This window comes from Barbus barbus (genome assembly GCF_936440315.1).
Source record: "Barbus barbus genome assembly, chromosome: 19".
Classification (NCBI taxonomy): domain Eukaryota; kingdom Metazoa; phylum Chordata; class Actinopteri; order Cypriniformes; family Cyprinidae; genus Barbus; species Barbus barbus.
The window spans coordinates 24,489,654-24,778,011 of NC_136747.1; the positions used below are offsets into that span (position 1 = coordinate 24,489,654).

The window sequence follows — 288,358 nt, forward strand, 5'->3', positions numbered from 1 at the left end:
GCACCTCTGATGTCTGGTCATACTATATAAATACAGAGTTTTGTACATATTTTGTCAGGATCCTACCCTGACAGTCTTGTCTGTCTTGTCCCTGTTCAATGTTTCTTTGTTTGTTTTGTGTCTGAGCACATGGCTCTGTCTCTGTTTGTGTTTGCCACATGCTCCTCTTGTCCAACCTCCCTGTTTCCCATGGTCACGCCCCCTTGTTTAGTCATTGTCTAGTCCTCGTTTGCTTGATTGTGTTCACCTGATCCTCGTGTGCTCTGCTGCTTTATATTGGGTTCCTTTCCCTTGTGTCCTTGCTGGTTCGTTTTGGTGTCTACCAGTTTCTTGGTCCTAAAGATATCCTTTGATCTAGCTCAAGTGATTTTTGATCTCTTGTCTTATTTTATATCCTCGGTTCCTTTTTTGTTTTCTCTAGTTCTGTCTAGTTCTTGTTTTTTGATTGTGTATTCTTATCTAGTGTTTTCTCTTGATTAGATTTTCTTTTGTCTGTCTTGTGTCGTTGTGTTGTCTTGAGTCTTGTCTTGTGTGTTATTGTGTTTTGCCCTGTCCTGTCCTTACCCAGATTCCCTGGCCTCTGACCCCTACCACCTGGAAGCAGCTCTCCACTCTCACGAGTCAGGTCTCTGGTTCTGTGAGTCGCTACCCGGCGGCTAGACTGGTGCGACTTCTGAGATTCACTTCAAGCTACGGGGTCCCTGTCTTCCTGCCTTCCTCTGGAGCTGCTGCCTCTGTGCTTGAGTCCGCTGCCTCCTTGGACTGGCTCAGTGGTCATCCCTCCTGCCTGTATTGTTGTCTGCCCTGCCCCTCTGTTTGGACTGATTCACTTCTCACTCCCCCTGCTGTTTCTAGTCAACGTCTTGTCAATAAATTACCATTGTCTGCTCATTTGCATCTGGGTCCCATTTCTTGCAGATCCCTGACAGAACGAACCAGCCAGTTCAGGACCCAGCAATGAGCATCCGTATTGTTCCTCCCAGTACTGCCAAGGGAAGACTGGAACTCCAACGGGCAGTGGCATCGCTCCGCCAGCAGGGCCGGGAGGTGGGTTCATTTGCCCAATTCTTCTGGACCATGGCAAGGGGCTTGGAGTACCCGGACTCAACTCTTAAGGAGGCTTTTAATCTCTGCTTGGATGACCCCCTACCACAATGGGAGATGGAGCAACTAAGAGGCCTAGATTATTGGACCTTTTTAAAGTATTTGCACCATCGCAAGGATTGGCAGATCCTTACACCACCAGAGTCAGCCTGCAGAGACCATGCCACCCTCCCTCTCATTTCAAGTCAAGTTCAAGACCCTCTTCAGTCTCCTACGTTAAAACGTAGACTGAGGAGGAAGAGAGCAGCTAAGACTGCTGTATCGGTTTCCGAGTCCACGGAGTTAACTGCAGTCAGTGTAGAAGCGATCACGGCAAAGGATCCTAGGTCTGTTCCAGTTATCCCTGGGCCTGTCCAGTCTTCTCCACTCATCCCAGGTCCAGACTGCAGCGACCAACCTGTTCTCTTACCCTTGCTGAGTCAAGTCCCAGATCATCTTCTGACTCCAATAAAGCGTAGGTCAAGACGAAGGAAAGCAACCCAGAACACTGCATCGGTCTCTGAGCCAGTTGAGTCCGTTCCTGCCAGTCCTGGGCTAGTTGAGTCCACTCCAGTCAGTCCAGAGCCTGTCAAGCCTGCTCCAGTCAGTCCAGAGCCTGTCAAGCCTGCTCCAGTCAGTCCAGAGCCTGTCAAGCCTGCTCCAGTCAGTCCAGAACCAGTCAAGTCAGATTCTTTCATCCCAGAGATGGCCAAATTAGCAGCAATAACTTCAAATGTGGTTAAGTTCAATATAGTCAACTCAGAAGCAGCCACGGCTGCTGCCGCCTCCCCAGTAGCAGTTGATCACACACTGCTGTGCCCCCAGAAGCCAAAGCGAAGGAGGGCCCGGGTGGTGCAGTTTGACATTGCCTCTCAAGGCGTCCCAAGTCCTCTGGTCCAAGAGGGCCTAAGCCACGAGATCCCAGGCACATTGGTCCAGGTGGGCCTGAGTCAAGAGGCCCCAAGTCCAGTGGTCCAGGATGACTCGAGTCAGGATGCCTTGCCTCCAGAGGTCTTGGAGGACCAGACTGAGAAGGTTCCTAGTCCAGTCGTCCAGGTGGACCCAAGTCTGGAGGCCCAAGGTCCAATGGTCCTGAAGAAACCAACTCTGATGGTCCAATATCCAGTGGTCCCAGAAGTATGTAACCCGGTTGAACCACACCCTTGGCTGCCCACTTCACCTGTTGTCTCTGCCCTAGTGAAGGAATCTGTGACTGTTCGTGTAACTTTACCTGAACCACCTGTTAATCCTGTCACGCCCAAGAACGGCAGTCATGTCAGTCGTGCCATGTCCTCGGAGCCTGTCCTGGTTCCAAACTTGAAGGCCTGTCCTGAGCATTCTAATCTGCCTGCTACAGCCAAGAAGGCCATATCTGTACTGCCAACCAGTCATGTCATGACTGAAGGGGATGCTGTCTGTCAAGTTCTGTTCTCTGAGACTGTTCCTGCCTCAGTCACAGATGCCTGCCCAGAGCGGTCAAATCCCCCAGCTATGGCCATGCAGGCCGACTCTGAGCAGTCCGCTCACCTTGTTGCGACCATTGAAGCTGTTAAGCAGCCCGCTCCCACCGTCCCGGCCACAAAGGTCCATGTCAAGCAGCCCGATCTTCCTGCAATGGCCATGGAGGCCATTCCTGGGCAGCCAGTTCGCTCAGCCACAGCTCTGGTCCAGAAGCCTCCAGTGTCTGCTCCAGCTCCAGTGCCCGCTCCTCCAGAGCGCCCTCCAGTGGCCACTCCCCAGTCAGTCCCAGAGTCTGTCCTTGCGGTCCCACAGGGCCCGTCAGAGTCAAGCCCAGTGTCTGTCCCTGAAGCCCTGGAGTGTGCTTCCAAGCCTGTACCTGAGCCTGTTCTTGCATCTCCTGACCCTGTTTTCCAAGAATGCACCCTCCCTGCCAGTGCAGTCATGGCCCCCGAGTTTGTCCCAAGGTCCGTCACCAGTCAGGAGTTGGCTCCAGAGACCACTAAGGCCATTTTGACGACTCCACCACTGAAACAGGCCTCCAATTTCTCCAGAAGGACCACCAACAAGGTCCCCATCCCGCCCTCCCTGTTACCAAGGCCTTATGAGTTCGCTAAGCCGACACCTCCCTGGTCGGCCACAAGCTATTTCCCTGGAGTATTTTCCTCCCCAGTCCCACCCCCTATGTTTAAGGGCCCCCCTGGAACTCAAAGTTTTCTTCCCAGCCCGCCCTCCCAGTTGGTACCCCCCTTTGACTCCTTTGCCCAGTGTGGACGCCTGGAGGCGTCCGTTGGGGGGAGGGTACTGTCAGGATCCTACCCTGACAGTCTTGTCTGTCTTGTCCCTGTTCAATGTTTCTTTGTTTGTTTTGTGTCTGAGCACATGGCTCTGTCTCTGTTTGTGTTTGCCACATGCTCCTCTTGTCCAACCTCCCTGTTTCCCATGGTCACGCCCCCTTGTTTAGTCATTGTCTAGTCCTCGTTTGCTTGATTGTGTTCACCTGATCCTCGTGTGCTCTGCTGCTTTATATTGGGTTCCTTTCCCTTGTGTCCTTGCTGGTTCGTTTTGGTGTCTACCAGTTTCTTGGTCCTAAAGATATCCTTTGATCTAGCTCAAGTGACTTTTGATCTCTTGTCTTATTTTATATCCTCGGTTCCTTTTTTGTTTTCTCTAGTTCTGTCTAGTTCTTGTTTTTTGATTTGTGTATTCTTATCTAGTGTTTTCTCTTGATTAGATTTTCTTTTGTCTGTCTTGTGTCGTTGTGTTCTGAGATTCACTTCAAGCTACGGGGTCCCTGTCTTCCTGCCTTCCTCTGGAGCTGCTGCCTCTGTGCTTGAGTCCGCTGCCTCCTTGGACTGGCTCAGTGGTCATCCCTCCTGCCTGTATTGTTGTCTGCCCTGCCCCTCTGTTTGGACTGATTCACTTCTCACTCCCCCTGCTGTTTCTAGTCAACGTCTTGTCAATAAATTACCATTGTCTGCTCATTTGCATCTGGGTCCCATTTCTTGCAGATCCCTGACATATTTGTGTAGATACTAAAATGCAATGTGAAAATATAAATGAACAAAGGTTTAATATAAATACACAGTACTAACAGTATCTAAATTTACATCCATTTAAAACATTTAACAACATTTACATAATAAAGCATTTATATAACATTTAATATTTTAAAATGTAAGCTAGTATTCATTTAAAATGAAAAATACTTTAATATTAATTAATAATGACTGAATATTTTTTTATTTTATATTAATATTTTAAAATATTATTTTAAACAATATATTTAAAACAATAAAATAAACCTATGAATTATGTGATTTTAATGTTCTTTGAACATTTGATTTGTAAAGATCTCTAAAGCTGAAGTTCGTATGTTCATGCATGTGTAAAACTTCTCGCTTTTTTATTTTTAGTTTTATTGCTATCAAATAGTGCAAATGAGCATGTACTAGAAGTAAACTACATAGTTATGAATAATAATAATAATAATAATAATAATGAGATCACATTGTATGACATCCAGAAACAAATAAATAAACAAATTCCACACTGTGTGACTGATCATAAAAATATATAATGAAAGAAATCTATAAAAGACATGACAGTAAATTCATCTGCGATGTTTCTGTTAAAGATGATCGCGTTCAGAAAACTCTGCTGAAAAAATAAAGTGAATATTTCATATCTACATCCGCAACACAATGCAGGCCAGTATCCATATCTTGCTTTAGTACTGATTGTGCTGTGCTATTATATATCCTGATCATGCAAGACGATGTTAAAGGTTTATGTTCCTTTTAGAGAGCACTTCCCCAAAAGCAAACCGAGTGCTGTCGATTGCCGGTATTTAAGAGATCAGATATTTGTAGAAACATTTTATTTATGAGATATGGGATATGCCATTATTAATTCATTCACTTGTCCAGCTGCTCTGCGCTGGAGTCTCAGTTGTCATTAAAGAGAGACAGGGAGGCAAAGACTCATGCTTTATATAATGCCACGGTTTTATTTGCAGATGTGCGCAATATATTCTATAGCATTATAGAGCTAATGCTATCAAACAGATGAGAAAGCACACATCATTTGTTTTAGAGCGACTGTTCAATTGTGTTAGGCTGGTGATGTCATAATGGAACTGAATCATAATGAATCATCTGTCTATGATGTCATAATTCAGCTGATCTGTAATGAGAGCCTTGTCTGTGTGCATGGGGAAAATAGGCTTTTAAAGTCTTCCTTCTGGCCTCCAAGGAAAATTGCGGTCAGTTAGAGGGGAAGTTGTTGGTAATAATCGCTTAGACTCTGAGGGAAAGTGATGTTAAAAAAAAATCCACTGTCTGTCCCACAGCATGTAAAATAACACGCTCACATTTCAGACAACAATTCACGGGATAACAACGAAGACGCTAAACCGTTCCTCTATTCAAAAGGAAAACAATCCAATGCACAATATGTCCAGACAATTTATATCCTGGGGGAGTTTAAATGTATATTCAAAACACAAAAGAACGCATTTTTAAATATCACCCCATATAGGGTCTAAAAAAGAGTTTCAAATAGGAATCAAAATGATATTTTTTACTGAATGACACATTAACGATAAAAAAACAAACTTATACTCTAAATATGCAGTGTGTAAATCTGTTTCATCTTAAGAGCTGAGCGTAGTTTTAATGGAATAGTTCACCCAAAAATGAGGTTACATTTTATTTTGATAGTCCACTTTAGACATTATACTAACTATAAGTAACTTTGTAACTACATGTAAACTAATTCTCATTAAGTTGCAACTACATGTCTACTAACTCTCAGAGTAGACTGTTAGGGAAGGTTTAGGGTTAGTAGAATAAGTTGACATATACTTGCAAAGTTTCTCATAGTCAGTATGTTGTATGTTGTGGACCCATCAAAATAAAGTGTTAGAAGAGATTAAGCAGACAGTCTATACTCTGATGACTGCTAGTTGACATGTAGTTGTAAAGTTACTTACTGTTAGTAGAATGTCTAAAGTGGACTATCGAATTAAAGTGTTACCAAAAATGAAAATGTGTTAAAAATGTACTCACCCTCAGGCCATACAAGATGTAGATGAGTTTGTTCAGAACAGATTTGGAGAAATGTAGCATTACATCACTTGCTCACCAATAGATCATTTGCAGTGAATGGGTGCCGTCAGAATGAGAGTCCAAACAGCTGATAAAAACATCACAAGTCCATAATCCATAATAACGCTTTCTACAGTGAAAAAGTCCATCTTCTGTTGTCCTCTCACATCGAAATCCACAGGTTTTAGAACATGTTTTGGGCTGTTTTTGCTTGATCTGTGCATATTTCTCTCCTAACGTTTTCACCTGAGAAATAATTTTTATGGAGGGAAGACTCTTGATGGATTTGTTTATTATTAACACACAGCTTTTCACATCACTGGAGTGGTGTGGATTACTTGTGGATTATTGTGAATGTAATGTTTGTATCAGATGTTTGGGCTCTCATTCTGACGGCACCCATTCACTGCAGAGGATCCACTGCTGAGCGAGTGTTCCAATGAAGAATAAAACTCATCTACATCTTGAATGGTCTAAAGGGTGATTAAACTCATGGATAAACTCCATGAGTTTTCCAGAATGTTAATGTGTAAATCAATGTTATTATTAATTTATTTATTTCAAATACTGCGTATATTTCAAGCATCACTGTGTACAAATAGTAGCCTCTTATGACAGAATGCTTGCGTTGTCTTGCTTTGGATAAAAGCATGAACTAAATGAATAAATGTAAGTTAATGAATGTAAACATTGATCAAACCAACCTGATCAGTCAGACTGTATTATTATCTTTACCACCAACGTTATTCATTGCTTTAGGTATGTTATAAATACATTTATGAGGAGGCCGAGCATCATTCGCCTCTGACAGGTTGTTACCTTTGTAAAAGCTGGTCTGTTCTCTCAGCATTCATCTGTGTGTATTTGGTGGAAAACAGTGGCTGAAAGCAGAAAAAAGAGTGCTGTCAGCAGTCAGGGTCAAAGACAATCATACACACAAACACAGAAACACTAGGGGTCTGTGCTCAATTGAAGAGTGGACAGATGCATTCGATGGAAAGTAAATATTCGGCACAGTTTGTGTCCTGATATTGAAGCTAAAATGCACATTTCAGACTTTTAAAAATAACACTTTTTGTTTTTTTGTTGAGAGTTGACAGATGGTGTGTGTGTGTGTGTGTGTGGTTTAGCTAGCAGAGGAAGAGTATTTCTTTAATAGGTTAATCTAAGTAATGCAAGAGTTAGAGTTCAAGTGTCAGTATGAATCATTCTTGAGACTAGTGCTCTTTAACTTTTCTACAAACCTTCAAACAATGAACAACTGTTTTAGAAATTATGGGAAGGTTCTGGATTCAATACAGGTTAAGCTCTGTTAACAGCTCCGTGGCATTTGTGTCAGTTACTACAGAATACACTTTCTCTACAATATTAGATTGTTTGTACAAAGAAGAAAAAGTTGTTTACAGTAGCACAGTGGAAGTTTATGAGACAAGACATTCATACACCACTGTTGAAATATTTAAAATACTTCTTTCTGCAAGAACATACTAAATTGACAGTAAAGACACTTATAATGTTCCAAAAGATATTTCAAAAAAATCCATCACAGTTTCCACTTAAATATTAAGCAGCACAAACTGTTTTCAGCACTGACATTTATAAGAAATGTTTCTTGAGCAAATCAGAATATTAGAAAGATTTCTGAAGGATCATTTTTACTGATGACTGGGGAAATGATGCTGAAAAGTCATATTTATTTATACTTAAAATCAGGTTTTATATTGTACAATTTGTATTTATTTATACATGTATGTAGGTCTGTTATTTGCCATGTCTGACATTGGCTGGCTGGGTTCATGACTTGGAATGCATAATCAAGGAAATTAATGAAGAAAATTTGTTCCAGAAAAAAGTGAGCAAAAGTCAGTGAACAACAGTTTATCTGTCTATAAAAGTAGGCCTGCTACAAGTATCATTTCTTTATAGCTCAAATACCAATTTTCTGTTCTTAAGAATCCATATTAGCTCCAAAATATAAACTGTACATGTCTGCTTTTAAACCGTCTGGAATTTCTTTTCTCATAGACTTCAATTGTGACTTCAAAATGCATTACTGGAAACATGATTATCTACAAACTGAGGGAAAAGTTGAAATTATTTTCTGTGGTGATCAACAACTTGTTTTCAATAGAGCAGATAAGCGATAAGTTGTTTTGAACCTAAACATTTCGTTGAAACATCGATTTCCTATTCAGACCCCCCCCCCCCCCCATCTCCCATAGCCATCATGTATAATTTTGCTGCAAATATGATTTTAACCATTTCCCCCTTTTGTGATCATGAAATTATATCTGTAATGTATTTACAGGAGGATAATGTAAAGAATTATTCAGCGCAGGGGGTTGAATAACAACCAGCATCCCATTATGAAACACTTCTGTCGATGAAGCATGTACTACAGGGCTTTGAGAAGTCATGAATTACATTCAATGCTCTTTTACTGTGGATATATGGTAATCTATGCATACACATATACAGTGACTTTGTGTCATTGTGAGGTCGCATGTCTGGAACGAGCATCCAGGGAAACCCTTTTTTGCAAGCTTTTAGGAACCATGATCCATCTATATAATCTCATTAGTATTCATATATATTTTTTACATAAAATACATTTAAAATGTTAAGTGCATTACATGAAATCACCAAACAGTAGAGCATGGCACTAATAACATCAAGGTCATGGGTTGGATTCCCAGGGAAAGCATAAAACTGATAAAATGCATCCTCTGAATGCACTGGAGGTCGCGTCGAATAAAAGCCAAATGCATGTGCATTTTTGTCTTGTTTTCCAGTGCAAATGTCTACAGATTCTTAAATCAAGGTACACTGAGAAAGTTTGTTTTGTGTGATAATGATCAAAATGAAGCAAATTTTAAATTAAAATGAAAACAAATGAACCAACAGGGTCAAAAATATCTTTCTTCAAAGAAAAAAAGCTTTTAAACCCCATTGACAGATATGGTTCTTGTTTCTTGTATCTTCATTTTCAAGGATGTTTTAATATTTAAACTGGAAAAAAGGAGAAAAATACTGAAGATATTAATTCTTTGTCAACAGTCAATGTCATGAATATATGAATGTAAGACTTTCTGCTTCAGTTTAAGACCTTTTTAGGCCTTAATTTGTACAACCCCGGTTGCAGAGAAATTGGGACATTTTGTAAAAATGCAATAAAATCAAGACTTTAACTTTTATTTAATTGACTAAAGCCGGGCTCACACTGTGCAATTTTTAATAGTCTTTTGCGATTGCTGCTTGTCACACTGTACCAACATGATCCCCTTGTCAGACTGTAGGATCTCCGTTGTCTTAATGTCAGACTGTACGACAGTCAAGACGCGATAAAAACGGACGTACGCAAGAAGACTTGTCCGGAGTTTTACGTCATCAATACGTGACCCACGTTCTCTCGCTATAGTGGTAGCTAGCAAACAACAGCAACGTTTAGTAGCGTTAGTTTTATTAATTACATGCCTTGATGTAAAAAAAAAAACGAAAAAGACAACGTGTGTGGAGCAAGTCATAGCTGGTCAAAAGAGGACTTTATGGACTTCCAGTTCTACAGAGCGAACTTGAGGTAATTTTGTTATTCGAGTAAATAATAAATAAATGCCCCTTAATAAATAAACTTTAAGTAAACTTTACTTTATACATATATTGTTTTTACAAATAACGAAGTTGAAGTTTGAAGTTGTCGCGCTAATTGCGTCATCAAGTTCAGTACTCCTATTGGTTCTTGGTTTGACGGTCGTCGTAGGAGATGTCACACTGCAGGAAAGTGTCTGAAATCTTCTGACACTGCCAGAATTTAATCGGAGGAAAAAAATTATCGCAACGGCCATTAACCGGCTGTCGGTGAAACCAGCGATCTAGACAACCGATTTTAGCCTAGGATTATAGGAATTTTTTAGGATTTTCAAAATTTGTCTCAGACGACCAAATCGTGGCCAAAATCGCACAGTGTGAGCCGGGCTTAAAGTACAAAGAAAAGATTTACAAAGTTTTCACTGACCAACGTAAATGTATTTTGTAAATATGAACAAATTTTGATTTTGATGGCTGCAACACATTCCAAAAAAGTTGGGACAGTGGCAAAATAAAAGTGAAAAGGTTATGCAATATCCACTTTAAACTGTTTTGAAACAGTTCACAGTAAGCAGGTGAATTGGTAATAGGTCAAGGTATCATGTTTGTGTACAAAAGGAGAATATCGGTCTTTGCAAGCAAAGCTGGAACATGGCTCATTACTTTGTGCCAAATTTCATGAGAGAAGTGTCAAACAAATCAAAAATCATATTTCGCGATGCAAAATCGCAAAGAATTTAGGTCTTTCACCAACTACCACACGTAATATTGTGAAACGAGTCAGGGAGTCCAGAGAAATCACAGTACAGGCAAAGCAGGAAACCTCAGTTGAATGTGCTTGACCTTTGAGCCCTCAGATAGCATTGCATAAGAAACCGTCATGCTGCGGTGTTGAATATAGCCACATGGGCTCAGGAGTACTTCAGAAAACTGCTGTCATTTACCACAGTCTGCTGCTGAATCAAGAAATGGAACTTGAATATCTGTTACTCTAGGAGAAAGCTATACATCAGTCCTATGCAGTGATGCCGCCGGATTCTCTGGGCCAGAGCTCATCTCAGATAATCAAGAAGATAATGGAAAGGTGTGCTGTACTCAGATGAGTCCACATTTCAACTGGGAAAAATAGATTTCGAGATTTCAGTCCCCAAGACCAAAGGGACCTTCCAGACTTTCATCAGTGACAGATGCAAAAGCAAATGTCTGTCATGGTATATTTATGAGTGCATCAGTGCAAACGGCATGGATGACTTGCATATATGTGAAGGTACCACTGACATGGAGCATATATTGGAGTTGTAAAGAGAAAAATACTGCCGTCAAGATGATGTCTTTCATGGGAAGTCCATGGTTATTAGATCAAGACAATGCCAGGTCTCGTTCCACATGTGCAACAACAACGTGGTTTCGTAGACAAAGTGAATATGCTAGACTGGCCTGCCTACAGTCCAGATCTATCTCCTATTGAAAATGTATGACCAGTCATGAAAAGGAGAATCAGACAACGACGATCACAGACTGTTGAGCATCTGAAGTCTTGTTTCAAGAGAGACTGGACAAAAATTTTGCTTGCAAAACTTTTACAATTAGTATCCTTAATTCCCAAACAATGAAACATTGTAATTAAAAGGAAAGTTGATGTGACACAGTGTTGAAAATGCCTCTGACTCAACTTTTTGAGTGTGTTGCAGCCATCAAAATCAACATTTGTTCATATATGCAAAATACATTTAGGTTGGTCAGTGAAAACTTTGGAAATGTTTTCTTTGTACTTTTGTCAATTGAATAAAAGTTAAAGAGAATGAACAAATCACAGATTCTTGATTTCACTGCATTTTACAAAACGTCCCATTTCTCTGGAATTGGGGTTGTAGGGCAAATTAAGAATTTCTAAGCCTAGCAAAAACCCTGTATGTAACATCAGATAAAAATGTTCCTTCAACGTATTGGTCTTATTTAGAATAAATTGATATCATACAATACATTTGACATCTTATTTAGTTGATATTGTACATATCAGTGTCTATGTCTAAATGTAAATAAAAATAAATAAATAAAAGGTGCTACAATCACACCTCCCAGGTGATTAACAGCAAATTCTAATGAGATCACACTGGGTACACAACCATTATGCCACCTGAACAGCACATAGAAGCTTAAATGCGTCTCTCAAAGACATTTATAGCGCAAACACATTTGCACGTGATATATTTCAGTTCAAATTCCTGCTAATTCACCAACCAATCGCAATCCAATATAACCAGGCCCTAAATGCAGTATAATTACAGTCTGGTATAACCAGGCCCTAAATAGCCAAGCAATATCAGAAACTGCGCTGTGCAAATGGCTTCTAACACAGGGCACTTTTGAGCCATTACCTAATTTGCATAAAACTCTCATAAACACATACAAAAATGCATCAGGTGCAATTCATTCTTTGCGAATTTCCACCTATGAGAGAGCACAATATGTGGGCCAAACAAATCTGGTATTGAACCTGCGACCAATGAATAGCACACCCTCCATTACACAACATCTCTAACCCTTACTGTCACGACAAGGACTGGGCCTTGGAACAACTAGTGGTTAAAAGATTTTTCAGACATCTTTGAAATGAGCGTTGAAGTAACAGATTCTGTCATTTTGTGAAACTCAATCTGCGTAGATAATATTATAGATCACTGTCAGCAAAAACAAAGCCTCCAAAAACAGCTTGTTTTGATGAACTGCTGTTCTTGCTGTCTCGTCGCCAGAGAGCGGTTTGTGACGCTAAATAAAACCTCTCTCATGCGCACACACTTTCTTACGCCTGCATTTCCTGACTGTCGCACAGTAACACAGATGGATAATATGAATTTCTCTCCAAATGCCCCTCACTATGCAGCAAAAACACATATCGGTTTTATTTATGGGAGTAATAACTGAACACAATGTTTGGAGCATTTGTTTCAGGACTTCACTCAGCATGGATGAATTACAGAGGTAATATAAGCACAAAAGATGTAAAAAGGCACAAACAATGAAACAATCCTTAAATCTTAATCCTTAAAGAAAGATAAATGACTTGTTTTTTTTTTTTTAGTTTTCTTTACCACAAAATGGCTTGACAAGAGCAGTGTTTCGGTGTTAATGTATTTCCAATTAAAATATGAAGATCCTACAGTATTTCCTTTTAAAATTAGTGAAAAGAAATGCCTTGTTTTTTTTTTGTTTTTTGGAATACCCATAAGTAGTATTTCGTTTAAAAGGCTTCTTCTTATTGTTATTCATATGCAGCAAATGGTTTGGCTGGTAAGAATAAAAAATAACAACCAGGATTAGCAATTTACTCTGCAAGCATCCTATTTATAATAATAATTCTCAATATTATTTCTGATTTATTTATTTTCGAATTATACAATTATTTTTAAAATAAGCATTAAACAATAATTATTCTTACAAAATTATTTAGAATTATTTAATAATTATGTATAATTATTTTATAATCATTTAATACATTATTTGTTTCAATTAAATACATTTGTTATTCAAGTTCATTACCCTAACTAAAGGGCATTTGGCAACAAGGGCAATTTATTAATTCATTAATTTATTATTTTTTGATGTTTTGCCTTTTTTTTTAGGATAAGACAGTATTTTAGACAGGAAGTGAAGTGGAAGAGAGAGGATGGATGGTATCGGGAAAGGTCCGTAAGCCGGGACTCGACCTTTGGATGCCCAAAGCACAACAACGCTATAATTTTATTAATATAGAACTAATATAGAATAAAGAGCCATAATACATAATGTCATAATACAGAATTCTAAACTTAAGAATCAGAGCCAGTACATTCATTCATTCATTCCTAAATAAATAAACTCATGTCATCTTTAAATTGATAAGAATAACAGGATCTGAGAGGAAAATCTGTTGAATCCCTGCCAGCGGAGGGTCAAAGGTTATGCTCTAGAAGGTCAGCGAGATCCTACGAATCGTCCTCGATTCTGGCTCTGACGGATGCCTCTGGGCCTATGGTTGGAAAGACAGATTCCCCTGCAAGTCAGTTATCGCTTTATCTCTCGACATGGTGGATCTGTCTGATACAGCCGTTCTCGTTCATCAGTATGTGTCTGTCAGCGAGAGAAACAACTTCTGGGACAGAGGCCCATCGCCCCGTAACAGAAGCAGAGCGCTCGCGAGAGTCCAATCAAATCAATGTCACCTTGGATGATCACTGGATATGATCTGCCTGGATCGGGCTTCAGGGGAAACAAAAGAAGAGGGAATAAATAAGACGAAGGAAGTTCGAGAGCGACAGAGAGATCAGGTTTCAAAGAACGCAGGGAATCATGCTGGATTGGATTGAGCGAGCTGGAGACGAGCGTCGTTATCGTATCTCTCCTTTGATAGGATGTCACCCCTGTTTTTCTTTCCTGCATGTCAGGATATTGATCACCCTGCGTCGGAGACGTAGACAAAATACTCTTTATCCGCTAAGAAAACCGCTCAAGGTGACCGAGAAACAGAGGACGTTCTCCTCTAAGAAAATCCATCACCATCTCTTTTCCACATTCCTAATTTACCACGCAGACGTATTTTAATTTCATTCAGGCATTAAGAAAATGACTCTGGGAGCTGGTTTGATTCCTGAAGGGTCTCTAATGACATGATAGCATCTGTCAGAGTTGAGAGAGAGAGCCCCAGCATATAGGAAAGCCCTGGTAGATGCGGCTAATGAAATCTCTGTGTGATTAGCTCTGTTCAGCGTAATACCCCTAATGGGTAATTATGTGCAACAGATGTGTAGGTCCCTGCTTTGTTTACTTAAGAAGCCTGTCGGAAAAAGTCTATTATTGCATTTGAGGTCACTGGAAAGTGATCCGTCATTGTGAATTAAGCATAATCAGAGTAATGCGAACATAAGAGGGAAGTTGGAACAAGTGCGCTGGAAGGTCTGAGCCAAAACGGTGGGTTCATTTCCTCACTATTAGGCCCTAACGGCGCACTTGATGCAGATTTGTGTATGCGTATTGAGTCTACAAGACTCCCTTTAGTCGTTTAGATTCAGAATGGTACTCAATGTTCCCTTTTTTTCTGAGCCCACACTGCTAGAGGCTTTAAAGTGGACTACAATACAACAGTAAGGTGAAAACATAGCAGAAAAGACAGCCGCTAACAACCTAATATTTTTCATTAAAACATTCTGAAGGAGAGGAGCACCTGAGGTTACGGGCAAAAGGATTGTCGCTCTGAAAAGCATAATGAAAGTTATATGAACATGAGAATGATGCTCAAACATTTCCTTACTACTTGGTCTAACACCTCTTTTTAGTGAATCAAAAACAGCGCAACTGGAATAATCTGATTCCCGAACAAATGTCTCTATTAGCGAGTTCAGTTTAGTGAATCAAAAATATAGCACTACCTGTGAAGTCAGATTGCGGAAAGAATCAGTTATTTTTAGTGAATCAGAATATAGTCTAATCCAAATGAATTACTCTAATGAATCATTTCTTTTTAGTGAATCAGATACATACAACTCAATTAGTAGGATTCCAGAATGAATGTCTCTGAGTCAATTCTGCATAGTGAATCAAAAACATACAGAACAATTTGTATTGTCTGATTCTGGAGTTAATGATTTTAATGAATCAGTCCTTTTTAATGAATGCAGTGCTACCCATAAAGTCTGAATCCCAAATGAACTATTTTAATGAGTTTTTACCAAATCCAAAATGTACTGCAAAACCAGGGAAGTCCAAATTCTAGAAAGAATGATTCTAATGAGTCAGTCCTTTTTAGTGAATCAAAAACATACAGCACAGCTGGTGTAGTCTGATTCCAGAATGAATGATTCTAACAAGCCAGGTATTTTTAGCAAATTAATGACATACAGTGCAAACGGGTCCCAGAGTGGATAAATCTGAAAACGACACCCTTGCATTTTCGTGTGTACAGCCAATCCGTATATTTTGCGAAACGATGATGTCATCACCCCATGTCTCGCCCCTAGTCAGTACTGTATACTTTAGCCAGGAAACTGGCTAAATAGCACGTTATTAGAAAAGGCGATTTGCAAAGATTCATAAAAAACACTTATACTCAATTCTTCTGTAGATAAAGTTGGATGACGAATGATTTGCACGAACATAGACGCATTTATGTAGATAGGGATCAGCGCAATTGCTTCAAAAGGAAAGTAACATTAATCCTCTGCATCTTCAGTGGCTCAGATGTCAGGAGTAAATGAGTACTGCTATGTTCATTATTACATCCAACAACAACACACCTCAATCGCTTAATCGGAGACATTATTTTCTTCCCCTGCACCGGAGTCGACACAATGGCGGATGGATGACAGCTCAGGTCGGGTCTAAGGTAAGACGGCCTTGTCAATCAACTACCGTGGGAGGGGCCTGTGCAGAAATATGTCATTCTGACATGAATCTCAAAACAGCAAAACCGGATTTTAAAATAGGGATTTAAAAAAAAAAAAAAACACAATGGATTTTTATCATTATAGGATGGATATATATACACACACTTCCAACACACATTTATGTTCAAACAACTTGGCAAGTGAATTTAGCATCCGATGACCCCTTTAAAGAAACCTATTATGGATTTTGTACGCGTTTAAAAAATTATTATTATTATTATTTTAATAATATTATTTAAATACAAACATATAAAAGTCTATGTGGCATTACATCACCATAGTGTGGAGTCGGAAGAGGACATCAAGGACTGAATGTGGAATTTGGGACTATCTCTCTCTCCTTATCTTCCCATTCGTCGTCACCTCCTCCTTCTCTAGGTAGGCCTATATTTCACTGTGTACTTATCTGGGATGACTGATGCCTGCTGAAATGAAAAACCTATGATTATAAAGACTTAGATTGATTTAATTAGATACTTGTTCGATCTAACCGGTGAACAGATGCGGCACGGCAGGCTGACAACTCTACGAACATGTCCATATTCCCCCGACACCTGTCAGCATGCTTAAAGAAATAATCCATCTCTCACTCTTTTCTAAAAATACCTCCGGGAGGAAAATGTGTGAGGCTGAGAAATCTATAATTAATGTGGTCATATTTAGCAGCCGTTGGAAATATGATGTGCTCTCCGCTCATGTTCTCTCTCGCTCGTCTTCCCCCTTGTTTTATTTCTCGCTTTCTCGACTTCTCTTTCAAGCGGGTTTATGGTGAGGAACCTGATAATCCCAGCGTGAATGAGGCTAGGCGTGAACATAATCAAAGCATTTGAGATTTGTCTGCAATTCCATCATATGTTTGACAGCTGACTGGAGTAATTAGCAGCCGAAGGGTTTTCCATCCTTGTGGGGAACCACATGGACTGAAGGGAAGAGAAAGAGAAAGAGAGAGACAGTGAGACAACCACAAGTATAGAGGACTACTGCTAACAAACACAACTTTACACACTAGTCTCTTTATAGACTATACCATCATCAATATCTCGCTGATTAGTCTGCAGCTTATTCTGGCCAAGAATCGCCCACTCAGACAGAAAGAAGCCACCTGACCTACATGAAAACTGATCAACCACAGTTTGCTTTTATTCTTAGCACGCAACAAAGTGAAAGCTCTCTCAAATTAATTGTGCAGGTGCTTCTGTGAACATTTTTGAAGTTGGAGAAAATGAACAACTTAAAGTCATGATGAAAGGTTACTCTGAACGCTTACCAGAAGTTGCTATGCAGTTACTAAGGTGTTCTGCATGGTTGTTAACACCTTGCTATATGGTTTATAGGAGGTTTTAATAGTTTTTTTATGATATCCTTTTCATCAGTCCGGTGAAATGCTAACCGATAACATTCTCATTAATTTTCCAGCACAATCTTCTTGTCTGTTCATTTCCCAAAATAACTTTTTTTCCTTTTCTTTGTCTAGTAAAAATATATTTTTACTGTATAAACGACTCTGTAATGTACTTTTTAGAGAATCAAAAACATCCAGTGCAACTAGTAAAGTTTGATTGCCAAAAACAATTGATTTCAATGAGTTGGCTGTTTGTAGTGAATAATAACAAAAATCCAGCTAGTTTTTTCTGAATCAAACATACACCACAACTAGTACAGTCTGATCCCTAAACAAAAGTTGATTATGTTTAGTGAATTAAAAAAAAAAATACTGCCCAGTTAGCACTTGAATTACTTGACTGAGCCGTGTCTTTTAAGCGATTTAAAAAATACCAGCACAGCTGGTATAATATGATTCCTGAATGAATGATTTTAAAAGATTTGCCTCTTTTTAGTTAATCAAAAGCATCCAGCTCAACTACTATAGTATGATTTCAGAGCAAAATATTTTTAAAAGTTGGTTATTTACAGTGAATCCAAAAACATACACCGCAACTTTAGTACAGTCAGATTCCTGAAGCAATGTCTCTATCACAATCCTGTTTAGTAAATCAAAACATACAGCAAAATATATTTTTAGATTTGAAAACAAACTATATCATATACTTGAGGAGAAAAATTACATAAAACAATCTTGTATTTAAAGAAATGTAATGAGTTTTACTGAGGCAAACAATTTTTTATTAAGGTAAGAAAAGCAAACTTAATTCAAAGTGAAACAAGTTCACTTTTCTGACCTACAAGCAAATAGTTTCTTGTTTCAAGCTTAAACTAATAAGTCAAAACATGCTGTTAATAATTATATTCCCGAGTAAAAACCTGTGCACAATGACTTCAGGAATGTGCATAAAAAAGCCAATCAGATTAAAGCTTTCAATTTTGAGAAAGTGCCTCAGTTACTGTTTGCAGGCAGTCTGTCAATGTGTCATCTGAGGCTGACACTAGTTAAAGATGTTATCACATCCAAAACATTTACAATTTACTGAGCGATAAACAAACTCAGTAATCGTGAAGTTTGCTGTTCTCAGATGCAGGCAGTGCTGAAGCTACTGGTGATTTTCTCTTAGGTTATGATGGAGAGCGATTATAGCTGTAGCCTCATTAATGCAGTTCACACAGATTCTGCGGCAAATTTACCATGTGTGGTCATTAAAATTCACTTGACCTTACACCGACACGCTCTCCTCTGATTTTCTCTCGCTATCTTAAACTGCAACCTTTTCACCTGTACATATATATATATATATGCTGTAAATAATGAAGCAAACATTGAATTCCTCTCCTTCTATAAGGTTTAATCATCTAATAGGCTGTTATAAACGAGGGCTCAGAGGGCAAACGCATGCATTCACACATCCTGAGGGTATATTTCCATGCATTTGTGTCTAATGTGCACGTCTGGTGTTGAATTCAGATGCTATTACATGCACGGGTCGACAAAAACACACACGCATACATTTAAACGACTACTCCTCGGGCTGTGTCTATTTATTCCAGGCCTGTATAGACTGGTTGACATGCCATCTTATGGGCAGTAATGAGTGTAAATGGTGTGTATTCTGATTGACTCTGGCAGGGAGGTGGATATTCCTGGAGAAGTTTAACAGACACGGGCTGATGTGACCTGGCAGTGGAAAGCATTACTACTGGAGGTGAAATCTCTGTTTGGCAGATCCCTCCTGCGGCACATGGCAATTAATAACTGACCTTTAATGTTTCAGCATGCCTCAGCTGTTTGTCTCAAGACGGACGCAAGTTAACGAATGGAAAATCAACAATATGTCAGAGTTGCATGTAACATCCCTTGTGAGGAGAGAGGTGTAGATGTGATCGCAACATGTCGTGACAAAGAAGCAAACTTTTTGATCAAATAAATGTATCCCTGGAGAGCATATGAGACATCTTTAATAAAAACATTAAATAATCCTACTGGCCGCAAATTATTGAACCATTAAACTATACAATACATAGAAACATGAAATCATAGGACATCAGGTGACCGCTGTAAGCAAACCCTCATGGCCTTAAAAGTTCCTTCTGTGATCTTTCATGCTGATATTTTGAGCAGCTGTACCTTGAGCCGTGTGGGGTTTCCCGCAGATGTATTAAGAAAAGAAATGCTCTTCTATAATGCATTGAGAGTATTGACTTCTCCTTGGTGCGCTATTTCCTTTTCCTGACAGGTAAGAGAGATCCACCCCCCTCCGGTCTCTAATGCACCTGTCAATCAGAGAAAAAATTCAATTTAGTCTTGTTTGTGTGGACATAAAGAGGGCATAGTCATGTCAAAAAAGAAGGCATTAACTGCTATCACTTGGATAATAATGCATTTTAAAAACCTTATTGTCAGTAAGAGGTTAGACTGATCAGTCAGAGAGATTAGATGCTTTATACAGCACACGTCGCCCAAGGCTATTCACGCTCTTACAGTTTTATGAAATAAAGTCATATTGTGTATTACGGGATGGAATGATGGAACAGGAATTACTTAAACAACTCGTTTCTGTGTTTGGCCTACAAACATGTGTCCATGCAGCAGTTTATAAACAAATAAATTAATATGTTTCATTAATTACTTCCCTATATATGTTCAAATCTTGCCTGGGGTAATCCATGAACCTTGACGCCCTTAGGTAAAACTAAACTGCAGGTTACTACATGTAATAAGGTCCCACTGAGAAACCAGAGCCAATAACACACATTTACTGTAGATGCATTAAACAAAGACTACCATCAGCATTTCAAGTTCAGCTCAGATGGGTTTGAGTTTAAAAATCGCCTTTAATTAAGATCATGGCAAAACAGCATCTTCACGCTAGACACATTCCCTTTAGAAACTGTCGGTTTTCCACAGCATGTGACAGGAAAGGAGGAAGGACACAAGAAAGCTTTCAGGGACCCAGAGACCCTGACAACAGAGGACAACCGCTATCCAAATGCAGAGAGACAAGTGCAAAAATCCCATTCAGACTCATTAGGCTGTGACATGTCATGGAGCTAAGACTGTTAACGTTACTCGCCTGGCATATGAATTTTTCAGCTTGTGGCTGTTTTATTCATGGCGACTCGTGGCAGAGACATGTTCCTCTCAGACACCTGTGATTGAGGTAAGCCAGGGGTCATCACCCAGAAAACACCGTTCTGCATTCTGCACCTGCATGATGTGTTTCGCTTTTCAATAAACAGATATCAATCTTTCATTAAATAAAAAGGGGCGATGATGGATTCCCTTTGTCTGTTCCTGTCAATGGGAATTCCTCTGGATGTGCTGACTGTAGATTTGCTGTTTTGAAAGGCATTTGGTTATTGCTTTGATTTTAGCTAAAGGGTTTTCATCTTGAGTGTCTCAAGCTATTACTTTTCCAAGTCTTAAGATGCACTGTTTTTTTATTTGGTGGATGATAAAATAAAAATACACTTACACTGAAGGACTGAAGTCATATTTAGAGAGAAGAATATCAAAGGCCACATACACACATAAGTTCACATTTTAGTGCTTAAAGTAATTTACAGGAGTGACAACCCCATTCTACAACTGAATTGACTAGCAAAAAAAATGCAGGCGACATTAACTGCATTTGCAGAAATTCAATGCAGTGCATACAAAACCAAACTGAACAACTGGTAAATGACATATTCTGAGATGACATCAAAGGAAATGAGGTATGTCCTGTAATAAACTACAGTAAACTTGGCAAAATATATTGTCTTGGAAATACCATACCAAAATATTGCAACCTAAACCTTTATTACTTTACTTTATTTCCTCCATCAACTGAGTTTTATAAGCCAAGCCCAAAGAAGTGTTGCTTATACTAAGTGGACATGGCAACCCTGAAGAGAGCACACTGCAAAAAACCTTCTAAAAATATAAATCATAGAACAGTCTTCAGTCACTGTAATATTACTTAAAAACAGTAGATACCAAACGCAGTAGATACAGTAGATACCAAAAGAAGATTACAGTTTTGTCAGTTACCACAATTTTTCCACAGTTCTGTTCCATACAAAATAAATTAAATAAAAAAAAAATACAACTTAGAGGGGATTCACTTCCTATTTTAATTCAGTTGTCACTCCTGAAACTATACAGTGTATAAGTGGCCATTTTTGGGCTATTGTGACCTGAACCAGTGAGCAATCATTTATAACACTCCTAAAAACCCTGCTGGAAAAACACCTTAAACCAGTCTTAGGCTGGTCTTCCGGCCTTAAAAGTTCCCAAAACCCCTCTAGTACCAGCCAAAAGTCCAGCAAACCACCATAGGCTGGTTCATTCAGCAGGAAACACATAGAAACATCATAAGAAAACAAGATGCGTTTTCATTAGCCTTCAAATGCGCAAATTGAAATTGCGAATTGAAAAAATATGGCCAATGGAAACATGTAAATTTCGCAAAAACTCCCATATATCGTTTTTACGCTGACATGAGGTGGTTTTTCAAGCAATTAAAAAAAGAAATTTAGCAAAAATGCAATGGAAATATTCATGGGTACATTTACGGGTCACCTGGCATACGTAAAAGTCACACAATTTCAATGTATTATAACCTCCAAGAAAAACTTCATACTTGGCCGCTCTCAAGTATAAGGGGCTTTCCTTGCCATTAATGCTTGAATAACACCTTATTTACAGTGCACACGTTTGTGGCATGTTATATGGTTCTGACACGGTCACTGGAGTTGTTCGCGATGCTTGTGTTGCTTGTGCTAGTGGTTAATCGTGCTGCTTCGCTAAAGATACATGCCTACATCTCCTTCGATTAAAAATAATGGCTGGTGCGGTGGCTGCGATATATGTAAATGTACCAAGATCTGTCACCATGACTAATCGCGAGAAGAAATTTTTTTCTAACGCATAACATTGGTTAATGGAAATGGCGTAATTTCACAATAGATTTTTATTGACATTTATAAAATATCCCAAAAGTTATCCCCCACAGCTAATCATAACTCCCTATCAACCCTAAAGCAACTATCCAAAAAACTTCAACATCATGGTGAAAATTCAGAAACAAATAACCAGAGAAAATAATGCAATTTTCATAAACAAATTAATAAACTGCAGCAACACTTTAAACTTAGCTAGACATTCCAAATATTTCCCCATGGGAATATAATACAATGCGCCCCACATTTTGAACCCAGACTCCTTCTCCAAGACCTCGTTTACATGACCTTTTTGTGTGTTTTGAAGACCACTAGGAGACCAGGACGTAAAGGAGAATGAAACACAGCTCTAAATGAAACCTGGTTTTCTGCCGTCAAAGGCGGTAGACAGATTTAGCTCTCAGTACTAATATAAAAGGACCCGCTACGCAGAAATGATAGAGAGGAATGGTAATATAGCCTTTATGATTAGATAGGATCCAGAGGGAGGAGACCAACAGTAGACGGACGAGAGATGTGCATTTACCTTGAACTGAAACACATTATTATGGATGAAATGACACTCCCCAGCAGTCTTCTCTCCCACACACATACAGTACACACTATTTATTGCTCTAAATTTAGCTATTTTAAATGGAACTATGAATCTCAACCTATATTTATTAAATGATCAGGCAATTTTACCTATAAACTCACAAATAAAGAAAAACAAACAATTTATCATAAAAGAACAAACCATGTTGTACTATATAATTTCAATATATAACATTTTATAATATTTCACAATCAGCAATGTCAAGTCAATTTATGTTACCTACTGTTTTTTGACAATTACAGCTTGTTGCTAAACAAGATACTATAACTTATCAAACCACAGATTTTTTATTTTATTGCATTTTACCAAACATCCTAACTTTTTTGGGAACTGGGGTTGTATATGATGTGACAATTCTGATATGTATATGTAACCCTCTTCATCGGTGTGCTCCCCCAAATGTCTCTGCGTTGTGTTGAGGTGAGGAGTAAATGAGGAAGACACCAAAATCGTTGAGTCAAACAGAGCAGCTTCCTTTTATTAGGCTCCTTTCTCCACACAGTCCCTCTCACAGCAGAACAGAATGGCGATAGCCTTTCACAATGAAAATAGAACTGTGTTCATTTCAAATAAGCTCAAAATTACAATACATAATGAATTATAATAGGAAATAATGAAGTTGAGACTGCAACTAACTTAATAGTAAGCGCATCGTTCACAAGCTCACTAAAACACAGGAAAGATAGACTACAGCATATGACAGACAAAGATAAATGCTGGATGTACTCAAAATAGGGAGAATTAGACCATAAAAAACACAAATAGGCCTTAAACATAATATAATACACTTGAAAATATGCTCAGCCACATGGAACATAGGAAATGTGCAATAATATCAGAAATACACAACAACCTATCAAAATAATGCCTGATACGCATAAACCAACCTCTCATCAACAATATATTTCTTCTGATAACATGGATGGCTACTATAATTAGATACATTGTAATGGATATAGTGGAGCAACATGATAACCCTCCTTACCTTTCACAATGAAAATAGAACTGTGGGTGAAAAGAAGGGCTCACTCCCCTAATAAGAAACAACACACAGCTCCCCCCAAAGGATGGGAGAACCAATTACATCTTCCCTACATCCACCCCCTCTTTAAATTATGTCGTCCCAGTCATCACTTAATTTAGGATAAACCCCAAAATAATTGAACAATTTAAAATTTTATGATTATCTTTTAAGTATGTGTGGGGAGTGTGCATGGCTCGGCGTGTTGCTAAGGCAGTTCTTCTTTGCTTTAGCCTTTTCCCACACTTTCTTTGCTCTCTCTACTTTCTCCTTGTCACTTTCAATTTGGAGGGCATGAATCTCCAATGAGAGTCTATTTGGTGGGCGCCTTGTCCGCTCAGGATACCTTCTCTTTGGAGGGTCAGGATTTGGAGACTTCCAAAGGTGTTTGTTCCTTATACTCTTCCTTTTCCTTCACAGTCTCTTTCAACTGATGCTCATCCTGTTCACACTCTTCGCTCGCTACATCTGGCAATTCTACACTTGGACACTGTGTAATCATGCCACTGTCTCCAATCTCAATTGCCTGCATTACTTCTCTTCTCCCTCTGAAACACTTGAGTCCATTCCAGACACTTCCTCCATGTCAGACTCTTCTCCAGCTAGGTGCTTGGAACCCACCGGGAAAAACATACACTGGGCCAGAAGATTGCGGTGGATGACTCTTTCCCTGTCTCCATCTTCTGAACGAACCACATACAATCCCTGGCTGTTTCTTCACCACAATATATGGACGTGGTTCCCACCTGTCAGCCAGCTTGTGTTTCCCTTCAACATAACACAGTTTCACCATCACTCTATCACCAGGCTCTAACACACTACTCTTGACTTTCTTATCATAGTGCTTCTTCTGAAGGTCCTTAGCACTTTTGCTCTTTTGCAGATGACAAACCAAAAAGGAGATCAACAGGCAGTCATGGATGTCTGCCATACATTAAGAAGTACGGGGAGAAACTATTCGAATCATGTTGAGTGCAGTTGTACGCATGTGTTAGTGCGTCAACGTATTCATGCCACTTGGGTTTTTGATCAGGATCAAGAGTGCCCAACATATTCATCAGAGTTCTGTTAAATCTCTCTGTGATCCCATTGCCCTGTGGGTGGTAGGGGCTGGTATGAGTCCTTGTGATTCCAGTCAACTTGCACAGCTCCTTGACCACTGTACTCTCAAAATTTCTGCCCTGATCTGCGTGGAGTCTTGCTGGGAACCCAAATCGACAGAAGAAATTCTTCCACAGCACTTTGCCACAGTGACAGCCTTTTGGTCTTTTGTGGGGTAAGCCTGGGCGAATCTCGAGAAATGATTGGTTACCACCAGGACATTCTCTATTCCTCCCTTAGACTTTTCCAGGACAAGAAAATACATGCAGGTTAGTTCCATAGGGGCATTAGTGTGAATGCTGACCAGTGGAGCAATATTTCCAGCTGTGGGAGTCTTCCTCAGACAACATCTTTCGCACTGCTCACACCACGATTTTATTTCATTATGCATTCTTGGCCAAAAGAATCGTTCCCAGAACAGATTTAAGGTACGATTAAATCCTAAATGTTTTAACCAGAAGCCTCATTTTCCCTGGTAGGACCAGCTGAGCAACAAACTGTCTCTTAACATCTTTAAACTGCCTATAGAGAATCCCATCTTTGACCACCAGCCTCCTCCATTCTTTTAATAGAAGCAGCACATCTTTCCCTTTCTCCAATCTTTCTCCACGTCTTGGCTTTCTGTTAAGTGTTTTATAGTGCAAGACAGGCCCAATGACAGGGTCCTCTTTTTGACATCCTCTGATCTCTAATTTTGTCATTACAGGCAGTGCATCAGTTCCCGCTCCATCAAATGGGTCAGCTGGCACACTGTCCAGAAACTCTCCCTCTTTGCATACAACAGTTCTCTCCGCTTGCTCACTAACATCTGCTTCATTTCCCCCTGTATCATCTCCGCAGGACTGGACTTGCTGAGTGGAGGGAATCCACTGTGGGCATGACTGAAGGGTTTCTGTAACTTCTTGCCTTGACATCCTCGAGAGTGCATCAGCATTAGCATTAGACTTCCCTCGCCTGTACTCAATGTCAAAGTCAAACATAGCAAGTTGTGATACCCAGCGTTGACCTGTGGCATCCAACTTTGCGGTGCTCATCAGATATTTAAGAGGATTGTTATCAGTCAGCACAGAAAATTTATGGCCATAGAGGTAGTCATAGAACTTTTCTGTAACCGCCCACTTTAGAGCTAAAAACTCTAACTTGTGTGCGGGATAGCGGGTTTTAGGAGGTCTCAAACCTCTGCTTGCGTAAGCAATCGCCTTTTCCACGTCATCTTGGACTTGCGCAAGGACCGCCCCAAGACCCTCACCTGAAGCATCCGTTTGCAGTACAAACGGTAAACTGTAGTTGGGGTAGCCCAGAACTGGTGCCATAATTAATCTCTCTTTCAATGCTTCAAATGCTTTCTCGCATTCCTCTGACCACTCGAACAGCTTTGCAGGTCCAGAAGTTCCTCTCACTCCTCTTTTCTTTTTCTTTGGGTCACCAGAGGTAAGTCTATACAGTGGTTCAACTAGTGTTGCGCATCCGTTGATAAACCGCCTGTAGTACCCTGCAAAACCAACAAACCCCAGCACTTCCTTCACATTCGACAGCCGCTTCCAGTCCCTGACTCTACTTATCTTCTCAGGATCCATATGAATACCCTTTGCAGACACAACGTGTCCCAGATACTGAACTTCTTTCCTCAGCAGACTGCACTTTGGAGGCTTCAGCTTCAAACCATGTTTAGGGAGCCGGGTGAACACTACTTCCAACCACTCAAGGTGTTCTTCGAAGGTCCTAGAGAAGATAATTATATCATCGAGGTAGATCAGGAGGCTCTCAAAATTCAGATCACCAAAACAGCAGGTCATCAATCTTTGGAAGGTTGATGGGGCATTCTGCAAGCCAAACGGCATCCTGTTGGCCTCATATAACCCCATCGGTGTGCTGAACGCAGTTTTGTGCTTGTCATGTTCAGCCACTTCAACCTGCCAATAGCCAGATGTAAGATCTAGAGTAGAGAAGAACCTTGCCTGTCCCAATGCCTCCAATGCTTCCTCTATTCTTGGTAGAGGAAAAGCATCTCTGGTACTGCAGGAATTCAGTTTCCTGTAGTCCACGCAGATCCTCAAGTAGCCATCTTTTTTTGAGACAACAACAATCGGAGATGCATATGGGCTTTTGCTTGGACGAATGACTCCAGCATCTTCCATCTGTGATATGGCCTTCCGTACCTCCTGGTACTGAGATGGGGGTATTTTCCGATAAGGGAGGTGAAAAGGTTTTGGGTCTATGAGGGGTATCTCATGTTGCACAGTGGTGGTATGTCCATAGTCCATAGAGTGTTTGGAGAAGACATCCGCATTTCTCCTCAACAAATCCTGGAGCAATGTCAACTGCTCCTCACCTTCCACTGCTGCATCACCAAGATCAACTCCACATATCATACCATCATTAGACTCAACACTAGTAGTCTGCTGATGACTTTGAAAAGACACCGTCACTGAACTCCCACACTGATTTTGGCACATGAACTGTTTCTGACAGGGCATTTGGCACTTTTCTCCTTCCTCAACAACATTCTTGACGAGGAAAGCATCTGCAAGTAGTGTCTTTGGATTGACGACTACATCCTTTTCAGACAGATTCAAGAGGCGGACTGGCACACAACCTTCCTTCACATTAGCAAGCAGCCTGGCAACTATAAGGCCTTCTGGTAGCCGTTTGGAAGAATCACTTTCCACCAGAACTGTGTACTGTGCTTTCTTTGGTCCACTCATAACTCTGCCGACAACATCCTGCTCCTTACCAGCAGGTATTCTTATTCTGTGGCCAGCATACTGTACTTGACCCTCAGCTCCACCAGGTTCACTTTTACTAACAGCCAAGAATGAGGAGTGCCACTCAGGATTAGTCATCTTTACTGTGGCCAGATACTTTCTGCCAAATGATGCTTGGAGGTCATTTCTGGAAACCCTTATTACATTAGTCCCAATAAGCAATGGAACACTGGACTGGTACTCTGTCACCGGGACAACGAAAGCAGAAACATTAAAGTAGACCCTTCCCAAAAACTTTAGGTTGATACAAAGCACACCTACATAAGATACAGGTTGGCCAGCGGCACCTTCAATGGGGACGTCTGATGGCTGCAATTCCTGAGTACAAAGGACAGGATGTCGTCGCCAAAACTCATCAGTAATTGTGGTTACTTGAGAGCCAGAGTCAATGAGAGACTTACAAATCTCTCCATTCACTTCAACCATCCTTTCATTACACAGACCTACCAGCGGTGTGTCAGCTGGTTTAGACGTGGCCATCTCATGTTGCTGGGGACTCTGTTGCATGCCTGTGGTTGCCCCGGTAAACTTAAAAAGTTTAAGACACCTAGCTTCAGTAGATTCAAATTGTTGTTTTAAGTTAATACAACAAAAAGTTGAGAAAATGCAAAAATCTGCTGAAGCCGGTTGCCTTAAACATTTAAGTTTGCTCATTTGTTTTTTTTTACAGTGCATACAGTTTTATTTCAGTTTTAGTTTTAGTCATTTTAGTACATCAAGTTAAACGTAATAAAAATAATAGAAATATTGCTTTGTCAGCTAGCTGAAATATTTGTTTTGTTTAAATTTTATATTTTAGTTAACATTTATTTAGTTTCATGCAACGTTTTTTTGGTTTTAGATTTAGTTTACTATCATAACCCTGGATGTAACAAAATTTAATCCAGTGGGATTTGAACAGATGGAAACATTATTAGCCAATAATGTAGAGCATGAAGAAGTTAATTTTAAATAGATGTTTAAGAATCATCAGTACAAACGAAAATCATGGACATTGTTTTGTTTTTGGTTCTGATGTTAAAAAAAAAAAAATGCAATGATATCCATCTCTAATTTCATTGAAAAATATATACAGTCAGACCAAAAATTATTCAGACATCATTCAAACTGTGACATATTATTATATCCAAAAATTCTTTATACAGTGGACTGCCAGTAAAATTGATTTAAAAAACAATAGGACCAAAAATTATGACACTTTGACCTGACCATGTTTTTTGCAATTAAAGTGTTTTTGCTTTAATTGCTAATGTGACCTTTTTACACCACAGACTGAACAAAATTAAGCATTGTTTGGTGATTGGTTGACCTAAATTGTTATTCTCTAATTGTGTAATTAAATTTAACAGCTGACAGCTATTCAACCTAATTCATTACATACCCTTCTATCAAAGTTATCTGACATTATCAAAATTAATTTTTTTCTGACACTGAGTTTTTTGTCATATTTTATTACCATTTTCTAAACTATAGTGAATGAACTGTGATAATGTGAGAAATGTTGAAGGTGTCTGAATAAATTTTGGTTTGACTGTATATAAATAAGAACAACATGATGAATCATGCAAAACAACAAAACACAGCCTTTTACATTTATTAAATAATAAATTGAGTCAATTATGATTTTATATTGTCTTTAACAGCCTGACTCTCCATATATAAGCAGTTGTGAGTGGACCCAATATTTCTCTCAGCATGTCTGTCCCTGCAGAGGTGAAAACTACATTGAGGAGAGAAATTCGTGTTGGCAAGGTCTCTGTGCACACACTGGTCAGCCGAAGAGAGTGCTCACGACCACAGACAGCGACCGACAAAACAAATCAACAGCTCACGTAGTGTAGCTACAGAACAGAAAGGCAGTACAGCCGGCGGGTTATGAGAGACAGCTGCAGTCCTTCCAGCGTTGAACGCGTTAGAGCTAAAAAAATAAAAAAAAAAAATAAATGAAATGAAAAGAGTACAAAGTTGAGTCAGATCACCAGCTGCCTTTCATTCTTTTTGTGCACTTACAGAGATTTAGCCTTTAGCCTGATAAACAATATCAAACATTACAATTAGACACTAATGATACGCTATATGATCTGACTACACGTTGAACATGTACATGTTACACCTGAATGAATTTTTGCATTAAAAGAGACATGCGATGCAGGCAGTGGAATGGAGAAAAATAAACTAAAAATTAATTTAAGAAAAGTTTAAGAATTTAAGAAAATTTGATTAAATTAAATTAAAGTTGAACTTCCTTTAACTTGAGCATCATGTTTTTAAAATGTTATTTTGTGCATGAGTGTAAGTCAAACATGTCCACCAAGTGTGTTTACAGGCTGAAAGTTGCTGTTATTTTCTTGGTTTTTATAATGCATTTACTCTTATTAACCTATTAGATGTGTAATACTTTTGAATTGGTCAAATGTTCTGATAAAAAAAGGGAAACAAAAGATTTTTGCCATATTGCTCAGCCCTAAAATAATGTTATCTCCAATCATTCAGTTTGTCAGGTGCATTGTGACTTCAGTCAATTGTTTCTAGGGTGTTGCTCATCCAAAGCAACTGCTTAACAACACTCTCAAACTTAGGCCTGGGCAATAAAATGCAGGCACGTGATCGGCTAGAGACGAAAAACAAGGAAAATCTGACCACGCCCCCAAGCCACACCCTGTATAAAAAACAGCAATATTGTAAAATATTATTACAATTTTAATATATTATAAAAAGTAATGTTATTCCTGTGATGCAAAGCCGAATTTTCTTCATCATTACTCCAGTTTTCAGTGTCATTTGTCACTTTCAGAAATCATTACAATTTATTTGACTCTCAAGAAACATTTCTGATTATTATCAATGTTGAAAACAATGTTGCTGCTTCATATTTTATGTGGAAATGGTGATAAACTATTTTTCAGAATTTTTTGATAAATATAAAGTTTAATGAACAGCATTTATTTGCATTTATCAAATATATTAATTAAATTTGTTAACACATTTATTAAATATAAATCATTGTCTTCACTCACTTTTTATCGCTTTCATGCATGATGAATACAATTATTAATGTCTCCCTCTTTTTTAAATCTTATATAAATGTTTGAGTGGTATCGTTGTTTGCACAAAAATATTAAGCAGCAAAACGTTTTCCAACATTGATAATAATCAGAAATGTTTCTTGAGCAGCAAATAATTATTTCTGAATTATTATGTGACACTGAAACTAAACGTTTCTAATGATGAATGTTGTGTTCCCAAATACAAATTAAAAGAGTTCAAGCAGGGCAGCGCAGCAGTAACAGTGAATTGAAACTAAAAACAGGACTATAACTGAAGACTATAACCGTCAGACAACAGCACAGCCTTTTATATAATTACATCACAACCGTTGCAAATTTTATGACAGCGCAATCTTAAATTCTCACCGCCATTCATGAAAAGTCACCGGGTCGAGTAACACGTTTCAGCACTGAATCTACTCGCGTTTGGCGCTTTGATTCATTTGAACGCTTTTAACTGTTTTGCAGATGGCGCCGCGAGCTCGTGCAGCGCTCTCAGGACCATTCCGTTTATGATGTTTTATTTGCGTGATTTCAATCATCATGCAGTAATGATTGAAAATGTAATGGCTCATAATGAATGTAATGAGTAATGGCTCATTTTCCAACTCCCCAAGAGTTAAACAGTTAAGTTTTACCGTTTTCGGGTTTTCGAATCCATTCAGCCGATCTCCAGGTCGGGCAGTAGCACTTTTAGCGTAGCTTAGCATAGATCAGTGGTTCTCAAACTTTTTACACCAAGTAACACCTCACAAAATATTTGGCTTTCCAAGTACCAGGGACGGAATATGACGCAGAGGTGCCTTGGGCACGGACTGATTATAGGACTACCTCTGAAATTGCGGTCATTTGTCTTAAGTTCAAATAGCAATGGATTCTATCGATACTAAGTGAAAATAGCAGTATTTTTAGCGATATGTTATTTACACAGTGCAAATAGCTATAGAATATATTTACAGTATGTTAAAATAGCAGGATTTTCTGCTATTTATACTACTTGTTGCAAAATAGTGGCAATTATCTGCACCTCAGTATTGTAGTACATTATAAAACAGTACGCAATAATAAGGTATTGAGTGTAAATTATAATTTTTATCCAGATTATTAAATGGATGCCACCTTATTGGGACAATAAAGCCCTCCCTACACCTACCCTAACCCTACCCGATACTTTATTTTCAACTTTTTGGTTATTTCTTTAATTTTTATTAAAAATAAATGCCTTTACGATGTGATATGAGATTTGAAAAGGGAGAAAAAAAGTTCGGCAAAAGGCGGGTTTGAACCCTAGTCGATCGTGTCAAAAATACCACAGTACGCACTTTAGCACTTAACCACTAGAGATGTTGTATCATAGCCGGTTTTTATAATCTTGACAGTCCCTTTCACACGTTGGTGGGCGGAATTAGTACTAAATAGTGTAAATAGACACGCAGTTTACATTATCAAAGAACATTATCACTGACTTAGCCAGAATTAAAGCACTCTCAAAAACTCCCATTAATCACTGAAGTTGCTTACATTGTGAAATTAATATCTTGCTTATATTGTACGCACTTCTGCACTTTGTTGTTTCTGATGAGAGAAATCGGCAGAGAGCAGAATTCATTCAGGAGCGCGCGCACTGAACAAAACAGCTGTTTCAGGGATGACTCATCTGAACGCCTCTTATTGGCCATTGTACTCATAAACTTAACAGAATCATGTGTGATTGGTTAAAATGCGCAGTGCTGTAGAAAATCTCCATGCTAGCTAGCGAAGTTGAGCGAATGCAGAATTTAATTTAGCAGTTGATGATGTGCCGATCTAATCACACCGGTGTGATCGTTTATTAAATATAAAAAATATTATTCGGCTATTTTTTTTTTCTTCTTTTGGAAGCTGCATTCAAAATCCACTTGCCTCAAAAATCTGAGGGGGAACGGTTGAAATCGCGTTCTGGGAGTAGAGGTATTTCGGCTGGGCCCCCCTCTGGTCCAGTGCCCTGAGCACTATTAAAGATTAAATGAAAATGTATTGTACTTAACATTTAAGTACAGTAACTTACAGTTTTTATTTCACTTTTAAGTAGCTACAATACATTTTCATTTAATCTTTAAGTACAGTACAGTTTTTATTTCACTTTTAAATAAAAAAACGTAAAAAAAAAAAATAATAATAACACAGGCTATTGTAGACACTTTCTCAGTACTTTGATTTAGATTTATTGATGCTACATCATGCAGAAAGTTCATCAGTGGTGTCTAGCATAGTTCTAAAAAAATAAAAAATAAAATAAAAAAAGATCAGGCAAACTGCATCTGTGATTTGGCATGTTAATAACATACTGATTCAGTACTGAGTCAATAATCCTGATGAAGACAAGCATATTTTAATTTGTACAGATATAACTCACTTAAATTAAGAAATCGTACAGCATATTCTCAGATAAACCTGATACCTGATATCTTCTCATCATTTTAGGTTTATCTAACTGCTCAAAGAATGGCAGATAATTCCAAGTACATTTGAAAAAAACAAAAAAAAAAAAAACACACAAAAAAAAAACAAAGTATCAATATGGGGTAAAGGTACACCTTAATTAAAATGTGATTTTCACTGATCCCACATAGCCTAGTGACTGCAGGGAAATTAAAGTTAACCTTGCATTCATGAATTTGCAATAGGCAAGTATATTATTTTTTAATGAAAGGTAAACAAAAAATAATACACTGTACAGGTTTCTGAATTTTTAAATGTCAGGTTTGGATAAAATATAGAAATATAGATAAATAGTCGTTTGGATAAAATATAGAAATCACTTTAATTCTAATATTCGGTCCCTGTACATGAAGAGAGAGGAGAGCGAGTCGCCAGCTGAGGAGAGTCAGTGGTCCGCTGCGTGAGGAGAGCGAGTCGCCAGCTGAGGAGAGTCGGTGGTCCGCTACGTGAGGAGAGCGAGTCGCCAGCCGAGGAGAGTCTGTGGTCCGCTGCGTGAGGAGAGCGAGTCGCCAGCTGAGGAGAATAAGTGGTCCGCTGCGTGAGGAGAGCGAGTCGCCAGCTGAGGAGAGTCGGTGGTCCGCTACGTGAGGAGAGCGAGTCGCCAGCTGAGGAGAGTCTGTGGTCCGCTGCGTGAGGAGAGCGAGTCGCCAGCTGAGGAGAATAAGTGGTCCGCTGCGTGAGGAGAGCGAGTCGCCAGCTGAGGAGAGTCGGTGGTCCGCTACGTGAGGAGAGCGAGTCGCCAGCTGAGGAGAGTCGGTGGTCCGCTGCGTGAGGAGAGGGAGTCGCCAGCTGAGGAGAGTCTGTGGTCCGCTGCGTGAGGAGAGCGAGTCGCCAGCTGAGGAGAATAAGTGGTCCGCTGCGTGAGGAGAGTGAGTCGCCAGCTGAGGAGAATCGGTGGTCTCCTGCGTGAGGAGAGCGAGTCGCCAGCTGAGGAGAGTCGGTGGTCCGCTATGTGAGGAGAGTCAGTCGCCAGCTGAGGAGAGTCTGTGGTCTGCTGCGTGAGGAGAGTCAGTCGCCAGCTGAGGAGAGTCTGTGGTCTGCTGCGTGAGGAGAGCGAGTCGTCAGCTGAGGAGAGTCGGTGGTCCACTACGTGAGGAGAGTCAGTCGCCAGCTGAGGAGAGTCTGTGGTCCGCCACGTGAGGAGAGTCAGTCGCCAGCTGAGGAGAGTCTGTGGTCCGCTGCGTGAGGAGAGCGAGTCGTCAGCTGAGGAGAGTCGGTGGTCCACTACGTGAGGAGAGTCAGTCGCCAGCTGAGGAGAGTCTGTGGTCCGCCACGTGAGGAGAGTCAGTCGCCAGCTGAGGAGAGTCGGTGGTCTCCTGCGTGAGGAGAGCGAGTCGCCAGCTGAGGAGAGTCGGTGGTCCGCTATGTGAGGAGAGTCAGTCGCCAGCTGAGGAGAGTCTGTGGTCCGCTACGTGAGGAGAGTCAGTCACCAGCTGAGGAGAGTCTGTGGTCCGCTACGTGAGGAGAGTCAGTCGCCAGCTGAGGAGAGTCTGTGGTCCGCTGCGTGAGGAGAGCGAGTCGTCAGCTGAGGAGAGTCGGTGGTCCACTACGTGAGGAGAGTCAGTCGCCAGCTGAGGAGAGTCTGTGGTCCGCTGCGTGAGGAGAGTCAGTCGCCAGCTGAGGAGAGTCGGTGGTCCGCTGCGTGAGGAGAGTCGGTGGTCCGCTGCGTGAGGAGAGTGTGCCTACAGATGCACCGCCGGCCTATCAGTGGGAAACCCAGTCAGTTACCACGACAAGTCATTAGCCCTATTTTTGGACCTTCCGGCCCGCCATACTTTGGTGGACACGCATCTTACCACACTTTGAGAACCACTGGCTTAGATAATTGAATCTGATTAGACCGTTAGCATCTTGCTCAAAAATTACCAAAATTGGTTCGATATTTTTCCTATTTAAAACTTAACTCTTCTGTAGTTACATTGTGTACTAAAACTGACGGAAAAGGAAAAGTTGCGATTTTCTAGGCCGATATTGCTAGGAACTATAATCTCATTCCGGTGTAATAATCAAGGAACTTTGCTGCCGTACCATGGGTTCAGCAGGCGCAATGATATGACGCAGTGCCTGAAAGTAGTCCCCAGCTAGGTTACTAGTTATGATATAGCTTGGGACTACTTTCAGGCGCTGCGTCATATCATTGCGCCTGCTGCAGAAAATCGCACCCTTTCATTTCGAAAACGGTAAAACTCAACTGTTTAACTCTTGGGGAGTTGGGAAATGAGCCTATTTTCAAAAAACGTGGAGTGTTCCTTTTAAACTATGCATAAATACATGATGCTGTATATTTGCAGTTGTTAATAATTTTAGTTCAAATTAAAAACTAAAATAATTAGTTGTTTGCCTTAAACTGGGTAAATTAAAAGCACAGTGGTTAAATTTAAACCTTATTTTCTTCTGCTTTTTGTTTAAAAACTCAATAATGACAGCAGCTGATATGAAACATTATATTGTGATAATTGTTTAGCTATATCGCCAAGCCATACTCAAATTATTTAGAACATACTAAAAAACCATAACAATCGCTTTGAACAACTTAGCAACCACCTAACAACATCACTGCAACAACTCAAACATCTTCGCAAATACCGAGTAAGCAGTTTCTTCCAAAAAAGTAACAATCTTTCAAAACAATGTTAATTAGTTAGCCAGTGAATTGAGAAAATCAACAAAGCCAAACATGTCCTGAATCTGCTGTATAAGATTGCTAAAACAGCTATTTTATGCACTTATGGTGCTGTACACAAACAGCATTTCTGTAACTTCTCTCAATGCATTTCTCTCTCTTTTATCCCTCATACAACAGTTGTTCAGTACTGACAATAAATAAATCATAATCTTTTTAAAATCTTGCTTGTTTCGGCCTGATAGTATTGAAAATGAAAAATGTTTTGGTGAAAACACATTACTAGTATAATAGTCGATTTTCTATTAAATCATTTATAGAGATGAGAATTTAAGAAATTCAATGATTCTTTAACAGTTTTAACTGATTTTCATTCCTCACTGAATCCTTTAGTACTTTTGAAAGAAGAAATACTTTGAAAAAAGAATAAAACATCTTATTTCCTTTACAACAGTCTGATAACAAAATGTGAAGAGATCATTTTACATTTCAACTGATTTAGCAAAATCAAAAATACATTTTATTTAAAAAAAAAAAAAAAATAAAAGGCAGCTAACGGTGTTCTGAACTAACAAACAGTACTTGTACAACATTTATTTAGGTTAATTATACAAACCAATACATTTTTAGCATTAATATTAACATTAATATTTTATGTATGAACATGAATAGCATTAACAATATTTTTAATTTATCATTAAAATGAGTAAATCATGTTTAAAAAATACAATTTATAAGCATAAAACCAAAGCATGAACTAATACGCACAAATTAAACTATTGTAAAAATTGTTTTCATATTTAATACAATTCTTGCAAAAAAATGTGTTTGCTGCACAGAGAAGGCATAAATGCAATGCAATATAATAAACTATACATAAAAAAATGCATTCTTGTTCATTCTTTTTTAAAATACTATTCATGACAAAACTACATTTATGTAACAGGGTGAACGAGACGTGAGCCGTGCGGATCCATTTGCAAGGCTTTTATTCAGAGATGTGGTCATAAACACAAGCAGGGTCGAACAACAGCAGACAAGTATGACATGGGCAAAACACAGAATAATCCTAGAGCAAGCATGGGTCTTTGATCGTCAAACGATATCCAGAGGGTTTGAGAAGAGAGGTAGTCCTATAACCTGAGCAATAATCCAAACGAGGTATAAACAGAGTCCGAACGGCGAGACAAGGTTTAATCCAAGACGCACGGGCAGGAATAAGGAAACGAGGCTATAAACAAAATAAACTAAACTTAGAAAACACGGAAGGGCTCCGTAACGTAGCTATCACAAGGAGAGCAATAAACGCTAGACAATACTGGAACTCAACAAACACAGAATGGCTCGGTAAAACAGCTATCACTAGGAGAGTGATAAATGCAGAATAATACTCGGAGCTAAACATAAACACAGAATGGCTCGGTAAGGCAGCTAACACTTGGAGAGTGCTAAACGCAGAACAATACTCGGCGATCTGTGAAAGGAAGTCCATGGTTTATGTAGGGTGTGTGATTGTGTTATAGTTCTCAGGTGTGAGCGTGTGATTGAGACAGCTGTGAGCTGTGTGTACTTAGTGCAATGAATGATGGGAAATGCAGTCCAGGGTAATATGTAACAGACTGTGTGGTGTGAGAGTTAATATGTTGGAAGAGCGACCTCTGATGGTGAGTGGACGGAAGATCACGAACCGGATTCGTGACAATTTAAGTATCTTGAAAATCATTCTGTGTCTATACAGCGTTTTTTGTAGTTTCTTAATGGAATCAGTTCTGAATAAGAAGAGCTTCATAATTTGACTAAACTTCCCTTTTCTGACAGATTCCTGAAGAACCGTGAAAGTCACCTCAGATTTGTCTCGTCTGTGTTATTTTACTGATTTGACTTCGACAGCTGCTGTGATTAGTTCATCCATCAGGTTGCCATGCATGAATCAATAAGCTCAATGCAGACCATTTATGTTCTTGTCTAGTGACCTGAGAGAAAGTTATGATCCCTTTTCATCTGTAGCTTTCGCTGAGGAAGAAGTCTAGACTGGTCTCTCTCATAAGAATGACAAGGAATGGAGGGGGAAAAAAAGCAAGTGTGTAATTAGCCTGTCAGTGTTATCAATCACAGTGCTGCGACAGGCTCATTTTTTATCATCAATTACCTTGAAAGCGTTTGGACAATGATCAGACCCTGGCCGTCTTTCTCTAGCTGAGGCTGTCAACGGTGTTAATGGAATTTTAAATCTCCTCTGCGGGGATCCACTTAAAGTGCAAGTCCCAATTAGTGAGAGGGTAATACGGCTAATCTCACAGGACACCGTGATTAATAACCCAGCCAAAATATGGGCCCTGCCACGGTGGATAGCCATTTGCTCAATGGATGGCTACCACCCTCAAATTCAACAGGTTTAGTTAGGTTTCCTGAAGACAAGGAAGGACTGAGATAAAAAAAAAAAAAAAAAAAAACGCCACAGGACTCATTAGGACCACAACAACAGTCTATCATATATATATGATATCACATAAACTGCACAAGACTCATTATATATATATATATATATATATATATATATATATATAAAATGAGTCTAGTGCAGTTTATGTGATAGGAGATAGGATTGAAGATGGTTGTTCTGCTTAATATTTTGAGGAAAATGTGTTTTTTTTTACTGAGCTTAGTACAATTCTGGGAGTGTCTGCAAATAATACAAACAATGCAGCCTTAAAAATAAGGTAAAACAAGGAATTAAGTTAAGTTAAAATTTTTCAATGGTAGTGTAACCCCTTTTACCTTGTCAAAAACAGCTCTGTTTCGGTGCATGTCCCTTTAAATGCTAATGAGCTCTGCTGACCCCACCCCTCTTCCTCCGTGGGGTGGCGAGCCGTTCTCTGAGAGACTGTAAACTTTAGCCGCATTTAGCCACGGAACATGCTAACTAGCTCATTATTAGGAAGGGTGATTTTCAAAGATTCAGAAAAAAAATTTATATTCACTTTTTCTGTATGGATCATGAGTGATTTGTGCGAACATCGACGCATTTAGGTAGATCGGGGGTGCATTCACTTCACCAACAAAAGTAAGCCACTGCATCTTCAGCGGATCAGATGTTGGGAGTAAATGAGGACTGCTATGTTCATTATTACTTCTGACAACAACATTATTACTTCCAACAAACGCCTCAATCGCTTAGGAAACATTCTTGTCTACACCTGCTCCAGAGTATAAACAATGGCGGACTAACAACAGCTCACTCAGGGTGGGTCTGTGATAAAACGCCAGTGTCAATCAACAATCGTGGGAGCGGCCTGGGTCTGTGTGACGTCACTCTGCCAAGAATCTGAGAATGGCTTGATCTGAGAAAGGGCTTATGATTTGTGGGGATTTAAACAAGAAACGCACTGGATGGATTTTTAGGTGGTTGTGTACACACACTGCCAACACACATTTAAGTTCAAACAACATGTAAAAGTGAATTTTGCATCCAATGACCCATTAATCAAATCCTTTCAATTACATTTACAAAAAGGCCAACATTAATAAATAGCAATGCTGAGTCAAGCATTACATTAAGAATTAAGGTTAAATCACATATCAAAAAAAGTTTTGAGTTTCAGAATGGTCAGAGAAGAAGGTCATGGGTTCGATATAGTTCAATTACGGTGAATGCAACATGACACTGTTAAATATACAAGCGAATACAAATTATCAATACATCACAAGCAAGCAGTTATGAATCGTTTATGGGCAAAGTACAAGCAATCATTTCAAACCAACTCATAAGTGTGTTTACGCTAAACTGAAGACTTCATAACGGTTTCAAAATGCACCATGCAACTTTTAGTATTGATGAGAGCGTCATAAATATTCTATGAGTTAAAAGAAACCCTAACACTCTTGGCTTAAGGATTGCTTTTTCGATTAACTTATTCTTTTCGGAACACAATATCATATGCTTTGTCTAAGTCCATAAAGGCTTCAGTTTAGGACAATCGAGGGACTCATGAGGGAGTTTGTTCTGTCAAGAAATATAGGAACAGCCCAAAATTAGCTCGCCTCAGACATGAAAAAGCCAAAGATAGAATTATAATTCATTTCTCCACTGACTCTCCTCTTCAATTTTAAATGAAACTTCGTTGACTTTCATGTTTGAGGAATCTTCTCTCCACAGAGTGCAATCAATACTACCAGACAACAACATGAATTATTGATATGCATATCCATATTTCCTCTGTCTGCGCTGCCGCTGAGAGCAACGGCCTCATTATGAGGAGACTAGCGTCTTTGCTATGAATGGTTCTGCGCTTGCAGGCTAAACGCAGCATCTTTCGATAGATTAGGCGCCATTAAAACTACTTCAGCGTGACATGCTCTTCAAGGTGCCATCGGGCTGTCAAGGACACGGGCATAATGAGCCCAGACTTTATTTTCCCATTTAAAGATTCCTGTAGACAGATGAAAGGTGAGGGCCCTCAGCCAGCCGTGTGGCAAAGTGCAGTTTAGCAGCACAACGAGGCCAGTCTGTCAGTCATACGTTATTCCCGACAAGATCGTTGTGTGTATTAAGAGAACTTACTGTCACCTGAACATGTCTGGTTGAGATATATGACAACATTTTGTCCTCAATAGCACTTTGCAGCCGAAAAAAATGCATACAGAGTCACATACTTCAGTTCAAATCCTACCAAAGGAAGTCAAAACATACAGTTGGAGGTTTTAAATGTGTATATTATATAAGTAGCATTTCAGCTGTGTTTTCAAACAGTATTCCAATAAACACAAAAGTTAGCTTACTTGTGCTGCACTGAAAATCCAGAACAAAAATGACTGGCCTTTTAAAAATTGCTTGTAAATTATATGTGCCTTGTTATAAACAAAGCTTGATTTCAATATTTTTGTCAACTTGTTTTCTTTCAGTTAGCACAGGTTTTTGTTTTTGGACCTGATTGGTCATAGGCCTCATCGATCTAAGTTTATGCACCTCATGCATTTTCCACAAATGCTTTTTTTCACTGAAAAACGTTTCACAATTTTTCAGCACTGGATTTTCATTAGAATCGTTACAAACCAGAAAGCTGGTTTCTGCACATTTCAGAATTGAATAATTGACTCCCTCTAAATTTATGAGTGTGAATTTAAATTAGATTTGTCCACATCCCAAGGAAGTTGGATTTGAAGCGGAGTGATAAAACATTTGCATAAACATAGATTCAAAGAAATTCAACACGGTGATGCATTCTGGCAAATGTGCTCTAATCTGGTCCACAAAATATGGATGCCATCTGTCTATCTACAGTTTTATTTTTTCCAAAACTTTCAAACAAGGCTTTGTCAAGCCAACATTCATAGTTTGTATTCACAAACTTCTAGTTAAATTACAATCAGACATGAATCTTATTGACCTTCAATTAACTTTAAATCTACTACCTTACTGTACATTTAAATTTAAATTGCAATTCTGCATCATGTTTGGTACCACAAGCTGAAATCAGATTCCTGAATTTAATTGGAATTTAAAATATATTCTCAATTTAATTCTGTATGATACACACCCCTGCCAAAGAACAATGCATGCAAACACGGATGTGAATAATGGACTGAATCTGATGAAAATGAACTGTTGCTTCGCCACAACAGTAGCTGACCTGAAACTGATTGCTGAGAAAACAAACTGCATGAATTGTGCGCTGACATTTCACCCGTAAGTTCTGCCATTTTTTGAATCACCACATGAAATAATGTCAAAAGTTGTCATGTCCTGCGGTGTGATATGCTATACTCCATTTAATGTGATTTTAAACAGCTTTTTGCTAATTATTTTATAATTATTATGCATGCAGCTTTTATAAGCTCATATTAATTGGAATCTACATGGAATGTTTGTACTTTTAAAAATTCATGTCTCACTGCAGGACAAATGAACTAGTGAATGTAAAAAGACAATTAATGCACACTTGAAAATGCACTTTTTTAAAGAAATATTTGGATAAAGTTGAACCTAATATCTTGATGTTGATTTAAAATTAAGAAGTGTCAACTACACCATTACATATCAAAAATGCATTTTTGTGCATATATATATATATATATATACCTGTATATATAAACAGTATTAATGGCAGGGTTCCCACTCTTTCATGAACACCAGATTCAAGGACTTTCAAGGACTTTTTAAGCACCGTTTATTTTATATCAAGCACCTATCAAATTCACACGCCAGCGAATGTAGTGTCATGAAAGACCTTACAGTACTAAACATTTTACTTACACTTAACATTTACATTAAAAATTTCAGAGTAATAATGTTTTGAATGTGTAGGTTTCATAAATTTAGACCGTTTTGAGTAGTCGTGTTCGAAGAATTTAATGAAATCCATTTAAGTTAATACTGGTAATATTCAAATACAATTTCTAAAATATTTTTAGAAAAACAGCAAACTACAAAAAACAAAACAGTTTTTTGCTGTAGTTCTTGTACACGATTTAAATTTGAAAGAATTTCACAATTTTTAAATTAATAAAAAGTGGTTAAATGTTGTAATAACACTGTAAACCTGTTAACATTAAAAATTAGCATGTTCTCTCAATAGAGACGTTACTCATTAATAAACAACTCAAGTCAAAATTATTTTGTAAATCCCATTTTTTTCATCTTTGACCTAGAGAATGCAGCTGCTCAAACATGCAGCTGCTCAAAATTTCAATATTTGTTTTTTTAATATGTCATGAACATTTTAAACATTGTACATGTGCAAATCTGCAAATAAATATAAAGAATAAATAAGATAAATAATAAATAAAAAAATAGGACTTTCTATTTGCTTTTAAACTGTAAACGCGTTCCACTAAGCAGTTTTTCTTATTTTTCAAGTTCTACATTTTCTCCTTAGCTCCATGTAAGTTTTTGGAGTTCATTTTTAGTCTCGCAGAGATTGACTAAAAATGAGCTCCTAAAACTTACTGCTATTCTGGAAGATCAATTCTTCAAACAGTGGTACAAGAGGATGTGGTGCTGGTCCATCAAGAGTCACTCTCAACCGGTGTTAATTTCGTTGACGAATACTTTATCATAATTTATCAACAACAACATTTTTTTCACTGACGACAACGAGACGATAATGAACGAAAACTCTTTTTGAATGACAAAAATTATGACAAATCTATATATCTATCTAATCTAAAATGTTAGGGAGGGACAATTTGGGAAGAGATTCATTCAGAACGAATCTGCTGCATAGAAGGTTAGATGCAAACATATGAACCAGCGGGACATAAACTAAAATACACTTGCTGCACGGCGCATAAAACATTAAAAAATGTCAATATGTGGGAGTAAGAGGAGAGCAGACATATGCATAAATCTGACGACACAAGAGAGAACTCAATTCGGTCCTGTTTTCTGAGTGCAGACACTGAAGCATACACACACAGAAAGCGCGTCTCACAGCACGTGAGTACTCTTTCACGTCGCATGAACGGAGAAATACACACAAAATGATGTCGAAATGTCCGTTTTGACGAGTATTCACGTAAACACAGCTGTGAACGTAAACAGTAGGGAGAACGTGTATCAGTAGGCCTACGTTGCATCCATCACCGTGCATTTGGTTTTAAAGGGATAGCAGCCTAATTTAGTTGCTATTGTCCTAGTCATTGATGTTAATCAAGCAACAAAAGAAAGACATACAATCACTCACTGCTCTTGACTGAAAAACTTTAGTAACACCCTAAAGATTAATCTAAATTTATTTATAGAAATAAATATGTCTGCTTGAAAGAATGATAAACAAGTTGTTATAAAGAATGCATAATTAGCCTATATAACCATTGGTATTTCATTAAAAAGAAGACCATATTCTTGTTCTTTATGAGAAGTGGTTTTATTGAATTTTATCAAAGGCATGTTGTGTGCAATTTAACCGCAGTTAAATTGCAGTCTATCATGATAAAAAAAAACGATATCAAACCTATATAATGAGTTTGGAAATTTTAGAGAAATGCTTAATAAATGCACTGTAACTAAACCCATTAGATTTTATTCGACTAAATTCACTGTAGATTTAGTCGACTAAAAATCTTATGATATTTAGTGAACTAAAACGAGACTAAAACTAAAAACAACTCCGATGACTAAAATATGACTAAAACTATACGGCATTTTAGTCAAAAGACTATGACTAAAACTAAATCAAAATTTGTTGTCAAAATTAACACTGCTCTCAACTTATCCGTCTATAAAGCCTATACAAATTTGTCTTCATGTATTTAACAACACTTCAGCATGTTATTCTCATTAAGAGAATAATTCTCATTTTTTAGGATTTTTTACGCAAGCAAAGTCTCTGAGAACCTGACATCTTATAATTCTGGAGACTCCAGGAAGGTTGCCGTTCTGGAAAATGGTGGCGCTGGAGACTAAATGTTTGATGTTTTACACCTAATTCTTCACATTAATTCTTAATTATTTTGCAGTTACCGTGTGTCTGATCTTCTCCACCTGTTTTTGTCTAACCCCGCTGTAACCAATGAGCATTTCGCTGACCAATGGCAGGGGTAGACAATAAGGGAAATTTGCGAATTGAAATTCGCTCATTCAAATGTGATTTCACTTATTAATAGCGCAAAAATGATATACAATATTAGAATGTTTGCGGGAGCGGGACACACACGTTGCGGGAGCGGGCGGTAATGGTCAGACACTCAGCGGGAGCGGCTCAAGAAAACTCTAGGCTGCACATCAACACACGCCAAGTTTTTTTTTTTTTCGCACTACCCCATCTCCACCCCAATTATTTGTGCCGTTTCGTTCTGTGACAGCACATATAGGACAATTTTGAAATAGCGCCATAAACTAAATTTATTTTAAATTTAATTCAAGCACTTTCAAGGACCTATGTTTGTTTTCAAGTACTTTCCAGGCCTTGAATCCATATGTCTGAAATTCAAGTACTTTCAAGAAGCGTGGGAACCCGTAATATTAGTGTAGTATTAAAGTCTTAAAGTAAGTTAGCCGATTGTGTCAAAAAAACAAAAAAAACAAAATACTACAAAAATCACTGTATAATACGCACACTTTATATACACACACACACACACACAAATGTACACAGTCTAGCATCAGTATTTATTCCCACACTGTATTGTATCTGAAGCACTCCATACACTGCTGGTCATTAGTAATTGTATTAATCAACACAATGTAATCAACTTTTTACTAATGATCGTTCCGTCTAGTTAAGAGCCTTCCTCATGTTTTATTGAACACCCAATTAGACGGAGCATTCAGTGGTTAATTAGCATGCCAGGGCTCATGTTGTTATTGTGGGCTCCCACTTTGTGTCAAACAGAGATGTGAGAGGATTTGCCAGGGGACGTTTCTAACCATGATACTGTATGTGGATCAGCTTCTGTTCTTCATAAAGCTTATTGTGAGGCTCAACACGGCCTTTACAATAATTCTACCGCTACATCTTCTCTATCCCAATTCCCTAATTACTTTCCATAGTCCATAGAATATTGAGCGTATCTATTATGGACTTTTATATCTGCCACAACTTATTTCCACATCATTTACATGTACTACACGTAACATGTACTACAGGTATTCAAAAAAATCGTAGTTATTATAACATTTTATTTAGTTTATATTTTTAAGCTAAAATTACAAGAAATGAGATAAGATAGAAGTAAAAAGGTTTTAAAAACTATGGCACTGCTAATTATGTTAGTACCCTTCTCACAATTTTTTTTTTTTCCCCATTATTTTTGTATAAAAGCACCTGCTAAAAAATATAATCTGTAGAAAGTGAAAGCTGTCATGCAAAACATGGCTCTGTGGTGTTTCTTACTGACTGTAAAGAGTGTTATAGATTGGATTTTTTATGGTAAACATCAAAAATGACTCCAGATGTCAATTGATGGTCATCTCACAGATGACCTGATGTCTGGCCAGCGACTGAGAATTAGAAGCATAATATGATCATAGAATAATCTGTCTGTTTTCATCTCCGTCCAAACATGACTTATTATTTTAAGCTCGTATTATGGGTGGAAAAAGGTCACAGTTTGTCCCACAAGATAAAACACAAGATGATGAAATTTTCCTTCAGTTCCTATTTGCATTGTTGTTTTTCAAAGAAAAAAAAAGAAAGAAAAAAGGAGAGGCATCAGTAAGGAAAGGAGCAAAAAGCAAAATTGTGAAAGAACAAAATGAATGAATCAATCATGGATGAGTGAAAGAACAAGGAAAGACCGAATGAAGAAAGAACAAAAGAATGCGGGAAAGAATCAACAGAGTGTGTAAAGGATGGAGGGTGAAAAAATGAAAAAAGAATGAAGAAAGAGTGAAAGAATGAAGGAAAGAATCAAGAGCACAAAAATTAATCACCAAAGAAAGAATGAGGAAAGAAGGAAAAGGATGATCAAGAAAAAGAAACAATCAAGAGCAAGCAAAAGAATGAGAAAAGAGAATCAAGAAAGAGCAAAGAACTCAAGTCTCTGTCAGATTCAATACAGTCACAGATTTTGACTTTTGTTGAATTTATTCACTCATTCACAGAGTAATTCCCAGATGAACAAGTGCGGTCACACATACGCTCAGAATACTGAGATTTCTCAGTCCCCAGACTCCGGTCTCCCTCAGAACCGTCCCTTCAAAACACAGCAGCAGCCATTAGTTTCACTCGCTTCACACCTGACTGGCATGAGAAAAAACACGCTTTCTATTTCATGTTGGACTTGAGCTTGAAATAAGGCCAATGTTGAGGGGACAACAATTTCTCAGAGCGGAATATCGCCGGTCTGCGTCTATGGAGAAAGCGGCCGCTACCTGCGCGGCTCATGATAAATGAGAGCAGTCCAGAGAAAACGGGAAATAAATGCTTCAGAAAATATTGCTTTACAGAGCTCAATGGGCTGACTTCTGAAATGATCGTTATTTATGAGCAGAGGGCCGGCCAGATGACACAGCGAATTATTTTTAGTATATTTCATGCAACGGGATAGCAGTCGAAACCAGACGGGTACGGTCAGATGAGAGAGGGCTGCGTTGAAGGGGAGGGGTGAACAAAATTGGTCAGTGAGCAGTACAGGCTGAAAAAAATAGAAATCAATAACCAATCTACGAGAGAAAAAAAGCAGCCCTCTGTGTATCGTACGGAGAGGTTATCATAGCAGCTCCTGTAAATGAAGAGTCCTTCAGAGCGAACGGCCACTCCAAGATCGGTTTCACGGGGTCAGTGGGGTTGTGAAATGCCGTCACTATCTTTACGCTGCATGGGATACATTAATGTCTTTCCAGCTGCTGTATGCTAGACGCAACAGAAACCTAACAGCAAAAATACATGTTAATGTGGCGACTGACAGCAAGTGTTTCCACCTCAATGCAGATATTGAACACTTGGGAGTTGCGCTAGATTAAACTAAACTCTGAAACTCTGTGGCTATCAATGTTTTTCAGTATCGAACTGAATTCACCCGGAGCTATTATTTTAACATGTCTTCAAAATGTATTTTCAGAAACAGATTCACTATTCCAATCAATGAAACTTAAGAGCTCAAATGACTACTGCTTACAAAAAAAAAATTATTCAAATTAAATAAAAAATGCAGTTACAAACTAAAAGTACTGGAAGTTCTTTCATTTATAAAATGCAGAATACGTTATCCAAATCATTGTTTGAACCTGATAAATGTCATTATCCATATAAACTGTAGAAATTGAGTTTCTAATAAAATAGTCTCTCCAATGTTATACAAATGCCAACACGTTATTAGACAATAGACAAATACACACACACACACACACACATTATGCAAACCATTCATACACAAACATATTACAGCCTACATACACTCATGTACACAAATCCATTAACCATATGCCATAACACACACACTCATTTTATTGAGAGTTGACAGTTGAAGTCATGTTAATGAGTTTCACTCTGTTTAATCTAAATTAATATCAGTAACAAACTAGATTGAGAGTCTGCACGGATTACAAATGAAGAGTAGGGGATGAGAATCTATCAATCCTCCAAGAGTCACAGAACATCTACTGTAGAACTAATCCTTCAAAATAAGTCAACAAATCTGTTTACCTGATATCTGTGTGTTGTTTGCAAGAGTGAACTTTTTTGAGATCTGAGCTGTTTAAGTCACAGTGTCATAAAGTCAACATAAAATGACATTTTGCTAATGGATTTTCAGTGAGAAAGGACTTGATTTGAAGTGTCAAAAAACAAGATCTCTTAGTAACGTCATCTTTACAAAAAAAGGCAGAGCAAGTTATTACATTTTAATACAAAAATGCAAAGACTTTTTTTTTTTTTGAATAGCATGGACTGATAAATCATTCACAATAAGACCAGGAATGTTACAAATTAAATAGGGTCAGTTTTGACTTTATATTGACTTTAAAGCTCTTCCTGTTTGCTAGAAAATCTCAAATAAAAATTTCAAGAACTAGTGAAGTGAAGTGACATTCAGCCAAGTATGGTGACCCATACTCGGAATTCGTGCTCTGCATGTAACCCATCCAACGTACACACACACAGCAGTGAACACACACACACCGTGAGTGCCTTGCTCAAGGGCACCTCAGTCGTGATATTGAGGGTGGAGAGAGCGCTGTACATTCACTCCCCCCACCTACAATCCCTGCCGGCCGGAGACTCGAACCCGCACCCTTTGGATTACAAGGCCGACTCTCTAACCATTAGGCCACGACTTCCCCTACTAGGCTATTTACCCATATAATTTACAAATACACAAAATGACCTACCTCTGATAGTCAAACCAAACCTTTCTTCATTACTCCATTAAAAAAAGAGAAAAAAAACTAAACAAAACAAAAACAAGATAAATGTTGTTGATAGTTTCTGATTCTGATTGGACGTTTAAAGTCGTTGCAAAATAGCCAATAACCATTTTTGGTTCCCCAAAGTCTTTCAGTGAACAGTTCTTTAAAAAAAAAACACACACATTTTCTGATGAACATTAACAATCTATAAATAAAGAACCTTTTGTGTAATGGAAAGATTCTATGGTTGTTAAAAGTTCTTCATAGAACCACAGATGCCAATAAAGAACCTCTATTCTTAAGAGTGCAGTGACGTTCCTGTTATTTTATAGAAGCAATAAGCCTTACAACAGTCCGTAAAATCATGGTTACAAAGCCTCACATGGCTTAGAGCTTGTATTTAGACACATAAAGAATAACATTAATATGGCTCTAATAATCCCTTGAACTGTTTTACCCCCCAGCACAGTAGAGTCCCGTCGGATGTGACCCCAACTGCCTCCTTAAAGCTGGTTTGGATTCAATCCAGCCTTTCTTAGAACCTTTCAACATTTCTTTTCATGCCATCCACTGGGTTTTGCGATGAAAACCTCACCACCTCATGTGATCAAGAGCAGAGACAGAAGAAACGACAGCTGTAAACCCCCAGAGGAGACAGGGAGGCGAGAGGAGGTGTGAACATCTCTGATGTGAGGAGCCACACGTGGAAACCTCAAAAAGTCAAATTTGGCACAAGACCTTCTAAAGGGAATGTGCCAAAGCTTGTGGGAGAGATGCTTTAGAAATTAAGATGTGAGTTATAGGAGGAAACAAGAGGGTGAAAAAAAACATAAAACATAAAAACGGTTGACCCCTGGTGAGAGGGGTCAATTTCTTGACCCCTGGTGAGATATGGCTTTAATTATAGGAAGCTATTGTTGAAGTACTTCATTAATATAAAAATACATTTCAAACCAAACACAGAGAAATGGCAAAAAAGGGAAATACATTTTATATTATGGTTGTTCTGAGAATTAGAAACCATTACAAGCACTTACAAACATTTAAGGGAAAGGAAAGGAAAGGACGTGACATGTGGCCAAGTATGATGACCCATGCTCGGAATTTGTGCTCTGCATTTAACCCATCCAAGTGCACACACACAGCAGTGAGTAGTGAACAAACACACACACACACAATGTGAACACACACCAGGATGTGAACAATGTGAACACACACCATTTATGCCACGGTGCCCAGGGAGCAGTTGGGGGTTCGGTGGGGTCTTACCTCAGTCGTGGGACTGAGGGTGGAGAGAGCGCTGGACATTTACTCCCTGCACCAACAATCCCTGCCCGACCTGAGACTCGGACCCGCGACCTTTGGGTTACAAGTCCGACTCTCTATCCATTAGGCCACGACTGCCCCAATTACCATAGAAAGTATAGTTTGCACAAAGTACTATAGATACTACAGTAGTTGCTAATGGGTAAAATAATAATGTATTGCTCTAATATACACTACTAATCAAAAGTTTGGGGACAGTAAGTTTTTTGGGGGGTTTTGGACAGTAAAGAATTTTACATTGTTACAAAAAATGTTTCAAAATCACTGTTTCTGTAAAAATTCCAACAATTTTTTTTTTATTTTTACAAATATTTAGTAATAGAAAACATGTTAAATTGTAATAATTTTCATTGCAGTTTATTTTACCTTTTTAAAATTCTGATAATAGTTAAAGGCTTAGAAACAATATTTACCATGGTAAAGTTTCCTGAAATCAGTCTTCTAAATACAATTATATTACCATCACAGTTCTGAAAGAATAAACAATCCAAAAACAAACCCCCCAAAAAGCACCAAAAATGTATGTCTTCCATTGCAGCTTTCAAACTACATTCATGTTTGCACATTTTTAAATGTCATGACGTGTCACGTAAGGTTTGAAGTCACTTACGTTCAGTTGAGATGCGAGAACTGATGACTTTTGATGTCACTGATGTCAAATACGACCATTCATATTTATATGAACATGCACAAAAAAGATCTGAGTGCTCCGGCAGAGCAGGAAAGAAGTGAAGACAATTTTTGCAGCTCAACTGCAACTGACAGATTTTTCCCTTTTAGGTGAACTATTCTTTAATACTTTTTTTTTACTTTTAATACTTCTCACTGGGTCATGGACTGATGGCAATGGTGCTGCTATTATCTCTTATGTGCCATTAACTCTGTGACTAAGCCACACAGCGGTTTGGGAGTAAATGAACATCAGGAAGAACACTGCTGCCCTGCTAAATACACACAAGTACACATTACCTAAAATTCTTCTGTAAATATCTATGAAGTACAATTCTAATATGGTAGATAACACTTTAAATACCCACAAGGCTGTGTGCTCAGCCCGCTGCTCTTCACGCTGCTGACCCACGAATGCACTGCCAAGTTCAGCTCCAACCACATCATCAAGTTTGCTGATGACACAACAGTGGTAGGTCTCATCAGTAACAACTATGAAACGCTCTACAGAGAGGAAGTGGCACAGCTACAGTAGATTAGTTGTGTATAGGTTTATAGTGTTTTTTACTTCATTGTCGTATGTCTGTATTTATGTAGCACCGTGGTCCTGCAAGGCACGACATTTCGTTCCACTGTATGTCCCCACATGTTGCGGAATGACAGTACAGCTCAACTTGACTTGACTTTACTTAAAGGCAAGGCCGGACTTACCATTGGGCTTGAGTGGGCTCGAGCCCATGGGCCCCGCCCAATAGGGGGCCCCGCCCGCTTCCGTTAATTTGATTTGTTTATTTTTCAATTAAGGTTCGTTTATTGGTCTGGCATTGGTGATAACGATGCGTTGGCTTTACGCTGATTGGTTATTGGTGATAACGAAGCGTTGGCTTTACACTGTTGTACCTATAGCGGCCGGCCGCATTAATCAGTATAATGGTGGACAAGCGGTATCGGAGCAGCGCGCTTAAAAGAAAACTAAAAAATTAAAGACAGCGACGTGAAAAGGAACCACTCAGTAAACTGAAAACGATTACTGGATTTTTCACACCTGTGACACCACAGCCTGATGTACCTGTGGTAGTTGAGAGATGTGGGTGAGTCTGCAACACCTGAGGTTCACTTGTCAGGACGAGAAAAATTCTCATCTGGTGTGTTTTTATGGAGCGATTTTTGTGCCAATATTCATCAAACAAATCCAGTGTTTTGCAAATAAACAATCTGCTTTGCAAAGAAAAACTCGACTTTCAAACAAACGCAAAGTGATTTTCAAATACAAAACTCTTTGAGAGAAAATGCAGAGGTATGGACAAATATATGTATTGTGTGTTACAACTGTGAGACTCATTTGCCTTTTTATGAGGAAACTTGGCTTGATTTTCTCACAAATGCATGCAGGCTGATTTTCTCACATGTGCAATTGAGCAACTTTCTTTTTCTTTTCTTTTCCAGCAGATGGCGCTGTTGGTCAAGTTACGCTAGTCTCCCAAGACCTGAAACACCTCTTTACCTTTTCAGACCAATATGAGTGGGAACAGGTGAGTTTCTGTCTTACTAGATCTATAATTAACCATTTAGATGTTTTCACAAAGCGACCCTACTACAGTGTCAGTGAAATTCACAACAAGTCTGTAAAGTTGTTAACATGATTGATTAGTTCAAAAATCAGAGGTGACCTGGATAAACATTTAACTAGGCTGTCTTTCCCTATAAAAACTGATCCATTCTCCATACCTCTTATCCTCTGTTGGATCGCGGGATATAGAATATACAGATATATTGATACAATTGTTCAACATTTAAAACAATGCAGGGGTATAACAATATATCGTGTCACAATATATTGTAATACTAAAATGCAAATGTATAGTGGATAGCGACAATATTGTGTACCAAAAATGAAAGCATTTTGAATGTTATTTTTACGTTAGATCAAGTAAGATTTATTGTCTTTCTGCTATATATGTTGAAACACAGCCTACAGTGGAGAAAAATGTTGTAGGCTACCTCTGCAGTAAAAGTTTAAACCAGTATAAAACTACACATAGACAACCTATTGAAAGGAGTAGGCTAATCTAATTATACAAATAGGCTACTATAATCAAACTAGTTTAAGTTCAGGTGAGCTTTATTGTGCTTCAGCTATGTAAATGTACCAAAATATAATCTAAACATTAATATCCCTTATGAAAATTAGCCATGGTTTTACTAAATAAATACCATGGTATTTGTAGTTAAGCTGCCTATATTGAAATGGTAACCTGCAAAAAAAACATGGTTACCACACTTTTACAATAGTAAAAACAACTTTAATTTTCATAAGGGATATCATAGTATATCATATTTATGTTTATATATAGTATAGTAATATACATGCCTTGTACAACATTTAAAACTAAAAGCGGCCTGTAAGGAGATATTTCGTATTTCAACCAATATACCAGCAGATTTTAGTCTGACAATAGCCTGTTTGGAAAAATGGCCGAGCAACATTTTAACTCATGAATTTAAGAATAAAAGGCTACCGTCAGGAATTATATAAGTGGCTCTTTAAAATGCAAACGTTGGTCATCTGAGTCACTCCTAGAAGAGTCCTCGCTGTCCAGAGTGTGTCTTCACCCGTGTAGCACGCCGTTTATTAAACCACTGTTTATTAAAACGATGAATTTAGTATTATATCAGCGTGATCCTATCACTTGATCCTTCTCCCCAATTGTCAGGACAAGAGTGACACCAGAAGATAAATATTTATAATTTTGCTAAGCTAAAAAATACGTAATTATTTTAGACAAATGAGTTGCATCATTTAAAAAAAAACTGTTTTAGATATTGCACTAAATGTGATTTTGTTTTCATTTTTTTATTAATAATTAATGACCTCTTGGGTGATATTACTATATCTGATACTAAATTAAATTGTCTAAGCTTTCATTTTTGGTACACCATATTGTTGCTATCTATTATACATTTGCATCGTTTTGAATGTTGTACAATTGTATCAATATATATATCAATATATATGTGTATATTCTATATCCCGCGATCCAACAGAGGATAAGAGGTACGGAGAATGGATCAGTTTTTATAAATGTTTATCCAGGTCACCTCTGATTTTTGAACTAAACAATCATGTTAACAACTTTACAGACTTGTTGTGAATTTCACTGACACTGTAGTAGGGTCGCTTTGTGAAAACATCTAAATGGTTAATTATAGATCTAGTAAGACAGAAACTCACCTGTTCCCACTCATATTGGTCTGAAAAGGTAAAGAGGTGTTTCAGGTCTTGGGAGACTAGCGTAACTTGACCAACAGAGTCATCTGCTGTTTTTGGAAAAGAAAGTTGCTCAATTGCACATGTGAGAAAATCAGCCTGCATGCATTTGTGAGAAAATCAAGCCAAGTTTCCTCATAAAAAGGCAAATGAGTCTCACAGTTGTAACACACAATACATATATTTGTCCATACCTCTGCATTTTCTCTCAAATACTTTTGCATTTGAAAATCACTTTGCGTTTGTTTGAAAGTCGAGTTTTTCTTTGCAAAGCAGATTGTTTATTTGCAAAACACTGGATTTGTTTGAATATTGGCACAAAAATCGCTCCATAAGTAGGGGCCCGAAAATGACTCAAGCCCAGGGGCCCCCACGATGCTAAGTCCTGCCCTGCTTAAAGGACATAAAAAAATAATAATAATAAAATTCCAAGAATGTACTTACCCTCAGACCATCTAATATTGCAGATGAGTTTATTTTATCAGAGCAGATTTGGAGAAATGGATCCTCTGCAGTGAATGGGTGCCGTCAGAATGAGAGTCCAAACAGATGATAAAAACATAACAATAATACACAAGTAATCCACACCACTTCAGTCCACGCAGCTTTTTACAAGACGTTAATTGATGGACATCCAAATTCATCTACATTTTGGAAGGTCTGAGTGAATTTTTTTCTTTTCTTTTTTTTTCATTTTTGGGTGAACTATTCCTTTAATCAAAAGCAACAGTAAGTACAGTTCAGACCCCTGCAGTAATCTGAGGTTAAACGTCTTTCTCAAGGATCAAACATCTAGGTTCAAGTCTGCAATCGTTAACCACCCGACTACAAAGAGGTCAGTGTTTTATTAAGGGATACCAGGAGTAGAGTTCAGAAAGAGCAATGAAAATGACTCCTGGTGATCTGCTCGCTAAGGATTATGGGAATGCAGACACTAGCTTTTCAGTACAACCTTGACCAGGGTGAGCTATAGAGGAGTGCTGCAGACCACACTACACCCCTGGGCTGAACTCAATGCACAGCTCTCAGCAGAGGGGAAATAGACAGAATAAGAGAAAGAGAGAAGGGAAATGAGACACATGAGGGGAAAATTAAGGAACAAAAAAGCCTAAAAGGTCATTCAGGAAAATCGTGTTATTCATGGTTAGGCAAAACATGCCTGAATAGCCCGTCTCATGTTATTTAAACATTTTCATGAAGGAAAAAAATGCCCAGGCTATCTCAGGAGGCAAAAATGAAGACAGAATTTATGTCCAATTAGTAAATCTGTCTTAATACCATATCATCTGCTGTCATTTTGTACCAAAATAATACATGACAGGTTATGTCATTTCCTTTTCTTGACCAGCTCACAGTGATCTCATTAGTTCAATTTACAATGGAGGAGTCACAATATCACCATTTATCTCTCTGATTCCAGATCAGTTTAGGCTGACGATGTGAAGGTCTTTCCCTCAGAAGGATGAATGACTGCAGCATGAAGAACAGAATTTCCAGCCCATTTCCTCCCTTAGATTGTGCCGTTATGTTCAGCTCCATAATAGATTGTTGTGTATCATAAATCTCTTATTTTCCTCCCCATCTGAGATCCATTGCACAGTATAGCTTATATATTGTACGGTAGCTCAAATTTGCCCCAATATATATAGCATAGGTATACATTATCTCTGCATTACACAGGTAGAATATGCATTGGTGGCTTTGAAACAGTTGTGGGGGGGGGGGCACGTTACCATATATAATAAATAACATTCTTATTTGTTATATTAATTAGATTTATATTAATGTATTCATATTAATTAAATAGTACTTAAATATAATACAATTCTGACAATAAATAATATTGTCAGATTATGGTTAAATATTAGAAAATTCTTGTGGCCCAATCAATGAATAATGAAACAAAAATATGCACATTTAATATATTTACAAATAGGCATTATATAATACATTTAATGTATAGGAGTTTTAACAATGAAACTGAAACAAATATATTTAATATTTAATGACATTATTCAAATAAAAACTATAATATCATTAAAAATAAATTATGTAAAAGTTGTATTAAAAATAACAAATAAATACTATTATTAGTACTATTACTAATGCTTAATTTTAGGGACAACTTGAGTCATAAGTTTAAAAAAGGACATTTAAAATAATCAAGGCTCTCCAGAATGTGCTGATATGAAGTCCAAAGATAACCATGCAATCCTCCAAAACAAGGTCCGGAGATAGCCAAGGCTTTATGAAATGCTCTGAAACGATGTCCAAAGATAACCAAGGCTAAACAGAATGCTAGAAAATGATGTCCGAAGATAACCACGGCTTTACAGAAAGCTACAAAATAAAGTCCAAAGATAAGAGAGGCTTAAAGGGGGTTACAATAGCCACAGAGAAATATTTTGTTGTGACAGTATATAGTCTCACATACTGCTCACATAACTTAATAAATGTTTTTGTTATGCTTAGATGTCAAATTCTTTTGCTACTTTCTACATTGCCTCTAGAATTCATGTAACTGTCAAGTTGAAAAGGCTCATTTGAGGCATTACTCAGATCTATACATCTGTAAGCGTTCATACCGCACAAGTTTGTTTGACAGGACACATATCAAACCGTAAAAGACGTCAGATCATGTGAAGACATTACAAAAAGCCTTGGGCTGAGTCTGACACCGGCCTCTGACCTCTTTAAAGGGAATCTGAGGGTTGGCTTGCAGACAGATTGGCCCTGGAGGGAAGGGAGTCGCTTTTATGCTCTGCTGGAAGGCATCTCTCTCGCTCTCCATCTCATGCTCGCCTTCGGGCAAGAAACACAACAAGACTGATGGTATAGACGAGACCGGGGAGTATTTTGTTTCAGTGTCTGTAACTCTGTGAGGTTTTTTGTGACTCAAACTTTGAAATAATATTCCCATATTTGAAAGGATCTCATAAAGAGGAGTCCAGGGCACACTTTACCCTAAAAATTAAAAGAAGGAAAAAGCAATGGGGGGAACTGAGGTAAATTGGGACATGTTTTAGCTGACTGGGGGGAAAAAATATCCCAATTAACCTGAATTCACTATATTTTGCAAAAGAAAGACTCATAAGATTTTGCATTGCGAACTCATTTTATGCCACTATTCCCTATAATGCACTTTTACTGTAAAGCACAATACAGTAACAATAAACAAAACAGTAATAAATTACAATTTAAGCATACAAAATTGTAGCATTTGTTGTACTGACTTTAATTTAAAATACATTTATTTCAATTTAAAAAAAGTAATTGTCTTGAAAATAATGTCGCAATGGGGAAAAAAGTCTAGTATATTACAATTATGATTACTTTTTTTGTTTTTTTGCTTTCAGAATTTATAGTTAATAAATCTACAACTTACCATGAAATTGATTTTATTTTATTTTATGCCAAATTTGTTCAATGCTTTAAAAGGCTGAAATCGAAAGTTAGGAGTTAGGAATTTGTTACGACACCAGTTTCCTCAATTTCAGGAAGAGTCAAGAAGGAAACAGTAAAAGACACAAAGAAAACACCATCATGCACTGATAATTGCACATCCTAAAAGTCTAAATTTACAAAACAGCTTTATGCTCATGGAGTGAATCCATTTAAGGCCACAGAGACAGGCCATCATGCTGGGAGAAAATAGACCAACTCCATTTGCTTACATTCAGTCTTATAATAAATCAAATTCACAAACACCCCACAGTTGTTTTCCCCATCATGACGACAATAACAGTACAACATGCTGGACTGATAATGTGCCAAACAGGATAGCTCATGTTAAATAAATCCAAGCTATTTTAAAGTTGGTGAAATTAGCATTTTTGTCTATTTAGAGCCATCTGCAGTAGTTTGCATATGAACATTAGCAATAACATCCCTGTAAAACTCCCACATTCTGGCCACAGCGACAAGACACAACACGACAATATTTAAAATTGAGCAGCGTATCGCAGCGCTTCTCATGAGGAATTGAATAGCAGGTATGAAATTGAGGGTGTGAACTCATTTTGAGATGCCGTAGTCGCCGTTTGTCTCTGCGTGCAGCACACGCTGTGTTTGCTTGGAGCCAGTCTTGGTGTACACCATTATCCCGGACACCCTTCAGCGCTAAAGAGAGACTCTCAAAAGAGCAGGGAGTGCTGACAGCAAGACTTTTTACATGCTAGTGCAATTTCTCCACCACATGAACACCAAAGGTGATGAAATGAGAGTCAGTCAAACGTAATGATGGAGATGTCAGATGTGGCGGTTCATCGCTTTGCAAGACACTGCATGCGGGGAACAATAATGAGGCTTTGTTGTTGTTGGTAATTAGCGTGATATGGCTATCTCTCATTCAGAGGTGATAAAATCAGGCTACATTTTACTTAGTCTCCAGTTGTCAGTTCTCTGTTGTGTGTGTCTTGTGTCTTCCTGTCCTAGTTATATGTGATTATTAGTTAATTCTTGTCCAGCCGTGTTTGTCTGATTATTAGGGCTGGGTATCGAGTTCGATACTTTTTAGGCACCGACCGAATTGCCTCGATACCACCGAGTATCGAAAAACGTCTTGTTGTTCGGTAAAAATTTCGATACCTAAGGGGTTAATCTCATCCCCGTCAGTGAGCCAATAATCCTGCAGCACTAGGTGTGTTTGACTAGAAGCGGCGCTGCGCTGATTGATCAGTGTTTGACCTCCGCGAGAGCAAAAGCGTACGGAGCAGTCCGCTCTCTATATCGCGCGGTTTGTTTATTATACACAGACTGAAGCTCGCGTGACGCTCGCGGTCATTTCAGCATCTGCCGCCTCACTACATGAGGACATAAACACATGAACAACATCTCCAGACCTGCTCTGAAAGTCACTTCATGAGCATTTTACCGTTTGATTTGAGTAAAACTAGTGTCATATCATATACACACAGAACTGTAAAGGTATTCCAGGCAACCCGTCAAAATAAAAGTTTGGTTTAACTTGGAAGACTGCGGCATAAATATATTAATATGGTTCAGCAGACAGTACATACTGCTACTACTAGGCTACTATTAAAATTAAAACTTTTTTTTTTTTTTTGTAATGATCATACAACAGTTATTCCATGTTTTAATTTTAATAGTAACCCCCCTTTGTTTGCCAAAATAAATCAACTTTGATTTTCAATAATTTAAAGATAAATTAAATGAATGTACACAGAATTTCTGAGGAAAAATAAAACATTTCATTAGGCTATTTTAAGAATAAATTTAAATAAACTAAGTTGTTTTTATGCATTCAAATAATTAGACATACTACACCAGAATTTAATAACAATAAAACATATGGTGAAAGAAAATAAAACACCCACTTATGAAAGTGGATGAAGATTTAAAATTTCTTGAAGTCTTTAACAACCTAGAAATGATGATTCTGTCTGAGCTATGTGTTTTAAAATGAACACGCACTAATGTAAACGTAGATTAACAGATGTGTAAACTGAAAACTATTTGAACTTTATTAAAATAATTTATTTATTTATTGTGTTGGATATATTTTGTTCCTTTGTGCATTGGCTCAGGAGATGAGGCTTTGACTCTGTATAAATATCAACAAGCTAAAAAAATTGTTTTTTGAGATAATGTAATCTTATTAAAACTGATTTCATAAAACTGGTATCGAAAAAGTATCGTTCAGGAACCGGTATCGAACTCAAGGTATCGGTATCGGTATCGAAAATCTTTGAACGATACCCAGCCCTACTGATTATCTTTGATTATCCTGTGTATTTATAGTCCTGTCTGTTCAGTTTGATTTCATCTGGTCTACTCGTTACTCCCCGGTGTTCCTGCCCTGCTCTGATGTCTTCAGTAAAGACTGTTATTTTGAGTTACATCCTCGTCTGCGTGTTCCTCGTTCCTCCCTGCTGTGTGCACCGTGACACCAGTATTAATGGACATTTCCTCTGCTTCATATTACAGTGCCCAAGTTACATGTAGCAAATGTAATTATTTACAAGCTATTCCATCACATAAATAAAACTATACACAGAGTTACAGCTCTAAAAACCAATAGCCAATAAACACACACCAGTAAAAAAAAAGTTGATTTAATTTTATACTGATGTACCATCTTTATAAACGCCATTAAACAGTGTAATGAAGTATTGTCAAATTCTAGACATGCAAAAATGTACAAATTGGTCAGTGCATATGTCAATGAACCAGATTACATTTCCAAACCACATGGTTCCAAAATCATAAGGTATGTTTGACTTGAAGATGCACTGTGCAGACCGATCGTTGCATCAATGTAGCGCAAGAGCTCTCGCAGTACTTTGAGGTCATGCATTGGTCTGTGCAGCACCACTTCAAGCCCAGCACACCTAGAAGCAGAACTATAATTAAAGGGGTCATGAACTAAGAAATCAAATATCCCTTGATCTTTTGACAAATAAGAAGTTAATGTACTATATAAAAAAAACATTCTGTAAGTTTCAGAACTCAAAACTTTCTTGTTAAAGGATTAGTTCACTTCCAAAATAAACATTTCCTGATAATTTACTCACCCCCCATGTCATCCAAGATGTTAATGACTGTCTTTTAGTCGAAGAGAAATTACGTCTTTTAGTTTTTTGAGGAAATATATAGAGGACTTCAACAGGGACCAATGGGTTGAAGGTACAAATTGCATTTCAATTCAGCTTCAAAGGGCTCTACACAATCCCATCTGAGGAATAAGGGGCTCATAGCAAAACGATCGCCATTTTCAAAAAAAAATTATATACTTTCAATTTTCAATTTTATTTAATTTCTGTATTTTCTTAAATGGGTGTGTATAGAGTATTTACAGTGTGTTAACTTTTAGTTTTAATTACTTTTTCTTATTTGTAAGTCGCTTTGGATAAAAGCGTCTGCTAAATGACTAAAAGTAAAATAAGTAAAAAGTAAAGTACTTTAACCACAAATACTCATCTTGCACAGCTTCCTCGGCTGGGATCATGTAAAGACCCTTGAAGCTGCACTGAAACTGTAATTTGGACCTTCTACCCATTGGTCTAGGACAGAGGTTCCCAAACATGTTCCTGGAGCCTCCCCAACACTGCACATTTTGCATGTCTCCTTTATCAATCACACCTGATTCAACTCGTCAGCTCATTAGAAGCAACTCCAAGACCTGAAATGGGTGTGTCAGACAAAGGAGACATGCAAAATATGCAGTGCTGGGGAGGCTCCAGGAACTTGTTTTGGAACCCCTGGTCTAGGTCGACTATACGGGCCAATTTTACGGGACGCGTCTTTGCCAGGATTTCTGTATTGCCTGAAATATCCAGGTTTTGGCTGTTTGCACTGTTCAAGTAGATCATTGTGTGACATTCTTGAGAGCTATAGAAAGCAGAGCAGACAGCTCCTTATGCTTTCGAATCACTCTCACGCCTACCTTGTTGTCTTTTTTGATCGGTGCGCATGTGTGTGATGTGTGCATATTTACATCGCTTTGATTGTTCTCTGTAGATCTCACCTTCTCACGTGCAGCGCCACGATTGGTCGATTATGTACAATACTTGAATGTTATTGGTCAAACTATTTTGGATGATTTAGGCAATATTAAAATCCTGGCCAGGACGTGTCCCGTATGAACGGCACAATGGCCACCCTACGTTGGTCCCTGTTGAAGTCCACTATATGGAGAAAAATTGTGGCATGTTTTCCTCAAAACTTTAAAAACGTAAGATTCGCACAGGAAAAATAGGCCAAAGTGCTCACATAAAATGTATTATCTAGAGGTCACAAATAAAGTGTAAAAGTGCAAAGATGCTAAATGTTTTCAGGCTAAACCCTTCATCAGTGCCATTAAGCCCAAACATTTTTTGCAAATTTTACACCTTTGCACTTTATTTGGGGTGAGTAAATTATCAGGATTTTTATTATTATTATTATTATTGTGGAAGTGACCTAATCCTCCAATTCAAAAACAGCTTTTACTGAAACCAAGTAGCCAAAACGACTTGTTTTGGAAATCGTACATTATGATGTCAGAGTGCGATTATTTCTTTCTTAACACCATTCCAGCATCCTAGGCAATATTCATGGCGAGAACCAGTTAATCCATACACAAGTCTGGGGGGGGACAATTTAGAATATTCAATTCACCTTAACCTGCATGTCTTTGGGCTGTGGGAGGATACCATAGTACCCAGTGTAAACCCACACTGACACAGTGAGAACAAGCACACTCCACACAGAAAGGCCTCCTGTCCCTGCTGGGGATCGAACTGGGGGCCTTCTTGCTGTGAGACAACAGTGCTACCACCGAGCCCCAGAATACAATGAAAGACCACCTCTGCCGATAATCAACGACTACTTCTACATTATTGCCTCTTTAGGTCCACCCACTGATTTACAAATGTTATAGGAGGAGAGGAAATACTAGAGAGATGCCAACAGAGCATTACTCCATCAACAAAACCATAGAGATGCCTCCAACTGTTACAAGATGTTGTGTAGTGTAAACTGAGAAAATACACAATCGTTGAACTGCCTTCCTTGTGATCTTAACACCATATCTACATCGGACGCAAGCGTTGTTGCATCACCTTGCAAATCCATTTCTCTTTCATTTCAGAAGAAATGCGAGCGCATGGAGTACATAAGAAATAGAATGAGACATCAGTTTACTGTCTGGAATTTGTCATTTCAATCCGTGCCACATCCAGTGTAGACAGAATCACTGATTGTAATAGATTCTGTAGTTTTTAGTTGCATCAAGCCACTTGTGTCACTCAAATTTATGTGTAGACACTGCAGGGTAACATTTGGAAAGAGTTCCAGATCGCGTCAGTGAAACCCTGTTTAATTGCTTTACTTTACTGCAGATTTGCTTTTAAACAAGACAGTTTGATGCAAGCTTTCAGAGAGTAAAAATGACGCAGAGTCTATGGGCATTGGGCCCTATTTTAACTATCTAAGCGCAGGTCTAAAGTGCAAGGTGCAAGTGCACTTAGGGCATGTCCGAAATTCCGAATCCACTTTTGCTGGGAAAAACAGTTGGCGCACCCAGCTAATGGTCTAAAAGGGTTGTCCCTATTCTCTTAATGTGTAATGTATGTGTTTTTTGAACATAACCTGCAATTAGCCAATCAGAGTCTCATCTCCCATTCCCTATAAAAGCCAGTTGTGTTTGTGCCATGGCAAATTCGCTATCTACACGGTGGAATTTGCAAGAGCAAAGACTTCCAGAGAGGTAATGGAGCTGCTTGTGTGCGAGCAAATAGCTAGCCAAATTCTGATACTTGCAATGAATATGCATTATGACATGTAGGCATTTTTATATTTATGTAGCCTACACAATAATAATCTTTTACATTGTAATCCTTTCATTTTTAATATTTGGCATGTTTGTGCGCTGTTGCGCGTCCCTGAGAGTGTAATAAGCAGAGTGTACGTGCGTTGTGGACCTGCCTATAGGAGTATTTTACTAACGTGCTCTTTAAATAACAAAAAATTACTGCGCCATTGACTTCAGACCAGGTTTTAGTTGGTCAATGGGACATTCTATTTCAGTTGCCTCAAAATAGCAACGCGACAACAATGCACCTGAACACACCTCGTTTTCAGACCAGCGTGCCCATGAGCGCACAAATGAGCGCAAATGCATTTGCTATTTAAACAACGTGGAGCAGGACGTGAAAATGATAACTGCATCGGGCTGAAACTAGCAAAAAACACTTGCGTCGCGCCTGGCATATGATAGGGCCCTATATTGTGTACTGCAAGCACACTTTCATCTGCGTCTACTTTGGAGTACAACGCTAACATCCAATCAACAACCAAAGCACATGATTGAGTCTCCACCCTACATTTTTTCTTTTTCTCGATAATCTGTTACACTCCAATGTATTTCACAATAATAAAAGGAAATATCTGTTGGTACAAACCCTTTACACTTTGAAACAATGCAACTTTAATTTTGCAGTCTAACAAGGTTGTCACCCTTCTTCCTGTCTTCGTAAATGTTGGTCAGTGATATTCAAAACCAGAAATAGGAGAGAGAAGACAGGAAATGAGAGCAGAGGGAAATCAGCACATTGCGCAGGTTTCAGGGAGCACTTTGGTGTTTGTGTGCGTGTATGTTTTCCTGGGGTTTTCAAGTCCTTGGTCAAGGGTAATGTCAAACGTTCCTGTTTGTCACTGTTGACTCCCTATCATGGACAGCAAAGGCCGTGTAAGCAGCGGTTTCAACATCCTGAAATGCTGAGGCAGGATTGATACGGCGCCAAAACCCACAGAGTGGAAAAAACTCACTGTTCCTCACAGATCTAAGAGCCAGAAAGGACAAAACAAATGCAGTACAAACTTGCAGCAAAAATAAACTCAGACAAACCTCACAATTACCTTAATGCATGACCAAATGGACCACACGACAGACAAGAAACACCACGGCGCAAATATGAAAATCAAAGCAGCTTTATAATTTGATTTCTGTGCACGGCACAAAATTGCTGTATTTGAAAATCAGCCTTGTGTTCTCAAGTTCTGCAAATCCCATCTTGTTTTTCTAATTCAGCAGCCGAACGCTGCCTCCACATTTCTTCATTAACTCGGGTTCCTTCATTTAAAAATCGCTCCCTCTTGCTTTTGAATTGAAATGACTTCCATTTGAAGGAGCCGTTTTCATTATATCTACTGACTGTCTCAATTGAGTATGCTTTTTGATAGCCGTAATCCTTTTAAAAAAGTATAATGATCATATATGAGGGAAAAGTCTCAAAGGAACACAAATAAACCCGGAATACAAATCAAGTCTTTCAATTTACATATTTCTAATTTATAAACCTTCCCGTTTGACTGGCTATTTTGTGACCTAAGGGGACAGAGATAAGAAAATGGCAGATTTTTTTTTTCTTCTGTTATCTTTTCATTGTTTTTTTGCTTTCTGTCAGTCTCTCAGAATTGAAACCGCTTATGCTTCATTTTCAAAGATGAAAGTTTGTTATGAAATTAAAAAAACACGTTTAGCCTTTAGATGTCTGTAGCCTCTTCACCTCATCTACTCACTTCCAGCCATGTTGTCTCTCTGTGGTTTTTCTCTTCTCCATCACTGGCCTGTATCTGCGTGTGGTGGCCGTAGCCGGTCCCTAGTTCCTCTGACAGGGCAGCTGCAGCGGGCCCCTCATCCTCGGGCCCCAATTAGGCCGTGCCATCCAGGCAGGTCTCCCCAGAGACGCCGTCTCCCCCTCAGGATTGAAGCAGAGCTGGCAGTCTCTGATGCTGATGAGGGGGAACAGTAGCTGAAGGGGAGGGCAGTTAGAGCTGAGCCTCTGAGGCCTTGCCAGTAATTTTTTTTTTTTTTTTTGGAGAATAAATGCCACTCTTGTTTTGTTTTTCACAAGCCAGTGCCATAACAGCTCACAGCTTCTGGCAAAGTGAACTGGTCATATCAAACTGCGGGTTTAATAAGTAATTTTTCTATCATTTTTTTCTCCTTTCCCTGCCCCCTTCTGTTCACTTTCTACCTAGTTTTGATAGACAATGAAAACAGGCGAAAGGTTACTCAAATCTAGGCAAATCTAGACATGTGGCCAGAATGTAATAACCTATCAAATGACTCAGAAAACCAAAAAATCTAATTGATTAGTTTTATTTATATTAATATTAAAAACTGAATTGCCTTTTATTAAAGCAACCCACCACTTGAAGCCATGCATTACAGCAATTTGTCTAAAATTCTTGATTCAGTACATAAACAGTTAATTTTTAACAATTCATTGCATCAGGAACATTTGACCATAATTATTTAAAGGGGTCATATGATGCAATTTCAAGTTTTCTTTTCTCTTTGGAGTGTTACAAGCTGTTTGTGCATAGATAAGTTCCCTGAAGTTGTAAAGACTAAAGTCTCAAAACCAAAGAGATATACTTAAAACGGCTCGTTCAAACACGCCCCCACATCTTGATGTCAAGATGTGGAAATATTTGCATAATGCAGCCAAAATGTTCACGCAAAGAAGGCGTGGTTTCAGTAACCGTAGTAGTGTTGAAGCAGCCAGCCATGACAGGGATACGCTGTGTGTTTCTAGCTGAACGCAAAAGCACTTTATTTGGCCTTTAGATTACTTACAACAGAACAGCAACCGTTTCGTGAACCTAGGAGAGGAGGTGATTCTGACTTTGCTATGACAATCTGGTCCCATATGGAAATGCAATATATGACATATATGTCCCTATATCAGTAGTGATGTTGTCATATGTTACATATAAGGCAATATATTATTATCACATATACCTATATTCTGGATATATGTATGTGTATGTTTATAACATATATGGAATTCCCATAGTAAAATTTGTATATAAACATATATTTAAAGTATGGATATGGTTAATGTTTATATGGCATTACATGTTATGACCATATATGTTAACAATATATATTAAAATGGTATATTGTATTATATGATATGACCATATATGTTAACAATATATATAAAAATGTTATATTGTACTATATGTTTTGATCATTTGTTAACTATATATTGAATTTATATATGCAAGCTTATTAGTCATATATGCCTAAAATATACAGCTCATTAAAAAGTAATTTTGTTATGTGATTTACACTTAACTTTATTCATTGTTTCAATACAGTTCTCTGGGGAAAAAGTAGAGATGCAAAAAAAATGCCAATATGCCTAAATGTCAATGATTGGATAAGTTCTTGTTATAGAAAAAGGACTGTGTTATAGAGCTATGGGGGGGGGGGGGGGGGGGCACGAAGACAAACTAACAACATCACTGAGTGGAGCACTGGATGAAACGCTCTTGAATGAGCTACAGCGGTGCAGGTAATTTACACTAATTTACTCAACGCTTTATTAAAATTCATATGCTAATATTACATAGGAACTAAGTGTTTTATGATTGTTTTGGACTGCAAGAGCCTCTATCCCTATACAGATCAGTTTCAAATATTCCCTGTCAATGTTTTAAATATGATGTTATGATTAACGTTACAGCTGCATTAATGTGTTTTGCAATTTGCTTGCGTTATAGTTAATTTGAACTATATACTATTGGATAGAGATACTGTAAGCTCATCGTTTTCACTGGATAAGCGTTTGAAAATTAATTTAAGCTCTCTGACAAAAGTAATGGAGCAAAATGACGTTATAATGTTTATCTCTGAGATGTAGTCTAGTCTAGACTATAACTATAAAGCTGCACAAAATGGAATTACTCAAATACAAGCACCTTGAATTCATACAGTACTGTACTTGGTTATATTGCACCAAGTACATTGACATGTCAGTGACATGTCTATGGTGGGTGCATAAGCATATACATGTGCATATTACATAAAGGTACAGTACTCTAAAAGATGTGACATTGGGGTTTTGAAAATATGGTTAACCTATGGTAGTCAATTTTGTTCATATCTTTGCTGATAATTGTGCTTTTCCTTTTTGTGTCCCTTGAAAAGGTAATGAGTCCAGAAATGGATGGCAGTGATGTGAATGATGGATCATCTACCCAGAAAAGGTTACATATTTTGTTGAAACCAAAACTAACATCTGCAATATACATGTAAACAAATCAACTAACCCTTTTTAATTTATTTTCTCCAGGCCAAAACGATGCCTTCATTGGTTATTATGAATGTCTACTATATATTTAATTGATGCTACATAGCAAATGAAATTGTTATGAACTCTGTCATTGAACACTTGGATTACTGTAGTATAATTCTTCATGTATGTAGAGGCATTTTATTTGCATGGGCATGTAGGCTGTGCTTTGTTGTTGTTCTGCCTTGTCCTTAAGAAGGTGGAGCTCAGATCAAGTGGTATCTGGGAATATTTTACAACTACAACTTATAATTATTTAGCAGTGCTAGGTAAATAAACACCAATTCGTCACTTTTTCAAAACTCATGGAACAAAAGGAAACACATATTTAAGTTATTTTATAACTTATTTTGGATGCTATTAATCAGACCTAATGCTGCACAGTACAGTAATCAGTTTACGGATAAGGACCAAAAAATTTCATTACTAATTTAAAACTATCATCAAGTGCTTTCACAGATGAAAGAGATAAAACATGTCATCATTTACTCACATCATTCCAATACTTTCCTCAGTGGAACAAAAAAGGAGACATTATTCAGAATGTTAGCCACAGTCACCATTCACTTTCATTGCATATTTCACTGCATATTTTGTCCATGAAATTAATTAAAAACACGAAATCGCTGTCTATTTCATGTACCAGCACTCGACCGACTTTTCCGCTGTGCAGGTACTGATATGCCTCAGTGCTTTTATAATTCCGCATCGAAGACCCGTCTACTCCGAGCGACAACACAAAATAATTGAAAATGTCCTTATAAGTTTATGGCAGGCCACTTTTTCATTTCATCCTCCCACTGTAAATATTTACCATCACGGCGTTTAACAGTGTTCTCTGTGTGTTCTCCCCACATCGCTCCTTACTACAAGGTAGCGAAAAGGAAGTCTAACACATTATAAAGAAGTACGTCATCGTATTTACTTCCGTGTTGCAAAATAAGGTGAATACCACAACAAACATGTCAATGTCTCAATAACTTGTCATGTGTCCTTGAGCATCAATTACAGCTTGACAACGACATCTCATGCTGTTCACTCACAAGTCGACTTATTGTCTGCTGAGGCATGGCATCCCACTCTTCTTGAAGGGCTGCCCTCAGGTCACTGAGGTTCTGGGGTGCAGGGTTTCGACCCTCTACAATGACTCAGCTGATCCTATAGGTTTTTTATGGGATTCAGGTCTGGAGAAAGAGCAGTCCACAACATTTGAGGTACCCCAGCCTCCAGCAGCCGTTCCCTGATGATGCGACCTCAATGAGCTGGGGCATTGTTGTCCATGAAGATGAAATCAGGCCTGTGTTGCTCATGCAGAGGCACAATGACTGGATTAATGATGTTAACGTTTGCCAGAGCGACGGCGCACTGAAGCGTTTTTTTCCCCACTAGTTTAATGTTTATGAATGAATTTAACGTGAAAGAATATCATTAATCTTGACAAACTATATATCATTCTGAAGGTCTAAGCCTCAAGCAACGACGACAGATCGCCGTTTTCCGATGGAAAGCTTATAAGGAATGTATTTGCTACATTTGTGTAAGCAGTACACATCAAAACAGGCAGAATAAAAAAGCCGTACGTACCTTTATCATTGTAATAACGAGCCACAAACGCGTCCACTGCTGAAATCCCAGTTTAGTTAGAGAGGTAAGGGTCCACAGAACAACATCCCAGCGAGCACTTTTAGTCCAGCGAAACAATAACGTTGTAATAAGGATGAATATTCCTTTGTTTACATTTCATTTCTTCGGGAGAGTTATTGTTCGCGTCCGTTATGGAATAAATTATGCTCAAAAACTGCGTCTTGGTGGTAAAAAAAAAACAATCCGGTGTTGTAGCATACAGTTTTACAAACGGAATGAGACGTCCACGAAAAAAAAGTCTCAGAAAAGCGGAATATGGTTTATTTGAATTTGGCGCTCTCTCCTGAGTGATGCACGCTGTGACGCAGCTGTCATCTGAGGGGGGCGTAACTTAGCGATCTGCTTTCCATAAAAAACTGTTTTTTTTTTTCTACATTTTTTATAGACGGTTTCAACGGCAACAACATAAACAAACGTTACTGCGCATGCGCGCTTTTGTGGCCCAAACTTAACTTCCGGTAAACTTCTGGAAATGTAATGACTATTTTAGTCATTATAATAAATCTGTCTATTATTTTATAATTGAAAAACTATGCATGAATATGTATAATGACTAAAATAGTTTGTATAATTCTGCAATACATTTGGTGGTTATTTTTCCTCAAACGGAATGGGGGGGGGACTTTTTTCCGTGGAGCAGATGTTTACAGTTGCTTTTTTCCACACAATGAAGGTGGACGCAGACAGCTGATGACAAGCTCCAAAAGGACCAAAAGTACCATAAAACCATTATAAATGTAATATATGTGACTCCGTGCGCTACAATCCAAGTCATATGGTAACACTATGTAAGGAAACAATGAAATTTAACTAGCAATTCAGCGAAAACCTTGAAGGCCTCATTTAAATCTGGCGCGTTGGCAACACCAAACCTCGTTTGCTGCAAGCGGAAGTGTTGCTGCCTGCATTCCATAAGGACAAAAAGGAAGAGACGCAAAGGTAATGGGATACAATAAAAAATATAATATAAATAATAAAAGCTGTGTGTGTATATATGGCTATATATAATGTTGGATTCGCAATTTCTTTTTTATATTCTTATATTTTCATTTTTACTTTCTGTGTAAAATTTGTCACTTCAGTTAAAGGGGTCATATGATGCGATGATGCAGGTTTTCCTTTCTCTTTGGAGTGTTACAAGCTGTTCGTGCATAGATAAGATCCCTAAAGTTGCAAAGGCTAAAGTCTCAAACCCAAAGAGATATTCTTTATAAAAGTGAAGACTTGTCCACGCCCTCCTAAAAGGGCTCATTTAAACACGCCCCCACATGTCTACATCACTGTGTGGGAAGATTTGCAAAACACCGCCCAAATGTGTACACAAAGAAAGAGGGCGTGATTTTTATTCTCGCTGTAGTATTGTTGCTGCCGCCATGTCCTGAAGACGCTGTGTTTTGTTGTGAAAGCGAAAGTACTTTGTTTGGGCTTCCAAAAGAGGACACAACTACAAATCAGTGGTTAAGTTGTGTTTACAACACTGTTCCAGAACAGTTCAACCTAGCCATACATTTCAATTTTGTCTTTCTCACTACAATAAATTATGTTCGCTATGTCTTTGAGACTAAGCCGGTTCACGTGATCCCAAAATCTGTGTATGTGTTTTACTCTCTTCTCTGACTCCCCGGCTTATTAGTTTCTTTGAGGTCTATTTAAATCATGCAGCATGGCTTAACATGAGACCATTAATCTCCTTTTAAATTGAACCTCTTTCCAAATGACCTGGGTCATCGCCAAGAGCTTTAGATGAAAAGATTGGAACTTGTCAATACTCGAGGCAGAAAGTTCATGTCATTTCCTGATAAGTTCACAGTGAGGATGTTGTAAATCCCAGCAAACAGTGAAACAAACTTTGACCTCCCTTCTTGAGCATGAGGAAGACGAACACAGAATGGAGTAGTAGTGGGAGAAATGAAATGTCAGTATGCCCATGTCTCTAAATCTGCTGAGCCAAATGTCAAAGAATATGTGAGGAAGACTGACAGATTATCTAGCTCTCGCTCACAGCAGTTTAATGTGCTTTACCTTAAACTGTGTTTTGCGACATAGACCTACATTTATTGAACGGCAAAACTGAGTTAAATAACATAACTCTCAAATGTACTGAGTTTAGTGAGCAGGTACGAAATTCCACGAAAAGGGCAGATGCTTTACAGCAACAACAAATGGAAGTGTACAGCTATCCACTTACGAAAGTGATATATTTACGACAGCGAATTGCATGTTCCTGAATTGCAATTCCTGTAGGGGGCTCAAAGTAGCAAAAATCCACAAATCTACATGCATTTGCGTTAAGGATTTTTTGTTTTTGTTTTTAATTACAAGGCAGTGCAAAATATTTAATTTCAAAAATATTAAATATTTTTCATGATGGTATCATAAATTTCTCATAAAGTGTTAAACACCAAAATGTTTATCATTCATTATTTTTATAGCATATTTATGGCAGATCAGGGGACACAAATGATCAAAGCAAGAACGTTTTGAAGGCATTTTTTATTTAATTGCATATACCCAAAAAAATAACACACATTCCGACTGATATTTCAAACACTTTCTTCAGTTCTTCTGATGAGCGAATGAGGAAAAGTAAATCTTGAGGGACTGTCAGCCCATATGCTTCAAAACTATAAACACTCTGAAGTTACACTTCCAGCTTGCTTCACTGTGATGAAGTTGAACAAAGAGAGACGAAGAGAGACAGAAGAAGACCAACAGATGGACTTTTTTCAATCTAAGAACTGCAACTGAGACACTTGAGAAATTTTGTAAATAAACATTAAAATGTCAAGAACAAATATAAATAGCCGAGACAGAATCAGCAGGGAAACAAACAATATTATACATGACCTCCCCAAGATTGATTGAAAAATCTAAATTTGCTAACAGACATGCACGTTTGATATTAATGGCTGTTTAAAAGCAAGTTAATCAATCGTCTGAGCGTTAGAATGAGATGCATTCAGACTACCTTATCAACCCCACTGTTGATCTGTGGAGAGATGGTCGCTGTCCGAGGTGCTGAAAGAGTTTAAATACAGAAATACAGCAAAAACAGTAATATTGTGAAGCTCTATTGCAATTTTATTTATTCATTTTTTGTAGTAATTTTCAGCTGTCATCTCTCCAGTCTACAATGTCACACAATCCTAAATCATTCTAATATGCTGAATTTTAATTATTCAAATTTGTTTCGATTTGTGTGTGTTTGTACCAAGTTATGATGACAACCCCTTAACAGTAAAATAAATAAATGAAAAAGAATATCTAGGGGGGAAATGTCTCTAACATGATTTAACTGAATTATGCAAATGATCATAATTATTCCTATGAAACTGGTCCGATCTCCATAATTGTTGCAGGCCTCGTGACACCTTATAAACGCTGTGTGTTTAGGCCTTACCAAATGCAAGGCTAATTATGCAGTGACTAAAACCAGTGCTATTACAGACATGAGGCCATGACTCAGCCCTGATCCTGACCTCTGACTGAAACAGAGGACGGCCCGCTGGCTAAATGTGCATATGCACCGCTGCGCTGTGAAAAACAGCCTCTCTGCCAGAAAACTAACTTCAAACACTCCACTAAAGGTTTATTGATCTTTGCGGATTGCAGCCTCTTAGGAACACAAAGGAACCTTTAAAGTTAATCACAGAGGTTTAATAAAGAAGAAAAGCAAGAGACACTTTGAGTTAATTACCAAATAAAAGTCAAGTGTGAAATGCATAATTGCAAGGAAAAAAAGCTGCTTAGGTAATTTAAAAAGCTGTGCATACTATTGCATAGCAGAGAAAATTAATTTTCACCCACCATGAAAAGATGCATTAATTTAACTTTAAATAAGTAAGATCCACAGGTAAATTTGTGTCAAATATCAGTCTTTTATATTTGACAAAGCATAAACACAGACCAGCATTGCCTGGAAGTTCAAGAACAAGATTGTAACAAAGAATAGAATAGAATAGAATAGAATAGAATAGAATAGAATAGAATAGAATAGAATAGAATAGAATAGAATCTTCACCGAGAGTTTGATTTATAGGCGATCTAACCAATCATGAAGCAGAATCTACCATTTCGTCTGACAAACAAACCAGACAGGAGAGTAGATTAAAGTTGGTGGACTTGAACTTAAAAAATGGTGTGGGCTGACATCATTCTGTGGTTGAAACAAGATACCTTCTGATGTTCATTCATGTTTATTTCATGCTATAACTAGTAAATAGGAAGAGATGAACGGTACGCTGAACTGAAGCATAACAGCAATCTGTCACAACACATTAAAGAGCCACAAACTGTATTTATTATTTAAACTAAAAAACAGCTTTGTTTCATACCATAAGTAACCTGCTTTGTCTTGTCTGTCGGCATATTGTCAGTGTCCTCTTTGCTCTGTGATGTATTTTTTACTGCGTGAGAGTGCCATGGCTTGCTGGACATAGCAACAGTAACTAAGGAGGGTGGGTCTTTGCAAAGGGTCAATTGTTTCCTGATAACTGATTTTAAAAGTAATCAGGAAAGAACCCAGATCACTCATTTCACATAAAATCGCATTTACAACAACAAAACATAGAACATAGAAATATAGAACATGGAAATAAGGGTTACATTTTATTTTGATAGTCCACTTTAAAACATTCTACTAACTATAAGTAACTTTGTAACTACATGTCAACTAATTCTCATTCATTTGCAACTACATGTCTACTAACTCTCAGAGTAGACTGTTAGGGAAGGTTTAGGGTTAGTAGAATAAGTTGACATATACTTTCTCATAGTCAGTATATTCTATGTTGCAGACCCATCAAAATAAAGTGTTAGAAGATATTAAGCAGACAGTCTACTAATACTCTAATGACTGCTAGTCGACATGTAGTTGCAAAGTTACTTACTGTTAGTAGAATGTCTAAAGTGGACTATCGAATTAAAGTGTTAACAAAATAAATTTGGTAGGACTTGATTGGATGCATGTAAATGGAGTGGATTATGATTTCATGTGGACTTGAACTGCGGGATGTTATAGATATGTTTGCTGTTGGCATGTGGATGTGTACTCTGTGCACCCAATGATTCTCAAATTCACTTTTCAATGTTTCATGAGACCACATAAAACCATTAACAGGTTGAGAGGTGTACACATCCACTGTATCTGTTTCAGAAGAAGTGAAGAACATCCACACTGATCAATGGAAACCAGAGGACGAGTAAAACGAGCCTGTGTTTATGGTGATACGTGAACATGCAGTAAAACATACTATAGATTCCCCATGTGATCATCACCAACAACACTTAAGTGAACCTGATCAATATGATCTTCATAGAGTGTGCAGTATATGTTTCAAATGTGTGTTCAGCTCAAAACTAAAGAAAGAACACATTTCGGAATGATTCAATGGATGAAGATTTCTTAGGATGCAGATACCATCACAACAAGGACTGTACTATTAATACAATTATTTAGAATACATAATGTGTATAAAATCATGATATTATGATGACTCTATGAATATGTCCTTCAACACATGGTCTGAAAAAAAATGGTTTGGTCTTGGTCACTTAGTTTCTTATACTTAAGTACAACTCCATTTACCATTTAAGTACCATTTCATGTATATACTGTATAATAATAACAATAATAATAATAATAATATCTACATTAAAAAATCTCACTCTCTAGTAAACAAATAACAATACAAATTAATTATAAAAATAAAAGAATGGTTTTATTACACTTTTATACAATTAAAATTATGTAAAATTACATAAAATTAAAAATAATAAATTTTAAATAAAATGCAGCTAAACAGACAACGTATAAATCGATCACTTAATTTCTTATATTAAAGTACCACTCAATTTACCATTTAAGTTACATGTATATAATAATAATAATAATAAATATCTACAGTAAAACCTCTCTCCCTAGTTATAAATAATACAAATAACAATAAAAAATAAATTATTCAAATAAAAGAATGCCTTTATTACAGTTTTATACATATAAAAACAATAACATTATATTAAAATTAACTGAATAATTAAAATAAAAGAAAGATTATTATTAAAAATGTATTAAAATGAATTTTAAAATGTAGCTAAACAGCCAACATATTATATTATATTAAACTAATAACTAATAAATTAAATCAATACATAATGTATAAATTGTTACAAATCTTGACACCTGGCCTTACTGGACCAGCAGAAAAAAAAGTCTTAGTGTTGAACCATGTTAAATTAGACACAATGAGCTGATGGGAAACCAGATGCTGAGATTAAAGTTCCTTTATTACGATGAACTCATTCAAAATCCTCATAATGAACTTATCACAAGTGCATTTGATCTATTTCATGTTCATTTTTGTGTGGTAGATGTAGTATTCATATTTGTGGTCTTTCCCACTCACATATCACCGACTGTCTTTCTCTCTCCGGCTCCTGTGAAGAGTAAAGCCCCGTCTTAATGTGTTAGCACATGACACATGCCCCCCCATTACCCATAAGTCTGTGAGCAGACAGAAGTGGGTTCACCCTCAGTGCAGCCTGCTGCAAAATGCATGTAGGAGCATATATAGTGCATCTGAGGCAGCTGTGAGAGCAGCATTTCCCCAGTACGTCTCCCCTGAGGACTGCAGAGAGAAGGGTGGACCTCTCATCTATCCGTTATTGGCACATTAACGCTCTTAGTGTGGCGCTTTGTGACCTCGCAGAGGTTCAGAAGCCTTTTCCAGAAAGTTCCAGTAGAAACTGAGTCTTCCCTGTGGAGCGGTGTGCTCCTCTGTGGGCCGCGAGGGACTTTTTAACTCTGCTCATTGTGTTTTTCTGGCTGAGCACAAGCTCTCTACGGCAGCGTCTGTGCAGTTTTAGTCTTCAAAATCAGACGATGCAGCCAAATCTCCCTAAAACAGAGAAAAATATGAAAACCATCAAAGCTGTATCATACAAACAAAATCAAATGACAATTGTTGCTAGGCAACCTGTGTCAAAGAGTGCATCCTCAAAACTGTAGAAACCAATACAGTGATCCGAAGAGCCTAAAACATCCTAAAATGGGGTCTGTGGTCCACTGGGGGTCTGTCTCATATAGCCAGGGGTCCACAACATTATAGACTTCAATCACTTTTTCAGAGGCCTAGATTCCATAAGTATATTTTACATTCATTTTCTCTGTAAGCATTAAATAAAAATCATCAGTAAAAAAAAGATCTCAGTGTTAAATATTTTATTAGCTTAAAAATATGTATTTGAAAATTTGAAATGAAAAGTTGAGAAGACTGTACGTGCCTGACACACACATTTTTATATTTTATTAAGTAAAATATAAAAATGTTAATATTTTAAATAAATAAAATTAAATAGAAACATTAAACCTGTTTAAAACAATGTAGGTTAATGCCAAATAAGATATAAATAAATGTTTCAAACAAAAGCTGAAAGTTTATATTATAAACTACTTAAAAATATGAAAAAGTATTTAAAATATTAACAATTAAAATAAATAAAATTAACACAAGTTTAAAACATTTTATTCAAGTTAATTTTATTGTATATAAATAAATAAATAAATTCAGATGTAGCTGAAACAGCTAACAAAAAAAAAATAATTAAATTAATTATTAAATTAAAAATTAATTTGAAATTAAATAAATAATAATAATAAACAGGAACACTAACAAGTTTAAAACATTTGAAAATCAGATGTAGCTGAAACAGACTAAGACATGGCTTGTAGAGAAGCACACACCCTCAGAGTTCACAGTAGGCATGTCTTGAAAGGTTTATGATGTTAAAAATCAATTTCTTGCTGGAGAAAATGTCTTGGGATTTAAGCATCTGAGTATGCTATCAAAAAGAGTCTAGGTATTTTCCTGTGCGATTTTTGTTTGCTCATTTCTTGCGTACGTATGACCAGGATGTAATCTAGAAAAACCAATTTATGCAGCCATTTCTCTGGTCTATCTTCTATTATATGGAGATAAACGCCATCGTTTCATCATTTCTCTGGCGGCGAAGCAAACAAAACAGTTCTCTATTCAAAAAAGTTTAAGAAAGCCTTGAAAAACAACCAAAAATATTGATAAAAAAGTTATTTGCTGAAACTCAGATGCTCCGAAGTACCTTACTTTTAGACAAAAGGAATAAATAGAAGACCTGCAACTTTTCTATTCGTTCTGTTCACAGATGCATCCACTGATCAATTTCAGATGCATCCACATTTGCATAGACTAATGCATGGATTAGTGTATCCCAAATCATCGTATGTTGAAAATACGTTTGAAGGTATATGGCAGAGTGTTGTGGCAGAGGGTGGCACTCAGCACAATAATCAGCCATAGAGAGCAGCCGTTCTGATAGGATTACTCTATGAGATCTCTAACTGTCTCTCTCTCTCATATCTTTATCCTCTCATGCCTTGGAAGCTGTTGTTTGACAATCACTGGAGGAAAGCATGTCTGCTCTCTCCAGGCAGAGATTTAACAGCAGACGCACTTAATAGAACTCTTGCTTTCCTCATAACTGCCAGGCGACTTCAGTTAGTTTACACATTAAACCCATCATTTGTGTTCAAATGTCTCGTAATATTATAATAAGAGCAACTAGAGAGTATTTCCAGGGAAGGAGTGAGTGTTTGTGTTCCCTGTTCAGCAGATTACACTAGTTATTCCTGCTAAAGAGCAGCGTTATTTGTTGTAAGGGTGTTCAGATCTGTTTCAAAACCCAAGTTTCCAAATGCATTATAACAGATTTTTAAGTGTTTTGATGCGAATAATTTATTTTAATTGCAGTTCTTTTCATTTTTTTATGAATTTAAGAGTTCAAATAATTAATAATAATAATAATTAAATAATAAATAAATAAACACTATTTTAAAATGACAATTAATACATTTAAATAGCAACAAAAAAAGCAGTTTAAAGCATATTTTATTGCAAAATATTTATTAAAAGGAATTTGATCAAATATCTGGTTTATTTATATGATATAGGACACAAAGCATATACCATTTTTTTCAAATTGTTTCTGGAGAAAATAGATTGGGTTTTAAGCAAATGTATTTATTTATTTATTTCAATTAATTGCCTTTGTTTTAATTTTTTTTTTTTTTTTTATTGAACGGCTCAAATAATAGTTTTAATAGTTTTAAGTTTTAATATTGTAAAATATTTTTGTTTTCTAATTTTTTTTAACATTTCCTTGTGTTAACTTAACAGTTGAAATAATATAAATAACGTTAATCTCACCTTGACCATTCTGAGAAGAGCATCAGTGGCTTTTCATGGCTTCAGGCCCAGCTGTTGTAATCTGGAAAGAAAAGAGAAACATTAAAACTGAAAGTGTAGATTAAAAACAAACCAAAACCAAAAAGACACAAACCACAAACCTGCAATCGTTTACAAAGCTTATACTAAGTCAGTATTAAACATTCATTTATTTAAAGCTACAGCACATAAAAAATATATCATTTTATCTCCTCCTTAAAAATAATTGGTGATAATAATGATTCGTTAAAGCAATATTACAGCTATTTATTATTCTTTTTACAATTTTACTTCTAATTTAAGTTTCTCAGCAAAACGTAAGCCAAGAACAGCTTTAAATGAACAGGTTTGTTTTGGTTTTATCCAGTTTAAGGGCTAGTTTAGATGAGATTAGATTGTGACGGGTTGTTTACCTTGTAGAACGAAGGCCTGTAAATACAGCTACCACCATCCTCATCAGCTCTGAGGTCAGCTGGGGTCATTTAGAGGTCATGTGGGGGAGGGCTGTTTAGTGGACTATAGAGACGGTCATGTGACCAGAAGGGGGAAGAAAGAGCAAAAACAGCAAGCAGAAATCCCCAAAAAAGAACCAAGGTCAAAAAGCCACTGCTTACATTATTAAATCTTAAAATATGAAATATGACAATATGTGGAATTACTTTTCCATGTGCAACAGTACCATATCTATAGAGTCTAGCAAAGTTGCCATTAGTAAAAGAGTATGATTAAAGATATGTTAGTGGATAATTAACTTGTATGTGGAAGTTGCTTTCATATGCTTTCCAACAGAAGAGTCTCGTGTTTTCAAGTAGAAAGAATTAGAACAGATAATAAGGTAAGTTTATAAATGCAAATTTATTTCAAGCTGCTGGGTACGGTATATTACAAATAAATTGAATTGTGACAGCTGCAATTAAATTGAATTCTACTGTCAAAATAGTTACATGCATCGGATTAATTTTTGAAAAGAAATACTAGAAATTCAGAGGGGACAAATATACTTTTTGGTTTATTTTCCCTTTTATGTGAGCTTAAAGGATTTATTTTTTTCCATTTTATTTGCTCATCATCAGATATTGTACGCTACACTTTTGATGATAATACAGAGCAGATGTTAGTTTAGATTATGAAGTTTTACCAAAGTAAACAAGGACAAAATGTGCTCTCAAACACAACAATATTTTTTTCTTTCAAAAGGTTTATTTTATAATCAATTGAGATGAGAATTAAAGGGCTTACACAAGCTTACAAAGATTATAGCTCTTAACAGAAATGTATTAAACTGCCACCACCAGTACCACAATCATTTTCATTACTATCACTTTTTAAATTTCTGCATACATTTGATTGGGCTTTTAATAGTTTTATAAAACAGTACTAGTTAAACTTTAGTCAACAGTCTTTGTTTTAGAAATGACCAGTAGCACTTTGCTGTGCACTTAAAATGCATTACTACAAGTTTTCAAGGATACACAATGTGCCAAAAACTGCTGTCTTTCACAAGCAATGCTTCGGTTTAGTCTTTTCTTGTTTTTGAAATGCTCTGTCGCTATTTTTAACCCGTCTGCGCTATATAACATACTAATGGAAAGCCAACATTAGCGCCGTATAAAGGCTTATATGGGCTATAATGCATTAGAATTGCACAGTAAAGTGTGCAGGAGTAACTTCTAGATGTCATTAACTCTCATATATCAACTGAAATTATGAAATTGCATTGGGAATTTTAGTCATTTGGATTAATTGCCCAAAGCTGTCAATTCAGACGCTCTTCAGAAGGTCTAAAAGTAGATCGCTCACTAGAAGCAAACAACTATTACCACAGAGCTCATTAAAGGGTTTAAACGCTCAACACAAAAACCAGACAAAACTACGCAGGCTTTTCTCATTGCAACTGAAACTGCACATCATTTTTTTTTTTTTTCAAAACATGCTCCTATAAGCCCTTTAACGCTGAAGAACTTTCCATTTAGAAAAGAGAAAGGAAGGAAAACAACATTTGCACTGATATTTTCTTTTACTTTTTTTTTTTTTTTTCTCTAGTTAAAGGTAAAATTTACAAGGGACACATTGAAGCTGATCACCCATCAAAAAAAAGTATCTACAAAAACTGACCTGCTAAATCTAAACATCGTACTCCTCATATAACTCCGCCCCTAACCGCTAGTGCCCGCCTCCCTCCGACATAAGTAGGTCTATTTGAATTCTGATTGGTTCTCTGATTTAAACTACATAATCCAGTGATCCATAATGTTCTGTTCGTGGGGGTCGTCCATGTTACAACAGAATCAGTTCCACGGAAACTTAATTTTACCCATCAGCTATTTTTGTCGTTTTGGTTGATTTTATTTGCAAAAAAGGAAATAGAGTCCATAGAAAATCCATTACTTGGGAGGGCACATGAAGGACTGTAGCAGGTCAGAACCGGGAATACGGCTGCTCTCTGTACACTCCTTTGCTTGTCCTTGCTGGCGGCGCCTTGTTGCGGTTGTTTGTCCATTCTTCCGGGCCTGAAGAGGGAGACAAAGAGCAAAGGTCAGAAAGGTCATTAGTCATTCAGGCCTTGCTAAAATGCTATAATTAATGCATTCTGTAGTGAAACATAGTCGGGGAAGTCGTGGCCTAATGAAACATAGTCGGGGAAGTCGTGGCCTAATGGTTAGAGAGTCGGACTTGTAATCCGAAGGTTGTGGGTTCGAGTTTCCAGCCGGCAGGAATTGTAGGTGGGGGGAGTGAATATCCAGCGCTCTCTCCACCCTCAATACCACGACTGAGGTGCCCTTGAGCAAGGCACCGAACCCCCAACTGCTCCCCGGGCACTGCAGCATAAAATGGCTGCCCACTGCTCCGGGTGTATGTTCACGGTGTGTGTGTGTTCACTGCTGTGTGTGTGCACGTTGGATGGGTTAAATGCAGAGCACGAATTCCGAGTATGGGTCACCATACTTGGCTGAATGTCACTTCACTTCACTTCATAGCCATTAAACGCTGAACAACATTTGTAAGACCTTCACGCAAATGCATGTTTCATAGGCTAAGAGTGACGTGTTTGAATTCATACTCTAATATATTTTAATCAATGAAAAAGGTTTGTGTGATGGTTTTGTGTATTGCATGGTCGATACAATGTGATCAATTGACAATTTACAGTAATTTTAATGAAACTTGAAATTAAAAAATCTTTACGGAATAACGTCTCGGTTACGTACGTAACCCTCATTCCCTGATTGAGGGAACGGAGACGTTATTTCATGACGACATAGGGGATTTACTTGGAAGCCCCAAACATCTCGGACTAAAGAGAAAACGCCAATGAAATTGGCTAGTGGATTTTGCATACCTGAGCCACTACCCATACATACGGGTATAAAGTAAAGTCGTGACGTATTGTCAAGTATGGTGACCCATACTCGAAATTGGTGCTCTGCGTTTAACCCATCCAAGTGCACACACACAGCAGTGAGTAGTGAACAAATGCACACACACACACACACACACACACACCGTGAACACACACCCGGAGCAGTGGGCAGCCATGCTGCAGCGCCCGGGGAGCAGTTGGGGGTTCGGTGCCTTGCTCAAGGGCACCTCAGTCGTGGTATTGAGGGTGGAGAGAGCGCTGTACATTCACTGTACATAAAAGGGTGACAGGTGCATCCACTCATCAGGTTTTACCCGCTGAGGAGCCAAGAACGAGTCCTCTGCAACCAGCGATGGTTCAAGATTGTGGCATGGGGACATAACGTCTCCGTTCCCTCCATCAGGGAACGAGGGTTACGTACGTAACCGAGACGTTCCCTATCTGTCGGTCACTACGAGTTATGTCGTGACAACATAGGGGTCATATGGAAAGCGCCACAACCTGAACCCCGTCACGACCTTGTGCATGCAGATGTTGACAAGCTGGTGCGTGACAGACAAATGCCATGCGAAGGTCCAGCTTCAGCGTGCTGGAGACCCAGACACTGAAGACAACGATCGTGTCCGTCATCCGCAGAATGTAATAATCAATCTTCTGATGATGACTTGACTTCTTCAGTAGCCCCTTATAATTTAAAAAATTCAAGTCATAATTTTTTTTAAATAATTTATATATATATATATATATATATATATTAGTGCTGTCAAACAATTAATCGCGATTAATCGCATCCAAAATAAAAGTTTTTGTTTACATAATATGAGATTGTAGTGTGTATATTTATTAAGTATATATATAAATACAAACACATGCATGTATATATTTAAGACAAATATGTTATGTTTATATATTAAATTTATATAAATATATAAATGTATATACATGGAAATATTAAAAATATATATACTGGATGTGTGTGTATTTATATATATATACATAATAAATAAACACAGTACACATATATTATTTAAACAAAAACTTTTATTTTGGATGCGATTAATCACTATTAATTGTTTGACAGCACTTATTTATATATAATAGGGGTGTAACATTCACGGTTCGGTTCGATGTGACACAGGGGTGTCATGGTTCGGTACATTTTCGATAGGGGTGGCGGGGCAATTGGTTACATCATGTTGGAAATATTTCTGTTTTCAACCATGAAGGTAAGCCAAAGGATATCACACAAGCACACATTTGCACACGTGCAAACTTTGCGCAATATTTATGCCGGTGAACATCTTAATCTCAGTCAATTCACTAGAAGCAGAAAGTGAAAGTAAAAATGGAATGACGGAGTAAGGACAGAGCTTTCGGCATCTGCTCCGCATATTCTCTCAGAGACGACGAGAGACGAATCTACTTCAACATATGCTGATAACGGTATTGACTGTAGCTGTTTTAATTTACTCCCTTAATATTTCTTGTGGCCCGTACATAGTGAAAAAAAGAGAAGAAATGTATTTTGTGTTAAACAGGTTGTTTTTGAAAGTCGGTGCTTGAAATAAAAGCTTTTTATTTCATCGATATTAATTGGACTATAATTTATTGCATAGCCTAATAGACCTGTTTTAAAAGACCTTTTTTAAAAAACATTTTAATTGAGGAGTAAATAGCCTAATTGTTACGCGATGCTGAAGTAGAAAGGCAGGGAAACGAGGGATTCTGAATAATCAGGTTCTTTAATGGAGTAAACGTATTCAACAACGGGAATAACAGCTTAAACATAACTTTAAGACACGACGAAGAAGACTACTGAACTCAAGGCTTATAAAGAACACAAACTAATGAGGAAACAAGATGATTAATACAAGACAGGTGAATGGAATAAACGATGATTAACTAATGACAGGAAACCGACCAAATAAGGACAAGCAGGAACTAAACAGAAACCAAATCGTGACAGATATCGCCCCCCTCCCAGGGGGGTGGGCGCCCTGGAGGCTGGAGCAGTGCAAGGACAGGGAGGAGACAAGGGAAGCCTCCAGGGCGGATCAGGTGACTCGGGAGGCCATGGCGGATGATACGCGGCCAAAACCCCATCCTCTCCCAAACTTCATTGTAGAGAACGGCCTGCTCTATTGTGTCGCCCAGCGTAGGGGGGAGGAAAAAAGGCTACTGGTGGTGCCCCGCTCAAAAACGGAAACCGTCCTGCAGCCCACCTGTTGGCGGGACATCTCGGTGCGGCCAACACCACCCAGCGCATCCGCAATCGGTTCCACTGTCCCGGCCTGGAGGCTGAGGTGAAACGGTTTTGAAACGGCATGCCCTGTGTGTCAGAAGACCTCGCCCAAGCCACCTCCCCCCACACCGCTCATTCCGCTGCCCATCATAGAGGTGCCCTTCGAGCGCATCGGGATGGATCTGGTGGGGCCGTTGCCAAAGTCAGCCCGGGGAAACAAGCACATCCTGGTGATTGTCGACTATGCCACCCGGTACCCAGAAGCAGTACCCCTCCGAAAAGCCAAGGCCAAGAACATTGCACACGAGCTGTTCCTGCTCTTCAGCCGAGTCGGCATCCCAGCAGAGATTCTGACCGATCAGGGAACACCGTTTATGTCCCGGCTAATGGCTGACCTCTGCCGGCTGCTCCGGGTAAAGCAGACCGTCTACCACCCCCAAATGGACAGGCTCGTCAAACGGTTTAACCAGACGCTCAAACAGATGTTGCGACGGGTGGCAGCAGAGGATAAGCGGGACTGGGACCAGATGCTGCCCTATGTCCTGTTTGGTATCTGAGAGGTCCCCCAGGCGTCCACCTGCTTTACTCCGTTTGAGCTCCTTTTCGGCCGACAACCTCGAGGGCTGCTCGACGTAGCGAAAGAGGCTTGGGAACAACAGCAGCCTGCCCCTCAGAGAACCCTCATCGAGCATGTCGCCGAAATGAGGCAGAGAATCGATCGCGTCATGCCATTAGTTCGGGAACACCTGGCGAACGCTCAGCAGGCCCAACAGCGCCACTATGACCGAGCGGCCCAGCCACGGGTATTCCAAACGGGCGACCGAATGATGGTACTGGTCCCCACTGCAGCCTGCAAGTTCCTGGCTACCTGGCAGGGGCCCTACACGGTAGTAGAAAAGGTCGGTCCAGTGATTTCCAAAGACAAGTGTGTGACCGATCAGCACCGCCACGAGCACCGCACGGAATCACCACTCACGGGAATCCCACACGGAGAGCACGTACCCACCTCAGCGACCCACTCTTCACTTCACTACTTTGTTTGTGAATAAATCCACCCTCCGGGGTATTTATTTTGAGCTCTCCTTGTCGTGTGCTTCTTCCACCCTGTCACAATATATATGAAAGTATGAAAATACTGCAATGATCAGCATATATTTAATTATTTCTTTGCTGTAATGCAACTTTGAGTGTGAGATTCACTTGTCCGCCAGTAAGGTGTAATTTCTTTGTGAGTGTGTGTTAAACAGTTTCTTTGCTCTTCCTCCCAAGAGGACTCTGACAGTGATTTGTTCGAACGTGCAGCAATCCAAAGCACCTTCAAATGTTTTTTTACACAACAACATTAATCTTTAAAATAACAAAGCCAAAGAATCACGACACCATCCACTATCTTCCTCTCTGAGCTCATGGCACCTCTGATAATTTAGCCCAACTAACACTGACAATGAGAGAGAAACGTCCCGAAACCATCCTGCCTTTGTCCTTCACCTCAGAAAGAACAAAACAACTTTAATTGCAGCAGAGGATCAAATAGCCACTTGAAAGGGGTTTAGTGGAGTGCCCTCGAGCGAGAGGTTACTGCTGCCATTAGCGTAACTGCAGAGCTCATTCACGAGCGTCCGTGTCGATGAGCGAGAGCGCTATCGATGCCAGCTTTTGTGTGATCTTGCTCTTTTTCAGCTCTTCTTAGGGACAGGAAGGCACAAAGGCCGTTTGCTCTAAAGTCACTCATTTTTTCAGGCTGGGAGCTGTAGCCAATAATCTTTAATTAGAGAGCTGTCAATCTCAGGTTAGCCTGCGCTAGTTTCAAGAAAAGGGTTCATGCGCACTGTCCTTGCGTTTAGAAAGAACAACGATGTGCATCAGCTGGATAATAGGGAGATCTCCTTTGAATTGTCAAGCTGTCTATGCACTTAAAAGTGTTAAGTTGACTGTTATGGATTGCTTATGTGTGAGTGAGTATGTGTTTCAAATGTGTTCGCAAAGTGGAAAGCGACATAGAGGAAATGTGAAAGATAAAGAGAAAAGGTAAAGTCACTTTTAAGATGCAATTACACATCTTAAAGTCACTTTTAAGATGCAATTACACTTTTAAGATGCAATTACACAACCATTTCCATTTTTTCCATAATAAGTTCTACACTGTAAAAAAGTTGAGCAAATTTACAAAATTTAAGGCAACCAGCTTCAGCAGATTTTTGAATCATCACGGTCTGATCAGCCACAATTTAAAGTGCTGTCATGTCCAAACAAGCCATCTAACATTGTTACATCTCATTTCTTTGTGTTTTATTATATTTATTGAGCTTGATAACACAAGCACCGCTATTGCTAGTTCTTTTACCGATAAAAGTTTACTTTTGAACCTGGTGCAAGATAAATAAAAAAAGACTTGCATCACATGTCTATACATATTTGTTAAGGTGGAAATGTCGCTGCTGATTTTATAATTGTTTTTTTACTCTTTTACTCTTTTTTTAACTCACCTTTTTAATACAATAATTAATATATGAGTAATTAAGAATAAAACATAAAATAAAGTTTATACATAGGCATTTGGAAAGCAGAAAATGTTAGACATGGTAAAAGTTTCCAAAGTTTTAACATAGCCTTCATATAACAAAACTTTCTAGGACATAAAACTGACCTGAAGAAACCTATGAAATGAAAGTTTTAAAACTATATGCTGAACAAAACTAGGTTTTGATTCTGTTACAAATATCTCTTATAAATAATACAATTGTAAACATGCACACAAATGCTTCAATCTGAGAAACTGCCCACAAATGCATCTGTACACACACACACACACACGTTAATATTCTAGCTGCTGAGAAATACAATGGCACGTCTTATCTTTTTTGCTGGGACAATGAGCTTACAAAAGCTACATCAGCAGTTTCAGAGAATTGCAATTCCTCTTCAGATATCTTTGCCATATTTATGCTATTCTGTACCTAGAGTGTCCATAACTGCAAACTTGTTTGCCTTTCACAGAGCGCATGTCTGACAGCATTTTGATTCTTTTGCTGCATCCGAACCCGTCTCCCTTCAACATTCATTGTAAATGCCTGTTCATGTAAATACAATACACTGCAACCAAAAGCCTTGCAATGCCAGCAGTATTTATAACAAGAGCTGTACAGCAGGAGCTCTGCGTTCTTTGGGCAAAAGACAGACTCAAAGTTCATGCACTAACTGGAAGTATAATGAAATAGACAGCATACTGCTTCACTGCACTAGAAGGGTGGAAATCTGGCTGTCAATCTACTGCAATAATTTTTACGTGGTTATAAAACTGTATTGACAGAAAAAAAAAACTCTTACCGTAAGAGTCATATGATTCTCCGCTGATACCATGGCTGTATTCGTAATAATCATCTGAACTGTGAAAAGAAATGAAAGACAGAAATTTATAAAGGTCTTCTTAAAGTACAGTATATATGTAAAGTACAGGGAATATTTGATTTCTCATATACAGAAATGTAATTAAAAATCTCAGAAATTAGACATATATTCAGACCAATCCTATATGAAAATATATGCATACAGTTTAAATGCTATTCATTGTAAATTTATTAAGCAAAATAAAAGTAATGTTGTGTGATTGTAAAAAAAGAAAGTTGACACTGTATGTGTACGTTCATTTAGTGAAGTGAAGTGACATACTGCCAAGTATGGTGACCCATACTCGGAATTCGTGCTCTGCATTTAACCCATCCAACGTGCACACACACAGCAGTGAACACACACACACACCGTGAACACACACCCGGAGCAGTGGGCAGCCATTTATGCTTCGGCGCCCGGGGAGGAGTTGGGGGTTCGGTGCCTTGCTCAAGGGCACCTCAGTCGTGGTATTGAGGGTGGAGAGAGCGCTGGACATTCACTCCCCCCACCTACAATCCCTGCCGGCCCGAGACTCGAACCCGCAACCTTTGGATTACGAGTCCGACACTCTGACCATTAGGCCACGACATCCCCGTATACAGACAGAGGAGACGAAAGCGAGAAAAAGGCGATGAGAGTTCAAGGCACATGTCTGCTTATTTGACATTGTCTGCTCCCTATTTAAATTGACAAAGCAACATCTCAGCAGCCACATGAAGCAGAGTAACCCATCGGAGAAGCTATTTTCCGAGCAGATTTGTGGTGCGCCTTCCTTTCATTCCTGGGTCTCAGAAGTTTTGCTCCTGGGTCTCTGTTCCCTTTCTGCCTCCAAATTGAGTTTTTTTTCCCATAGGCCCTCAGCTGAGCTGTCCAGTGTCAATCACAACTGACTGCTAACCATATCCCGGTGTTCATGCTCCCATAATTCCATTGGCTTCAGTAAGGGTGGCGCCATGAGAAATAGAAGCCTTGCTGGAAAATAAAAAGATGTTCTTCCACCATTCAGGTTTCTTTCGATTTTGACCTTTTGTTTCTATTCTATTCTATTCTATTCTATTCTATTCTATTCTATTCTATAGCAACTCCTTCATACTTTTTTTATATTAGCTTCCTTAATTTCCTCCTGCCATCATTTTCATAAAAAACTCCTTTCAGTGTTTCCCATTATTGTGGCAGCCGACCATTGCATAATCTGTCCCACTACAGTTCCATAATGAACAAAAAATATTTTTACACTTGTCTAAACAATATAAAAGGTCTATAACGATGTGTTTTGTGCTGTTGCCTTGGCGAAGCATCTGTCATCTGTCAATTTAATAATTGAAATAGTGAAGAGTTCTTACCAGGTCAAGAAAATATGATCATATTACCCAATTTTACAGTCTCTGCACTGGCTACCTATTCAGTTCCGTATTATTTACAAAATATTATTACTTGCCTATAAGGCCCCAAATGGTTTAGCTCCTGCGTACCTAACTTGTCTTCTACCACGCTACAATCCAACCCGCTCCCTAAGGTCGTAAAAAGCGCTATACAAATAAACTTGAACTTGAAATGGTGCAGTGCACTTATCAAAATACAAAAGGTTGGCATTTAATTTATTTAAAATCACTAATGATTTAAGAGCATTTACTCTGCTGTGCTGCAAAGTTTCAAAGCGAAGCACAGCACTGTGTTCTCATGAGCAGCTCACTATGTTTTTCGGTCGTGTCACACAGAATGCAGCAAACTCAATCTCAGCGTGTGTTGTGAGATTAACATGCATTTGCAATGGAACATGCACCACCTTTATTTTTCATAATTCCTCCCTTGTTTCCAATCATACTATCATAACTCCTCCCCCATTCCAATTATGTCATCATAACTCATTCTATTTAATCAGTCACAATATTATATCTCCTCTCCATTCCAATCATGATATTATAACTCCTCATCTCATTCCAGTCATTTTTTCAAAATTTCTCCCTTCCAATCAATCATAATACATAATTCCTCCTCCATTTAATCATACTATCAAAACTCCCCCCTTTATTCTGATTATAATACTTTAACAACTCCTCTCATTCCAATCATGACTCATTCCATCATTCACAACAGACACTCACACATACATCAATTCAGCGCAAGTGGCTGAGAAAAGAGTGTATTGGTTGTTATGCAGAGAGGAAATCCCATGCCAAAGCTCATGCAGAGGTTCCTATCGGCAGGCTGCTGTTACTGCTAGTTTCATGCTTAAAATGTGTCTGCACACCAGGGAGAAGAAGATAGGATGAGAAAGAGAGAGAGGGATTGCAGTGTAAAGACCAACAACTATGGTCACTATTCCCACACACGAGCTCAGGAAGCTTGTGAAAGCCGGGAGAAGGCTTTCTATCATATGTGTGATGAAATTCCCCATTTCCACTGCGCATGAAGGTGAAATTGGAGAGACCTAAAGCTTTTGTGTTCAGTAATGCATCAGTCAACTTCACAACCTGCTGCCAGATGCATCTCTCTCCGCATGTTTCACACCATAAAGAACCTCTTCTCCTGTTAGACCAAGTTAGACACCTTTAATTTCTTCCATGACACATCGTCAATATTCCTTCTTCCCTTAATTCAGCTCTCTCGCTCTCCACCAGCGCCGAGTTTGTTCTGTTCTACTCAATTACCCTGTTCAAGTCGAGGTAGAGCGTTAGCAGAAATGATGATGCATTTAAGTCACACACAGTCCAATTCCCTCCAATTAGCAACACACACGTGTAAACACTGCAAACACGCTGTCGAATGAAATACAATCACCCAGAGGAACATTTCACTCCTCAGAGGAGACTTAATGGAGTTATCAGGTACACCGTGTTTAATATTAACTTCAAACATCAGAAATGCTTTGGGGCAATAAAAAGACTCAAATGAGACAAGTGTTAACATGCATTACAATAGTACAGGGGTGTAAAATAAATGTAGCAGTATGGTATATTATTAGTATATTAGTATATTATTATAATCTCTGAGGAATGTTTCCAGAACCTCACCGAATCTATGTCTTGAAGAATTAAGGCAGTTCTGAATGTAAAAGGTCCAACCTTGTACTAGCAAGGTGTGTTAGAGTTCTAACCAATTTCTTGTGAAATAAGGTACATTATGTACTTTTCTCTCGCACACATAGCCATGCTTAGCCAGCTAAACCTGACACAGTGTAGTGTACTAACACTCAGTGTGTATCTGATGTTCTCCAAGCAGATTATATAACAGATTGCCTTGTTTAAACATCAGGCATCAGGTTTTCACTATGCCATACAGAAACACTTCAGTCTCTCAGTGATCACTTATATCTGAGAATCGCTGTTGAGTAACTCTGTCATACAGATCTGAAAACCATGATGTACCAGACAGGTGTTCGCTGGAGTTTTACTACAGGTAAACATACAATACCAACACTACTCTGCAGGAAAATCTACTCTGATTTGGTGGCTCAGCTGGTTAGGTCGACAGTACAAATGCGTCGAGTTTGCCTTTTTTTTTTTTTTTTTTTCTAAATCAACAACATTTTCCCTACAAATTCATTCTCAACATAAAAATTGGTGTGAAAAATGTGTCATGGAATATGCTTTATTATTTTTTTTAATTAATTTAGCTTTTCTAACTGCAGCACTGGAGCTGACATGAACAAAACATGATTATTTTCTTAAACATGATCTGAAAATGATTCAAATGGAAGCAAGAACATTTGACCAGCTGCACAAAGAGTAACATGATCAATGGCACTAACTTCTTAATTTTTAGTGAGCAAGAAATAGTGCAGAATTTCAACACTCTATTGTAATTTTACATACAAATTCTTTGTTTTAAATAAATAAATAAATGATATTTTTAAAATACATAAAACAGTCTATTTCCATGCAAAATAATAAAAAAAACAAATGTAAAATAAGTTTAAATGTAATAAAAACATCACGCGATAATCACACATCCCAAATGTTTGATGCAGTGTGTGTTTCTTGAAGACAGGCCCTCGTTGACTTGACATTCATAAGAGGGCCTTGCTCTCTTTCTCTTCTCTCTCGTGTGGTTAAACAGATGGTGGGGTTAAATCTGAATGATGTACTACATGTCCCAGGTGATCTGTGTGTTTCCTCCTTCTCTCGTCTTGTTTTCACAGCTGGTAAATCAGCAGTGGGGCGTCTGTGAAGAGTCTCGCTGGTCTAATCTACTGTGAGAGGCTTATCACTAATCACTAATTACTACCTCATTCTCTCGCGATGGCTTGCTCTCAAAGACAAAGAGTTTAGAAGAGGTTTAGAGGGCAAAAAGGTGAATAAACATCACACAAAGCTAATTTTTTTTCTATACGTGGGTCACAAAGTTTCCTTAAAGGAACAGGCCAAAATTGAAATAGGACGCTACTTTAAGTGAACATGCATGTAGAGCATGCATGTTTTACAATGGTTAACCATTAAGGTTGTGCATTCAAGACGAGACTGAAATAAAATAATTTTGTACAGGCTAAAAATGGACACAGTGGAAAACCACAAGCCTTTGTCCTCTATTGAGCATTCTGCACAAATTCAAAGCTGAATTTCCAGGGCATTCAGTGTATATTTATTATGTCTAGCATATTTTGTACACACCATATGCCATGTGCAAAGAATTATGCGTGTCCCATTTTTATGGTCTCCTTATATGAAAGGCAAAATGCAATTTTCTAGACCCAAACATAAGCATAACATCCTCTTGGTCATAAATTACTGTATGTCGCTGTCTATTCAAACAAGCTGCGGGCCAAATCGTGGTCTGCAAATGCTTGTGACTTTCCAACAGACACGGAAGAGATTTCATTGTGTTCTTTTCAAAGATGTAAATTAATCTAAATTTAGGTTGTGACAGTCTTCTTGTCTCTCTAACATAACTGAACAGAACCAAAGGTCCACAGAGACAGAAAACAGAGATGAGAACGAAGACACCAAACCACTAAAATAGAGCGAAACAAGTTAAAAATATCAGTGCGTCTGTCTGAGGAAGCTCAGAGAAAATGGAACAGAGGACAAAACTGGCGAGTAACAGAAGAGAGAGGAAGACAGGTGTAGAGGAGAAAGCCGCCGAAGTCTGATACTTTGAACGGAGAAGTGATCAATCATGTTAATCGCAGACCTGCAGAGATGTTAGCTGAACTCTGTAATGCTTCTCTTTATCAGGTGTGGAACGGCTTATTTCTGTATTTACAGGATCAAAAGAACCGGAAAAACAAAGCAACAGAGTCAAGATCTAGATTTCTAGATTGAGTTAAATGATCCTGTTCAAAACTGTTCAAAAACATTCATCAATAATTGAAAGTCATGCTTTGACTGTAATGGGGTGTGTCTTAAAATTCAGCTGAAAGTTCATTGGTTGCTTTAGAGACAATTGTAAAATATGCGATAAAAAATTATAATGTGATTGAAAACTCACTTGAAGATCCAAACCAGAACCATAATGACTTGCACAGATCCACAATAATGCTCAAATCCCACCAGATAAAAACCAGAACCATAAAGAACCATAATAATTCCTGAATCCTAGAAGATCCAAACCAAAATCATAAAGAACCCACACAGATCCAAAATACTGTTAGAACCCTACCAGATCCAAACCAGAACCACAATGGCCTGCACAGATCCAAAATAATGCTCAAATACCATAAAGAACATAATAATGCTAGAACTCTACCAGATCCACAACATACCATAATGACCCACACAGATCCACAATAATGCTCAGATCCTACCAGATCCAAACCAAAACCCCAAACACACAAATATCCAATGCTAGAATCCTACCAGATCCAAACCAGAACCACAATGGCCTGCACAGATCCAAAATAATGCTCAAATACCATAAAGAACATAATAATGCTAGAACTCTACCAGATCCACAGCATACCATAATGACCCACACAGATCCACAATAATGCTCAGATCCTACCAGATCCAAACCAAAACCCCAAACACACAAATATCCAATGCTAGAATCCTACCAGATCCAAACCAGAACCACAATGGCCTGCACAGATCCAAAATAATGCTCAAATACCATAAAGAACATAATAATGCTAGAACTCTTCCAGATCCACAGCATACCATAATGACCCACACAGATCCACAATAATGCTCAAATCCTACCAAACCAAAACCACAAACACACAAAGATCCAACATTAGAATCCTATCAGATCCAAATCAAAACCATAACCATAAAGAATCCTACCAGATCCAAACTTAAAGCATCACAAACTTACACAGACCCATAATAAAACTAGAAGCCTACCAGATCCAAACCAGAACCATAAAGAATCCTACCAGATCCAAACCAGAACCATAGTAATGATAGAACTCGACCAGATTCAAACCAGAACCATAATGACCCACACAGATCCACAATAATGCTCATATCCCACCAGATAAAAAGCAGAACCATAAAGAACCGTACTAATTCATGTATCCTACAAGATCCAAACCAAAATCATAAAAAACCCACACAGATCCAAAATACTGTTAGAACCCTACCAGATCCAAAACAAAACCATAAAAGAACCCACACAGATCCACAAAAATTCTCAAATCCTACCAGATCCAAACTAGACCATAAAGAACCATAATAATGCAACCATAACCATAATGACCTGCACAGATCCACAATAATGCTTAAATCCTACCAGATCCAAACTTAAAGCATCACAAACTTACACAGACCCATGATAAAGCTAGAACCATACCAGATCCAAACCAGAACCATAAAGACCCATAATAATGCTCAAATCTTACCAGATCCAAACCAAAACCATAACGAACCCACATAGATCCATAACAATGCTAGGCCCCTAGCACATCCAAACCAGAACCCTGACAGATATACATAAATGTCCACATTAATTCATTCCATCATGTTATCAACAGACAGATACAGTATCAGAAAAACAGTCAACTTAATGAAAAATAAATTCAAAATTCACTTAAATGTATACTTAAGTGTCACTATAAAGATCTGAAAATAAAAAGTGCATTATCACTGAGAGACAAAACTTTTCAAGTTCTCAAACTTACAAAAGGGTAACTTAATAACACTTCTATTGGCCAGAAGGCACAATTATAGGCCTGTGCTAATAATCTTAAAGTAGTCCAATACTTGCCTAGCTGCTATTACTGCAGAAAGAATTAAATAAAAGAAGTTTGCAAACATCAATTACTCAATTCAGTTTATTTGTACAGCACATACTGTTCCAAAGCAGCTTAAAAAGAACAGTGGCTTTACAAAGCCCTCAGAGATCAAGCCAAAGGCGACAGTGGCAAGGAAAAACTCCCAATCAATCTATCTCCTAAGAGGGAATTTCTAATCAGTTGCCGCTATAATTGCTCTTTTCCCCTCTAAATCTAAACTCTCAGAGTCGAGTCTCCTGAAGCAGTGCTAACCTTTGAAAAGCAGCCGTCTCAGAACTCACCGCACTGACATTTTCCAAAACAAACTGCTCTGCAGAGGCCTATAGCTGCTCTGACATTCTGTGTGTGTGTGTGTGTGTGGGGGGGGGGGGGGGGGGGGCATATGGTGCTCTACAGCACTCTGAAGAAGGTGGAGAGCAGTTTAAATGCTGTCAGACACACTCTCGCACCCCTGAGCACTTCCACAGGGAGCGCGACCGCACACGCGTGGAGTATCTGGACCGCAACTTGAGAAGGTGACACACCTGGGAGACTCACACAGCGAAGGCTTTTTTTATGAAAAGTCATAACTTTTGACCTCTGACCCTTTCAATGCTCTTGTGAGATAAACCTGTCACCTCGGTGAACATTTCACCTCTGCACTCTCCCCTTCCATTCACACAGGTAACACGGCCTATTTCTAGCATCTGACAAATTTCATGTCATGACATTTTTTAAAAACTTTTTTGGGGGGGTTTATAATCTGCAGACCTTTCATCTATGGGCCTAAATGATGAACATTTACTTAATTATGTTAAATGGTGAACCTTTACTCAATGAGATGTTATGGCTATACCTACTACATAATGTGATTTTACTCCAAATAGAACTATTAATGCATTTTTGAATATGGTTGTTTACAATGTCTAATGAATATTGCATAATGTTGTATGGTGTTTTTTGTTGTGTGATTTAGATGCAATGGTACATTTTTTGTAATGTAAATCTATTGATGTTTTTGTTGATCCTGGAAAATCTCAGTGTTACCGTTCATTTAACATGTTGAATTATAGTTGTGTTTTTTATTACTTGTAACAGGTTTTTGAACATATTGTTTCTATATTTGCTGTGTGGCTGAAAGAGTAATATGATATTCTTTTATTTTTATACACTTAATTTTTTCACATTAAGTCCAAAATTTTAATAAAACTGTGTGTGTGTGTGTGTGTGTGTGCATGTTTATGTGGTTTATGAGGACACAAATTTGTATAATGACATGGGTATGACAGAGGTATTACAATATGAAGGTGGTTTATGAGGACACTGCCTATGTCCCTGTAATTCAAAAGGCTTAAAAAACATACTAAATGGTGTTTTTTTGAAAATCTAAAAATGCACAAAGTCTCCTGTGAGGGCTAAGTTTAGGTGTAGGGTTGGTGTAGGGCAATAGCACACACAGTTTGTTCAGTATAAAAACCATTACGCCTATGGACAGTCCCCATAAACCACAAAAACCAACATGTGTGTGTGTGTGTGTGTGTGTGTGTGAATATAGATAGATAATTAAACTATATAAAGTTAATTATAAGTAATAATAATAAAATTAAAATTTTCAATGAAAAACTAAACAAACAAACAAACGATAATTAGAAACTAAAGTTAAGTTTAAGGTGACAAATTAAATTTAAATGAAATATGATGTATATAATAGTGTAGGGTTTAGACTAAAAGATGCAGGAACTTTATTCAGCCTCCAGTATATTATTATAGACCATTTTATACACCTATAGATTATATAAAATTCATAGCCTTCATGCATTCACTGGGACTGATCTTAAATGAGTAGGTTCCAAATACTGATCTGAGACAAGGCCTTTAATATAGTTTTATTTAAGAAGACGCAGGGTAAACCACCTCTGGATCACCACATATTCTATGATTAAAAGAAAAGCTGGTTTACATATCCCTGGATTACATATTACAGGATCAAAGAGGCTTCAGGACGAGGCATGAGGAAATCTACCAGAGCTCAGTAACACACAGACAATGTTTTATGAATCAAAGAACATAGAAACCTGCTGTATAATAAAGTATATTAGTATATTAGTATATAATAAAGTATATTATCTATCTATCTATCTATCAGTAAAAAAAATTATAATATATTTGAATCCAATTTAATTGGCTTTCAATAAACCAACTTGATGCAAAATGCATATTTATAAATTGTAATAAAAATGTATATCCAGAATATAACTATTAGAAAATCCTACTTCAACATTGTCTAGCCCAGTAATATATGCAGCAATAAATGTGAAAACAAAAAAATGAACAATGAAGTATTGATATCAAAACAGATCACTTTATAGATTTATATATCAAAACAAAATTGTTAGTTGTCCAACTGGAGACACAAATTATGTTCTATTCTACGACATTCTAATAATCTTTTTTTAGAAAACAAGAGCATAATGTCTTATGTCAACGCCCGCTAATTATGAGTTAAACTGTCCTTCACAAGACTGAAGTGTTTATAAGGTCTTCACTGGTACACAGTGTCAACTGACCCTGACATGCAACACTAAATGTCTCCTTGCAAAGAATAAAGAAGTGATTTATTAGCGAGATGGACACTTCTCTCTTTTGGACATTCAGAGCTGCCCCCTACATTAGCCTGAATGATTTCCAATGCAGCAAAGCTCCAAGTCCAGCTCTGTGAAGACCACCACAAACTCTTTGGTTCGATACAGAGAGGTGAGCACTGACCTACATTGTGAATAAACTCTCGTTCCGATGTAACTTCACATGCGCTCTGAGAGATGCCCTTTACACGGACAGAAGACTCAGATGGCTCAGCCTCCACAAATGACACACATACACATACACTTACTTCGGTGCCTGATTGTTGTAGTTGTTATCATATGAGTCATATCCCTGGTCATCGTAGGCTGTTCCATATCCATCATCATATTCCTAAGGGAAACAAAACATATACTGTAAATGCATACACATAACTCTTTTAAAATAACACAAAGTTTTAAACATATCGACTGTCAAAGATGCAATGCTTGTTTTATTCCTGAATTAATGATTCAAAGGTTCACTTATAAATACAATGCAATGTTCCTGAATGAATCAGTGTTTTGAACAAATCAGTTGATTGAAAGAATCAAAGACTCACTCATGAAGAGTCAGTATTTTGCATGAATCATTTAACTTAATTATTCATAGACCTACTCATAAAGACAGCCACCTTTTAGTTACTGGATGAATCAGGACAAATCAATTGAGTGAAATATTCAGTGACTTACTCAAAAAGCGAACCACTTGTTATGTTCATGAATGAATTTCTGTTTTAAACAAATCAGTTGATTTAAAGATTCAAAGACATGAAGACACCAACTTGTTTAGTTACTGGTTGAATCAACGTTCTGGATAAATTGATTGTGTGAAAGATGACTCACTCAAAAAGAGAATCACTTGTTCTGTTCATGAATGAACTACTGTTTTGAATAAATCATTTGACTAAATAGGCTCACTCATAAAGATGATCACTTAGTTACTGGAGGAATCATCATTTTGAATGAATCAGTGACTCTCTCAAAAAGAGAATCACTTGTTTTGTTCATGAATGAACTACTGTTTTGAGCAAATCAGTTAATTGAAAGATTCAATGACTCACTCACTCACGTATTTAGTTACTGGAGACAGTAACTTGCTTAAAGACAATAGAGTAAATAGTTTCATAATAGTTTTCAATAGTGAATTCAGTGTTTTGAACGATTTAAAGTCTCACTCATAAAGAAAGTCCCTTGATGCGTTGGATAATTCAGTGTTTTGAAGAAATCATTTGACTGAATGATTCCATTACTCACTCAGAAAGACAGTCAATTGTGCTCCTGGCGTAGAAAGATATATCTTTCTTTTTATTGCACAGAAACATAAGATGAGATGTTATATACAATAACATTCTTTCTGTTCAATGAAAATAAACATTAAACTTCAAGCTGTCTAGTTTCAGTTCAGAAAATTAGTCTGGGGAGAGAGCTTTGTACTATAAACTTTAGCGTATGTCTACATAATACATGAAATTATTATTTCAAAAGAGCAAGAAAAAACCTGTTTTGCTTGATATGAAATGAGTTAAAAGCATGTATAATGGAGGAGTCTGGAGTGATGGACAGTCTCCACAGGACATACTGCATTTCATCAGGGTCAAGATATCTGCTCTAATGATGAAGCATTTCAAGTCGTCCTGAATCCACACACACTCCCAAACTTAGAGGTTAATCTACTCGGCTGAACCCCGGCCGACATTAATACTGCATATATCTAGAGCAGAAATAGCAGAGTGCCATGCATGAAAACTGAAAAGCAGCTCTTCACTTAAATGAAAGGTTGTGAAAGTGCTTCATTAAGTCGAAGGCTGATCTGATTTTGACACTGTAATTAACATTGCATAATAACCCTTTAAGAGTGGATAATGAAACTTCATGGGGGTTAATGTCTAATGTAGCTATTATTGTGACATATCCAGATTGCTTTATGACATGCTTGGCTTTGTGGCCTGTCGCCTGTCTCCTCGTAAAGCCCAGTGATATGTTTATTAAGACTCACGTATGAAATGTCAGCAGAGGTCAGAAAATCAAGCTGGAACTTTTTAGAAATGGATTTTTATGTAGGCCAACATTAACTGCTTTTTTCACATTTTCTATGTTGATTGTTGGGGAAAACTTGCTGAATTTATTTACATATGGTAAAATGTGCTTAACAGAGCTGCTCATTAGTGTTTAATTAGACCATCATACATAATTAAGCTTAATGGCAAGGTCATGTAAATACCTTAAACAGTGTTGCTTTATCAGGCCGAGGTAATAAACAATTAGAAATCAACATGAAATTAAACTTGAGCCTATACTGTCTTAATACACTACTGTTCTTAAGTTTTGGGGTCGTTTTTACATGTTTTTGAAATAAGTCTCTTTCAAAGCTGCATTTAGAGTATTTGATTAAAACTAAAGTAAAAACAGTAATATTGTGAAATATTATTACAATTTAAAATAACAGTTTTCTATTTGAGTGTATTTTTTTGAAATGTAATTTATTCCTGTGATGCAAAGCTGAATTTTCTGCATCATTTCTCCAGTCTTCAGTGTCACATGATCCTCCAGAAATCATTATAATATGCTGGTTTGCTGCTCAAGACACATTTCTAATTATTATCAATGTTGAAAACAGTTGTACTGCTTAATTTTTTTAATTTATTTTATTTTTTGTGAAAACCATGATATATTTGTCGAGGATTATTTGCTGAATACAAAGTTTAAAAGAACATTTTTTTTTTCGTATCACTATGAATATTTTATTGTGACATTGTACATGTTACTGGTGCTATTTTGAATGTATATTTATTCCAAAGAAAAATACTTTGTTTAGTAATTTATCATTAAAATATAATTAAATATATTCATCTGCTCTGCCTCTGAAACAAATTTCCTTTTCAGATGAAGTCATCAAGCCCCTCCCCTCCAACCACGTTGTCCAATCAGTTCCTGGTGCATGAAATCAAGCTCCACCCTTCATTTATTTTGAGCATCATGTTTCATTCCAAAATGTCACATTACACGGTACAAATGTTGAATTCAAGCAAAACTCAACACACCTACGCTGTCAAATGATCTCAAATATTCTCACAGAAGTCAAACATCAAAGCCTAGTTCTACTTTGCTGTTCTCCAACTAATTTAGGATAAACGTCCTCCACTAAAAGGCTCCAACCCCTTGTGACTGCTCCAACATATCCAGCTCAGTTCCAAATCCATCTGCCCTCAATTCACATTCGTAAAATCCTCCTCAACTATGAAAACAAAGACAGAAAACCCTCTCATCACACACCCATAGCATTACTGTCCGATCAGAGGCGCACCGCTGCCAAAGCACTCTATTCACTGTTTCATCTTTAATCCACAAGTAAAGTAACATTTCAACTGAGTTCTATAATGAAATTTACTTGAAAAAAAATTTAGAAACAGACTGTGTCATCCTGTGTAATGTTCTGATCTCACCACCCTTCTCCTTCCACTAATAATTTATTGTCTATCAATAAAAAATGGCCTCAGCCCACAAAATCAAATTAGGCCAAAGATGAAACTGAAATGAATTTGAAGAAAAGATACAAGAACTGATCCCCCTGGAAAACCTGAAGCTCCACAATGCCTCAAAAGGGATTTCAGTGCCTCTCCAGTATAGGTCACCTCAGATCTGGAGTCTCAACCGCTGCGCTGTGCTGGTGGTTACAGCTCAAATATTTGATGAGAAGTCAAACAGTTGAATTTCCTTCCATATCCAAAAGGAAATAAGTTGAAATCAAAGCAAAATGAAGGCTCGCAGCATTTGAACCTTTAAATAAAAACACTCAACGGTGAACAACTCATCTTCCTTCCAAGCTGAAACAGGACCAGACTATTTATAACCGGAGATATTTCCATTGTGCCGTCTCGGCTGACAGTCGTCTCTATCTGCAGCACTATGAATATATCATAAGGTAAAAACCTCTCGTATTCTGAATAGCCCAACTCCGTTACCTGGGCAGATTAGTTATGAACGGCTTTATGCACTGATAAATAAATTAGTCGGGTTGAAAGTGAAAACAAAACCAGGTCATCTGTGAGAGAGAAAATGAGACTTTCTTGAAGAAGGAAAACTCATTTCCAGGGCCGCTGACAACTCAGGTTTGATCAAGTCTGTCAGCTTTTGCACAAGATGCTGAAATTAGACGTGTACACATCACACGCCAAGCGGGGAGAAAATGAAATCTCTGTTCGCACGGCATGTCAAATCTTTTCAAATTTGGTTTTACTTACAACGTCTGGGCTTTGTATGAAAGAGAAACCAGATCTCTGCTGCTGCAGTCGCTCCGGGATGAGAGACTGCTGGCGGTTTGTTTGGTAAACTCGCTAAGCTGAAGCTGTCGTTAGTGAGCGACGAGCATCTCGGTTACAGATGGATCAAACTCATTTCAACATGCCGCATGTGAAGCGGAGACTCTTTCAGGTTTGGGGTTTATTAGACAAGGAGAAAACTCTCTACAATGTCATGCACAGGGAAGAACAGAGGAGTTCTCGTTTTATACCCTTTAAACAAGCATAAAAGAAACATGAAAGCTCGCTATCAAGTTCACTATCAGTTCACGCAGTAAACTCATTATTAATTCTAGGGAAATTACTAAGGAAAAAAAAAAGTTGGATGAACCTGGAAACCCTCATAATAAAAGTGAAAACAAAAAATTAAAAGTGATTTATTAATTATGTCTGATTGCTAATGTGTGTTAATCCACTGACCTACACTACTGATCAAAAGTTGTAAATAAATTAATACTTTTATTCAGAACGGATGCATTAAATAGATCAAAAGTAACAGTATATTTATAATGTAACAAAAAAATTACAGTTTAATTGAAATTTCTATTCATAAGAGATTCCTGAAAAAAATGCATCACAGTTTACACAAAAATATTAGCAAAACTTTATTTAATATTGATAATAGGAAAGTTACTTGATCATCAGATCAGCACATTAGAAAGATTTTTGAATGATCTGTAAAAAAACAAAACAAAAACAAAAAACAGCTTTGCCATTAGAGAAATAAATTACATTTTTAAATTTTAAATGTTAAATATTTGTCTTTCATTTTTAGGAATATTCAAGATACATTCTCTAAAAACAATAACATTATTAATATCTACATTCAAAATAATATGAATATTAAATAATACTAATCATTTTAAATATCTCAGTTATTAAATATTTAATACAATTTATTTATATTTAAATTTATATAAAATTTTAAATTGTTCAGCTTTGCCATTACAAAAATAAATTACTTTTTAAAATATATTATAATAATATCTAAATATATTTCACAGTATTACTGCTTTCACTGTATTTTTGGTGAGCAGAAGAGACTTCTTTCTTCTTTCTGACCCCAAACTTTTGACTGGTAGCGTATAATATCCAATAATGAGCAGCGATAAAATCACTTATTTCTGTGTTGTAAAACAGCAACTTGATTGTTTCAATTTTTTTGGGATATTTCTATTCAGAATATTATTATTTACATTGAACTTTCGACTATTAATTTATCAAAACATGTTAAATTATTCAAGAACCGCTTCATTAATATTCATGAGTTGTTCTGTGACATCACAACCAACACATCTGTCCACCCAAACAAAGTTTACCCACAATTTATTCATTTATTTTTTTAATAAAGTGCAGCTCCTGAGTTGCTTCAGATCATTTTCCACTATTGTTACATCAGCAGAAGATGTTTCAAATGTTTCTGTAACAGCAGCGGGCGACCTGTTTTCAATCTCACCTGCGCTCTAATTCTGAGTATGCGATTGACATTGAGGCTCTTTATTGGCGCTGCCAGCTGGTGTCTCTGCGCCTGCAGTGAGTCTATCAGAGTGCTGCTGGCCGGAGCTCAGGTAAGCAGTGTGCTGGAGAGAGCTCTATTAGAGCCCAGTAAAGCCATGTAATCACATTACATTTGCCTCCTCCAGCCCAGTGCCAGAAACGCAAGGCCACATTAGAGACACAGAGAGACCCAGACAAACTCAATCATGTTTAGCCTCTCTCTTGTGCACACATGAGGGAGAGAGAGAGAGAGAGAGAGAGAGAGAGAGACATGCCTTTACTTACAGTAGCTCAATGAGGGTACAGACTATTTTCTTTATACAAAAGTTATTTACATTGACTACAGACTAACCCTAAATGATGCATTTCACAATATATGTATTTCAAAAATATATTGAAATTTTTTCATCAATAAATGCAAATAAAAATAACAAATATAGCAATAACAAAAATAAAAAACAAACTAACAAATATAGTAATAACAAAAATAAAACAAAACAATAATATATATTTTCATGTTTTGCAAAAATAAAAACAGACAGACAGACAGATAGATAGATAAACAGACAGATAGAAATTTTTATTTTACTAGTATTATTATTATTTAATTAACATGAATACATATTAACAGATACAATAAATACAGTATTAAAAGTAAAAATTAATTAAAAATAAATAAATTAAATGAAAAATAATAGTAGCTACATCAGGGTGAACTCTTTTGACTTGGTCCAGTAAGCAAATACTCAGCCTAGAAACCACCTAGCAATGACCTAGCAACCACCCAGAACACCCTAGCAACCACTCAGAAAAAAGGTAACATGCTTCTACTGTCACACAACGTCCTGCAGAAACATACTGTCGTGGGGAAGTCGTGGCCTAATGGTTAGAGAGTCGGACTTGTAATCCGAAGGTTGCGGGTTCGAGTCTCCGGCCGGCAGGAATTGTAGGTGGGGGGAGTGAATGTCCAGCGCTCTCTCCACCCTCAATACCACGACTGAGGTGCCCTTGAGCAAGGCACTGAACCCCCAACTGCTCCCCGGGCGCTGCAGCATAAAATGGCTGCCCACTGCTCCGGGTGTGTGTTCACGGTGTGTGTGTGTTCACTGCTGTGTGTGTGCACGTTGGATGGGTTAAATGCAGAGCAGAAATTCCGAGTATGGGTCACCATACTTGGCTGAATGTCACTTCACTTCACACTTCATACTGAGAACAGCTGTGTGTTCCTGAATAGACAAAAGTCAGGCATTGCTCTGATAACTCAGCGTCTTGGTGAGGGAAATATTTAATCTCTCACTATCGTCAGAGCTTCGCATCAGTGTTCGAGGGTCTCCAAAACACACACAAGTTACATCAGACATAATGAGAACATCGACACACTTAAGAGACACACACTGATACTACAGTCTGAATGAGAGACAGAAACTCCCCAGGTGAGTGTTCTGGTAGAAAAGACACAATCGGCTGAGAGACAGGTTGCTAGAAGATAAGACCTGCCCTTAGACGCCACGAGTCCTCTCACACACACACACACACTTTAACAAGTCATCGAAATGGGGTTGTGCTACAGACTTCAGCTGCTTTAAATGAGGCTAATAACAACTGGTGATTTGAGTGTTGTTTGCATCACAAACACACCACATTACCCGAAGAACATTTGAAACACACACACATACGCATGGCTTGTCTGACTAACTCCATCCCACTTGCTCATATCTGCTCCAGTCGCTGGGTTTTCTGGAACATTTCTTAGTTTCACAGCTCAGAATAAGAGCTTCAGGACTGCCAAGATGCTCTGAGCGGCTTGACTCTCTCAGAATATTGAACACCTAACAAATACGAACATGCAATTTACAGCAATACAACACTATGAAGGGATATTCTTTTGCCTTATTGCTCTTTTTATCCATATATTTACAGAGAAAAGACAGGAACTCGTTGGCAAGAAGAGAACAGAATGGATCAGGGAAGTAGAAAGAGCTGAATTTCAATGTACAACACTCACATGAGCAACAAAGCAAAAGAACAAAAATGTATTATTAATTTTTTATATATATAAATATGTAAATATATAAATTTGCCATGTAAGCAATATCACAATCAAGTCTTTTTCTCATGTTATAATCATAACGTAATTTTATAATTCCAAAAGAATAAACTAAATTACATTGACCCCTATATAATATTACAAGTATTATGACTCCTTAATATTATAAAATATTTGTAGATGATATTGTATAATTTTACTGTATATATATATACCTACATTAGACTATGAAAAGCCTAGCATTTTTATAGTAACAACAGCACTAATAAACTCAAAGATTGATGATCGCACTTCACTCATGCTGTCTTACTTTTAAGACTATAGATAAAACCCAAACTACACATGTGGTTTAGAGCGGCTCGTGAAGTAGACAGATGCCCAAGACTTCAGGAACATCCTGCACTTCTGGACTAATAAACTTGCGCTGGTCACCAAACAACATCACACTGATGTCAACTGCAATTAACGTGTGGCTTCTGCCATGGAGATCAAACTGAGAGAGGATGGAAGTCATAAACACTGAGCTATCATGGTGCTCTGGCCAATTTTTCATAAACAGAACTGATTTATGGGTATTGGGGTAGTCAGACTGAAACTAGGAGGCGGAAGTGTGCACCACATTATCCGTTTAATGGTATTTCATGCTCTGTCTCTCGCTTGTTATATGATAAGAAATGTTTCTGTCATTAGATATAATACTTCTGCAAGTTTCAGAGGCAGGGACTGGAGGTTAGTGCACATGCTCCAGTCACATCAAATTGTGTAACACGTCAATGCAAATGCACAAATGAATGCGAGCTGGTTGTGCATCTCAGAAGTATCAACAAATGCAACACGGCACTTGTATAATTTCAAAGCAAACGTTTTCGGTATTCATTTGCACATTCAATTACAGATACAAAACCATCTGTGTGTTTTTTTATATATTCTTAAATATGGCATATATTTTATACATTACATATTATGTTATATTTTTCCCAAATAATTCAGATCAATCCACAATTTTTTTAAATCTGATTTTTTTTTTTTTTTTTTTTAATTATTCTAATGAGAAGCATATGCATGACAACACTGTAAAAAATGAAAAGTTGACAACTTAAAATTTCAAGGCAACTTGCTGCACGACTTTTTTGAGTTTACTCAACTTTGGACCAAGTTGTTCACTCAAACTAAGTCACTGAGTAAAGTCACATGTCTCTTTTTTGTTCAGCTAAAACCCAATTTATACTTCTGCGTCGAACCTACGCCGTAGCCAGTGTTGGGAGTAACGCGTTACAAAAGTAATGCATTACAGTAACGGATTACTTTTTGCTGTAACGCAGTAGTGTAAGGCATTACTAAACAATTTTCAGTAATATTTTACTCGGTACATGTTCAGTAATGCTTGAGTTACAACACACTTTTAGCCCAATTTATTAATTTTTTTATTTAAAGTCGGGCTCCGACTTTTTTATGTCCCTAGGCCCGGGCTTCGGGCCAATATTCACGTCATAGTTCAGACGCGGGCCTGTTTTAGGCTTCTCCTTATCTTTATATTTTAGACATCCATCAATTATTGATGAAACAAAAATTGCCGCGCTGGTGGAAATAACATGAGTCCGTGCTTCCGCGACTGTCAAGAGCGGCTCGACGGTGTTTAGCCATCAGCACAGCTGAAGAGTTCTGCTTCAAATACACACAATAAAGCAAAATCCACAGCAAAAGTAATTACCATGAATGTGTCCGGGGAAAATAGTAAGGATTCGTCATCTCCTCGTTAGACGCGCCTTTAGAGAGAAGTGCATCTTCACGGATAACGATTATATTAAATAATTTTTGTTTTCGTTTTTATTTATTCCGTTAAGTATTAATTTAAAGCTTTCTATAGATATATTTATCATGTCTGTGAGGCATGTATTCGCTGACTTTCGGTTCATTTTTGTGAAGCACTCCTGTTCAAGATAAAAGCACGACGTTTTGTTGACATTGTGAGTGCACACAAATAAAAGTAGACCCTTTACAGTTCAGAATGATGTATTACTCTTACTTTTATGAGCAAAAATTACGGTTTAAATTGTTTCCACTGAAAAAATATTGCAACTGATTGTGCTGGTGCCTCCATGTCCTGCGCTTTAGCTTCCACTCTCCGCACAAACTGGATGCAGCGCACATTTATCTAGGTTTAATGTTTAAACATTGTTATATGCTTGAACTGTTTTAGTATATCTATAGATTTTATTTTAGGCAAGTCGTGATGATTTGAGAAGGCTAAATTGATCAAACATAAGCTATGATCAGCCTGCCGGTCTGCCGCTGGCCGCTTGGTCGTTACTTTAAGAAAGAAAAAACTTATTTAATGAACAAAAAATGCTCCAAATGTTTTTTCTAAATGAACTTAATAAAAACCCGGAACGAAATATAAACACTTTGCCATTAGGGCAGGGCTCTAGTACATTTTATCATTTTAGAATGTTAAGTTCTACTTCTGTAGTTATTTTGGTGAAAGTAACTCAAAAGTAATACAGGAGTCATGTAGCGCATTACAATTCTGAAACAGTAATATTGTAATGTAGGGGATTACTTTTAAATAACAGTAACAAGTAATCTGTAATGCATTACAGTTTGGAAGTAACTTACACAACACTGGCCGTAGCCTACGCGAAGACGCACAGGCCTGCACCGTAACCTACGCCGTACCTGACGTGCACCTCTCCAAAAATATAACAGCGCGTCAATTCTACGCAGACCGCAAGCGCTGCGATTGGTCTGCTAGAACCCCTCCTTCCGTATGTACTTGAGTTTTGTGTGCGTTTATGAGCACTGTAATATAGTTTTAATGTTACATCTTATTTAAAATAAAAGAAAGACAAAGTGTCTTATGATTTATTGTAGTACACAGTAGTTGTCCGCGACAAACAATGTTGATCTGCCGTGGTACACGTCCTTGTGGAGATTGAAAGAATGACATCTTCTCCTCCTCCGTTGTTGTCTCCTTTTTGTAGTTTTAAATAATGATTTGATATTTATTTTCGGCTGTAAAGGCTATGCTTCTCCGACGAGCCGCTGCTTCTTCAGCTTTTGCTGTGGTACTGCGGGTTACACAAGCAACATGCCCATGGACACTGCAGACTAGCGGTCCACATGTGTATTGCACGTCGACGCAGACGACGACACAGAAGTATAAATGAAAACCGACGCACAGTTTACGGCGTAGAGGCTACAGCGTAGGTCGGACGCAGTATAAATTGGGCTTAACACAGTTTTGTTAGTTAAAAAGACTTCTAATGCTTTTCCAATGTGTCTCAAATTATGTTCTACGAACTTTTTTACTTGTTTACAAATGACAAACATTAATAGATAAGTTAGTCTAATAAGTAGACAACATTGTGTTTGTTTGTAAGACAACTTACAAGACTAAGGCCCCGTCCACACGAAGACGGGTTTCTCTGTATACGCATACATTTTTTATCATATAGGTGTTTCGTCCACACGAAACTGGCGTTTTCGAAGAGTGAAACCGATCATTTTTGAAACTGGGTCCCAGGGTGGATAAATTTGAAAACGCCATTTTCATGTTTTCGTGTGGACGCGAATCCGTATATTTTCTGAAAAGATGACGTCATCAGACCACGTCTCGCCCCTAATCAGACACCGCTACGTCACATAACAGCGACAACAACAACAACAATGTCAGACTACGTGCCTGTGTTCGTGCTGCAGAACCTACTGAGCTCATTAGTTTTATTAAAGCAAAATCTTCTGCTTTGTGTGTTAGTTTATATTCAGCGCGCAAGGTTTACGCACATGGTCCAAGTCTTCTCTGTTTTTTTGTGTATCTCTGTGGCACAATTACAGCGCCACATATTGGTCTGGCATGTGTACTACATCGTTTTCAGTAGTGATGGGTCGTTCTTGAACGATTCGTTCATTTTGAACAAATCTTTAATGTGACTCGAGAAGAACGAGTCGTCTCGGGGAGTGATTCGTTCAGTCGCGCATGCGCATTGCACAGCATTCTCGGGTTTGAGTCGTTCGTTCATCACGTGACAGCCCCATACGCTTAACCAATGCAGCCTGAGCCGGAAAGAGAATTGATTAGTTCTTGTATATCGAGTCTCGGGTTTGAGTCGTTCGTTCATCACGTGACAGCCCCATACGCTTAACCAATGCAGCCTGAGCCGGAAAGAGAATTGATTAGTTCTTGTATATCGAGTCTCGGGTTTGAGTCGTTCGTTCATCACGTGACAGCCCCATACGCTTAACCAATGCAGCCTGAGCCGGAAAGAGAATTGATTAGTTCTTGTATATCGAGTCTCGGGTTTGAGTCGTTCGTTCATCACGTGACAGCCCCATACGCTTAACCAATGCAGCCTGAGCCGGAAAGAGAATTGATTAGGTCTTCTATATCGAGTCTCGGGTTTGAGTCGTTCGTTCTTTTGTCACGTGACGTGACAGTTTTGGACAGAGAAATTAGTTAATTTACAACCTTCCTTACAAACGGGTGCATAGTCATTATTATTATTATTAGAATTATTAGTATTATTATTTACTCTTACAGTTATGTGATGCTTTTCTGGTCTCAAATTATTGCTTTTAATTTCTGTCACATGGTTCTTTTCCATAACACCATGTGGTAAAAAAAGATAATAACGAGTTGGTTAACCTCTTCTTGCACTACACATATATCTGCACATTTAGTTTTGTTTTATTTAACTGGTTTGCACTCTTATCTATTCTGCCATGTGCCTTATGCCACTTTATCTCTTTCTTTATTTTTCTACAAACGTCCTCATTTGTATAGTTGTATGTGCATATGTTTAAACTGTATTTATCTGTATTTGAACGTCTACTGTCAGTGTCTTAAATGTTAACTGTATGCACCAAGGGTCTGAGAGTAACGCAATTTCAGTTCTCTGTATGTATGTACTGTACATGTGAAAGAATTGACAATAAAGCAGACTTGACTTGTTATGCTTTGTTTTTATTTTTATTTTTTTAGTCTAATCTTCATAAAATACAATACCTTGTTGTATTTATGTCTTTTGAGTTAACCCTTTAGATTGGACTATAGTGTTACTTACTATACTTTTGTAACATATGACACTTTAGACATTAACACTCTGTACACACTCCTGAATTGTTTTTTATTGTTTATTTTTGTGCCAGAAAAAGCTATAGCAAAGAGGATAACTATTCCAAAATGAATTTAAACTATTTAAATAAAAAATACAAGAAAATTAAAATATACTAAAGCCACAGAGCCTTAAAAAACTAAAACAAAATACTGCACAACAAGCTAGGCCTTTTTTAAATAAATAAAAAATAAATAAGCTTTAAAATAACACTGTGGCTATATTTTAGAACATGCTTTAAGGCATGTTTGCATTAAAAAAAATGAACAGACCATTTTTATTTATAGGAAAATGCTTATTACACATATTTTGATAATTTTATGATAATTCTTAAATATGATCCAACATACAAAAAATACAGTTTTACTTTATGGTAGCCTATTTGATATGTACTGATCCGGCAAGTGGTCACGTGACAAAAGAACGAACGACTCAAACCCGAGACTCGGGCTGTATCCGAAATCGCCCCCTATACCCTATTCACTATTCCCTACATTAGTCCACTCATACAGTTCACTTGAAGGAGTGAATGAAAACGAGTGAGTGAATTCGGACACTCGGTGCACCGGAAGGACTGCCGCTTTTGCATAGTTTGCTTCCTGTTAAATAATAATTTGATACGGGCAGCTCCAATAGTAAGATTGGAGGATTTATCTAGAACTCAGTCACGGAAATTATGTATAAACCCTAATAGTCAATTTACAATTAATTTGTACCTGTGTTGTATTACGCCGTGGATGAGCGCTTCTAAAATTAATGAATGGATGATTCAGCTGCGGGCGCCATCTTCTGGTGAGACGCGGGAATTCATTCGGCGCGCGACTCTCTCAGTGCATTCTGGGGATTCTCTAGCCGTTGAGTGTACATCGCTTGTACACTCGTTTTTGCGGTGCATTGTGGGATTGAATGAGTGCGCTCGAGAACATCCACTAAGGTTTCGAACACCACTTAAAATGGCTGTCCCCTCAAATAGTGCACTATTTGAGGGTATAGGGGGCGATTTCGGATACAGCCTCGATATACAAGACCTAATCAATTCTCTTTCCGGCTCAGGCTGCATTGGTTAAGCGTATGGGGCTGTCACGTGATGAACGAACGACTCAAACCCGAGACTCGATATACAAGAACTAATCAATTCTCTTTCCGGCTCACGCTGCATTGGTTAAGCGTACGGGGCTGTCACGTGATGAACGAACGACTCAAATCCGAACACTTGTCAGATAAGAGGTGGTGCGCTAATCATAGATTAAAGACCCAGGTAAACAATTAAGTAATATTTTCTGTTTCTTATAGCATAGTTTTGTATTGTTTGTAGTGTGATAAACGTTTGCATAAGTAGTAGATGTGTTTGGAAAGTAACACATAACATTTGAATTATATTTTGCTAAAATGAACGAAATGAACGAAATGACTCGAAAAAAGATTCGTTCAATTTGCTGAACGAGACTCAAAGGTCCGAGTCGGTAAAATGATCCGAACTTCCCATCACTAGTTTTCAGTCGGTTTCAGTGATTCCGTGTGGACACAGATATTTCCTGAAACGACGCCGTGTTTTCGGAATTTGAGGCAAAAAAAAAGATCAGATAGGGAGAAATCCGTCTTCGTGTGGACGTAGCCTAAGATGTCCAGAAAACAGACAAAAGTGGTTGAACATACTCTAGACACACTAACCTCAAGAATGGTGGCAATCAACAAATGTTAAAAAGATGAGCCCTTTACATCACAGTACAAAAAAAAAACTAACAATAATGATAAAACAACAACAAAAAAGTTTAAATGAATTCAGCAAACAGCAAAAAATAATCCTATAACTGCATAATTTATTCATGCTGCAATGCATGCTGGGAACTCACAAAGCCTTAACATTTCAACAACATGAAATTCTTTGTTCAGACAACTGTGTTTGACTAGTTGGGACAATAGTTGGGGTAATTTTGTTGGTCTGACGGGTTTTATGTAGGCTCAAGAAAATAGCATTTTTTAGTAGATGAGACTCAAAAGGTTTCGTAAACTGGAAAATATGCATTTGATTTTTTTACAGTGAATATTATTGATAGAGCCATGCATTGTGCAAATATATATTCTTATATATAATGATATATATTCTGACAAAAAAAAATAATAATTCTGATTATTAACAAGCATATACATGACAAAATATTTGGATATAGCCATGTGGTGTACATAAATATTTTTATATATTATACATGATATATTTTCCCCAAACAATTCTGATTGATAAACCAATATGTATACTCAGATTTTCAAAATCCCTAATAATTTTGCTTATTGAAAAGCATATGCATGACAATATTGTTGATACAGCCATGTGGTGTGCATATAAATTATTATATATTTGTATGTTATCTTATATATATATATATATATATATATATATATATATATATATATATATATATATATATATATATATATATATATATATTTTTTTTTTTTATAATTCTGATTGATCCACAAACATTTATAATAAAAATGTTACTGATCCCTAATAATTCAGATTATTAAAAAGCATATGCATGACAAAATATTATTCATACAGCGATGCAACGTTCATTCTTATATTTTATATATGATAAATATTATTTTCCAAATAATTATGATAAATCCACAAACATTTATAACCAGATTTTTTTCAATCATAACATAACAATTGTGCTTAATAAAAAGCATATGCATGACAAAATATTATTATTGTTATTATTATAAGTGATGTGCATATATATTCTTACTATATATTGTACATTATATGCATGGTATATTCTTTACTATTTCAGTCTTTCTAATTCAAAATGTCATGTTTAATTAAAAGTGTTACTGTTTCTACATCTAAATTTTATTCAGTGCACTATACTTTCAATAAAATGTGTCAAAAGCCCCCTAAAAACAGAGACATTTAAAGTCAAAGACCCGAGGCTCAGGAATGTTTTGAAGTGTTGGCACTTACTCAGTAACAACTCTCACATGGGTCTGCATGTCACTAAAGTACTTCAGCGTGATAAAAAGCGGCGTGGACAGAATGAAACGCCTCAACGGAGGAGCCCAAAGCCGAACACATATGTCTCTATTGAGAACACAAACCCATGATTTGTGTTGGTTTGAGAAACATCACACTGAATGCGGCATTCATAACACAACACCGGTGACAAAGAAAATCATTTCAGCACTCAACCAAAGGAGAGACAGTATCTGCAACTGGCTCGGTAACTATGAGGCTAAACCGAAGTGACAAGCGGTTTTGATTGTGGAAGCAGAGGTTCTGAGATACAGACCGGGATAACACATGCTGTAATGCTATTATTGCAACCCTCTGCAGAGAGTGAGTCAGGTATCAGAGCAGCCCTCGAGAGAGACAAACGACGGATGCAATTACTTCATATTAACGACTTACACAAGAGAGGGCGGATCCGCCCTCTACGGCCCCCAAACATGCTTCAAATTAGATTTGGTGCCTTTAAAATTTATTTTTTGCTTATTGATTTGCGGTAATCTGATCAAGATGGTTTCAAATCGCATAAGACGCATGTTCACACTTACCTCAGCTGATTCTCTGAGACAGATATGTGGTCACATTTGGGTCAGATATATTAATCATGTAGTGGTATAGTGGTAGTGTAGCTGCCAGAGTAATTGGGAAAGCAAATGTGATTAGTTGATTCCTGTAAAGTCAGACACTACGAGCGGATGGGACTGGTTGCTCTGTATAAATCTGAATGGTGAGAGTGGATGTGATTGGCTGATGAAATCAGGTTGTAGCATATCAGAGGCCGAATCAGACAAATTTAAGATTCGATCGGAACATAGAAGCATGAGGAGCTGAAATTCCACAGAGAGGCCCCAAGAAAACAGGACAACGTCATAAATTAGATTCTGGCGCCATTAGTCTGAATAAAGCAAACCATTCAACTCTTTATATGTCCAGAAGCCGAGTTTAAAAACTCAGGACACCATCAAACCTTCTCTTTTCTCTTCTTCTTTTTTCTTTTGCTTCAACTTTTGCCACCGTATTTTTGACACAGCTCTTTGAGCGTGCTCTGGCCTAACGTGCCAGCTGCTACCACAATGAGAAGAAAACCCACCTAGTCTCTTTACATCCCTTTATTCTTGTACTTTAATTTATTTTATTTTCCGTTGCGAGTTTTGTGTACTCAAGTTAAGTTTTGCCGCCACACCTCGTCTCCGAGTTCAAGTCAAGTCTGTGACCGCCTCAAAACCTCTATCAGCCACAACTCCGCATCCTCAGCCAAAGCCCAACCATGGTTTCCCAAGACGTCCCTTCACGACTACTGAACTCTCAGCCAATCAGCAACTTCGGGGGAACCCCCTTTCCTACGACGACGACGACGAAGGAATCCCTTAGCAAAGCAAGCAAGTAACCTCCAGGTTCTAACTGAATTGCTGCATTTAATACAAATTTTAGCCTCATTGAGAAACTCAAACTGAGGGTTAAATAATTGATTGATGGTTGTTCAGGTCGATGCAATAGCACATATTGCTGCATATTGCACTCTCTCTCTTTCTGCAAAGTGTTCATGTTAGATTAGTTTATGTCTTAGGTTTATATAAATAAAATCGTATTTATATTGAAAAGAGAAGTATCTTGTGTTTTATGCTAACAAGTTAATGTCTTAATCTGCCGACCGATAGAAGACATAGTTCAAGAACTGTTCACTGAAAGGTCCTTTAGGGAACCCAAAATGGGTCTTCTATGGCATCGCTGCAAAAACAAACAAACAAACGAATGTAGAAGAACCATTTTCAATGACCAGCTCTTAAAAGAACCATTTTTCATCCTAGCGTGAAGAACATTTTATAAAAACTAAAGAACCTTTGTTTCCACTATAAAGAACCTTTTGTGCATCAGAAGATTAAAGGTTCTTCATGGAACCATCAATGCCAAAAAAGAACCTTCATTTTGAAGATATAATGTAGAGTAAATAGTAGAAATCAGTTTTCACTTTTCCTCCTCAAAGGTTTCAATAATTTCCTGAATTGTCTTTAACTCTTTGGCTCTCAGGACAACCAGAAGATCTTTCTGTTTCCAGTACGATCCTGATGAGGAACATCTAAACACTGATTCTCAGTGACAGCTTCAGATTTATCATCCCACAGATGTTCGGATCATTCCCAGTGTTTCAGACTCCTGCACAGACGCATGCATCCAGGCCGTGGAAACGATAGGGAACAGCTGGCGACTGAGTCGTTTCCTCTGACCCCAGCGTATTCAAACAGCACCCCCTAAATAAACCTGTCAGATGTGGTTAGATATGGGCACTGCGGGGCAGTGTGCCAACTCCACCCACCTCTCAGGGCCCGCCATCTGTTAAATATGCCACAAGCGAGCCAGAAGACCTCTGAGACGTGCAACATCGAAAGGAGCTGGAAAACATTCAAATAAGCTAAATGTATTTGAAATGGTTGTTTTGCAACTCTCTCTGATAAATTAAAACTCAGAGCAGTGGAAATCTATAACAGTGTCAGAAGCAGGCGAGCAAATAAGACAATTTTTCCACATAATCGCAAACAAAAACAAGTAAATCAAGCAGATGAAATGATTTAGGATGTCTCCAATAGACGGACGCACCATGTTCTGTTCCATTACGAATGACAAACGAGATCAGCGTCGGAAAACATTCATTTCTGAGAGAGCCTTGGTGAGCTATTGAATTTGTTTTATATAATTTATTGATATGAGAAATATCAACAATAAAACACTGGCTATTTTAGACATATATCATAGATCACTCTTTCTGTCTAGACAGGTACTAAAATTACTGTAACAGCTCAAATAGAGTAAGTGTCTCGGTTATGTTGCTTCTGCACACCTGCTGGCTCCAAACTGTGAAAAATAATGAAATGCCAAAGAAATGAGATTTATAATTTTAGAGATTGTTGAAAACTAATTTAGGGTTAAAAGAATAAATGTAGTTAACTACTGTATACAGCAGAAACCAAATAAAAATAAAATTAAAAATATATATTTATTACATGAAAAACAAACTTATTGTATTGCCAACGCAGCATTTGTCACTTTTAAGTATTATTATTAAATCACTAAAATTATTAAAACTGAAATAAAATAAAAAATAAGCAAACTATAAATGTTAAATAACTAAAATAGAAATAAATAAATAAAATAGAAAACAACATACCAAAATTATCTAAAGATTAATTGTCAAACGATTAATCGCGATAAATGTTTGTTTGCATAATATATGTGTGTCTTCTGTGTATATAATGTATATATATATAAATACACACACATACAGTATATATTTCGAAAATAGTTGCATGTATTTACATGTCTATATTTATATTAATATAATTTATATTATAAATAAATATATTTAATATATAAAAATAACATATTTTTTCTGAAATATATACATGCATGTGTGTGTATTTATATATACTTGATAATTATACACAGTACACATACATATATTATGTAAACAAAAACTTTTATTAATTAATCATTTGACAGCACTAATAAAAATACTAACTAATTAAATATATTATTATATGCTATAATGGTACTACTAAAATAACACTGGCAAAGACTATGGTTGAATCTCTAAGTGCGCATAGCTGCACTGGTGAACATACAGTACAATTAGGTTTTAATTAATTAACTTTTGGAAACCCAGCTAAGCATAGCAAAAGCTGTTGTGAGCAATATTAGCTTTAAATACATACTTGAATGCATATTTTAAAAATCCAGTAGAAATAGTATCAAAATAGTTATCCTGCCACCATTGACTAAATACTATAATTTGAGCTTCATTAATTCTGTCCTTGAATGCTATACATATCCTTTGATATAGTCCCTAAACAGAGGATCGTCTACAGCAAAGCAAGTGGCATTTACTTACATATTCACCGTAGGTATCCTGCACCACCGGAGGGGGAGGTCTGTACCCGGGTGGGGGCGGAGCTCCTCGTGCTCTCTGTGAGGGAACGCTCCTTACTCGGCTGGACGGAACCCTGCTGGGCGGAGCTCCTCTGGGCGCCACCCCCCGCGGGACTGCAGCCTGAGGAGGAGGAACGCCCCCTCTACACCTGCAGGACACATCCGCTCAAGTGAATTACATAAATATAATTAACTAAACATTATAACTGGAGCAAGAATTCTTCATTTAAAAAAATGAAAACACAGTAGAGTAAATGGTGTGAAAATGGTGTACACTGCAAGAGAAATGTTTGGGCATAAATCGACTAAATTAGTGATGTTACATCTTCTTCCCAAAATTTACTTACAGTATATATTATACATGACTTTTGTAGCCAAATATAAATTGTGCCTACAATATAAAAAAAATATTTTTCCAAGTTGTAAGAGTATTACTATTTCAGCTTTTCTACTTCACAATTTCAACGCAATTCAATGCATTACTTGCTGTTTATTTGTATTGCTTGTGAAATTTATTAGAAATTTTCAGCTTTTCAGCAAAGTGATCTTTTTTGTTTCAGTGTAAATTTGAGTTTCTTCACAAAAATAAGATTTTAATATATTTATCTATTTGTTGTATCTTATGTAATTGCTATAAATCCACAAATATGATGACTTTAATATTAATCCAAGATATTGAAAACAGTACAGTAAAACAGAAAAGTGTCCAAAATTTATAGTGTATACTACTGTGCAAAAGTTTGGGGTCAGATTTAGTTATTTATTTTTGCATTAAACTGAACAAAATTGATTGTATTTTACATTGATTCAACGTAAAATTCTAAAAAAAAATGATGTATCTAGGTTTCTACAATATATAATTTGGAATATATATATATATATGTATGTGTGAATATACAGTGCATATAGTGATTTCAACATATATATACAGATATAAATATATATATAAAAATATTAATATATTAAATTTTAAGCAGCACAGCTGTTTTCAGCACTGATAATAAAGCTTTGCGATTTAATATGCATCTTTCAACCGACAGACAGACAGATCAATTCTAGTTTCTGGCTGTCATTTACTAAATAACAATATGCCGTTGATTATATTCTATCCTCCAATGGAAGATTACTTTGACGGTTTGATTGAATTTTCCTCTCCAACTATGATGAAAATGAGACTGGTTTGAGGAAATGACATTAGCGTCAGTACATGTGAGAATAAATCTGCCAGTTATATCGCATGGAACTCTCAGTGGAGTTTCAAATCCTTTTCTCATTAAACAGCAGAAAAAAATTCAACAATTAATTAGTCTTGTTTACTTCTCAGTTTGGAAGTTTCCGCTCTAGATGTGATTACAGTACAATGGTCCACTGTCGTACCTGTGCGGTCCAGGCGCTGGCGTTCCTCTGCCTCGCGTGCTGCTCTTGCCTCTGGCCGCTGGGACTTTGGCGTCCTCCGAGCCGCCGTTCAGATATGTCAGCTCCTGTAGCTGAGCCTGTCTGATCTCATCATTATAGTCCTGTACGACACACACACACACACACAGTTAATGAGCTGTAACGCACAATAATGGTTCACTTGTTTTTTCAAGCGGAAATATATGCCCCCTGCAACCCCAAACCAACATGTGTTTTTCCCAGAGAGGAGGCATTGTGTATATAAATAGTAACATTTAATGTAGTTTTTCATTAGCATAACAGATGTGACTGTGAGATATTATTACATAAAGTCAATACTGTGCACAAATGTGACCATATGCTTAGTGTTTCATATTCCTTCAAATCTCCAGGAATTGAAGGAGGTGATCGGCAAGCTTAAACCTTCATTCTGTTCTAGCGATATCATTCAAAAAAAAATTCATTTTCAATTCGATGGGGCCAGGTTTGGTGTCTCTTATTAATAAGTGTCTCCAAACTGGCTCTGTTCCTGCCAGTCTTAAAGTCGCTACGGTCACTCCTCTGCTCAAGAAGCCTTCACTGGATTCCTCCGTCCTAAAACATTTTCGGCCAATTTCTGTCTTACCTTTCATTTCAAAAGTTTTGGAGAAAATTGTGCTGAATCAACTTCAATGTTTTCTGTCAAGTAACTGTATTTATGAGGTTTTTCAATCGGGTTTTAAGTCTGCTCACAGCACTGAGTCCGCCTTGTTGAGAGTGTTAAATGATATTTACCTCTCCACTGATTCCGGAGACTCTGTGGTTCTTATTCTTCTAGATCTGTCGGCCGCTTTTGATACCGTAGACCACTCCTCACTATTATCTAGATTGGAGTCTTGGGTAGGTCTAAAAGCTAACGTCCTGAAATGGTTTCAGTCATACCTGTCTGACAGAAAGTTTTTAGTGAAGCTGGGTAATTTTACCTCTTCCCCTGCACCTCTGACCTGTGGCCTTCCTCAAGGCTCTATTTTAGCTCCTTCTCTATTTTCTCTCTACATGCTACCTCTGGGCTCTATTCTGTGTAAACATGGCGTGTCTTTTCATTTCTACGCAGATGATACTAAGATCTATTTACCAATCAAAAGAAAAAATTCCACTGCGATTACTTCTCTTCTGCAATGTCTAGAAGAGGTTAAATTATAGCTAGCCCAAAATTTCCTCTTCCTAAATGAAGACAAGTCCGAGGTAATTGTTGAAAGTTAGAAAGTTTATCCATTTTTAGATCCTCACGGGTTCGGAACCTAGGAGTTCTTGTTGACCAGCATTTCAAATTTGATAAACATATCTCTTCTGTTATCGGATCCAGTTTTTATCAGCTTCGCTTACTGTCTAAAATTAAATATTTTCTCACTCCTAAAACTCTAGAAATGGCTGTTCACGCTTTTGTCACGTCTCGTCTAGATTACTGCAATTCTTTATACTGCGGTATATCAAAGTGTCAAATTGCACGTCTTCAGCTTGTTCAGAATGCTGCGGCCAGACTTCTTTAGTGTCGTAAACATGAACACATCACCCCAGTTCTTAAATCCTTACATTGGTTGCCGGTTTGCCAGAGAATAGACTTTCAAATTCTCCTCTTTGTATATAAATCCCTGTCTACCTCTCTGAACTTCTTCATCTCTACACTCCTTCCAGAAGCCTACGATCCTGTGACCAGGCTTTGTTGGTAGTCCCTCACGTTAGGCTTAAGCGTAGAGGTGAGCGTGCATTTGCAGTGGCAGGGCCTCGACTTTGGAATGCCCTGTCTCTAGAGATTAGAATGGCCCCTTCACTGTCTGTGTTTAAGTCCCTGCTAAAAACTTATTTGTTTTCCTTAGTGTATTGACTACTGTGATATGGCCATTTTTAATTTTTAATCGGGTTATATTAAATTTTGTCTGGTCTGTTTTCTGTGTATGTGGTATAATCTGTAAAGCACTTTGGTCAGCCTGGTGGCTGCTGTATATGTGCTATACAAATAAATTGAACTTGAACTTGAACTGAACTTGAGAAGATCCAGAGAATTAAATGAATCTGCAAAGTACTTAACTTCTCCAATGTAACATATTTGCAACTAAAATAGGATATTTGACAAAGAAGGACTTTTTATTTAGAAGGATCTTATTTTATCTATAAGATTTTGTCAAGTTGTAAGATTATTAAAGTATGTTTTACAAGAAAATACTATTTCAGTTTTTCTACTTCAAAAATGGTACATATAATTCAACATGTTATTTGCCATTTCTTTGCATTTTTATTTTAGGATCATTGCGACACTAATAAAGTTTTTATTAATATTTTTAATTATTTTTTTATTTTATTTTATTTTCTGGTTTCATTTTCATTTTAGCTTAAGTTTTACGAACGTTTAGTAAGTTGTGTTGTGTGTTTGTCAGTTTTAATAGTTTTAATATATATATATATATATATATTTTATTAATTTTATTTTAGTTTCATTTTGTTTTTAGAACCATTTTAGTATCAAGTTAAATTAATTGAAAATTAAAAAAGAAATCTTAAATATAAAATTATAAAAAAATTGTTTTATATATATTATAAAAAGTTGTTTTTTTATTTTATTGAATTTAATTTGAGTTAATTTCAAGTTTTTATGGTTTTTAGTTTTAGTTTTAATTAACTATAAAATAGCCCTGTTTCTTTGTGAAATTCACTAGAAATGTCTAAGTGAAAATATTTTCTAAACCATTCTAATTTTTTTCTCTGGATTGTGGACTCCTTGGACAAAACTTGACTAGCATAAATCCAATTTTACAAACCAGTTAATATGTATTTTGGCCTGCAGGTAGTATTGTAATTGTTCATGAAATTTACAAGTTAATAGTGAGAATTAACCTCCAAAATAAAGTGTGATCAAATTTATTTTTAAACCAGTGAATGTGTATTTTTGGTCTGAAGGTAATAAATGCTGCAATCAGAACATGACAGATGATGATGTTGACGCTCAGTTTGTGTTTAGAAGATTGTACAAACAGACGTACAGGAATAAGAAATTTTTTGATCTCCTCCAGAGCGTGACCCATTCTCGCATACGCTTCAGCAGGTGGCGCGAACACCTCGATCAGCACGTGAAGATCTTCGTTAAGGTGATGATACTTTGTCTCTCCGCTCTTTCGCAGTTCTTCTTCCTGTTAACAAAAGCGTATGAAAAAAAATACACATATATATATATATATATATATATATAAATCACATTAACATTGGTAAAAAAATATAAAATAAATATAAATAAATAAATAATAAAAAAATGAAAAGATGATGTTGACCTTTTTCCACCTTTGAAATATCACGTTCAGGACACAAAGGATGTAAATAAATAAATAAATAAATAAGCTAAATTAATAACCCACCCATAGTAATTATGCCATGCATATTCAATTCAATTAAAATGTAAATTCCATATGCAAACACATTAACACTGGGCATGAGTTGGGGGGGTTGTATCCAGCACTGTTAGCTGGCGTAAAGCAAAAGAGCAATTTAACAGGAACCGTGAGACAGAAACATGGCAAAGAATTACATCAGCCCACCCGTCAGATGCACAGATGACGCCGCTTTATTTTAAAAGCAGGGTGAGATTTTAGTTGGAGAGCAAAATGCGCTGTTATGTGTGTGCATGTCTCCTGTGCTTCCTCTGATGTCATGCAGTTAATCTGGTCTCTTTAAAACAGTCGCAGTTATGCAAACGAGCTGCTAATTTCATCCACAAATCTGCTGTTTACTGAAAGAGGTCAGTTTAGTGCAGATATGCTGAGGTAACGGATCGTGCATGTATGATACTGCAGTAAGCATGGGCTAATCTTGCCAAAAAATTAAGTAGTGAGGTTGACATTTACAGTACTATTTTTATTTGTTTGGTTTTGATTTTCAAAATAATTGTCATATTTGTATAGGACTGTATACTACAATTTTGAGAAAACTATGGAAGCTCGTTTCCACCAATGAATTTTAAATTTTGCACATTTCTGATAAAAAAAAAAGTCTGAATTGTGAGATATAAACTTGCAAATGCTAGGGAAAAAAGTCAGAATTGTGAGATCAAAAAGTTGCAAGTACCTTCTTAATTTCTGATTATGTGGCGGAAGTAAAAAAAATAAAAATTAATTGTAAAATGTAAAATTCAGAGGGAGAAAAAGTCAGAACTGTGAGATTAAAAAGTGTATTCAATGGTGGAAAAAAAACAGAATTCAAAGAAAACATCTGAATTGCAAGATATTAACTCTGCTGGAAAAAAACAGAATTGCAAAAAAAGTTAGAATTGTGAGATTAAAGAGTCACACATTTCTTTACTGTTTTTCTATTCCATAGTGGAAATAAAAACAATAATATTAATAAATGTGAGATGTTAAGAAAAAAAGTCAAAATAGCGAGATGAACGCAAACTCTGAATTTAAAATTCAGAATGTCAGAATTGCAAGATTTAAACTCAGAATTACGAGAAAAAGTCAAAATTGCACGATTTAAACTCATAATTATGAGGAAAAAAAGTCAAAATTGTGAAACAAACTCAGAAGTCAGGAGGGAAAAGTCTGAATTTTAAAATAAAAAGTCTCAATTACCATTTTTATTTTATTTTTTTTATTCTGTGGAAAAACAAGCTTCCATGAAAAACAGTGTTTGCAAGAGCTTATTTGCCACATTCACCGGTGAACGCACACATATATATGAAGTTTTATAAACTGCTTCCAAAAACAAGCTCTTGTGGGGTTTGGGGCATGTATGTTTACTATCAACATCGTTTGGTAAATTCTGTGAAATTTGTTTCTGCAAATTCTAGTACATCAAAGAGAATTATGAGCTTCAAGCAAATCTCTCCTCTCTGCTGTGGGATGGAGCTGCAGGAGAATCTCCAAACAGCTTAAAACCGTGCAGGTGAGTGTTCCAGATCCAAACCGGCCAATTTGCAGTGCACAATCCAAACCCCACCCCCCCTCCCTCTCGCCTTTCTCCACAGAGAGCTTGTTCACCCAAATCTGACAGGACCGGAGGAGTGCAGCAGTCAATAACAACACGCCCAATTAGTAGATAAAACCTTCCAGAACACCCTGAGCTCTGGAACAGCTGTCTGAAGGGAGAAGATTGCTCGTGTGAACGCTGAATGTAATTGCAGCACGCTTACACATGCACACATCAAAATCACCTGCGGCTGAGCTGTTCAGAAACAGCCAGAAACCAGAGCTACATGGACACAATCTGCTGGGGGAAAATGTCAATAATGTAAAGGATACATGTCATGGATTTTCCTGAACTTTTTAAAATAAATATCGCATGCAACAAGCCAATTAGAGCCAGCTAATTCCAAAAACAACTTTTGATATATTTACAGTAGGAAATTTACTATATATCTTCATGGAACATGATTTTTACTTAATATCCTAATGATTTTTGGCATAAAAGAAAAATCTATCATTTTGACCCATACAATGTATTTTTGGCTACAAATATACCCCCAGCGACTTAAGACTTTTGTGGTCTATGCTCACACACACACACACACTTTGGACATTTGGAAATAAAGGTTGCGATTGTACAACTGTATCTATGTGTATAGATTGAACCTGTAAGAAATTACAGACCTGAACTGAACGGATCATCTAAAATTAAACTGTTGTTTTTTGATTTAAGTGGTGTTCAGGCAGAAAACAACAAAGACCCGTGACAGTGGAGACAATGAGACTATGAGGTGAAAAATGGGACAAAAACACTGTTTTTAACTAAAAACCGAACACTTGTATGCATTTTGGCTATTCATTTATATGACAATGGCGTTTTGGGGGCCTGAAAATGCAAACTTTAGAAGTTTTTAAAAATAACACCATTATCATCTGTAAACTGTAAAAATGCAAATTTGTGAAAATGTTGAAGCCATGCGCATGTGTATTACATGTTCAGTATATGTGCATAACATTGCCAACTACTGGCCTGGCATGAACAATACAGCATTTTTAGTCTTTTTTTTTTTTTTTTTTGATGATCTGTATGAACGGGGATCATTTTGACAATGTTGGTGTCTGTACATGAAACTTTCCTAAAAAATAAAAAATACTTCAGTTTTTAATGTGAGAAAAGTCCTGCATAACTAGAAGAACGCTTCTGAATTACCTCAACAGACAGTTCACGTCAATTCATTTAGATGCTGGAAGAAGTAATCTGCTGTTTGCCAATAACCCCAAAAACTTGTCAGACTATATCTCTCTGTCCCTTTGTCTCCTGTGTTCTTTCTCTCTGACAGGACGCTGACGTTAGCATTTCTTCATGAAATCGTATCCCTCTTTCCAGGTGAGGCAGGGGGAGAGACCCATCAGCAACCATCGATCGATTCAATCAGCGGCACAGCACGCAGAAACGTGACATACGCACTTGAGATCGTTCAGATCGCTTCTCACCCGTGACAGCAGAGACAATGAGACTGATGTGAAAGATGGGACAAAAAACACCAGTTCCTGCCTCATATACCCTAATTAATGACCCAGTGAAAAAAAGAAAAGAAAAAAAAACACTGATAATAAGGAAATAATTAATACCTTTTCTTTGTCTCTCATGGATCCCTTGCCGAGGATGGACATCTTGGTCAGCGTGTCCTCCTGCAGTCTCTTTAATGAGTTCCCTCGAGGGCCCAGGAGTTTACCCACAAAATTAAACTAATAAAGAGAGAGAGAAAGAGAGGGAAAAAAAACAGTTTTACTTGCACTTCATAGTACTGTCTTCTAATTACTATTCCCTAATAAGTTCTGCAAAATGACATTCTAAGTATTTCCTCTGCAAAAGCAGTTAAACATTTATCAAAGCCACACACTGGTATAATAAAGTATTCTTCTTGCCCACATCAACCAATTAAACGGCACTGCTTTCATTTCTATTACCCATGATCCTCTTTTTTTCTGGTTTTGCATGCTTTAATGATCAAATATTTTACTAAAACACTGTACTAGATTTTTTTTTGTTCAAACTCTGAACTAGTTATTTGAATTTTAAATAAGAAAAAGAAACATAAAATATTTTTATATAAGGGATGGCACTTTTCATTGATTTTTGTTTTTATAGTTGGCTAATTATAGGTAGCTAAACTACTAAAATACATACAAATATAAAATATGTATAATAAAATAATTTAAATGATAAATATAAATATAAATATATAATATATATATTGTTTGTTTTATTTCCAGATGACTGAATATAGGTCCCAAACAAATTAAATCAAATAGCAAGTGTATTCATTTATTTTAAAATAAATAATAGTGTTAAATTTACGTGTTACATTTCCAGCTCTAGTTCTTCTAGCCTGCGAGGGGACAAAACCACAATGTTCCTCTTGACAGAACTACATCTGTGAAAGACACTTTACTGAATCACAAGAGACTCCAGATCTAAAACACACACTGTTTTGTGTCACATTCGGATGGAAACAGGAGGCAAGGATCAAAGAAACACGAGACACAAGAAAGAGAAAGAAAGGAAGAAGAATTGTCCCAGAAAGAAGGCAAAAGAAAGAGGAAGCGTCTGTAGGCTGAGGAGGTGAGACGTTCGTGTTAAAACGCTTCACCTGCGCCTGCTGTCCAGGCTTGTTAGCGATCTCACCGCTGAACCCGGAGCGGAAGATCAAACCCTGCCACCCATGAAGACCTCTGAGAAAGCCACAGACACATTCTCAAACTTTCTCGGCTATTTTTTCAATATAGAAAGGCTTGACTGAACCTGATGGCAAATTTTGAATCCCAGAATTAGCAGAAAGAGCAGAGCGGTTTTAGTTTTATACAACATTTTTGGCAGGATGGATGCATACTTTGAAAATCTGTGATGCTACAGCACTTTTTCTTCTAAAATTCACCTGCAGAAATACAAATAGACATGAAAAAACTGTTGATCTTATAAGAATAACGAGAAATGTTCATACTGAAATATTATAAGCTATCTGGGCAAATCTAAAAGCATTTTAAAGTATGGATGCTTGTTTCTATGGAAGCCCGTTTCCGCCAATGAATAAAAAAAAAGTGATTGCGACTTTTTATCTCATAATTCTGACTTTTTATCTCACAATTCTGACTTTTTTTTCACAGAATTGTGAGATATAAAGTCACAATTGCGAGTTATAAAGTCAGAATTATGATTTATAAAGGCAGAATTGCGAGATAAGAACTCGCAATTCTAACTTTTTTTTTCGCAATTGCGAATTTATATCTCACAATTCTGACTTTTTTTCTCGCAATTCTGAATTGTGAGTTATAAAGTCAGAATTGCGTGATATAAACTCGCAATTGCGAGTTAAAGTCCAGTTTTGAGGGGGAAAAGAAATTGCGAGAATTGCGAGTTTACTCTCACAATTCTAACTCTTTTTTTTCGCAATTGCAAATTTATATCTCACAATTCAGACTTTATAACTTGCAATTGCAAGTGTATATCTCACAATTGAGAATAAAAGCCAGAATTGTGAGAAAAAAGTCTGAATTGTGAGATATAAATTTGCAATTGCGAAAAAAAAAGTTAGAATTGCGAGTTTATATCTAGCAGTTCTGACTTTATTTCTCATAATTGCAACTTTATGTCTCGCAATTGCGAGTTTATATCACGCAATTATGAGAAAAAAGTTTGAAGGAATTGTGAGATAAAATGTTGCAATTACCTTTTTGATTTTTTATTCAGTGGCTGAAACGGGCTTCCATATGTTTCCGCCACATAGTTTAAAAACTAAATAAATAAGTAATTGTGAGCTTTTTCTCAGAATTCTAAGAAAAAAGTCATAATTGCAGTACATAAACTCAGTACATAAGAGTTGTGAGATATAAGCTCTCACAAGATATAAACAACGGCGAACAAAGAATTGTTAGAAGAAAAGTCAGAATTATGAGATCCCACTGACTTCCATGGTATTGTTTGTCCATACTATGGAAGTTAATGGATGCTAAACAGTATAAGACACAACTCAGATCTCTTCAGAAACTAAAAGTCATATTTAGCCATGCATTTTTCTCACCAGAAACATCTGAGAAGGAAGTTCAGCAATTTGCTATTAACATAATCTCACTGATCTCCAAAAGCAACAACTGAGATGTTTAAAAGATCTCATTTGTGATTTTTATTTCCAGTGGGAACACGCTATGATTTGAGAATGCACTAATCCTGATCATTTGGGACATAATTATCTCATATTCTTTATAGTATTGAGGGTATGCAAATTATTATTGAGTTGATAGGATGTCACAGGGGACACCGCAAAGAGGTCACAACCTTTAAATGACTGAAGCTCTGATGCAAGCAGGATCTTCACACATCCATATCTGAATTATATACAGTATATATATATATATATATATATAAAACTGTCCTATATCAAACATAAGACACCTCTCTGCTTTATACTTCCAGTACATGTCAGTAAATTCCCTGCAATGTGATTGTCAATCCACACGTTGGATTTTAAGAGCACAGTATGTTCTGCTGCTGTTTGTGAAGTTGCTTTCATTAGATGCCTGTTATTTACAGAGGCTTTTGTTTGGCTGTGCTTTAATGGTGTAATCTGATGATATTAAGGCTTGTAAATGACAGCGTGGGCCTTAATCTGGACATTAAACACAACACCGAGCTGCGTGATGATTTACGGAAAGCTCTAAAGCTCTTAAACACACCCCAACACACAAACAAACACACAATAAAACACACATGCTGACCTCTCCTCAATATGCACAAATACAGAAATGCTGACATCTACATGCCAATAAAAGACGATGATGAAAAGACAATAACGTTTGTCAATTTAACAAAGCTTTGACTTGAATTTGACATTTCAGAATTGTTTTCAACTTGAGTGTACATCTATAAAGTGAAAAATGTCTACTACGGTTTTGCATGAGTGAGTGTGAATCATGTTCAGCCATGCAAAAATCACCCAAGTCTCTCAATGCAATACTACAGGAATTTTTTTCTTATCACCCACAAGACAAAACTAGTCTCTTAGAAAGGTAAAAGCACAGATCTCCTCATCAACACATGATTTGATGTGCGGGATACCAAATTTTAATAATTACAAATTGAAAGCCCTAAGTATAAGCAATAGTAAAAGTGATGCTTGACTTGGCAAGTTTTATTAGTTTTCAAAAAGATCTACCTAGCTTCTTGAAAACATTACTGTCTCACGACAAAAAAAATGAGGGGAGATAATAACCGTTATCTGATATAAATGCACAAAATGTGTGCGGCTTTAGGAAAATGCGTGTAGGCTTATAAGAAAGGCACAGGCAAAATGAGGTAAGAGCTGCAGGCAAAATTTTGATATACCACCATGACAAATTAATTTTAATTGCAGATTACATCAGGTAATGAGGGCAATTTACAGATCATTTGGCTTATAGTGTCCTGACGCTGATGCAAAATCACATACGGTATTCACTCTGTTTTTCTCAAACTCTTTCAAAAAGATCTCAGAGATCCATGTGTCACTTATTAAACTCGGTTTACTCTTTACGGAAATATCTGTCTCGCTAATAAAGCTCCGTTTGTTTGGAAAACACAATGAAACGTCTGAGAAGAAAGCCGCATTCTCTGTTTGAGATGAAACAGTCGGCACATGGAGGGCTTTTCACTTAGGGTCTCGCTAAACAGCCTTTACAATGAGACTGACCTCACAGGCAGCTGCCAGAGACAGGCACAACAACTGCAGAGACTGCACACACACACACCGGCTGAGAAACACATGAAATATTTTTTTTAAAGAATAATAAACTTCAAATAAAATTATGTCATTATTTCCTCACCCTCATATCATTCTGAACCCAAATGCTGTTATTTTCTCAAGACAAAATAAAAAGGATTTTTAATGAAACCTTACACAGGTTCAGTCATAACATCATTGAAAAAGTGTCAAAAAAGCAAACATTAGGACTGCACTGTTTTCAAAGTGTTCTGAACTCACTCGATAGATTTGTGTGAGAAATTAATCAACATTTAGCCTGTTTTTCCACTGAAAATCTTTAGCTCTTTTGCAGCTCTCAAAACCGACACTTAATGTTGTGAATCTGAACTGGACACAAAATTAGATTTTACAGCTTTGTAAGTAAATAAACTTTTGTTCACATAACATTTATAATGAAGTTTATAATGTTCCATATCTATAAAAAAAAAAAAAAAAAGAAAAAAAAAAGTTGCTCGTGAAACTCTAGATGGCTGACGCGTTGTTAATGTAACTGATGATATTCAGAGAGTTAAATAACTTGGCACAAGCTGATTGGTTTATGCTGCATATGCAGCCAATGAGTTTACTGTTTTGCATTTTTTTTGCAGGCTAGCATTCACTTGAGATTCCTGCAGCGCGCTTCAGAGTTTCTCTGTAACCCTCCACCTTCCCCAGCTCCACCTGTATAGATCTTCTACGGGTTATTTTATATGTTATTTGTGCAGCAGCCAGTGTTGGGGAAGCTACTCTGAAACTGTAGTTTGACAAGCTACAAGCTACTCATAAGTTAAAGTAGTTAAACTACATTCAAGCTACCCTTTTGGAAAAGTAGTTAGCTACACTACAAGTTACTATAAAAAAGTAGCTAGCTACATTGAAACTACTTTTGATTTTTTTGAACAACGTATATTATAAATAAATGAATAAGTGTCTGAGGAATGTTTTAAGTAAAATATTTAGTGTTTAAAACAATGCAATACAATTATGATTTCAAAGAGTATTGTTTTATTACACACAACACTCAAATATCTCAGACTGTTACAAAAAGTGTAACCTTTACTTGTCGTTTCTTTGAGAGACATGAACTTGGACAAATAAGGCCATGGGTAATTAACGTTAGTTGTTTCTCCATCCTCCAAATCTGCCGCTACGTCTTGCTCCATCATGGATAATATGTTTTTTTTATTTATTTTTTTATTGAGGAATAATTGAACATTACAAAAATGTTAACATGTGAATCCAGATACACAAAATATACTAGCAATCTCAGATTGTAGAACATTGTTTCAGATGAGAAAAGCAAATAAATAAAATAATAATAAAAAAATAAATAATAATAATAATAAATAAAAATGCAAATTTTCTTCCTTTTTTCCTTAGGACAAATTCAAAGAATGCAGCGGGGGATGGATAATATGTTTTTTTTTTTTCTTTTAATTAACAAACAAATTACATGTATATAACAAACATTATACATGATGTAAACAATTATACACTAGAGGGGCTATTTACTAATACAGATTTATATAAAAATATTAAAGCGTTTACAAACTTTCAACGTTTTAATTGCCTTTTGTTTAATAGAAAATCGTATAGGGATGGATAATATGGGTGTGTCAAGTGTCAACCCACTTCTGTACGTCAGTGAACCGTTAGCCGCAAGATGCGTGATTAAACAACAGGTGGCGGTAATGGCAAAAAATGAGTTTGTAATCTAACAAGAAGAATATCCTTGCATCGCGCTGATTCGCGCAGGCTCGACAAAACACAATGTAGCTTTTGCTCGCGCTACACCGCTACTTGCTGCAAAAAGTAGTTAGCTACTGGAAAAGCTACACTGTTTAAAAAGCAACTGAGCTACTGCCAAGCTACTGAAAAATGTAGTTAAGTTAGTAGCGTCGCTACTTGTAGTTAACTACTCCCCAACACTGGCAGCAGCAGTATACTCGTGGCACCGAATCAGCATATGCATTGGCAGTAGCAAGTTCCTGTATTGCTTGCAGCAGCAGCAATAATCTACAATTACAGCAACAACCAACAGCAGCAGCAATTCAGCAGCAGCATAGCAGATCTATTCTGCCAAGACCAATACATTAACATTGTCATATCCATCATTTTTGATCAAATAAATGCAGCCTTGGTGAGCAGATAAGACCGCTCCCCAAAACTTTGAACAGTACCATAGCATTCCAGAACAATAAAACTGCATTTTTTATTATTTTGGATTTCCCCAAAAAATTCAGTCCTCAGGGTTATTATAGTAAACATAAACTAAAACCCATTAAAAAATTGATTGTTGAAATTTCTTGAAATGATTCATGATTCTTGAAAACATTAGCTAAACTTAAATATAACATAAAAAATCTTAAACTTGTTTTTATACCTAAATAACAAAAACTAAAACTGTAACAAAATTAATAAAAAAAATAGTCATATTTAAAAAAGGCAAAAACTAATTTAAATGAATAAACTTTTAACAAAAATTTAAATTGAACTAATTCAATACATGTTTAAAAAAAAACTATAATAGTATCTAAATTCTACTAAAATAACACTGGTAATAAATATGTCACTATCAAAACATTGGCATTATCAAAAGATTTGTTTAACCATCCTCACCAACCCTACATTGTAGCTCACCCAATTGCGTGAGTTTGGGATATTTGACTGACCAATGGCAGACAGTTTGGAAAAACGGGTTGAAAAAAAATCCCAATGGAAAATCCAACACTAGCACCAAAAAAATGACACGTCTCACCTTTAATAAACATTTAAAATACATATCCATTACTCTCTAATATAAAATAGTTCTTGATTCTCATTGACCAGCTACCAAGTCCTCACAAAATGAGATTAGCCAAGAAAGTGTCCCTGTCTTGTAAACATGTGTCCCATAAATGAGGCTAGAGGTGACGTCTGGAGTAAAACTGTTCCAATCAGATTCATCACACTCACCCTTCAAGCTCTCTCTCTCCTTTTCTATATCCACCTGTCAGACTGGACAAATTGAATTTGTCTTCCTCCAGTAGCTCTCTGAAGCTCTAAACAACGCATTAGTGTCTATAGTCATCAGAGCTGTCAAAGGCAATCTGCAACATGAATAGCCGCGCCGTATGACATTGCACTGGCACTCTCGCTCCGCTGCTGATAATTGCTTTATTTGAAGTGGCCGATCATTATGGCTCTAATGCTGAGGGCTCATGTACCCTGACATTCCTTTTAGCTCTGAGATGAAGTTTCATTTACAAGACCTGACGTCCCCATATTTTTTTCTCAACAGTTGTCCTAAAACCCATCGCTGTGACAAACCTGAAGTCAACAGCAAACGCCCAACACTGAATGATGCAGAGGTTTCTTGTGTGAATTTGAACAGAATTGGAGAAGCACTCCAAGGTGCTTCCAAAAATGCCATGGTTTTACCATGGTACATATCCAAAAACCATTGTAGCACAATAGTACCTTTTGATAAATGCACTGACTACATTTACAAAACATATAATAATAATAATAATTCATTACATTTATATAGCGCTTTTCTGCTTTTCTAAGCACTCAAAGCGCTCTACATTGTGAGGGGTGGTGTCTCCTCGTCCACCACCAGTGTGCAGCATCCACCTGGATGATGCGACGGCAGCCATAATGCGCCAGAACGCCCCCCACACTCCAGCTTACTGGTGGAGAGGAGACAGAGTGATGAAGCCAATCAGTGTAAGGGGATGATTAGGAGGCCATGATGGTCAGAGACCAATGGGGAAATTTGGCCAGGATGCCGAGGTCACACCTCTACTCTTTTCGAAAGACATCCTGGGATTTTTAATGACCACAGAGAGTCAGGACCTCGGTTTAACGTCTCATCCGAAAGACGTTAATATGGTACTCCAATCATATTTTGGACATGTGCCCTAGTAGTACCATAGAAAAATCATGGTATGTGAATTTCAGTACCATGGTAAATTTCATAGTATTACAGTATTAGCATTTCATGGTGTTGCAGTCTGTTACTGCCGCAGTACTTTTTAAGGAAATCATGTTCACATATCATGGTATTTCTATGGTATTACCACAGTAATACCATGCTACTTTTTGATAATGCATTGAATTATTGCAAAACATATGGTACTACCATGGTATTACATGTTAATATGGTGTACATGATAAAACCATACATAACAATGATATACTGTATAAAAAGTATAACAGCATCTGATGCCATTGAAGTATGTAACTACCAAAGTACTTTTTGTAAGGGTAATTATAGTCACATATCATGGTATTAATATAGTACAAGGTACTTCCAATGATACCATGGTAAAACAAGTACCACAGTCAAAGTTCCCTCTAAGCTGCACGCGCGCGGCAGAGAAATAATGTGCCGCACACACGCAAAAATGAGTTGAGAAAGCCACTTGATTGTATTTTAGTAAAAAAGAAAGAATTGCAATGCTCGGGTAAACCGCTATAGAGCTGGTGCCGCTATAGATTTAGAACCGGTGAATGCAGTTTACAGGTTTCATAGAAAGAGAATGATGTGCGCCAAATGAGTCGCTGTTGAAACCAAATACTTAAATAGTTGCAGATGAAATATCTCAAATCGAGAGCCAACGCAAAAGCAATGACACGTGAAATAAAACGTCCTCATGTATTAAAGCAGAGTGGCTTGATTAAGTGCTGGAAATAGCGGATGATGGGCACAGAACGGTAACAAAACTAAAGAAACATTTTTCAAACAAAACATTTACAGGTGTATTGTGCAAACTGTACTTCATAGGGATGTTTAGATATAAGAATTCACGTTCACTTTTTATATATATATATATATATATATATATATATATATATATATATATATACAGTATATATATATATATATATAAATTTAACTTACAGATCTCAGTTGAAATGCTTCAGTATGTTTTCTATTCTCCTCTATCAGTTTAAATGCTTCATTGTTTTGATATTATATTATATTATGTTAGGCCTATATTATAAACCTAATAAATAATTGACCTTGTTGTTATGCTCATAAAGGCTGTATTTATTTGATCAAAATACAGAGAAAAAAAACAGTAATATTGTGAACTCTTATGCTTTTGTACTATAAAGTATACTGAAATAGAAAACATTTATTTTAAATTATAATAATATTTCACAATATTATTTTGTGAAATAATATTCAGTATTTTTTAATCAATTAGTTACAGCCTTGATGAGCATAAGAAACTTCTTTAAAAAATGTACTGATCCCAAACTTTTGAACAGCAGTGTATTGTACAGTAAAAAAAATTTCTCAGGTAACCTAAAATCATTTAGTTACATCAAGGGTCAAATCAAATATAAATACCACATTAAAGTTAAAAGTTTTTGTGTGTACGCTGTACAGGTCTGGTATAAAGTATGTTTTTGCTCAGGTGGCTGAAATGTCCGTCCAATAGAGAAATGTTTTGCTCAGCAAGAAAAAAATAAAAATTATAAATAAAATATAATTTTATTTATTAATTTTTAGAAATAAAATTTATTTTATAAATAAAAATTAGAGGGAACATTGACCACAGTATTACCATTTCATACCATGGTATTATTTTACACAATACTTCTGTGATAGTCTCATATTATGGTATTAATATGGTACTCCAAGGTACTTCCAATAATAGGAAGTACCTTGTAAATGTGGTGAAAAGATTACATGTACAAAAAGTATGGTACTACCACAAGTTGTGGACCTTGGCATTTTGGACATACCATGGTAGTACCATATATATATTTAAAAAAAAAAAACAGTACATGCATTTTAGTACCACAGCATTTTTTAGTACCACAGTAATAACCTCTAATACCATGGTATTATGTTACCACCACTATGATTTTACCATGGTACATGTTTAAAAACCATGGTAAATGTACTGACCGATTACACTTTAAAACGTATGGTACTACCATGTGTTTTGGACGAGGTACCATGGTATTTTAGACATGTCCCACGGTAGTACCATGGTAGCACCATATAAGAACCATTGTACATGAATTTCAGTGTCAATATTGGCATCAGATACCATGGTATGTATGTTATCACATCACTTTTTGTAAGGTTATTATATTCACAAACCATGGCATTTAGATTGTGCTATAAGGTACTTTAAAGACTAGCATAGTTTTACCATGGTAAATGTTTAAAACCTTGATAGTACCATGGTACTTTTTGGTAAAAGTACTAAATAATTACACTTACAAAACAAATGGTATTTTGGACATTTACCATGATAATTCCATATAAAAACCTACATGGCACATGGATAACAGTACCATGGTAAATTTTAAAGTACCACAGTAATAGCGCTTGATACCGTTGTTTTTATGTTACTGCCATGGTACTTTTTTGTAAGAGTAATTATATTCACACACCATCTTATGGCACCAAAGGTACTTCAGAGAATACCATAGTTTCTCCATGGTACTGTATATGTACTGAACCATTGCACTTACATGTTATTTTGGACCTATATCATGGTAGCACCATATAAAGACCATGGTAAACTAATTCAAGCACATACTGTATTTTAAAGTACCATAGTGTTACCATCCAATACCATATGGAATTATGTTACCACCACAGAGCTTACTGATTATTACTCATGATCTAGAGCAGCAAACCGCTTCTGTGCCCATGATGGACAGTGGGAAGAGTTTGGCAGGCAATTGGCCAGAGTCTGTGGTTAAAGCAATCTGCTGATCATCCAGTTAAAGCCAGAGACTCCGGAACAGAAGACAATTACATTCACAACACTGCAGCGCACAAACGCATCCTCCAACTAGATCATTCAACTCACTGCACTCTGACAAATTTCATACTGAATAGATAATAATGTCATTATAAGGTCCAGCTCTAACAAACCACAGAGCCAACATGCTCCATGATCCACAAACACAAACAACTGGGGGCTCCTGTGGGTGCTGGAGTCAGGAGTAAAGCTAGAACTGTGTTTAATAACACAAGCTGACATTTGGGTTTGAGTAATATTTACAGTGTAGTGGTTAACAAAACCTGTGACCTGACACAACCAGTGAGACCAAACCCAACCGGAACCCTAAACTAAATTAAATTGAATTGGAAAAAGAAAAGAAAATAATCATTCATTTAGGTTTACTGATTTGAACAAGTCTTGAAAATCAACAGACATTTCAAAGTTGAAAGTGAGCTGGTTTGACTAGTGGTTGGACCACCTAGCAACACCCTATCAAGTCAAATCAAATCAAATCAATAAGTATCCTTACTGGTTTAAGGTTAGTGATTTAAATAAGATGAAGTTACACTGCCCTCCAAAAGTTTGGAAACACCCCTGTCAAAGTGTGGTTTTCGACGATATCAGCATAATCCTTATAAATGACCCCAAGCACACTTCCAAGCTGTGCAAATCCTATTTGGAGAGGAAACAGTCAGCTGGCATCATGTCTGTCATGGAATGGCCTCCCCAATCACCCAACCTCAACCCAACTGAGCTACTATGGGAGGAACTGGACGTAAGAAGTGTCCAACCAGTGTGAATCATCTTTGGGGAATCCTTCAGGAGGCTTGGAGTAATATATCAAGTCAATGTTTGAATAAACTGACAGCTCAGATGCCCAGATCATGCAAAGCTGTAATAGCTGCTAATGGTGGATATTTTGATCAATCGAAAATTTTAGTTTTTTCTAAGTATAAAATGTTTATGTAATAAAATATGTTTTTGTTGTTTGTGTTGTCCCTTATCAGTGCAAAATTATCACAAATTAAAAAGGATTCATGCCAATATTGTCCAAATCCCCACTTTTATAGGGCATTGATAAATTTACACTTGAAGGTGGCCTGTTTCGACCTGGCCTGGCTGAACCACATAGTAACACCCTGGCAACCACCCAAAATGTTTGCACTTGGAGTTTTGCACTTGTAAGAACCACTTATATTTCCTTAAATAAATTAATTAATTAAGCAGACCAAGACACGCAAAAAACGGGGTAAAAAAGAATGACTGAATTGAAACTTTTTCAATATAACTAAATATTAAAATGTACGGAGGGTTAAGCTGTGCTGCAGAACATAAGCTAAGGTATTCCTTTAAAGTACTTGTTTAGCGTACCAGAAAATCTGTCATGTCCAGCGCCGTTTGCTTGGCTCGCAGTGCTTAAGTTAAATACTGAGTGTTAAATAATAAAATAATATGTTAAAACGTGTGCTTTTATCATTCTGTGGACAAAATCCCGTGAACTTCACCCCGAATGGGAGCTTTATATGCACATGTGCGCTCATCTGTTTTCAATGCAGGTTAACCGCATCGCTTCATGTCATCTTCCCACTCATCAAACTATGACAGGTCCTTTACTGCAAAAAGACGGTCACTGCGACTCTCTAAAGTGATGAAACTATGGCGCTATGTACTTTTTTAAAACCATTTTTATAGGTTTCACGTTATATGGTTGGCTCTGAAAATATGTAAATGCACATCTCCAGTAACTGCAGCTGTATCCTTCTAGCTTTAACCACAAATCTGTCAGGAGAGTAGACAACTTTGGTGGACTTAAACTTGAAAAATGGTGTGTTCTGCGGTTGAAATAAAACACTTTCTGATGTTGATTCATGTTAATTTCGTGCTTTAAGTAAATATAAAAAATATGAACAGAGGCAATACAGTGATCAACACATTGAAGAGCCACAAAACGGTATTTATGCTTGAATTTCTTTAAAAATGACTGAGGGTCCTGACACCTTGTTTCATGTCAGAAGTATCTTGCACTGTCTTGTCTGTCGGTGTGTTGTCAGTTTCCTCTTTGCTCTGTGATGTATTTTTGTGTAAGAACATGATTTGTAGTGTGAGAGCGGCATTGTTTGTCGGTCATGGCAACAGTAACTAAGGGTGGGAGGGTTTTGTGAACGGTCATTTGAGCTCTGATTCAGACTACTGCAGTCTGTTGGTGCATGCATGAGCAAAATGAGTTACATTCATGCAAATTGAAAATTAAATATGAAAACCTATAATAATAATATATTTTTCAATTAATTGCAAATTCAATCCCGGTGGAATTCTGAGTCTTTTTGGTCTCAGATTAGGTACCAGACCTATAGTATGGGTAAAAAATGAGAGTAGAGTGTGTATCTGTGTGTGTGAGAGATGATTTACCCTTCACAGCACACTCCCTATGGGATCCCAGAGCCCATTTACAAACCCTCTTCAGAAAATAGCTCACACACACATTATCACTCTCTGAATGCATGTGTGCACATACACAGCTACTCGAATACTTATATACATCATATATAGGTGCACAGAAGTGTGTATGTGTGCACAAATGTATGAGGCTGTCAACTGTCCTCATGGCAGGAGCATGAATTGTTCATCTCTGAAGAGGCCAATTCATTTATTATAATCGGTTTTATATGCTACCACTGTATAGTAAAACTTCAAGTAAGCTACATTAATGGGACAAAAATTGGTCCTTTCAAATATATATATATATATATTTTCTTTTATACAGGTAACAAGCTGAGATCTCAGCTTGTTACCTGTATAAAAGACAACAGAAGCAATCAATCAATCAGATTCCAAACTCTCCACCATGGCCAAGACCAAAGAGCTGTCCATGGATGTCAGGGACAAGACTGTAGACCTACACAAGGCTGGAATGGGCTACAAGACCATCGCTAAGCAGCTTGGTGAGAAAGTGACAACAGTTGGTGTGATTATTCGCAAATGGAAGAAACAAAAAATAACTGTCAATCTCCCTCGGTCTGGGGCTCCATGCAAGATCTCACCTCGTGGAGTTATAATGATCATGAGAACTGTGGGGAATCAGCCCAGAACTACAAAGGAGGATCTTGTCAATGATCTCAAGTCAGCTGGGACCATAGTCACCAAGAAAACAATTGGTAACACACTACACCATGAAGGACTGAAATCCTGCAGCGCCCGCAAGGTCCCTCTGCTCAAGAAAGCACATGTACAGACCCGTCTGAAGTTTGCCAATGATTCAGAGGAGAACTGAGCGAAAAAAATTGTGGTCAGATGAGACCAAAATCCAGCTCTTTGGCATCAACTCAACTCGGCGTGTTTGGAGGAGGAGTAATGCTGCCTATGACCCCAACAACACCATCCCCACCATCAAACATGGAGGTGGAAACATTATGCTTTGGGGGTGTTTTTCTGCTAAGGTGACAAGACAACTGGACCACATCAAAGGGAAGATGGATGGGGTCATGTACCGTCAGGGCCAGGGCATTGAAAATGGGTCGTGGATGGGTATTCCAGCATGACAATGACCCAAAACACACGGCCAAGGCAACAAAGGAGTGGCTCAAGAAGAAGCACATTAAGGTCCTGGAGTAGCCTAGCCAGTCTCCAGACCTTAATCCCATAGAAAATCTGTGGAGGGAGCTGAAAGTTCGAGTTGCCAAACGTCAGCCTCGAAACCTTAATGACTTGTAGAGGATCTGCAAAGAGGAGATGTGTGCAAACCTGGTGGCCAACTACAAGAAACGTCTGAACTCTGTGATTGCCAACAGTACTAAGTCATGTTTTGCGAAGTGGTCAAATACTTATTTCACTCATTAAAATGTATTTATAACATTTATAACTTTCCTGAAATGCGTTTTTCTGGATTTGTTGTTGTTGTTGTTGTTGTTATTCTGTCTCTCACTGTTCAAATAAACGTAGCATTAAAAATATAGACTGATCATTTATTTGTCAGTGGGCAAATGTACAAAATCAGCAGGGGATCAAATAACCCCCACCCCCACACTATACATATACATGTACTACTAAGTTTTTTCTATCTACTGTCTTATGTTCTCCGAGGCTGCATTTATTTGATCAAAAACACAGTAAAAAAAAAAGGAATATTGTGAAATATTTTTCCAATTTAAAATAGGTGTTTTCTATTTTCAATAAAATGTCAAATGTAATTTATTACTTTGATGTCAAAGCTTAACTTTCAGCGGACATTAGTCCAGTCTTAATTTTTATCAATTATTATTGGTACCAAAATTAATTCTTAATATTATCAATGTAATAAAAAATATGAATAGTTTTTGCTGTTTCATATTTTTCTGAAAACTGTGACACACTACCATTCAAAAATGTGGGATGAGTAAAATAAAAAATAAGGAAACTAATACTTTTATCTAGCAAGGATGCATTACTTTGAACCAAAGTGACATTTAAGACATTTATAGTTACACAAGATTTCTATTTCAAATAAGTGCTGTTGTTTTAAACTTTCTATTCATCAGAGATTAAAATAATAATATAAAAAATACAAAGCAGCAAAAAACTGTATCATCATTGATAAAAAGAACTATTATTTATAACTGAGTATAATAATAATATTATATACCAATAATAACTGATCATATGACAGTGAACACTGGAGTAATGATGCTGGAAATTCAGCTTTGCATCACAGGAATAAATTACATTTGACAACACATTCAAATAGATAATGGTTGTTTTAATGGTAACACTTTTAAAAGTGTTCCAATGATTTCAAGTGTTCAAGTATTCCAATGAAGTTGTGGCCTAATGGTTAGAGAGTCGGACTCGTAATCCATAGGTTGCGGGTTCGAGTCTCGGGCCGGCAGGGATTGTAGGTGGGGGGAGTGAATGTCCAGCGCTCTCTCCACCCTCAATACCACGACTGAGGTGCCCTTGAGCAAGGCACCGAACCCCCAACTGCTCCCCGGGCGCCGCAGCATAAATGGCTGCCCACTGCTCCGGGTGTGTGTTCACAGTGTGTGTGTGTTCACTGCTGTGTGTGTGCACGTTGGATGGGTTAAATGCAGAGCACAAATTCCGAGTATGGGTCACCATACTTGGCAGTATGTCACTTCACTAATGGTAACATTTTTAAGGTGTCATTTTTTAACATTAGTTAATGTATTAACTAACATGAACAAACAATGAACAATGCATTTATTACAGTATTTATTCAACTTTGTTAACTGAGTAATACAATAATCATTCATTGTTAGTTCATGTTAGCTCACAGTGCATTATCTAATGTTAACAAACACAACTTGTGAATTTAATAATGCATTAGTAAATGCTGAAAATAGCATTAACTAAGATTAATAAATGCTATGGTAGTATTGTTCATTCTTAGTTCATGTAAACTAATGTTGTTAACTACTGTTAAATAATGAACCTTATTGTAAAGTGTTACCGTTTTGTTCATTTTTACACTTTTTACAGCCTTTTTAATCAAACAAATGCAGCCTTGGAGAGCATAAGAGAAAAATATTAATAAATCATAAATATTCCAAACTAAGATGCATATTTTATTTATTTCTTATACAGAAAATATCAGTAGCTCAGTATAGTACAGAAAGTGAATGGAAATGGAATTATGATAGACAAAAAACATGAGCACATGCTATTATCCTGTTCATTTACTCATCTCTTTCATCAATGAAACACCTCCTCAAACAATCACATAAACACGCTGTTCTAATTATCATCTATCTAAAACCTTTCACGGCCTTAAAAAGCTTTTTTTCTTTCATCTACACCTGCTGCTTAAATTTCTCGGTTTCTCTCTTTTCTCCTGCTGTTTGTCGCTCTTTCACCCTCCCAGAATGGAACGATGTGAATTAAAAACCACGCGAACAAACAAGCCCATTAAATTACATAGGGAGAACTACGAAAAGCACAGACTAAATGAGGTACAGAAAGAATTGTTCCTCGCGTGTGAGTCCTTTGGGTAAACAGCGGGAATATATGCATGTCACATGAACACACACTCACACATGCTCAGTGGTATGATAATGTGATTGTCTGCCATCAAGGTCACACTCACCTCTACTTCTGCAAAGGGAGCAAAAATCATCAAATAACACACTCAACAGCAACAATATGGAAATTAGGACCATTTTCTGAAATCACCCTGTGCATGCTTCAATATCAAACTCGTGTTCATATTAACATCTAGCTGTGCTGTGAAGTGCTTTTCATCCTTATAAATGACTGTGGTCTGTATGTATTGTGAAGTGGTGGTGTGTGGAGTCGGGTGATAACATGTTAAATAAATGAAGGACGCAAAGGTTATCAGCTGTGAAGACATGCTTGACGTTAAGAATTTCTGTCATTGAATTTACAGCATCTAATTATTCTACACTATAACACTGACAAATCATCAATGGATATTTATAAATAATTATGATCAATCAATTTCATTAGGGATGTAACGATTCACTCAACTCGATTCGATTCACAATTTTTTTAACAAAATGAAATTTAAAACTATTAAATCAAGAGATTATTAACCGCATCTGCATTAGTCTACTTTCAATGGGTCAAACCTCCGTTATGGTTTAAAATGATATTTTGGAAGTAGCAAGGGAGGCGATGGAGGTGATGCGGAAGAAATAATCCTCACAATATCGATTTAAGTCGAAAAACTGGACGAATGTCTTGAATGCCTTCAGTCCATTGAATTATTAGAAAAATTATGCAATGGCCCATCGTCAATTATTCCTTACTTATACAGAGGCAAGATGAAAAGAAACAATTTAGCATTGCATCACTTGTTCACCAATGGATCATAAGATGTTAATTGATGGACTGGAGTGGTGTGGATTACTTGTGATGTTTTTATCAGCTGTTTGGACTCTCATTCTGACGGCACCCATTCACTGCAGAGCATCCATTGGCAAGCAAGTGATGTAATGCTACATTTCTCCAAATCTCTTCTGTTCTAGTTGGGTGTAACTACTGTATCATATTATACACTGACAAAAACTGCTTTACTGTACTTACTTTGGGAAACTGTTTTACAGGGATCAAAACCTTCTGTCCCAGTTTCATGTTCTTGTTGATGACCACATCGATGAACTTCTCATCCTCTTTGTCTTCGTCTTTCTGAACCTTTTCTATTTCTGTTAAGAGAGACAGGAAGAGTTCGTCAAATCATTATCTAGGTAGAATAAAGGTTTATCCGTGTGAATCTCAGGTTCAGATAAGCTCAGATAACAGTCCTGCCATTTGCCCGATGCCATTTGTACCAAGCATATTTTGACTGATCAGTGGACTGTGAAATAGCTTCCATTGGCCACGCTGTAATTCAATTGGATGAGCTTATAATCATATCTAATAGACATTTCTCTGTGATTGGTGGATATTTCTGTTGGTGAGGCAAGCGTTGTCTGATTAGACATTAAAGCGTTTAAATGAGCTCTTCGAACACGCACAGAAGTCTTTGTTGTTGTGGGACACAGTGGGGTGCTGGGATATTAGTCACATTAATGAGTTCTTGTATGAGTGTCGGTACTCGTGATACATTGCATTATTGGGACGGAGTGGGTTTGCAACTCATTGATGTACTTAGCAGAAAACAATATGGAAAAGGTCGTTTCAGAAGCACTGGCAAGAAGATGGGGAATTTGAAATGTCCATCACACATTAAACATCCACATGAACTGGACAGTACAGTGATTAAATGGATCAATCAAATGCAAGATTGATCTTATCCACACAAATGTAGCCAGACAACTGTTAAAATGATTTTGCATGTTCTATTTTTAAACAACTTCATATTGAATTTAGTACCGTTTCAGAGAAAATTCTCTAAAACAGACCCAATTTCCAGATCAGAATGTATTGATTTGAGTTAGATTTGTGTGCTCTCAAATATTCATCAAAAAAGTAAAGGGCTATACAAAAGATATTTAAGCAAACGTCAAGCAGGTCTTCTCAGGTTGGCATTTGAATTGAATTGACATCCCATTGTAATAAGCCAGTTCTTTTATAGCTAAAACTTGGCTTCTGAACATTAATTAGTTTACGTAACAAGACCTAATTAATAGATAATCTAAAGAATGCAATAGTGCCCACTGTCTACTTTTTCATTTTCCTCATTGGTATTTTGTAAAAAGTATTTTTTTTAAGAGTTATAAGCCATGAATCAAACTAACTAGCAACAAAGTGAATCATCACAAAAAAAGTGTTTGAAAATCGCACACAAATGTACAAGATTATGTACTAAAATGGATAGTTCATCCAAAAAATGAAAATTCGGTCAATTTTGTGTTCCGAAGTTGAAGGAAGATCTTACAGGTTTGGATCGACATGAGGGTGAGTAATTTTTGGGTGAACTATCCCTTTAATGGTTTAATAAGGGACAGAACAGCAATCCCATGAAATAATTGTGGAGCACATAATCAAATTAAAAGTGACGGAGAAATATAAAACTTTTCATTGAAAGATGTTGATTATGTATATAGAAACAATTTGATGTTAACTGTAAAATATGCATTCGCAGTGCTTCATGGGAGCTGGGAGCCTCTGATTAATGAAGATTCCTTTGAGTCATGGGAAATGTAGGTTTACATCATCAATTCTGCTGTCATGAATGAATATTTAAAAAAATATGATGAGATAATGCTGCTGTAATGCATATGCCATCAATTAACAACCGCTCACAGCAGATCTTTAGAGTTATTGTTCAAAATGCATTCCACTATACAGTGGGGATCGAAAGTTTGGGAACCCCTTGCAGAATCTGTGAAAATGTGGATAATTTTGAGGACGATTGAGGGACTCAAACACAACAATTAAAAAAGGTTCAAACATTCACTGATGTTCCTGAAGGAAACACGATGCATTAAGAGCCGGGGGTGAAAACTTTTTGAATTTGAAGATCAAGGTAAATTGTACTTCATTTGTCTTCCAGGAAACATGCATGTATCTTCTGTCGCGTCAGAAGGGCAGTACTAAATGGAAAAATATGATATTTCAACAAAATAAGAAAAATTTGGACATCTTCATCCTGTTCAAAAGTTTTCACCCCCCGGCTCTTAATGCATCGTGTTTCCTTCAGGAACATCAGTGAATGTTTGAACCTTTTTTAATTGCTGTGTTTGAGTCCCTCAATCATCCTCAGTGTGAAAAGGTGGATCTCAAAATCATACAGTTACTGCTGGAAAGGGTTAAAATATGCAAAAGATGCTGGAAAACTGAAGAATCTGCAGGACCTGGAGGATTTTTCTGAAGAACAGTGCTCAGTTTAACTGTTCAGAACAAACAAGGGACTCATGAACAACCATCACAAAACAAAAAAACAGTCGTAGATCATCTAGGTAACCACACACTGTATTAAGAACCAAGGGTTCCCAAACTTTTGAATGTGGTTATTTTAATAATTTCAGCTATTTTTTTGTCTTGTGGACTATATGTAAACATCTTTTATGGAAAATATCTTACTCAGGACAGTACTAAATAAAAAATAACATGCATTTTGTATGATCTCTCTTATTTTGGTAAAATTATCCACATTTTCACAGATTCTGCAAGGGGTTCCCAAACTTTCGCATGCCACTGTAGAGAAAATGAATGTCATTTTTACTGGACTACTGCACTCCGTTTGCCTTCAACAGGAAGTTGCAGCCAGTCGAGTCTATTTTTTTGGATTCAAAGACCAATTGTTTTTATGCAACCTCAAAGAAAAAAAAAAGATGACTAACTTTTAAGCATTTTATGCAACTGGCCACTGGTTTTAGCAGTTCGTAACTTCTTAACAAACATTCCCGAAACTTATCCCAGTAAACCCTAGTCTTTAACTCTTAATGATATTGAGAGCACTTCAAAACAGTTTAAATATGAAAATCACTTTTAATGTTCTTTTCCACAATCTGTCATCTTGTGATGCTTATTGCACTTCGATATTCAACTCTCTTTTCCATTATTTGTGCTTTGGTGAGGACAGTTTATGCAAAATTAAACATCCCACATTCCCTCAACTAATCAGGAAAGCACTTCTATTTAAAGAGTTATGAAGAGTCATCAAAAATAAACCAATTCTGTCTAGACTGAGACCCATCATATAAACCATACATTATGATTATTACATATTTAAATGGCATGACTTACTTAAATCAGATAAATATGACAATGAACTACTTTATTTTTTTTTGTATTACTATAAATATGTCAAGTCACCTTTATTTATATAGCGTTTTTAACAATACAGATTGTGTCAAAGCACTTAACCGTATCAAATTGGAGCATAGAGTGTCAGTAATGTATAATAATAAGATTAAACACTCAATTTTCAGTTTAAGGCATTTCATTATTGAATTCAGAGATGTCATTGTCTAGCTCAGTTTAGTTTAAATAGTATCTGTGAAATCAAATATACGATAATCGCTAGTGTGTGAATATGTGTGAATAGTATCAGTCTATGGCATCTTTTTGAGAATAAATATAAAACTGTATATACAACATAAAACCTGTCTAGCAAACATTTGCAGAGACAGTTGTGTAAAATACGGTAAATAATCTTTCGTGATAATTGTACATTTGCAGAACACATGCTAGCATTGCATATTGGCTGCTAGGAGACATTACTGTCAATCAAAAGACTGTAAAAGCTAATGGTTAAAGCTGAGATTTTAGTTTGGAGCCGCATTTTCTATTTAAGTTAGTATGCGATGCTGGGGATTTGATGTCGCCTAGTTAGAGAATGTTGTCATGTCTCATCTGGGATCTGTGTGTCAAACTTTATTATAAAATATCAAATTAATATCTACGTATAGCTACTCAGAGAGCTGGGAAGAGAACAACCGCTGCAGCCCTTCCCCGCTCCGTTTCACAGGTCCACAGAGACAGCAGATTCAGTGGGCTGTGGTTCATCTCATTGTTTCGTATCATTATTCCTGTAGTCAAGGGGCACAAAACGCACCCAAGAGAATACTGTGAAAAATATAAATTTCCCTCCTTAGATAACCAGCAGGCGAATCTCCATCCAGAAGATTGTGACCTACCAACAAATCTAAGCTCTGCAACAATAACAGCTATATTTTTATTCAAGGATAGACCATAACCTCCACTTTAAACATATATCAAACTAAAAGAAGTTCAACTGATTTCTGCAAATCTGTTTTTTTTTTATAGTTTCTATGCTTTAATATGTCTAAGCATGCACATGAAAATATTTACACACTACCGGTAGAATTGTTGTGTTTTAGAAAGTTATGCTTTCCTAGGCTACATTTATTTGTACTAAAATACAGCAAAAACAGCAATATTATGAAATATTATTATAATTTAAAATAACTATTCTCTATTTGAATATACTTTAAAATATAATTTATTCCTGTGATGCAAAGCTGAATTTTCAGCATCATTACTCCAGTCTTCAGTGTCACATGATCCTTCAGAAATCAGCCTAATATTCTGCTCCAGAAACATTTCTTATTATTATCAGTGTTGAATACAGTTGTGCTGCTTAATATTTTTGCAGAAACTGTGATACATTTTTCATCTTTTGTGAAAAAAGAAAGTTTAAAAGAACGGTATTTATTTGAAATAAAAATTCATAACAATGTCTTTACTCCCGATTTTTATCAATTTAATGCATCCTTGCTGAATTAAATAATTTATGAAATATTTTTCGGAATAATTTAATTCATCCTTGCTGAATGAAATTATTGATGCTTACGTAATTATTGGGTTTTTTTTCTGACCCCAAACCTTTGAACAGTGTATAAAATCATTAGTAATCAACAAAATTGTTGTAGAATCTGATTCACTAAACTGTTGATAATTCATAATTGAAATAATCGTTGGTGCCGATAGCCTTGTGGGTAGTGTGCCAACATACAGCACCATTGCATTACGGGCATCCCAAGTTCGAATCCGGGCTCGAGTACCTTTCCCAATCCCACCCCCCCTGTCTCCCAATTTGCTTCCTGTCAACTCTAAACTATCCTCTCACAATACAGGTACATCTGAAAAAAATTGAATATTGTGAAAAAGTTACTTTTCTTGTAACTTATTTTGAAAAGTGAAACTTTCATATATTTTAGATTCATTACATGTAAAGTAAAACATTTCAAAAGTTTTTTTTTTTTTTTTTTTTAATTTTAATAATTACAGCTTATAGCTCATGAAAGTCAAAAATCAGTATTTCAAAATATTAGAATATTTACATTTGAGTTTCAATTAATGACCATCCCTACAGTATAAATTCCGGGTATCTCTTGTTCTTTGAAACCACAATAATGGGGAAGACTGCTGACTTGGCAATGATCCAGAAGACGAACATTGACGCCCTCCACAAAGACATTACTGAAAGGTGTAGCTGTTTACAGAGTGCTGTATCAAAGCATATTAAATGAAAAGTTGACTGGAAGGAAGAATTTGGGTAGGAAAAGGTGCACAAGCAACAGGGATGACCGCAAGCTTGAGAATACGGTCAAGCAAAGCTGATTCAAACACTTGGGAGAGCTTCACAAGGAGTGGACTGAAGCTGGAGTCAGTGCATCAAGAGTCACCACACTCAGACGTCTTCAGGAAAAGGGCTACTAAGCCACTTCTGAACCAGAGACAACGTCAGAAGCGTCTTACCTGGGCTAAAGAGAAAAAGAACTGGACTGTTGCTCTGTGGTCCAAAGCCCTCTTTTCAGATGAAAGTAAATTTTGCATTTCATTTGGAAATCAAGGTCCCAGAGTCTGGAGGAAGAGTGGAGAGGTACAGAATCCATGTTGCTTGAAGTCCAGTGTGAAGTTTCCACAGTCAGTTATGATTTGGGCTGCCATGTCATCTGCTGGTGTTGGTCCACTGGGTTTTCTGAAGTCCACAGTCAACACAGCCATCTACCAGGAAATTTTAGAGCACTTCATGCTTCCTTCTGCTGACAAGCTTTATGGAGATGCTTATTTCATTTTCCAGCAGGACTTGGCACCTGTCCACACTGCCAAAGGTACCAAAAGCTGGTTCAATGACCATGGTTTTACTGTGCTTGATTGGCCAGCAAACTCGCATGACCTGAACCCCATAGAGAATCTATAAGGTTTTGTCAAGAGAAAGATGAGAGACACCAGACCCAACAATGCAGATGACCTGAAGGCCGCTATCAAAGCAACCTGGGCTTCCATTACACTTGAGCAGTGCCACAGGCTGATTACCTCCATGCCACGCCACATTGATGCAGTAATTCATGCAAAAGGAGGCCCAGCCAAGTATTGAGTGCATAGAAATGAACATACTTTTCAGAAGCCTGACATTTCTGTTTAAAATATCTTTTTTTTTTTATTGATCTTATGTAATATTCTAATTTTCTGAGACACTGAATTTTGGGTTTTCATTATCTGTAAGCCATAATCATCAAAACTTCAAGAAATAAAGGCTTGACATATTTCACTCTATGTGTATAATCAATATAATATATGGGTTTCACTTTGTGAAATGAGTGACAAAAAATATTGACCTTTTTCAAAATATTCAAATTTTTTGAGATGTACATTTAAATGGAAAAAATGGCAAAAACAAATCTTAAAAAAAATAAAAAATACTCGTGGTACTGCACTATATTTCAGAGCATTTTACACACATTTAAAGCTGCCTTCCGAAACTTTTTTTACTTTTGTTAAAAATGATCCGAAATCATTATTTGATCAAGTACATAACCAGCCAGTGTTCAAAACTATTGCCTATAATCATGCTTTTTTCTTATTTGAGTGGTACGGGTAGGTTTTCGCGGGACATTCGAGCATGGCACTGCGTCATTACGTCACGTCTGTAAACATAAAGAAGTTGTCCCGGCTAGTAAGCTATCGCATGTGATGATCCTGCAGGTGGTGGACTGTTTATAGTCTTTTCTCACAGCAGCTAGAATAATTAAATGTATAATTTTGATGGTGGATTGTGATCTAGAAACGATTATGTGTTTATGAAACAAATGTGAATGAAATTAAATTAAATTCCAGTTTTAAATATGCTTATGATTACAGATAGCCTGGGATTACACAAGATTTGTATTTTAAAGAAAATCAGTTCGAAGGGAGCATAGTTTGCTTTTTGGGTATAACGAATTTCTTAATATGAAATTCGAATGGCATGACAATTAGATTAGACTGTACAGAAATTGAAATCTACATGCTAATACACACTATACTCATAGTCACGCAATGCTGATGTTGTTAACATTAATAATTTGAGAATAAAGTATAACAATAATAAGAATTTGCACGGTTTAATGTGATATGAGCTAACCGATCTTTAGATTAAATCACTATTGGTAGTGTGACTTATGGTAATGCTTTTTTCCTCAGTTGGTCAGAACAAACGTGGCAGACTTGTTACTTACTTGTTCAGATGGCAATATATGGTGAAAATTCTTATTTAGGTCATATATTCCAAGATGTAGGCTAGAATCTGTGATTGTGAAGTACAGGTACAGTAAATATCCACACCGGTGCGGTGACTGACTGCCACACATACTCTTCAAAACATTAGATTCATCCACGCTGGAGCCGTGCCGACTCACACCCCCACGCAAGGAAGATAATTCCGCAAAAAGCTGCAATTACAGGTTTTCAAACAGAGATGGCGACAAAGAGACAAAACCTACGGACTGCAGCTTCAAACAAGATTTTGGATGGTTCGTGAATAAGATACAGGGGCTTACATTGAAATACAAAGAGTTAAAGTGATGCAGCAGTTTATTGAATTCAGCCCTCATTGTTTAGAGATGATGCATGGAGACTCAAGACTCCTTATCCTTAACATGTCAAGATAATGTAATTTCCGTCCAAAGATCTCAGATTAACATTGAAATTAATAGTACATCGAAAGAAATTTGGGCTTTTTAATTTAAAATTCATAAACTGGCATGATTTGTGGGATTAGGGCGGACTCCCCCATAAGACTCCAGCAGAGGAGAGGAGAGCCAGAAAATGCTCCATTAACTCCTCAAATTTCACTTCCTGCTCACAAAGAAGTGGCAGAAAGAGGAGATTGGCAATAACATCTCAAACAGAAGCTCTGAGAGATGGGAAATTATCAGCGATCCAGGAACAGACCATACAATGTGGCGTCTGCTTTTAGGCAAGATGAAGAGACAAGAAGACAAGAAATGTCTGTTTAATGCTATCCCAAAAGACACCATATCATATTTTTTTTTACATAATATACAACACATGGAAATGAGTCTGCCACTTTTAAAAAGGTCTGTGCACAGGCCCAAAACAACCTCAGGATACTCAGGAAAAAAACTTGAAAAAACAATCACAAAAAATAACACATGCGTTTAAGAAAACGGCAACAAAAGCATTTACAGAGGTCTAGAGTACAAAGCCATGCTTCTCGAGACAAAAGATGTGTCAAACATCCAAACTAATACTGGTCATACTTGACAGAACAGCTGACAAATGTTGAACATTACACTCTCAAGTACAAAACATTTCTCCACTCTTCTCTTTTCACTGCGCTTTCTTTGCCATTCATTTTCTGTTTGTGTAGTCCTGCTCTGTGGAAAACCAAACACAGCACGTGTGCGACCAAAGAGGAGAAAAAAAGTGAACCTTTGTGACTGCAAACAATGTCAAAGTGCAGAGAATTTGGTGTCAATCTGCAGCATTGAGCTCTTGAATTCAGCCCGTGTTGCATAAATAAAGCTCTTGTGCTTCTTGAAATGGACACCAACCACAGAGTACTATAGAATTTAACCAGACGAAACAGAGGCCTAAGGTTCTTCAACCTTCTCAAGTGAGGAGTTTTCTACTTTCTAAATGGAGGTGTGGGCTCAATTCCCATTTCTACCAATTGGCACAAAGTAATGATGCTCGAAGTTTAAAGAGCTGGGCTTGTAACCAAAAAGCTTTAGGTTTAAACCTTGTAACAGACAAACTATGGGCTCTTACTATTATATGTATTCATTTCACAGATGTTTTTATCCAAAAAAACTTACATATGAGAGAAACTGAAACATAAAAGCCGTTTTCTGCTAAGAAAATAATTATACAAATTCATGAATTGGCGGTTGCATTGTGACTCACACTATGAGCACGGCAGTTGTAAGCCATGTGTGAAGGTGAAAATACTTAATCTTTCCTCATGCAGGGCATTAATGTAATTTTCCTAAATTATTTGAGCAATTTATGAAATGTATACCTTGAATAAAATGTACTGTAAGTCGCTTTGGATAAAAACATTGCATAAATGCAAAAATGTAATGTTTTTCCAATGAGCCATGAATTGATGTATCACAAGAAAGTACTTGAGCATACTAAGTTATTATACTTTCAGCTGTAACAATTACCTGGTAAAATATAAAGACATATTAATTAACATTCTGAAAACTAGCCAGTTATTATTTTAATAAGAGCTTACCTACGAATTCCGAATTTGACAATACACACAATACAATTATTTAGCATTTTTTTCCCCCAATTTAATAGTGACAAACAAGCAATTTTTTCACCTACAGCACCATACAAGATAAGACAGCCGACATCTCTCAGAAAAGCTAAACCTGTCACAAAAAACAAAGACAAAGTGATAATGTTCCTTATACAGTATTTTCATATCGGTGCTGAGAATATTGCACATATGTGTGCCACATGGATTGTTCAAAGGAAAAAAAAAAAACTATAGGATTCCAAGATTAAATTTTCCCTTGAGGCAAAAACTGGAAGAACACAAATTGCAGCAATGCATTATGTTGCAAGACAAAATTAACCAACTGGTGAGTAACTCCAGACATTTTTTACATGCATTCAGAGCTTGGCGAGAAATTGTTTCAAACCATGCCAGTATCTCAGCATCCAAAACGTAACATATTCAAGCCACAACTTTGCTTACAGTCCTGGGCTGACATGGAAGGCACTTCTAAAAGGGCAAAATGTTTGTGTAAAACCAAGAGACAAAAGCTTTCTTAGCGTCATGTTGATATTTATCGGCTGAAAGTAGCATGCAGAACATTTTTGAGCTAGTTATTGATTTCCATATATTTCTGAAGTGTCCAGTTCCTCAGTTTTTATGGTTGCACGCAATCCAGTTCTCGGCCAGGCCCGTGGAGCGTCGGCGTAACAGAATAGCAGCAGAAAATGAAAAATAAGATACATGTTGTGAAACATTTTAGAGCGCTTTTTCAAGAGTGGGCTGGCGTGACAGATCGCAGATCAATACCAGCGGCTGCCCGCTGTCATCGCCCCATGTCACCCTGCCCACATCTCATTCCTGCAACCCTCCCTCTGGACTGCGACCCGCTCAACGCTGAGAAAGAAAGAAAAATGACTATAGATTTCCATGACAACCAACACATTTCTTTTTTTCCCCTCGGGAAAAGCATGTTGCGATGTGATGTGTTAAAGCTGCAGACTGGAGTGACAGAGAGTGTGGCCTCCGAGGCTCAAACACTCGCTTTCTCGACGGCTTTCAATGCGGTTTCACTAGGCCCTGACAAACACCAGCATCTCTCCATATGCAAATTTAACTAAATCAGTGCAATCTTCAGGGCATTTCTTTGTGTCGTAATCTCTGGTGTCTCTCTCGCACCACACCACGTTCCCACAATGCGCTCGGATTGTAAAGCAAATGAGTGCGAGGCAGAGAGAAAATATATTTCTTCATTATTAAACAATTCTGTCTACAGGCAAAGCTGTAATGAAAAGCAGATAAGTCACAGGGAGATGGTGACAGGGTGGCGCGGCGGGAGGTCTCATTCGCAAGCATGTACGATGATCTACTTTCTATGAATTTAGATATTTCTGCAGCTGCTTTCTAATAAAAAATCATGAATCGGTTTGCATGAATACAATCCATCCTAAATAATAAGACAAGGCTGTGTTTTATAGTAAATATGCAATAGGGATGGACATCATGGTACAAATCATTTTGAATTGTGGTAAGTGTATATCACAATGTAGATATTTCTGCTGCAAGAAATGGCTTTTATATTAAACATACATGTGTTAATGCTTATTTTGGGGTAACAGTATGAATTTAATACTTTACAAATGAGATTTCATTTCATTATTTTCACAAGCACAAATCAAACAATTATTAGCAAATACAGTAGTGGTAAAAAGTTTGGAATAATTACTATTATTTTATGTTTTTGAAAGCATAATGCTCAATGCTACGCTATGCTATGCTCATAAAATCTGCATTTATTTGAACAAAACAGTACTATTGTGACATGAATACAATTCAAAATATATATTTTCTACTTGAATATAGTTTAAAATGTAATTTATTCCGGTGATGTAAAGCTGAATTTTCAGCATCATTATTCCAGCCCTCAGTGTCACATGATTCTTTAAAAATCATTATTATATGCTGATTTGGTACTCTTTTATTAATTATTATTGGTGCTCCACTATTAATAATGGTCCTTATTATTATCAATATTGAAAACAGATTATACTGATTTTTATTTTTTGTGGAAATTGTGATCTTTTCTAACATAATAAAAGTATTTAATGTGACTTTTGATCAATTTAATGTGTCCTTGCTGAATAAAAGTATTTATTTATTTTGTAAACATGTTCTTTTAAATTGTAATATTTCACAATATCATGGTCTTACTGTATTTTTGATCAAACTTCTTTCAAAAACATATATTTTTTTTTTTATTTTTACATTTTTGACCAGTAATGTAGAGATAAAATTATTAGAGATAAAAATTATTCTAAAGGTTAAAGGGAGCTTGGAAAATGGTTATGAAAAACTAAATCGCATTTGACTGACATAAAAAATGGATTTCAAGGACAAAAAAAATATATGTATATTTAATAGAATATGGCCTCGTTAAGACCAATACCATCTAATATGCAAGTCCACTCACACTTCCATTCATTAAATGTTTTATTGCTAACATGGAAGAAACAATCTGGTTTACAGAGACATTAATAAAGATCACTAATAACTAGGGCTGGACAAGTTAATGGGTTAAAGCATTAATCGATTAACACCAACAATTAATTTATCGCACATTAACGCAGTTTTTTATTATTATGAAAGTCTGTTGCTCACTGGCTCTGAATACACAAAGACAAACCATTGGGTCACAGGAGGGGTGGGATGTTGATCAGGACTGGATTGGGATGGGTGTCATCACGTGTCTCAACCAATGAGAGCATTTGGTGTGGGCCTAAGACTGCAGCAGTGCTCCCGATAAAATAATTTAGGCTAAACATCAACATTCACAAACCAAGCTTCACTGTTATTTTTAACAGAAAAGAACGCAACATGCTCCTAATTACTACTTCATAAATGGGAAATAGGAAATTTATGATAGCATGTAAAGACAACAGAGAAGCGTTTTTGCTCAGCACAGTGGAGTGCATCGTTTTGTTAACTTTGTGGTTTATCTTTGTGGAGTCGCTTGGGACATGGCAACACATGGCACTCTCACAATATTGCTTCACAGATCTCTACTCGGAAGGTACCTAATGTTATGATCGAGGCTCTAGACTCTGAGCATAACTTATTTTTCTACAAACTATAAAATATTTTCTATAAAAACGTTAAATAGCGATTAATCACAGACAATCATGCGATTAATCGCGATTTAAAAAAATGTAATCGTTGCCCAGCACTACTAATAACGTGAGAACACAGACCAGAAACCTTATTTGCATGACATTACAGTCTGTACAGTCATCACAGATCCACGTGATGCATTTGTGTTCCTATCATGTCTGCATGACAGCAACAAACCCTGATAACATTCCTCAATGAGTGGTTAAAGTATAGACTGAATACTAAAGAGTGGAAAAAGTCAATCCCTAAACTATCATCACAAGCTACTTTGTTGATATACTGTATATGTTACTCTTATTATAGCATAGATGCGTTGAAAGAAACATCAATACCCTGAGATCTCTGCTCAGTGAAATTTCTTCAGGAAAGTCTTATTTTCATAAAGATCCTGTAGCGTGCTGTGCTTCCACATTGAAATTCACGGCACATGCGGAGCACTGGGATTTCATTAAGTGGGGTCAGGCTGCCCTTTTATACTAACCACTTAATGGGTTTGTACAGTAGTGTACTCTACATGATAAATGAACTCAACTGTAGAGATTACTAAAGCATGTTCAGGGAAATCCATGTGCATATCTACACTATATATATAGCCTATATATATTCCTTGTATGTCTAAACATGCAATAATGCTTTCTGATTTCTGAATGAATAGTTAGTATGACTTGTTTTAGAATTCCTTATGATGTCATAAAGCTAAAGAATTCCTCATAATTAGTTTTAAGTAGTTAGCAATTATTAGTTAGTATCACTAGTTTGAGAATTCAGCAAGGAAGGAACAGTTGAGCTGTAAAAATGCTCTAAATGTGGTTGGAGAACCAAACTACCAGATTTTTCCATCCAGAAATAAAAATAAAAGCAGACTGACCTACTTATCAAATGAAGAACTGGTAATTCATCATCGTGACTGATCTAAGTGAACTGTTACTGTGGTATGTCTCCGTCAACAAAGAAATATTTTCATGAATAGTCCATTTAATGGTAGCAGTGAAGTAATTGCTACGGATCCATTTCAAACTGCTTATTTAGACATAATGTCCTTCTGTCCATGAGCGATTAGAGCGCAACATATTTGCTTTGACCTTGTGCGACTTGCATTTCTAGTCTGATCTTCAGCCTTGGCAAGATTAAGCCCCACATCTTTAGCGTCTGACAGACGTCCCATTCAGAGCCCAAATAAAGAGGCCAAGGGAGAAGTCTGAGACGCCCGGGCCGTAATCTCGCCTTCCCACCGCCTCCCGGATCAGCACGGCTCATCAGAACAGAACAGAGTGAAAAATTCAGCCAGCCAAAAGCTTGTCTGTCCTTTGAAGGTTATTTACGCCACAGAAAAATCTGCAAACAATTCCACCCCTGACTCTTAAGAGATGACAGGAATCGGACATGTTAATAAGATGGAATGTGAGACAATGTCCTCTGTGGGAATATGAGAAATGCTAATTATTTGGAACACAAACATTAACACGCCATTCGCTCATGAATATTACAATGCCGCAGGCATTTGGTGGCAAAAAATTATCCGCTGTTATAATGGATTTTCATGAGGGAAACATTCGCTCTTTATGTGCAAGAAAAAAATGTACTTATTATTTTGATGCCTTCTGGTTTATCATTAAGGGCTTAAGTTTTTTCAAAGGCTGCCCGAAATATTTAATATGCATCTCAACAACAGAACAATAGGGGACCTCAACTTTTGTGGCTAATAATATTCTTTCATCCCCTCTTTGAAGTCATTCATGAAATGTTATTTAATCGCACTAACTGCATTCAGTGTAGTAAAGAAATACACTGTAAAAAATACAGTTTTAAAGTTAAAAGTAAAAATATATTCTTAAATAAATATCCTAAATCCGCCTTAAATACCAACTCTTAAAAATGATATCTTAAAATATCTTAAAATTCCAACCCTACCCTCTAAATACTCTAACATCCTATAGTAAACTTAAACTGTTAAAAAAAAAAAAAAAATACACAAATTACTTGAGAGACTTAGAATTGTCTGGTATTGGTATATGTTCAATTAATTTAATGTCAAACCCCACAACATTTTTAAAATCTCCTTTTAAACATAAACCTCATATTTTAAGATATTTAAGCCAAACATGTCAATGAGGTTATAAAAATAAAATAAAAAAGCAGCATTATCTTTTATAATTTAGCTCAAAGTAAATTTATTTTAAAGTGTCCCTATTATGGGTTATAAAAGGTTTGGTTTTGGGAGTCCCCAACAACAGGTTGACATGCATTCAAGATCAAAAAACACTTTCATTTTCTTATAATATGCATTTATTTTTACCTTATTTGCTCAACAACTCCCAAACGATTCGTTCAACGATTCATTTTTTCAAACCCGTCCTTTGCGCGATGCTAATCTGTGGTGATTGGTTGAGTTCATTTAAAGCAGTGTTTGGGAGCTCAGTGCTGCTTTGTGTAAAGCCAGGGAAACCGCTATTTTTAACGCTCCAAAAGTGGCACCTAGCAGCAAAGAATGAATTTGCATTTTCATTCAGACCAACGCGAAAATAAAGTTTCCCAGGTCTGTGGTGCGGAACAAGTGAGCAGGCAATATGCTAATGTTTCATGTTGACATCAACATGAAACGGCTTGGGATTTGTTTAAAAACAACTTGTTTAAATGATTCAGAGTCGACTCTTTCTTTTGAGAGACAATAACTTTTACATGGTCAATGGTGGACTGGCCATCTGGAGCACCTGGAGTTTTCCCGGTGGGCCGCTGTACAATGTGGGCCGGCCCATTGCGTAAATATATATAAAAAATTAACTGTAGTAAATGTACGTATCCTTCCATCAGCCCAGAAGAATGGCCCGTGCGGGCCACTTGATTCGAAAATTCTAATTAATTTAGCGTGCTCCGGCTCAAAAACACTCGTCAGTGTCAAAATGTTTGGAATAGCCAATCAAATTGAAGAAGGCGGGATGTACTGTTCACTGTTCACTGAATGCGAGCTGAGGTAAGATGTAAGCAGCTAAACATGACGAGACAATTCAGCAATATTTGCCAACTGTTTACGATTAAAAAAATTTTTAAATAATGTTAAACGAAAGACGTTAATTTTCAGGAATGCAAACTGTTTCTGGCCTTTAAATTTAATTGGCATTTACATTATTCGTCACAAGGTAGCCTACATAATATAGCAGTTTTCAGCAGACATGAGATAAGAGTTAATGTATATCTCTGGCTTTCTTCCGTGATTTCACATGTCTGTTTAAAAATCTATAAAAATTATTCTCAATCTTACTGTAGAACATTGTAAATCTGAAGACTTTTGCCTTTTCGAGTGCTGTGCATTGGAAAGTGATTTATATTATAGGCTTAATAAAAATATGATTTGCTTATTAATTCACACATGAATCATTTTAGGTGGTTAAAATTATGAAATAATAAAGGCTTTTTATTTATTTATTTGAAAGAAGATTTAATTTATTTGATCAAAAATACAGTAAAACAATAAAATTATGAAATATTACACTTAAAATACTGGTCTTCTATTTAGGATATTTTAAAATGTAATTTATTTCTATGATCAAAGCTGAATTTTCATCATCATTACTTCAATCTTCAGTGTCCCTTCAGAAATCATTTTAATGCTGCTTAATTGGCTGCTTAATTATTATCAGTTATTATTTATAATCAATTATTAATAATGGCTTTTATTATTGGTATAATGGTTCTCAGTTAAAGAACAGCATTTATTTGAAATATAAGTACTTTGTAATAAGTGTAAATATCTTTATTCACATAAAAGACAGCTTTTTTAAAATTTAATCATTAGATATTTCACAGTACTGTTTACTGTATTTTTCATTATCAAAATAATTTGTATACTCTTTTCCACAATTGGAGCTCTATTCCTTAAAATGATAGATGTCAAGCTCCTGCAAAAGGACAAAAACTGTATTTGACCAATAGAAAGGCCCATAAAAACAGTCCGCATTCTGAACTATTCAAGTCTTAGACGATACCAGAGCATTGTGTCATATGGACTGATAATATAGGCATTTAACTTTAGTAATATTAAAATGTCCCTTGTAAAAATTCTTTAAAAATTATTTACTATTTGCCATATACACCAAGACAAATTGTAATGTAAAGAAGTATGCCAGTCATTTATTGAGTGGTGCGGTGTGTTGCAGACCGGGTTTGGTGGGCCGCTCTGTGCCAAAAAGTCCAGGGCCACTTTTTGGCCCCAGTCCGCCCCTGTACACGGTGCACTTTCAGATTTAAAACTTTGCAGGATGTTTTCATTCACTTAGATCTGTGTTACACACTGCATGAAAGGTCATTTGCAAAAATCCATAATAGGGGCACTTTAAATATACTTAAGAACACTGTACTATAATAAAGTATATTTAAGACACTGTACTTGAAGAAAAATTATTAAGAATGTGTTTTGCACAATTAAATAGCATAACATTTCAATAAAAATCTGAACTATCAGGACTGAAAGAATAAGATTGGTTTGCATTACAGTAATTGTCATGAAAATATCATGCAAAAAACAAAAAAACTAAATATTTCAAAAAAAAAATAGGCAGAAAAAACAGCTGCACATTTCTTCATGAGATTCACTTATCAAGCTTTCTTGTTATGTTATGTTTTTTTTTTTTTACAGCAATACATTATAAATACGTGCAAATAATTATTTGCATATTTAATAAGGCTCAGGTCACTCATTCAAGTGTATGTGAGTGTGTGAACATGAGATGTGTTATATAAGCAAAAGAGAATTCCCTATGTATTATTAAAGTCTGTCTTTTAATCAAAAATTCCCTTTTCTGCAACAAAACAAACCATGAGCACAGACACAGAGAGACAGACGCACAATCCCACAGGAACACACTCTATCTGCACACTTTAGGACTTCATTACCTACCTGAGCTTAGTAAATGTGTGTGTTTAAATGCTAAAGCAGAGTTTAACATCCATCCTGGTTACTTCTCATTTTCATTCGACCTGCTATTTGTGTGCGCTTGTTAAAAATGCAGGTGGAGAGACAGACAGATCCAGATGAGATAGGGCATCTGTTCAGCTCTCCACCAGACGTCGGCCTCTTCTGTCTGTCATATCATATTTCATAAGTCTTATCTTTTTGGTCCTTGCAAAAAAAAACACAAATTTTCATTCTGCATTTTTGTTTTTGTTTTGTTTTCAAATGACCTTGCAACCCTGATCCATAATAACACTTTCTCCAGTGAAAAAGACATATTTGTTTAAAATGGTTTTGAAATGTTTTTGTTTGTAAACGTTGCTTGATCTCTGAATATTTCTCTCCTGATTTAGGCCAGATAACTTTTTCACAAGAGAAAACAATATGGACTCGTATTTTAGCCAGAAGCAACAATTCAAAGTTAAAATATGTTAATGATGGATTTGTTTATTACAAACATGCAGCTTTTCACTTCAAAAGTCATTAATGGATGGACTGGAGTGGTGTGGATTAATGTGATGTTTTTATCAGCTCTTTGGACTCTCATTCTGACGGCACCCATTCGGATCCATTAGTGAGCAATTGATGTAAAGCTACATTTCTACATATCTGTTTTCATGAAGAAATAAACTCATCTACATCATGGATGGCCCGAGGGTGAGTAAATCCAAATCCAAATTTTCATTTTGAGAACTATTCCTTTAAGAATTCCTTCTTTTCAGCAAATCAGTTTCAGCGAATCTCACATAACATAATTAATATTCATGACCTACCCCGCACATGGCACAGTTTGAGTTGACAGAAAGTAAACATCCTGAAGAGAGATGTGCAAAACAGAGAAAACAGAAGTCATCTTAGACATAGATTGTGCGTTTTATATTCATAGTTGTCACAATGTTTCAGGCCCAATTATTAAACGTTCACAGCAAAATTCGACAGTGCATGAGGTTTCTGGATAGTTTCATTTGTAAGCTTACAAAAGGTCTGTCATATGAGATTGTCTGTGGCAACTAGGCACTAAAAACCATGTCATGGTTGTGAAGAGAAGCTGATGAGACTTATAATGCATCCACCTAGGTTTCCAATCATTCCTACACACCCCGAAACATTTATCTGGTTTTGGAGCACAGCAAAATTTCCAGCATTGTTTCAAATGCTAAATCAAAGTATTGCAAACTGGTGTAAGTCTTTACATGAATATGACATCAAATGTCACTTGGTTTGATATCTTGTTTTTTAATGCAGTGACATTCATACATTTTTAATTGTGACTTTAGTCTTCAAATGCATCTTAGGCCACTTTTTTCACTTTTGGAAAATAAACACATACTAAAAAAATGTCATTTTTTCACTTTTGGAAAATAAACACATACTAATAAAATGTCATCCATAAAGAGAGAGATCATAGGTGAGGTTATGCTTGGTTTAAAGCCATCTAAATAACCTTAGGAAAATCATATTTGAAAATTTTATTTCTTATATGAATTACTTGATCTACTGACCTTCAAGGGTCAGTGTGGCATTAAAGAGTGTAAAGCAGATGGGAGGGTCTTCTGTTTTCATCTGACCTATAAACCCCACCCACCAATCACCTGTACTGCACCTGAACTTCTCAGAAGAAAAATCCCTTTTTAATCCGGTCAGGATCTCTGAAGGAGAAATGAAGGAGAGGAATGAGACAGCAGAAAATTTTTGGCTGAGCGACAGTGATCCAAATGTTCATAATCATCTGTTACGAATGAAATTTCATACTCTCCAGTTCATCAGGGTTGAGCTCTCCAGGTTGGGGCTCTGACTCACAATACAAGGAGATGGAAATGTGAAGTTGAAACTTTTGTGAAAAGGAAAAATTAGGGGTTTTTTTACAACTCAAACCCCTAAAATATGCTGAGTAACAAAAAAAAATTAACATCATTGCTTACAAAAATATGTACTATGGTATACCCAAAATGTAATATAAAAAGAGCTAAAATAATACAATCTAAATTTAAGTTGGATTTAAAAAAAAAAAAAAAAAGCCTTCAAAAAATTAAATTGAAGTGCTTAAATTACATTGCAAATTTAAGATGAAGTGCTAAATAAGTGAAAAAAGTAAAGCTAAATTATTTTTTTTAAATGAACTAATAAAGATGTCAAAAGCACATAAATGTACTAAAACTTAAATTACATTGAAAATATAAAAAAGCTAATCAATAAAAACTATAATAATATATAAATGCAACTAACTTAACACTGCATACAACTCATGAATGTATGCCAGCTTCAAACTTGTGAAAAAGTCATTAACTAGTCATTACTTCTAAAATCACAAGGATGTGAAACAACCTGGTTTGCTAAGGGAGAGTAAATGACAACAGAAGTTTATTTTTTGGATAAACTAAGTATTTTTTTACAAAACGGTTTGTGTGGGCCGAAGCTTGCAGTCAAACGCTGCTGTGTTCTCCAAACATCTGTCATCCTCTCAAAGTCTCTGTATTTCACACTCTTCTCTGGGTGCTACAGCAGAATTTCCCCACGTACTGTTCGGAGCGAAGACAGAAATCTGTCAACTAACGTGACGCAGTAAACACCCTGAGTAATAAAGACTATCCAAAACAACTCTGTGCTTGTACGAGCTTCATCTTTTAGGCAGCGGAATGAAAGTGAAATGTGCTGCTCCAAGTTTGCGGCTTGAATAAATGCATGTAGAGGAGCCAGACTTGCTCACTGTCTAGGCTTGAGTTTCTCGGGGACACCGTGCCGCTCTCCATTATTCATGCTAGTGCTACAGGACCTTTGAGGTGAAAGAACCGAGTAGAGAGAGAGAAAGGGAAAGAGAGGGGAGGTAAACTACAGGGACAGAGGTACAGTACCCGTTGTCCTGTCAGGGTATAGCTGCCACTCCAGACAGAGAGACAGACAGAAAGAGATAGGCTTCTCACGCCAAGGTCAGACTTCAATCCGCACGGCCCAGAGCTGCAGCAGGAGAACACTGTTTGTCTGACACCGGCTGACAGGCCACGCCGCTTCTCAATAATAATTAAAGATAAAGGAAATTCACAAAGGAGATCTCTTTAATAGCTCAGCTGTTTCTTCTAAACAACAAGATTAAATGGATATCAAACACTTTTTTTTCCTAAAGTCTGAGATGTTCTCCTGGGAAGAAGACCCTAGTGAGCTCACAAAATATATTTTCAAAGAAACCAAAACCAATGGAAAAGTCAGAGATCGCCATATAAACCAGTGTTATAGTAAACTAAAATCATTTAAAAAAAAAAAAAAAAAGTAAAACAAACTAAAATAGTGTATTAATATTTAAAATTTATTTATATAAATTGTTAGTATTTACATTAATTTATATAAAAATTATTTATTAAAAACATTATTATTATTCAATGTTATCTAAAAAAAAAATATTTAAATTCAGGTAATTCAAATAATTTCTCACTTTGATTTAGTTTGACTTAAAATAATAAAATAGCTAAAAAATAAAACTACAAAAAATATATTTTAATGTCATTTAAATGAAAAAAAGAAACTACAATAGCTAAAAGTAAAAATTATTAGAAATATAAAAAAACAGCAAAATATGACAAAATTACTAAAACTTTAAAATTAAAGCACACACACATATATATATATATATATATATATATATATATATATATATATAGTGCTGTCAAATGATTAATCGCATCCAAAATAAAAGTATATATATTACATAATATAGGAGTGTGTACTGTATATATTTCTTATGTATATATAAATACAAACATACGCATGTATATGTTACTAAGAGACGATTAACAATAGATGTTTTATTTAGGATCAGCAGCGCAAAGATGACTGAATACGGTGAATAATTAATCCAGGAGACCAGTTGGGGTTCGATGAGAGGATGATTCGATATCTTTGTCTTGACAGGAATACTTGGAACAGAGCACACACCTCACACATATAAATGTATATACACGTAAATATTATCAAAATATATACTGTATGTGTGTGTATTTATATACACATAATAAATAAACAGTACACATACATATATTATGTAAACCAAAACTTTTATTTTGGATGCAATTAATCGCTTGACAGCACTAATATATATATATATATATTCAGGGTTTTACGTGGGGACAAGGGAGACGAGGAGCTCTTCAGATAAGCAGTCTTTAATAACACCATCAACAAAGGAAGACACTTAACAGCAGACAAGAAACATGGGGCAGAACACACTATAAATAGACAGAACTAATGTGGGGCAAATGAGACACACCTGGAACATAATCAGACACGGCTGGGACTAAATGAACTGAATGGGGACAGGAACAGGAAGAACCAAATAAGGAAAAGGAAACACCTAGGGAACAAGACACACGTGATATATATATATATATATATAACAATCAAAATAAAACACTTACTAAAAATATTCAATAATAAATAAGCGGAATAAATTAGCTTTCCATTGATGTATGGTTTGATATGATAGGACAATATTTGGCAGAGATGCAACTATTTGAAAATCTGGAATCTGAGGGTGCAAAAAAAAAATCAAAATATTGAGTAAATCTCCTTTAAAGCGGTCTAAATGAAGTTCTTAGCAATGCATATTACTAATCATAAAGTAAGTTTTGATATATTTATGGTTGGACATTTACAAAATATATTCATGAAACATGATCTTTATTTAATTTCCTAAAGATTTTGGGCATAAATTTGACCCATACAATGTATTTTTGGCTATTGCTACAACTATACCTGTGTTACTTAAGACTGGTTTTGTGCTCCAGGTTCACATATTAGGTAAAGTACCTCAACGATACACTGATATGAACACAAACATATTTCATCTTATACTTAGAAGATCTGATGTTAATTTTATAGCTCTACATCTACTTCGTCAATAATGTGTCTATTTTTATTCCTCCTAAGAGATTCAAAGTTGTTACTTCAATAAAAACATACCTGAAAAATCAAATAAGTCTCCTGAGTGATGAAAGTGAAGCCAATAAAAATTTCCTCTGGGATTCTGAATCGCTGAAGCAGTGGCATCGGCGTTTCCAAAATCACCTTGTGTTTGGAGCTACGTGACAACATGAAGGATAAGACAGCATTGTTATTCATTAAAAGCCTTTGCTGTTGACATGCTGTAATGGCCTGCCAGTTGTCGTGATTACAGGAAGCAATTTTAAGGTCTGCTGTAGGGTGAAACGAGGCCTGTGGAAACCAAATCACACAAAAACACAGCCTTTTTATTCACTGTCTTTGTGCAAACTGTTAGATCTACTCAAAATGAGTAATGAAATTCTTTCGTTTAATTATTTCACAAATTTACAAGCGTACAGTAGCTTAAAAAAGTACAGTTTTCTGCTCTTTTCAAATAAGAGTTTGACAGACTCTGTAAACATAATCTCATATTCATAGCACCAGTTCAAAAGATATATTAAAACTAAGCTGAAAAAAAATGAATGGATGTCACAACCATGGGCTCATTATGATTATCATACTTATACTATTATACTACTACAGTTTTGATGATTCATTTATATCAATAGACATTATTCAATATTCAGCAACCTGACCCACCCTAATAAACAATAAATGTTAAAAAACAAGCTTACCACATGAAATGTAAAATATGTTTTGAATTCTAAATTGCTATTTTCTAAATATTTTATCAATAGCAATGCATTAGTAAGTAACAATTGATGACTATGACTATGTCAGCGTTAATGGCAAGTGCTTGTCAGAACATACAAGATATGAATTCATAACTTCCAGATTTGATTCTCACAATGCACTTTGGTGGATTCCCCAACGTCTCCATAATTAAGATACTGCATGTTCAGAGGTATAACCAGAAAATATGATTGCATCAATCCTATCGTATTATCCTATATGATTGTCCAATCCTATTATCATCACTGGTTATCTGTCTGTATGAACTATAAAATGCTTCTACTTCTAAAGCACTTAATGGACTACAGATCAACATATTACCTCTCTTTAAACATCTCATTTTAGTGCCAAGAACATCTTCGTGTGGAAAGGATGAAGAACATTTTCTTCCATTGCTCCTAACACGCAGACGGTCTCGTTGTTTAAGTCTAGACTGAACAGTCATCTGTTTAGTCAGGCATATAGTTAAATTCCCATAGCGAATTAAACTCCCAATGCTATAGCCATAAAAAGTGTGTCATGCACTGACTGCATCACTATATGCATATCGAATTGATTCTTTTTTAAAGTCCTTAAAATCATTATATGTAATTAAACATCAAATTAGGCCGTCTTACCATTAATACTATGTGGCAGGATTACATTGGCTCAAATTAACATTTGTGTATGTATGCATGGCATAAAATTATTTATTAAATTATGTTGCATGCGCCAGCTGAAGATTGTTCCTTCTAGAGACACCAGAGACTTTTCAGACACGCACTCCACTTCATCGGATCAGATGTTGTCAGGCCATATGTAAGTAAAAACTGCTGTGACACTGTGCTTGTAACACATGCTCTTCAATTGCGCGCACAAATGTGCCGATCCACTGTATATTATTTCATATTAAAGTGCAATATCTGCAATATCCACATGCCATTTAAGATCCGCGTCATTCAGCAGCGGCAGCTCTTAAAGGGATAGTTCACCCAAAAAAGGAAAATTATCTCATTAATTACTCACCCTCATGTCGTTTCAAAACCGTGAGACCTCCGTTCATCTTCGGAAACACAAATTAAGATATTTTTGATGGAATCTGAGAGCTCTCAGACCCTCCATGGACAGCAAGGCTCCTAACGCAGCAAGGAGATCGGTAAAGTAATCCATGATATCAGGGGTTCAACCGTAATTTTACGAAGCTACAAGAATATTTTTGTACGCAAAGAAAACAAAAATAACGACTTTATTCAACAGTTCGTCTCCTCTACGTCAGCGCAGTGCCATTTTGGAGAATGTCATTCATAACTCTATGGTCCGTTCCCTACTGTCCTTTTGTGTCAAGTAATCATTCTGTCAATGCATAACGTCATTTTACCTGAAGATGCATAGCTAAACTTCAAAGTGCACTTATTATGGGAAAGTCATCCTATCGGTGCCATAATATGCCGACACAATACATCATAATTAATATGGATTCTGTATATGCGTATCCTTTTCCCATCTAGCAATGCCTGATTAATTATTCATATTCACTAATAGACTGCGACTGCTCGACGCTGCTCCTATAAGACAGCGGCAGAGAGCTGGTGTTGGATCTATTCGATTACACAAAGCGCTGAGAACGAGAAAAAACAGGGATCGATAGTCTAAATGAAGGGAAGAGTGGTGGCTGGCTGTGTGATAATACACTTGTATGAGACGCACAGCGCAGCGGGACACAGACAGATTAACTTTAAGGGGTCTTTCTACAAAACAGGTGCCTTTTGTGCCTGCCAAAAATTATGTACTGTATGCTTAGTGGGGCTTTGGAGAATATTAACGTAAGCACTTTTTTTTTTTAGATCATTTTGCTTTTATAGAGACAACACAAATTATTAAATGCATTTAATTTATGATATATTATATTTAAAAACATCCTAAGATGATTTGCAAGTCTTTCTCTCCAAGCCTGGTCGAGCTGGTCTGTTTGCTGGTTTTAGAGGGATTTTTAACAATTTAAAATAAGACAAAAAACTAGTTATTTCTCAACTGTGTTTTAACTGGTTGGTGTGCACTAACCTAATTACCAAATAAATCAGGACAGATATAAAGGTGTGCTTACCCAATAATCTTCACAAAACAAACCTGAGCCGAGATAAATCTAGTAATGAGAAATAAATAGCTGCCAAAGAGGTATAAAAATAATAATATTGCAAAATTAAAATGGAAAATCACTATTGCTGGCCTTAAAAAAAATGCATTACTTGTTGCATTTAAAAGAAGAAATTATGCTAAATTTATTATATTTATGCAAAAACCTTGGCTAGATTCAATTTTTTTGTAGGTATACATCTAAGTTCAGAAGTATGTGGTCAGTAATATTTTTTTTTTCAAAAGAAGTTTCTAATGCTCACCAAGGCTGCATTTATTTGATCAAAAACACAGCAATGCGGTGAAATATTATTACCACTTGAAACAGCTTTTTATTTTAATATACTTTAAAATGCAATTTATTCCTGTGATGCAAAGTTGAATTTTTTGCAGCCATTATCTTCAGTGTCACATGATCCTTTGTAAATTAAGGTCATTTTTGATCAATTTAATGCATCCTTTCTGAATCAAATCAAATTAATTTCTTTCAATTAACCAACCAATGAATAAAACTCTTACTAACTCTTGTAGTGTGTTATAAGCGACTTCACACAATTCAGTGAAGAATTGCTGATGCTAACTTTGTTCAAATAGATTTTCTTTACAGAAAGTGAGAAATTGGTGAGAAATTTGAACTGTTAAACCCCTGGTTGTGATGTCTATGATTTTCCTACATTTATTTTCCATAAGAGCAAGGAAAATCCTGTTGTTGTTTTTTTTTTCATGATATGACCACTTCAAAAACAGCAGTGTTTCTGAGCATCGTTCTGTTTTTCTCAAATAACAGCTTGACCTTGAGTACATGAACAGGTGAGATGTATCTTTTATAAGTGTAAATGAAAACCAGATACATGAAGGTTAATCTTTGTCATCTCTCCACACTGAAAACAACTCGACTCAAAATGAATACTACACATTCGACGGGCCTCACTCATGCAATAAAGAGCAAAAGAAAAATTAATTTGCCCATAATTCCGAAGCACATACAAGCGATAAGAGAATTCTGCTTTCTCAGCGGACATCGCCGTCTTGATCTTCAGATTCACTGGTATCAGGTGAAAGATGCTCGGATGACTATCTGCTGACACTGACCGGGGATACGAGGCGGAAAATACCTTGTGTATATGCAGCCTCAGAGGCTTTTCTCTCTCACAGCGGGCTCAAATACACTCATGCCTACAAAAAGGTCCAGCATAGCAATTGGCTTCTGAAGATTTTTGACCATAAAGGCTTACTGAGAACAACACTAAAACACTGTAGCGGGTTATTTGATTTAGAGCGAATGGACTGAACTAAAGCTGTGAGGCCTTTCCATCTTCCTAAATGAGATTCCCTGTGACAATCGTATAAGATAGAGATGGCAAGGAAAATATTACAATACGGATGATTGCTAAGCCGAACAGATGAACTTTTGATGAGAAAAAGCTCATTAGGTCTTTCCAGTTATATGAATACGGTCAAACTGGGCTAATGAACAAAAGGAACGGCTGTTAAGTCAAGAGAGGGTGATGACGGCATGTCTTCCGTATCGACACGAGTCATTATCAGAGTTAATGGTGATACAGCTATACGATGCCTTTACACCTTTAGTTTCTATTTGAAAGGACTGAATTATAAGTAAAGCTGCAAATAAGGTTTTTATAGCCCTGGCTCTTAGTTTCTGGATATGCTTATTAAATTTATGAGTAATCATTTCCTGCATCCACTATGTGTTTGCTGATTCACCAATTAGCAGAAAGAGATGATTTTTACATGTTGTTTAGGTCGCATTTTTAAAAACAAAACAGGTAACTGTAAGTTTAATATAAGGATTAAGAGTCACACAGTGAGACATAAAGTCACAATTGCAAGAAATAAAGTCACAGTTTAGGGCAACATAAGTCACAATTAGCTTTTTATTGTTTTACTCTGAGGCAAAAACAGGTTTTCTAACAGTTCACCAAAAAAGGAAAAGACAAATTATAATTCAAAGGATGCAAGAGAAGCCCAATGAAGAAAATGTTGTTTAAAATTGAAAAATTTCACAAATAAAGTCAGTAAATTATACCCATCTGTATCAAGCTGGAATTTCAATATGCTTATAAACGGCTAACACTTTACAAAAAGGTTCACTAACAATGAAAAATATTCTAAAGCATTTATTAGTGCTCATGTCAACATTTACTAATAAACTAGTAAAAAGTTGTATATTATTTAATGGAAGTAAGTTAACATGAATTAACAATGAATAGGCTAGTTACTGAATGTTGACAAAGATTAATAAATACTGTAACAAACTCATTTCTATTTCATATGTAATGTTATTTAATGCAATAACTCATGTTATCTAATGTGACCTTATTGCAAAATATTACCAAAAACTGTCACTTAAGGCATTGCAATTTTTTCCCTAAATATAAATAGGCAAATTAATTTGTCTATTTTGAGATCATCGGCCTGGATCGTTGTAAATCTTAAAAAAAAAAATAGATTGTGAAAATAATAAATTTCTGATAGTGCTGTCAAACGATTAATCGCGATTAATCGCATCCAAAATAAAAGTTTTTATTTACAAAATATATGTGTGTGCTGTGTATATTTATTGTGTATATATAAATACACACACATGCATATACATATTTCATAAAAAGATGTTATGTTTATATATTAAATATATTTATTTAAAATATTAATTATATGAATAAATATAGACGTTAAATATTTCCTAAATATATATACTGTATGTGTGTGTATATATATATATATATATGTAATAAATATATACAGAACACACACATATATTATGCAAACAAAAACTTATTTTGGATGCGATTAATCGTTTGAAAGCACTAATTTCCGAAATAAATAGGTTCTTATTTATTGACTTTTTGTTAAAATGTAAAATGCAGAATATACCATCAACATATTCTATATGGGGGATGAAAGTAAAAGCAAAACAAAACAGGTAAGCTTGAGTCTAAAACAAGGAACAATCGTCACATTGACAGTGAAGTGACATACTGCTAAGTATAGTGACCCATACTCAGAATTCGTGCGCTGCGTTTAACCCATCCAACGTGCACACACACAGCAGTGAACACACACACACCGTGAACACACACCCGGAGCAGTGGGCAGCCATTTATGCTGCAGCGCCCGGGGAGCAGTTGGGGGTTCGGTGCCTTGCTCAAGGGCACCTCAGTCGTGGTATTGAGGGTGGAGAGCGCGCTGGACATTCACTCCCCCCACCTACAATCCCTGCCGGCCCGAGACTCGAACCTGCAACGTTTGGATTACGAGCCCAACTCTCTTACCATTAGGCCACGACTTCCCCTTATACATTGTTTGATATAACAGACACAATTACAAAAACACACAAAAAAACATTGCAATTATGAGATGTGAGGTTGCAATTACAAGTCTCAATTACGGTTTTATTGTTTTACTGTTTAAAACAGCCTTCCAAACATTTCATCTAAAGAAAGAAAAGCAGCCAAGTATATATTTTTAGGACCATTATAAACCTTTTTTTTTTTTTGTACCTGACATTATTCTCACTATATTGATGCATTCAGAAGTTTAACTTTTGAGTGGTTTTTGTAGTTCCCCTTGTTAAAACACACATACTTCTCTAAAATACAATTATTATTTCTTGATTTTAGGATGTAAAATAACCAGAAAATGTTCTTAATAAGTTTTGAGACACATACCGTGCTTGTCTGTAGGAGAATACCTGTTAGTGCTCATATCTAGTTAATATAAGAAAATGTAGGCAAGAACTAAGGACCTGTCTGCAGGTTCAAACAGAGCAGGAAAGAACATGAAAAATGAAAGAGAGATATGCAGGGATAGACAAGGAGCAGGAGAACAAGAGAAAGAACCGTTGGGGAGCACGATAGCATGTGTTCACAATCTTTAAACAGAAGTGCAGAGCTACAGCAAGACATCTTGATTAAGTGGGGGTCAGACATCTGAAATGTAGCCAGAGACATCAGGGCGTTTTGCTTGGGGAACGGAGCACGACCGAAACAACGTGTGCAGCGTTAGAAATAGAAACGGGAGGCAAGAGAGCTCTCGCTGTTCCTACAGTCTCACTAATGCAATTAGCTCAACAGATGCTGCTTCAACCCACAGCTTTTATTCAAAAGATGAGAAATATGATTTATAATTTAGCATCAAAGGCTAGAACGCTCCACTAGAAAGAGACATCACAAATGAGACCTCTTGAATGTCACAATGGTTTCTGCAAAAGCAGCAATTAAAGGAATAGTTCTTCCAAATGAATATGCTGTCATCATTTATTCACCCTCATGTCATTTCAAACCTGGATGACCTTCTTCTGTGTAACACATGGTTATAGCATAATTTGCTTTTATGTTTTTGTTTTGTTTTTTTATACAATGAAAGCAAACGGCTGCCACAGAAGAGTTTTAAAGAAATAGTCCAATATGTAGATGAGTTTGTTTCTTCATCAGAACAAATATGGAAGAATTTAGCATTCTATCACTTTCCCACCAATGGATCCTCTGTAGTGAATGGGTGCCGTCAGAATGAGAGTCCAAACAGCTGATTCAAAACCTCACAATAATCTACAAGTAATCCACGCCACTCCAGTCCCTCAATTAATGTCTTGTGAAGCAGAAATCTTTATTTTCTTTGAAATATTTTGTAGTCGCTGAACGTTTTTCATCCAAAAGAAAAGAACCACTAGAAGTGCGATACAGAATAAATTCACTGTATACAAGAAAAACTCACTGATGACTCAAATGTTTTTTTTTTGGGGGGGGGGGGGGGGGGGAATTTCACATATAACCAGCAAAATTCAAGTCAGTAAATTATGACCCATCTGTATTATTCTGTGAAGATGAAGAAAGTGGAATTTCACTACAGTTCTATCCTACGTAAATGTCACAACATATAATTAAATGTCAACTGATGCATAAAAATTTGTGCTAGACCTATAAATAATAAGGCCCATTAATTTGGCTATTTTAGATTATTGGACTTGGTTGATAAGTGGCTGATTAACCAAAATGTCAGTTTTTTTCAGTTTCAAATATTTTAATACATTTTTAATACAGTTTATGCAAATAAAACATTGCAGAGATAAATAGGTCATAAGATATTGACTTGCACATTTTTAAATGTTAAATGCAGAAAATGCAAACAACATATTCTCCATGGAATTTAGTGCTTACTTTGATTTTATTCTGTAGTGTACTTGCAGCGGCTTCTTTTTAAATGAAAAACTTTCAATGAGCAACTTCAAAACATTTCAAAGAAATCAATAACCACTTCAATATATTTTAAAAAAATTAAAAACTAAATGTAAGAAGATACGGTACATCTTTAAAGCCAAAAAACTACTTTTACAACCACACACATGCCCAAAAACGATTTATGAAAGCTAACGCTTACTTGAAACTTAATGGTATATGGTAGCCGATTAATTTTATATGATTAAAAAATATTAAAATAAATGTTAATCAGGAAAGTCTTTAATCAAAGCACAAGACTTGCTAAAAGTACCTATGAACTATCTTCAGATTTCTATTTCAGGATGTATTTAATGAGCTGTCAGAAATGTAATTAGTATACGAGATGAACATGATCAAATATTTATGCAAAGAGGAAGCTCTCACAGGCTTCATGTCTCTCTGAAAGTTTGGTTGTCATGGAGATTTATCCCACGTTCCTCCCGTCTAAAGACACTTGACCCCTTTAAAATCAAGTTTCACTGCCAGAGCAGGACATTTCATTAGTGGTCAAAATCAGATCGAGGGTATGTGACGTTATATTCTCTATAAGATACACGTCTGTGCGGAGATAGAACCACAAGAGCTCTTCAAGAACAGCAGATGAAGAAAAATCATATCTGCAGTATTTGGTTGGGTAAAAGTGCCTTATCCATGTATGAGGGGAGTTAGTGTGGAAGACAACAATCCTCTTTTTTCCTGAGAGCAGCTGCACTTGAGCTCATGTGTTCAATGTCAGAGATTTGTTTTCATGATTAAATCAAGTCTAGGATTAAAGTTATAGTATGGTCTAAATTGCATTCTCAACAGCAACCTTGATAAATTCTAGCGAGGAACAAGGCACATCTTTGAACTCCTAAGATATTATGCACCGGCATCCAAGACCTCAAATACACTCTAAAGGGGGGTTTCATAGGGAAGTCAAAGAACCACAATTTTGGGTTCACCAAAGAACTTTTCAGTGAACAGCTATTAAAATAATATTTTTTTCCTCAGTGTGGGATATTTAAAAATATTAAAATAACCTTTTGCCACTATAATTGAATTGAAAGATTCCATGGATGTTAAAGATTCTTCATGGAACCATAGATGCCAAAAAAAAAAGAACTCTTAAAAATAAAGACTCTTTATTAGCATTAATGGTTCCATGAAAGACCTTTAACATCAATGCAACCTTTCCATTGGACAAAAGGTTCTTTAGATTATGAAATGTTCTTCACACTACCATTTGGGTTTTAAGAGTCAAACATTATTTTTAAAAGTGTATATACTTTTTTTGTTGAGTTATGCACTCACTTTTATGACTCCTAGGTTTTCAGAACAACCTCAATGAAATCCCATACTTTTCTCAAACAACAAACTCTGCAATCAAAAGTCAGAGATCTCTAAAGCTCTTTTCACACTGCTAGCGACACGATCTCATTCATTTTTAATGAGAGCTGGCGACATCCAGTGACACAAATGACAGCAACATGACAAAGTTGAGAAAAGTTTAACTTTATGCAAACGAGCACTAACTTTGGGGACTCACTACCAATGGAAATGAGTGTGCATGCTCCGTCACCTGTCGGATATTGAGTGGCATGTCAGTGCGATGGAAGAGTTAACCCTATCAGGAAACATTAATATTTAGGTTTTCATATTAAATCAAGGCTACTTACAACAAAAAAAAATGTCAGTTTTTTCACAAAGGGATATGAATTTTGTGTTTGTGTTTTCCTTTGTAATCAAACCAAGTCCTCTCCAGCTTGAAGTACCGCTGGAACCGGCTCCAAAACTGCTGGTGGTACTCACTGTACTGGCTTTAAGCCTGAACGCTCTCATGGACCCAGATAGCCCAGGGGTTGCATTTTTAATTTATACAGATATCCACAATAATAAAGAGCATGTTATTTCCTTTATATTATGCATTGCATGCTCTGATTTAATCTATAAATATAATTTTCCCTAGAAAATGTTAATTTGTAGCAGCGAAAAAAAAAAAAAAATGTTGATTGTCATTCATAAACATTACTAGGCATTCAGTAACAGTAACGACTACTAGCAACCCAACTTTTAGAGACTTGCAACATGCAAATGCTCTGGAGGAGTGGATGTTTGTATATACTTAGCAAGAACATACACTACCAAAAGGTTGCGGTCAATATGATTTTTATAAAGAAATTAATACATTTATTTAGCAAGGATGTATTAAATTGAGTGACAACATTGATAATTATAAGCAATATATCTTGAGCAGCAAATCGGCATATTGGAATGCTTTCTGAAGGATCATGTGACACTGAAGACTGGAGTAAATGATGCTGAAAATTCAGCTTTGCATCAAAGGAATAAATTGCATTTTAAAATATATTCAAATGGAAAAGACTTATTTTATATTGTAATTATTTTTCACAATATTACAGTTTTTACTGTATCAGGGCTCGCACAATCTCTAGCCCGACGTCCCGGGGCTATTGTGTTTTCCAGTCGGGCTACCAAAATGTATCACTGCCCTGCCCGACGGGCTATATCTTAAATACAGGGCTCCCACGCAATGTTCTCTTTAAGCTGAGCCCTTCCACCGCGGCCGCTCAGAAGAAATAATGTGCCTTGCGCACACAAAAATGAGTTGGGAAGCCATTTGATTGAATGCCGCCAGTAAAGGGAAAAGAATAGCAATGCTCGGGCAAACCGCTATAGAGCTGATGTCACGACAGAGTTAGAACCGGTGAATGCGGTTTACAGGTTTCATAGAAAGAGAACGATATGCACCAAATGAGTCGCTGTAGAAACTGAATACTTCAATGGTTGCGGTGCGCTCAACACGAGAGACAACGCAAACGCAATGACATGTGAAATAAAACATCCTCAAGTATTAAAGAAGAGTGGTTTGATTAAGTGCTGGAAATAGCGGAGGATGGGCAAAGAACGGTAACAAAACTCTGGAACATGTACAGTCACACACAAGAGTATTGTATAAACTGTACTTCATAACGATGTTTAGACAGCTATAGAAGAATTCATGTTCACGTTTTTTTTATATTTAACTTACAGATCTCAGCTTAAGTTTTGCTTCAGTTTCTATTCTATTCTATTCTATTCTATTCTATTCTATTCTATTCTATTCTATTCTATCAGTTTAAATAGTTTGTTTTGATAATATATGTTAGGCCTATATTATAGACTCAAAAACAATGTGTTATTTATCAGGTTTTTGACTTTGAGTCTCTTGCTCATCAAGGCTGTATTCATTTCAAAAATACAGAAAAAACTGTGATATAGTGAAATATTATTGCAATTTCTAATATTGGTTTCCGATTTTAATACCTATACTTTAAAATAGCATTTTTTCCGGTGATCAAAGCTGAATTTTCAGCATCATTACTCTAGTCTTCAGTGTCCCATGATCCTTCAGAAATCATTCTAATATGCTGATTTATTATCAGTGTTGAAACTGTTGTGCTGTTTAATATTTTTTTGGAACCTGATACGTTTTTCTTTGATTCTTTGATTAATAAAAAGTTTAAAAGAACAGCATTTATTCAAAATAGAAATATTTTCTAACAGCAGAAGTCTTTGCTATCAATTTTATCCATTTAACACATCCTTGCTGAATAAAGCTTATTTAACTTTCTTTAAACTTTTTTTAAAGTATCTTTAGTAGACCCAAAACATTTTGAATAGTTTATATTGTAACACAAAATCTCTATTTTGACTAAACACTGTTCTTTAACTTTTTATTTTTTTTTAAATATCACATATCCAAAAAAATACAGTATAAAAAAAGCAGTACAACTGTTTCCAACATTGATTAAAAATCAGCATATTAGAATGATTTCTGAAGGATCATGTGACTCTGAAAATACTGCTTTGCTTCACAGGAATAAATTACATTTGAAAGTATATTAAAATAGAAAACATTTATTTTAAATTGCAATAATATTTCACAATATTATTTTGTGAAATAATATTCAGTATTTTTTTATCAAATAGATACAGCCTTGATGAGCATAAGAAACTTCTTTAAAAAACGTTATTGATCCAAATAAAGAATAAAGTATAAAGAATGCTTTTGCTCAGGTGCCCGAAATGTCCACCCAATAGAGAAAAGTTTTGCTCAGTAAGAAAACAAATTCAAGGGAACATTGCTCCCACGGGTCCTTAAATTTGATACAACTAAACTGAGGAGTTTTTAAGGTTTTTAAATACATTAAATGGTATAAGAAATAATTTTTCAAATTGCCTTAAATAGATTTTTAAGAATTCTGCAGATAGCTTGTAAATAGTAAAATAAAACTCTTTCCTTGATATTTGTTGATATTTGTGTATTGAAAATGTTTTTGATTGACATTTATGGTCTTCATTTTATTTGGGCTAGTTAAATTAATTTTCGGGCTACCAAAATCTGAAGAGTACCTGCCCGAAGGGCTACCAGGGATTTAGAAATGTTGCGAGCCCTGTGTATGGTTCATTAAATAATTGCAGCTTTAGTGAGCATAAAAGCCTTCTCAAAAACATTTAAAAGTATTACTGACCCCAAACTTTCTACCTGGTCTCATGGCATTTTATGTACCTGGGTGCACTTTTTAGCGAGACGCAAAATACGTACCAATAAGTATATATCAATGCAGTTTCCAAAAGAAATGAACACTAGAGGCAGTAAAGCTCCGACACCTTTTATTCCTTTTCACACAAATTTACAGAGTTTTGATTAAAAAGCGTAATTTTCACACAATTACTTGAAGAATATCATGGTATGACTTCAAAACAATATTAATATGCTGGGAGATTTGAAAACTGACGCTTCTGAACAAGCTTCATATGCATGGGTTTTCATAGTGTGTTCGGTAGCTCACAGAGTACGGAGACGTACTTGAGAAGCAAGGAGCTCCAGTTCAAATCCTGTGTAACCACGGTTCGACAAAGCAGTTCAAATCTGCATAATATAAGGAAGTTCAAATGGCACGGTTGCATCAACGAATACATTTTTATATCAGTTTTGCATTTGTTAACACTATTGGGTAGGTTTAGGGTTGGGTTTGGTGTAGGGCATATTTCCAAAATGATAGAGCATTAATTTTAGCGACAGTTCCCAGATATTTAAATACTGAACCACCGCAATACGTACCTGAAGCAACATAATAAAAACATAGCAATACGTACCTATATCAATGTAATAACAACATGCCAAGGTTCACATATTGAAGCTGTGTTTTAGCGCCATTCAGTGGACATTTCTCTTTGAAACTGCAGCTAAATATGCAGTAAGGTACGTCCAAACAGTGTCGCACAAAAAGTGCACAGAGGTACGTATTTTTATGAGACCAGGTTGCAAACTTTTGAATGGTATAGTGTATATTGGATTATAAATGCTTTCTTTGAATATTTGAATAATTAATTCAATCTTACTGATCTTACATTTTTTAATTTAGCATATGACTTTTAGTTATAACAGAGTTGTACAAAATATGTCATTTTAAATCTTTAAGCATAATCAAAAAAGGCCCTTCATACAAATGCACATAGTGGCAGAAATACAAATACAGGGTTTGCAGTGCAACTCATATAAATAGATCTCAAAAACTCATATAAAATTTAAAGTGACAGAAACGTTTCAATAGACATGTTTATTCAGACAGAGCCTGGATTACTCACTCAAACATGTCATTACAACCGAGCAATTGACAGATGTGGGTGTTCTCCAACAGCATAAATGATGAATAATGAACCGATGAGGTGAACATTTCCTCTGGCTCGATCCTCATTTCTGATCTGGCTCTGATAAGCCGGCTCAGGAGCCGCTAACCGCAGATCCTCTTACAGAAACCTATCCGTCTCAATAGATACAGCATATTCACACTCTCATCTCAGGAATCAAATCCACTAATAGCAATTTGACTCGCTCTCTCACTCACTTGCTCTCTCTCGCTTTTCACATTCTAATGAGAAACAGGACAAATGACTCTAAATATAGAACCGAATGCATAGATGAACAGGACACAGCTCATGTTTAATGAGGCACAGACTGTAAATGCCCTCGTGTCCAGGAAACTGATCCAATATAGACATTTAGCAAACTGACTCTCGCTGATTATGCATTCACAAGCATGGGATGAGGCTCATTTATCTTCTGACTAACCGTTTGTCAGGTGAAAGACAAAAACAATGTATCCAATATTGTTCTGGCCTCATCCATAAGAACCTACAAGGTTTTTATTATTAAGTATTTTGTTCTGAGTTGCTTACCCTGTAGGAAAAAAAACATCTTGTTAATCTCTCAATTGTTTCTCCTAGACAGAGAAAATTGAATCAAGACCTAAGTAAATTAGATTTTACTTAAGTCTCCTGCTTCTAAACCATAGGTCTCAAACAAACTGACAAAGTTGCAATTGAAAGTCAGAGACTTTATATGCACTATGAAATAATTTTCAAATACTTTCAAGACTATACTTTCAGTACTTTAAGACTACTCTCATCTATTTTATCCACACCTCTTATATATAGTTTTTGTCTCATCTTACTAAAACATCTCATTAATATCTCAATGGTTACTCCACAAGTATATTGAGACTAAATTGAGACTTCAGCTTCATTCTTCTCAGAATTTTCTCTGCAGATCACATAATATCTCATCAATATCAAAAACCATTTTGAGACACCAAAATCTGCAAAAAAAGATCTCGAAATGAACTCTTCTCTAATAAAATTCTCAAAAATTGTTCTACAATCTCACTAGACATCAAAAATGTACCCATTTGTTGGAATTCAAGGAGAAATATCTGAGACAAAATTCATCCTTCAACTAAACAACTTTTTAAAATTTAAGTTTGCTGAGTGATGAAAGAGTAATAAATAAATACAATAGCACGAAAAAAAGAAATAAAGAAAATAATTCCCAAGTAAAGAGGGCTCAACAGATATTACAGACCTTCTTAAGCTCTTGGCTAGCTTACTGTACTTTTTTCTTTTTTTCAGAAAATCCTGAAAGACATTAAAATAAATAATGAAGTCATCAGTGATTACTCATTAATTTCTTTCATTCCGCACACTCCTATCTCAGGGACTCTCTTTGCTCATGTTTTATCAACCAGAGTATGTGAGCGATGCAGAGTGGGAACTGTGTGACTTTTCCTAGAGCAAAGAGTGTTTTTTTGAAAGTCGGAGCATCCGTGTTGTCTCTAACTTCAAGATCGCTGCGTTACTGCTTCATCACACGCATAACATGAGGCAACAGCCAATAATGCATCTGAATGCCAGCAGACATTAGATTATCAGCAGCCGAAAAGAAAAGAAAAGAAAAGAAAAGAAAAGAAAAGAAAAGAAAAGAAAAGAAGTTGTTATAAAAATGAACCTAACACTCCATCTGCGTCATACCTCACCTCTGCTTCTGCTGTGGTTTTGATGAATAGCTGAACATGAAGGTTACTGACACCAGCGGGGGGGATTAGAAGAAGGACTAATGAACAGATGGATGAAGAATGAGGAAAGATGAGAAAGAAAGATGAGAGTAAAAGAGCGAAGGTGAAATCCGAGAGAAGCCTACATGAAATGTTCTTATACAGGTAGCAGCCATAGACACTGATCTCTTTTCTAATTATATGAGCTCTGTTTGAAACTTAGTGAGCTGCCTTGCTGTCTACTGCCTTCATAGGATATAGCCCAAATGGTACACTAATTACTACAATAAACTTAAAATGACAAATGGGACTACTTACAGTTGGGATGCACCGAATGTTCAACAACCAAAAATAGCAAAACAAAATCTCTTTTGGTGTTCGGCCAAACATGACAGTGTGGAAGCATTTAAAACTGTCAGAGAAAGATGCAAAAATCATTAAAAGCTAGAGGTCTTCACGGGTCAAAAAATTTGTACCCGAACCCGAAGATACCCATAAATATGCTTTCCCTACAAAGACTTGCAGCAATTATTTTTTTTAGCAAAAAAACAACAGAATTAGAAGTTTGTTACACTTTACTGCGTGTGCGTGTTCAAGAACAGGTGCGTCTCTTCAGTTTTGTTTTTGTTTCAGCTTTTTTTTCACATCACTCATGAAGGAATCCCTGATCATCGTCTACTGCACCATCAGTACTAACATTAACTCCGCTCAAGGCTGAGGTAATGCGTAACGCGTGTTTTTTTTTTTCTTTCACCTTATTTTTTAAACTTTGTTTTCTAACACACATACAAATTGCATGTATTCAAATCGTGTTAGCCAGGGTTAGCCAAGTCCAAAGCGTGAGGAAATTCTGTGCCAAAAAAGTGTTACTCGTCAGTTGCTTAGTAACATTTTATGAATTTTTACAAGGCATGTGGCAATGCGATACGTGTGACAAACAAATTCCCAAATGTATAATGAGAATCATTTATAAATCTGCTGCTGTCAACAAAATGAAGCAGAGGTCTTCCTGCGAGTTTCTACCAAAATAAATAAAAGCTGAGAAAAAGCTCCATCAACATTCATAAATGTTAGTATTGTAATTTTACTGTTGTTCTGTAAAATAAAATAAAGACAATAATAATGATATTAATAATTACAACAGCTCTATTAGTACATTTATTATAACATTCACACATAGCGTTCAAATTGGGATCTGTAATATTTTCTAATGTTTTAAAAGAATTATCTTCTGCTCATCAAGGCTGCATTTATTTGTAAAAAAAAAAAAAATACATGCTTGATTCGATAATGGGGTCATAGATATGGCCAAAAAATATTATTTTAGTAACTTAATTACAAGTTAAATTGTGCTTTGGTATAATGTCTGCAAGAAAGTTTCAAATGTTCAGTGTTAAATAAGTATTTTTAAATTTAGCTCTTTGAAAAGCAAGACAAAACAGTAAAAAAGCACATTTTGGCTATTTAATTTATGCAATGGTGAAAAACCGACTTTGGTATTCGGCCTTCGGCCCAGTGTTTTATTTTGTTCAGCCAAGAATTTTCATTTCAGTGCTTCCCTACCCTACAGTCTCACCAACTCAACAACAAAAAGTACAAAATAACTTTTAGCAATTGGGTTTATGTTGTTTTAAGCATAAACATCACTAAAGTTAGGTAATTTATGCTTAAGACTACAAAAAAAAGCAGATGATGGGTTCTAAACAATGCAATTTATGTTTATTTATATAATGCTTTTAACAATACATATCGTTTTAAGTTCACCTTGAATGTTTAATTTTTACCGGAAAGCAAGGCAAAAGTATCCATTAAGGAATTACTCATTAAGGTTTTGGAAAAGCACCATGGAGTCTCTTCTTACTGTTCAATGATCACGACTGCATATCTAGCTCTAGCAAAGGCAGCAAAAAAATCATTTGAAAGGCAAGACCATCCCGTCAGCCATTGATCGGCTGCCCACTAATTATGAGGAGCGATGGCAGTATTGTTTTCATATATTTTTATTTTTGTTTCCTCCACTGCCGCACTGCCTACACGGGCCATTACTCTGCGAGACCGCAGGGAGAGGGGGAAAACAATCGGCAAGATGGGATTTGACATTTGGTCAACGCAAGGGTGGCTAGAGATCAGGGGATCAAATCGATGAGGGTATCAAACTAAAACTGGCTCGTATGGGACCTGATGGGCCATATGATTTTTAATGTGACATCTATATATTTAATAAGCTAAATCGTTTTGGCTTCAAAACTTAAATATGTCAACGGTATATAACTTCTTATATCAATATACTCTAGCTTTCTCTTGCTTTTCGACTCCAGACAGATTTAAGAGCTCTTTAGACTTTCTGTTCAGTACAAACCAATAAGACTCAAAAATATAAGTGGTTCTGATAGACTCGAAGTGAGGACGGACGTTATTTGTGTTGCCAAAATTGACCAGTGTCAGACCAAGTCTCAAAAAAGCCTCAAACAACCTCTTCGTAAATCTAAAAACATGTAAAAATGCTTGCTACAAACATACTAAAAGGTCTTGACAATGATTATAGGCCAATGGCTCACAGGGGAAGCCATGCAACACCTGTGTAATGTTACATCACAGTCGCATCTTCGTTGATGAACGCTTTCATCCTAAAAGAAAAACTGTGAATCCTAACACTATTTTCTATCATGTGCAAAACTTCTAAGATATTTTCTTTGATTTACAGTATTATTTACAGAAAAGAAATCCCAAAATCCATTGTACTCAGCTTGCTGAAAAATGGCGGAGAAAGCGGGCAAAATGTTAAAAAAAATATTCTTAAATTTAATACAGTTGCTTTGACAAAAATAGTTCAAACTAATTAAAATTGTGCTATATCATTCTGTATTGCTTTGTATTGCTTTGTACAGACCTGTCGCATATGTAGGGCATTCCTTATTAGAAGAAAGCTTCATATGTAGGTTGTAGACTGCAAGGAATCCTTCTATGTTTTGAGAAAGCTTTTGGCTGCCTACATAAATAGATAAAACATGGTGCATTTGAACAACAAAGTTACAACAATCATTTGAATTCGGACATACCACCTAGAATACAAGGTAGAAAAGTGTATTTCTCCAATGAACGAGTGTATAGTTCAGAAACTGCTGCCAAAAAACAAATTAATAAAAGAGGATATTTTAGAAACTGGATCCTTTCCAATCTTATGGTCGCCTGTCCAGTGCTTTTAGAGAACAGCTTATCTTTTGTAAAAATGCACTACGCTTAGAAGTAAGGATTGAAGTGGCAAGGACATGCGATACGGCAAAGCGAGCTGGAGTCACGGTGCCATTCCAAGAATGCTCAAATTCCTCTTGGGTTCATCTTGTCTAATCTATTAGACATTGGAAAGAAATGACAGATTTATTATTTATTTTAAATGAACCGGGCTCACCTGTGAGCCCCTGTTCCCCCGCTCTGCATCTATGAGTCGTTAAATTAGCAAAGAAGTGCTGAGACATGGATACTGTCAAGACTGCTGTACTGGAGCATGAACACACACGCTCACACACACAGCGTGCACTCAATTCCCTGGAAGCCACCACCAACCAGGGACACCAGTGAGACACGAGCAGGAACTCTGCCAATGACAAGATCAACAGGGGATAAAAGGAAAGTGACTGTAGCTCTGTTCCAAAACCTAGCGAGCGGCCTGGCACGTTGCATAAAAAGGTACTTTACTGACTTATTACTTGTTTCTATAGCATTAAAGATACAAATTACCCAAAATGTTCTTTTGTTGTGAAAATGATTACAGGTAGGTATATGTTAGCCAACATGAAAAGATCTATCAAATACCTTTATTATTATTTTAGCCTGTTCAATCTCTCTGGCATTCTCTGCAGCATCCAAAAATTTAAATTGTACTACAATGCAATAATTCTGGCAATCTAGTGAATTAAAATTCAATTGCAATAAAACGTGTTAATTGAAATGTGCTTTAAAATGTGACACATTAATGTGCCTTAAAATGTTCACATTAATACGGTGGCCGAGAAGTGCAAAACAAATCCCGATTCTGAAAACAAAATAACAAATTACAAACGCAAATGCAAATCTAAAAAACAAAATAACAATTCAGAAAACACAACAACAATTCCGAAAACATTATAACAATTAGAAAACACAACGACAAATCCGAAAACAAATTAACAAGTCAGAAAACACAACGACAAATCAGACAAACAGGAAGAGGTAGGTATAGTTTGAGACATCGCCATTGGTTTGGGAATAGATTACTCATCGCTGATTGGACGAGACATCTGTCAATCAAGGTGTACAGGAAGAACGAGAACAAGAACAGCAGAGTCAACCATTGACAGCATCAGCTCCAGTGGTGCAGATGGTAGAGCATGTGTCATTGTGTTTTTGGACGCGATCGACCCGGGTTCGAGTCTGTCTTTTGCCAAACTTTTTTCTCTTTCTTCCTTTTCAAATCTCGTATCGCATCAGAAAGGCATTTATTTTCAATAAAAATTAAGGAAATAATCCAAAAGTTGAAAATAAAGTATCGGGTAGGGTTAGGGTAGGTGTAGGGAGAGCTTTATTGTACCAATAAGGTGGCATCCATTTGAATTAAAATTATAATTTACACTCAATACGTTATTATTACATACTGTTTTTTTTACTACAATACTGAGGTGCAGATAATTGCCACTATTTGCAACAAGTAGTATACATAGCACAAAATCCTGCTATTTTAACATAGTGTAAATACGTATTTGCACTTAGTTAAATAGCCTCTATCGCGGTTTACACAGTGCAAATAGCTGCTGCATAAAAATATACATGCATGTACATTTACAACACTGTACTCTGTATTATATTACCTTTGAATCAGAATACAAAAAAAAACTTGTTAACGCTAATGCGAGGGTGTTTCTAATACAGTGTTTATGGGAGTGACGGTAAATTTGACATAGTTCTGTCAAATAGCGATAGCTGCTGACCTCAGTATTGTAGTAAAAAAACCAGTATGCAATAATAACGTATTGAGTGTAAATTATAATTTTAATTCAAATGGATGCCACCTTATTGGTACAATAAAGCTCTCCCTACACCCACCCTAACCCTACCCGATACTTTATTTTCAACTTTTGGATTATTTCCTTAATTTTTATTGAAAATAAATGCCTTTCCGATGCGATACGAGATTTGAAAAGGAAGAAAGAAAAAAAAGTTTGGCAAAAGACAGACTCAAACCCGGGTCGATCGCGTCCAAAAACACAATGACACATGCTCTACCATCTGCACCACTGGAGCTGACGCTGTCAATGGTTGACTCTGCTGTTCTTGTTCTCGTTCTTCCTGTACACCTTGATTGACATATGTCTCGTCCAATCAGCGATGAGTAATCTATTCCCAAACCAATGGCGCTGTCTCAAACTATACCTACCTCTTCCAGTTTGTCTGATTTGTCGTTGTGTTTTCTGACTTGTTAATTTGTTTTCGGATTTGTCGTTGTGTTTTCTAATTGTTATAATGTTTTCTGAATTGTTGTTGTGTTTTCTGAATTGTTATTTTGTTTTCGGATTTGTCATTGTGTTTTCTTATTGTTATAATGTTTTCTGAATTGTTATTTTGTTTTTTAGATTTGCATTTGCGTTTGTAATTTGTTATTTTGTTTTCAGAATCGTGATTTGTTTTGCACTTCTCGGCCACCGTACATTAAACATAATTTATAATGACTCATTTTAATCACTGAAAACTTTTAGCAGTGTCCCATTTTTTATCCTGTTCATGCATTTTAAGTATCATTGTACTTTTATATGAATAAATATATGAAAATATAATAATTCTGCCTTTTAAGACATATTGGCCAAATTCTAAAGCAACATCACTTTGTTTGTGAAGAAAACAATCCTAGAAAGCACTGCAAAGATCTTAGTGGGCAAAATTATTACGTTATTAATTAGTTTATAATTACACAATATAGTTATTTAATTAGATTATGAAATAGTTAAATGATTTAACTGAAATTTTTCAATTAAATGAAATACAATTACATTTAAAAACAAAATTTATCTGGTTTGTTCGCCAGCTTAAAATAAAAATATCTCATTATATTATAATATAAGTTGGCGAACAAACCAGAGAAATGTTGATTTTATCACGGTATCATTTCATTAGCTTAGCACCAAATTCTATAGATATTAATTATGCGTCAAATCTTCAGCATGTCCCTTTAAAGCAAGTCACTTGACTTGGCAGCCATCTAGAGAACAACCCAGGACAGCTTTTCAATGTAAGACACAGGCATGCAAGTTTAGCGAATGATCACTTGAATACTGCGAGACCAAAATCTCCAAAACTGTTTTATGGCAATATTACATTTTCTAAACCAGCAATAAAATCAGAAAAAGCATTGTACCATAAATTGGGCTTCTTTAGCTCAATACATGCAGTGTTTTCCTGCCTATTTAGAGCACTCCAACTTAATCGGGAAGTCGTGGCTTAATGGTTAAAGAGTCGGACTCGTAATCCAAAGGTTGCGGGTTCGAGTCTCGGGCCGGTAGGGATTGTAGGTGGGGGGAGTGAATGTCCAGCGCTCTCTCCACCCTCAATACCACGACTGAGGTGCTCTTGAGCAAGGCACCGAACCCCCAACTGCTCCCCGGGCAGAGCACGAATTCTGAGTATGGGTCACCATACTTGGCAGTATGTCACTTCACTTCACTTCACTAATCACTTATGAGGTTGCATCTCAGGTCGGATGCTGCCTTAGAAGACAGCTGCTCATATAGACATCCAGAGTTTGGAACAGAGCCTGTGTGTGTATGTGTGTGTATGTGTATGTGTGTGTGTGTGTGTGTGTGTGTGTGTGTGTCTGGAACAAAGACGCACACGGACAATATGCCTCTGTGTGCTGGCATTGTGCCACGCTGTAAAAAGCCTAACCTGCAGCTCTATCGGTCTCTCTTTCTGTCTGCTGTGGGGGCCTTCAATTACACAGGCTTAAGATTTGCCATATCACAAAGTAATTAACTGATTTCAGCCCAAATCCTGTGGAAGCTGCTTAGCTCTGCATCTTTTATTGGAGATCTTACATTACGGGAGCCATGTTTAATTTGGAGAGGGAGATCTCCTTTCCTAACCCTGACTGGAGCTGGTGAGAGGCGACATGTACCCAGGCAGCGGATGATCTCTCTCCGGATAATGAGGCATTGTGCTGAGATCCCTGGAGGAGCCAGAGGAGAGCAGGATATTGAGATGAAAGCTGGATCATCCAGCCAGCTGGGCTGATGCAGAGACGTCCTTATTGACCACACGCTGGTGACTGAAGAGGTTCACAGAAACACACACACTCGAAAGGACCCAACAACCCCTAAGTGTGGAGACATAAAATGTCCACATTTACTTGAAAGCATGTTTCTGATGTAACTGTGAATGATTCACCAATCAAATAGCTATTTAAACAAAACAGTTTATAGCAAACGGATTCATTTCTGGTACATAACATGCAATTTCCACAATCCAATCAATTCCTGAGAAATATAAAATCAAGTCGTGCCTTATTTCGTGTAATATCTCGTTTCACTCAGAAATAGGTTGTGTAACTGTTACAACTGTTTTCATATGTGCTGTCCTAAAAAATTACCTTCAAAAAGAGGTGCACTGAAATTCAAAGGAAGTCTGTGAATGTTTGTGAGTGTATGCCATTGTCATGATAGACACAGACTGGCAGATTGTAAATTGAAGTGTCATATTAATGGTGCAAAGCCATCTCGACACCACACTGTCATATAAAAGTGCCTGCTCGTTAACTCAGTCGCTTACGCACAGTGACATATTTTAAGCTGTCTATGAGCCTCAGGTGCATTCGTATTTGATGAAAATCTAAGACTCTGTTCCAAACTTTTGTGACGTAGGCAACATTCTGTGGCATTAAGTGTCTCCTGATGCTGTTTTAATAGATAGACAGCATTATTATGCTTCTAAGTGACCTTATTTTAGCTAAATACTTAAAATGCATAAATGAATAAAAGTGACAGCAAAGACTTTAAAGACGTTACAAAACAAATCTGTTATCTGTTATTTTTAACTTTCTATGCATCAAAATAGTCTAAGGGCATACAAAAATAATATTAGGCTGTTTTTAACATTGATAAGAAATGTTTCCTGAGCAGCAAATCATCATATTATAATGATTTCAGAAAGAATAAAAAACAGCTATTTTAAATTGTGATAATATTTCACAATTTTACAGTTTTTACTATATTTTTGATTAAATAAAAGAAGCCCCAAATGAGCATAAGAGATTCCTTTCAAAATAAAAAATACAGACCGTAATGTATATTTGAATAATCTTAATTTAATACCAAAGAAATGAAGGCACTTCAAAATAGATAAATCTGAAATACCCCATTTAACCCAATATTTGTGCATTTTTTATTGTACAAATATTGTATATGTAGAAAGTAGTCAGCAAGATAGATCACAATGTTCTGGAACAAAGCCAAAAACCTGTACTCTAACAATACTCTCCAAATGAGACAAGAACAAACTGAAAAAAATTATTCTGCATGATATTAGGAAACCCACAGAGCTATTTGCTTTCAGAAGATTGGATCCAAAATAGGATTTTTTTTAATATCTTTTATCATCAGATCTACAGTCAATGCCCATGAGCTGACAGTTATTTCTCCTGCTGGGTTTCCTGACATGTCTCCTGTGTGGATCTGGCAGTCAAAAAGGAAAATCACCGAAAACTGCTATAAACAGACGTGTGGTTAATACCCACCTACAATACACAGCTTAATCTGCCAAAAAGCCTAATACAACTTCACTAAAAGTTACCACAAACTGTGCTGCAGACAACCTGGAAAGTTGTCAAATATCCAAAGCAGTGCTGTTAGTGTTCGCTAAAACTAAAAATGGTAAATAAATAAATTAAACAAACAAATCAACATTTAAAATAAATAAATAAATCCAATATAAATATTATAAATGTACAAAAAAAACCTAAAATTAAAAACAACTGAAAACATATAAAATGAGTTCACTCAAAGTCTTAAATACTATTTATTGCTAAACTGGATAATGATATAGCCTTTAACGCCAAAGTAACATTTGCTGAAAAGTAAAAGTTTTGTCATAGAGCAAATTTATGATACACTGTTAGACATTTCTGTAATTTCTGCAGTTATTTACTGTATATCACCCAGTATAATACTGCTAATTCCCTTTACAGTAAATAACTGTAATACCCTTTGCATCATGGGAATTTTCTGTGACGTCAGACCCCCACATACAGAGACTTACTGTATTTTTTAAAACTGCTGTATACTTCTGTATTTGCTGTAACGGCCTCTTTGACGCCATTCTATTGAGGTTGTTTTATTTTCCTTTGGAGGTTGTTTTAATTTTCCTTTCCTTTTTATTAACATTTGGATAGCTTGGGACTGACTACACTGGATGTGTTACACCACTTGTAATGATGGGAAAATCCGTTAGTCCTTTATGTCAGAAACAGCGTGAGCGCTTGGAGTATTACTGTACGTCAGAAATATACCGGGGCATCACTTTACTGTCCGCATCCACTGTAGATAGTATATATAATGGGTTCTATATTGGTTTTTTTATCGAGTCGTGCCGCGGGTTTTGCCCGGGGATGAACCCGTGAGAGTGGGAGAGTTCTGGAGAACATCTGCGCTGTTGTCAATGCACCTTACGAGAGAATAAGACCTGCAAGACCTCTACGTTTGTCTGTGTGTTTGTGTCAGATTTTTGCACACCAGTTTAGCGTTACCTAGAGTTAGTAACATTTAACCATCAACATGGCGGTAACAAACTTTACTATGGTAAACTGCGCTGTCATTTCAAACGACTTTTGTCAGTTTATTGAATTAAGTTACCGAAATAAAATTATTTTTAACGAGCAATGCTTATCTTATATTAACATTAGTTTAACTAATGTGAAATTTTGTTCAGGTGTTAGTAGTAACGTAGTAATGGCCAGTAACGTTAGCCTATTGAGAAAATAAAATCGTATGTTAGTAAGTTAAACAAGTTTTATGGCTAGCTGCCTTTTCTAGTTTTAGAATTAGTTTGTTATAATTTTTGATGGAATTTATATTTTACTTTAATTTTTTATATTTGTGTTTTAAAGGCATCTGCAATGAAGCATCAAGAAAGACATGTGCATGCCAGCCACTCATAGTAAGAGAACAACTATGGTTTTGAGAAGTTTGAGTATTCTATTTGGGGTTTGCCTTTTAAAAGTGTGCCATTTCTACTTCTTGTAGAAATGTCTTTCAGAGAAGACATTTCTGTCACTAACAAAGTGGATGGTGAGCAAAGGTGGTGGCCACGTTTTGGAGCAGCACCTGGGTTTTACAGATGGCTGTATTCTTTGGCTGTTTGTCTTTTTTCCCATTATGTTTCTGTTGCCTAAAGATCCTTTGTGAGGATAAAACCAGAGGACACAACATAATGCACAGCAAAATGTCCTAAGACAGGAAAAATGGTGAAGATGCACTGTTTCAGAGCTGGAAGACTGTAATTTTAAGTGTTATGCATGCAATGTTTTAAATGAAGAATTTGATATTTTGTAATTATTGTGTCTGTTTTAATTGAATGCCAGTAGTACCCAAGTAGAGTAAATATAAACTGAATTCTATATAAAAACAATAAAATCTAATGAAATCTATATTACAATGAATGAATTACAGTAGTAAAACAGTACGGTTTGCAAATACAGTTTGCTACTGTAAATCTTAATTACAGTAACTTACTGCAAACACTGTTGCCAGTAATTTACTGTAAAAATCCTTTGAAATGTCTAACAGTGTAGTGTATGGTGAAAGTTTATGCAAACAGTTTTTTGTAACGACAAAAACTGTAGATCCGCCCAGTCTCCAAACCTTGAGGTAAATGATTTATCCAGCTCAGATGTGCCCCAATCCTATTATTACAACTGGAGTCTGTTCAAGAAACCAGCTCACTGCAAAGGCACAACAGAGCCATCACTGCTAATCTGAACCATCAAACTAGCACTAATCTTCCACTGAAATCAACTGGATTTATTTCTGACAATGAACACAAAAAGAGATTATCAGTCTTTCAGTTTCATTCCACGGGTCTATAGTGCATTGATGTGAATTGAGAGGAAGTCTCAGTGTCAAGCTAAGCCATGTTAGCTCTGTTGATACAACAGGCTCTCGCTTTGGACACAACACAATATAGCCTTCAATCGCTAAATTCATTTAGTCAATCTGTCTAAACATATTTGCACATGAGACATGATGAAAACTATGAAACAGTCATTGATTTGAAAAGGACAGTGTGTGTGCACAAGTAACTGTTAGGACACGCATAACCTGATACTTAAGCAACAAAGAGACAAAATGTATATTAAAATACACTTAACCATTTTAGCATCTAGATGATCAAAAAAGGGTTTTTACTAATAAAATGTACTGAATAGTATATTTAGACATGGTTCCACAATAGCCAATGTTATTGGACATATACCAACAATGCATATAGCATGATAAATGGTGATATTTTAATCATGCTACATAGGTGTCACAAGCATCATTATTGTCATCTAATATCAGTGCAGTGCTTGTTATGTGAGGCATATATGTTGTTGTTGTTGTTTTTTTTAGTGTTTTCCCAGAGACTCGAGTGGCTGTAATTCTCTTATGTGAAATTAAATGAAGTAAACGATATAAATTACGGATTAAGACGCCCACTTTTTTATGCGAGACTGGAAGCTCCAATTATATATTTAGATCCATTGAAATGCGTCTGTGGTAGGAGAGACTGTGTTATGATAGTTAATCTAAAGGCTAAAAACAGACCGTGTCAAGCACTCAAAAGCTTTTAAATCTCCATAGGTTTAGTGCATAGGCTCAAAATATCTATTAATTATCAAATACCAAAAAAGAAATAACGCTTCACACAGTATTCATAGAAAAAATGTTTGGAGAAAATGCTTCTATAGGTAAAATTCAACCAAACATCCCAAATATACTGTTTCAGTTTGCATTTTTGATGAAGTTTTAGTTGAGTTTTTGTATTTTTGTCTATATGTTTATATAGTTTTAACATTTTTTTATTTCAGATCTGGTTAGTGCATCATTACACTAAGTGAAAATGAGAAATGTTGCTTTGGCAGCTGAAATCATATAATTTTAAGTTTTTTAATATTTTATTTTTAGATAACATTAATTTTAAGTATATAATAGCCCTCAACCAAACTTATCAGCAGTCATGAAAAAAAGGGTAAAAATCATTATGTAGCAGTATATCAATCTCATTCATCTCCTTGATCCTTTATACTGCATGTTTACAAGCAGAAATCTTACTTTTGAAGCATGAATGGTCATGTTTTAAGTACCGTATCGCTCTCACAAGGCTCAATCATTGTAGGATGGCTCAGGGCAGCCTGACACCCTCTCATCGTTTTTTTTTTTTTTTTTCTGCCAATCTGGGGAGTTAAACCCACAGGCCTCACTGGAACAGCTTCCTAACTGTGAGGCAAAGCGCCTGCCAAGCGAGTAATGTGTTTAAAGAACAGCACTGGAACATCATAGGTTTTATGTCCCATTTATCTCTCTGGCCCTCTGTTTTATATCCTCTTATTTTAACACACAGTATCTGTGAAACATAAGGCAGTGGTTCACAACTGCTGGGTTGTGGCCCAAAAAACAGGTCGTGGGTTCTGATAGGCTCACTGACAATAGGGGAAATGATGATTAATGCCAATATAATAAAACGTAACTAACCAAAAAGAAAGAACAGGTTAATTAACCGACTAAAATAAGCCAAGTAATGTTCATGGTTTATTAAAAATATGTCAATATCTGGTTTTAAGGATTTTTTTTCCCCTCCATTTTGTGCAATAATCAATTATGGTATTGTGCTAGATCATTTTTTGTGACTAATGCACAATCTGGATACTGGGGCAAAACCAGTTGAGAAGCAACAAACTCTAGGGATGTGAAATTGGAAAATTCATTTCAATCACAGAAAATTTGTTCTAAAGATTGTTATGTGAGCCCAGTGCCACTGAAATCACTGATGAAATAAATAAATAACCACCAGTCATTACCAATCAAACTTGTGAATAATGACAGAAATGATCATGAAATTGATTATGGAAAAAAGAAAAGACTAAAAACAGGATTTCAATGAAGAGAACCATGTACACCTTCAGGATGTAAACCTTCAAAAAAAAGCCCACACAGACCATTTGCAATGATAAAACTAAAAAAAAAAATTCTGAAGGAACATGTGACACTGCAGACTGGAGTATTGATGCTTTTAAAATATATTCAAATAGAAGACAGTTATTTTAAATTGTAATAACATTTCACAATATTACTGTATTTTTATTTTTTGCAATAAATGAAGCCTTAGTAAACATAAGAACGTGTCTTCTTTCAAAAAGTGCCTTGTTAAAAATAGAGTGTTTTTCTTACAAAGGAATAACAAAAACTTCAGGTGGTGACAGAATCTCATGAGCTGATAATAACTGCTGTTCTAATAAAAGAAGGGGAAGTTCTCGACTGCAGACAGCACAAATGTGTCATGCCAACTACTCCACACTCTCTTCAACAAAGTAAACCATGACATCCTGGGGACATCAACAACTCGAAGGCACACACCATCTGACAAAACCAGTCTGCTCAGGAGAACTCGGACTGTGCACTACTTTCATTAAACAAACATTTTACTGACACTTAACATTAGTATGTGGCTCTCTGGAATACTTCATTCTGATTGGTCAGTCATGTGTGTTATAAGATGTAACTGAATTTCCAGGATATTTTCATTGGATCGGGAAAATGAAAAAATGTTCCTCTTTTATTCATTACATGTGTACTAGAGACTGCGGGAGGCAGTGTAATCATTTTACCCTAAAAGCTCAAGCAAGTGTAATCCAAGCCATGCATAAATACCATGCTTTTAGTGGAATTGAACAAAGCTATAGAGTTTGATCCACCTTAAAATCCACTAGTGTGCCATGGTAGTATTTCAGGGACAGATGTTGGATCTATAGTGACAACAACAGTTGTGTGCGAATCTGAGAGAAGTTTAAATGAATTGTGACATACATGAATACTAAAAGTGAACTGAACCTCTTTAAAGAGATTGAGCCTGAAACCATCTTGGAATGCCACCTCAGTACAGTCTTAAATTGGTTTCAAATCTGCAGTGGGGTTTGGTTAAAATATGCATTCACAAAAGTGAAATAAACAGAAAAAGAAAAATCGAAATTGAACTAAGACCCCATTAAAGCTGAAAAAAGGCCAGGGACAGTATGAAAGTGATCCAAGTTTGGTTCTTTTAAAGAATGTCTGTGTGTACACTTTTAAACTTCTGACATCCTGAAATCCATGCCAAACAGGTAACTCTTGCCTATTGATGAGCTGTTCAGATTGGTGATTGATTTCCACAAAGACAACAATGCTTTTCCCTTTGTGCAAACTACAGGAATGTCACCATAAATTCACCTGAGGCGAATCAATAGCTCAGACGAGGTAGGCAGAGAATCCCATCCAACTGCGCTCTCACTCAATACTGCCTCACGAAGACAGAACGCTTTTAACGTCCTTCCTGTCACAGCTGGGTGGCGGCCATATCGGAAATGCTCGAGACAGTGACATACAGTCAGTTGTGTTGGCAATGTCACTGTTTAATAGCATGCGTCCTGCTTAAAGCCCAGTGCTACTTTCCTGCTACTGGGAAAACAATCAATATTAGTTAAACACAACAATATATATTACACCGGAGAGATTATGGTTCTCAGAGTTTAACTTATCATGTATTAGTTCTAGTCACTGATCCTCTGTCTATCATGAAAAAATATCCTTCATCTACACTCTTAAAAGGTTCTTTACAGGCATTGATGGTTCAAAAAGAACCTTTAACATGCATGGAATGTTTCCATTCCACAAAATTTTTATTGTGGAACAACATTCTTCTTCAATCTTAAAAAGGTCCTTTATTGGCATCGATGGTTGAGTAAAGAACCTTTAATACTGAACCACCTTTTTTTTTTTTTTGGTTCCCCAAAGAACCCTTCAGTGAACAGTTCGAAACGTTTATTCTTGGTGTGAAGAATATTTTACCACTATAAAGAACTTTTCGTGCAATGGGAAGCTTTCATGGATGAGTTCTTCGTGGAACAGCATTTTGCATATCAAAAGTAAAAAAATTGTTATTTTCACTGAAAGGTTATTTAGGGAACCTAAAATGGTTCTAAAAATGAAGATTCTTTATTGGCATTGATGGTTCACTAAAGAACCTTTAACATCTATGCATTTGTAAAAAATAAAGATTCCAAAATTGTGTTTTCATAGTGACGTCTAGAAAGAACCATTTTGAGATCTCCAAACACTCTTAAAAATAAAAGGTTCCAAAAGGGTGTTTTTGCAGTGATGCCATTGGAGAACCATATTTGGTTCCCCAAAGAACCTTTCAGTGAACAGTTCCTAAAAGAACCATTTTGAAGAACATTTTCAAAATCTAAAGAACCTTTTTAAACTATAAAGTATCTTTTCTGCATTTGAAAGGTTCCATGGATGTTCAAGGTTCTTCGTAGAACCATTGATGCCAATAAAGAACTTTTATTTTTAAAAGCGAAGAGCCTTTCAGTGAACAGTTTCTAAAAGAACCATTTTTCTTGGTGTGTAGAACATTTTAATAATTTAAAGAAACTTTTTCCACTATAAAGAACGTTTTGTCCAGTCAACTAGTTCTTGCTGTGAAACACCTCTTTTGGAACCTTTATTTTCAAGAGTTTCAAGACAGACATTGATATGCTTCTTTCACTGAGCGGCGCAATGCATACAAGCACACACGCAATCCACAACCCCCATGTGTTTCCTTTCTTCTCAAACCTCCACACACACTTAGACATCATCTGTGTATCAAACACCCATCCGATCAGAATCAGAGCACTTTATTACAGAGCTCACGGGGTCACAAGACACCATAAATATGATAATTCAGCCATCTGTGGGGATGGGTGTTTGTTATTTGTGTTTGTTTGACAGAGCTGTACCCAGCTGTTTCGAAGTACGGCAATTTAAATTAGACCAAGACAGGAGTGCAGCGTGCTGATCTAAACTACACAAGAGTAAAGCCGCCCCGTGAGCGAGTGCACGTCTGTGAATTCTGTGGATATGCATTCGTGTGTTTGTTTGCATCTCATCTCTGTGTGTGTTTGTCATTAATTAATCAGTGCTTGTTTATTCTAGGCAGGGAAAGCCTGGATAAACAGCTTGGGTAATATTTTCTGAACGACAGCGAGGTTTGTTTGATGGACGCCGCTGGGATTCCGGTTGAATGTCTTCTTGCTACACACGAGGAAATAGAAGTCCTGCTAGAGCTGCAGCTGTGTGCATTCTGGAGGTGCCTGCACTCCCCTACTGCGAATCACAAACGAATGTGGGGAATCTTACAAAAGTCAAAAGCCTGAAAACGATTTCTGGATGATGTTGGGAGTTTGGTGAAGTATCTAGAACTTGGGATGCGGTCAGTTCTAATAAAGTCAACATAGCAGGTCTTTCAAGTATTTCACACTGGGTTTGATGGCACGATCCAAAAAAGATTTGGACTTAAAATCCACCCATTTTTTTGTTCTGTCAATAAAAACTTGGCTTTGAAACAGTAGTACATTTGCACGATCAGTTTGTTTTTGCATCAGGTTTTTATCGATTTGGTTTACATGCACAGAAGGGCTGCAAGTGATGCAAACAATCTGAAATGCTCAGCAAGAGCAATTTCTGTGAAGACAAACCACAATGTGAAACGCAAATTACACTACTTCAATAGTACACTACTTCAAAAATGTGGGCTGAATTTTCACGATTCTCCAAAAAATTATTCTAAACAGCTAATTTGCTGCTCAAGAAACATTCATTATTATTATCAATGTTGAAAACAGTTGTGCTGGAAACCGTGATGCTTTTATTCAGGATTCTTTCCTGAAAAAGAAGTTCAGAAGAACAGCATTCACTTGAAATTAAAAATGATTTAGAACATTGCAAATGTCTGTACTGTCACGTTTGATCAATTTAATGCATCTTTGCTTAAAGGCTTACTCCACCCCAAAATGAAAATTGTGTCATTAATCACTTATCCCCATGTTGTTCCAAACCCGTAAAGCTTTGTTTGTCTTCGGAACGCAATACTTTTTCTACAATACGCATACTTTTTGTACGCAAAGAAAATAAAAATTTCTACTTTATTCAACAATTTCTCTCCTCTGCGTCACCGCAGTGCCATTTTGGAGAATATCCGCTGGACGCAAACTGTGAACGGTGTTCTGTGTCAGCTGCGCCACATGGATACATTTTCTAAGTTTATTTATGCTTCGATTTGAATGAAAACAGCATATCTGTGTGGTGAGGCTGACACAGAACAGCATATGCTGTTTGCGTCGAGCGGATATTCTCCAAAATGCCACTATGGTGACGCAGAGGAGACAAATTGTTGAATAAAGTCGTTTCTTTGCATTCAAAAAGTGTTCTTGTCACTTCATAAAATTCAGATTGAACCACTGATGGCAGATGGACTATTTTGACGATGTCTTTCATACTTTTCTGGGCCTTGACAGTGTTATTTACTTGGCAGTCAATGGGACAGTCACAAGCCTCCCGGTTTTCATCCAAAATATCTTAAATTGTGTTCCGAAGACGAACAAAGCTTTCATGGGTTTGGAACGACATGGAGGTAAGTGATTAATGACACAATTTTCATTTTGGGGTGAAGTAACGCTTTAAAAAAAAGTATTAATATCTTCAAAAAATAAATGAAAATTGTACTGACCCTAAACCTTTAAATGTAGTGTCTCAATAAAACATATGGCAAATTGTATAATACACCAAAAGTTTAATGATATTGTTATTGGTATTGTGTATTACACCAAACTTCAAATGTTAATTGCAATTGTGCACAGTCAAGCAATCTAATTTTACAAGAGTATGTCTTGCAGTATGCACGGATATATGTCTGAATAAATAATCTAAATCAATTAAACATATTACTTTGCCCTGAATTTTCTTTACAAATCTAGCAAATACCCCATCTCAAAAGAGCTTTTCATCTACGCTGTGCATTGAAAACAATGACTAATAATCCATACAGCTAAAAATATAAAAAGCTCCATCCATTCTTTATCGGATCAGCTTACATTGTGTTTTAAAGGGACTGTGGCACCCCGTCGGTGGACTCTAAGTGTTACTTTTCAACAAACAGACTATTAGGGTGCAACATAAACACTCTCTCACTCGCACACCTCTCATTACAACATTATCCCAGTGAGTTGTTGTCCTGTTTATAGGTGTCAGAGTTTGATAAAAGAGCATTTCTGTGCCTCGTTGATTTCTCATAATGAGTTCACCCGTGGAGCCGAATTGTCCTTTTTTTCCCTTTTTCGTCCCTTCTTTTTCCCTCAATCTCTCACAGCCACAAAACAGGGTTCACGCTCATCCGTCTGGCCCTCGTTTCCTTCTCTCGATCTGAGATGCGGGACTGAATCTTTGATCCGTTCTTCGGCTGAGGCCAGACACTCAATCTTCCTGAGTGTTTGTGTCTCACTGTGGATTGGGCTCATGTGTCTGGATGTGTAAAATGAGCTCGAATGGCTTTCGTATCTCCTCTCTGAAACCCTTATCTGATTCTACTGAAGGAAGAACAAAGACAACACACACACACATAAACTTTCTCTGTCTCCTATCGCAGCCATCTCCTGTTTCCAACAGCATCTAACACAGAGAAGATTTGATATAACTACCATCTTGCAAACTAAATAAGTAACTATACACACATCCAACATTCAATATGTTACCCACCGCAGTAGTGAAGGGCTTGGCGACAAAGCAAAAAACTTCCATATTCAAAATATATACTTAAATATTTCTACATTTGCTCTGATTTTAGTTAAAAGAGTATCCATCATTTCAGCTGAAACGCCTATGTTGCTAATCAGATTCGAAGATACTTAGGAAAGAATCACTAACAAAGTTCAAAATATAGGCATATTTTACATCACTTGCTCAGCAATGCAGTGAATGTGTGCCATCAGAATGAGAGTCCAAACAGCTGATAAAAACATCACATCTCCAGTCAGTCAATTAATGCTTTGTGAAGTGAAAAGCTGCTTGTTTGTTTAAAAAAATACTACTGTCACTGAGACATTAAGATAAGACATTAAGAGACATTAAAATTATGGATAGAGTGGTTTTATTATATTATATTTATTATACTATATAATATTGCGTTCCCCAGTGAGTCAGAATAGAAATACACACAGATCAAGGTCTGTGAACTGAAGACATATATTGTTGGATTTTGAGGTGAGAAGACAACAGATGATGGTCTTTTTCACAGGAGGAAGTGTTATGCACTATAGTATTTTGGCTGGAATCGACAGTTTAAAGTTTAAAAATAAGTTAATGATGGACTTGTTTCTTACAAACACGCAGCTATTGACTTCACAAGATGTTAATTGATGGACTGGAGTCGTGTGGATTGTGTTTTTTTTATCAGCTGTTTGGACTCTCATTCTGACGGCACCCATTCACTGCAGAGGATCCATTGGAGAGCAAGTGATGTAATGCTGAATTTCTCCAAATCTGTTTTCATAAAGAAAGAATTTAGAAAAAATCATACTTGCCTGGCCAAATGAGACTCACAGAAGTGGGAGAAAGGCCACTAAAGTTTTTGTGTTATTTCAATGTAACATCTTTTTTCTACTGTCCAAAAACCTTCTGTTCTCTCCACTACCTCAGCAAAGTGAAATCACACTTCCACTGCAATTAGAACCAGTGTCTCAACACTTCTAAACCACAGATCTATAACCAGGATGGCATCTATCTCCCTTATCTCAGCAACCTCTCACTTACATCGCTCTCACAGGAGCTTTGGGCTGCATGTATGTACTGCAGCGTCTGCAGGATAATCATAATCATGTCTCCAGAGAGAGAGATGCGACACTTCAGGCTTAATCAATGGAAATTGTCAGTTCTTTTCTAATCGCAGCTTGGAAAGCAAGATCCGGATACCACTTATCATCAATAAACGAATGTCAGAACGAATGATCATTTCAGAAAGGATGTCTTCAAGACTAAAACTATATTTAAAAAAAATCACTTTATACTTTAAAGCCAATACCTATAAAGACAAAATGATCATCTGTCTGCTAGTTATGTCAACTGATATAAGAGACCTTTCTCTCAGTCTCCCCCCACTGCGAAAGACTAGTGAGCTTTCACTGCCAAGTTCTACATGGTATTAAAAAATAAATAAATATATCTGTTGTCTTCTCACCTCAAAATCCAACAATATATGTCTTCAGTTCACAGACCTTGATCTGTGTGTATTTCTATTCTGACTCAGATGAGACTATTTTCACTGGGGAACGCAATATTATATAGTATAATCCCTAGACCACAAAATCAGTAAGTCATTAGGACATTAAATACAGATCATGTTCCATGAATATATTTTGTAAATGTCCTACTGTAAATATATCAAAACTTAATTTTTGCTTAAAAATATGCATTGCTAAGAACTTCATTTGGACAACTTTAAAGGTGATTTTCTCAATATTTTGATTATTTTGCACCCTCAGATTCCAGATACTCAAATAGTTGTATCTCTGACAAATATTGTCCTATCATAACAAACCATACATCAATGGAAAACTTATTTATAATTCAAATATTAATAAATAGCATAAAATAGTGTACAACAGTTAACACACACATCAATTCAACAGTGATCACATACTGAAAAGCCCATAATGGTGGTCAACTGCCATTTTTTGATTAAAACACACACACACACACACACACACACACATTGAGTATAATTGCAAGTCTGGGGTTTTGTGCAGGTGGTTTTAATTCACCTTAACTCAGCAACCCGTCTGAAAACCCTCGCTGGCTTCAGCACCACCAAGACATCTCAGCTAATGGGCTTTCAGTGACCAAGATTTTTGTGACCAAGATGGCGGCGCGAACACATCGCGAGGCTCAGCGTCTCTCCAGTTTTTGCAATTTTGCAGTATTTTTCCTGCTCATCTCGGGTCTGTTCTCACTGAACAGCTTTGCCTTAACATCATACACCCGACAGGAGCTTTTGGATATCGGTCTGCACTTTTCCAACAGTTTTATAACCAATCATCGACTCATCCCGGAGATCTCCAGAACACCCAAGGCTACGCACTCTGCTCGGCCGGGCGGAAGTGCTCACAGGCGGCGCCGAGATCGTAAACAAAGGCGGGGGAAGCGCGGAGGACTAAGAGCTAAGCTAAAGCTAACACCGCACCGGCTCTCTTTACCCAGCATTTTCCTCGCTAATGTGCGGTCATTGGTGAACAAAATGGATGAAATACGACTTCGCATAACCCATAGTAAGAAACTGTTGGACTGCAATGTCATGGTTTTCACTGAAACATGGCTACATAGCGACATACCAAATAATGCTATTGATCTATCCGGACGCTACACGCTCCGAGCAGATAGAACGGCAGATGACTCCGGCAAGACCAGAGGTGGAGGATTGTGCATTTATGTGAACAAAGCTTGGTGTACGAACTCTGACACTGTTGGAAAACACTGCTCACCTAACCTAGAGTTTCTCATGGTTAAGTGTAGACCTTTCTATCTGCCGCGGGAGTTCACTTCCACCATCATAACTGCAGCCTATATTCCCCCGGATGCTAATGCCAAGCTTGCTATGAACGAACTGCATGCGGCCATTAGTAAACAACAGACTGTACACCCGGAAGCTGCATTTATTGTTGCGGGTGATTTTAATCACTCCAACTTAAAGACAGTGCTCCCCAAATTCCATCAGCATGTCTCCTGCCACACTAGAGGAGAAAAAACTTTGGATCATGTTTACACAAACATCGCAGGAGCTTACATCGCGACTCCCCTCCCCCACCTGGGACAGTCTGATCACCTTTCTTTGTTTCTCACCCCCAAGTATTCACCCCTCATCAACCGTGTGAAGCCATCAGTGAAGACCATCAAAGTGTGGCCAATGGGAGCAGAGTCTGTACTTCAGGACAAATTTCAACACACGGACTGGAGTATGTTTGCTTCCCAGGCTGCCAGTGGCTCTCACACGGACATTGACATCTATACCACCTCTGTACTGGATTACATCAATACCTCCATTGACAGTGTTACAACAGAGAAACAGATCACAACGTACCCTAATCAGAAGCCATGGATGAACAAGGAAGTGCGGCTCCTGCTGAAAGCCCGCAACACTGCTTTCAGATCAGATGACGCTCAGGCCTACAGCATATCCAGGGCTAACCTGAAGAGGGGCATCAAGAAGGCCAAGCACTGCTACAAGCTAAAGGTAGAGGAGCATTTTTCCAACTCTGACCCCCAGCGCATGTGGCAGAGCATCCAGGTCATCAGTGACTACAAGCCATGCAACTCCACTCCAACGGTCACAGACGTCTCCTTCCTTGATGAGCTAAATTACATTTATGCTCGCTTTGAGAATAACAACAAGGAGACAGCCACCAAGATCACACTCTCAGGAGACCATCAGACCCTCAAACTCACCTCCACAGATGTCTGCACAGCATTGAGCCGGATCAATGCATGCAAGGCCGCTGGCCCTGACGGCATTCCTGGACGTGTGCTCAGGATATGTGCAGAGCAGCTCACAGAGGTCTTCACAGACATTTTCAACCTGTCCCTCACCCAAGCAACTGTGCCAACATGCTTTAAGGCCACATCCATTGTGCCAGTGCCGAAACACTCCTCCCCGACGTGCCTGAATGACTACCGCCCCGTAGCACTCACACCCATTGTAATGAAGTGCTTTGAGCGACTGGTCCTGGCACACCTCAAGAACTGCCTCCCACCCACACTGGACCCACACCAATTTGCCTACCGTAGCAATAGGAGCACTGAGGATGCAGTATGCACAGTACTGCACTCGGTACTCACACACCTGGATAATAACAACACTTATGCACGGATGTTGTTTGTTGATTTCAGCTCAGCATTCAACACCGTCATTCCCTCCAAGCTGATCACTAAACTTGGAGACTTCGGTGTTAACACCTCCCTCTGTAGCTGGATTATGGACTTTCTGACCAACAGACCTCAGCATGTTAGGTCAGGCCACACCTGCTCCACCACCATCACACTCAACACCGGCGTACCACAGGGCTGTGTGCTGAGCCCGTTCCTCTACTCCCTCTACACCCATGACTGCAGGCCTGTGCATGGATCCAACTCCATCATCAAGTTTGCTGACGACACCACAGTGATTGGCCTCATCAGAGACAACGATGAGACTGCCTACAGGGAGGAGGTACAGCACCTGGCTGCATGGTGCGCTGACAATAACCTGCTCCTCAACACCAGCAAGACAAAGGAACTTATTGTGGACTTCAGGAAGAAGAAAAGTGGAACGCATGACCCCATCCACATTAACGGGATGGTTGTTGAACGTGTCTCCAGCTTCAAGTTCCTGGGAACCTACATCTCGGAGGACCTGACCTGGACCACCAACACATCCAGCCTAGTCAAGAAGGCTCACCAACGGCTCTTCTTCCTTAGGACACTGAAGAAGAACCACCTGTCTCCAATCATCCAGCGGAACTTCTACCGGTGTGCAATTGAAAGCATCCTGACCAACTGCATCACAGTCTGGTATGGGAACTGCACAGTTGCTGACCGCAAGGCACTGCAGAGGGTGGTGAAAACCGCCCAACGCATCACAGGGACACCACTTCCTGCCATTGAGGACGTCCAGAGAAAACGCTGTTTACGTCGAGCTCGCGGCATTCTTAAGGACTCTTCTCACCCTGACCATAGACTGTTTAACTTACTGCCTTCTGGGAGGCGCTTCAGGAGCCTCCGATCAAGGACAAGCAGACTCAGGAACAGCTTTTTCCCTACAGCTGTTTCCCTACTAAACTCTGCCCAATGATACCCCCCTCACACACCACCACAAACTCTTCACCCCTCCCCATCATTAAAATCGGTTAAAAAACAAAAACAAAAAAAACATCCACACACTGAGTACTATGCACTGGAAATTTTTATTTCTATGCACTTTCAGTGTTCATTGCACTAGTATTTATATACCTTAATGTATAGCTTATTCATATCCATTTGTAATTATATTCATAGTTTTTGCTCATAGTGTACATACATTTACTGTACAATCCATCTGTATAGTATGTTCATATCACCCATCTGTATATCATACTGATAGTATTTAAAAATTTGTAAATTATGTCCATAGTACTACTGCCTTATCTGTATATTCTGTACATATGTAACATATTGTAGGCACTGTATATCCTGTACCTCTGCTTATTGCACTTCTGGTTAGATGCTAACTGCATTTCGTTGCCCTGTACCTTACATGTGCAATGACAATAAAGTTGAATCTAATCTAATCTAATCTTCAGACAAAAGCAGGAGTGAAAGAGCGAGCAAAGAACAGACTGCCGGCCGTGAAAAGTTTCCAGGCGAGAAAAGCAAACCGTTGAGGAGCGGAGGGGGTGCATGAGCGCGAAGCACTGTCTTTAATGAGCTACACCGCTCAAACTTGCTCATGGGTCAGAGATGTAACGAACCAAAAGACCCGGGTGCCTGTGCCAACCTTAACGAGCACCAAGTCCAACAGCAGGTCAGGACTCAAACGGCTTGAATGGAGAACAATAGTAAACAGCATGAGGAACAAGAAGGGTTTCATTAAAAAGAGAGAAGGAGAGCGAGAGAAAATGAACCTGGAGAGTCAGGCAGGGAGGTAAAGATTGAAACAGCCTCAATAAATTGAAGACAGCAATACACGCCATAAAATACAAATGAAGAGCCAGTGGGCGAATGAGAATAAAATACGATCAGCTGCTCCAATAATACTGCTTGCTGCCGTTTAGTACGTTCTGTGACCTTTAAGACAAAATGATCATCTGTCTGCTGGTTATGTCAACTCATATAAGAGACCTTTCTCTCGGTCTCTCCCACTGCGAAAAAGACTGGTGAGCTTTCACTGCCAAGTTGTACGTGGTATTACAGACAAAGCGAACAGCAGAATACAGTAGTAGGGTTGGATCGATACCAAAATTCAGCATGATACAAGCCTCTGGTACTTCAGTATTGGCCCTAAATTTATACCGTAGTCCAGTGGCTTTCAAAATCAAGTTTCAGAGAGGGAAAAAGTGTAGAAGAAACTGCTTCACTGTTTCCTTCGGCTTCCTAAAGAATAACTGGAAAGCTTAAGACTTCATTCTATTGACAGTTGGGTCTTGACAGTTAGAAATAGAAATAGTGCATAGTATTGTGAGGGAATAAAAACTATTTATGTAAGCTCACTTGCAACTTATTTTCGTGTCCTCACATACTTTTATTTGTGATCTTTCTACTCACCACTGTCGCCTTTAGCTCGCTCTGGGGGGTTTGTAAGGAACAATCCTCTGTAAAACTGCTATAAAACAATATTTATGGTGGAAAGGGCTATACGTGACTAAAATTAACAGAAAGCTTTCATTTCGGGTTTAATATAATAATGGATGGAATAAGACACTATCAATTTAATAAACAGATAAGCATTATATAAATCTCGCATAGCCAGACTTTCAACTATAAAGCCTATTTCAGGATGAATAAACAGAATGAGTGAGGCATTTTGTCCTAAAACCTTAATATGTACAGTGGGGCAAATAAGTATTTGATACATTGGCGATTTTTCAAGTTTTCCCACTTACAAAGAATGGAGAGATCTGTAATTTTCATCGTAGGTACACCTCAACTGTGAGAGACAGAATATTTTTTTAAAAATCCAGAAAATCACATTGTATGATTTTTGAATAATTCATTTCCAATTTATTGCATGAAATAAGTATTTGTTCACCTACAAACCAGCAAGAATTCTGGCTCTCACAGACCTGTTAGTTTGTCTTTAAGAAGCCCTCCTATCCTCCACGCATTACCTGTATTAATTGCACCTATTTGAACTCATTACCTGTATAAAAGACACCTGTTCACACACTCAATCAATCAGACTCCAACCTCTCCATTATGGGCAAGACCAAAGAGCTGTCTAAAGCCGGGCTCACACTGTGCGATTTTTAATAGTCTTTTGCGATTGTTGCTTGTCACACTGTACCAACATGATCCCCATGTCAGACTGTAGGATCTCAGTTGTCTTAATGTCAGACTGTACGACAGTCAAGACGCGACAAAAACGGACGTACTCAAGAAGACTTGTCCGGAGTTTTACGTCATCAATACGTGACTCGCTTTCTCTCGCTATAATGGTAGCTAGCAAACAACAGCAGCGTGTAGTGTTAGTTTTATTAATTACATGCCTTGATGTTAAAAAAAACAAAAACGAAAAAGACGACGTGTATGGAGCAAGTCATGGCTGGGCAAAAGAGGACTTTATGGACTTCCAGTTCTACAGAGCGAACTTGAGGTAATTTTGTTATTCGAGTTTAAACATCCTGCCCCTTAATAAATAAACTTTAAGTAAACTTTACTTTGTACATATATTGTTTTTACAAATAATGAATGGTTTGAAGTTGTCGCGCTAATTGCGTCATCAAGTTCAGTGCTCCTATTGGTTCTTGGTTTGACGGTCGTCGTAGGAGATGTCACACTGCAGGAAAGTGTCTGAAATCTTCTGACACTGCCAGAATTTAATCGGAGGAAAAAATTTATCGTAACGGCCATTAATCGGCTGTCGGTGAACATGTCAAACCAACGATCTAGACAACCGATTTTAGCCTAGGATTATAGGAATCTTTTAGGATTTTAGGATTTTCAAAATTTGTCTCAGACGACCAAATCGTGGGCAAAATCGCACAGTGTGAGCCGGGCTTAAGGACACTAGGGACAAAATTGTAGACCTGCACAAGGCTGGGATGGGCTACACGACTAGGCAAACAGCTTGGTGAGAAGGCAAGAACTGTTGGCGCAATTATTAGAAAATGAAAGAAATTCAAGATGACTGTCAATCTCCCTCGGACTGGGGCTCCATGCAAGATCTTGCCTCGTGGAGTAACAATGATCCTGAGAAAGGTGAGGGATCAGCCTAGAACTACACGGGAGGACCTGGTCAATGACCTGAAGAGAGCTGGGACCACAGTCTCAACGGTTACCATTAGTAACACACTACACCGTCATGGATTAAAATCCTGCAGCACGCGCAAGGTCCCCCTGCCCAGCCAGCACATGTCCAGGCCCGTCTGAAGTTTGCCAAAGACCATCTGGATGATGCAGAGGAGGCATGGGAGAAGGTCATTTGGTCAGATGAGACCAAAATAGAACTTTTTGGTATAAACTCCACTCGCTGTGTTTGGAGGAAGAAGGATGAGCACAATCCCAAGAACACCATCTCAACCGTGAAGCATGGGGGTGGAAACATCATGCTTTGGGGGTGCTTTTCTGCAAAGGGGACAGGACGACTGCATCGTATTGAGGGGAGGATGGATGGGGCCATGTATCACGAGATTTTGGGCAACAACCTCCTTCCCTCAGTAAGAGCACTGAAGATGGGTCGTGGCTGGGTCTTCCAGCATGACAATGACCCCAAACACACAGCAAGGGCAACTAAGGAGTGGCTCCGTAAGAAGCATTTCAAGGTCCCGGAGTGGCCTAGCCAGTCTTCAGACCTGAACCCAAATATGTGGGCCAAAATCCCTGCTGCAGCATGTGCAAACCTGGTCAAGAACTACAGGAAACGTCCGACCTCTGTAATTGTAAACAAAGGTTCCTGTACCAAATATTAAGTTCTATTTTTCTATTGTATCAAATACTTATTTAATGCAATGAAATGGAAATTAATTATTTAAAAATCATACAATGTGATTTTCTGGATTTTTTTTATATTCTGTCTCTCACAGTTGAGGTGTACCTACGATGAAAATTACAGATCTCTCCATTCTTTGTTTCAAGTGGGAAAACTTGGAAAATCGGCAGTGTATCAAATACTTATTTGCCCCACTGTATAACCAAATTAAAAACAATATGAACAACAGTTTTTCATAAAAAAAAAAAAAAGAAATAATAACAAAGGTTTAACACAAACATGAGTTTTGTATCAATACAAACCCACTGAAAAACAGGATACCTGGAAAAGCTACACTATTACAGTATGAAAAACATTAATGCACTACAACTTCAAAAGTACTATTAATTTTCAAAATCGTCACAAAAGGAAGCAATGTGAGACTAAATGTGCCTCTACAAAAAAGTAGTGTGCTTTATTCAACTCTATATACACACATACAGTAAGCACTAGAGGAGAAGTATAGCTTCACAGTGGAAGAGGGGAAAAAAGGAAGAATGTCTTTGCATGAAAGGTTTGTATCATGTAAAAAGGAATTTTTCCTTACTCTTTTGAAATATGATTTGATGTCCTATGCAACATGTGCACAATGTAAAGCACCCTCCCTGATCCAGTGAAAACTTTTATGAAAACTATACTGCAAAATTTACTCATCCAGAAATGATATCAACCACAAGCTCATTAAATGGATAATTCACCCAAAAAATAAAAAATCTGTCATTTCCTCACCCTCAAGTTGTTCCAAACCTGTATAGGTTTCTTTCTTTTGTAAAACATAAAGGAAGGTATTTTAAAGAATGTTGGTAACCAAACTGGTAGCCATTGACTTCCATAGTATGAAAAAAATTATAATAAAATACCACGGAAGTAAATGGCTGCTGTCAACAGTTTGGTTATCATCATTCTTTAGACCTTCTGGTGTGTTAAACAGAAGATAGTCATAAAGGTTTGGAACAACTTGAAAGTGAGCAAATTACAGATTTTTTATTTTTGGGTGAACTATCCATTTATTGCATGACTGCCCATGATTCACATCAGCACATATTCAGTATTTACCAACTGCATAGCTGTTAGTCATAAAACAGAAATCCTCAGGTGTGATAACAAAAATAGCCGGTTCAATATACAGGGTCAGAGCGCTGGTGCATGATGGACAAGCAAAACTAAAATTCAAACTTTTGGTGCAAGAAAGCTTGACATTATAAGTGGACTTCTGGAGAAAACTCTATATTCCAAAAACTTATAATAATGGACCCTTGCAAACTATGAGAAAATTTGGATTACCAATAATTGATTAGAATTTAAAAGTGTTGCATCAGCATGGGGCCCAACAATTTAAGTGTATAATTGTGGCAATAATTATTTTGGATTTTATTGACCATGTTATAAAGAGGAAAAATGCCTCGTAATCATGTTTTCATGGCAGAGCAAACCAGACCCGTAGGAGCCATTGGAAATGGACAGAGGAAGCTCCTCTCCTCTTTGCATGGCTGTATAAAAAAAAATAACAGCATAAAGCTTCTCTCACAGAGCTTTTAGACCCTCATCCACAAGAGGAACGACATCACACACACACACTGTTATTGGGTATAATGGGGAAAAGTGAGGATCTCACCGGGTTATGGAGGGGCATAGATCTTAATAGCACAGTGGCGAAGAAACAGGATATCAGTAAATGAAACTTAAGTGGATTTTCAGGCTTTTGTAGAAAGACAAGTTATTCAGTAATGTGCTGAGAGTAGTGTAGGAGACAGACAGACAGAGAGGTTTGACTTTTCAAGGCCCTTCCTTCACCACTACAAGTGTTATCTTATCCTGACACTTTCCTCATCTGATTAGACAGAAAGAAGCATAAAACAAATTTACACTTTCATCACCTTCATTGTTAAAATACATTGGATTCCTCGAGCAGAACATGCCCCAAAAAGTATTCACTGGTATTTGTCTCATTTTACAGTAAAAAAGTCCAAATATCTTATAAAATATCAACTTATTTGATTTCCGCAAATATCTCTCAAATTAAGTTATATCCCATTGGTATTTTTCCCCTAGTTTTAAAGTCAAACTATTAAGAAATTGTTCGATTTACGCTCAATTTTATTATTATTATTATTTACTTTTTTTTAAATGCATGCTGTCAAAGGTAATGCATTACACTGATATTTTTTTTTTTAGATTTGGAAAACAAGAATAATAGAACAATTAAAAAAAAATAAAAGCAATATAAAGTAGTATATAAAATACTTACTTAAACCCTCTACGTTCAGCAAAAATTGACGATCATGAGTTCATCATGTGTTGAAGAGATATAAATCGTCACTTCCTGGGAAATTGGAGCAGAGTACCAACAGAGACAGTTGTTAGTCTCAGAGACCAAATCATTTTGATGACAGACTTAGGCTCAGGCATTTCAAAATCAGTAAAATAACATTTGTGCTGGTTAGTTCAGCTGACCAATCACATGATCTGTTGAGGCATGTGACTTTGATGCACATTTATTCGATAAAAGTGTTTGCATCATAGTTCACATGCATGTCCTCATATCAGATTAAAAAAAGCTCCAACTCAATAGAGCGCATAGGTTTCTTATGGAATTTGTTTGAATAAATGCACATCTTTGCACTTCCTTCCAGCGTTTTTTATTGTGATACCCCAAAATTCACATAAAGATAGGTCGATGTAATGTACACTTTATCTCAGCACACACAATCACACTCATACTGTGAGTACTGCAGGAGATTTTTAGCTTCCCAGTGAAAGCATCTGGATCTGAGAAACACCCTGTGCTGTGAAAAGAGACAAAAAACACCTTTTGAAGTGTGAAGATCGCAGATCTCTCTGAAATCACACTCATGCGCGTCCCGCCTTCCAGTGATACCCAGAGAGTCCAACGAATCTAGCCCCACTGCCAGATAGATCCAGATCCAAAAGAGTCTCCGCCGCACCGTCTGTATCTGAGAGCCATCCTCCGCCGCACAGTAAACACAAGATATCACATACTATCATATTCTATTTCTCATCTATCTTTCATTCCAGCTTTATTTGTTTCTTATCTGTCTTGCTTGTTTGCCCTCCTCCTATTTTTTCACCCATTACAATTCAAATTTCATCCTTCCATTTCGATCTCCTATTGCCTTCTCCCTGCCTTTTGAAATTTAATTTGGTGGCAGTCCTTCATAAATAACTTTCTCCCCACTGAGGAGTGCAGCCTTATTCAAACTGTAGCCTGGAGCACAAAGACATACTGATTAACAGAGTCTCTCTCTCTCAGTGTCTCTCTAATCCTCTGTTATCCAGGGCTGCTGTTGTACTGTCCCTTGCTCTTCTGAGCGATGCATTAACGTCCTGCAGCGGTAAAAGATTAATACTGTATAAATGAGGATGGGAGCACCACAGGGGTGGATTGGTGGCCTAGATTAACATTAGAGTGCCGTGGGTTGAAGGTTTGCCAGACAGCCTCACCGTGAGCTCTCTCATGTACCAAACACTCCTGAGCACAGATTGCGATCATTTAGCTGTACCAAACCCATGTCACATCTGTCTTAAAACTGCAAATACAGAGCGAGTGCATTATTTAAAGGAACAGATCAACCAAAAATGAAAACTGTGTCATCATGTGACTGAATTAAGTCTTCTCAAGCCCTAAATCAACCCAGACGGAATCCGCAGACTGTGTGGATTTTGGGGGTAAATTTGCAGAATGGATTTAAACATAGTAAAATTAAACAGAGCTGAAAGTACAAAATCACCAAATGTTACTGATTTTCATGTCCCAAAACTGAAACTAACAAGCCAAATTTCTATGCAAAGTATATGATTTTTTTTTATTATTTTAAATTTATTCAATTTCAATTTTTTTGTTGCTATATGCAGCCCAAAATTTTGGGGTGGATCGGTTTGTTTTTTTTTTTTATGTTTTTGAAAGTCATCACTCATGATCACCTGACCACAAGGCTTCTTTTATTTGATTAAAAATATAGTTAAAACAGTAATATTCTGAAATATTATCACAATTTAATATAACTCTTTTCTGTTTGAATATATTTTAAAATGTAATCTATTCCTGTGATAGCAAAGCAGAATTTTAGCATCATTATTCCACTCTTCAATTTCACATGATCCTTCAGAAATAATTCAAATATGCTGATTTGCCGGTCAAGGAAATGTTGAAAACAGTTTTGATGCTTCATATTTCCAAGGAAACCATGATACATTTTCTTCCAGGGTTTTTTCAAAGTTCAAAAGAACATTTTTTTTTGAAGTGGAAATCTTTTGTATTATAAATGTCTTTACATGATCAATTGACTTTCAAACAGTAATGTACATAGCCTCAATACGCATTCAATGTGTGGGAAACAGCTTTGAATCTATCCTTCAAAATAGATTTAGAAAAAGTTTGATTAGTTTCGGACTACATGGGAGTGTATGAAGACAGGATTTAATTTTTTTGGGTGAACCGAACAGAATTAGGTTCTCTCTCAGCAGCCTATGGCAATTCTGCAGTCGAGGGGGATTATTGGTCACCACAGGTTGTTTGGTAAGACTACATATCACGTTACAGATTTCCAGTTCTCAAGGGCAAGGCATAAAGGAAGGGAGGGGGAACGGAGCGCCTCTCTTCCTCAAACACGCAGAGACGGTATTTCACAGCTACACGCTCCGGCTCATTATCCCTGACCCGTGGTGTCGAATCAGTGCTCGGCGTCTGAGATTCCAGGCTCATTTGTTTTTCGAGCTGACCTGAGAAAGCCCCCACGTGGAAACTGCCGAGACTGACAAACGCAGACACAAAAAGACGCCGCTTTTTTCTGCCCTCATACAGAAAATGAGAAGCGTGGCACGTTTTCCACACCGCTGCGTTTTATGGGGGATGAGAATGCTTTAAAATCATCCATCCCATCACGCAAGGCCCGCTGGAGATGATTACACCTGTAGAGGAGCCGCAGAATAACTGCGGCTTGAGATCGGAATGGCGTAATCTGAGGTGACGCGCAAACATCTATTGCATTTTAGTAAATACAAACGTAAAATAGATTCTGAAAACAATGTCACACCTGACACGCACTGGTTACTCCCTCTCATAAAAGTCCTGTAAACCCGATTCATGATTCTTAAACTGATTTATTTGGTCGTTAAAGGTGAAGTGTGCCATTTCTGCACTGCAAGCGGCATGATATGAAACTGCAGTCTGTTAAAGGAGATTGGACATTGGCTTGAGTTTGAGGTGGGACTAAGCAAAGGAAGATGAAAAACTTTTGTGCAAACCTGCTTTGGTGCTGCTAATGGTGGAGGAAATGACATACTTCACCATTAAATATTATTGGTCCCTTGGAGATGATCACCCAGCACAATGCTGGGACATAAACCAGAGCTCACAGTAAATTACACAGGATAGTCATTTCTTTGACATAACTAGGAACCTTAATCAGATGTTAAGGGTAAAATCAATATGTGTTGTTGACTGCAGTTAACGAGCAGTCATTAGATTTTATGAGGAACAATTCAAGTCTCTCAGGAAACAGTTCTCACTTCACACAGAGGAAAAGTGAATGTCAAATTCTTTCAGTGAAAAGACATCCTGCAATAAGTACTTGTCATTAACTGCCTAAGCAGGATCAACTAGTGACAGACCAAAACAAGAAAAATAAAAAGAACAGCAAGATAAAGAAATTATGGATGTTTTTAAGCCAGCTCGTTACAAGGATATGAATGTTTGAGAAAACGGATTTATGCAAAGAAAACACTAAAGCATTCTGTCCGTTTGCATTTCTCTAGTTTGCTTTGCATTCATTTGTAGTGGAGACACCATTGTTTTTATCCTTCTGATGTAATATTGTCAAAAGTACTGGTACTTTGGTACCAACTTTGGTATCTACAGTATGTTGAAGTAATGTTGTCATACAGACATGCACAGACATAATAAGATTGCTCATAGAATTATAGGTAAGAGATGTAACATAACCCTGAATAATTAAAAACATATTTTAAAGATCTGTTCAATCTGCCAGTGAGCATTTATACTTTAAAACTGAGCCCAGATCTGTCTTCTTTATCCTATCTTCTCCAGTACTATAATATTAGCACCAACTGACCTGATCTCAGATCAGAAACTCACAGCAACAGCTATTCATGTACGCACATGATAATATATTAACGTGCCCGGGGCGTATGCGAGACAGTGATGATTATCTCAATCAAGTGTCATTCTCTTCGTAATTTATCTCTCTAACGGTCTCCATCTATCTCCGTTCACAAGGCATTTGATGCACTGCCAGACACTCTTTCTGTTTGCTGGTGGGTGGTTTTCTAAGCCGGCATATAGCCACGGACCAGAGGACAGAAACATTTTTTTTTTTTTTACAGATCTCTCTCTCTCTCTGTATCATAGCAAGAATCAATGTCTCTTCCTGAATCTTAAATGAATCTTACAGACCATCTAACACAGTACATGCTGTGCTTTGGGAATTTCCACAAGCATTTGTTTCTCTCTTCTTCAACAAGGGTTTTTTATTTTTTCTATGTTTTTATATTGCATCACTTTGGAATTTTGTTGTAATATAAAGTGCGTTACGAATAAAATGTATTATTATTATTATTATTATTATACAGCATACATGGGCTAAAGGATTTGCTCTTTTTCTCATCACTCACTCTTTTTCTTCTTCCCCATGGGTAAATGGCAGTTAGGATATAAAAATTGTAAAACCAAGATGGTGTGTAATGGGGAAAGTGATCCACTGGCACTTCCAATCATCTCATTTGGTGAACTCAGAATGTTGAAGAGGCCACTGCAAACAATCTGTCCCTGATAAACCATCTACTATAATATAATGAAATATTGTAATTTACACGCTTGCAGAATAAACCATTAGAGATTAACGTAATCATGCAAACCATTTAAATATTGACCCCTATGTAAAGCTAAATTTCTACCAATGCAAAACTCCAATACACTACTACACTACATTTTTCCTCACAAAATTGCATCGGTTTCATTTTAATGCATTTGTACTTGTATTGGATATGTGTACACTTTCATTTAATTTTCTATAGTTCAATTAATGTAGAAGCAACCTCTAGTAGCTGCCATTTTCAAGTGACACGACTAAATCTCAGAGGCATTTAGTGCACTTCATATGCAATACAATAATGACACTGACAGAAATTATTAGTTGTGATGTACTTTAAGTAATACCAATACTGACAATATATGCACAACCATCTTTAAAAAATACAAATAAAATGCTTTCCATATGCTAGAATATTATACACATTGCTACTAAAAGTAAACTCAGGTATGTGGTCTAAGTCTTTACTGGAACATTTATTTTACTTTTCTAAGGTACAATTATGGATCAGTTTTTAATTTAATGGAGCATAATTACACAATACCTAATTAGAGCCTCACGTGCTAATAAGAAAGGCCTTTCTAAAGCAAGTAAGCAAAAAGATTGTGTGGGATTTGGGAGTTTGGTGACTGTTGGTGTGCGCTGGTTTAATGAAACTCCCACTGCATCTGTTTCCAGACAGTAAAGATTTGTTTAGAGGCCTGTGTATCACGCCAAACAGTGTGAACACCTATGTATGTGCGAATGTGTATTTGTATGTAAATTTTCTTTCTCTTCTATTAAGTTTTTTCCTGCCAATTACATAATTTTGTTAAGGATTCTAAGATGAGAGCTACTCGACATGGCATCATGAGCCATCTGTAGTATACTGGAGATAAGAGCGGCAAGTTTTTAATCAAGATTTGGCTGCCACACAAACATCTCCAAACCCCAGGACGCCTAAGCTGATTTCTGCCAATAAAACATTCATAGATGTTAGCTAATTACTTGCAAATTACATCTTTCTTAATAAACGAGCAAATACACTTATGAAGCAGTCTCTTTCTTTCCAGCTTGCTCAGTTTCTCTCTCTCTCTCTCTCTCTCTCTCGCTCTCTCTCTCTCTCCCTCATTTTCATTGCTTTGAGCGAAACTGTCCAGAAACTGAAAAGAGGTTTAAACTCTGTCCCTCTGTCAGCATGCTTCTCACTACGAGATATCATGCTGCTAAAAGGCCTTCCAATTTCTTAAAGAGAAAAGGAGCGAGATGGAGTGATAAGGCAGAAAAATGCTGAGTGTGAAAGTGTGAAAAATGTGTTATCCGCTACGCTTCTCATAGCCCCAGCTCTTCGCTCTGACAGAAATACTGACGTTTTCACGCCAAACCCTACCGGTCTCTGCAGAAATCTGGCGACAGAACTCGTCTGAATATCTTCCTCCGTGGCATGTTGATGTGGAGACACATAGCTTTTTCTGAGAAGCAAGACAGGCTTGCTGTCTGATGACATACATGAGTTTAGCCACAACCCCAAACCATGAGTTGAAAAGTTAGAGTGGAATGACCACTTTTTAACCTTTTTTTTTTTTTTTGATATTGCATAGGAAAAAGCATCATTCCACTTCTAAAAGGTGAAACTTTGTAGTCTCTTCAGACACATTTCTGAATTCAATTTTACACTGTTCCCTGCACATACACTCTCAGTCGTTGCACCCTTAAAGAATTTGTTCACCCAAAACGTACCTCCCAGTTACAAAACAATATGCTATAGTTTTTTTTTCTTCTTCTTCTTCCTGTGGAGCACAAAATGATTTAGCTGGACTACTTTTGTAGTATTTGCTTGTTTTACTGTGGTTTTGTTTTTTGGAACTTGACATCTGTGGTCACCTTACAATTGCAGTATAAAAATTTAAAATTTAAAAACGTCAGTTACACAAATACACAGCATGTGGTTTTGTACCAACATGAAGGTGAGTAAATAATGACTTTTGACTATTACTTTAAGAAATTATGCTCAAACAAGAGCCTAAATCCCATTCCCCATTAATATATAAATAGTTGCTCAAAAAGAACATGCTCCATGTTATACTGATGCTGCAGCTTATTATCAGACCACGTATGCCTTAGTGTGTTAGAGCTCTTAGACCTTCAGTCACTCCCTTGGGCAAAGTGAACTCAAGAGTAACAGCCAGGAAACACATTCTATTGCATAAGAGCAGATTTAATTGAAGAATGTCTGCACCATGCCTAAAGCTGCAAACGGACTCTCTTTCGCACTGGTACACCACATTTAAAGCTCTGTGGTTTTAGTTGGAGATCCTACAGCTGATTCTGCCCATTGAATCCAGGGAAATGTTTTCAGTGGATCGCATGACGAGGTGCACATTGCCTCAAATAGCAACACTGCAACTGAGAGCAATCGGATGAGAGAAAGAGATGGAGTGCAAATCAATGACAGCTATGTGCCAAACTGTTTTAACAGGTAGGATTCAAAATGTTATAAGACAGAATGCAATTTTCCCCTACTTTCTTGCTACAGGATACATGCTACATCAATATTTTGAATATGACCAGTCTTTGCAAACCAACTTTCAAACCAAACCTTCAAACTTGCCTCAAGCTGTTCATATAGATAAGCAGACAAGGAAGATTGGTTGTCTTAAAAACAAATCATTTGAATGTAAATGCCAAAACAACATTCAAAAACAAATAACTGGATGAAATGCCCTGCAATTTAAACACACATTCCATTCGATGTCAATTTGCCTGAGAGCCCCATTAGTTTTATATCCAATCCAGAGATGGGAATAACTGCACCTGCTACATTCGTTATCAGAAATATTGGTTCTGCGCAGCACTCTTAAAACGGATTAATTAATGAGTCTTCACTCTCTCTGGACTCAAATCTGCTCTGCTTCTTCGGAGAAGCGCGAATGAGCCCATGCTCTTGAGAAATAAAAATGCTTAATTCTCACATAGAACAGAAAATAACTATCTAACATATCTAACCTACATTTGCACATACAGTGTTTAAAGAAGCAGAAGTAGGATGAAGTTCAACACCTTCTGGCAAACACCATTTTATCTCATTTTAATGTATACCAATAAGCAGGTTCAAAGTTTTAACATTATTTCTCTAAGTAGTATTCATTTCTGTCACTTGCTTGAAATGGCAAGAAAGTGATTCATTAGTGACAGTTCTTCAGTTTTACTAGTAATTAGATACGATAGTACTTCCAGTAGCAACTAGTGTAGGTTATATTCAATTAGACACTATTAATGATATGTGCATTTAGTAATATGTGACTATTACTAGTATAGGAGACACTAGAATTTATCCAAGCTGTCACTATTAACATTTCTAGTTACATTTTATTTCACTTGTGATATGTAATAGTAGTCTAAATGGATACTTTACAGTTCAATTCTAGAAACAATGGGCACACAGTAGTGTCTACTGAAAGGGTGTGATGAGTATTTAACTAGTACTCGAAAAACTTGAAAAGATACTAGCAAATATTGGGGGGGTTGCAGTTTGTTACCAGCAATAAATGGGATAGTACTAAGTACTAGTATGCAATGGATAAGCTGATAAAATAGCTCGACACTACTGAAACGTGAACTAGTGTTTAAAGAATTTATACTTTTACTGATAAAAATTCTAGTCGCTATTACTCGAATTAAAGTAAAATTATTTCTTATTAATACGGCTTGCCACAATTCACATACATGTATTTATAGTATGTTGGAATATGTTACAATAAGATAATTGGGCAACAATGGGACAACTAAATAAACGGATCATCATCATCTCCTTACTTAGTCTTTCAACCAGTGACAGCGCGAAACAAACACGCAACATCGTGCACAAGAATTTAAGAGGTGTGTCCGAATAGTTTGACAGCAGACAGCGGGACTTACCTTGATCAAGAAGCCGCAATGAGTGCTGGAAGGACGGGTCCAGAGAATCCTTCTCCGCCATCAGTTCTGGCAAGTACTTTTCGTTATCCATCTCGCCCAGTGCGTTTTGTCCGACAAAAATCTTGTCAGTTGAAAGAGGAAAAATGTAAGATCCTGATGTTGTCCTAAAGAAACCCAGACAAGACGCGCACCAGTCGTAAGGAAAAGAACCCAGTGATTCTATCAGCGGCCGGTGAGCATCTACAAGATAATGTGGAGTTTGCTTTTTTTCCTTTAGGTGCGATGGTGATAACTATTGTCCTTGCGCTTCCCAGATGGTTCGCCTTTAGCCCATCTGCAGGAAATTCGCCGATGCCTCCGTCCAGTCAGAGTCCTCCAGTCAGACTGCCGCTCTCAACTGTAAAGAACCGCTTTGAAGCTCCCCCTGTTGTATCCACGGGCAACGACTTCAAGTCCCAGATCCTCAGATGATTGGATGTAGCTGGTGCCGTTCGGTGAGATATCGGATACCCAGATGTCAGTCATCCCTTGAGGGCGGGGCGGGTGTGGAATTGTCCGAGGTGCTGCAGTTTCTCGCCAATGTGATGATTAGATATGGGAATCGGAAGGAATCTTGATGTTTGTGATTCTAGTTCAGAATCAGTTTTAATATTTCTCGTCCTCATCGGTTCCATTAACGATTCTTTTTTAGTTTTATGGAAGAAATTTATGGGAAAGCATTTGTTATGGCATTTAACCTCCATATCAGTCTGTTGCCAATGAGATAAATTCAGAATTCAAATGGTGTTTACAGAATTCATGACTTCGGGGTCCTTTAGAGATGACTAACATAATATATATATAAAATTACAGAATACCAACAAAGCATTTATGTGCAAAATGATTACACATAAATCAGTCAGCATAAGTCAACAAGTTCAACAGTTCTCAGTTTCATTTGGAGACTGAAATTACGAAAGTAATAACCTTCAACTGTTCAGTCAGGGACTGAATCAAAAGTGATTTTGACTGACCAATAGGAACTGGCTCATTTATTTGGGATTTGGACAATATTGGCCAAGCTGGGTGTATTTTATTCACCTATGCGACTAATTGGATTGTTGCACTGTATGGTTTTAGTACACCATTTTAGTATGATGTTCGGTCTGCATCAGCAGAGGAATGCATGTTCAAGAACCTTCAATGGAATCTAAAGCAGCGAGAACCATTCTATATTCTTTTAAATGTAATCAGTTCTTATTAAGAATGAACAAAAACAATGAATAGCTAATTTAACTAATAATAACTGAGTAAGTAGTGATTTGCAATATCTTGGGAAGAGGCCTTATACTAAAAGACCTTGGGTTGATTTTGGCAGATTTTAACGTCTATCTGGAGTCTCTCTTATTTCTTACTTACCCGCTATACTTCTGTGAAAAGATTTTAAAATGTGTAACAGTTCAGAAAAGAGGTGAACACAGCTGTTCCAAAAAGAAACTATAATTTCAAGTGTTACCAGTGCAAAAGAAGATTTGTGCATACCTGCACAGACACAGAGAGAGCACAATGATTCATGAGCCAAAAGATATAGCTATACACAGACCACATAAAATATAACAAACACACATACATCTGTGTAACCCACAACATTAATACCTAAGTAGGGCCAAAGGTCTCGTGACTGCAGGCTTACCAACCGCAGTGATACTCTGCTTCCATGTCAAAACGCAGCAGCATTCCACATGGCTGGTAGCTGCAACAGAGACATTCCCAAATTAAGATTTTTTTTTTTAATGAACAGCTGAAATGTAGGGGGGGGGGGGGCTGTTTTACTGTAATGCCTGGCCTCCACAGATAGCCTGGAGAGGGTTAAACTTAACTCAAGAGCAAGACATATCTTTAAAATGGTAGCTCAGAACTTACTGATGAGGTCATGCATGGGTAATATGAAAAAAATGAACACAGGAAAGAGATGCTGCCAGTATTTCACTGGGGAGCAATAGACCCGTTCATTGAGTTATGTTTGGTAGCACCATGTACACGTATGTGGTAGTGTGGTAGTACATTCGTAGTTTGCTCCTTTTGTTGTCTCCTGGATCTAGTCGTTAAAAAAATGTATTATTTTCATAAAAGCACACCAAGATTATACTTTCCCTAAAGAGACACAGCCAAAATTTACCGCTGTGCCCTTTTTCCTGTTTTGAGGGGAAGGGTGGGCGAAGAGGTTAAAGATCACTGTAGGGGCATCTCATACACAGTTAATCAAAAATCTGAACTAATTTATGTTGGAGAATAATTTCATATCAATGCATGGTTCAGTCACTTCAGTGCATCACATCATGAATCTCCTTCCATGAGCAGATCGACGCAGCAATCCAGAATATTTTCGCAGAAATTTATTCAGGAACATCTGGACATGTTCTTCATTTTTAAAGTAATGCAGTGATCTGCATTGCATTAGATTACATTAGGCATCCCCCATCTATCTAATCTTAAACAAAATACACCTCACTTTCATTTCTAAAAGATGCCATGGTATATGATGTTTGGTCCAGGTCTCCACCAGACTCCCTGTGCAGATAAAAGTGTCCAATCTTTTGCACCATGTGTAGTGTGATTAATCAGATCTCATCTCCCGTTAGAGGCTCACACTCTCAGCAGGTTCTTTCACCTCACTGTTAATGACCGAACTCAAGAGTCACCACAAAGGAACCCCATGGAGAGCCTTCAGGTCACAGTTTTGTTCAAGGCTATTTTCTGCTACCATCAGTGATGATTTATATCCGTTTGTCAACAGACAAAAAGAGAGGCTGAAGAGCCAAATGAAACAAAGTCGTCTAGTGGCGAAGTGGGATGTCTCATTATACCAGTCAGAGGTAGTTCTCAAGTTTTCAGTTGTCAGAAATGGAAAAATAAAAAGGTGGAGGCTTAGGTGGGCGTATTGGACTGTAGGCTGCGGAAACAAGTTGCATAACTCAGAATGTCAAGAGTTCTGATGAGCCAAGCCCACTCTATCTTCACCAACCCTGATCCACAGTTCTGAGACCGAAAAAAAGTTCTATGTATATCAGCACTTTTATGTTCATCCGCATCAAACTTTGAGGTGACGCTCTGTATGTTTACTGTGTGGACGGGAAGCTTCAAGCAATCGATGAAATGTTTATTTATAGGTACCAGTGGGTTGAGTATATGGAGAGGTTAGCTCTAGGAACAGCTAAAGTTAGAGACAGGAGACAGTTAGCTGTTGTATACACTATGCAAACTAAGGGATGAAAGAAGGTTAGCACTATCTATTTGTACCTTAAAAGCAGCCTTCAGTTGCAATCACATTAAATTTTATGAAATTACTTCTTACCACGCAACATTACAAACCACAGAGCTTTAAAAAATGACTTCTAAACAGCCAGAAGGTCAACAATCTGTGATATTCACCTACTGGTCCTTCGGTTATGCAAATTTTCAGGACAGAGTTTATCAAACTTATACTTTGAAGAAAAAAAAAAAAAACTGTCACTTGTGCTTGTGTTTCTGGTCTTTAGTGCTCACATGCATAAAAATATAGTCCATCGGCACCTTTATGAGAAAAAAAAGGACATGGTAAGAATTTGAAGACTATGACCCAGCATACATGATCATGGCAATTTTGAATTATGGTACCCGTTTACACATGTCTGCCTCTGAACAACAACAAAAAAAGGTTATTGCAAAGCTTAAGGGGCAATGTTTTAATCTCTGTGAGGGACCATTAAAAACAAGCTCAAAAGCACTAATCTTCTTCTCTGAAACATGACTTATTTATAGATATGGTTGCCATCTGGTGCTGTTCTTCTCCAACGTTTCGGCACAAGATAAATCTGCTCCATTAATGGGCTCTTGTCTTTGCATCCTGCTCCTAATTGCAATATATCACACCATAAAACAATAAATAAACTTTGCTGAGTGGTTTTGTTGGTTACGGTATGCTGGTTGTTTCACGATGCACAGCCAAACGATTGCATCCCAGCGGTCGTTACTGTGACAGAGAGTGGTTTTAATCATAGTTGAGGGAGGTTACCTGCTTGACAGTGCTGCCGGGAGACTCTCCATTTAATATTTGTCTCATAAATACCACCTTAATTACACAGACGAGGGGAAATGACTGACACCCAAGGGTGCTGTGATTCTGTTTGTCCTAACAACAAGAAGCCAAACATCTGTAGGCATTTGTTTTCAGTATAGAGTATGACAGAAAGTCACTCAATTTTAAACACAGCTGTTGTCATTTTAACTTTCTCACTTGGCTTAGTTTTGTAATCCTGAATTTTAGTAATGATGTTAAGTTTAAAGACCTACACGCTGTCTTTAACGAGTAAAAACAGGTAGCATTCATGCATGCCGTCGCGACTAATGAATTCGTCTCCTTACAGGAACAGAGCTTCTGTCTCACCTCAGGAATGAAGAGTGGTCACATATATTTAGTAGCTCATTTGAAAGTTGTACCACTGTACGGGGAGGATTTTATAGCCCGCGTGCCTTTCACTACTATCCCATCGCTTACGAGAGGAAATCAGACAAAGCCCGCTAAAACGTGACACTCGCACGTCTTTAGGCGCGCGCGAAAAAGACGCGAGTTCTGGGAAGAGGAACGCGCCTGCACTGGAAGGGACAACACTGGCTCCTTGTGGCCAAAACATGTACTTCCGCTCGTTTAAGGACGACTAGGTGAGTCAGGCTGACTTAAAGTTCAGTTTAAACCTGATTGACACCTCATTGGGAAACTATTTGATCTCCAACCTGCCTTCAAGACTTTAATAGCACAAAAATTACGATTTTCTGTGCTTGTCAGTCAAGACGGAACCGAATTAGTGATGATTATAAATTGTGATTATGAATGTTGACTTTTGACAGTTGTTTGTAGGCTATGCATTCTGTTGATGAAGAATAACTTGAAAGATAATTTCATTTAGCCGTCAGACAACTGACTTTGCTTGCTGTTGTCCTGGTTATCATAGTTATTTATTAATTTATATGAACAAAACAACTATTTCGAATGGATTTGCACATTTTCTCAAAGAGAAATATTCCCAAAACCTAACAGGCTGAGATATGGTTATTTGACTATATCATATGCCAAATAACAAAAAGTATATTATTAGCCTAATATAAAATAAACATTAATAATAATTGAAATGCTCCCTTAATAATGATTGCTACACCCTGTGATGTAACAGTTATGTTAGGTACCAGTGACCAAAACTGACTCATGACAGAAACACAGTAGCTCTATGACTAACTTCAAGAAGGACCTTTGCGACACACTCGCACACACACAACACATCCGTTAAATGGCCGTTCAAACAGACTGATCTCGCAGGCCCTGATCCATCACAGGAATTGATCTCCCTTTCTCTCTTTCCTCCCTTTTACTCTCTTTCTCTCTCGCTCATTCTCTAAAGGAAATCGTAATGAGGAGCTGTCAGCTCAATCTAGGTAAACAAATCAATGGCACCTAGACTGGAAGCACTCACAAGGTCAACTGTCTCTCACCCTCCCTCTGTGTTTATGACCTATCTCTCACACACATTCTCTCTACCTTTCATTTCCCCCTTTCATAGCCCAGCTTGAGTTCCTGGTTGCACGGGGACCTAACCTGACCTCTCCTCTTCTCTGAATCTCAGACAGCAAGACCTGTCAGCAGTCTTTTTAATTTATGTCTCCATTTGACATTCCATATGATGATTTTAGGTTTCAAATGCATTGGAAATGATTATTTTGCCTTGAAGGCTGGTACTCTTGAAACTCTACATAATTTCCAGAGCCATCACAAGAAAAATCCCATAATGCTATGCATAGGATAGTACGTTTAAATAACCTATACAGTGTGTACATTAAGGAAGTAAATAGCATAATGTCAGCATCAAAATCTAAATTTACCCTAACTTTTTATAAGTTAAATAATTATTCATTATCTGCTTCTAATCAACACCCGGTAAATGAAAAAAAAAAAAAAATCATGCAGGATGACACAAATCAGGCTTTGATTCTCTCATTATAAAAAATTCAATAACCTATTTTGAAAAGAGGACATGAAATTTTCCACAACTTATGCAGTATAATTAAGTACAAAAAAAAACTCTCCTCGTGGATTTAGACAGGCTGAAAAACAGTGGGTTCTTAATTAAATTACACAAACGGAGGTCTCCTCCTGGAGCAAAAAATGTCAAAATCTCAATCTTTCATAAGTCAGTCTAACCAGAGATGTCTCGAAATGTAATTAACCTATTTTTCTTATTGTTAGCAATGAATGGAGGCTAGAGGCGACACCTGCATGTCTTGGCCTGTCAGGATTGTAGCGCAATAGAAAAAAGTCTGTGAAATCCACCCGTCCATCAAACCCTGTAGGAGGGGGAACATTGGGAAAAGAAGAGTGTGAGGAGAGAGGTGGAGAATGAGAAAAAAAAAAAGTGGAAGGAGAGTGAGATTTAGAGAGCGAATGATGGCTGTCAAAAATCCCTGTCAGGCAGCAGAAGGTGATATGGCTCCTTCCCATAAATTCCTGTGATTATGGAGAGAAATCTGTGAGGAACATGCAGTCATTGTCACAGTTAACGAATGAACGCTGCTGCTGTGATGGACAAGCAAAAAAATGGCTCCCAGAAAGTGCTATGTCAAATCAATGTTCTTCTGTTGTTGTTGTGTGCTTCAAGATTACTTATAGACTTGATGCTTTATTGAAATTGTTTTGTGGCTGAAATTTATCACTAGAAAAGTTGTTTTAATTTCAAGGCCTTTCAGATGTGATTTTTGGTTGTCAGCAGTATGACAACCGGTTGAAAACACCAGCCAAATATGACTGAACTGACTGAAATAATTAAACTTCACGGCCTGGGGGCACGCAGGCCGTGAATTGGACCAGAGTGGTTCAAAACTGGTTTAAAACTCGGCTTTTTGAAATAACAACAAAGTCTGAAGCAATTATAAATACTTGAACATAGTCAGTTGCTTTTGCTTTTAGTTCAAAAGCACATGAAATTCTCCTTGTACCTTAAGAAAGCATCAACTTAAGAAAACATCCATGTACCATTTTTCTGTACAGTACATTTAGCAGTTTCTCAAGAAACATATTGAATAACTGCATGAAGCGGCCAGGAGCGGGCCATATTAGCAGAGTTTAGAAATAAGGAGAATTCAGGTTGGAGTGCTTCCTCCTCCAGATCTACAAGAACTGCTCACTGTGTGGGAAGCAGGTAGGAGGGAGGGCCTGCTCCTCTGCCTCAACTCCTTCCTTCCTCTCTCTCTCTCTCTCTCTCTCGCGCTCTCTCTCTCCCTGCTTCTTGTCTCTGAGGAGTCTTCCAGTGTGAGTACGGGGGCGTATCGATAGATTCACAGAGTAAGAAGAAATATTTTATTTTTTATTCAGTCAGGCTTCTAAATGTTTTTGACTCTTTCTGAAGGCAGTAAGAAATTAAATAAATTAAATTAAGTTTTACTATAAAAGTGTATATCATATTGTTAGACATGCTCTGGTCAAACTCTGGCTTGTAAACATTGAAAATGAACAAGATCCATTTAATATTTTGGTAGTTGGTAGTTATTTTATGTATTGGTAGTTATCTTATGTGCCACATTTAGATTTTTTTATTTCGTATTTATCTTTTGAAATTCATACTGACAAATCATACTGTGTCTGTTTTAGAATGACACAATCTAAACAAACAAACAAAAACCATAACAATTCACTGGTTCTAATGCTAATACTTACTTATATTTGTGCTGTTTTCCTCCAAAACAGCATTCATTATGGAACTGCCTTTTGTTTTTTAAAGAGATTCTGCAATATAATAAAAAATGAGTGTTACTGTGGACACAGGAAAACCAATAAATCCACCAATTAAATCACCAATTAAAACGATATTCTCAAGAAAACATGTTTTGATTGTGTATTTTATATATTATATTGGATATAGTATAGAAGCATTTTGATTAGGGAAACTAAATTAACAGTTTTTCATGTTAGATGTTATTTTGGCACCCAGAGACATGTCAAAATTGAGTTTCCACTCAAACCAAAGTAGTGTAATGATTTAAAAAAAAAAATAGAAAACTAAATAAAAGGATTTCCTCAAAAAATGTAAGATATAATAGGGACATGAAATTGTGTTGCATAGCAGAAATGACCAAGCAATGGATCACTTCTGGAGGCTTTGAAATTGCTGTTATGCTTTAAATGCTACATTTTTGCATTTGTACTTTTGGAATTGCTACATAAACAAACAAAAGGTTATTTATCTCTCAGAGCCAAGTAAAAAAGGAAATTTAAAGACGATGAGTGTTTGAGGGAGAGAAACACAGCAACACTGACGACACTCATTCACCACACATTATCAGGCTATTCCCACTCATTTCATCTTCTTGCTCTTGTTTTTCATTCAGTGCCACATATACTTTGTCAAACTTCTTATTTGTGCCATAGTTATCATTTAAAAACTTGAAACACTGTGTACGTACCTTTTCCCGGGAGGTGTCACCTGATAACACAAATCTTGTGTTCTTCTAAAGCATCTTATCTGTAGAGACAGCACTTCAGCGCTTCAGAGAAGATAAAGCGGGTGTACGTTAAACTCGCATCCCGAAAGACCTGATAAATGGAACAAGCTTATCTGTATTCTGTGGAATGTTACACATTTTTCTTAATCTCTCACATTCTCTCTCCTACAGCCCCCAAATCTACACTAAAAAGCGAGCAACACGACGTGACAAAACTAGATTATTCCCATTACAATCAACGGAACTGTCTACACTCTAAAGTGTGCGTCAGCATCGTTGATGATTATAATAAGAGCAACCTCCAAAATCGCCGCCTTACCCCATATATAGTAGGCTACACATTTTTGTAGGGCTGTCTGAAAGCCATGGTGTAGAATAAATAGTGCAGTCATTTAATCCTATAATGCACAGCAATAAAAAAGTGCACAAATAGACCATTTAGGCCATGAATACAGATGATAACAAGGCTGAGAGGAACATACCGTAACTGAAAAATGGTCCTATCACATTTTTTTTTTTAAGTCACAACTTTCAAAACGTTTTGTCTAATAAGATTTTTTTGTCTAATTATGATTATTTTATTATTTATTTATTTATGTATTTTTGGAAAGCTGTTTTGTCAGTTGGACAATTGACTGCTGTTGAACAACAGTACAATCCATTGTCACTCACAGCCTCATTTTCCTATTAAAAACTAAATTTAAAATTAAAAACGGTGCTACCCTGACCAAGGTCTATAACAAAAGAATACCCATAATAATTCACTGCAAAGGTTGCGTTGAATTCTAGTATCTCTTTTGAAGGTACTTAAAAATAAAGTTCCCCTTCAGGAACTCGAGCTGAGTCGAGTTGAGTGACCTTCAGCGTGACCACGCTCTGAATCACATGTGTAATCAGTCCAATTGAAGGGCGAGACGTCACGGACGGGGTCACGTAAGGACCAGGAAGCTTAAAAGCATGTGCAGTGGAACTGGCGTCAGCTTTCTGTCATTCAGCAAGCGCTCTGTGCGTCTGTCAGTTCATGTGTGTCTTGTCAGTTTTATTTAGTGTTGTCTGTCTGCACAATGTCTAAGACTAAAGATAAGACTAAACATAAGGGTGATAGCGGTTCACGTTTCAAGCTGTGTGTCCCTTCCTGCCTCTCGCTACATCACGAGCGGGGATACGCACAGTTTGTGTGTGGTCTACTTGGGAGTGAAGCATGCGGAGTCGGCTCTCAAGGGAGCCCACACTGTAAGCGACTGCTGCTACGCACGCTTCGTTCCCGGAAGGCTCTCTTTGAGGAGGGAGCCTTCAAGAGCGTTCCTCACGGTGCTGGCCCCTCTTCTGCTGAGGCAGAACGGCAGCTGGACTCGTGGGGTTCGCATGCTGATCTGGCAGAGGGAATGGAGATGGGCGAGTCCCTATCCTCTTCCTCTCATGCCAGATCTGGCGCCGATCCACGGTTTCTTCTCCCCGGGGTGAGGGCTCGATGCTTCGCCTCTCTTCCTCCAAGGAGGTTGATGTGGTGAGCGTCAATGAGGATTCGCCCCCTCAATTGCCCCGGTATGAGGAGCTTTTGGAGGTGGTTACTTGTGCGGTCACCAAGCTAAACATCGATTGGCCCGCCGAGATTCAAACCTAGCCGCAGAAAAGCAAATTAGATGAACGCTTTCTGTGAGCAAAGCTACCACCTCCATGCCGGAGCCTCCCGTTTTTCCCCAATCTCCACACCGAGGTGTCGAGATCGTGGGCGAAGCCGTTCTCGGCCCGCCTCTTTATCCCCGCATCTGACTACTATGGTAATGTGGCGGGGATGAACGAGCATGGTTACAGAGCGATGCCTTGGGTTGAACAGACGCTCGCGAGCTATCTGTCGCCCAGAGTAGCATCGTCTCTGAAGGCTCCGGAATTGCCCACCAAACCGCTGCGCACTACATCTGCGTTGGTGGGCAAAGGATATGCGGCAGCAGGTCAGGCTGGTGCGTGTCTGCACACAATGGCTGTATTACAGGCGTACCAAGCCGACCTGCTGAAGGAGTTGGATGAGGACAAGGAGATAAAGTCAGATGAAATCTCTGAACTTAGGAGGACCGCTGATTTGTCTCTCCGCGCCACTAAGGAGACCGCCCGTGCCATTGGGCGCTCCATGGCAGCTATGGTGGCAGCGTAGAGGCATTTATGGCTGACCCTCTCAGACATGAGAGACAAGGATCGAGTCTGCCTCATGGACGGCCCGTTTGCGCCATCTGGCCTGTTCGGCGACACCGTCAATGCAGTCGTCGACAGGTACCAGGAGGCCCGTAGACAAGCGGCGGCGTTCTAGCGGTTCCTCCCTCGCCGCTGGCTCTGCCGGGCGGGGGCAGCCTTCTCCACATACCAGCTCCTCATACAGGGACACACAGAAACAGAGCGTCGCCTCTCGTGCTCCTCCACAGAGAGGAAAAGAGCAGCAGCGCTTTGCGCCAGGGACTGCGGGCCGTCATTCAGGTGAGAAAGTCCTCGGCAAAGAAGTCCTGACATGTGTGGCCCAGGACTTCTGAGGGCGGCCCCTACTGGGGTGGAGCGGTGTACACCACATTACACAGTGCCCGTCTCGCCTCAGTGCCTCAGGGGATCGGTCTGCTAACCCTGCCAGTGTTCCAGGGCGCAGCCGTCCCCAGCGAGTATCATTCTCAGTTCTTTCCGCCCGAAGTTGTAGCGGCGCTGGGAAGCTCGCCACCTATTAGGAGGTCTCTAGAGCAGTTAGATCGGCTGTCCCCTGCCGGCGTGCCGCTTCAGAGCACCGATCTAGCTGCTCCAATTACACCACTCGAGAGACTGATTCCCTTAGTAGACTATTTAGCAGCGTGGAAACTACTGCCAAATGTGTCTTGTTGGGTGGCCATCGAGGTGGTCCCTTTTCATGAGAGAGAGTCCGGGTTCTACAGCCGGTACTTCATAGTTCCAAAGAAGGATGCAGGGCTGCGTCTTATTTTAGATCTGCGTCTGTTGAACAGCTCAGTCATGCGACTGAAGTTCAGGATGCTCATACTCAAACAAGTCGTGTCTCAGATCAGGTCTGAGGACTGGTTTGTCACTATCGATCTAAAAGACGCATACTTTCACGTCTCCATCCTTCCCACTCACAGGAAGTTCCTAAGATTTGCTTTTGGGGGCGAAGAATACCAATATCGAGTTCTTCCCTTTGGTCTAGCACTCTCACCCCATACTTTCACGAAGTGTGTGGATGCTGCACTGGCCCCACTGCAGTTTCAGGGCATCCGCATACTGAACTACATTGACGATTGGTTGATTCTAGCTCAGCTCAGCACCTTGGTTCTTGTCTCAGGGCCCAGTGCTGGGAGCTCCTGGTCGCCGTATAACACTAGCGATGGACGCGTCCCTCATCGGTTGGGGAGAGGTCATGAATGGCCACCCTGCCCATGGTCTGTGGAACGGTCGCCATCTGACGTGGCACATCAATTGGCTCCCAGACCATCACCATGTGTTGGTGCGCACCGACAGCACATCGGTGGTCTCTTACATCAACCACCAGGGAGGTCTGGATTCGCGCACCTTGTACAAGCTGGCGCACCAGATCCTTGTGTGGTCCCAGGGCAAACTCCTCTCACTGAGAGCAGTACACATTCCTGGGCATCTCTATGTGGGAGCAGACGTTCTGTCGACACAGGGGCCGAGGCCTGGGGAATGGATACTTCACCCCGAAGTGGTGAAGCAGATATGGAGAGTTTTTGGCCAGGCACAGGTGGACCTCTTTGCAACTCAGGAGACATCGCAATGTCCCCTCTGGTTCTCTATGACTCCTCCAGCTCCTCTGGGACTGGATGCTATGGTGCAGACTTGGCTGAGGCTTTGTCTGTACACTTTTCCCCCGATCTCTCTGCTCCCGGGAGTTCTGGCGAGAGTGCGCCGGGACGGGGTCTGTCTGCTGTTAGTAGCCCCGTTCTGGCCAGGCTGAGTATGGTTCTCGGACCTGATTTCTCTCCTTGACGGCTCTCCATGGGAGATTCCCGTCAGGAGGGATCTCCTCTCACAGGCAGGGGGCACTATTGTCCACTATCTCCCGGAGCTGTGGAAGATGTGGGTGTGGCCCCTGAGGGGGCACAGCTCATAGCTTCCGGTCTCTCAACCAAGGTTGTTGAGACCATCCTCCAATCCAGAGTTCCCTCTACGAGGAAACTGTACGCCCTGAAGTGGAGACTCTTCTCTTCATGGTGCAGAGACCGCCAGCTTGACCCAGTTAACTGTCCGATTGGTACAGTTCCAGAGTTCCTGCAGGCCCGTTTCTCCAAAGGGTTAGCCCACTCCACCATTAAAGTCTACGTGGCAGCCATTGCGGCCTACCACGCTCCTCTCGGTGGTCAGTCAGTGGGTAGACACCCCCTCGTGACACGTTTCCTCCCCTGTGCGCTGAGGCTGAGACCCCCAGTATGGTCCCGTCTCCCCATGTGGGACTTGGCTGTGGTGCTAGATACTCTTTGCAAAGCTCCCTTCGAGCCCATAGAGGAGATCTCTGACCGACTCCTTACCATCAAGACTGCCTTCTTTTTGGCTGTTTCCTCTCTCAAAAGAGTTGGTGATCTCCAGGCCCTCTCAGTGGCCCCTGCTTATCTCGACTTTGGCCAAAGCATTTCTCTACCCTCGAGCGGGGTATGTGCCAAAAGTTCCCTCTGTCACACCACAGCCCATCGTACTGCAGGCCTTCTGTCCTCCTCCCTTCAGGGAGCCAGACCAGCAGAAGCTTAATTGTATATGTCCAGTTCGAGCACTGGGCATGCACGTCCACAGAGCTGCCCTGTTGAGAAAGGCGGACCAACTGCTTGTGTGCTATGATCACCCTAAGAGGGGTCTTCCTGCTACGACGCAGACCTTCAGTAGGTGGATTGTGGATGCAATTAACACTGCCTATGAGTCCTCTCAGCTCCCCCCGCCGATGGGAGTCAGAGCTCACTCAACTCAAGGTGTGGCAGCCTCCAAGGCCTTCCTGGTAGGTGTGTCTATGCAGGACATCTGCAACGCTGCAGCCTGGTTTCTCCCAAGGTATTTTTTCTCCATTCTGTCACAGAAGGAGTTTTGGTTCCTTGGCGCTGTCGCCTCTGGCTTGCTCAGTTGGGGACACTTAATTTCTAGTAATTATCGTCAATTTGATTTAGCAGATACTATTTAAACTAAACTGATCTAGACAATGACATCTCTGAACTCAATAACTGAAAATTGAGTGTTTTATACATTACTGACACTCTATCCTCCAATTTGATACTGTTAAGTGCTTTGACACAATCTGTATTGTTAAAAGCGCTATATAAATAAAGGTGACTTGACTTGACAGGATGGTGCACGCCCCTTTAATTCGTGAGGTTCTACGGCCTCGACATGCGAGCTACTCCCGGCTCTTCTGTTCGCTCATCCTAGTACACACTAGGCAGGGACTTGTCAGTATGGCGGCGTGGGCATATCGTCCCCATAGCGTTCGACGCAGCTCGAATTCCTGAACGGAAACATCTCAGGTTACGCATGTAACCATGGTTGCCCGAATGGAACGAGATGCTGCGTCTCGTAGCCACACTTACGGCATCCCTGCCAGCGCTTGCTTCATTCCTGGAAGCTGATGCCAGTTCCACTGCACGTGCTTTTAAGCTTCCTGGTCGTTACATCACCCCACCTGTGACGTCTTGCCCTTCCATTGGACTGATTACACATGTGATTCAGAGCATGATCACGCTAAAGGTGTTCCCATAGCGTTCGACGCAGCATCTCGTTACCTTCGGGGAACCATGGTTACATGCGTAACCTGAGACGTTTCTTTATTGGCATCTGTGGTTCCATGAGGAACCTCTAAAATTTATGGAATCTTTCCATTTCACAAAAAGTTCTTTACAATGTAAAAATGTTCTTTAGAGTACTTGAATATTATGTACAACCAAGAAAAAAAAACTGTTCTTTTAAGAACTGCTTAAACAAGGGTTATCTGTGAAACCCAAAATGCTTCATCTATGGAATCACTGCAAAACCTTTTGGAACCTTTATTTATAGTTCATAGATACCCCATAAGACTATGTGGTCAAACAGCAAACATATTCTGAAATCATACACTCTTCAGAATAAAGGTCATTTAGTTAATTGACATTTACAGTTTTATGAAGAATCTTTAACATCCATGGGAAATTTTTATTCCACAAAAGGTTCTTTACAGTGGGAAAAGCTTCCTCACATATGGTTCTTCTAAGAACAGACCACTGAAAGGTTATTTGGGGAATCATAAAAAAAAGTTTCTTCAATGGTATCTCTGTGAAAATCACATTTTGAACCTTTTTAAGAGCACATGTCAATAATATTTGCAGTTCAAGTGATATGGTTCCTGTGGGCAAAGTTGGCAAAATATAATTCACATAATTTCGATTGCTTTCACCGGCTATTACAGACCTCCTAGGATAGTGCAGTTTTGCAGTGAGCAGAAACACCCACTGTACTAACAAATTACAGAACTCCTGTAATTTGGCCATATTCAGTGTGAATGTACCTTGACATGTTACCCAGCAACAACTGAACTTTTACACTGGCGAAAAATAAATAAATTAAAAATCAGATGTTCAGAAAATGTCGTTAAAGGTCTCCGGATCAGCACAGTTTCAATGTCTAACTCTTTCTTGTGCCATGTCTTTCTTCAACTGAAATGCCCTAAAGGCATTTTTATGGGAAAAAAAATTAGAGAAAACATAATTACAGAAACCTCATTAATTAGATCAGTCAGGAAACTATGGATGGCTCTCCATTCAAGGGAAGATTCAAACTCTTTACACTGTATGTAGAAAAAACCCTCTTTAATTATTTAATTCAGACCTCACATATGTTCAGCCAAGGGCTCTCTCCCTCAGTTTATTGGAGAGGAGAAAACTGGGCCATATTAAATTCAGCTAATTAGTGTGAGCAGTAATAGGGGAAGGATATCTGGTGGACCTTTATTTAACGAAGTTCTTGCTTCCTTAAATTACTTATTTTTCCTGAGTCAAACTAATTCTCCCCCAGCTCACTGTACAACAGATAATATCAACATTTATTATGACTTTTTGAAATTATTAAGTCTGATGACTCCCAATCACTCTGAACTGTATATTATATTAGTAAAAACATTTCAAATAAAATCCAAAGCAAAGTGGGTAGAATACAGAATGCATACATTTAGGGCTGTATGCACTAACCAAGCATCTAACATTGAGATAAATGGGAATACTAATGGATAACTGTCTCCAGATATGGAGATGGATTTGATGGATGGATGGATGGATGGATGGATGGATGGATGGATGGATGGATGGATGGATGGATGGATGGATGGATGGACTTTCAATTTGATGGCTGAAGTTTTAAGTTCAGTTCAACTTCAGACATCTTTATATTCTAGGAGTCGTGAGTTAGTAACAGACAGGGAGACAGTAATATGCTGTCCATCTCACTGCGTTGTGTGTGTGCTCTCAGGTCAAATGAATGAAACAGCCACTACAGACCAAATATATCGATCTGACCTCTGACTTTTCTCTCTGTGCTCCTGAGTGAAACTCATCAGTAATCAGAAGCTGTGATTTCAACTACTGAACAGACCACAGAGAGTATAACAGACAAAGAGAGGGAGAAAAAAAGAGAGAGGTGTTACAACACTGTAAATTGAAGGCTTGAACTCTACATCGGTCTCAGCCTCTAATGAGAAAACAATTAAAGCCTCTAATGAGAAAACAATTAAAATTAAAATAAAACACAGAATGTTTATTTTGGGGTGAACTAACCCTTTAAAGTGAGGGAAAAAATTATCTGTAAAAAATATTTTTATTTTTTTTTAAATATACTTGCCCAGTAGATTAGAATAGGCCAGTGAGTGTTTATTATGTCAAGACCACTAACATATAAAAACCAATACACACACACACAATTCCCCCAGTGCTCTGAATGACATGCTCACAAAAGACTTACCCCATGGCAGAATCACACAGCTCAAGTTAAGTGCAATAATATAAATGTCAGAAGCTAAAATTATAGACATTTATTAATCTTATTGGGTCACTTTATAATTACATGGTGGTGGCTGTTTGATCACAGTGGGTAATGGACAGTGTCACACATCGTAATTTCTTCGCTCTGGACCATTCTGAGGTCCCTCGTTGATCTCTTGCTCATAGATTTGCTCTCTCTGTAATCTGTTGTGTCTTGGAAAATTAATGGGTGGAAAATAAATCAAATACTTCTGTGAGCTTTTTATGGCATTTTTGCCTGTTTTGTTGGTAGAATAGAAATATACAATAACAGGCCATCAGCAAGAGCCAGTTTCGTTTTACGGTCTCAACATTCCAATAAATAACATTCACATTTAGAAAACACATACACATACATACAAACATTTACATATCAGATATGAGTAGATCTCAATAACAGCTTAGTCACTGTAGCATCTCACAATTTATTAAATGCAAGAGAATTGTGTCAAATTGCATTTGATTCCAACATTAAGTCTCACAGTAGAGTTGCAGACGTTCTTCCTGACCTTTGAGGGTTTTTTTTTGGGGGGGGGGGGGGGGGGGGGGGGGGGTAGTGGTTCGACATAACTGATGCATGTCGAACATTTTGGAGCTTTAGAAGGAAAAGATGGAGAAGCTATTTACAAAGTGTGCTTCAATTTCTTCCAGATGCATACTGGGTATGTGCTGGCTGGGCTGACGAACGAGGTCACAAGGTGGAGAGAATGATGCATAGATGCCAAAAGCAGGTGGGTTTAGAAATGCACACACACTTTCACACGCAATTCTGTCTTATAGGTGGAGGTAACAATCGCAATTGCACAATCATGACACAAAATACACTTCCGCATACAATAATAGTGCTCCGATGATGACATATGAAGTAGGCTTTTCAAAAATATAGAACATGTTTAACAGAAAACAAATGAAATTTATCAAAAGCAAATCAAACAAATGGCATTAAAGGTGTATTAACATCATTAAAATAAGATACATTTATTTTAGAAGCAAAAACTATGTACAAAATGTTGAGAATATAGCTGACACAATGACACAGCTGATTCCAATAGAGTTTGACATTAGCATGTTGTTAAGCTAACAATAAGCCTGTCAGGCACAAAGAAAGGTACCTTTCTAGAATCATCATGTTGCCCCAATGATCTTAAACATGCCCAGCACACACAAAATTTTTAATTCCACCAACACTCCTAACAATACGGCTTGAAAAGCCATATTCAATTAGTGTGAAGAACATTTCAATAATCTAAAGAACTTTTTCCAGTATACAGAACATTTAGGCCCAGTTTCATAGACAGGGTTTAGCCTAAACTAGGATTAGGCCATAGTTCAATTAGGACATTGAAGTAATTTTTATAAACATGCCTTAGAAAAAAGCATTACTGGTGTGCATCTTCAGACAAAACAAAGGCACTGACATGTTTTAAGATCAGTTAGTGCAAGTTTATTTCAGTTGAAACAGTTCAGATTTACATTTTAGTCAAGGACTAGGTTTAAGCCTGGTCTGTGAAACCAGGGGTTAGTGCGATGAAAAAGTTCCATGGATGTTAAAGGTTCTTCATGAAACCATCAATACCAATAATTTTCAAGAGCGATGGATGTTTAAAAAATTAAGCTGACGAATAATGAACTAAAGGAGTCAAATAAAAGGTAAAGTTTGTGAAGTATATGACAAACAAAACATTTTGTATGTAAATAGCCTTTGATATTTTGTCCTTTAGCAGACAAGCCAATTAAGTTAAATTGTTGGTAAATCAAAGAACTGGTACTATGACATTTAACGCAAAAGCAATTAACCAACATTCAGTATTATGTGTGATTATTTCATCAAAGTGCGGTGCAATTCCATCAAGAAAAGGTGATCACACAGTTTGGCTCCAGGCTAAAAATATCTCATTAAACTTGTGGATCTGAAATGGAATCTGTCAAATCAATGTCATGTTATGAGAGCAATAGAAAAATCATTACTGGTGATGGTCTGAGTGTGATAAAAACCACACGTTCGACCACACACGCTTTATCTGAAAGACATGCAAATACACACGCCTGCTTATTCTAGAGCTGAATTTATGTGCTGAAGAGGTGTGTTTATTCTTAGTACGAGGAGATTGTGTCCAAAAAATGAGTAAGAGAGAATTTCTCGCAGATAACAGTATCTCATTCCTGTAACAGCAAATAACCAGAGGATGTGATTAAAATCAGACCGCAGGGGCTCCAACAAACTGTCCATATACAAGGTTAAAGGGATCTCTATAACTGTTCCTGTCACGCACACACTCACTGTGAGAGCAGGCTGCTGAGAAGGAGCGCAGTAGATATTGATTGGTGATATGGATCATCTCTCTGCACTCCTGCGTGACTCCTGTTCTCTTTCTAGCACTCAATCTATCATAACTCAGCACGTCTCCATCAGAACGTTGCTTTCTGTCTGCCAATGACACCCAAAACTTTCAAACTCAGCCCTGAACGTGCAGAGGTTATCTGAACAGAATCGCCCAGATCTGCAGAGCAGAAGCCCACCTTTCGCTTGGGGCCTCCCTGGGCCTAAGCACACTGCAAAATATTACTTTATTAATCACATGTCCTGTCTCGTAATACAAACAAATCTAAACATCCTTGAAACAAGACAGCTTCAGAAGCAAAGTTGTGTAGAAAGCTGCCTAAGCAGGAAGAGTTGTACTCACTCTCAGGCCATTCAAAATAATAGATGATGTAGATGATTTGTATCAATTTTACATCGCATCACGTGCTCACCAATGGATCCTCTGCAGTGAATGGGTGCCGTCAGAATGAGAGTCCAAACAGCTGATAAAAACATCACAATAATACACAAGTAATCCACACCACTCCAGTCCATTAGTTAACATCTTGTGAAGCAAAAAGCGCCTTAATCCATCAAGACGTTTTCAACTTCAAACTGTCAAATAGTGTGCAATGTAGACATGACTCACAATTGATTCCAACAGAATTTAGTTTTCCTATTAAGCATAAAAATACACAGCCCACACAAATATTGAGTAATATAGTTTTTAATAGAAATGTAACATTTCATATACTTTCGTTAAATTTTAATTTCTAAGCTAAATTAAAGCAAATTATCATTTGAAGGTCTAACTATGCTTAAATTAGATTTGCTTTTAACTCAAATATCCAATGGAGTAAAAAAACTTAATGTGTTTATGCATTTCAAGAAAAGCAAAAGCTGGTTAAACATAACTTAAATTCTATATTCTACATTGTACCGTGTGCTTTTCTGTTTAATTATTACATGAATTTTTAGCTGTCTTTGCCCACATGTCATCTTTGAATATTTACTAAATGTAAAATAGTCATGAATTTGTTTCAAAACATCAACTTTATGATTGCAATGATATGCAGAAAACTGAGATTGTGTCTATGTGTGATACTTCAAACTTTTCAAAATTGTACACACCATGCTTTTCTGTTAAAAAATAAAAAATGTAAAAAGCAAGCAAGAAAAAATAATTAAATTAATTATTAGTTTTCTTCATCCACACATCATTTTTGAATATGTCCTGCATGTAATATATTAATAAACGTGTTTCGGAAGCCTTAACTTAATAATTGCAATGATATGCAGCAAACTGAGTTTGTTTGTGTGTGTGTGTGTGTGTGTGTGTCACGAACAGGCTAGGAGACACGGAGGAGTAAGGTCAATACAGGGTTTATTGTGAAAGGTGCACGGGTGAATGCTGAGTGGAGGAGCGGGAACAGGATCCAGGAAGGGAAGTCGGCGGTGCGCACTGCCGCGGGGAGGAACAGGACCAGGAAGAGCCAGGAGCGGTGGAGAACAGGAGCGGTGGAGACTAGGAGCGGTGGAGACTTGGAACAGGGGGAATCTGGAGGTCTGCAGGTAAGTAACACAAGGTTAGTAGTCAGGCTAGGTTCGGGTAGTGAACGGTAGACCGGACGAGGAAGGAGTGCTTGTGGTGAGTGGATATAGTGCTGTTCATTAGCCGGTGACAGGTGCGGGGAATCAGTACTCAGGTGATTGGGATCTGGCTAATGAAGGTGCAGGTGACTGTGATTCTCTGACATTACCCCCCCCTCCAGGGGCGGCTCCTGACGCCCTACCCCGGCGACGGGGGCGGCCTCGGCCTCTGGGTGCGGGACGACTAGGGTGATTGCGGTGAAACTCTTCGAGGAGCAAGGGGTCGAGGATGTCGTCCCTGGCCACCCAGGATCTTTCCTCTGGGCCATACCCCTCCCAGTCCACCAGGTACTCGAGCCGGGCGCCCCGTCGCCGCGAGTCCAGGATGTTGCGGACCCGGTAGACCTCAGCCCCATCGATCATCTCCGGAGGAGGGGGTGCGTCCGGTCCCGTGGTTCCTGGTGTAGAGGGGGAGAAGGGTTTGAGCAGTGAGACGTGGAAGGTGGGGTGGATGCGATACCTGGGGGGGAGCTGAAGCTCATAGGTGACGTCGTTCACCTGCCTCTGGATCTTAAACGGACCTATGAAGCGGGGACTCAGCTTTTTGCAAGGCAGGCGGAGACGGATGTCCTTGGTCGACAGCCAGACCCGATCTCCTGGCTGGTATTGGGGGGTCTCGGATCTCCGGACGTCCGCAAAGCGTTTATGTCTCCGCACTGCCCGCTGAAGATGGATATGTGCTGAGTCCCAAACCCTCTCACTTTCTCGGAACCAGTGGTCCACAGCTGGAACCTCCGCTGGTTCCTCCGTCCAGGGGAACAGAGGGGGTTGGTAGCCGAGCATGCACTGGAACGGGGTGAGACCGGTGGTGGCCTGGCGAAGGGAGTTTTGTGCATACTCGGCCCATGGGAGAAAACGGCTCCAGCTGTGCTGATCGGGGGAGCAGTATGACCGGAGGTAGCGTCCGAGCTCCTGGATCTTACGCTCAGTCTGGCCGTTGGTCTGGGGGTGGTAGCCCGAGGACAGGCTGACGGTGATTCCCAAGAGGCGGAAGAAGGATCTCCAGACCCGGGACACAAATTGAGGGCCACGGTCCGACACAATGTCCTCCGGTAGGCCGAAGTTGCGGAACACATGGTGGAATAGGCATTCGGCGGTCTCCAATGCCGTGGGCAAGCCCCTGAGGGGGATGAGTTTGCAAGCCTTGGAGAAACGGTCCACCACAACTAGGACACAGGTGTGGCCCTCAGACTCTGGGAGGTCGGTGACGAAGTCCACACCGAGATGGGACCAAGGCCTCTGGGGAATTGGCAGGGGAACCAGTTTGCCTGCGGGCAGATGGCGAGGAGACTGAGACATGGCACAGACTGAGCAGCCTCGAACGTACCTGATGACATCCGCGGTCATACCGGGCCACCAGTAACGAGCTTGGAGAAGTGAGAGAGTTCGCTGGCTGCCTGGGTGTCCAGAGCCCGGTACTTCATGTGCTGAGCCCAGAAGGGTGAGGCGCTGGGAGCGGGGCACATAAGTTTTCCCTTCTGGGCCTCCCTGCGGGGCGGGTTCGGTGAGAGTGGCGTCACGGATGTTGTCGTTAAGTTCCCACTGGATGGGGCTGACTATGAGGGCTGGAGGGAGAATGGGCTCGGGGTCTGTGGGTGTTTCTGGGGCATGCAAGCGGGAGAGAGCATCGGCCTTGGTGTTGCGGATTCCGGGGCGGTAGGTGATAGAGAAGGAAAACCGGGTGAAGAAGAGGGCCCAGCGTGCTTGACGAGGGTTTAAGCGTTTGGCATCTCGTAGATACTGGAGGTTCTTATGGTCCGTGATGACGGTGAAGGGGCAGGTGGCTCCCTCCAGCCAGTGACGCCACTCCTCCAAGGCTAGTTTGATGGCCAGCAGCTCTCGATTGCCAATGTCGTAGTTTACCTCCGCAGGGGACAGCTTCCGCGAGAAGTAAGCGCAAGGATGGAGGCGGGGAGGCTCGCCGTGGTGTTGGGACAGCACGGCCCCGACTCCCGTGGTAGAGGCGTCGACTTCCACGATGAAGGGGATCTGGGGATCCGGGTGGCGTAGGATGGGGCCGTGCTGAAGGCTTCCTTGAGCTGTTGGAACGCTTCGTGGGCTTCGGGGTTCCAGGACAGAGACTTGGGCTTACCACGGAGCAAGGAGGTGAGGGGTGATGACAGTCGACTGAATTGACAGATGAACCGTCGGTAAAAGTTGGCGAAGCCCAGAAAGCGCTGTAGTTCCTTAACCGTTTGTGGTAGAGGCCAGTCTAGGATGGCTTGGACTTTCCCCTGGTCCATCTGGATTCCTTCGGGACTGATGGTATAGCCGAGGAACTGCACCGTGGAGCGATGGAACTCGCACTTCTCCAGTTTAAGGTAGAGCCGATGCTCTCGGAGCCGCTGGAGGACCTGCTCAACGTGGTGGCGATGTTCGGCCAGGTTCCGGGAGTAAATCAGGATATCGTCTATGTAGACGATCACGAATTGGTGGAGGAACTCCCGGAACACCTCGTTCATGAAGCCTTGAAAGACGGACGGTGAGTTGGAGAGGCCGTACGGCATAACCCGGTACTCGTAGTGCCCAGATGGAGTGTGGAACGCCGTCTTCCACTCATCGCCCGCCCTTATCCTCACGAGGTTGTACGCGCTTCGCAGGTCCAACTTGGAGAAGATGCGGGCCCCACGGAGTTCCTCGAGGGCGGCCGGGACCAGGGGAAGCGGGTATGGGAGTTTAACTGTCTGCTCGTTGAGTGTGCGGTAATCTATACAGGGCCTCAAGCCTCCGTCCTTTTTGCCCACGAAGAAGAAGCTCGAGGCGGCGGGGGATGTTGACTGCCGGATAAAGCCTTGTTGAAGAGCCTCCTTGATGTACTCCTCCATTGCCTTGCGCTCCGGGATGGACAGGGGGTAAATCTTACCCTTGGGAAGTTTTGCCCCAGGCAGCAGGTCAATGGCACAGTCCCATGGCCGGTGCGGTGGTAGGCGAGTGGCTGCCTGTTTGCTGAATACATCCTGGAACGCCTGGTAGTCAGATGGGACGGTACACTTCACCTGGGGCTCAGGACTTTCTACTAGAGTGGAACAGACTGTCAGGGGGGCGGGGTTCGTAGGGATCCTCTGTACTGACTGCAGGCAGGACTGGGAACAAAACTCGCTCCAGCGAGTGACTTCGCATGGATCCCATCTGACTACTGGAGAGTGGAGATTGAGCCATGGGCGTCCCAGGATGATATCCACCGTGGGCCCCTCCAGTACCAGAAAGGTGATGGACTCCTCGTGTAGACAGCCGACCCGGAGTGTTACGGGAGGAGAGCGATACCTCACTCTACCACGCCCCAGCGGTTTTCCCTGGATGGTCTCGACTCGGAGCTCCTGGGGTTGCCGCCTCCGGGGGAGATTGAGGTGGGTTAGTAGGGCTTGGGAAATGAAGTTCCCCGAGGAGCCCGAGTCGACCAGGGCGGAGACTGTAAGAGAGGAGTCTGGGGTGAGGAGTTGCACTGGCATCAGTGATAATGAAGAAATATCTGGCTCAAGTTGAAGGGTACTCACCGCGGGGCGTGGAGGTCGGACGGGGCATTCCCGGATGAAGTGTCCTTGTTTCGCGCAGTAGAGGCACAGGTTGGCCGCGAGGCGGCGCGCACGTTCCATGCGGGAGAGGCGGGCGGTGTCTACGAGCATGGGTTCTGGTACTGGGGAGCTTGCAGCGGGTGAAGCTGACGGGGGGGCGGACTCATCCTCGAGGCAGGCGGTGAGGCGTTGAGAGATGCGAGAAGCGCGTTGCATGAAGGTTTCTAATCCTACGCTGTCATCGTAGATGGCCATCTGGGCGCGCAGGCGGGGATTCAAGCCGAGGCGGTAGGCACTCAGTAAAGCTGCTTCGTTCCAGCCGCTTGTGGCCGCTAGAGTGCGAAACTCCAAGGTGTAGTCATCCACGGACGCCCCTCCTTGGCGTAGGCGAAGAAGACGATCCTGCACAGAGATGCGTCCCGCGGCGACTCCGAAGACCTCCTTGAAGTGGCTGGTGAACGCTTCGTAGGAGTTGATGATGGTGCTCTGCGCGTCCCAGATAGCCTGCGCCCATAGCAACGCCTTGCCGGACAGGAGGGAGGTAAGAAAAGCCACCTTCGATCTCTCGGTGGTGAACTTACGGGGTTGTGCCGCGATGTACAAGGACACTTGAAGCAGGAAGCCGCCACACCCCGCCGCATCACCCGCGTACTTGGATGGAATGGCCACGGGACTCTCAGAGGCAGGTGGTGGGACAGGTGGTGGAAGAAGGGAAGCCCGGAGAGTATTGACCAACTCCTCCAGCGTGTCGACGGCCGAGGGTGGCCGGGACTCCATGACACGCGGTGCTGTAGTTGGTCCGGTCTTCTGTCACGAACAGGCTAGGAGACACGGAGGAGTAAGGTCAATACAGGGTTTATTGTGAAAGGTGCACGGGTGAATGCTGAGTGGAGGAGCGGGAACAGGATCCAGGAAGGGAAGTCGGCGGTGCGCACTGCCGCGGGGAGGAACAGGACCAGGAAGAGCCAGGAGCGGTGGAGAACAGGAGCGGTGGAGACTAGGAGCGGTGGAGACTTGGAACAGGGGGAATCTGGAGGTCTGCAGGTAAGTAACACAAGGTTAGTAGTCAGGCTAGGTTCGGGTAGTGAACGGTAGACCGGACGAGGAAGGAGTGCTTGTGGTGAGTGGATATAGTGCTGTTCATTAGCCGGTGACAGGTGCGGGGAATCAGTACTCAGGTGATTGGGATCTGGCTAATGAAGGTGCAGGTGACTGTGATTCTCTGACAGTGTGTGTGTGTGTGTGTGTGTGTGCGCATGTTTATGTGGTTTATGAGGACACAAATTTGTATAATGACATGGGTATGACAGAGGTATTACAATATGAAGGTGGTTTATGAGAACACTGCCTATGTCCCCGTAATTCAAAAGGCTTAAAAAACATACTAAATGGTGTTTTTTTGAAAATCTAAAAATGCACAAAGTCTCCTGTGAGGGCTAAGTTTAGGTGTAGGGTTGGTGTAGGGCAATAGCACACACAGTTTGTTCAGTATAAAAACCATTACACCTATGGAGAGTCCCCATAAACCACAAAAACCAACGTGTGTGTGTGTGTGTGTGTGTGTGTGTGTGTGTGTGTGTGTGTGTGTTTGTGTGTGTGTACATTGCTGCTTGAAGTTGCAGGTTATAAATGCCAAGGCTTCCCTCACTGACAGATCCCACACAATGACCTTTAGCCAGACTTATACAACTCAAGAGCCTGTTATTTCTCATGTATACACAACCACACATACACACAGAAGCAGTTTGGATGTTTGAACAGCACTCCCAGTTGCTAAAGACTTCACTGGATGCAAGTGTCAACTCTAATAGAGGTCACGGCTTCACTTTGGTGCTGGTAGAAACCTGCAGACTCCATTATTACTGGGGCTTTCATTGTGGCCATGGTATGCAATACAGAGAGTGAAAAGGCAGAGAATGCCTACCTGCTTTTTTCCCCTGTGTCATTTTAATCCTCCAAAATCTCTCCATCTACCCATTCCCACATCGTCCACTAGAGGCCTCTAGACTAACAGACACACTGCTGGGAAACAGTCCACTTACAATTTTAAGCAGTGAAGGATAAATATACATTCTGTTCATGGGGTTGTAATGTTGTATACCTCTGTGTATCCAGTTTGTACTCAAATTGTTGGTTTGCATGATCCTTTTAGACCCAACTAGTAGATAATCATCCGGATGTTTCTTTTGTCAATGACAGCCATTCAAAAATATCAATCAGTGTATTCATGAAATGAAATTTTTGCAAGCAACACTTTGACTACTGATAAAGTTTTGGGTCGGTAAGATTTTTTAATGCTTTTGAAAGGAGTCTCTTACGCTCACCAAAGCTGCATTGATCACAAATACAGTAAAAATATTAATATTGTGAAATATAAATACAATTACAAAAATAACTGTTTTCTGTTTGAATACTAAGTTCTTATTTTACATTACATTATTTTAAAATGTAAATTATACCTGTAATGTAAAGTTATATTTTCAGCATCATTACTCCAGTCTTCAGTGTTTACTTGATCCTTCAGAAATCATTCTGATATGATTTGCTGCTCAAAAAACTTTTCTTATGTTCTTCACTGTTGAAAGTAGTTGTGCTGCTTCATATTTTTCTGAAAATTAAAAGAACATTTGTTTGAAATAGAAATTGTAACATCGATTTTTGTAACATTATAAATATTTTTATTGACACTTTTGAACAATTTAATGTGTCCTTACTAAAATTTAGTCATTTAAAATTTAGTGCCAGGCTCTTTTTTTTCTTCTTTTTTTTTGAGGCTGAAGATTATTGGAGTTCTGAAGATGAAAGCAGGTCTTACGGGTTTGGAACGACATGAGGGTGAGTAATTAATGACAGAATTGTCATTCTTGGGTGAACTAACCCTTTAACGGGAACATTAGCAAAACGTTCTTAGAACGTATTTTTGTTAGCTGAGTATATATAGTCTGCTTTGTTCTCAGGGTTCAGAGTTCCAATGCAGCTCACATTGCATTCAAGCTATATATTTTATCAGTTCATGCATTCCCTGGAAATCAAAACCATGACCATGGTGTTGCAACAGTAGCACAATGTTCAACTGTTTGACCTATAGCAATAGCATATAAGCCACAACGTGTGCCAGACTTCACAAAAATCTGACTATGCAAGCCTACAGAAACAAAGTATGTGAGCCTTCATCCTGATTCCTCTCCTCCCGTCCCTGCACCCTCCCTCCGCTCGATGAGCATCGATTACCCAGAGCCTGACGCCCGGGTCCCATCGAGGAGTAAGTGGATACAGCTCTTTACCTCCTACAAGCTTGCATGCGCCCCAGCAGGGACAGGTCGAGGTAAATGAATAGTGTTCTCGCACATAGTAGATATCGCTAATGTATCTGCTATTGATAGAGTGAGACAACACGAGTAGCTTCGCTTTTACTTAATACAAAACATAAATCTGGCAGGACAGTGCCAAGGAGCTCAGGCAGATGGCGGGGAGCGTCACTAGATTGTAGCAACTCTCGTTCATAAAGGTGATCCAAAAAATACTGTATTATTTACACTAGAAAAGGATCAGAATGCTTGTAATTCACTACCTTGTAGTAAACTGAAGTTTGTCTGGTTGGCCACTGGTTCATGACTTATTTTCTTGCCAAAAAGCCCATTAAAATTTTCAATGACATTGAGTGTACTTGTCTTGAATGACAACGGAATATGACAAAGAATTGATTTTTTGCTCCTGTAGCTCACGCGCTACAGAATGGCACTCATGATGCCAAGGTCATGCGCTTGATTCCCAGCATGGAATGCACGCACTGATAAAAGGCACAGTTTGAATCCAAGTCCCTTCAGATGAAAAGCATCCAAATACATACATGTAAAATGTCAAATACAAAATGAGTCTTGAGATGGAAAAGATGGCAATAGGAATGCTGTCTTCAACAAATGTTAAAGGAGTTCATCTAAAATTGGAAATTCAGAATTTGCAGTTTGCAAAGTTCTTGCAGAGAAAGTGAGAAATTATAAAATATATACCTTGAATGCAATGAAAGTTACTTTGAAACAAAGTATCTGCCAAATGCATAAATGTATTTCTTTCATAAATGTTTGCATTTCTTGTACACTGTTGATTTGTCTATTGTTTTTATTTCTCTTTCTTGTTCCCTTTTAATAAATTGTTATTCTTTTATTCATTGTACAGCGCTTTGGTCAACCTCACTGTTTAAATCCTGTATAAATGAACATTGATTGATTGATAAATTGAAATGTAATTGCATTACTCACCTTCATGTTGTTCCAAACAAATATGTTGGTATCTATTTTTGTGGAACACAAAAAGATTTTCACACAGAATCTTCACACAACTTGTCAAGTTAAGCACCAAAATAAATAAATAAATAAGTGCAAAAATAAATCGACATACAAGTAGTCAATATGACTCACGCACAACATTACAAGTAATACAAGAGTTTTGTGCGAAAAACCAACTGAAATCAAGCATAGCGTTAGTTCTGGCAGGTCACGTTAGTCAAGCTCGCATCAGCTGACTCTCAGCTGATCCCCATCTACCTATAGGAATAGGACACCTATCTAAGCATCCATATATAAGGTCATCAGTATTATCAGCTGTTTTTGCATTGCTCAATAGCTAATTACCCTCCTCCATCCCCAACTCCTCCTCTGTCAGTCAGGATCCAGCCTTCTGATTCTCTTTTAAATCAGACTAATTCAAAATGTGTACATAAAATCACTGAACTTTTAACAAATCTGCAATACTTTTGTTGGTTCTGTTCGGTTTACCCTGGGGGGTTATCGCTGCTCTCCCTGCACTCATCCATGCTAGGCTGCATGGATGCACAGGGAGTTCTTGCCCAGAACAGAACCATACCGCCAATCCAAACTGTATGCTAATTGTCAATCATCTTGACGATAGTGGCCCTGACTGAAACGATGAATGATTGACATTTACGCTTTATATTTTATTTAATTTGTTATAGAGAAATAGATATGTGTGTGTATGTATGTGTGTGTGTGCGTGGACATGGTTACACGTACACACATTATATTTTTCCTATATAGATGTAAATCATGCATGTATGGAAAACAAATGTGCGAAGATTTTTCTATTTTTCCTGGTTCCACAACAGATCATAACCACAAAGGAGGGGAAATAATGGCGAATTGTCTATTTATGAGTACACTATTCCTTTCTCATCTGTTATTGCATCTGAAATCTTTTCATATACTTGCAGTACACATTCACAAAACTCCGAGTGCAGCATTTGGATTAACTGTAAAACTCATGCGAAACCCTATGAAATAATAAGAGCTTCAATTTAGTTTAATGCAACTGTTCCAGCGTTTAGTTCCAAACAAGCAGGACGCTGCATGTCTGTGTGTTTGCACTGATTGTTCACTGACGCTATGTTGATTGGCTCATATCTCACCTGTAACGACAAGACCAGCTTTTACCACGAAAGAAAGGAGCGTTACACACACAAACACACACAAAATTGCTCTCACTCAACAGCCAGGAAAATTACTGACCACCACAAAATGGCAATAAAATCAATCTCAAGGTTTCACTCCATTACATTTCAAATTGATCTCTCTTCAGATATTTTCTCTCTCCTTACCTTCCCTCCTTCTCTTTCATGTCTCAAGATACAGGATATAATGACATATAAATGGCCTGACACCAGATTGACAAATAACTAGAAGAAAGTGAAAATGAAAGATTTTTACAATTATTTTCTTTCTTTCTTTTTATTTTTTTTTTTACAAACTAATCATCTTTACACTGTTATTTTCTACTATTTCCACAATGATTATTAAAATATAATATAATCAGTGTTGGGAGTAACGCGAGTTACGTAATCAGATTACTTTTTCCCAAGTAACTAGTAAAGTAACCCATTACTTTTTAATTTACAAGAAAATGTCTGAGTTACTTTTTCAAAAAAGTAACGCCAATTACTTTGTTTTCCCATTTATTGTCTTCTCTCCCCATATTGGGAGAAATCAGAAGTACAGAGGCCTATATTAAAAAGCCCAGCTCATATTTAAAAAGTAACGCAAATGTAACGTAACGTATTACTTTCCATAAAAAGTAACTAATGTAATTACTTTTTTAGGGAGTAACGCAATATTGTAATATTGTAGTAATTTCCCCCAACACTGAATATAATATTATTCATATTTTCACAAGCTTGACAAAAAAAATATTTAAAAAGAAAATATAAATTATTAAAAAAAGAAACAAAATTAAAAATGTACAAAGTTGCATTAGTGATTTTATAAAACTAGCCTGCTTCTTGGAGAGCTGTGTGCTCAGCCAAGTTTCCATATGGAAGCTATTGTTATTTCAAAATCACACCCTTCAATTTAAAGGCCAGAACATATGAATGGGCTCAGCAGGATACGAAAGCATGTGATTATCGTCAATTTATATGGCAGTTTCAGACTTCACAAAAATGTCTATAGTGTTTTGATCGAAGGAGACTTATTCGGTTACACATGTGGAGGCAGATGGATTGTATTATCGGAAATTCTCAACAAGATAGAAACTCAAATCCGTTGATGCTGAATGATTTCCTTTTCAATAATGCACGCTTTACCCCTCAGAGATGTCATCAGGTTGTGTGCTGGCAGATATCAGGGTCAACTTTTTGCTGTCACTGTATTCTTCCTCCAATAGCGTCTGTCTGCAGTAATCAAAGAAGAGAAACATTATGTGAGCGGTTTTGATGAGCGCAGGAGACAAGTCTTGTTTTGGCGCCACGTTGCCTTGTGCTTCTTCAATAGTTTATTACCTTATTTTCAGTAGATGATCACAGGTGTAACTGCAATTGAGTTTGGCCTCAAAATAACAACTAAAGTCAAACTTTATTCACATATAATTTTAAGAAGTAGGCTATTAAACAATCATATAATAGAGCGAGTGTCCACTTTTTCAGTGGCCTTGGTTCCAGAAGTATTTTTCCCATTAATTTTCTCCTTAGAGATTTAAAAAATCCTCAATAAACAGGTCTAAGACATGAAGCAAACCAGAGATTAATCACAACATTACAAATGCTGATTTGAACCAAAATTATATGAATATCTGTAAAAATACTGTGTACGCTAGTTAATGTCTTTAAAGAGAAAATGAACTGCAATCCCATAAAGCACTGCAAAATAACATTAAACTGAGTGGTACAATTTTAAAGTATTAATTTGTAGTCTTTATAGTTCTGCACTTTAAATTACGTTTACTGACGGCTTCAACAGAAGAATTTACTGTACCACTGATTAACATATACAGTGCCATCAAACTCATGGTAGAGCTTTCTTGAAAGGTTTGAACAGAATTGAAAAACAAAAAAATCTAGGGAGAAAGTTAATGGGATTTTTGCTTTCAGAAACCAACTATTGTACTGTAATATTCTTCAATAGACATCAGATAATTTAAGTGCAAACGTACATTCATTAGCTGCTTTCCTTTCCATAAAGTGAAGTCATACTATTCAAAATAAACCATAATATTCTTCTTTTTTTTTTTTTACCTTTTTTGAAGAAACTTCTCCATGTAAAACTTTCTGCAATGTTGCTATTTTTGTTCATAAAAAAGGCTCCGCTCCTCCCATGTACATTGTTTTTCACTGATTTTTATCATCTACTAGATGAAAATCACAAATCTGATCACTTACAAAAGTAACAGAAAACCAAACATAGATAACAGTTGTATAAATCCTTTCGAACAGTTATGACAGCTTCTAACTTCTAAAAAATGTACCATTACATAATTTTCTCGCCAATGGATCCTCTGCTCTGCAGTGAATAGGTGCCGTCAGAATGAGAGTCGAAAAAGCTGATAAAAACATCCCAATAATCCACAAGTAATGCACACCACTCCAGTCCATCAATTAACATCTTACAAGGTGAAACGCTGTGTGTTTGTAAGAAACAAATCCATCATGAAGATGTTTTAACCATCGCTTCTGGTTAACATACGAGTCCATAATCCATAATAACATTCCCTCCAGTGATAAAGTCCATCTCCTGTTGTCCTCTCACATCAAATTCCACTGACATATTTGTTTAGAATGGTTTTGGACGGTGTTTCCTTGTAAACGGTGCTTGATCTGTGCATATTTCCCTCCTGATTCAGACGAGACAACTTTTTCACTGGGGGAAGCAATATTACAGATAGAGGACTTATATTTCAGCAGGAAGCAGCATTTGAAGTTTAATCATCTTGATGGATTTGTTTCTTACAAACAGCTTTTCACTTCACAAAATGACAACAAATGAATAAAGTTGTGTTTAATCTATCTAAACATTGCCACTACAGTGAAATTAGACATCTATTTTTGGACATTTAAGGGCATATTTATGATCAGTGCTAAATAATAATCTTAAATCTAATAAATTATCTCCCCATGCCATCAAATTAAAGTTTCTGTGAGATGCTGCCAAGTGACCTGAGTAACCCCAGCTCAAATGAAGACAGAATCCTCCTTAAAGTCTGTTTCTATTATCTCATCTCAAGAAGTAGGCGAACATCTGCATCCAAGCACCAGCAACAAGACTGCAAACAGCTAAAGACTGCAATTTACATAGCAATTAAATACAGCTGTTGGATGTTATGGATGAGAGTGTATATATAAACGTTAAATCAAAAAGCATGTTTTTTTACTTTGTAATTTACATGTCAGAAATAGACAATAGCTGTTGTTTTATGTTTCCTTTGTAAAGTGCAGCTAAAACGTCTCAGGTCTAACATCACAGACACAAAAAAATAATAAAAATAAAATAAAAAAGAATCTAATTTATTCTCCTATGTGTTTTCCACTGGCCAACTCAATTTCAGTTGGGCATGTGACAAGCCTATACTGACAGTTTTTGGTAAAATAGTGCCTACTCTGGAGATCTGTCACTGTCAGAATGATAAACATCTGCTTCTGATATTTTTCTCACAATCAGTCACATGAGCTCATCGAAATAAGAATGTAACAAAGTTCGTAGGTCGGGAAGAAGGAGGCGGGAACCGGCAAATATTTAAAGATTTAATAACAAAAATAAACAAACGTAAAAGTACAGCGGCAGCCCCTCACGGACGACTGCCGCACACAAACCACAAACTAAAATCCAGGCCTGGTCCTCTCTCGTCTTCCACTGTCGTCACTCCTCCTTTTATCCTTCCGGAGCTCCTCCGTGGGACTCGAGACCGGTGAGTGTCGCAGGTGTCGCTCATTATCATTAACTCCACCGGCCTCGCTCCGTTCCCACAGCTCTCGGCCCCGCCCCACTCACCACAAAGAACAAAAGCACCACAACATAAACGAACATAACCCATTATAACAGACTGAATTAAAATGCATTTCATGGAGGTTTTGGTTTTTTAATGTTTCTGAAAGAAGTCTCTTATGCTTATAAAGGCTGAATTTATTTAATGAAGAATACAGTAAAAACAGTAATATATTGAAATATTATTACAATTCAAAAATAACTTTTTGTTTTATTTAAATATATTTTATAATTTATCTCTGTCATGCAAAGCTGGATTTTCAGCATCATTACTCCAGCCTTCAGTGTCATATGATTCTTCAGAAATCATTCTGATATACTGATTTGCTATGCAAGACACATTTCTTATTATTATTAATGTTGTAAACAGTTGTGCTGCTTAATGTTTTCATGAAAACCGTATTTTTTTTCAGGCTTTAATAGAAAGTTAAACAACAACATTTATTGAAAACAGAAATTCTTTGTAACATTATAAATGTCTTTACTGTCACTCATATATACCACAAACCTTTGAACAGTAGTTTATGTTTATTCAAAACCTGTTCTGGCTCTACTTTTTTCTAATTAATTTAAAAAGGGGAGAATGACAGAAAAATGTTTGATTACACAACCACCAAAAACACACTCAATGTTTACTTTGCGTTTGCTAAGGAAAAGTTTCCACGGACTGATGCTGCTCCCCATAGACTCTAAGTTGTATATATCCACCTACACTTTCCCATGAGCAAAAAATCTCTGATGAAACAAAATGTTAATCATCTGTTGGCCTGCGCTGCTTTCACTCACTCAGGAACTAGATGTTGCATAATTTAGGATCAGGGCTCAGATGACTAAATTTAATATGCAAATATAGATTCTTAAACCACGTCTTACTCAAGTTGGCTGGCAAGATGTGCCTTATCAGTCTGGGAGCTTATCTGATATCTGTGTTCGAATGATTAGCACATGTGAATCCAAATGGCTGTAAATATAAAGAGACATTTCACAAATGAAGCCAGAACCTGTCATGTTACAAGAGTCCAAGATTCTATGGTGATATTGAAAAGCGCAAATGTACAGATGATGTATTTTCTCAGGCTTTAGTATAATGTTAAGGTTCAGATCAAGTAAAAAATTGTGGTCTGAATGTTTTGTGACTCTGTGACACTAAAAACTGTATTTTTGATGTTGTGCTGTTCTGAAGCTAGCTGCTCCCATCTAGTGGATTAACAAAGTCATTGTTCTCTATATGTTAGCACTGGGATCAGAGAGATGCAGAAAGATTTAGAAATTTAGAAAGAAAAAAGGTGAGTACTTCATGCCCCAATTAATCTAAAATAAGAGTAATGCTTTAGGGGGGGGGGGGGGGGGCATTCCTACAACCAGTGGGTGGGACTTGGTTTCTTGACAGTGACATTATTGTCAGTGCGGAGTAACTAAAGGTTAAAGTGGACAAGTAGAGTGAGGATGAAAAGGAACATAAACACAGACAAAGAAAGTTAATTGTGCCTTCAGGATCGCAGATGCACCTGCCAAGAGAAGTTGAAGGTAAGCACGAGAACATGTTTAATGCAGATGTGTAGGTTTATGATTAGATCCATTATCAAGAAAACAACAATAATCCAATGCAGGAGTTTAAACACATCTGTTCTGTAATGTATGATAATGCACTGTTCAACTTGCTGATGCATGATGGGGATTTGTGTTGTGTTAAAATATAATTCCCTTTCGAGGGAACTTCGAACTGTGTCCTCTAGGGGTCGCTATGGGGGAACACCTCGGCGTGACTGGTGTCTTGAAGCATATATCAAATCACGACAATAACATTGGCCGGCGACAGCCTATGAAGTGTCACTATACTTATTACGTAAACAATCTATTAATACTACCCTCTTCTTTTAGGCAAATCACATTAGTGTGCGTAAAGGGACGGAGCTACCACCAATACAGAAATGCACAGAGTGCTGCAGCCGGTGTTGTGCCGAAATCTGCACCCCTGCCAGATTATGCATCCCCTCGTTGAAATCGCTACCTGATTGCCTAATCCCAACCCCACCCCTAATCCTAACCCCTCCCCCACACCTATTCCTAAATTTACCAATACTAGGGGATGCATAATCTGGCAGGGTGCAGAATTCGGCACGACACCGGTATCACTGCCCGCTGTGCAATTCAAACATTTTTAAACCCACAGACCGATACCGTGTAATCATTCATTTAAAGGCTCACCTTGCGAGATCTGTAAAATACAAAGGTGGGTACATTTTCTCAATATGACACACCATTTGTATATTGTTTGAATCTGTAGTTAATGTTTTTTTGTTTGTTTCCACAGATATAAGAGATATAAGTTCACCATTGTCCTTCATTTTATGAATTTAATTGTTTCTAAGGAACATGCATACACCAAGAAGGCAGAGAAGCACCGCAAACTAGAGACTCGTCCTGAGTCCTTGGTATGTATTTGAAGCATCACTATAGAGAGCATTACACTGTATTTTGTAAATGTGTTATTCATTGAGCATGTTTGCTGGGGAAATATGATTTCTCAATATGTAATTTAATCTCTTCAACAAGGATCCAGGCACTTCCCTGCTTTTACAGGTAACCTTAAAAAAATTGAATGAATAATTGTGTACATGTATGGATTGTTCATTTCTAAATTTGATTTGGCCTTCAGATGCCAAAAAGTGTTTTGGAGGAGGTTTGTCTAGAGGTGATCCTCTCAGACGGAGATGCCGCCTACCTTACCCTGTCATTAACATGTACAGCCTTGAGGGATGTGGTGAGCAGTCTAGAATTTAGACACCGGGCCCATTATGCTTGGCTGGAGAGTAAGTTTTTAATCAATTTTTCATTTCTGTATTGGCCTTGAATCAACACTTGTACTCTAATATAGTTAAATATAAACATGCTCATTCTAATCATATTGTACATCTGTTCTTGCTTTAGGTGTGGTGAATGTCAAAAAACTGCCCCAGGCTGTAAGAGACATGTGTGTCCCTTTTAAAATTGTAGAATGCAGAAATTGCAGATGTTTTTTCAAAGACTGGGTGGGGTACTGTGGAAATGGAAGGCGTGGAGACCTACGAGGGTTTTATACAGACTCTGAATTTCCTGAGCATTGCCCAGACTGCCAGTCTGCCAGTTTTAGGGGGCAGGAATGAGGTGTGGTGTGCACCGTGTGCAATAGTTTATTTGTAACTGTTCATGTTTTATTTTCTCGTGAAATAGGGACTTCCCCCACAACCTTATGGCATCTTCATTCTGATGGTCAGATTTGACTAATTTTACTAATTAGATTGTGTAATTTCCAATAAATATTGCAAAACCATGAAGTGTTAATTTTATCTGGATTGTTTGGTAAATTGTCTGAACATGTGAATCTACGTATATTTTAAAAACAGAAGTGGTTACATTTACAAAAAAAAAAAAAAAAGAATTGAATATCCAAATGGGCAAGGCAAATAACTGTGGTCAATTAACATGTACAAGTCTGTTGTATTGACAAAACGTTATAGTCCATTGCTCTAGGCTGAATTTGTCACAAAAAATAGTGATATGATCTGAACAATATATATTTTCAAGGTGGTTCTTGTGAATGCAGTTTGCATGAATTATTGATGTTATAATATTAAGTATATTATTGAGAATTGTTTTATGTAAAGAGATATGATAAAGATCATATTTCAATTTGCACACAGCTTTTATATTATATATTTTAAGTCATAAAAGTAAAATGACAATACGGAAAAGACGTGTGCAATTAAGCCTGCAAAGAATGCTGCCTATCCACTGGTGAAAACAGAAAATAAATATGCTGTCTATCCAGAGGTGAAAATATAAAATAAATGTCTATCCAGAGGTGAAAATGTAAAATAAATATACTGTCCATCCAGAGGTGAAAACTAAATATGCTGTCTATCCAGAGGTGAGAACTAAATATGCTGTCTATCCAGAGGTGAGAACTAAATATGCTGTCAATCCAGAGATGAAAATAGGAAATACAATTGCTGTACATCCAGCGGTGAAAACGGAAATTAGCGGCGAAACGGAAATGACGTAGGCTGTCTATCCACTGGTGTCCAGCCAGTGGTGTCTAGCCGGAGGTGAGTCTGCGGGGCTGCAGCTGGATGCTATTGGTATAAAGGGGTGCCGGGAAAATACATCATTCTCTTCTTCGTCTTCACTGACTGTTTATGTTAGCAGAAGCGAAGCACGACAAGTAGTGCATTTTCTCTCGCACGGAGGCTTTGTTCTGATACCCGTGGTTTCACACGGCCAGGGGTGTGTCTAAGTGGTGGCCAGGGGTGGCACCGGCCCCCCCTGGAATTTGGCTGGCCACCCCAGGTGCCCCCCCCACCAGATGTCTTGCGATAGGCTTGTTTTTAGTTTCTAACTGCATCTGGCGTATCTTGGCATGTGTAGGCAGCTGCCTAGGGCCGCTTTCTTCTCTTCTTTATCAATTTTAGGCATTTTAGCGTGATCTAAATGACAAATGTCGAGAGCTCATAATGTTACGCGATCATGTAATGCACAAATCTCTCCACTCGCAAGCGGATTTCCTTCACTCGCACAAAACTGGACGTGTGCTTTTAAATCTACATTGTTCTTTTATGAATTGGCTCGGGTCTCACTCAGATATTGTGTGTATGCTCAAACGTTATCCTCGCATCACTGAAGACCAGAAAAGCTTCTTTTTTTTTTCTAATTCAAGTGAAGAGTGCTTTTCTCAAATGGAAGCAAGCTGAATATAGTTAGACTTCTCTAGTTATTCATTTTATTAATACTTATTTTAGTTAAGTGCTTAAATTGTAAATATGCATTTATTAAATTATTTTATGTAGTACATTTGTATTTTGTTGTTTTTGTATATAGTTATAGAAGCATATCAACCAGGTTCCAGAAATAATCACTAAGGCTGCTTCTGAAATAAGTGGGGGTGCTCTCTTAATGCACATTTTCACATATTTTGTCCCTTCTATTGCTATCAATATGCTGCTACTTCGAGAGTGAATCCCGCATAAATATGCAGATGTCATTCCCAAAACTTTGCAACGTGTGTGTGGGCAAAAAGCAAAGTTCTACATTTTAAATGGATTGCTTAGAAAGCTCGCAAAGAGTGCTCATAACCAATAAAGCTGTCACTCTTTGTTCATCGCGATCTCACAAAGTTCTGTGAGGACCAATGAATCTCACACTGTACAATTAATAGCCTATATAGGCCTATTAACATCGTGTATCCAACCCCTCCCCCCAGCCACCCTCTTTTAAGGCAGTGCCCCAGACTGGCCCCCCCATTTAAAATGCTCTAGACACTCCCCTGCACACGGCTTGCGGGTTGTGTGTGTGTGTGGTGAAGAGAAAGTGCGTTCAGCTCTCGAGGGAGTTGAATGCGCTCGTGTGCTCATCGTGATGCATTCGCGGGACTACTAAGAGGGAAGGTGAGTGCTTCACTTTTTACCCAAATTGTAATACCCGTGTCTGCATGAGTGTGTTCGGCTCTTGCTGGAATAGCGACGCATTCGCGGCGGTGGCTCCGTTCTCGCTTGATTTCGGAGGTAATCTAGCATGTGGGCGGAGCATGTTTAGCTCCCGTGGGAACTGAATACATGCTGCGCGTTGCAAGTGCGGTGAGGATTATCTGCCCATTGCCCGAGAGTCGCGGTTCATGGGCAGAACAGGGAAAGGACCTGACGGGAAATCTTCCCTATCAGTAATTTCCCTATCAGTAAGGAATTACGATGTGGGTATCTGATGGCCTACGTCTTCGGCCTCATGCTTGCTGGATCATGCAGCCAAGTCGCTAGGCTTCTGCAGGAGCCTCCTTGGCCTTCAGGTCCCAGTATAGCACTGCAACCCAGGACTTGCGGGTCCTCCATTCAGGCTGAGCCTTTTTCGGAGATTATTGCTTCGTGATGTGCTCCCTGACCTCCTGGCTGGGTGTTTGCTTCGAGAAGCTGCCCCGGACAGGATGCGCTACTCGTTTCTCGCATTGAGAGGCTTCCTGAGATTTGAGTCACACTGTCCTTACGGTTGAACCAGTGAATCGCCCCTCCGTGGAGTGGGCTTGAGTACACTGCTTTCCCGGAGGTACGAGTGAGAGGTGTTTCTGCGGAAACCCTTCCTGAGTGCTTTAGCTCTGAGGAGCGATAGCTCTTCAGACATGTATGGTTTTTGGGTAACCCGTTAGTCTATGCTCTCTATCAAGATGGAGAGCGTAGGACTACGTTCGCCTACTAACAGATGGCAGTCTCCCTTTCGGTCCTGCTGGACTGTACTTTTATTCTGGCACTGCCTTCTGGTCGAGCTAGGGTGTGCTCCCCTCATTGCGAGAGCTAGCTATGCACCTCCTGTTCCCAGTTTGTCGTAAGGACCGCCTCCGCCTGAGGGCTGAGAGCGCCGCTCTGAACATGGCAGTGCTCCAAAACCTCACTGCGGGAGGTTCTTTAAGAGCTCTGTGGCAGTGACACCAGGAAGTTGGCCGCTTACTGCCTCCCTGTTGAAGTTACCCTGTTGGTAAGGCTTGGCAATGCTCTCCTCACCTAGAGGTTACTTTTGAGCTTGCCACTCCTGGTCGAGGGTCTGAGGACTCCTCCCTCTGGGTCCTTTTCCCCCTGGAGTTCCGTTGAGCAGCAACTTCAGGTTGTTAGGCTCCTCTCTGCCTCCCTGTCAGGTTACTGTCCTTGTTGGTTGAGCTCAGCAGTGCTCCCCACACCCTAGAGGGTCTCCTATGAGCATGCCGCTCCCTTCTGGGCGTCTGATGTGCTCTCCTTGTTGGTTGAGCTAGCATTGCTTCCTTCACTATAGAGGGTCACCTATGAGCATGTTGCTCCCTGCTGAGCTGTCCTTGTTGGTCGAGCTGGCATTGCTCCCCTCACCTTAGAGGGTCACTTATGAGCATGCTGCTCCCTTCTGAGCTCTCCTTGTTGGTCGAGCTGGCATTGCTCCCCTCACCTTAGAGGGTCTCCTATGAGCATGCCGCTCCCTTCTGGGCGTCTGATGTGCTCTCCTTGTTGGTTGAGCTAGCATTGCTTCCTTCACTATAGAGGGTCACTTATGAGCATGCCGCTCCCTTCTGAGCGTCTGAGTTCCCTCTCATTCTGAGAGTTAAGTTCTCCACTCTCCAGAGCTCTGCTATGGTAGAGCTAGCTTTGCTCCCCTCAGCATAGAGGGTCACCTATGAGCATGCGGCTCCCTCCCGAGAATACTTCAAATCCATGATATGGTAAGTGCGCATGCATGTCTCTGTGCACTTTCTGAAAGCCACGTTGTGGTAAGATCGCACACCAAGTGTTTTGCGGTCTTTCTAAAATCCTGTACGGTATGGGTTACGCGCTGCGGCTTCGTGCCCATTCTTTGAGTCGGTCAGGCCCCGGTTTCACCTTGGGCCCCACTCTACCTATGTATCCCCAGTGATACTACTTGAACAGAGCGTTGCTGCCAAGCTGTTGCTGTGGCAACTCCCTTAGCCGGGTAGAGTTGGTACTTAGTGCTTGCCTTTTGTGCTTGGCTTGCGCTCCCCTCAGCATGGTGGCGTGGGTATTCCATTCCCCATAGCGACTCCTAGAGGACGCAGGTCGAAGTTCCCTCGAAAGGGAACGTCTCAGGTTATGTATATAACCATGGTTCCCTGAGAGTAGGGAACGAGACACTGCGTCTTCTAGGTTCGGTGCCATGCTTGGGACGCAAGCTTCAGAAGAAGTGAATGGCGAATCTTCCCGACGCCCCTTTATACTGTGGCCGCGCCGGTAGTAACGTCCAGGGACGAATTATGACTCCGAGGTACCCTGGGCACGGACTGATTATAGGCCCCCCTCAGTTGAAATTGCGGTCATTTTTCTTAAGTTCAAATAGCAATGGATTTTATCTACACTAAGTGAAAATAGCAGTATTTTTAGTGATATATTTAAATGAAAATAGCTATAGATTATATTTACACTGTTAAAATAGCAGGATTTATTTTTTTTAATTAAAAATAAATGCCTTTACGATGTGATATGAGATTTGAAAATGGAGAAAAAAAGTTCGGCAAAAGGCGTGTTTGAACCCTAGTCGATCGCGTCAAAAATACCACCATACCCGCTTTACCATCTGTTGCCACTGGAGTGATTGGTGCATAGCAGCTTTTTATAATCTTGACAGTCCCAATTACACGTTGGTGGGCGGAATTAGTGTAAATAGCCTCTGCCATCTGCAGTCAGGCCAGCCTCCACTTTGAAAAACACGGTCATTCTAGCTGCCACGTTATTTTGTGGTGCGCGCATATACTAGGCGTTGCGATAATAGCGTGTAAAAACTCAGATCGAAGGAAAAGCGATCTCTGGCATTCATTTATTAAGCCAGTTTCTCTGTCAATAATTAATAAATAAATGAATTAATGAACAAATAAATACATTTTACATAATACAAATGCTTAAAAAAATGTTGAGTAATATTAAATGTAGAATTTACAAATAATATGAAAATAACTGCAGAGAAATAACAAAATAAAAGCCTTTCATCAACTTGCATATAATCATATTTATCTGTAAATTCACAAAAAGAAAACTCCCTGTTTCCACAAAAAAGTTTAACTTTTGATTAACAGTACAACACTCCAGAATGTCTTGTGCACAATGTCAGAACTGTCCTCCAAAATCTCATATATGACCAGTTTTTTCTTTGATTTTAGGTAGCTCTAAAAAGGAAACTCCCTGTTTCCACAGAACAATTTCAATTCAGATTGACAGTCCACTGCCCCAGTGTGTCACTCAGCCAGTTTCAAGACGATCTGATGTTGTATCACAAAATTAAAGCCCTCCAAAAACTCATATATGACCAGTTTTGTCTTTGATTTTAGGTAGCTCTAAAAAGGAAACTATGTTTCCACAGAACAATTTCAATTCAGATTGACAATCGGTCCACTACCCCAGTGTGTCACTCAGTCAGTTTCCAGACGATCTGATGATGCATTACATAAGAAAAGCACTTCAAATCTCATATTCTACCCAATCTGCCTGTGATTTTGGATAGCTCTAAAAACGAAACTTCCTGTTTCCACAGAAATATTTCAATTCAGATTGACAGTCCACTGTCCCAGGGTGTAAAGCCCTCCAAAATCTCACATATGACCAGTTTTGTCCTTGATTTTATGTAGCTCTAAAAATGAAACTCCCTGTTTCCACAGAACAATTTCAATTCAGATTGACAATGCACTGCCCCAGGGTGTCATTCAACCAGTTTCCAAAAAAGGAAACTCCCTTTTTCCACAGACCAGTTTCAATTCAGATTAATAGTCCACTGCCCCAGGGTGTCACTCAACGAGTTTCATTACAAAATTAAAGCCCTCCAAAAACACATATATGACCAGTTTTGTCTTTGATTTTAGGTAGCTCTAAAAATGAAACTTCGTCTTGAAACTGTTTCCACAGAACAATTTCAATTCAGATTGACAGTCCTCTACCCCAGAACCATTCCCATGACCATGCCATTTTTCATCCAGTGAGGGTTTTTCCAGGGGGCTGGGGCTGTTACACAGGACGCCACGCATGTGATGGAATTTGTGGTTTCAGCCAGCGCTGAATAGGTCACATGCGAAGCCGACCAAACTGTAGTGCTGGTGACGCTGCAGCCATGAGGCCCAGCATCCTTTGAAATGTCTTGAGAGGGTGAGTGGCACTGACCTCGAAGAAACAGAGAAGTTTAGACCAAGCGTAGAGATCCTCAAAGAAAGGATGACACTGATAAAATGCTATCAGACAAATTGTGTGTCCAAATATAGCACAGAGGAGACTCTCTCTGAGTTCTTGTGTTTCATACTGGCCAAAATGTTCAATACAGCAGTGTGTCAATTGCCTTCTTATGTTATGACTATATTTTAATACATGTCTTTCCTCCTTTGCCTTCCTCTTAACAGGAAGCTCCTTCTGGATCTGTGAGACCACACCAATGTTGATGTAGACAAACAAATTCTCACACAGCTCTCTATAATGACATCCCCGGTCCTTCAAGTTTCACAGAGTCTCCTGAAGGAGAAGGTCAGGTGCATGATTGATGACTGTGAAGAAAAAAGGTAATTAAATCATTACTGCTTAGATTTTCATTGTACCATTGACTGACACCCTACCTCTCTGCCTGAGATCATACCCGTCTTCTTTCCTGAATTTATCTGTATTACACAAAGTAATGGATGTTAAAAAGGGGTAAAAGCATCCACCATGTTATGTTAATCTAATGAGGTTATTTTGTTTAAAGGCCTACAGTTGGAAGCAGCTATTCTGCTCTTGCCTGCTCTGTTCAAGGAGGACCCGGGGTTGCTGTTTGAAGTTGAGGTGAGCCATGAACAGTTGACTACAGTGTGTGAAACACAATCTAATCAAAGCACTACACTTATTGCACATTTAGTTATTCAGATGATTTCAATGCAAACATAATTGTTTTTGTTTGTTGGTCTACACAAACTATGCTATCAAATTGAGGAGAAAATTTTGTTCATTTTCAGTTCATGGCCAAAAGTATTTGAGCAGTTGTATGACAGTAGTTAAAATTAATTTAACTCATTAGGTTTGCTTTGCAAATAAATATGAGAAGATGGTTAATGCTATTATCCCCTCTCCCCCAGGGCCATTCTCAGTCCCACACTGGGCCTCCTCCTGTATCAGCGGTTCTCAATTCCAGTCCTGGCGACCTGTCCCCACATGTTGTACATGTCTCACTTATTTAACACACCTGATTCAGATCATGAGCTCGTCAGAAAAGAGCTCCATGAATGAACTCTGCTCTGACTGACATGGTCCCTACACAGTGTCCCTACACGGAACATTCATTCACAGATTTACACTACTTCCTCTCACTGTAAGTCCATATTATCTATTTCTTGACCTCTTCCAAGTCTAGTTGCAGTTTCTATTGTTTTTTAAATCTCGAAGGACTTACAAAAATGTTAGTACGCTGTTGACAGTGAAAAAGTGAAAGATACTGCAATACTTGAGGGTGTACAACTTAGTTTGCAAGTGGTTGTGCATTATTAATTTTCAGTAATTTCACTCACTCACTATTAATGTTAAAAAGAATAGATTTTCCAAATAAAGTAAAGAACTAATGTAGGCCTAAGACCGTAGGCGAAAAAGTTACCTGATTACAGGGCTACATATATATATATATAAATATAAATAAAACCAGGACTCTCTCTTCTTCAAAGTCCTATAAATTGGTCCAAAACCTTTTCTCATCTTAAGTGTCTTAAATCCGATATAATCTTCCTTCAAGAGACACATTTACTCAATTCAGATCATCTTAGGTTGCAGAAACCATGGATTGGTCACATTTACCAGACTCAGGTCTTGCTAGTGAATATTTATGGCCCTAACTGGGATGATAGGAAATTCATAAATAAATTGATTGCGGCTTTACCTAGCTTTAATTCATATTATTTGATTTTAGGCGGTGACCTAAACTGTGTAATGAACCCAAATCTGGATCACTCAAATCCAAAATCACAGGCCCTTTCCAAAATTGCTAATTAAATCTCAGCCTTTCTGAGCCAGACAGGTTGCGTAGACCCCTGGTGTTTTTTCAACCCCCATAATAAGGCCTTTTCTTATTTTTCACAAGTACACCATTATTATTCGAGAATTGGCTACTTTTTTATAGATAAAAGTCTCCTTTCCTAGTAGAATATTCTGCAATCGTAGATTCTGATCATACTCCTTTACTATTAGATCTCTCCTTTCCGTCTAATTTTACAAGCTACACATGGCGATTAAACTCATCGCTGTTGTCAGATGATTCATTTTGTCAACACGTATCCTCTTCAATTGACAGTTTTTTAGATTTTAATTCAACGGAGCATGTCTCCCCTTCTCTCCTCTGGGAGACCCTAAAAGTGGTGCTTAGGGGAGACATTATAACTTACACTGCTTTTATTAATAGAGAGAGGGGAAGGAAAAGGCAACATTTAATTGATGCAATATCCAAAATCGACAGCCAATACTCTACTTCTCCTACAGCAGAACTTTATAAGGAAAGGATTGATCTTCAGACCCAATACAATTTAATTTTATCAAGTCACGCAGAACAGCTTATTTTTCGGTCACAATGTTTTTTGTTTTTTTTATGAACATGGCGATAAGGCTAGCCGATTCTTAGCCCAACTTAAATCCAGGTCATCAGCACAACATATTTCTGAAATTGCAAATGATGCCGGGGAACTAACAATTGATCCCCTTAAAATTAATAACATTTTAATTAACTTTTATTTGTCGGTATCACCTAAGGATCGGTCTAAATTGGTAGAGTTTTTTGATCAAATATATGTCCCCACTATTTCTTCGGGACACAAAAAAGACTTCATCATCCCCTTCAGCTGCAATAAATATTTGATGCCATATGAGCATGGGGCGTTGAACATAAGCTCTCGTTATATGCTGATGACCTGCTTCTTTACATTTCAGATCTCCTATCATACATTAAAGATATTATCAAAGTCTTGCACAATGTTGGGACCTTCTCTGGCTATAAGTTGAATATCTCTAAAAATGAATACATGCCTGTTAACACACTTGCTAGGCAGATGCCTGACTCTGTGTTCCCCTTTAGTATGGTAAGATCTACATATAAATATCTGGGTATCAATATCACTCAAAACTTCAAAGCACTATATGAAAATAATTTTACTCCTCTATTGACTAAACCTAAACTTGATCTACAAAGATGGAGGATTCTCCATTTGTCTTTGTTTGGCAGAGTGAACTGTGTTAAAATGACAGTTCTTCCAAGATTCTTATCTATTTCAGTAACTCCCCATCTTCCTATCCAAAGCCTTTTCAACCAATTAGATAAACTTATTTCCAGTTTTATATGGGATGGGAATATCCCTAGGATTCGTAAAGAGTTTCTCCAGAAAAGTAGGAGTGATGGAGGTTTAGCTCTCCCTAACCTTTTTCTATTATTGGGCGGCTAATGTCCAAAAGATAATTTTCTGGATGCACTCATCATGAGGTACTGATTGGTATGAAACAGAACCAAAATCCTACACAGCAACCTCTTTACAAGCCCCAATAACATCTGGCTTACCTATTAAAATAGCACAACATACATCAAATCCAGTTGTTCATTTCCCTCTTAAAATATGGACTCAGCTACGTCAGCATTTGAAGTTAAGATAAGCACTCTTGTTTCAGAGTCCAATATGCAATAATCATGCATTCCTCCCTGCAAAACTAAACTCTGCATTTAAACAGTGGCAAAATAAGGGCATTGCTCAGTTTGGCGATCTTTATATTGATGGTATTTTTGCAAGCTTTAATGATCTGCATTCCAAATTCAATCTTAATTCATCTGACCTTTTCTGTTATTTTCAGGAATGCCATTTTGTGAATGCCCAAAGCTCGTCATTTCCAAGCACTCCCTCAAAGTCACCTGCTGACTCTCTGTTAGAAGTACCCCTCCATTTCCAAGGCCTTGTTTCAAGGATATATACAACTCTCATGTCCTTAAAGAGTATAGGAACAGACGAGATTAGAAGCAGATGGGAGAAAGAGCTCGGAGTAGTATTTTCAGAGGAATTTTGGAATAATGCCCTGCGCATAGTGAATGGTACATTTTAAAGTATTGCATCGTGTGCACTTAAGCAGAACAAGGATTGCCTCCTTTAATCCTACTTTTGACAAGACCTGTATTATACAGGTAAAGCAGACCTGACTCACATGTTTTGGACGTGCCCCACACCTACTGCTTACTGGTCAACCATATTTGATACACTTTCTAAAGTGTGTCTAGTACAGCTGAAACCATGTGCTGAATTTGCAATATTTGGTGTTCCAGATGATGAATCAAATTTGACTCCAAGACCACTAAACATTATTGCCTTTCCATCCTTATTGGCTCGCAGATTATTTTTTTACATTGGAAATCTACAAATCTACCTAAAGCATCATACTGCCTTCAGGATTTGATGTTATACCTACACTTATAAAAGATTAAATATTCAATTAGAGGTTCCCATAAATTCTCTTAAGTCTGGCAGCACTTATCATATTTCTCTGCTATAAATATACTACCTGGGGAGTAATATGTTGTTCTTTAAAGTGAAGTGACATTGTATAATACCTGATTGTGGTATTCAATGGCTTTTTTTTTTTACTTTTATCTTTTGATCATTATTTAACTATTGCATAATTTAATTTGTTTTATTTTATTTTCCATTATCATTATTGCTGTCACTGTCATAATTATTATTATTATTTATTATAGATGGTTTGTTCTGGGTTGGTTGGGGAGGGTTTAAGAATGTAAAAATACAGTTTCTGTACAAATAATAGCATTTGTCTTTGAAAAAAAAAATATATATAAAAAATAGACAGGATAACTTTTGTGTTAAAGATCTATTATAGAAGTAGATACATGTTCTGCTCGGGACTGCAAAGGGAGAGAAATGTAGAAAACATAGAAGAAAAAATTGTGCAAAAGCTATGGTTGTTACTGTCACAATGTGCTGCATATAAATTTCAATTTCAATTACAATTTATTTATAGAGCAAAACTAAACGCAACTACCGTTGACCAATGTGCTGTACAAAATAAGCATTAACAGAATTGAGACGAAGACAAAGTCACAAATAAAACAGCAAGACAAATCAATTGCAAACCATGAATAATAAGCCATATCAAATAAAAATGATTTTAACCTAGATTTAAAAATGGATAGTGTAGGAGTGGTTCTGATTTCCGTACGTAGCCTATTCCAAAGTCTCAGAGCAGCTACGGCAAATGCTCGATCACCCCTTGACTTGAGACTCATAGAAACTTGACTTTACAACTTGCTTGACTTGTCTATCAAGCTTTTAAGCGCTGTCCAACAACACACCCAGATTTTTCACGTATGGCCTGACATAAGGTGCCAGAGCACCGAGATTTAGATTTGGTATACTGTGTGAATCAGAAGGGGTAAACACCACAATCTCTGTTTTACTCTCATTCAGGCTTACAATAATTTAGGGACATGCATGCTTTTACATCCAAGAGGCAAGTGGCCACTGGGTCTAATCCATTCTTATGTTTCAAAGGAAGACATTTGTTTGTCATCTGAATAACAAGGTTAACTTATACCATACTTCTCAAAGACAGATCCGAGAAGATGCATATACAGAGAAAATAACATGGGAGTTAAAGTAGAGCCTTGGTGGACCCCACAGGTCAGAGGTACAGAAGAAGAGTGAAAACCCTATAAGGTAGGACTGGAACCAATTTAGGGCTGAACCACTAATGCCCACAACCTGTTCGAAGCGGGAAAGAAGGACATTGTGGCCTACAGCATCACAGGCAGCGCTCAAATCTAAAAGTACCAGTGCAACACAATCTAGTCGGTAGCTAAAAAAAAAATCATTAAACAATTTTAAAAGAGCCGTCTCAGTGGAATCGACCAAGAAACTGATGAAGAACTACTTTCTCTAGAATTTTTAATGGGTTAGAAATGGGTCTGAAATTTGATAAATCAGAGGAATCTAAATTAAGCCTCTTACGTCTGGGTTAATGAAGTTATGTAGTTATTAAGTTATTACCATTTTTTCATAATAAAAAAAAAAAATGCAAAAGCAATCATTTTCAAAATAGGTTAACAATAAGTTAATAAGTTAACACTTCCTTAATATAATTAACAATTATCCCCGTAAAGATTCAGTGTGGGACTTTTGCAAGATGGTTCCACACAGTGCCTTGGAATGACAGAAGCACAAATACCAAGCAAAGATATGTAAAGGCTGTACTATAACGAGCAAGGTTGTGTGTGTTTGTAAAGAGTCCACTGAAGGCCAGCGTAGTGAGAACCCAAGTGCAGTTTATTTACCAACATGAAATCCAAAATCCAAACAGACTAAGACCTGACTTGACATGAAACACGGCCACATATTGCAGAATGTTTTCGTCATGCGTTTGCTCTCTTTGTCGAAATTTGTGTCGTTTTGCAATAGTATTAACTTTCGGGACAACGTGTGCACTGAGTGCAGTTAGTGCAGATGCACATGTCGTACCCGTATTTGGAAGGGTGTAGAAGATTCGCTGGGCTTCTGTTCCAAGGCAATGGAGCAGTGTAGCACGCTTTCTAGTATCAGGCCAGTCATCTCCCTCTGCATGAATTGCCAACAGATAGTTTTCAAACATCTGTATCCAAATACTGAACGGAATTGCAGGTTCCCCCGGCATTGCAAATATGTAGGAGGAAGATTAACTGCCATCCTCATCGCCAATTAGCTGTCACCAGCATAAATGAGAAACAAGAACACACTTTTCTTTACACATTCGTCTGTTTACTGAAGCCTGCTCGGCACCCCACTTCTCTCCTTCACTTACATATATGCATGGCAATCACTTACAACAGCTCCTTCTAGTGGTACTTCTTAACCAAAAGACTTTATAATTGAACACAACACATATTGTCTATATTATATATTGTGTTTTTGCTACTTTGTACATTGCCTATTTGGATATTTGTATATTATTCTTTTATTATCTGTGTCCTGTTGCTGTCTTTCTGTTGCACTGTGGAGCTTCTGTCACTACAACAAATTCCTTGTATGTGTAGACATACTTGGCCAATAAAGCTCATTCTGATTCTGAATTGTAATATATTTTTTCATATATACAAAACTTGTAATTACCAAAGCTTGCTGTAGGCAGCTCTCCATATTATAAATCATAACTGTGTTGCTCCAGCTTTATTCAATTATCTAATGACTCAATCCACTTGACTAGATTAGGCCACACTTTGCTGTAGCTCACCTGCCTGTAATTTTAGGGTAATCCTGAAGAACTTGATTAGCTTGTACCGTAACTTCTTCGGGGCTGTGTTTGATTAGGGCTGGTATTGTCCTTTTAATAGATGTGATGTTATTTTAATAAAATCTGTCTGCATTTGCACCCAGCTGTCCCTTGTCTCTGAGTCCTACTAAGCATGACAGAACATAAAAACTGCTATGGATCCAACAGATAAGTTTTTGATTTTAGGGGAGTATTGAGGACTACATCAAACAGTTTTGTGATCCTAAAAATAAAGCGACTGGGTGTGCTACAGGAGTATAAATGATGGACAAGAGAGACAATTATCAAAGGAAGCAATATAATAACAACACACATAATACTCCACGACACTCACACAGTTAAAATTTAAAAAGCCTTTATGGGCTATTTCATTATTAAGTTGTTGGTCAATGCAATTTGGCTTTGCACAGCCTTCTTCATAACACAGAGCACAGTTCTGTGATCTTGTCAACTGTTTGAACTGGGGGGAGGATAGTGCTTTGTAGGTGCTTTGATTTTTTTTTTTTTTGGGGGGCTAAATTAATCCTCAAATCATGCCCTCTATGAGGCAAAAGCAACTTTACCCTGAGCAGTGTTGAGGACAACGCATTACAAGTAATGTGAGTTATGTACTCAGATTACTTTTTCAAGTAACTTGTAAAGTAATGCCAGTTATTTTGTTTTCCAATTTATTAACTGACAGCTCTCATGTCCCCATGTTGCGAGAACTCAAGAACAAGTGCAGAGGGCATGTACTGTATGTGCTGTGCAAATATGATGGTTATTGTAGTTGAAAGAGAACATGCATTTACTCATCTCACTTGTGCAAATAAAGATAAAAGATTTAGTATTCCTCAATAAATACATTGAAATGCAAATTCATATGACACAAAATCTGCAATAATTAACCCTTTAATCCCTGAGGGCATTTTTGCCTCACTGAAGTTGATGTTTTCTTTCTTACACAAAAATAATGTCTCATAACTTAAAAACATTCATTTCTATATTCTATATTTCCTTGCATTTAAATATTCTCATATTGAGAAATAGGTGATAAAATGTACGAAAAATTAGTGTGGTCAAGGGAAATTTTTCACTTCAGTCACATTCAATATTTTAGGACAGACATAAGGGAGAATCAAAAATTATTTTTTGATGATGTTCCCCAGCATGTTAGCTGTATCTGTCTCAAATTTTGTGGTGAAAAGGATAAAATATCCAACAGTTACAGTATTTTGTAATAAAATAGGCTTTTTTGTTTAGCTCTTGAATTTTAAAAACTGTAGTTTTCTGAGTGCCATACACAAAAATAATGACTCATAACTCCAAGACCATAGCAAGGAGACTCAAAAGGCAGGTATTGTTTTATAGAAACCTTCCTATATTTTTAGGGGGGAAAATCTTTGCATTCGAATAGTCTCATGTTGAGAAATAGGTGATAAAATATAAGAAAAATTAGTGTGGTCAAGGGAAATTTTTCATATAATTCTTATTTGACATGCAATATCTCATGAAAGAAATAAGGTAGGAGAAAAAATATTTTTGGTGATGTTCTCCTACTACATGTTTGCTGTATGTGAAATAAATTTTGTGGTGATATCATGACGTAATCAAAAGTTACAGCATTTGGAACCAAGGTAGCCCTTCTGTTTTGAAATTGTTGTTTTGAATTTGAAGGAATGCCTCACTCCAGTTTAGTTAAAGCCCCAAACAATTATACGTATTTTATTCTACTCGATAAGACCTTTCAAATGACATATGACACATGACTATCTGAGCTGTATGAGTACATGCCACAAAAAAATTCTCATAAATTAGGAAAAAAAAAAATTCTATTTATCCGCAAATAGCTCAGCACTACCTAGTTAATCAAAGTGGCCACATGCATTGTAAAGGTCAGACTACAAGCTTTCAAATGACTACTATTTTGTGTTGATCAATGCAGTGAGTTTGAAAAATATGATTATTATTTTTCCTTCGCTAGGGCGTGCCCGCCGTTGGTACAGTCCTGCTTAGAGGAACTAGGCAGCACTGATTTGGAGTTGATCAAAATGGTTGGATGCATTCGAAAGCTAAATTTCTAAGCTTTAAAATGATAGCTTATTATTTTAAAAAGTTATATAAAAGATAAAATAGACAGAAGCATTCTAGCTTTTACATTCTGCTTGCCAAGTGTTCAATAAAGCTCTCCAGCTGATTTCTTCAATTCTTGAGTTTAGGTATTATTTACACACGAAAGGTGGAGTGGATTGTTTGACTCATTTCAATCGTGAGAATCTGCTGTAAATAATGATATGCCATTTTCCACGATCGAAGCATGTTTCATGAAATGATAAGCCTAAAAAAAAACATGAGAATATTACAAGGTGCGCATTTGGAGTTTTATGTGTTATAATTCCATGACAAACATCTTTAGATCTAAATGACAGATTATGGTATGATTGGGCTCATTTTAATCAGGAGAATTTAATTGTGCCATTTTCCACGATCTATGCATGTTTACGAATGAAGACGTAACCTATATTTTTCTTAATTTAATGGTTTCATGTTTGATAACATCATAAGGAATATCTTTAGAGCTAATGAACGAATTATGAGTTTGGGCTCCTTTAACCAGGAGAATTTTCTGGAAATAATGATATTTTCCACGATCTATGCATGTTCCATGAAGTTATGAATAAAAGCGCAAAGTGAAACCACAGATGTTTATCCTGCTGTGCCACAAGCGGGACTGTTGGGTGTTATGTGTTATAGCACTATGAGCAATATCTTTGGATCTCATAGAGAGATGAGATAACTCTGGGCTCATTTTAATCGGGAGAATTTTCTGAAAAAATGGTATGCGGATTCAAGATCTATGCATGTTTTGTGAAGTTATGAATAAAAACGCAACATGAAGCACAGAGCTGTTTTTGTCAGGGTTGTGGGGTGAAGGGAGCGAGGACTCAATAGTGCAGGAGAATGGGCTTTTTATTAGTAATAAAATAAACAAAACAGCAACAAAAACAAGACAGCAGGGGTGTATTCCAGAAAGCATGGTTAACTTACCTTCAGCTAAACCCTGAACTTTGGGTTGATTAACCCCAAACCTTGCTTACTCGAGGTATGTGGTTCCAAAAACGCGTCCGGGAGTAAGTTCATTCAACACAGAGTATGTTCCTGGTTAAGACTCGAGACATTCTCAACAGAGCGACGAGTCACTATGGAAACGGACGCTAAGAAAAAGCGCACCATGCTGTTTCTTTCTTCTTTTGTTCAGTGGTCGTTTACATGCTTAGTGCATATTGCCACCTAATTAATGGTTGTGTAATCATCCCCCTCCCCCCCCCCCGTTTAATATTTAATCCTTCAGAATATGACTTATATTTATTTTTTGATGCTAATTATATATTAAGTCATATCAGATATGTATTTTTATTATAGAAATACATAATAGAAAATGCCAATCCATGTGTGAGATGATAATATAAAATGTAATAAGAATATATAATATAATAAATTAAACATTACCTTGTCATAGTGTTTTATAATTTATACAAATAACTGTTATATATGCCAATAAAATAAATACATATATATATATATATATATATATATATATATATATATATATATATATATATATATATATGTTATGTTCCAGGGTTAGTTCACTTCAGTGCTATCAGTGCACGTGTGACATACTGACCAGCCTTCAGTGGGCCTGACAGATAGCGCACAACATTATATAATATTAGATTATGTAATATAGCCATATATATATATATATATATACATATATATATATATCTGTCAGGCCCACTGAAGGCTGGTCAGTATGTCAGGCGTGCACTGATAGCACTGAAGTGAACTAACCCTGAACATAACCTGCTCCGGAGTTACTATGGTTACTTACATACCCTAAAAGTAACCTCCGATTTTGGAACCGAAAGCCGAGTTTATGTACTCGCGTATCCTCAAACTTACCCGGGTATGTCACATAACCTGCTTACTTGAATATACCCCAGGCAACAAGGCAAGGCTTGGCAAGACAAGACAAGACAAGACAAGATAAGACAAGACAAGACAGGGCAGGGCAGGGCAGGGCAGGGCACGGGCAGGGTTGATACAACAGTGAACTGAAACAGGACTGCAAACACAAGGAGAATAAATAGGGAGAAAATGAGGAAGGTAACGAGGGAAACACAGGTAGGGGAAATTAACCAATAATCAGGAAACAAGGTGGGCAGGATCAAGACAATAGACATGAGAGCACATGGCACACAGGAAACAAACACAAAAGCCATGTGCTCACAAAGCAAAAAACAAGCACATGGCCAGCAAAACAAGTCACCGGCCAGGTGCAAAACAAGACACAAACACACAGCTAATGAGAATACTCAAAAGTATTGTTCACACAAAACCTCACAACATGAAAGCATGCAGCCAATGAAAAACTAGCTGAGTGATACACAGCACAAGACATAACATGAATGCATAAAGCTGATAAAAACACAAACTGCGTGTAACAACACAAGACGACAAGAAAAGCATGCGGCCGAACACGAACCGCGTGCTACACAAAACACAACACAGAAGAGCGCAAAGCCGAGCGAACTCGAGCCCGCACGCTCACAAAACAAAACAGAACATGGAGTGGGAGTGTCCGAAACCCGACATGAAACCAAAATTCAAGACATGAGTGCCAGGATCCGAACACCACGCTCCAACATGAAACATGAGGGGAGTGTCAGGGCTCTGTCACAAAACCATGAATAACACTAGACCGAAGTGACAGAACCCTGACAATTTTTCTTTGTAGTGCCTCAGTGCGCCTGCCTACTTTAATGTGTTGCAGCTCTATGAACAAAATCTTTCGATCTGATCAACAGATTACTTTAACCCAAACTGCTACACTGACACAATAGAGCTCATGCAGGATCTACAGATCTGTGCTCGCCAAAAACCAGCACCGTGTCATGGAATTTTCTGAAACTAATGATGTGAGGTTTTCCAAGGTCTATGCATGTTTCATGAAGATATGAGCTAAAACGCCACAGGACTGCAACCTCTGATTTTTTTTGCTAAGCTACATGTTCTAATTCTTTTTTATGTGTTGTTATGGATATCTTTAGATCTGAACAATTGATTATGGAGAGTTTGGGCTCTTTTTAATATGGAGAATTGCAAATAATGACATGCCATTTTCTATGATAAATGGATATTTCATGAAGTTACGAGCAAAATCACCACATGACAGCTACCTCAGATTTTTTTTTTTTTTTGCTAAGCTACATGCTGCCTGTGCAGTTTTTTCAATTAAAAACAAACAAGCAAGCCCAGCTCAGATGATAAAAGTAGCGCAAAAGTAATGTTAACTAAAGCCCCGTTTCCACCACAGAAACTTTCCCCAGGAACTAGGGACTTTGGGCCAGTACCAGGATCTAAATAAAGTTCCGGGTACAAATTTGCCCCTCAGAAATTCCCTGCTCGTGAGGTACTACTTTTACAAAGGTCCTGAACTTTCAGGGGTGATATTTCAACCACCATATTCGCATAATTTTTTTAAATATTACTGTTATTGTGTCATGAAAGTATTTCATTTAAAAGTATTTAAGGCGAGAATGTAGTTGTTTAAACCTCAAATCTGAGGTTTATTTATAAAGACAGCACCTATTTGAAAATGTGCTTCGCTGATTTCGGAGACGTGAGCTCCATGCAATCACCGGGCACTCGGTGCTCATGTATCCCACTGAGAGGAGCATAACCTCGGCTAGTCCTTCTGACATTTGCCGCTGGCTCTGATGTCTCTGTAGTGGTTAAACGTGAGATATAATTCACTTTGGGTAAATTTAACAGGTAATCTTTGGTCTTTATTCTATTAATCTATTAATATGTTAAAAATGAAAAGAGGCAATGCTGTTTTATATAATATTTAGTTTCATTGAAATATATATTGCCTGAACTACATTTCCGTGGCTATTAATATGTTTAAATTAAAATGAAAAGAGGCAGTGGTGTTTGATATCATATTTAATCTTATTGTAAATACAGTGAGGGAAATTGTAGTAGCCAAGGTGAGCTGACTGATGTTATCAAGTTCACTGCTCTTTGCAGAATTACCGGACTTGCGTCATTCCGACCGCTGGAGTTCACACCCCGGAGTCGAACTCGCGAAGTCCGAACTACCGAGGAAAATTTGCGTACTTGGTATTGAGAAACATGCACAGACCTAAACGCATCACCAGACTATTTGCCTATTCTTCTCGGTACTTTAGACCTGTAAGAATCTATAGTCTGCCTCGACCCAACTTCCACTCCACAATATATTTGATCATGCTCATTTCCCAAAATGGCTTAATTATTATAGAGAATAAGAAAGTCAACAGTTGTTTGTAGACCATTTGGGATGATCACATCCTGAGCAAAAGGTGACCAATTGTAAAATGGGAGTAGGTGTGGGACACGGAGAACCAACTCAGACAAAGGGGTGTGAGAACTTAATTAACATACAAACTACAGCTGTTACAAAAGGAGCGACTTCATTTACATGTAGGGAAGTAAACTGGAAATGTATAAAAGGTTAGAACTTATGATGTCCTGGGTTCATTCCGACTCCGTTGAACCCAAGGTACTACATGTACTTTGTCACTGCTATGCTGCAATAAACTTCTTCCTCAAAATCTTCACTTTTTTCTTACAGACCACAATGGAAACACAGACATCAACAGGTCTGGGGTAAAATAAAGTTCCTGAAATTTTGAAAACAACTTCATCCAGTGTTTAGATTTTTGTTCTAGAAATGTATGCAAATTAGCGCATATTTCATTAAATAATGCATCATTTACATATTTAAACCTAACATTTTAGAAAGCTTGTAATACAATTTTTTTTTTTGCATTTATCAATGTAATCAATCAACTAGGTAAGTAAGGTGACCGCTATTAGTTTTTGTTTTTTTACCCTATTCACCTGCAGTGTCTCGCCTTAAACCAGTTCAGTGAAATGAAAACCAGTTTGCGGGAAGGAATCTGACTATGAATGACTAGTCCCTTAGATTTTTCCCTTTTCATAAGCGCTCCGAGTCATGGCAACTACCGTGTGGTGTGTGTGGGTCACACACACTTCCTCATCTGAGGTGGCGGTGTCCTCCTCAAAAGGCCAACCTTGTTTGCTTTGTCTGTTCTGATGTATTTTAGTTTGTGGTAGGTTTGGTTTCTAGTTCATCCAGTTTCCTCATCCCTTGATTGTTATCATCTTTGTCTTGTTTGTCTTATTATTCAGCTCTTTTGCATGTTGATCAAACTGTTCCTCATTTCTAATTAATTCTGGTGTGACACACACCAGCAAGATTGTGAAAGAGTCATGCAGGTAAAAGTAGCACCTTTAAGTAACAGTTCAGTCAAAATGGAAAATTACTATCAAGTTGATGAACTTCTGTTTTCTCTGTTTATTCAATGACTGAGGTTTTAAATATCAATGTCTTAGACAGCAAAACAAATGCTTATACACAACTCATTTGTCATCATGCAGATGCCTCGTGTACATTGCAGCTTCATCTTCAGAATTTAACAGAGAATTAAAGAACGTATATGGTTTAATAGTGCAATCCTATTATTGATCATGTGCAAGTAACACACCACAATGAAAGGACTGGAGAAAAAACAATTATACGTATGTGCATTTAATATGTTGCCTTGAGTATATCACAGTTTTCATTTTAAAATGTTGCATTTACATTCCAAATCAAAAGTTAACATTAAATTAAAAATGTTGCATGCTTGTGCATACAAACACACCCAACTGATTAATATTATTGCTATCTAAACATTTTTTTTTTTAAGTTTAAAACACACACACACACACACACACAAAAGCTTTCAGAGACAAAATTAATATAATATATGCATCATAACTACAAGTGAATATCAATAAATAATTGTGTTACTTAATGTCATTATCCTTTTCACCACCCCGTGTATAGATCAATCAGGCTCCTTTCGTGAAGTTCTAAGACGGTTTCACGCTCAATCCCACCACTGTGTTTACCAGTGCGTTTAAAAGACTTGGGTGTATTTTCGAAATGGTGGTCCCAGGTGCCTTTACTGTTTGCACCAAAGCCAAACACATTGACCTAAGCAAAGTAAAACAAAGAAACAAACAAAAAAAAACACATCAGCAAAAGTACATGACTTTAGTGCACAGCCCACAAACCCCAGAAAGTAACTGCTAAGAGCTTTACCTCATCACAAATGTGCATGGCGAATATTAGCACAAGAAAACCCGTAGATGGATAAGATCTTCGAGACTTAATGTGCAGCCAAGTGTTGTGCACATAATGCATGAAAGCAGGGTGGTAGGTTTCCAAAGACAGACATCTTGCTTATTTATATATAGATATATAATTGGAGGAAAGGTTAAGGAATAACAGCTCTTTAATATGTAGCAAATTAGCTCAAAGGGAAATGTATATAAATAATTACAATTAATTAAAATTATAATTAATTACAATTATTTATATCAGCTGCCAGTAGTAATGTAACGGAACTGGTCAGACACAGAAAGTAAGTGAAATCACAAAGTGTTTATTTACAGGGTGAAACAGCAACCAGCAATCGTGTGGATTCTTCAGACTTGGTGAGTGTCACTTCGTGAGGTTAAGGAGATAAGAATGTCAATCACAATCAGTCTCTATGTCTTGACAGATCCTGGGTATTGGCCGCGGCAGAGCGGCAGAGACATACAAGGATCCGACCAAGCCACCGGAACAGACGAGGAGGAGGACTGGAAGAGGACAATGCAGAAGGTAAGTAAGGACAGGCAAGTAATCGCAGGTAGTTATACTCAGCTTATCTGGAAGCAGAGATGGTCCATGGAGTGATCCTGAACAGACAGTGTAGTCCTGTAACATCACTTCAAGATCGGACGACCTAGTGAGCTGAGGTAAGTGCTTTTATGTGGCTGGTGCTAATGAGGTGCAGGTGCCGGTGATGATTGGAAACAAACAGGTGATAGTGATGAGTGACGGGGAAGACAGGCCATTCTGTGACATTACCTCCCCCTCCCGGACGGCGCGTCCCGCGACGTAACAACAATAATACCGGGGAGGGGGGGTGGGCGCCCTGGAGGCTGGAGCAGCACCTGGACAGGACAGGGAAGCCTCCAGGGCGGATCAGGAGCCTTAGGAGGCCAGGGCAGGACTGGAGGCTCGGGAGACCATGGCGGATCCGGAGACTCGGGGAGCCATGGCGGATCAGGAGACTCGGGGAGCCATGGCGGATCAGGAGACTCGGGGAGCCATGGCGGGACAGGAGGCTTGGGATGCCATGGCGGGACAGGAGGCTTGGGATGCCATGGCGGGACAGGAGGCTTGGGATGCCATGGCGGGACAGGAGGCTTGGGATGCCATGGCGGGACAGGAGGCTTGGGCAGCCATGGCCATATTTTTTGGGAAGCCCAAAGGGATTCATGTGGCCATGCGAAATGAGCCATAGTGGCCCTGACAAATGTCCCTAGCAAGGCCACTATGACTACTAGGATTACAAGTATATAGCCCCCCCCCAAATTTCTTTGGGAATGTTCCCCATAAGGGGTCTCACCGGAGGAGTGGGCTCTGTGGGGCGCTCAGAGGGAGCGGGCACTTGAGGGCGCTCTGGAGGAGCGGGCACTTGAGGGCGCTCTGGAGAAGCGGATTCTTGGAAGCGCACGGGAGGCGCGGAGCTGGATAGAACCAGCGGAGACGCAGGAGGGCGCTCTTGCAGCGCGGACATTAGAGGGCGCTCTTGCAGCGCGGACATTAGAGGGCGCTCTTGCAGCGCGGACATTAGAGGGCGCTCTTGCAGCGCGGTGCTGGACGGGACCAGCGGGAACTCAGGTGGGCTGGACGGGACCAGCGGGAACTCAGGTGGGCTGGACGGGACCAGCGGGAACTCAGGTGGGCTGGACGGGACCAGCGGGAACTCAGGTGGGCTGGACGGGACCAGCGGGAACTCAGGTGAGCACTTGCGAGGTGCAGGAATTGGTGGGCGCAGACGAGGTGCAGGCAATGGAAGGCACTGGCGAGGAGCGGGCACTGGAGGGCGCTTGCGAGGATCAGGCACTGGAAGGCACTGATGAGAAGAAGACATTGGAGAAAGAACGGGAGCCGAGAACTCCAGGGGAAGAGCCTCATCCATTAGCCCCTCGTTCTGCGTTGGAGGAGCCTGAGTGTGAGTGGGCAGTGGAATCATCCCCATCTCCCACGGCGCAACGTTCATCGCCGCAGACGGAACATACTTCGCCGGGGATGGCGGAATTTTCTTCATTGTGGGCGGCGGAATCATCCCCAACGTTCATCGCCTGTTGCGGCGGATTCCTCATCGCCGCTGACGGAACATACTTCGCCGTGGGTAGAGGAAGCAGGAGGATCGGCAACGACCCTCCGTTGCGGGGAACCAAAACCAGCCGCCTCCTCATTTTCGGTTATGGTCCGATCTTCTGTAACGGAACTGGTCAGACACAGAAGGTAAGTGAAATCACAAAGTGTTTATTTACAGGGTGAAACAGCAACCAGCAATCGTGTGGATTCTTCGGACTTGGTGAGTGTCACTTCGTGAGGTTAAGGAGATAAGAATGTCAATCACAATCAGTCTCTATGTCTTGACAGATCCTGGGTATTGGCCGCGGCAGAGCGGCAGAGACATACGAGGATCCGACCAAGCCACCGGAACAGACGAGGAGGAGGACTGGAAGAGGACAATGCAGAAGGTAAGTAAAGACAGGCAAGTAATCGCAGGTAGTTATACTCAGCTTATCTGGAAGCAGAGATGGTCCATGGAGTGATCCTGAACAGACAGTGTAGTCCTGTAACATCACTTCAAGATCGGCCGACCTAGTGAGCTGAGGTAAATGCTTTTATGTGGCTGGTGCTAATGAGGTGCAGGTGCCGGTGATGATTGGAAACAAACAGGTGATAGTGATGAGTGACGGGGAAGACGGGCCATTCTATGACAAGTAACTGTAGCAGAATTAATATTGTCATCAACTAATCTGTTCGTCCAGCGAACATTCAGTGTAATTTCATATCTCTTAGGAAGGATATTTTTGTGGCCACAGAAAATAACCTTCTTACAGTATTAATGCATTAGTCCTCGGCTAGTCCTTCTGACATTTGCCGCTGGCTCTGATGTCTCTGTAGTGGTTAAACGTGAGATATAATTCACTTTGGGTAAATTTAACAGGTAATCTTTGGTCTTTATTCTATTAATCTATTAATATGTTAAAATGAAAAGAGGCAATGCTGTTTGATATAATATTTAGTTTCATTGAAATATATATTGCCTGAACTACATTTCCATGGCTATTAATATGTTTAAATTAAAATGAAAAGAGGCAGTGGTGTTTGATATCATATTTAATCTTATTGTAAATACAGTGAGGGAAATTGTAGTAGCCAAGGTGAGCTGACTGATGTTATCAAGTTCACTGCTCTTTGTAGAGTTACCGGACTTGCGTCATTCCGACCGCTGGAGTTCACACCCCGGAGTCGAATTCGCAAAGTCCGAACTACCGAGGAAAATTTGCGTACTTGGTATTGAGAAACATGCACAGACCTAAACGCATCACCAGACTATTTGCCTATTCTTCTCGGTACTTTAGACCTGTAAGAATCTATAGTCTGCCTCGACCCAACTTCCACTCCACAATATATTTGATCATGCTCATTTCCCAAAATGGCTTAATTATTATAGAGAATAAGAAAGTCAACAGTTGTTTGTAGACCATTTGGGATGATCACATCCTGAGCAAAAGGTGACCAATTGTAAAATGGGAGTAGGTGTGGGACACGGAGGACCACCTCAGACAAAGGGGTGTGAGAACTTAATTAACATACAGACTACAGCTGTTACAAAAGGAGCGACTTCATTTACATGTAGGGAAGTAAACTGGAAATGTATAAAAGGTTAGAACTTATGATGTCCTGGGTTCATTCCGACTCCGTTGAACCCAAGGTACTACATGTACTTTGTCACTGCTATGCTGCAATAAACTTCTTCCTCAAGATCTTCACTTTTTTCTTACAGACCACAATGGAAACACAGACATCAACAGGTCGAGTAAAATAAAGTTCCTGAAATTTTGAAAACAACTTCATCCAGTGTTTAGATTTTTGTTCTAGAAATGTATGCAAATTAGCGCATATTTCATTAAATAATGCATCATTTGCATATTTAAACCTAACATTTTAGAAAGCTTGTAATACAATTTTTTTTTGCAATTATCAATGTAATCAATCAACTAGGTAAGTAAGGTGACAGCTATTAGTTTTTGTTTTTTTACCCTATTCACCTGCAGTGTCTCGCCTTAAACCAGTTCAGTGAAATGAAAACCAGTTTGCGGAAAGGAATCTGACTATGAATGACTAGTCCCTTAGATTTTTCCCTTTTCATAAGCGCTCCGAGTCATGGCAACTACCGTGTGGTGTGTGTGGGTCTGTAAGGTCCACCCATTTGGCCCAAAGAAGGTATCCAAATAGTGGATGAAGGGTTCTTGCGTGTTCGGTCTTTTCAATGTGCAAAGTTCTTCAATTTAAGTTAAACTCTAATCTGACTCCATTTTATTATGACCTCGTATTTAGCTTGAAATACAAATTGATTGCTTGTCTATTTCTAATTAGTATTCTTCTGATATTTGATTATTCTAGTTAACTCTTGACTTTATATTTACTCGTTCATTCGGTTGCTCATGTCTTTAACAAGGATGCAACGTAATCTACTAGAGTCAATAATTACAGAGTAAAACAGAATAAGGTCAAATGTAACCATTTATTATCAGTCAGGTAAATACTGTATGTATTATGTCAAGTACACAGCAATTCAAAGAGATCAAATCATATCATGGAATTCTCATCGAATTCCCAAAGATAAATCTACGAGTAAAGGATGCATACCTGACTTTATAGAAATACATAGTGTTAAGTATTGAGACACACCACACTACGGGCTTCTGGTTACAGAATCGCCCCGACCCTTTTGCCACATTTCTTTAAGTACTTCAGACCAGAATAAACATCCCCCAAACTGGAGACAGGAACTAACAATTGTAATTTGCAATTTAATCAAGTAGAGTTAGCACCTTTTGGGACAGAAGGTAATTTGCATGAAAACCACTGAGAACTGACCCACCCTCTACAGTGTGCAATACATCTCTAAATTCTTAGGATCTGTATTACCTTTTAGTTTACTTCTTATAAGAATGAGACCATTGTACCAGTCGCCCTGAGACAATTCAAATGATACCAAACATGACTGTAAATATCACTTGCATTAATGTAGAATTTTACATTCTACTATTGACCATTCTGAGTGAGCTGAGTGAAGGGAAGGATGGGTGAGGGGAAGGAAGGGGATGAAAGGAACTTATGCAGATGCGAGAGAGGCATTTTCCTGCATTTTCTCTCAGTGGGATGTGGAGACAGATGTCTGTATGTTAATGCACTGTGTGTGTGTTGTCCATCCCAGGAGTTCAAAGTGTCTGAGGTTCTGTAATTCTTACAGTTTTCCTCCCTTTGACCACGTGGGTCAATTCCAGATGATTCCCAAAGAGGTCACTTGTCAGACACTTGTTGTGGTCCTTGTGATGTAGTATTTGCAGCTGTGGATGCCTTTAGAAAGGCCTTTTTGTACACCAGTCTCAGCAGGTGCATGTAGCTTGAATTCAGCAGGTAGATGAATAGGTTCAGGGTTTCACCTGTCTGGTTGAGAACAACCTGTGTGCATAATTCTTTGAATCAATCCAGTCATTTTATTACTTGAGTCGTTCCATCATGGAGAAACGTCTGTCTCTAGTGACACCTTCTCTAGGACTTTCTTGCCTCTTTTTGTTGAATCTTGTCACCTCCAATTATGCAGATTTCTGGGCAGACTCCAAGAGGTGAAGGGTTCTCGCTGGTTACACACTGCTTTGTGTGAGACACTTAAACAGCATCTTAATGGCTCAACGATTGAACAATGATGAACTCGATGTCATTGAAAATGGAAAGAAAGCTGCGAGATTTGGCACAAGAACATATAACAAAGCAAAAAACATAACATCATGTCAACAAGTGTGAATGGTACATTGGGTCTCTGGTGTCTTTTGAGGTCTCATGTCATAAGGTGGTCCCATTTCAACAGCCAATTCCTCACTACCACTCTGATGGATTTTTAATGGTAGTGGAATTAAAGAATGCTTGGTCTGAGTGGCTTATATGAATAGTAGCAAAAAGTCGGTGTACCTTACATGTTTATAAAGATGCTATGCATCATTAAAACATATGACAATAATAATAAACATTCAATCCCAATTACAAAGGTATAGACATATATATAATTCTCCAATGCAAGTCACCTAAGGTTTCAAGGTAGTGATCTAAAGTGTGCTTAGGTGTTTATACAAGAATGGAGATCCTGGATCCTTTGTAATAGTGTGTGTGTGTGTGTGTGTGTGTATGTGTGTGTGTCATGCAAGCTACGTCACATTCGATGGCATAGTCAAGTTGTAAATTTTGTAGCTGATCAACAGAAGTGCCCGCACTTCATATTCAATCATTTTGATAAAGTTTCTGTTATTGGTGATCTGTTGGGAAACCAGCGGGCCCTCTGGTTTGCCAAAACATCCCAATAACAATCAGAAAGTTTAAATCTTTTGAATTTTCATGGCAGATTTGACTCTGCATTCAGAATTATACATCATCGATTTGTGACAGTAGCCATGCAGGTGTATTATGTTTTCCATGAGTTGGCAGATGGTTGTAAATCATAACTATTAGTGTGTCTTTCTGAGACAGCCATCATGGGATTAACTAAATCCTATGTGTGAGAATCTATGTGGTTCTGTCAGTGTGAAGATGGACAATAGATCTTTAGTGGGGTACTACATTTGGAATCTAAGCCATCATTGTTTTCTGTGGTGTGCAGTGTTCAGACTGGACAGTCTAGATGAGGTGATGATAAGATGGTGGAGGTTTGTGTTCTGTGCTCATGTCTGGGAGATGGGTGGAGTCTAATGTATAACAATCTGTGTTGCAAAAATTTAGTTCCGGTGCTAATCCGGAAGGCCATGTAGATATTTGTGACAGGAACTACAAAACCTGCTGGCTTCACCATACGGTTGTCTGCTGTGTTCTCCTGGAGTTTGAGGTTTTTTATGACTCCCTAATGCTTTCTTTACACCATGCATTCTGGTACATGACTCTGTGCTATTATGGTGCTGCATCACCTTAAGGACTGAAACTGGCACGCTATCTTGAGCAGTAGCACATGCTTTCTCTGAACTAAAAGTTCTAGATTTCCATCTGTTTTCTATCCTTGAACCCCAACACACGATCGTTCTGAACGTGTTTTCAGTTGGATCTACTCCATTTGACAATGCATCTTGGACTGGAGTGCCAGCATTGTTCTTTATGAGTTGTAATAACGGTTCGTGATCACGGCTTGCATTTTCTAGACCGGAATGTTCTTTGTATGTCACCCACAGACGTTCAGCGTATGTTTCAAACGGCTCATTGCTTCCCTGTTTAATTTCTAGTATCCTGCTCCAATCCGCGCTTGTTGGTCCTCTCAGGTCTAGCAGCGCCAGTTTTAATCTTTCATATATAGCCTCGTCAGATTCATTGTTGTTTTGCTTGACTACGTCTCCAGATTTCATTTGAGGGGAGGTCACACACACTTCCTCATCTGAGGTGGCGGTGTCCTCCTCAAAAGGCCAACCTTGTTTGCTTTGTCTGTTCTGATGTATTTTAGTTTGTGGTAGGTTTGGTTTCTAGTTCATCCAATTTCCTCATCCCTTGATTGTTATCATCTTTGTGTTGTTTGTCTTATTATTCAGCTCTTTTGCATGTTGATCAAACTGTTCCTCATTTCTAAATAATTCTGGTGTGACACACACCAGCAAGATTGTGAAAGAGTCATGCAGGTAAAAGTAGCACCTTTAAGTAACAGTTCAGTCAAAATGGAAAATTACTAACTATCAAGTTGATGAACTTCTGTTTTCTCTGTTTATTCAATGACAACAGAACAATGAAGACTGAGGTTTTAAATATCAATGTCTTAGACAGCAAAACAAATGCTTATACACAACTCATTTGTCATCATGCAGATGCCTCGTGTACATTGCAGCTTCATCTTCAGAATTTAACAGAGAATTAAAGAACGTATATGGTTTAATAGTGCAATCCTATTATTGATCATGTGCAAGTAACACACCAAAATGAAAGGACTGGAGAAAAAACAATTATACGTATGTGCATTTAATATGTTGCCTTGAGTATATCACAGTTTTCATTTTAAAATGTTGCATTTACATTCCAAATCAAAAGTTAACATTAAATTAAATTAAAAATGTTGCTTGCTTGTGCATACAAACACACCCAACTGATTAATATTATTGCTATCTAAAAAAAATGTTTTTAAGTTTAAAACACACACACACACAAAAGCTTTCAGAGACAAAATTTATATAATATATGCATCATAACTACAAGTGAATATCAATAAATAATTGTGTTACTTAATGTCATTATCCTTTTCACCACCCCGTGTATAGATCAATCAGGCTCCTTTCGTGAAGTTCTAAGACGGTTTCACGCTCAATCCCACCACTGTGTTTACCAGTGCGTTTAAAAGACTTGGGTGTTTTTTCGAAATAGTGGTCCCAGGTGCCTTTACTGTTTGCACCAAAGCCAAACACATTGACCTAAGCAAAGTAAAACAAAGAAACAAACAAAAAACACATCAGCAAAAGTACATGACTTTAGTGCACAGCCCACAAACCCCAGAAAGTAACTGCTAAGAGCTTTACCTCATCACAAATGTGCATGGCGAATATTAGCACAAGAAAACCCGTAGATGGATAAGATCTTCGAGACTTAATGTGCAGCCAAGTGTTGTGCACATAATGCATGAAAGCCGGGTGCATAACCATCACCTGAAAGAATGAGAAGACAATTATAAGCCACTTTAGAAAATACAATGGGGTCTAAAAGAGTCTGAGAAAATCTGGGACTCAGAACCTGATAATAAACATAAGTTTTAGGATTCTGACACCTTTTAAACAAAGAAATGTTAAGATTTAAAATGAAACATTTCTGCACAAGTGTTTACAGCATCAAGTATTATGGTGATGCTAAAAGGTTCCCATTGAATGTATCGTACAATTATTTCATGCCTAGTCTGTGTATCATAACATTGGTCTCCATAGCTGTTAGGTCTCCTTGGTGGAGTTTGTAGAGACAAAGTGCATCTTCTTCTGCCCAGTTATGTCAATTCAAAGCTCTTTAAATGAACTCTTTTATTGAAAGGTTTATTGTTAAAAAACAAACTGAAGATACTGATCTTACTTTGTCCTTGTTGGCTTGTAGCTTGTCTATAACCTTAAACCGTGTTCTGTTGAGTAATACAACAAGAGAAAAAGGGTCAAAACAATTCAAGAAATCATTGACGATATAATATATCTACACGTCATTCAAAATATGATGTACGAAACCAATGTTCCAATCACACGTCACATCAAAATCAAAAGACAGACATCTTGCTTATTTATATATATATATAATTGGAGGAAAGGTTAAGGAATTACAGCTCTTTAATTACAATTAATTAAAATTATAATTAATTACAATTATTTATATCAGCTGCCAGTAGTAACTGTAGCAGAATTAATATTGTCATCAACTAATCTGTTCGTCCAGTGAACATTCGGTGTAATTTCATATCTCTTAGGAAGGATATTTTTGTGGCCACAGAAAATAACCTTCTTACAGTATTAATGCATTAGAATTTGCATATAGCTTGATCGTAATCAAAAAAGGGACATTATTCACAAAGCAGTGACAGAATCAGAAACTCATGTAATTTGTGCACAAGGATTTTATTAACTAAACGCTAACACATAACTAATCTAAACAAACATACAATCACGCGTACATACAAAGGGGAGCCAAGTGGATGAAAGGAATCATTAGAGAAACAGGGAATGAAGCTATGGAAAAGGAATCGGTTAACCTTTGAGTGAAACCATCAGTGCCATTCTACAACGGGGTATACAGCCTATACTAAACCTCTGTTTCATTTAGTTAAATGAACGATACTTGCATTGTGTTGGGTTAATTGGCTATAATGATGTGCAATTTCCTGATCAATCCTCTGCTAACCAAACAAGACGGTCAGACAAAATAGAAATTGATTTTCACGATCTTTTAGACCAGGGGTTTCAACGCTACCAGAGTAAGGCGGATAAGAAGAAACAGAAGGCGGATCGTCGCAAGCGGGCCAAAGACAGAACTGGAAAATCAAAAGATCTGTTTCAAACTAAGAGATTCTGAAGTTGATGAGAAAACAAGAGTCATTGAACAAAAGAATAATGAGATTGATGAGAAAGAGGATAATTTGTATGGGTTTTATGCTGAGTTACAAATGTTAACACATGATTTGGAAACAATGGAACTCCAAACTTTTATCATAGAAGTGTAAATGTCAAGATGCTATGTCATAAGTATGTGCTATATTTATAGGGCACAAATATGAATTGCTTTGAATTAATCAATGCTACGTGTTTATTATGCTTGCTTTGCAAAAGGACGGTTGCTAACAAGAGGATGCATTTTGCATTTGTAGGTTTGCATTTGCAGAATGGAACTTCTAGTTAAAAGCCGAGGCATAAGGTGTTGTTCACACCTTCTAGGCATACAAGGCGTGTGGTTTAGACACCTACGTCTACGAATGTGTATGTGATTTTTAATTTTTAATTAATAGTTTAAATGTAATTTTTCCATAGTTTAAAAATGGCG

The 288,358-nt window shown here is 38.0% G+C and overlaps 2 protein-coding genes across 3 annotated transcripts in view; both read right to left on the minus strand.

Moving 5' to 3' along the window:
* Nucleotides 1-79,850: 79,850 nt before the first annotated feature.
* LOC306884916 (KH domain-containing, RNA-binding, signal transduction-associated protein 3-like) lies at nucleotides 79,851-220,055 on the minus strand. The gene is made up of 9 exons (XM_079441155.1): nucleotides 219,583-220,055; nucleotides 143,180-143,298; nucleotides 125,260-125,376; nucleotides 121,717-121,863; nucleotides 118,682-118,821; nucleotides 117,267-117,453; nucleotides 97,693-97,775; nucleotides 87,590-87,648; nucleotides 79,851-81,169 (listed from the first exon to the last, which is right to left on the minus strand). The coding sequence occupies exons 1-9, from the start codon at nucleotides 219,671-219,673 to the stop codon at nucleotides 81,078-81,080; spliced, it is 1,035 nt and encodes a 344-aa protein (XP_079297281.1). The 5' UTR covers nucleotides 219,674-220,055; the 3' UTR covers nucleotides 79,851-81,077.
* A 65,488-nt stretch (nucleotides 220,056-285,543) lies between these two features.
* The window catches only part of LOC306884956 (CMP-N-acetylneuraminate-beta-galactosamide-alpha-2,3-sialyltransferase 2-like), a 12,757-nt gene continuing 9,942 nt past the window's right edge, over nucleotides 285,544-288,358 (minus strand). For both annotated transcript variants that reach the window (XM_079441226.1, XM_079441227.1), the window contains 3 exons: nucleotides 286,910-286,955; nucleotides 286,372-286,497; nucleotides 285,544-286,266 (listed from right to left, as the gene is read on the minus strand). In XM_079441226.1, coding sequence (XP_079297352.1) covers nucleotides 286,099-286,266; nucleotides 286,372-286,497; nucleotides 286,910-286,955 — 340 coding nt within the window. In that variant the 3' untranslated portion in view covers nucleotides 285,544-286,098. The remainder of the gene's footprint in view (nucleotides 286,267-286,371; nucleotides 286,498-286,909; nucleotides 286,956-288,358) is intronic.

Bases quoted from the DNA above. Each gene is read 5' to 3' on its own strand.
- LOC306884916 (XM_079441155.1), bottom strand. From the start codon at position 219,673: ATGGATAACGAAAAGTACTTGCCAGAACTGATGGCGGAGAAGGATTCT. The intron at 118,822-121,716 runs GTACGTCTGTTT...TGTGTCGTACAG, and splicing joins TCAAAAAATTTCTTATTCCT to GACTATAATGATGAGATCAG. The intron at 81,170-87,589 runs GTAAGAGTTTTT...CTCCCTCTTCAG, and splicing joins AGAATCATATGACTCTTACG to GCCCGGAAGAATGGACAAAC.